General features: G+C 46.9%; 10 protein-coding genes across 15 annotated transcripts; 6 read left to right on the forward strand and 4 right to left on the reverse strand.

The window, feature by feature from the left end:
• The first annotated feature begins 11,082 nt into the window (after nt 1-11,082).
• IFT22 (intraflagellar transport 22) lies at nt 11,083-16,670 on the forward strand. Its single transcript, XM_077311053.1, has 5 exons — nt 11,083-11,251; nt 12,981-13,060; nt 13,762-13,851; nt 14,860-15,062; nt 16,392-16,670. The coding sequence occupies exons 1-5, from the start codon at nt 11,213-11,215 to the stop codon at nt 16,538-16,540; spliced, it is 561 nt and encodes a 186-aa protein (XP_077167168.1). The 5' UTR covers nt 11,083-11,212; the 3' UTR covers nt 16,541-16,670.
• Nucleotides 16,671-22,358: 5,688 nt separating this feature from the next.
• On the reverse strand, nt 22,359-74,554 carry LOC143824824 (uncharacterized). The gene is made up of 5 exons (XM_077312557.1): nt 74,417-74,554; nt 74,028-74,123; nt 24,398-24,606; nt 23,742-23,879; nt 22,359-23,576 (listed from the first exon to the last, which is right to left on the reverse strand). The coding sequence occupies exons 1-5, from the start codon at nt 74,552-74,554 to the stop codon at nt 23,399-23,401; spliced, it is 759 nt and encodes a 252-aa protein (XP_077168672.1). The 3' UTR covers nt 22,359-23,398.
• RABEP1 (rabaptin, RAB GTPase binding effector protein 1) lies at nt 24,387-81,644 on the forward strand. Its single transcript, XM_077311045.1, has 18 exons — nt 24,387-24,574; nt 49,180-49,305; nt 50,422-50,625; nt 52,092-52,252; nt 56,565-56,684; nt 59,781-59,916; nt 61,024-61,202; nt 62,278-62,403; nt 65,331-65,795; nt 66,679-66,783; nt 70,150-70,266; nt 70,989-71,087; nt 72,771-72,911; nt 74,046-74,235; nt 75,289-75,344; nt 75,938-76,036; nt 77,953-78,069; nt 78,736-81,644. Exons 1-18 carry the CDS (start codon nt 24,523-24,525, stop codon nt 78,835-78,837), a joined length of 2,595 nt encoding a protein of 864 aa, XP_077167160.1. The 5' UTR covers nt 24,387-24,522; the 3' UTR covers nt 78,838-81,644.
• Nucleotides 81,645-82,217: 573 nt separating this feature from the next.
• On the reverse strand, nt 82,218-94,629 carry NUP88 (nucleoporin 88). The gene is made up of 17 exons (XM_077311046.1): nt 94,212-94,629; nt 93,030-93,199; nt 91,802-91,927; nt 91,357-91,443; nt 91,038-91,217; nt 90,085-90,271; nt 89,400-89,550; nt 88,167-88,265; nt 87,598-87,688; nt 87,342-87,443; nt 86,015-86,173; nt 85,088-85,213; nt 84,496-84,561; nt 83,380-83,460; nt 82,981-83,107; nt 82,750-82,868; nt 82,218-82,397 (listed from the first exon to the last, which is right to left on the reverse strand). Exons 1-17 carry the CDS (start codon nt 94,494-94,496, stop codon nt 82,334-82,336), a joined length of 2,220 nt encoding a protein of 739 aa, XP_077167161.1. The 5' UTR covers nt 94,497-94,629; the 3' UTR covers nt 82,218-82,333.
• Nucleotides 94,630-94,968: 339 nt separating this feature from the next.
• On the forward strand, nt 94,969-102,344 carry RPAIN (RPA interacting protein). Its single transcript, XM_077311051.1, has 7 exons — nt 94,969-95,128; nt 97,044-97,238; nt 97,921-97,984; nt 98,605-98,719; nt 99,810-99,873; nt 101,308-101,442; nt 102,191-102,344. Exons 1-7 carry the CDS (start codon nt 95,039-95,041, stop codon nt 102,218-102,220), a joined length of 693 nt encoding a protein of 230 aa, XP_077167166.1. The 5' UTR covers nt 94,969-95,038; the 3' UTR covers nt 102,221-102,344.
• Nucleotides 102,345-102,463: 119 nt separating this feature from the next.
• MIS12 (MIS12 kinetochore complex component) lies at nt 102,464-105,540 on the reverse strand. The gene is made up of 2 exons (XM_077311052.1): nt 105,266-105,540; nt 102,464-104,090 (listed from the first exon to the last, which is right to left on the reverse strand). Exon 2 carries the CDS (start codon nt 104,055-104,057, stop codon nt 103,437-103,439), a length of 621 nt encoding a protein of 206 aa, XP_077167167.1. The 5' UTR covers nt 104,058-104,090; nt 105,266-105,540; the 3' UTR covers nt 102,464-103,436.
• Nucleotides 105,541-105,670: 130 nt separating this feature from the next.
• DERL2 (derlin 2) lies at nt 105,671-116,429 on the forward strand. Of its 3 annotated transcripts, XM_077311048.1 has the most exons (7): nt 105,671-105,828; nt 107,822-107,887; nt 110,509-110,582; nt 111,409-111,502; nt 113,629-113,824; nt 114,467-114,557; nt 115,911-116,429. In XM_077311048.1, the coding sequence occupies exons 1-7, from the start codon at nt 105,736-105,738 to the stop codon at nt 116,014-116,016; spliced, it is 720 nt and encodes a 239-aa protein (XP_077167163.1). In that variant the 5' UTR covers nt 105,671-105,735; the 3' UTR covers nt 116,017-116,429. The 3 variants fall into 3 exon arrangements, with proteins under 3 accessions (XP_077167163.1, XP_077167164.1, XP_077167165.1); XM_077311049.1 differs by lacking the exon at nt 107,822-107,887 and having other exon boundaries at nt 105,684-105,828; XM_077311050.1 differs by lacking the exons at nt 105,671-105,828; nt 107,822-107,887 and adding an exon at nt 110,057-110,124.
• Nucleotides 116,430-117,848: 1,419 nt separating this feature from the next.
• DHX33 (DEAH-box helicase 33) lies at nt 117,849-130,453 on the forward strand. Its single transcript, XM_077311806.1, has 12 exons — nt 117,849-118,229; nt 119,252-119,412; nt 120,239-120,466; nt 121,570-121,740; nt 122,343-122,528; nt 122,947-123,058; nt 124,041-124,200; nt 124,931-125,019; nt 126,196-126,323; nt 127,908-128,111; nt 128,481-128,567; nt 129,312-130,453. Exons 1-12 carry the CDS (start codon nt 117,998-118,000, stop codon nt 129,618-129,620), a joined length of 2,067 nt encoding a protein of 688 aa, XP_077167921.1. The 5' UTR covers nt 117,849-117,997; the 3' UTR covers nt 129,621-130,453.
• Nucleotides 130,454-131,429: 976 nt separating this feature from the next.
• On the forward strand, nt 131,430-137,251 carry C1QBP (complement C1q binding protein). The gene is made up of 6 exons (XM_077311863.1): nt 131,430-131,728; nt 133,136-133,286; nt 134,040-134,124; nt 135,094-135,189; nt 136,396-136,518; nt 136,776-137,251. The coding sequence occupies exons 1-6, from the start codon at nt 131,500-131,502 to the stop codon at nt 136,923-136,925; spliced, it is 834 nt and encodes a 277-aa protein (XP_077167978.1). The 5' UTR covers nt 131,430-131,499; the 3' UTR covers nt 136,926-137,251.
• Nucleotides 137,252-140,290: 3,039 nt separating this feature from the next.
• CAMKK1 (calcium/calmodulin dependent protein kinase kinase 1) lies at nt 140,291-233,711 on the reverse strand. Of its 4 annotated transcripts, none has more exons than XR_013226706.1 (17): nt 233,565-233,711; nt 195,284-195,817; nt 185,475-185,522; nt 180,201-180,254; nt 176,896-176,947; nt 176,027-176,160; nt 175,018-175,054; nt 174,580-174,601; nt 173,413-173,501; nt 164,219-164,418; nt 163,307-163,360; nt 160,976-161,049; nt 154,567-154,654; nt 153,210-153,338; nt 152,894-152,997; nt 148,204-148,362; nt 140,291-144,744 (listed from the first exon to the last, which is right to left on the reverse strand). XR_013226706.1 is itself a non-coding variant. In XM_077311047.1 (16 exons), exons 2-16 carry the CDS (start codon nt 195,722-195,724, stop codon nt 144,672-144,674), a joined length of 1,599 nt encoding a protein of 532 aa, XP_077167162.1. In that variant the 5' UTR covers nt 195,725-195,817; nt 233,565-233,711; the 3' UTR covers nt 140,291-144,671. The 4 variants fall into 4 exon arrangements, 1 of the variants encoding a protein (XP_077167162.1); XR_013226707.1 differs by lacking the exon at nt 233,565-233,711 and adding an exon at nt 198,676-198,828; XR_013226708.1 differs by lacking the exon at nt 233,565-233,711 and adding an exon at nt 197,073-197,217.
• Nucleotides 233,712-239,486: the final 5,775 nt, after the last annotated feature.

The following is a 239,486-nucleotide window of genomic DNA, read 5'->3' on the forward strand; positions in this document are numbered from 1 at the left end:
CCCTCCTACATCTTCCAGATTTGCAGTGAGAAAGGGGTTGAATTGTACCCGGATTTCCACTTCTGAGATCAGCGGCAGGGTCTGTCCAGGGGTTGGGAAATGCAGACACGCTCATCGCACCTCTGGGCTGGATGCCTTGTAGGCCTGTCCCCAGGTTTCCTTCCTTTCCTAGGGCCGGCAGCGTGCTAGTCTGGGGGGAGCAGCCCTGTGCCAAGGCGGGAATGCCCGAGGGTAGCCCTGGGAGACCCTTACAGCAGAATCACCCAAAGACTCTTGTGGCTCCTTCAGGACTAACCCTCCGGTTGTGGCATCAGCTTGGTCAGGAGCCGTTTAAGGATTACCGGGCTGGAGCACCAGCGGATTTCGGGGGACCTAGCAGAGTCCAGTTGCAATGGGAGCAGCCAGGCTGGGAGCAGAGAGGCCCCGCACAATGGAACGAGGTGTCCCTCTGAGTGTCCTTAAAGAAGGAGAGAGGCTATGGCATTGATCCATGGGGGAAGGCCCCATGCTGCATGTGCTACATGGCTCATCTGACCATGGGTGGACTGCAGCCACACACCTGTCCCCAAGGCCAATCAGAAAGAGTGGCAGAAGCTCAAAGGCCGCCAATGTAGGCGCTTTCTTTCATACCTGTTCTGATTGTGACAAACCCCCATCATTTTTGCTATAGCCAATGATCTCAAAAGCTGGTTCAGACCTCTGGGGTTCTTATTATTAGCATCAAGGGTTGTCACAGTCAGATGTCTGATTGGCAGATGGTGTTCAGCAATCTGGGCTCCGGCCAAGTTCTTGAGAATTGCAGATGTAGCTTTGCAACACTGCCTTCTGTTCTCAGATTCCTTCTGGAGCTGAGCTGGACTTTATTGTGCTAGTGGGGGTGTAATGCTCTATTATTATGCCCTGACCTGGACAGTCCAGGCACAACCAATCTCATCAGTTCTCAAAAGCTAAGCAGGGCCATCTTGGGTTAGTATTTGGATGAGAGACCTCCAAGGATTTGGGTGGTAGTTCTTGGGAACTGCAGAAATCAAACAACACTTACTTCTGGAGCTGTACTGCTTTTATTTGCTTAATATGTCCAGGTATTTCTTTAGATTTCTAGACACTAGTCCAGCAGTTCCAATAACTATTGGCACGGTGGTCATCTCCTTCTCCCAGATGTACTCTATTTGGGAGTCTTGGTCATTAGCGATCTTCTCTTGTCCTTTATTTTCTATTCTGCTATCTTCTGGGATTGCAGTGTCAGCGATCCAAATCTTTCTCTTTTCCCTCCTACATCTGTGATATCAGGGGCCCCAAGTGTTTATCTGTTTGCAACTGGAAGTCCCAATGAATATTTGCTTCATCCCTCTCCGTTATCTTGTCTGGTTTGTGTTCCCATGAATTTCTGGCTGGTAGTAAGCCACGCTTCTTGCAAAGATTCCAGTGCAACGTAGCTCCAGTTCTTATTGCGGCATTCTTTATAGTCAGTTGGAGCGATTTTACCGCAGGCCCTGGTCTACTGTTTCATCCTTAGTCTTACAAAGTCAACCTTTACTATGACCACTGGTCTTCTGAATCTTGGCTTCCGGGCTGTTTGAATGTCTTCTCTTCTGCAGCTAGAATGAGTCCTTCTATTTCTTTCTCCAACTGCCCATTTTGTAGCCACTCCCAGGTATTTTCAGTATCAACTTTTTTCTCCCTGTCTTTCAAATGATGCCCATGCAAGTGATTTTCCTCCCAGTTGCCAAAAAGAGTTTTGATCTCAATCCTTTTGTCGCCCCTTCCACCTCTTTGGTTTCCGTAACCTTAAAGAAGCCAATCAGGAACTGCTCTTTGCTTTTCTTGGTGCAATCATTCAGTGCTCATTTTTGTTATTCAGTAGCTTGCTTAACCTTCTATCTTCTTCTTTATCATCATTAGCCTACAGACTGTTTTTCTCCCTAATCAAGTCCCAAAGTGGCTAATCATGTAAGTCTCCCCTTGTCCATCTGATTATCATAACAACAACCTTACAAGGTAGGCTAGACCAGGAAAATGTGCAGTCGTTGGAACTGCCATGACATTCACAAAAATCTCAAAGGTGGCTGCAGCCTGGGAAATGCCTGGGTTTAGTAAGATGGACAAAACAGTTTTATTCCAGAAAATATTTTCTGGAGGTAAATTGTCTCAGCAGACAGAGCTATATTCTTTTCCATTTTTAAAATATAATTTTGTATTTTTTTCCTCTGTGATATTTAATCCCATGCATTTTTCAGTTCTGCGTACTTTTATAATCCTCTGTAGCTGAATCTGCACAGAGCTTTTATTCCAATCCCAGGTCGATTCAATATCTGCCATCTACACTGAATGCAATTTCCATTTTGATTTTGGGCATTCAAATTTTTCATGTGCAACAAGCAGGATTGATCCAGAGTGACCCTAACCTTTCCCCCGTGATATCCTGGAGTGGATATAACCCTCGATATTTGAAAAATCGGCATGAGTAAAAGTGCAGCTCTCTGTTTTTCCTGGAACTAACTTGCTGCCTCTAGCCTCCAATGCTGTAGGAAAACCCTGATTGGCCAGGGTGGCTGTTCCAGGTCCCCTCCACACGCCTGTCAGCCTTCTGAAACTTAGCGCATCTATTTTGCGCTTCTGTCTGAAATGTCACTCACCGGCCACTTTGGGTGACAGAATTCTGGACTGGACGGCCCAGGCTGATGCAAGCCTCTAGCCCTTCCACTATTCTCATGCTCTGCAGATAACCTTATGAGAAAATTCTTTCACAGCAACATGCCAGCACTACTCAGTGTCACCAACACAGAGATCTCTGTTTCTAATTAGCTGCAAGATTCATTATGCCGGAGGATGTGAGCCTTGATTTGAATTTGGTGAGAATCCTTGCCTCCTCCTTTCGCTGAATCAAAGCGCCGACAGAAATGGGATCTCTGCTTAGTGTCTTCTGCTGACATCTTCTAAGACTGGATGTCATGGCACAGCACACACGGATCGGAGACGTTGATGCAGTTTTTAAAAACATGACGACCTAAAGGAAGAGTTAGGCAAAGGGGGCAGTCCTGAAAGAGCGGGATGGTGGTAGGAAGGGCCATCAAGTCACGCCTTGGTTTTCTAGCTATCTAGAGAACAAAGGTTCCCCTCAAAGAATCTGGGGGATTGTAGCTGAACGACGGTGCTGAGGATGCCTCACAAGGGATCCAGTATACTTCGTTCAACTACAGTTCCCAGGATTCTATGGGAGACTGTCTGAAAGACTCTTAACCCAGTTTAAACATCCCAATAAATCCGAGTCCTTAGAGTCGTGTCGAGATTTGAACGTGTGCCCTTGATGTACCTTTAGGTCCAATGCAGTGCTGAGCCTTCCATTACCCTAAAGCCATATGGTGGTTTCCCTTTATCAAAGGCACTGGACTCTAGAGTGCCTTTGCAGAGGGGAGAGAAGGCTGCAACTTTTTTGGCTGGAAAGGCCAATGAAAGATGATTCTTCCTCTGGAGTTCCTTTGGAAATGTGTCATGTAATTGCCCGCATTAACCGTAATAAATAGACTGTCTTTTCCCCCCAAGGTGCCTATCGGAGCTGCCCTATCAGCACAATTTTCTCAAAACTATGCTGATAAATTGGAAGCAGCACAATCTGGAGAGAGCGTCAGCCAAAAACAATATCCATTCAGCCCACTTATCAGGATGGCTTCGTTAGGGAGAAGAGCAACCAGAAATAGGAACAGGCCGGACCTTAGAAACCAGACATCCTTTTACCATAATAATGGTTTCTAAAACTGGCTCTTTTTTTTTTAATTAAAAGAAGAAGGAGAGAGATATTGATTCAGTATTAGCCTGGGAAACCGGGACCATGAAACCGGCTTAGAACAACAAGGAACTGATTCAGACACAAAGCGTTTTTTTTTTTTAATGAAGACTGGAGATAAAACTGCATTTCAGTAGTACTACAAGCTGAAAGATTCATAGAATCATAGAATAATAGGGACCTCCTGGGTCATCTAGTCCAACCCCTGCACTATGCAGGACACTCACACTATGCAGGACCTATCGCTCGTCCACTGTCACCTGCCACCCCCTTGAGCCTTCACAGAATCAGCCTCTCCGTCAGATGGCTCTCCAGCCTCTGCTTAAACATTTCCAAAGATGGAGAACCCACCACCTCCCGAGGAAGCCTGTTCCACTGAGAAGCCGCTCTAACTGATTCCACTGTCTCTGTGTTCTTTGGCCAACAAATCTAACAATTAATGTATTTTCCAGTGAGTCTCATCTTCTTGTACTACATTGCGATTCGTGTGTGTGTGTATGGAGTAGGGGTAATGCTATAGCTCCTTTAAAACTGCACAGAGCTGAGGCCTTCATGCGGCCCTGGTGTGGCAAAATAGCTCGCAACCTGTCAGAGGTCTTGTGAGGAGTTCACAGTGCGGGAACATGTTGGCTACCAGTTCCCCTCTTCAGCTACCAGACGGGAGCCGCCACCCCGCCACTTTTACTGGGAAAGCCGTTCCATACTGTGGCCGTCGCCCTCAACACACACGCACCACTGCCCATCTGCCATCACTTCATTTCAGGCATCCAGCTTGGCTTGAATCTCAGGACCTCCCTCCGGTAACTTATTCCACATGGAGGCTGAAAGAGGTTTGCCAGATCCCTCTCTTTCTCCCATTCTCCCCCCCCCCTCACCCCACACACACACCACACACGTACCACCTCCTTCTGCCTTTCATTCGCATGGCTCCTGATTCCCCGAATGAAGGACTCTTCTCGCTTCCATGGGCTTTGCCCAAATCTATTTGATTAATTCTCTTTGCTGTTTGAAAGAGGCATTTCTGGGAATCTTTTTGTCGATAGAGCAGGATGTCCGATTCCATGGCGCTTTCTCTGCCACTGGAAAACCCTGGGGTTCTTCTGCCCAGGGGGTTATGTTCTGTCTGCAGACTTGATGAGAACCGAGCTTGAGGTCCGAGGCAGGAGCATAAGCCAGCACTGCAATTAGCCAATGCACAGCTAGATGAGAGCCAGTTTGGTGTAGTGGTTAGGAGTGTGGACTTCTAATCTGGTGAGCCGGGTTCGATTCTGCACTCCCCCACATGCAACCAGCTGGGTGACCTTGGGCTCGCCACGGCACTGATAAAACTGTTCTGACTGGGCAGTGATATCAGCACTCTCTCAGCCTCACCCACCTCACAGGGTGTCTGTTGTGGGGAGAGGAATGGGAAGGCGACTGTAAGCCGCTTTGAGCCTCCTTCGGGTAGGGAAAAGCGGCATATAAGAACCAACTCTTCTCCTTCAGTAATATCAGGGCTCTCTCAGCCTCACCCACCTCACAGGGTGTCTGTTGTGGGGAGAGGAATGGGAAGGCGACTGTAAGCCGCGTTGAGCCTCCTTCGGGTAGGGAAAAGCGGCATATAAGAACCCACTCTTCTTCTTCTAGATCCCAACAGCTGGATCCAGTCAGTTTAAAGTGAAACTGACCAACAGAGCACATGGGCGGGAAGATCTATAGGTGTATTTATGTTGGGGGCTTTTTTGGTGAGGTTTTCAGTTCAGTTTTTGCCTCTTGTACCATCATGCCGGGGTCAAAATAAAGAGTCGAAATGAACTCCCAGGAGGTCTCAGACCCCATGGATTTAACGGTTTATCTTCTCAGCCCGTCCCAAGCCACGCACGCTTAAGTGACCATTTTGAGATGTCCAGGAGCGGTCTTCCAAGCATGCTTGAGAACAAAACATCCATCTCCTCAGTTTCCTGTTTCTCTGGTAATGCAGTCATTCCAGCCTGATCCTGCCTTGTCCCCTGGCACCAACAGGACTGCAGGAAAAAATGCCCAATAGAGGCATGTGTGGAAAGGGGCAGCTGAAACTTTTCACTGGCAGCTAAAACTTCAAAATGATCGCTTGTCTCTGGCCCTGGGCGTTCCCGTGTTCTCCAGGGCTCCCACAGACCACAGGCAAAGATCACAGCGACAGCCTGGCTACAAAGCGAGAAGCTGAAATGAAAGTTGCCCATGTGCCAGAATTTTATGGACCAAGTCCGATTGCCAACAGGCCCGGAGAAAAAATGTGCCTTTTTTACAGAGACTGGATGTGTGCAAACAGCCTTTTTAAAGCATCCCCTGACAAACAACTTCCCATTAAGGTTCTATTTTTCTCTCTCCAGGCAGTTAACAATCAAGAAAACAGAAAAAAACACAATTGGTGTTTGTAGGGATTCTCAGTAAGAATTAAATGGAATGTTATTAAACTGAACACAATTCAGCTCAATACTTACAGAAGGGAAAGTAACATTCTCCTGAGAATCATGGGGATAGCCCCATGAGGAAGCTCGACATGAAATGTGTTGGGGGTTTCACAAATAGTAAGGATTCTTCCCCTACAAGCACCAATTGTTCCTTCCTTCCTTCCTTCCTTCCTTCCTTCCTTCCTTCCTTCCTTCCTTCCTTCCTTCCTTCCTTCCTTCCTTCCTTCCTTCCTTCCTTCCTTCCTTCCTTCCTTCCTTCTCATCACTCTTTCCCCTCTCTTGTTCCCTCTAGTCTCCGTCCTTCCTTCCTTCCTTCCTTCCTTCCTTCCTTCCTTCCTTCCTTCCTTCCTTCCTTCCTTCCTTCCTTCCTTCCTTCCTTCCCTCCCTCCCTCCCTCCCTCCCTCCCTCCATTCATTCATTCATTCATTCAGTTTTTATCACTGCCCCTCTTGGCATAGCGATCTCAGAGCAGTCTGCAACAATTTCACAACAGAAACATTTAAAACGATAGCATTAAAAATCATTAAAATTCTTAAAACTTGGTGCAGCCCTTTTCGTCTTTCAAGCATAAAACCAAGTCAAACTCTGCATGCCAGTATTACAGGTACTGCAAGATGTAAATCAGAGTTGGGAAACCTGAGCAGCCCATTTTTATGGAGTATACTTGCCTTGAATGCTAAGGTTGCCGTGTAGGCCAGCTGAGATTTGACAGTGCTTATGTACATCAATCCCAGGGACTGAACCTGGGGCCCTCTGCATCCAAAGCATTTTCTTCTCTAAATCATGCCGAGGGCCCTGGGTTCAGTGTGGGAAAGAATCAGAGGACTGAGAAAGACCTCTGTTTGAGATCTCGGAGACCCACTATCTGAAGTGAGCAGTGAGCCATGAAAGCTCTTCTCTGCCCCATATTTTATTAGCCTAGGTTAGGAGCACAGACTTCTAATCTGGCGAGCCGGGTTTGATTCCCCACTCCCCCACATGCAGACAGCTGGGTGACCTCAGGCTCGCCACAGCCCTGATAAAGCTGTTCTGACCGAGCAGTGATATCAGAGCTCTCTCAGCCTCACCCACCTCACAGGGTGTCTGTTGTAGGGAGAGGAAAGGGGAGGCAAATGCAAGCCGCTTTGAGACTCCTGGCAGAGAAAAGCGGCATATAAGAACCAACTGTTCTTCTTTAAGGCGCTCCTGGATTCTTGCTCTTTTCAGCTGCTACAGACTAACACGGCTGCCCATCTATCTGCTAGGGGGAACATTTATCTCTTTACTTACTCTACTAATATCCCATTCAACCCAATAGGGACCCCAAGGCAGCTTACATTCTTCTCCTCCATTTTATCCTCACAACAGCCCTGCGAGGCAGGTTAGGCTGAGATCCTGTGACTAGCCCAGTGGGCTTCTGTGGTATGATTTGAACCTCGATTTCCCAGATCCTAGTCCGACACTTCAACCACTACACCGGGCTGAATAGGAGGTCCCTGTGGCAGCCAGACATGTACTTAAGCTGGTCGGATTTGTTTGCTCTACAGAAAATGAAATCCGGGGAGGAAGAAATACAGTCTGCAAAGAAGAACCCATCTGGGAGTGAGCGAAAGATGAGCCGAGAGAGGTCTCTCCTCCGCCCCAACCCACACCGTCTCAAATGTTAGTGTGTCAAGGGAGTTGGGCTTGATGAATGAGCTGCCCCAGAAGTAAATAACGACACAGACTGCCTTCTTGCCCAGCTTCACAAACTTGTGATTTCTCAGGCTATATCAAGTTTCTTTGCTTTGAGGGGGGGGGCAGTGAGTGAGGCCAGGTTATCAAATGTAATGAGGTCCCCCACCTTCACTCGACAGTGATCCTTTTTAAGAGGGAAGGGGGAGCATTGAGAGTTTGGGAGTCACAGAGCAGGAAACGTGGGGGCCACCCACTTGCAAAACAGGGCGGGCGAGAAATCCCGCGTCCCGCATGCGAGCCAGGAAATGCGACGGAGAGAGGAGAAAATGCCGTTTTGGATTCCAGCTGCTTTTGGAAAACAGAAAACAGAACTGCAGGAGGCTGGGAGAGACAGCAGCCGGTCTCAGGGGAGGATGCAAACCAGCCCTTCAAACAAACAGCTGTCCATCACGGCAGGTTACGGGCAACAGGAGAGGAGAAATTCTGCCACTAGGTGCTACTGTTGCTCCATGGAATGTGCTGCTGGCAATTGATTTGCAGGGAGGGAAAAAAATCGTCTACCTAAGATAAAATAATTAGAACAGTACAAGTTTGGAGGCATTGTTTAGTCTGAAAGGTTGCCAATGTTGGGGGTTGATAGATTTTATTCGTTTGTGTAGAAAAGGAAAGAAAAATAAAGCATTAATCTTGCATTCAGGACATAATTCTGCAACAAATTCAAGAAAGAAATGCCAGCATTCATGACATTCTTCTGGTGGCCTTCTGTTTGCCAAACTGGTGAATTTCACCATCAAGGCATATCCTCTGAGTTTCTCCAACCAGAAGCCCAGGAGATTGGGCAGAGCTGGTTTAGGGAGGCAAAGGACCTCAGTGGGATATAATGTCATAATAGAGTCCTCCAAATCAGCCATTTTCTCCTGGGGAACTGACCTTCGTCAACTGGTGGTCAGTTGTATATCCAGGAGATCCCCAGAACCTGTCTGGAGGCTGGCAACCATCCAGTTCCCCTTAATGCTTCAGCTCTGGGCATGTGGTTGAGATAAGCCCACAATAAGGTACCCTGTTGTCGCAATGCAGACAAACGGCATTTGTTCCAGCATGAGCTTTTGAAAAACCAGAGGAAACCAAGTCGTGTCTCACAAAAGCTCACAGTGAAATAAACGTTGCTACTCTTTGCAGTGCAACTGGGCCTCTGTTTTGCTTTGCCATAAAACAATTTATAATGCAGCATGGGAAAGTTATCCAGGGGAAGTAAAAAAAAAACCCACAGTATTACAAGATGCTTCTTCTGTGGAAAAGTGTCAAGACCTCTCTAAGAAACATCCCATTGCCAGGAGAGGAGCAGGACTTAAAATCCGGCAGCTGTCACCCCAAACTCCTGTGACAATCCTGGTTTCAAAACCGTTACTAGCACTGTACCCTGGCATTGAGAAAATCTAATCAAGCACATCTGCTTACCAGATGTCCCCCCTCATACACTCTGTTGTGGAAAAGGTTCAGTTTGCAACAGGTTCCAGAATTTGTTCCGTCAGTCCAGTATCTGGAAGGGGATCTTTAGACCAGCAGTTTTCAAATTTTCTGATTTCAGGAAATATTTCTTGTATCAATTTGTTTGCTGAGGCATGCATACGTGGCTGCCAAGGAACACTTACACAAATCCGATCTAGGGTGGCACACATTCCAATTGTGTGGGTATTACCATCCTGCACGAATTCAGAATTCATCCTACATTAGAACATCCCCAACTCCTCTATGAATCTGTACAAATGTTGAGATATACAGATGAGCCTCTGTACCAACTGGAGGTCAGTTTATCATCTATAAGTTACAGGCCCTTTTATGTCTATATTTGTGCTTATATTTAGCCCAGGCAAACCTGTTCCCGTCAGATCTCAGAAACTAGGCAGGGTCAGCCCTTGCTAGTACTTGGACGGGTGACCTCCAAGGAATACAAGGTCATGATACAGGGGCAGGCAATGACAAACCACCTCCAAATGTCTCTTGTCTGGCAGCCACACAATTCTGGCTCTCCTGGCTATATTATACACACGGCATATCATTGATTGATGAATCAATGCATAAATAAATACCCAATTAGGGAACATAATTGAAACTTGGCAACACATACATATATTTTCAGATCCATGGATTCAGACACCAAGATACTGGGAGTTCATTTCAGCTCTTTGTGACCCCAGCATGATCATACAAGATCGTACAACTCACCCAAAGAAACCCACAACCAACCACAACTGATATACAAAGCCACACAGTAGATCTTCCTGCCAGTGTGGCTATTGATCAGTTTCACTATAAACTGACTGGATCCTGCAAATGGATCCAGCCAGTGTTGATCTATTACTGTGCAGATTTAGGATCCTTCATCAGTCAGACCTCAAGCTTGATCCTTGGCTGAATTACAAATGCAATCTAACATATCTATAATTGTGAATTTGGCGCTCTGCAAAGTGTGCAGTGAGACTGTGTCATGGAGTCTCCAAACTCTGTATCATGGAGAACCAAACAGACTCCATATGCGGCTCTTAAAATGAAAAGATAATCATTTAAGTCAGTTCCCAACCTGGGGTTGCAGAATTATCACATTGGGTCCACACATCAAAATGCATGCTTAAAGCTGTCATTTCATTTTCTTGGTCAATATGTTTTTTTAAATCAACAAATACTAACTGTATAAACCTACTATCATGGCAGAGGAGGTGCACAATTGTTTCTGATGTTAAAAATAGAGACCCTCAGGTTGGGAACCCCCCTGAGTTAAGTTACTTTGGGGGAGTAGATGGGGTATTAGGAGAATGAATGGAAGGAAACATCTACAATAGCACACCAGATCAGTGGGATGGCAGAGTTGTAAGCCTCACCCACAAATAAGCATAATTCAAGTGGGTCTCAGGTAGCAAAACAAAACTTGAGTCCAATGGCACCTTTAAGACCAATGGCGATTTATTCAAGGCGTGAGAATGCACACTAATGCCTTGAATAAATCCAGAATCCAGAATAAATGCCCAGAATAAACCCAAGGCTAATGCCTTGAATAAATCCAGAAATAAGAAAACAATCCTCATGCATACTCAGTCCCCAGGGAATAAGCCCGTTGCATACAGTAGGTTTACTTTCAAGTAAACACGCCAAGAAAGAGAGAGGCGAGCATAAGCCCTTCTTGGCCAGGCGAGTGGGCGGGGCTGTTTTTCCCAGCCCCTAGTAACCGTCCCTAGTAACGCCGCGTCGCTGAGTTGGGCGGAGCCGGCTGGAGCAGTTTGCCCGTCTGTTCGCGGGCTGGGTTTGTACGCGAGGCCGAGGCTGCGCGGCCTAATCGGAAGGGATGCTGAAAGTAAAGATCCTTTTCGTTGGCCCCAGCGAGGTTGGTATGAGCCCTCGGGCTGGCTTGGGGTTGCGGAGGCCCCGCAAAGTGGCGACGGAATGGTCGTGTCGGTAATCTGTAATCTCCACGAAGAATCGTGGGTTTTGCATTTAATCGGCTTAAACCACCTTCTTAAAAGAGAGAGATAAAAAGGGAAGGCGGGACAGTGCTTCGGCCTACTTTTTTTCAACATAGGAAGCTAGAACTCACAATAGGTATGTGGAGCTTCCTTATACAGTGATAGTGTATCTCTGAATACCAGTTGCTGGAAGTACAATAGCTCTTCTTTGTGGACTTCCTTGGCGAAGGACTCCAGGCAAACAAAATGGATCTTTGGTCTCAGCCTGCACAACTCCTTACTAAATGTGAAAAGAATGGAGCCTCTTTGTACAAAAACAGTATATCTTAGTTCTGGAGAGACCTGAGGATATATAACAGAGGAGGACATGCCTTCTTGCCTTACTTGTAGACAACTTGCAGAGACGCAGGCGTTGTCTGATCATATAGTGCTCTTCTTAGGTTCTTAGTCACGTTATTAGGAATGGAAGTTCTTTAATTTAATCTATAACTTAATAAAATAATTATTTTAAAACATTTAAAAACTGTTTATCAGTGTAACTTTGTGACTTATATATTTGCCTTGTTGTTATCCACCCTGAACCAACTAGGAAGGGTGGGCTATAAAAATAAAATTATTATTATTATTATATTATATAAAGAAGCAGGTGATGCTGGGACAGAAAACAAGAGGACTTTGGCTTTTATGTGTTTTAGGTATTTGTTTTTGTTTTAAGCTTTTGTTTGTAAACTGCTTCCTATGCTATTTTTCCTATAAAAGCTTGGTAGAAGTTATCAAAATAAAAGGACCCATATTATTTGTAAATTACATAACCTTAAGTGTTGATCTATGAGATCAATTGCGGAACAAGTGTTTATGTGAACTTGGAAAACTGCGACTCATAGTGCAGTTCCGTATGTTGTGGGGGAAAATCACTATTGCCTAGTTCTCACTGAAGTGGTAAATTGGACTGGAATGCTTCAGATGGCACGTGGCTGAATGCTTATGGGTTTTTCCCCCTTTTAAATCCCCCTATTTAAAAAGCTTGCACCTATATGAAAAAAGAGTTTTGATGTAGCCTGGTGTGCAAGTTGTCTATGAGCAGGGTATGATTACTGAGGGATTAAGACTAGTCTGTCTTTTAAATTCCTTAGCCATTGGTGCACCCTTGATAATGACAGCATGACGTGGAAATGGGGCTCTGCTATGGATTTTGTCTGAGCTCTTTGCAAGGAAGGGTGAATTTGTGTAAAAAATGTATTAGTTGTCTGAATACCATTTTTTTTTAAAGCAACAATAGTGGGGTAACAAGAACTTACTGGGCTTCTGTTTAAACAATACCAAGAATGACAGCTATTCTTTTTGAATTAGGGTCAAGTTCAGTAGCACCTTAGAGACCAATCTGATTTTGATTGTCAAGTTTTTACACTGGCAATCTTGCTGGTCTCAAATGATACTGCACCCCGCCCTGAGCCAGCTTGCTGGGAGGGTGGTATAAAAATTAATTAAATAAATAAAGGTGCTACTGGACTCGCATCTAGCTTGTGTACTACATATAAACATGGCAACCTGTGAACATCCCACAATGTGTATGTCATATGAATTGCATTTTGTCTTTGGAAAAACTTCCTATTAACAACGGTTTGAACTTTTGCACCTGTTTTATGACAGTCTGGGAAATCTGTTTTGGCAAACTTCTTGTCGGAGAGCACAGAAGGCATTGGCAGCTATATCCCAACCCAAGGGGTGAGGTGAGTCCCAAGTCGGGTTACAAGAACTGCTGTACCTAACCAAGCCATAAGTTCTTCTCTGCCACTACAGCACAATGTAAACAAAAAAAATCTGCCCGAACTTTTTAAAACTAAGTCCTGTGTTTTCCCCTCTCTTCATAAAACCATCTGGGTCTTCTTCACTCAATTAACTAATTGGATTGCTGTTGAGGTTGCTGAAATTGCCAGGACAGTTCCCCAAGACATGGAGCGTTGCATTTGATATATACCAGGGGTGGCCTAATGGTGGCTCTCCAGATGCCCATGGACTACAAATCCCATGAATCCATGCCAGCCACTGTTTGGCCACCCCTATACAGTAGCACAATACACTTGGAAGGAAAGGAACATGATTTCCTTCCATCCCTGAAGCATGGTGCATGAAGTATATCTCAGAACTGGCCCACGTGCAGCTCCAGTACAATGCAAGCTAATGCAGATGGAATGCAATCGTGAGCAGCAATGTAAATTCAGCTGCAGATTGGGGGAAAATGAATTGGCTGTGGCATCCAGGAACGCAGTTCTAATATGGAAAGAGGCACTTGAGTGTGGAAATGTATCTTTTCAAATTGTGTAGTGGGCTTTGGTTTGGGGGAGCGTGTGTGTGTGTGTTTTTATTGGTGGTCAGGAATATGACTACAATTGTCTGTGTGCATTTCTACTTGATTTTATTTTGATTTTAGGATCCTGGAATATGAGAAGCCTCATATCAACGAAAGCAGCAAAGGCACAGAGTATCGGTTTGAATTGTGGGACTGTGGAGGGGACCAAAAGTAAGTAGGTTTCTTTTATATGGCTTGCTGACCCTAAACGTAGGCATTTGAAGTAGGGTTGTGCGCTTCAGTGTGGTTCGGCACCTTGGCGATCACTGAAGCTCGAGGTGGCCAGTGCCGCGGAGAGGAGGGGTAGTGGCGTGTCAGTTAGTGGCCGCACGCAAACACAGAGCTCTGTGCTTACGTGCGGCCGCCAGCTGGTGTGCCGCTGCTGCCCCTCCTCTCCGTGCTACAGCGCTGAAGCGCACAACCCTAATTTGAAGAACAGAAGTGTTGATTTTTTTTGTAGCCCACTTTTTACTACCCAAAGGAGTCTCAGAGTGGCTTACAATATCTAATCTTTCCTCTCCCCACAACATCACCCTGTGAGGTTAGTGAGACTGCGAGAGCTCTGAGAAAACTGTGACTGGTTCAAGGTCACCCAGCTGGCTGCATGTGGAGCTTATATTCTGTTCTGTGTGGTAAGGCAGGAGCAAGGCATGCTTACATACACAGCAACAAGCCAAACCTGATTCTCCAGGTCAGAGGCCACTGCTCTTAACCGTTACGTCAAGATGACTCTGTTAGTGTATATTCTAGAGGTGGCTAGAATATTGTGAAAAACTGTGGCTAAAGAATTTGGCCAAAAACCATGTTTGAATCTGACATAGCTGACTCACTCCTGGACTCTTTGATCCAGTGGATTACTTAAAAGCTGCATTTAGATTTTGTAGGCTGTCAGGATTTGATTTCTATGCATGCTCTTGTGTTTAGCTTTCTGGTCATTTGCCTTGAGCTAAGATTTCCTAACTTGCATTAAATTTGTTTTCTGATAGCGGAATGCCCAAGAAGGCACAAGGTTGGTGGCTTTAGGGGGCATCGCAGAAGAGCTTGCAGTGGTTCTGGCATCCACGTTAGTGTAGAGGTCATGTGAATGAGCCACCTAAAAACTCTGCAAAGCAGTGCAAAATCTCAATTGTGGAAGCATCCATTCAGAATACTATGGGTCACCTGTTGTGCTGTTTCCAGGTTTGAGACCTGCTGGCCAGCTCTGATGAAAGATTCCCATGGCGTCATCATAGTCTTCAACCCAGACTTGCCCAGTCATCTGAAAGAAATTGAGACGTGGTATTCCTGTTTTGTGCAGCAGCAGCAGCTCCTTGATAATCAGTGCCTACTCATTGCACATCACAAGCCTGGCGGTGGAGGAGACACAGAGAATCTCGCCTTGTGTAAGACTACAAGCCTGATTTTTTTTCCAACCGCACTAAAAATATAATTTTATTTAAGGGGAGGGTCCATGCCGCATTGGCTTGGGTTTGGAAGGTTCCAGGTTGGAGGATCTTCAGTAGCAGGTGTTTGACCTGGAGAGGCAGATGGCCTGTTCTGACTTCCCATAAGACACGTGCATACATTCATTTCACAGGAGCTGTGGCTCAGTTGTAGAGGAGTTTCTTAGCCTGCAGAAGGTCCTAGGTTCAGTCTTGGTATCTAAAATTAAAGGATGTTGGGACCAAACCAGACAAGACGCTGAGAGTGCCATGATTGGAGCTTCCAGCTTTTTAAAAATGCCATTATAAGGCGTATGGGCCACATTTCTGATGAGGACCATGGAATGAGGGAGGGGATTTCCTGCTCCAAAATGGACCTGGGAAGTTGCTGTTTGCCCTGCTAGGGGTAAATATACAGGTAGTATTAGTTCCTATATGTTTCCCAAACTAGGCGAATAGGGCTTTACCAGGGTCATTTCAGGTGAAGGAAATGGTGCTCCTCACTCCTTAAGGCAATATCCTAGTCAGAATTAGGAGTCCTGCATGCTTGATAGCTGCATACTCCAGCCCAAAAGAAGTGAAACTGGCCTCGGCCAGAGACAGGTCCTTCTCAGTCCTGGCTCTAACCTGGTGGAACACTGTCCCCAAGGAGATCAGGGCCCTCCAAGATCTTAAACAGTTCTGAAGGGCCTGTAAGACTGAATTGCTCCACCAGACGTATGGTTGAGCCCAGGAAATGAACACCATGAAAACATTGGCCTCCCTACCCACAACACAGAAAATACACCATTCAAAAAACACCAACCGGCCCAACAAAATCGGGCTCCCTTTATAAGGTTAAGAAGGTGGTTTAAGAATTATAGTTAACTATAATTTAATTAATATAACTTAATTATTTATACCAGGGGTAGTCAAACTGCGGCCTTCCAGATGACCATGGACTACAATTCCCATGAGCCCCTGCCAGCGTTTGCTGGCAGTGTTTGCTGGCAGAGGCTCATGGGAATTGTAGTCCATTGACATCTGGAGGGTCGCAGTTTGACTAGCCCTGAATACATTTTAAAAACTGCTTATCAATGTAAAATCAATTGTATTAATCCTGTTGCTACCCGCTCTGAGCCAGCTGGGAAGGGTGGGTTATAAATTTGTTGTTACTATTATTGCATGGCTGCCTGTCTGAAAAGACAACACTCAGCTTGAAAGCCCAATGGCCTGACATCGCATAAGGCCGCTTCATATGTTAAGTCTTTTGCCTTTCCCCATCTTCTGTTTTCCTTTGGAACTTCTCAGCTTCGCCCTTGAACAGGCTGCGTCTGATACATTCCAGTCTGGAAGAAGAACCCGAGGATGTCCGGATCGAATTTGTGAAGTATCTTAAGAGTATTATCAATCTGATGAATGAGAACCGAGACAAAGAAGAGATGTCGATTATCACGTGAAAGGTCGAGATGTTTTTGGTGGAACGGAAAATATAACTGTTCAGTAAAGAGGGGGAGAGCAACCCCTCCCCAACCAAGACTGAAATTAATAGCAAATAAAAACTACTGTGCACTCTTCTTGAACCCATAACATTACAGACTTTTCTTTTGGCCTTATAAGACTTATGTCAGTGATTTGGCAATTCAGGGTGGGTAGGGTTCAACAGAGTAAAAACACAAGGCCAGTAACTGTGGACTGTGACTTACATGCTTTGAAGGCTTGAATTCAGATTTAAAAATCAAGTTTAGCCTCTTCGATCTGCACCCTTCTGCAGCACATTATAGGTTTTGCCTCACCGTGTTTTTTATTTGGCCCTAATCGCCACACTACTTTGTCCACTGGATATCTATATGAATGTATGAAGCTGCCTTTTACTGAGTTAAATTAGCTTGTTCGGTACTTTTTCTGCAGGGCAGCAACTTCCCCAAGTCTCTGGAAGAGAAAAGCCCGTCTCAGCCTCGGCTGCCTTTAATCTGGAGAAGGTACATAGGGATACCTTAATAAAACGCAACAGTTATTGTAAAACGCCTCCAAGATAGGAAGGCAGAACACATCCATCGTACCTTTCTATCCCATCAGGAGACACCCCCAAACAAAACATTTTTATTGGGTCTCTTCATAAGAGCCCCAAAAATCTAATGTCTTCCACTGGTAAAATTAAGATTTTGTTGTTCTGGGGGGAGGGGGGGTTGTTTCCCAGAAAAGAGAGAGATCTTAAATGTAGTGCAGATACAGCAACTTAATTTGAACATGGTCAGAAATTCTCCAGCATCAGCAAAGGGTTTTTTTTGTTTTGTTTTGTTGTAAAGGTCTTGTGTCATACATTCCATGCTGAGTGTTGCAAATGAGGAACACGGAACTGGTGTTCTGGCCAGCCTAGAAATATCAACTCATCAGCTGTAAGTTGGTCAGTTTAGCAACTAATACCCCCATGACCCTGAAAGGGCTTGTAATTGTCAACTCCCTTCCTGCTGTCTTTGCACACACGTGGAATAAAAGCAGTTTTTAGTGTGCTTATTTCAGGCTTTGGGATTGATGACCATACAGGAAGGTTCATTTACAGTTGGGCTTTGGCTTTCCGAGGATTTAGAGTGCCCAGATGTTTTTGGTCTGACATAAGTTCTCGGTTTGAATGTTGCTTCTGCTATGGGCATGTTAACCTTAAGTAAGGTACTCGCATGTTCAACCCTCCGAGGGAAGACTTGTTATCCTGCTGTTTCTGTGAGAAGCTAAGAGAGGCATACATGGTCCTCTCAACAACTGTAGGAATAGCTGCCATGTTAATATCCAAAGTTAGGCTGCTGTAACCTGTTGTTTGTGGGGCTGCCCTTGAAGATGGAGCAGAGACTTGAGTGAAGTACACAATGTATCTGTTTGCATTTGGACAGGAAAGAAAGTATAAGAATGATACAGTATCAACTGGACTGCCTTCTAGTTGTCTTCCAAGATGAAATTAAGGTGCTGTTTTTGACCTTTGATGCTTAAATGGCTTAGGTCCAAAGTACTCAAAGGATCACTTTCTTCCCTATCAGCCATATCTGAACTTTGAGATTGCTGGTAGGCTTTATGGAAGCTTGCTTGTCTGAAGTGAAACCAGAGAAGAATTCACAAAAGCACCTTTCCAGTGCCCCCAATCCTGAAATTCCCTCCCTATTAGAAGTGGAGTTTGCATCTAAAGTTTTTGGAAACTTTCTATTTCAAACGGTCAAGATTTATTGCGCCTGATTCGTTTAAGTGCTGTTGAGAATTTTTAAATATTACAAATCTGATCTTAAGATTTCTGAGCCACTTTGGGTACCTTTTGTGGTTGAATGGTGCTGGAAAAGTAAATAACTAACTGCCTGCCTCACAGAATTGTTGTAAGGCTTATGGTGAGATAATGGACACGAATCACTTTCAAGACTCTAAAAAGATGCTCTAAAATATTAAGTCACCATTATCATCTCTCTCATGTATGTATTTACGTCATTTATATTCTCCTTCTGAATGAGGATGCAAAGTGGTTTACATTGTTCTTGTCTCCTCCAGTTTAAGCAAAAGCAGTCTTTTGGTGTTCAAGAGAATGGTTGATTGTTTTTGATGTATCTTGAAGCTTCAAAATGAGGCAGAAATTTTGCACACCACTCAGTCTTGACTTTCAAAGAACTGAGCATGTCATAGCCTAAAGTGCTATGATACTGATGCATACCTTGGTACTGATGCATACTTACTATGGTACTGATGCATACCTTTTAAAGCTTCTGGTGAGTCTGCAAAAAACAGACTTGTTGAGGAGGGCATTTGGGATAGAATGAGCAGTGCTTTGGTTACCTGCATTCATGATGAGTTGCTCATCTGGACGTCTCTTCTGATTGGAAGGATGCAAGCTGAAGGCAGAAACTCATGCAGATGCAATGGGCTGCCTCTTGTGAAAACAAACTGTTTAATGGCGTGCTTGAACCATCTAACTACATCTAGTGCAGAAATGTGGCAGGGAATTCCTGCAAAAGAGGAAGAAGCTACAGATGCAGACATACAAGCCTTTTCATTTTGCGATTAGAATTCCACCAGAAATGCTCCTTTTCCATGGCATGTTCAACAACAAGGTATGAACGCAATAATTTGTTCGTAATGAATTTCAGATTCTGTCAATATTTTTGCAACAAGAACAATTGTTTAGCTTCATAGTATATCACAATCTTCAGCAAACATGTCCCATGGGAATTTTAGAAAGAGCTTTTAAAAACTTAATATAAGCAACATTCAAATGAGATCATGAGTATGTGTCTATTTCAACTTGCAGCCAATGAGGCATGTGTGAATATGTATTGCCTGCCAGTATCTCCCCCCACCCCTCATTTTTGGGGGGCCTCATCTGCTTTCCATCTATGCGAAGCAATGCGACACATGGAACCTTTTAAGCAAGAGGAGAGAACTAACATTGCTTTTCAGCTGCTCTTCACAAAAGTTTTTTCAACTGGATACTATAGCCGAAGAATGGAAACTCTGCTGTTACATACAGCCTGGTGTCTTCAGGGTAGAAACTTTTAAAGTTGGGACCATCGTTGGAGGTCCAAAACAGTTAGAACTCCTCCCTCATGAGAAGTTGGAGGAGGCTCAGTTACATTCTCAAATCAAAGCAACATCAATCAGAAAAAGCCACACACCCATCTTTGTTTGGTGCTCCTATGTCAATCATTTTACTCCGATGTATGCTCTCCCACGGATTTCATTAGGGCCATCTGGGGGGTGTACGCTCACCACAGCTTTAGTTATATGAGCCAGTTTTAAAACCCTGGCCACAATCCAGCACAAATTTAGGCATGGGTGGGTCCATGGATATCAATGGATTGTAGCAAAACTTGTGCATCTGGTTATGTAGTGAGATACTTTTGAATAGAACTGAATTCAACAAAAAGAAAGGAGTACACCATTGTGCAATTTTTTTTTTGCACTAAATTAACTCGCAGCATTCCCACCTGAATGAGTTGCTGCTCCTTCATTCATTCATATTTCCCCCCTGTGAGTTCTGCTTACACTTCCCACGGAGTGCTGATGTGGTAGCATCACTGAAGATGGATTCAGGTGGGTGGGCATGGTGGTTTGATGCAACAGACCAAAGTTTGAGTCCAGTGGCATCTTTAAGACCAATAAAGTTCATTTCTGGGCATAAGCTTTTGTGTACATGCACATGAAAGCTTCTACCCAGAATTAAACTTGGTCTTAAAAGTGCCCCTGGACTCAAACTTTGTTTTGGTAGCATCATGTTAACCTAGCACTGGTTGTGCACCCAGAATCATTCTGCATAAACTCTAACATTTCAAAGAGGCTTGACTAACTTTACTGTTGGGAGAATTGCACAGCAGGAACTAAATCCTTGCATAGGTGGGAGCTAGGCTTCTTAAAAAAAGGAGGCTTCTTAAAAATAGATCAAAAACATAAAAAAGAACAAAACAATAAATTTGAATGCTTCCCTGGGTCATTTTTCCCCCTGTCTTTGTTCTGTAATTTTTCTTGTTTTTCTGTTTTCTTTCCTGTGTTGCTTTTTGGAATAACTTCCCTTTTTTTTCATTGTCATTTTCTCTCACCTCTTTCATTTCTGTAATTCACAGTGCAATGTTAAGCACAGTGAAATCCTTCTACCTACTGAGTTCAATGCACTTAGGGGGTAACACCTTTCTTCTTTCATTTTCCCCCAGTGACATTTTTTCTTTATTATTTTTCCATCCTACTCATTGTCACTCTTATTCATTCATGTTGTCTGTTGTGGTTTTTTCTTAGTCATATTAACTTCCTGTGTCCTTGCCCTTTCATTCCTTCCTTCAGGGCTAGGAAAAATCCCAGTGTACACGGTTGCACTTGGGGGGGGGGGTGTATATGTGAGCACATTTACATGTGACGAATACTGCATGGGCTCCTTGTGCAGTTTGTGTGTGGGGAGGTGGGAGTTTGGAGTACACCTTAGGAAATAAACTTTTGTCAGGAGAGAGATGGTTGGGATCTGAGAAGGCTGGAAGCAGCCTGAAGCAGGGAACACTGTTCCTATGTTCATCCAACCTATAGGTTTGGCAGTTCCAAAGGAAGATCCAAAGCAGTCGGTGCTCTGAAAATCCATATGGGGAGGTGGGAGAGAAGCATTTTTATGACTGCCAGTTAGCTAATGTCTCACATGGACTTTCAATAGACGCATTCTGGGAGCTCCCTGCTGGGAACTTAATTTCTCGGTCTGTGGAGGGCCTGCTTGGGATCAGGACCCCGGTATGTGAAGAGAAAGGGTGTCAGTCTTTCTTTTGCTACTTCCCTGATCTAAAATTGGTCAAGAGAGCTGCTTACGGGTACTAGATAGCTTCCCCAACAGGGCAAACGGTGGAACTCTGGGGCCATTTCAAGTCAGGAAAAGAGAAGTGGATGGATAATTCCTCTCTGCCTGTGTATGGGGGCCTGATGCAAATTAGACTTACCTTGTAAAGCAGTTCCAAGAACAGAACAGATAGAATCATAGAGTTGTAGGAGATCTCCAGAGGCACCTAGTCCAAACCCCTGCAGAATGCAGGAAATTCACAGCTACCTGCCCACCCACAGTGTCTCCTCAATTCCATTACCAGACAATGCCCCCTCCCCTGCAACCAGAATCCCTAGCCAGTCTGGCCTGGAAGAAATTCACCTCCTGATCCCAAAGTGGCAATCGGCATTTCCCTGGGCTTGCAAGAAAGGGCCACAAGAGCCAAGCACTGACACAATCCCTTCTGCTAATCTACTCCCAATCAGCCTAAATTCACAGAGTCATCTGATTCAAAGTCCTCATGTCACTGTGTGAACTTTGTAAGCATGTGAATCAGCCCGTAAGAAAAGTGTGACTGTGGCTCAAGAGTAATATGCAGTTTCAAAACATTAAGGGGTGCTAGAATCCTTCAAATTTCTGCAATACTTTTTAAAAATTATTTAATTTACATTTTATTATGCTTATGAAGAATTGAATACACCTAGAGTGGGCCACTTGAGGAGGGGAGCTGCCTGCCTTACCTCCCAAAGTGCTTGTGGTCATTCCTCAGGAGTGCCTGTGCCTTTCTTCCTAGAATTACCAACTGTTGCTATAAGCAATGGAGTGAGTCTGTATGCTGGGTACCATGCCAAAGGCACTAATCCTGAAACAGAAGAAAGAGTCACTGCTATAAGTATTGTGACAAATACAAACACAAGCAGAACAGGTGCTATTCAAATACACAAGGGTGGAGTTCTCATTGTTTTTTATTTTTGTATTTTCACCTTTGATGTATCCAAGAAAGGGAACTCGGGCTTTGCTGAATATTGTGTCCTGTCTTCCCCACCTTTACTGTTTTGTGACATTTTGTATTAAATCTGTATTGTAAATGGCTGTGTGACATGTTAGGAAACAGGCTTTGGCTTTAAAGTAAGTTGAAAAGCACTACATGGATAAGTAAAAATTGTGTATATATTTTTAAAAACTAGCACAGAATGAGAAAAAAGTTCCATGTGCTTGCTTTGCCAGTTTTCAATTTGCAGGGAGTTTTTGACAGAGAAGCATTCCAAAATGTGATTGTCTTCTCCCTGCAGTCTGGAAGGGTCTGTGTGTGTGTGTGGGGGGGGGGCTCAACATTCTATCCCCCTATTTCTGCTGTATGTGTAAATTAGCCTCCAAATGAAAAAAAATTGTTTATCCTAGCATCTATCCATCTTTCCCTTCCTCCTCCTCCTCCTTCTTTTCTTTTTGGCAACTTCCAGCCTAAATAAAGTTTTTGGAGAACATGAAAACTTGCCCACTGATCTGTGTCATTGGGTCAGTCCTAATAGTGTTTTATGTGGACTGTGCTCTCGCTTTTTTGTTGAAGATCAACCAGCAAGCTTTCGGGAGGGCAGGAGATTTGAACTGAATTCCAGAGGTGCCACCATAAAGACTAACAACATGTATTCCAAAAGTTTGAGTTCAGTGGGTCCTTTAAGACAAACAAAATTCAATTCTGGGTCTAAGCTTTTATGTGCATGCACACTTCAGGCAATGAAATGGAAATCACTAGACTACATATGGATATTGGTTCCTTATCTCACTACAGATGTTAACCTCATTCAGCTCTTATATTCTTTACAATCCCCTCTTCATTTTATTTCATTTGGGGTAATAGAATTGTATAGTGGATTGTACTGTAACATAATGAACAGTAGTGCATAATGTAAGATTAGGATCTAATTCTCTGGTTTTAGAACAGGAGACCTAACTCAGCTGGCCTGTCAGTTGCGGGGATGCCTCCATGCTTGGGTGGAGATGGGTGGAGCTAGTAGCATGTCTCTTTTAATTACTATGCTCTTGGTTCTATGATCACTCAAAGTGGTGGCTGCAGCCGTGAAATCAAACAGCGAATAACACTGGGCCAGAACGCAATGTTAGGCATGAACCGAATATGGAAGAGTAAGGATAAAGATATCAGCCTTAATACAAAGTGCTGGCTAGTCAACGCCGTTGTCTTCCCCATAACAACCCATGGATGCGAAAGCTGGACCCTGAAGAAGGAAGACAGGAAGAGAATAGATACTTTTGAATTATGGTGTTGGAGACGAATGCTGCGAATACCATGGACAGCCAAAGTTACCAACCAGATAGTTTTAGAGAGGAGCAAAGCACCTATGACATTAGAAAGGAAGATATTACGGCTGAAGCTCACTTACTTTGGACACATCATGTGATCAGACTCGTTCGAAAAATCATGAATGCTCGGCATGATCAGCAGCAAAAGGAAACGTGGTCGCCAAAGGATCCGCTGGCTCAACACGATCAAAGCCGATTCAGGGATGACCATGGACCAACTAAAAGAAGCAGTCAGAGACAGGGGCACATGGCGAAGCTTTTCCTATAGAATCGCCAAGGGTTGGGCGCTACTGAACGGATAACATCATCACCGCTGAGAATGCACCCATTAATCACTAATTCTACTTGGAAGTGTGTGTATTTTGTTGTCTGGTTTAACGCCGTAATATGTGAAGGAATTCTCATTTGTACCGGGTCTGACGAAGAGTGCTTGCACTCGAAAGCTCACGCCTTGAATAAATCTTTGTTGGTCTTAAAGGTGCCACAGGACTCTGATTTTATTGTTATATACCCATTAGAATTGTCGTCTGTGGCGCGCGACTCCGTGACGCCTCAGTTTCAATTTCGCGCCAGGTAAGGCGGGAAGACGCAACATCCCCCCCCCCCCCCGGCGCATCCTTCCTCTCCGCCTCGCTCAACCTCCCCTCAGCCCCGGCTCGCGCAGAGCCAGTGCGCAGGCGCGGGGCTCCCTGGCGCTCTCCCTCCCTCCCTCTCTCTCCCCCCCCCCTCCCCTTACCGCCCGCCCCTTTGCTTGTCAGGATGAGGCGGCCCAGGGCCGGCGGAGGCGTCGGCTGAAGCTCCGGCTCCGCTTTCCCCGCTCCGGTTTCTGACGTAGCGGACCGGCCTCGGCGTGACGGGGCCATGGCCCAGCCCGGGGCTGCTGCCCCCGCCGCGGGTTCCGAATCCGCAGACGGTGAGGCAGGCGGGCGGGGAGGCCTCGCGGAGCTGGGGGCGGGAGGGGGATCATCGGCCCTCGCGCCTGGCCGGGGGGGGGGGAGGGGGGAACGCCCTCGCATCTCTTCCCCCCCCCCCGCGGACCCGCCCTCGTCGTCTCTCCCGAGCTCCCCCTCCGCCGGCAGCAATGGTCTCTCCCCCTCTCCCCTCTCTGCCCGAGGCCGGCTTCGCCTGGGCCCACCCCCACCAGCATCTTCTCCCCGCCCATCCTTGTGGCCTCTCCTGCCTCTGGGGATGGGACCCCCACCGTCCCACCCTTTCCCCAGCGATGCCCCTTTCTTATATTTACTTATATTTCCAGCCAGTCCCTCTGCCCCGCTTCCTATTTATTGATTTCAGCCATATAAACAGCGCTCCTCCATCACTGCCCCTCCCTGTATTGTACTTTCCTGGCTTCATTGCTCTTCCCCCCCCCCTCCCCAGTATCTTATCTTCCTTTTTCCTGCCCCATTCTAGTATCTCTTTGGCCACCCCCACCCCCTTTCTTTCAATGCAACCCCTTTCCCTTCTTGTGCTGTCCTCTTCCTCCCATTCTGCTTCTCTTGCTTTCCTCCCACTCCCCACCCTATAATAATGTTTTATTTACTTAATTTATTACGGACTGCCGCCGAGACTCCAGGTGGATGACAGAATTTCTTCCTGGTAGCTTCTCCCCCTTCTGCAGAACCCCCATCTTTAGTCATTGTTTTTCTTTTTCAGACCTGTAGCTAATCCTGCTCTTCCCTTTTCATCAAGCACTTAAAGGCCTTTTTCCTGCCTTGCTCCAGCCTCCCATCCTAGCATTGCATTCTTTTGTGCTTTTGCATCTCTGTTTTTCTTCCTCTTTCCCCTTATTTTAATGGTTCCCCACAACCCTTGATATTCTGCTGTTCCGTATTCACATTTTATATTATTATTATTATTATTATTATTATTATTATTATTATTATTATTATTTGCTTGCTTCTTTTCTGTACTTTTCCCTGGCACAGTTTCTTCTCCGCACATCCCAGTTCCACTTCTCCTTTTTATTCTTAGTATATCCCAGTGTAGCACTCTTCACCCCTCCCCCCAATCTGGTTATTACAGCCAACCACAGTAGCCTTTTCCTTTATCATGTCCACCATTATGATCTCAATAGCCTTATCTTCAGTAGGATCCTAATAGCAATATTCCCTGTCTCGGTAATTGCCTCCTATAATGAAAGTGGTTATTTCCCTTGTCTTCTGCAACAAAAGATTTCTGAGTAGTTCTCCTTAGATTTCCCTAGATCTTCACTCCATCCTACCTTGTGCCTCATCTCCAGTAGCCTTATGGAATTGATTTTCCATTGCTTGCAATGGTACCTTATGGATTGGTATAGTACTGCTTATTATTGATTTATTTCCTTGGCTCAAAAAGATACCTCAAAAAGGCACATAACCCTTTTTCCTCTGAAATAATAACCAGTGTGCAGCTCCATGGGATGATGAAATAATCTCCTGTTGATCCATGAAGCTACTGAGGAGGGAGGATTGCTTGGTCTCTTAGTGATAGTTTAGGCCCTTTCTTTGAATTTTAGCTTCTGTTTAAAGACCCTAAAAAACTTCTTTGCTTACAAATGAAAATGTGCAGACAGAATTCTAAGAATTCACTAAGAAATCAGTTTGCTCCTGGCTTCCAGTTTACTGGCCAATTAAAGCAAAGTCAAGCATTAGGCACTTGTTTTTAAATTTAGAAAACTACATAATTTAAAATAGTCTGGTAACTAAATTTAGATTTTGGCTATTCTGTGTCGATTCTTCAGCACCCCTTCCCTTACGTTTCCTCACTACATCATTTCTGGCTGTGGAACTCTTGTAACTGAAGAGGACTATGCAAATAACACTTAATCTGGCTGCACTGTAGCACGCTTTGTATAATATTCTCAAAGTGGATCCCTGTTGTAGTCCATTTGGTAGGCCCTTGTAACTTCCATGTTCTTGTTAGATCTGACAGCAGCATTCAACACTTGGCCATGGGCTATGTAGGAATAGCTTTGAAATTGTTGGAGTCTTTCCTTAAAGGTTGGGAACAGAGGGTGGTGCTAGGGGAGAGGACCAAGCCCTGGTATGCAGCGTTCCACAGGGAGCTCTTATTTAACAACTATATGCCCCTTGCCCCAGCCATGACATATGCAGTATGTCCATATGACCATGACATATGCAGTAACATGATACTGGTTTGTTAGCAATGCATTTCCTAATAATCCCTAAATATAGAAATTTCCCTTTTCACCACCACCATGCTCCACTATGCATTGATTTGTCATCACAGCCCCCAGAGCTCTAATTCATCACCAATTCAGATTATATCAATTTATGTTTAATTATTACTACTTTTGCCCCATTGTATTTCACTTTATACATGTACACATGTATACAGGTACATTCTTCAAGCAGAATGGTAGCCTCAGTTCCTTTTTGTTTGACCTCCTACGCCCGTAGTTAAACACATCCTTGTGAAATAGATGTCTGCAGCTCCCTTATCATTTTGTATGCCTTTAGATAAGTCATTGGAATGAACTCTTAAGCAAAATGTTCTTGGAGCATAAAAAGATGGATATTTCCATGCAAAGAATGAGACTGAATGCTCAAGTTTACATGTGAGTGGAAAGGAATAAAGCCAGCAAGTGCGTGCATACATGTAACTTCCATGTGGCCATGGGGATGTTCCTTTTGTCCAATGAATGGGTAGTTATTTGAGCTGGGTGTGATAGTTCAGTCGGAATGTGCTAATTCAGTGAGATTAATGTTGGCAAAGATTTGGGAGTAGGAGAAGTTTGTAAATCACTTTTTTTGTTGCCATCGCAGGCCATAACAAAAACCCAGATGTTTCATTTCTGGGTTTTGTTTTATAAAAACTCTTGTATCCTACTTAGTCACTGTTGTTTGATTTTTTGTCTTCCTAGTCTTATGGCATCGTTCTTTGGAAGTCCTGTGTTGCATGATTATATTTTCTTTTTCTTTACGCTGTACTCTGTCTTGGGTTCTCAGTAAGAAAGGTGGGCTATAAATAAGTTTTTAAAAAGCATAACATCGGTAAATAAGATAAATGCATTAAAAATCTAAGAGTGAATTAAGCGGATAGTTTTTTCCCTCCAAAGGTAGCAAGCCATACTCCAGGTATAACAGCAAAGTAACCTAGAAGGATCTCATCTACAGCTCTTAGGAGCCAAGATTGAAACATGCACAGTAGGGCATTTTTAAGTTATATCTTCAACTGAGGTCATTTATTTAAAGGTCACCATGTTAGGTACAAAGTCAGAGCAGCAGCCATTTCATTCCCTTAACAATAGGTATTATACTCAGCTTCTGGTTAAAGCTGGTCATGAATCTAGCTGTCACATCATGGATACTCTTTAAAAGCAGTTCTACGGTACAGTGCTTTGCAGTAATCCAAACTAACAGTTACCATGTCACATAATACAGAGGCCAGGTCTCTGCTCCAGAACGGGATGCAGCTGGCTCACAGTGCAAATCTGGAAACAGGTACTTCTTGCCATTCTGCCCCCAGAAGATCAAATAGCAACACAGGGTCAAAAACTTGTGGAGTTACTTCACTGGTGATAACAATTGTTTCCAAAATATACAGCATGAACAGACTCTTAAGAAAGCTGCCCAGGACCGTTTATGCACTGGGAACTTCACTGCCCCAGCTCCCATGCAGGAGCACAAATCGGGGACGGATGAGGTGCACTGGGCCAAAAGCTCCCCTGTGTGGATGCAGGAAGAGATGGGCCAACCTGCCATGACTAAAACTCCAGCCTGAAGCCCGGCATGAAACCTCCAGTGCATAAACGGTCCAGGAGAGGAGTGGACAACACTTCAGCCAGGAAGTGGTGAGATCCTGCTGTTGGCCTCCGATTTAGATGTACCAGTCCAAATCTATCTCTGATCAGGGAAGAGGAGAATGTGGAATGTAGAAACTTCACTTCGGAATATTTACTTGACTAATGAACATAGCGGTCTTGCAGATTTGAGGGCCCCAATGTCAGAGGCATTTATCCAGGTGGTTGAATGTGTGTGTGTATATAAGGAACGAGCCTGATCAGTTTCTATTTTCCTGTTCAGGGTACATGGAAAGATACAATTACAGGTGAATTCGTGGGACCTTTTCTCCCCCCCCCCCCCGTTCCCACACTTGTCTATACATCTGAATCGTTTAATGCATGAAGAGATTGCAGCCAGCTTTAAAATACCTTCAGAAAAGTTTGTGATCTTAACTATAGATCTTGAACTATTCATTGGACACTCATTCTGATGGGGACGTCTTGTGATGAAAAGGGCTTGGGGACCATACACTAGAATTCTAGAAAACCTGATGATAGAGATAGTATAGGTGGGGTATCCGTTTCAGGACTGCTCTGAACCACAAGTTCTCAAAGAATCTGTGAGCGAGTGACAAATATCCAACCAGCCATAGACTTAATGCAGCACTTTCTGTTGCATTCAACTGATCCACCACCCCCCTCCCTGTTTTTCTCCTGGGGGTCAGCAGACCTTCAGGAACAGCTTAGGGGGCAAAGTGGGAATCAACAGTGGGAGGACAAATCAATGGAAATTATTGTTCCAACTTCTGCCGATGGCAGTACAAGGCTGGGTAAAATGGAAAAAATTTGTGAAGAATTGTAGGAATTTTGGGATAACTGAGTGGTAGTACGTTGGATGGTCATTACTGGAGGGGGGAGGTGTGTGAGACAGTCATTTGCATGTTTGCTGAGGAATTGCTGTTCTTTCACCTGTGCGATAACGCTTGGCTGATTCCAACAGACTTGTCTGGTGTCTGAATGCATGTACCAATCTCTGTAAGGAAATAATACAGCTGCATTGCTGTAGTCTGGGAGTTTTTGGAAAGGAGTTATCAATTCTGCAAAAAAACTATTGATATGTTTTATGACAAAAGGATGGAAGACAATAAAATGCATTTCTAGAAAGGGCTCTGTTGAGTAACAGTGTTTCCAAAGAGGGCACTGATCTCTGTAAAGTTTTCTACATTACCATATCTACAAGATTGTTGTAAGCAAACCAAATCTGGATGGATCCTATATTTTCCCCTGAACTAGAACAGGGACTTTATTGGAAGAAGTCTGGTAAACCTAAGCAGGGCATTTAGAACAACAGTATCAAAAAATCAGGTTATTAGCTTAGTATAAGGATTTGTGTTTTTTAAAACAATCTGGATATGTTAATACACTTACTGATTTCAACTACAATAAATCATGAGCATACAAAACTAATACCTGAAGGTGCTTTTTTAAGGTTTCTAGATTTGTCATTTTGAAGGACCAGGGATGAGGAAGAGACCAGGGGAGAAAGAAGGCATTTTTGTATGCTGCACAATGATTCCCTCTCCTGTACTGTAGTTTTCAGTGTGTCTTTCTGGTTGTTGAACCTGCTGTCAAAACCTTTCCCTTTCTTATCATTGGCCGCAAGTCCAGTGTGTTTTTAGGTTCATTTTTTAAAGTGTTCTGACAGGCCATGCCTGTCAGGGGTAGGCCTATAGGGGCCACCCTATAGGGGGTAGGCTTATACATGCCACCTATAGGGGGTAGGCCTATACATGCCACGGAGAGCAGCACTCTAGTCAAGTCCTGAAGCAGGTGGCTCTACCCCAGTGGGAGAGAGGGAATCTAGCAGCATCTTGTGGATACTGTGTACATAAAGTTGGAGAATGCATATGTCTGTTTATTTTGTACATCTCCCCCCTGTTTGTCCTCCAAGAAGCTAAGAGCAGCAAACACAGTTATCCTGTTCTCATTTTATCCACGGCAGCCATGTGGATTAAGCTAGGCTGAGAAGTCAGTATCTGGCTCAAGGTCAGTGAGCTTTATGGCTGATTGGGATTTTGAAGTTGGGTCTCACAGAGTCTATGTATGTCAAACAATTTGCGGCGACCCCCACCCAGGTGCTTCAGAGACAAATGAGAAGCAGAGGTGGCTTGTTGTTGTCTTCCTTGACAGCCTCTGCTTAACTTCTACAATCTGACGAGATGGTGCTATACCATGCCAGTTTCTGCCCCTGCCCCAAGAACCTAGTTCAGCACTAACCACTACATTATGCTGAGTGAATTGGGTTTTTATAACATTACATCTTTTTTAAGGTCAGGTAATCTAGAGTTCTCCTGACATGGCAGAATAGGCAATATTTTATTTATTTATTTTGAGGCTTCGGTACCGCTCCCTGGTGACTGGCCGTCCTGGGGTGGTTTGCAACAATAAACTTGGTAACGATTCAGTGTAACAACAATAAACTCAGTAACAATTCAATATAACAACAATAAACTCAGTAACAATGTTGCTGTTCATGTCAATTTAGCCCAGACTTGCCCACTAAGATTGGAAGGGTTGGTCTCGGACCATCTGACCTGGTCATATCACCCTTCGCCTTAGTCAAATTGTAGTACTAGCTGGTGGGTTTGTATGTTGTTGTTGTAGTTAGTTGCGAAGTCATGTCCAACTCATCACAACCCCATGGACAATGATCCTCCAGGCCTTCCTGTCCTCTACCATTCCCTGGAGTCCATTAAAGCTTGCACTGGCTGCTTCAGTGACGCCATCCAGCCACCTCATTCTCTGTCGTCCCCTTCTTCTTTTGTCCTCAATCGCTCCCAGCATTAGGCTCTTCTCCAGTGAGTCCTTCCTTCTCATGAGGTGGCCAAAGTATTTGAGTTTCATCTTCAGAATCTGGCCTTCTAAGGAGCAGTCAGGGCTGATCTCCTCTAGGACTGACCGGTTTGTTCGCCTTGCAGTCCAAGGGACTCGCAAGAGTCTTCTCCAGCACCAGAGTTCAAAAGCCTCAATTCTTTGACGCTCGGCCTTCCTTATGGTCCAACTTTCACGGCCATACATTGCAAGGGTTTGTGTGTATAATTCTCCTAATAGAAAAATACACAATCTGTGTATTCTCTGTCTACGCACAATAATATAAAGGCATCTTGAAGTAAAGTTCTTCGTACCATTGTCAGCTTAGATATTCTTTATTTCATTCGCTTCCGTTTTAATAGTCTTAACTTCAGTTACAGTCTGCAATTATAGTGTAGTGACAAGCAGCTAGTTTCGATAATTCTTCAGACACAGGTGACGCTATATAAAGACACTGCTCTTTGTTCAATCTTCCAGTATTTAAGATCTATCAACACCGACATCCAGAGCTAACTAGAATTTGGCATGCTGCAAATTCTCCTCACTGTATGCATGGTGGATAGGTTCCGTGACCCCCCCCATTTGAACTTAGGAGCTATTGTGTGAGAAGCAAAAGGCAGTTAACAGTGAAGCACTGAAGGTCTGCAATATATGAAGTTACTTGCCATTGCCGTTCAGCTTTTATAAACTCTAAGCCAGGGGTAGTCAAACTGCGGCCCTCCATATGTCCATGGACTACAATTCCCATGAGCCCCTGCCAGCATTTGCATTTCCGTGGGCATCTGGAGGGCCGCAGTTTGACTACCCCTGCTCTATGGGTTCATTTTTGTTTTCATCTATTTGGAATACCTGCAAGGAATTATACCATCTTGGAATGTCACAGCCAAGCGTTATTAAAATAGTAATATACAACAAAAGTTTGCCTTAAAATTGCTTACCTAATACAAGCCATTTCTTTGGGTTTAAAACAAAATGTAAGAAAGAATCAGGTATGTTGCTTTTGTTCCTGGGAAGGCATAGCGACATTTCCCCTTGCTTGCCGAAACACTTACTAGTTTTCTATGTTTTGCTTATTTGGGTCAGTCTTCATGATGTGGCATCATGTTGCCCCGAGCATCTTGCTGCCTATGCAGAGACATTTGTCCGCGCATTCAGAATGAACAGAAAAGTGTGCATTTCTGCAGTACCTCGCATGCCAGTGCTCTTTTCCTTGCCTCAGTCTCATGCAGTTGCCAAATCTCTCCCTCCCCACCTCCACTAAGTAAAAAACAAACAGTAATTGACTCTAATTGTAGCTTTAAGCCAGGGGTAGGCAAACTGTGGCCCTCCAGATGTCCATGGACTACAATTCCCATGAGCCCCTGCCAATGCTGGGCCACAGTTTGCCTACCCCTGCTTTAAGCTACAGTGAGTGAGTGAGTGATATGTCAGTTACCGATTTTAAGCTATGGTGCTATGTCAACGACCTGCTCATGCATCTTTGATTTATGTGTCCGTGGCCAAGCTTTGCCTCAGTTTTGTCTAAAGGCATATCTCAACTGTGAGTCGGTTTACATCTCCTTGGTGTGTACTGAGTCATTGTCATTAATTGCATACTGAAGAAACACACATTTCTTAGTCTGGGAACTGGGTTTGTGTGTGTATGAAACTGTTGTAGGGCAGTCATGCAAGTGGGAAGACTGGGTTGTCTTCTGCCAGGTACCTTTTCTGATCCTTGCTTCGCTTTTCTTCTGTAATCTCCAGATCCCCGCTGAGAATTTAGGGAGGGAACAGTGAAAGACAACCACTGTAAGCACTATGTTGCATTTTCACAGTCTCTGGATTCTAAGCCCTGAGGGGAAAAAGGTAATACGAGCCCTTGTATATCCTCCTTAGCAGTGCACTGGAGATTAAATGTAGACTTGTGTTCTTTCTTTCCCTGTCTTCTCTGCTTCTCATGGCCAGAAAAAAGGAGGGAAAAAATGACCAAGGAGCTATAATGTCTACCTAGCTTCCTCTGCATCAGGGGTAGCCAAACTGTGGCTAGAGAATTCATGGGAGTGGTAAACCATGGACATCTGTAGAGCTACAGTTTGGCCACCCCTGCTGTACATGGATACAGATTCCAGAACATGCCCTTTCCCTCTGTCTCTCTGCCTAGCTTTCCGTTCTTCACTTCCAAGTGAAACTTTGGCCATTTGACCTGCAAAAAGAGATCTGGACAGCTTTTTTGGTCAAATATTGGCAAACAGTGTTGCCCTGAGCACCTGTTTTGCAAGAGCTAACTTCATTAAGACAATGAAAGACATATTTTCTCAACAGAACTTATACTAATTATGAAACCAAATTAATTACTTGTTAAGTTAAAGACACTCGACATGATCAAAGCTGACACAGGGATGACCATGAACCAACTAAAAGAATCAGTCAGAGAAAAGGACGCATGGCGGAGACTTTCCTATAGAATCGCTGAGGGTCGGACACGACTGAACGAATAACAACAACAAGTTAAAGAAGTAATTGTTGCAAGTTATAAACCATTTGTTACTTGTAGTCTTGGAAGGTTCAAAACTTGGTGTTAGGAGGCCAACAGTATAAGACCATTGTATTGCTTAGGATTTGTCTAGCTTTTATCTGTTGCTAGGTAAGTTTTCTGTGTATAGTAAATGTTCACTGAATGTAAAAGGGAGATTAAGTAGCAGGTTAGTTCTTTACTGGAGATGCTTGTAATTCTATCAGGCAGCAGGCAGGAGGAACTTTGTCCCTCTGCTAGGTTTGCCTCCCCCCTCCCAGCCTTCCAACACCTGCAGAGGATTATGGGACAAGCAGCCCTCATTTCTACCTTTGTTAAAAAAGACACCCAAAATAAAATTTTAAAAACCCTAAGCTGCATCACACATAGTGGTGGTTCTGCGATCATTGAATATTTGACCACTCAGTCAACCAGCTTGCTTCTCCTAAGAGACAGTGTAGCTGCAGATCGCTTGTAGGCAACCCTTACTTCCGGAAATATAGGGACTAGCTTATTGTAAGCCTACAGTTAAACTCAAGTGTGTTCCCATCAGTCCATCAAGCAGGCAAGGACAAAACTTGTACTTCTTGTCTCCTGGGTAGGAGTTACCCATTGCTTCTGTTTGGCAGCTCTTAAAGTGGTGTGTGCACTAGAATCATAGAATCATAGAGTTGGAAGGGACCTCTAGGGTCATCTAGTCCAACTCCCTGCACAATGCAGGAACTCATAACTACCTGACCACCCACGGTGACCCCAATTTCATGCCCGAGTGATCCCTCCACCAAAAATCCAGAATCCAGCCTGGCCTGGAGGTAATTCACCTACCATCCTACAGAGGCAATTATCAATTCCCTGGGTATGCAAGGAAAGAGGAGGAGGAGTATTTTATGATTGCTGCTAAACACCTCACGCTGAGAAGCTGGGGAAGCCTTCTTTTTGAAGTGGCAGAGGGTTGAAGACCACAATCCCTCCTTCTGACCTTTTATTGCAGTTATCAATACATTTCCTAGTTTTTGTAGTAGTTTAAAGGAGCAAAGTCTGCCTTGACAGGATGCAAAATTTGTGTCAAACAGCAGATTCCTTGACTGTGATCCAGCAAATCCATCAATGTTGATAGAGCCTAGCATCTAATTGTTGTGTTTTCACCCCCCCAAAATATTCCGATCATGATTTCAGAACAATTTCATGAACATAAACATTGAAGTCAGTGGTTTCTTTACACTGAATGAATTATATTTGTGAATAAGCCTCCTGTCTTTGTTGCCAGAGAAAAGTTTTTGGTTTTTGTTAAGTTATTCCAGAATGTTTCTCACATGAAATTTATTTGCAGAGAATCTCTGGATTTGGAATGTTGATTGATCGAGCTAAGCAGTTGTCAAGTGCTGCTCTTGATGAAAAGGATCTTAAGCAGATTGTTGACTCCTAGACAAAAAAGTTTTTCCCAAACTGATTTTACTCATTTTCACTCTCATATTGGATTTATCAAGTAAAAACCTAATGCTCATAAAAGCTCCAAGCATAGTTATTCAAGTCCTTGTAGTCATTAAAATCAGGGGTAGTCAACCTGTGGTCCTCCAGATATTCATGGACTACAATTCCCATGAGCCCCTGCCAGCAACAGGTTGACTACCCCTGATTAAAATGATAGTTGTTTGGAAACAAGTCCTTTTAAGGGAGGCTAGTATCCTGGACATATATAATCCTCCTGTACAACTTGTATCCCCCTTCTGTACAACTTGTCAGTAAATACTGCATATGTTCTTTACTTCTGTTTATAATTAGTCTGTCTAATGACCTGGAACAGCGCAATCCAGATCTTACTGGCATGCATGAGCCCAGTGCATTCTTGTACATAAAAGTGCATTCTCTGGGAGCGTTGCGTAGAACACAGTTTGTGGCCTTCTGATCAATGGTTCCCAAGGTGCTTCCATGTAAATCCCTATTCTTACAACTCTCTGATAATCCAAGGGAGGAACAAAGGCTGTCATACTATCAAAATGTAAAGAAATTATTCTCTTGTGTATTGATGTTTGTAACTTTCTACCTTGGGGCTTAGGCTCATTTGTAAACTACGGCTGTTGGGTGAACCCAGGCATTGACTATGCTGTTAAGGGGCGTGCATAACAAAATTGATGAGCTGGGAATATAAGCTGATACATCTGCCTGACGAAGAGAGCTTTGACTCTCAAAAGCTTATACCAGCCTATCTCAACCTTTTTAACATTGAGAACCTCCCAAAATATTATTCAGGCTTTGAGAAACCCCGGAAGTGATGTCAGTAGGCCATGACATTGTAACCATGCAGTTCTGTCAGAGCTCTCTCAGTCCCACCTACCTCACAGTGTTTTTATTGTGGGAAAAGGAAGGGAAGGCAGTTTTAAGCCACTTTGAGACTCCTTTGAACAGTGAAAAGTGGGACATAAAAACAAACTCTTCTTTCTTCTTGCCATTAGGAAGTAGGCAGACTGTGAATCTAAATAAAACAACCCCTGCCTCAGTTTCCTGGAAAATGGTAGTAATAGGAGTCTGTTCTGTAGGGCAGTTGTCCCCAGCCCCCGGTCCAGCGACCGGTACTGGTCCGTGGATCAGTTGGTACCAGGCTGCAGCTCCTCCTCGTCCTCCTCCCCGGCTGCTGCCTCGGGGGCTGCCCTGCCATTCTGCCACCAGCTCACGTTTGGTGCGCTCCAGCGGCCGCCATGGCTGGAGCTCCCCCTCGGTGTGGCACTGCGCAGCTGCTGCTGGCAGTGCCCCCCAGTGGGCAGCAGGAAGTCGGGGTGCCGGCAGGAAAGCAAGTGGAGCAGGGGCTCAGGTGGCAGCAGCTGCGTCCCTCGACAAAAGACTACTCCCCCCGGGCCTCAGTAAAATTGTCATGCGTTGACCGGTCCCCGGTGATAAAAAGGTTGGGAACCACTGCTGTAGGGGTTGTTTGATGACTCAGCTTACTGAATCTGTGTTAGATAAATAATTCAAAGTGCTGTGGTCTTGTGGTTTTGCTTAAGGAGAGGGAAATATACTATCTCAGGCTTTTAAAAGCCATGGGCTAGGCTCTGAAAATAACATGTGGTTGTGTATAGTCCCCCCCCGCCCCGCCCCCCATGCTGATATTGAAGTAGCTATAAGTTTTAGGGACAGTAAGGTTTTCCCAGATAGAATATAAATCTTAGTGGCGCATTAGTTTATTTGAGGAGTGGATAGCAAAATACCTGACGGCGCAAAATTACTTGACGGCTTTTTAAAAAATTAGGCTGCATTTCTTTAGTCAGAGTGTTAGGGGCACTTTATATGGTAAGCACCATCAGTGTTTGCCTTTAAGATAGGACACTGCTTGTGGCTGAGGGCAAGGTGCCCGGCACTTGTGCCCTGAGAACAAGGCTCTTATTGTGATAGCTGGGGTGGCACTCAGCATGTTTCTTGTGGTCAGGGGCACAGAAGCTTAATAATTATCCTAAGAAGATGGCTTCTGACAGGTGCACTTCTTAAATTAGCTTCCATACTGTCACTGATCTCAAGGTTATCATGCCTCTTATTCTCACTCACCCTTAACAAAATGTCCGGTGGGAATGCAAGTAATCTTAGTGTACTGATGTACAAAGAACTCTTTCTTGTATGCCCTTGTTCATGCAATTTACAGACAGTACAATATCTTACTCTGCTGTGGTCCCATTGGCATTTATATGCCCTGGGGGAAATGTGTTGTGCTGCAGAAATAAAAATTTCCAAGGATCAATGCTCCCTTTACCCATCATGATTGTAATTGTCTTTGTTGTATTTATTATTTCTTCACTATCTTTGACCTCATTATAGGCTGCCTAAGGAGGTGGTGAGCTCCCCCTCACTGGCAGTCTTCAAGCAAAGGTTTGATACACACTTTTCTTGGATGCTTTGGGTTGATCCTGCGTTGAGCAGGGGGTTGGACTATATGGCCTGTATGGCCCCTTCCAACTCTATGATTCTATGATTCTAAGATTCATGGATGGTAGGACTGGCTGCTAGCTATGGTGACCGTGGAGAATATCCATGTTCAGAGGCACTAAACCTCTGAATCCCAGAGGCAGGAAGTAATATCAAGGGAAGACCTCGTACTCTAGGCCTTGTTGGTTGGCTTTCCATCAATGACATTACCAAAAATTAATATTCCAGGGGTGGTCAAATGGTGGTTCTCCAGATGTCCATGGACTAAAGTTCTCATGATCCCTTGCCAGCAGGATGGAGTCCATGGACATCTGGAGAGCTACCATTTGCCGCCCCCCCCCCCCCCCGGAATATTCATTGTTGGTAATATCATTGATCCAAGGAAACACACTTGTAAATGCATGAAATAGACCCATTTTTATTTAACGGCATGTATTGGTCAAATCAAAAAAGCCAGAGCTAAAACAATTCTGCAGGCTTTTGGTTGAGACCAAGGAAACAGCACCGACAACTAGAGCCCCCAGAAGACCCTCCTATCACAAACTGCACCCAGCAGAAGCTCAGAACAACTTCTGATCCAGCAATACTTTCAGAAAACTGCACAGATATGCAGTTAACAGTTATACAGTTACAAAGTTATAATATTGGAAAAGTTGTAAGTTCAGAAACATAATGCTTGTTCTTCACTGTAAACTGCCCTGCGCTGCAAGGGATGGTGATATATAAATGTAATAAATAAAATATTGCATTGTTCTCAGGTGGATGTGAGCGAACAAAATCTACTTTTGTATGCCACTGTCAGTAATGCTTATTGATAGCATTTGGGTTCTCTATTTTATCTAGGTCATCATCGTAACGGTTCATATACTGGGTCTACATACTCAGGCTTCCTAGAAGTAGAAATGGTGACGCCAGCTTGTCAGTTTTGATAAGACTGTGTGCTTATCTCTGCTGGATTTCTGTACATGTTTTTCTGCTTCAAATGAGAAGGAATACCCAGTACGTTGGCCATTGGATCTGTTAACCAACTGTCCCACAGAAGGTGTTAGAACAGTGATAACTGACAGTGAACATTGATTCCAGTTATGTGATTACTAATTTTGTAACTGATACATGTTGCATTGATATTGATTTCAGATGCATGAAATGAGCATGCAGTGCAAGAAATCCCTTTAAGTGAAGTCAGCACAGAGAATTTTTAAGTCAGAGCCTTATTCTAATAAGTAATTTATTGGCTTCATTAATGTACTTTTCTGCATTGCAGTTAGATGTATGAACCATTTTACACATTAACTTGGAAAGGAAAACTTGGAGAAGCTGTCAGTGGCATGTGGCCATGGTGACTAAAGGGAAAGGCCTATAGAAAGGCAGTAGACCTCTAAATACCAGTGCTAGGAGGAAGTATCAGGGGAAGGCCTTGACCTCTTTGCCATGATAGTTTGGCCCTTCAGGTTAAAGTGGTTGACCTCTGTGTGGAACACAGTGCTGGACTAGATGGACCACTGGTCTGATTCTATGTTCTTAAATGGCTGCTTGAAACATCATCTACCTATGGTATAACCTGGCCTTGTAAAATCTCCATTCCACCTACCTGCTTATTTACTTACCTTTACTGTATTCATGCTGGCTTTGATTTTGTGGAATTACTCCACCAGGGTCCTATGATAACCTGCCCACTTTACTTGCTCTCCTTTTTTTAAAGCAAATTATAGCCTAGGAATGAGAAGGACTTGTCTGTCAGGGCAGTTAGATCTATTACATTTGCAGACTTCTCTGAGGGGCTTTCATATGGATTTACTGAATCTCCAAACTGCCTGACTCATGAGACACGTTGGATTACTCTGAGTTACATCTGAAAGACTACCAAAGAATAAGCTGAACTGCTTCACTTTATAACAGTGGGTTTCAGATAGTGTTCCAGGAAGGCTTCAGTTTCCTTAACTTTTGACAGACTTTCCTGAAATACAGGTTGCGGACAATTAATAATCTTCCCATGTAATGCTCGGCCACAGGGAAACAGCGTTGGGCACATCACTGAGCGTACTCTCACTTTGCACAGTCTGACAGTAGAAACAGTTGTCCTTGTTCAATGCCTCGTGAACACATCCCTACAGCCTTTGCATGGGATTCTGTAGCTGGCATTCATGGGCTCCCTCAGCATATATTGATTGGAAGGATTGAAAATTTGAAATCACTGATGTATAGCATTAAGTGTGGTGACAGCCTGCTAGGTATGTGCATAATGTAGAGTAGTGTTTTCCAGCCTACGGGCTGGGATACAGAAGTGGGTTGAGAAGCCTCTTAAAGTAGGCTGGCCCTTTCTAATGGCTGCCCCTGCCCTTTTCATTGCTCTGTATTTTGGACACTAAGATCTGACCCTGGAAGTGGTATCTTCCATGTCATTCATTAGTGTTTGTTTGTTTTTTTAATTCAATGCATGTACATATTGATCAAGTAAAACATGTCCTGGTGGTTATTGGAGTGACTTTTTAGAATCTTAGGGGGGATTAGAAGGATTTATGGAGAAGGAGAGGGTAGACAAATGCAGGAATGCAACCTCGATATGCCACTTGCTTGAGGTTCATAGTGGGGGCAGCTGTGTCCTCTGTTGGTTTCTTAAAAACATCTGGTTAGCCAGTGTAGAAGATGGGTGCTGAATTTGATGGGTGCCAAAGTTATAGTTCACCAGAGTGCAAAAAAACCTTGGGCAAGCCCTAAATGGGTCACTACACCAAATAAATTTGGTAATGTGGGTCACCATACCAAAAAGATTGGGAACCACTGATCTAAAGCTTTTTTTGTTGTGTGGTTGGAGAAAGGAATGATTCTCCCAGGCCCTGCCTCTGAACAGTAGAAGGAAATAGATGTTACACTGGGGAACTATACCTGTTAACTAACATTGCTGCCATCTTTTTCTTGATGCAATTTTTAGTTTTTGTATAATGGGGTTTTTATGAGGATTTAATGCTGTATTTTCTTTTTTAATGTGTAAACCGCCCTGAGACGATTTGTCGTGAGGGGCGGTATAAAAGTTTGAACATAAATAAAAATAAATAAATAAATAACATACCAAAAAAAAAAAAAGACAACTCCTCTCCGTCATGGGCTGTTTCACTGTTCGCTATGTTGCCTTGTTCTGATACTTGATTATGCAGTTTCAGTTTTATAGAATTGCACTGGAATATATTCCCTCTGTTGTGAAAAGGAGTTGTGTCAGTAATGTAGACCCCTTCAGTTGCTTTAGTGTAATGTTGCAGGCAAATACAGAGGGGGAAGGTGTACATTTTGATTCAGGAGTTAAGGAATCAAAATAATGTAAAGTAAGTAAGCTGTTAAGCAATGCTAGCTTAAAATAACAAAATATTATCCAGGCCCTGAAGGTATTTTTTCCCCTGTTACCTGTTGGGAAACCGAAGGCTCAAGTTACCATACAGCTTAAAAATTCAAAAGTTTTTTTTTTATTTGGAAAGTGTCCAGACTGTTATGCAAGTTCACCTGTAGTGACAACGGGAGACTGATTATAGAAACAATAGATGCATTCCTTAAATCAGCCTTTCTCAATGTTTTTACTGTTGAGAAACCCCTGAAACATTCTTCAGGCTTCAAGAAACCCCAGAAGTGGTGCAACCGTGCAGAATGTGGTTGGAGACACCCACCTGGGGCCCCTTCCCTTCCCACCTCCTGCAAGGCCCATCATGGGCCATTTGGGGAGGGGGTGGGGTGCCAGCTGACATGACCAAATGTTTAACAGATTTTAAGAATATATTAAAAATTAACTCCCACCCATTCAGGAAACCCTTCTAGGTCCATCAAGAAAGCCCAGGGTTTCACGAAACCCTAGTTGAGAAAGCCTGCCTTAAATTAATGCGTGTACCTAGTCTTCATCAGGAATCAGGCTTTGGTCCAAAATAATCAAATTATATACATAGTCTGGATTATGGTGGGAAAAGGTCCACCCAGTAATTGTTTTTGGCTAATCTAATTTCATTATGTGGTAAACTCATGAACATTCATCTAGTATTTCTTGTAAGCTTCTAAAACATTTTACATATATTTAACAAATCAGGGCATTCCACAGCTGGGGTTTTGTGACTGAAAAGGCCTTGCTCCTGGCCATATCTCTATGAAACAGGTCGAAGGCTAACTGAATACTTGGAGGACTATCTCAGAACTTGGATACGGAAGAAAATTGTCCTGCAAACAAGGCTGTTTGGGGGACAGAGCTCGCCAGTGCTGAATACCAGCACTTTTTTCGGTGATCTCCCAAGTCCTGATACTGGTCTTCTGTATCACCCAACTCTACCTGAGAGAGAAAGAGGACCCTCAGAAACAGCCTAGAAGGGAGCTGCAGAGGGAGAAATGGCTGGAAATTGGTGCAACCTTATATATTGATATAATTTGATTTATTTAACTCATTTGTGCCCCGACTCTCTTAACCCACCTTGCATCATTCTCCTCTCCTCCATTTTATCATCACAAAAATCTTGTGAGGTAGGTTAGGGCCAGGGTCACGCGGCGAGCTTCCACGGCATGTGAGAAATTGAACCGGCATCTCCCAAGTATTAATCTGACAGTCTTAAACACTATACCTCACCCCCTCCAATAAAAGCACCACCTTTATATGTCTTCATCACGAGCTGTTCATGACCTTAAAGGTAACAATCGGCATTTTGAATTGGGCCTGGAAATAAATGGAATGAAACTAAGCTGCTACAGTTACTGAGCAGACCCAAAGCTGTTTGGCAACTGCATGAACAGATGGCAGCTAGGTGAAAAGATCAGCAGATTGGTTCATGAGGGTTAGTGGCTGTCAAAGGGCATGTTTCAGCGCTGGATGCATTCCCTGCAAAGTTTGCAGCATCCTTGTTTTTGTTTTGTGTTTGACTTGGGATTCTGTTCTTATTTTAAGAAGCGGAGGCTGTGATTATCTGCAGCTATTGTTACTTTACTGTTGTGATTTCGGGCTGGGGGAGCTGTGATTTTTATCTGTTGTTTTGGAATTCTTACACTGCACTTCTTGTATTTTCAGTAAATAAGCGGCTGCCGTTGGTATCTGAGCCATTAGGATTGCCAGCTCTGGGTTGGGTAATACCTGGAGATTTGGGGGTAGAGCCTGAGGTGGACAGGGTTTGGGGAGGGAAGAGACCTCATCAGGGTACAGCAGTGCCATAAGGTGTCCCCTCTCCAAAGCAGCCATTTTCTCCAGAGGATCTGATCTTTGTCATCTGGAGATAATGTAATACCAAGAGACAACCAGGCCCCACCTGGAGATTGGCAGCCCTCCCCCAACTCATAAATACATCATTGAGGAGCATATATTTGGATTTCCCTGCAGGTTCTTAGACACATAAAACATGCACAGCCTTGTGTGGTTCATGGACCATGAAGATTTACTTTAATGAAGTCTTGCTTGGCATGAACAAGTTAATCCCCTGAAGGAAGAGAATTTTGGACTCTTCATTCACAACCATTTGCTATCAATTTATCTTATCTATGCTCGTGATATCCAGTTATTTTCTGCTTCTAGTCTTTCTTCCAACATTGCTAATCTCTCATCTTGTCTTGTTGCTTTTTTTCAGCAGCCTGCTGCTTAGCTTCATTTTCAAAGGCAGCATTTCTTATCTTTCCTCTGTATTTCCCGCCAGTTTCTATTTCTGTTATTTGTGGCTGATTTTATATCAACCTGAAGATCTCATGTCGTTTTGCTAGTTCTCTATTTCCCCCCAGATGCCACCAGTACCTCACAGTGCAATTTATACCCTTCTGAGATCCTTTATAAATGTTATTTTTCCATAATACAAAGATTTTAATTGGTAAAAGGTGGATGATCTGCCCATCTCTTTAATATATCTTGTCCTCCTAACCAGAGCTATCCACGTGACTTGCAGTATGATAAAAACACAATCAAACTTATGTCATAATTAAAATGCAAACCTGCAGCATACAAGTCCAGCAACTGTGAGGAACCACCACAGAAAGTGATGATATGCCTTAAGTTTGTGTCAGATGGACCAATGGAATAAATTGTAATTGCAATTTTAATTGCAGTTCTGTAGGGCCTGTAAGACAGAGCTCTTCTGCCAGGTTTATGGTTGAGGCCAGTACGGATGAATAAATACACCAATGGGCTTCCCTCTCTGCTTCCCAACAGCTCACTGCCTGCCCCAACCAGAAAAAACTGAGGATCACCAGTTGCTTGGCAGTTAATTGTCAATTATTTTAATGTTTTTAACAGTCATTGTATTCTTAACTATGTTGTACACTGCCCTGAGATTCCTGTGCCGATAGGGGCGGGCTAGAAATTTTAAAACAACCAACCAAATAAATAGATTATTGAAGTACATTTGACAGGAAGGAATGAAAGAATTTATGGAATAAAATTTAAACATCAAGATTGGGATAGTTCTGTTATTTAATGAGGAGAATAGATCTTTTAATGAATCTTTCTGGTTTTATGACATGCATTTTGTAACCTCCAGAGTATTCTGTACTGACAGCCTCTTTGACTTGATTCTTAATTTATTCTTCTAAAGAGTCCTTTCTGGCACTGATCTGCCCAAACGAAATCTTGCATTTGAAGGTTATTTTTCTTGCCTGTTCATGGTCAAAGGACTGCTACTTCTTTGACCATCCCCTTCTCAGTATGCTGAGCAATAGGCTCTGTCATTTCAAATGTGTCAGTGTTTTAATTTATGGTGATTCCTCTAGGGGAGGGATATGTGAAATTTGAAGTGTACGTTAATGGGGAATATGGAGAGACCAGGTAGGTCTTAAGTCAAACTAGCTGCAGCGCTACTTAACCATCATCCAGCTGGGGACAAAGGGCCTTCAGGCTTGAGTCCCCTGGATAAAAGAACAAGGAAGGAAATAATTTTTACACATCCTCTGTACCTCGTTTCTGTCTTCCAAAAGAATTTCTGATTCCAAAAGAATAACCAAGGCTTCTGAAATAAAGGGGTGGATAGTTGGGATACTCAGCCAAAAGAAAGGCTTTGGGGTAGGGGGATCTTAGAGTTCCAATAAGTCTGTTATAGAGCATTCAGGCTCTTCGAATCACAGGTGTAAGTGGAATGGCTTTAGCTCCGTTGTATGAATTTTGCCACTGTGTGGCAATCTCAATACCAATATCTACGTAATGCCTTTCTCTGTGTCTTGTTCCAGTCTCCTGTTTCAGTCAGGTGGTGTTCCATCACAGCCCTCAGCCTGTCGGTCTTTGTTTACTACATGCACAGCCACCGTCATTAAATATGGAAGATTGCATTACCGAGTATGGAATGGGAGCACAGCTGCCCAAATGCAGCGCTGGGTAAACGTGTGCAGAAAAATGCAGAAGAAATAATTATCGTTCTTGCTTAGGTTTCAGAATCTTACAGGATTTAGGGCAAGCCATCTCTTGCTTACATATATATGCTGGGAATTCAGTTGGCAATGCAGTTATCTAGCTTCCTAAGAATTCCCCCAACATAGGGTTGATGTTGCCTCTCTTCCCCCAGTCCTTGAATCAGCTCTGATGTTGGGATCTCTTTGAGTAAGCCAGCCTTTCTCTTAGCCCATTAAGATTTTGGGAACTCAGGGGACGTGTTTGCTGACGGGAGAAAGCTGTGTGCATGAATAGAATGGAAATTTAGAGGCAGTTGCTTGCAACATAATCTAGTGTGTGGTACAATATGACCTAGATGCTGCTGCACTGTAAAATCTAATCTGTTTACCTCTCTTGGCCCGCGTTCCCTATTAAGGTGACTTACCACTGGAAAACGGTTGCAAGGATAAGCCGCGTTAAGGATCGTAAAGGACTCTGCACCTTCAAAGTCAAATTGGTGCTTGTAGCAAAGTGGTTTTCTGGCATTTTATTTATTTCCATTTCCTGCCAATGAAATAATATCTCGGTTCCTGAATTGCACGTGGGACGTAATGTTCTGCTTTATTCCTTTTACCTGGCAACCAGTTCCCAAGGAACCTAAGGCCCATTGATAGCTCTTCTAAATCATTGCTTAGGACATTTGTGCGTATGTGTATATATAGAAATTACACTGAATTTCTTCAAGAGCAGAATGTTAAGGGAAGCATTTTTACAGTGTTTACAGTGTTGATGTAGGAAGAAGTTCCTGACAGTGAGAGCGGTTTCTCAGTGGAACAGGCTTCCTCAGAAGGTGGTGGGTTCTCCATCTTTGGAAATTTTTAAACAGAGGCTAGATAGCCATCTGACAGAGGCTGATTCTGTGAAGGCTCAAGGGAGTGGCAGGTTACAGTGGATGAGCGATAGGGTTGTGAGTGTCCTGCATAGAGCAGGGGGTTGGACTAGATGACCGATGAGGTCCCTTCCAACTCTATGATTCTATGATTCTATGTAGTGCTCCGCACAGAAATATGCAGCATTGTGGGTTGATGTTAGGCATTACGGGTCTTCAAGTGAAGTATGAAAACTGGGAATAGAAATAATACTGGTGATGGGGAAGGAAAGATGACAGTGCATCTCCTTAGTCTATTTTAAAAAAAAACATTTTTCTACTGCCTTTCCATCCAAATTGGGTCTTCAAGGCAGCAAGCCTTAAAACATGTCAACGTTAGAACTTCATTTAAGATAGTGTATAAAATAATTCTGTAAAATTACACAATACCACAAACGGAAGAGGGCCGATAGCAGTGATTGGGATTATACCAAACTAAACAAAAGTCTCCACCCACTGGTAGAAAACAGTGATAGATGGAAATGGAGAATGTACCCTGAGGTGGGAGTTCCAACGTTTTTGTACCATGTCCCAGAAAATCCTTTCTCACATTGTTGCCTGACTTGCTTCCGATGGCTGGGTCATCCAAAATGGGGCCTTCAAAGATATTCATAGTAGATGAGTACTTAGTAGTAGACAGAGCCTCTTGTGGCCCAGAGTGGTAAGGCAGCAGAAATGCTGTCTGAAGCTCTGCCCATGACGCTGGGAATTCGATCCCAGCAGCTGGCTCAAGGTTGACTCAGCCTTCCATCCTTCCGAGGTCGGTAAAATGAGTACCCAACTTGCTGGCGGGTAAACGGTAATGACTGGGGAAGGCACTGGCAAACCACCCTGTATTGAGTCTGCCATGAAAACGCTAGAGGGCGTCACCCCAAGGGTCAGACATGACCCGGTGCTTGCACAAGGGATACCTTTACCTTTACCTTTTTACTTAGTAGTAGATGATTCTTAAAGAATACTGACCCCAGGTCATATGGGGCTTTAAAGGTCAGTCCCAAATCCTTGAATTGGCCCAGGAACCAATGGGGTTCAGTGTAGATGGAACGGGACAGGAGCAGTATGGACGCTATGACCCATTCCAGTCAACATCCTAGCCACAGCATTCTGTACCAACTGTAGCTGTCAGACTGTCTTCAAAGACAGCCCCATGTAGAGAGCATTGCATTAATCTAACCTAGATGTTATCGGGCCATGCATCACAGTGACCGGATCTTTCCTGTGCAGGTAGGGCTGTGCCTGGATTACCCATTGACACAGCTGCACCCATTTATCCAACAGGAAGTTCATGACACGAGAATGTTAGTGAGATGGAAGGACTGCCATGTAAAGTCCCCCACCCATCTTTATGCAGATCACAAGCTTGGAGATAGAAACTTGCTAAAGGAGAATGTGCCCGTCTGGGCTATTCTAGTTACTTCTGAAATTTTATTTGTAGTGTATAATCACTGTGCACTCTATGTAAACAGTTCTAATGCAGGTATTGATTCCAATCCTGCCGTAACCGGTCATTCCTATAAAGCAATGGATGTTTGTCTGCCCACAGGAATGGGGACAAATTGCGTTAGTGGAGCGATACACAAAATGGATGTTTGAGGAAACAGTGGCTGCTCTTTTAAGATAGCTGAGCATCCTTTGAAGTTTTGATGGCGGGATTTTGAATTACGTATCTCCAGTCGTCATTTTATGCAACCTTGAAATGGGCATGTTCATTGACGGTGGAGACTTATCAGTTGTCACTGTCTTCTGAGTTATAAAATCTTACCCGAAGCTTCATGATACTTGTTGACCTGGTGAAGTACAACTCTGGATGTAGAAAACCAGAATGCCCTTCAGATAAACCAGTGTGAAGGAGGTGATTACACATTCTAGCTAGCTAGCTAGCTGTTTGTTAGTTTGTTTGTTAGTTAGTTAGTTAGTTTGTTTGTATACCGCCCTCCCCGGAGGCTCAGGGCGGTTTACATAAGAACAAATAACAATACATGAAACAATGTATACTTGGTCTTTTACACCACGTACTGCTGTTGGGTTACATGTGGCGTGGTTTATGGATGTGTTCATTTAACAGTGAGGTATTTGACTGTAAGCTGGAATTGGCTCTTAAGGTTTTATGTACTCTTGCTCTTCTATAATCCCTTCATTGCTTTCAGTTGCCCATTTGTGAATAAGGCAAAACAGAACATATGTCAGGAACTGAAGCAAGTTAAAGTCTCCCCTTAGTTTGGGGCTTCTGTTCATGACCCCATATGGCAGGGGTAGTCAAACTGCAGCCCTCCAGATGTCCATGGACTACAATTCCCATGAGCCCCTGCCAGTGAACAGGGGACCCAAAGAGTCTTATATCATTTTCCTCTTCTCCGTGTTATCCTTACAAAAACCCTGCGAGATAGGCTAGGCAGAGTGTGTGACTGGGCCAAGGTCACCTAAATAAGCTTCAATATCTCCCAGATTCTAGACCGATGCTGGGTCTCCCAGATTCTAGACCGATGCTGACCACAATAGGACACTGGTTCTCGTATGTTGATAGCATGATCATCCTGAATATGCACGGCAGGATGAGTTCAGAACTGATGGCAAATTCATGACTGCTCTTCCACTGCTGGGTGCCAGGAGTTTGTTTCTTCCTTTTCTTAATGATTTTTTATTTTGTAATTTGTTAGGATTGTGCCTAAGCAGGGGTTGGGGCGTTAAGGGCTTGCATAAGCCAAAAGGAGACGTACAAATATTTTAAAGAATTGATGGCTGGAAGATGTGCTGCTGCAGTTGCGCAAATAACATCCAACTAACTTGATGTTCAGCCTGGTCCATGCTTTGTTTCCCCACACGATTGCAGGTGTGAACATGGGAAAGGGCGGCTCAGTGTTCTTTCTGTAAAGTAGGAAATCCATCCTTCAGTCTAGTCAGAGTGCTCCCAAGTCAAAAGGGCATAATGACTTGGCGTACCGTTACATTCACGAGACCCGCAGGGATTTTGTAAGATTCTGTGCTCATCCCGTCCAGTCCAAGTGACAGACAGAGATACGAGATTGGAGCGGCTGAGCCATCCAGTCAGCAGTGACAGTTGTTACTCAATAGCTGCATAACCAAGTTGGTACCTCTTTTCTTGCAAAACTTGTATTCATAGAATCATAGGATCATAGATTGCTGAGGGCGAAGCTGCTTTCTGGACAAGCTCTTGTGTTTCCTGTCAGGCTCAGAGAGCAGGAGCACTGTTTTAAATAGCGTTACGAAGATATGCAACTCTTCTGACCGTCAGCGCTATGCTTCTCTTTTTTTGTCTTGTTTGCTCATTTTAGCACTCCTTCAACGGGTAGCAGAACTGGAAAAAATTAACGCCGAATTTCTGCACACAAAGCAGCAGCTTGAGCAAGAATTTAATCAGAAGAGGGCAAAATTTAAAGAGCTGTACCTGGCAAAGGAAGGTAAGCTTTAGGTTGTCTGGCATGCTGTAAACGGTTTTTAATGTGAGCCCCAATGTGTCAGAACGTTAATTGGGCGACAGGAAGTATCTCTCGCATTGTGTGTCATGAAAGCATTTCAGACCTCGGGGTTCAAAACTGGACCACGGTAACTTAAAATAGAGGATAGCGTTCAATGCTTGCAATCCGTGTATACGTCACAAAACTGAACACCTGCCGATTATTCTGATTTATCTAGTTACATACGCAGCTATTTTTAGCTTGGCCTTTTAGTGCATGAGTTCGGAGAACACCTCCGGAAGTAACGACTGATGTCTGGAAACAACATTGTTATCCCAAAATATCAACTGTGAGTGGATGGTCCCGCTTATTTGAATTAAAAGCATTTTCACAGCCCTTAGGAATGCCAATGAACACTTTTTGCTTGTAATGAGTAACTGGCATGTAAAAGGTGTAGGACCAGGCTCTGATGCCTTAATCAGTAAAACCCAGGCCAGTTATGAACCACATCATGAGAGATTAAAGGCTATGCAAGCTCTGAGCTACAGCAGTGAGGAAGGCCTCTAGACATTAAATTCCTGAACAGATTAGAGAGGGATGCTGCTTAAATAGATTCTTAAAATGGGCCCTTATAATTCTTAAAGCCATTTGAAGCACCACGTTAACGGAGAGAAATGTTCTAATGATGATTGAAATGTGTGCTTTTCTCTTTTGTAGCGTTGTTTTGTGTTTGGCCTTCTCTGAACTTTCAGTCGTTCAGGGAAGTGTGACCATTTCCTTAGTTTAGGAGGAGACGAACCTGTGAGGGAGTGATGTGCAAGTACTGTTTTAGAAGTGTAAAGAATTATTTTAGAATCTGGAGCGCAACTGAGGCACAAAGCAAACTGTATTGCCTTTTGTGTGGCAAGAGGCACAAGTGAAGTTAAATAAAGCAGTTAGTGCAGCGATCAAACTCATTGGGGGGGGGGGGTCTGTGTCACCGGTATTGGGAGCCAGTAGTACAAGCTGCCTAGAGTTCTCTTTCACCGGTCTCTCCCGCATCACCACTTGACCGTAATGTGCCGCTCCATTAGTCATCAATAGCTATTAAGAAATAAAATGTATTTCATTTTATTTCAGAGGATCTGAAAAGGCAAAATGCAATTTTGCAGGCAGCCCAGGACGACCTGGACCAACTGCGGACACAGCTCGTGGATGCCCAGGCTGAAATGGAGAACATTAAAGCCGTCGCTACAGTGTCCGAGAACACAAAGCAAGAAGCTATTGATGAGGTGAAGAAGCAGTGGCAGGAAGAGGTGGCTTCGCTGCAGGCTATAATGAAAGGTAGGGCTGCAAAGGAAGTGGGCTAACTGCTGCACCCCCCCCCCACACACACAAAGGTCTATGTTTAGTGTTGCCATAGTTGGCTAATATGTGGTTAGCTGCTCCTAAACCACATGCTTCGTTCAGCCTTTGTGAGGCGGTAGATAAATGGGGACAGCACATTAAGCCAAATCAGAGGGTTTTCCTTGCATGATACTTGAGGTGGTTCTTCAGTAGACCTCTCTTTTTATTTCCAGTCCCAAACTACATTCTCCTTTAACATTTCATTCTACTTCGGCAGTGTTTTGGGACCAGTGTCAGAAGGAAGGGAATTTGGAGAAGGGGCCAAGTCGGTATTCATCACCACTTTGGCATTGAGGAGCTTTCCAAAGTATGAAGTAATTCTTGAGTGCTCTTCCGGGGCAGCATCTGTATCTCTGCCTCTTAAGCAGTGGAATGTGTCTGCAGAATTTGTGGTTTGGATTGGAAATGTTCCTTTTCAAGTGTTTTTCCTTTACTGCTGTGAGCATGAGAAAGGAAGTGGGCTCATCTGCATACTTGTGTGTGAGCTCTGGGCCCAAGTTGTGATCTCTGCTAATTTCCTCCTTGTAATGGATTGGGTGTTTGTGTGTGTGTGTGTGTGTGTGTGTGTGAGAGAGAGAGAGAGAGAGAGACCAAGTTAAGCAACAGATAGAAAAGCATACACAATGACGTAAAATATGTGTATATGGCAAAAGACAGAAATTTCCATCTGGGAAACACAGAGAAGAAGCGGTGTCTTCTGATGAAACACTTCTACAAGGGATAACAGTCTGCTGTTTTGGAAGGAGGAGAAATTAAATTCTTACTGGATTTTGGAAAAGTTAATATTGCAAGGATGCCCGCTCACTTATCACTGTGCTAGGTGTTTGTCTCAGAATTTAGGGTGGGATAGACTAAGTTGTTGTCATTGCCGTGACTTTCATTGGCATTTGTACCATTAAGGGTAGACTGGTATTGGAACCTGCAGCTGATTGATCAAACCCGAAGGTGTGCCACTTTTGATTAATTGGACAATCACATTTTTTAAAAAGTGACTGCTTGGGAATTTTCTTCCCCTGATTTCCATAGTTCCTGGTTGACCAAAGTGCGGTTTACGACCAAATATGATAAAACACAAAAGGAACTCATAGCACAAGGGTTGTATGTGCTCTTCTTTTCCTTGCAGAGATGTGTAGCTTCAAAGCAATGTTTTAAATAGCTAAATAGCTGAACCCTCTCTCCTAGAGTCCCTTCTCCGGGCTTCAAAACAACCTCTTGGGCTACTCAAAAGCTTTTTTTTAAAACCCAGGAATTCATATTTGTGGGTTTTTTTTAATACCTCCTCTGGTATGTCCGTAAGATCAGCCTGAGCCACCTGGTAGCATTGTGATGAGCTCATGAACTATTGAATTGGGTGGGGGATGAGAGAAGTGATTTCCTACCCATATATCATTGTAATTAAACAGACACTGTCCGTGACTATGAACGCCAGTTTCATCACAGGCTGGAGAAAGAGCGAGCTCAGTGGAACCAGTACCGGGAGAACATGGAAAGAGAAATAGTGGAACTGAGGAGACGGCTTTCAGAAGGTCAGGAAGAGGAAAATCTCGAAAACGAAATGAAGAAGGTAGGCCAGAAACATATTCTCAATTTAAAAAGAAAAAGAAATAAGAAGGATTCGGTATCTTGTCTCTTTTTTCATTTTTTTTTTTTACTGGAGACCTCAAAGCAGCCAACAGCATTTATAAAACTGCAATGTTTGTTTGCTTGTTCTTCCTCTGAGGCAGAAGACACCTTGGTGGGATGATTCCCACCATCCATTTAGTGATGCAGGAACAACTTTTTTCTCCTTCCTGTCTCTGCTGAAGGAATCACTTTTCCCTTCAGTTTTTTCCCCCTGCTTTATCAGGGAGAGCAGCTAGAGAGCAAGCTGTGTACTTCCACTTTCTATTTCTCTTCTTATTTCACTTATTTCATTCACTCTCAATTTGTAATTTTGTTTCTTGGCTTTACTGGATTTTATTTTCTGCTGGTTTTCCTTTCCTTTCTTGACTCTCAGGCTTAGGGAAAAAGAGAGCTAAGACAGAGCTCCTTAAAGGAGCAGTGACCAATTCAGAATGTCAGTTTGCATAGTGGGTCTTTCAGCTGCTCAAGCCATGAATAAACTCAAGGATAGCGAGGGCTTCCTCCCCCAAGTGGAGTTGGACTGATCGTAACAGGATTGCCTTGGCCATGATGAGAAAGAAGATGATATTGGGTCCCTGAACAGTCTGTCACTTTTTTTTAATGGGAGGATTTACCACTGCCTCTTATCTAAGACCCTGGCAGCACTAGACTTACAAGAGATCCTGGGGATCCCATGCCATTGGAGGGCTCTTTGAATTTTTAAAAATCAGTAATTGCTATGGAGTAGTACCTATAGCCTCTGTTTAAAGTTTTAACAGAATCATAGAATCATAGAATAATAGAGTTGGAAGGGACCTCATGGGTCATCTAGTCCACCCCCCTAGAGTGCACGCATAAAGAAAAGAACAAACAAACAGGTGGCAAAGTTGCCATCACAGCCAAGACTACCATGCCCCAGGGGACAGTGCAGAGCACTTGTGCAAAGAGAAAACAATCAGGGAAAAGATGGAGGAAGAAAGTGGACATATGTGGGAACTGTGCTACCAACATGCAGGCCTTTGAGTGTGCAGCAGTGGGGTATGGACTCCTTGATGCATGCAAGCAACCTTTCTTGAGCTTGCAGTGTGTTCAGATTCAAGTTTCAACACAAAAAAGGGCATACGTGTAATTAGACGATCTTCTGTCTCCTACTTGTTTTCTGTGTTGAATTACAAAATACCGCCCTTCAAAGCTGGCACCTCCTTTAACTGAGGGGTGGATTGCTAACCACATCCTTTGATAAGCCTCTCCTTTCCCCCCTTAGGTTGTGCCCTAAACTGAAAGTAGTTTACCTATTTTGTTTGTTTTCATATTCCTTCTTTTCCCAACCTATGCCACTTGTGGACCTTTAATGGGGCGTGCCAGGAATTGAATCCAGAATCTTCTGAATGCAGCATGCGTGCTCTAGTACTGGCTCACAGAATACTGGCCCGCCCTTTTTACGCACAGAGCAATACACAAATGCTAGGCATGGGAGACATGTGCATGTAACTTCTGTGTTCAGAGGGTGTGTGCCTTTTTGACAACATGGGAGTGACTCGTTCTTCTTGAGAAGCTTTGCTAGACCAGCTAACTGGCCCCAATTGAAAGTTTTTCTAAACCTTTGGTGCATTGTATGATGACACAAAACCTCCTTACTTCATACCAGAAATGTGGAAGGTATGATAGTTGGTGGTGGAATGTCAGTCAACTTATGACATCCCTGTAGGGTTTTCAAAGCAAGAGAATTTCAGAGGCGGTTTGCCATTGCTTCTGTGTAATGACAGGCTTTCCTTGGTGGTTTCCTGTCTAAATGCTAACCAAGGCCCACCCTGCTTAGCTTCTGAAATCTTACAAGATGGTGCTATAGCCTGAGCCATCCAGGTCAGGGGGACTGTTACCCATCAACAAGTCACTCTAGATGTCTCCATGGATCAGAGGCAGTTCTACCCTGACAACATGAGGAGGCTGCCCCCCTCCCCTCCAGCAGCATATTTGGGGGGGGGGGGGTTTAAGGATTGTGAAGAGGAAGAAAAATGTGATCCATGAGGCACACAGTCCACTGAGAAACTTACATGCGGGCAACCACGTTAGCTTGTAGTAGTTTTCCGAAATTGGAGTCCTATGGCAACTTAAAAGACTAGAAAAACCTTCTCAACGTATTAGCTTATGTAAGTCTATTCTTTTGATACCTGGTATCAGCTTTCAGTCACAAGATTTTACATCCTGGATAGTTGTATTGATCCTTAGTGTGCTTCTGGGCTCCAATCAGCTGACAAGATTATCCCGCAGGGACTCTGTCATAAGGAACAGGGTGTGTGAAACAGTACTATGGCTCTTATTTATTTCAGTGAGCTTTGTGCTGGAGAACTTACTGATAGGCAGTGCCCCATGTTAATTAATGGGAGGTTGTAGGTTTTGTGACTGACCTGCCACCCGTTCTATTTCTGCAACTTGAAAACGAGTGTTTTGTGGTTGATAGAACCATTTTGTTGAAGCATATATGCAAAAATGATGCAAGCTGATGATGCAAATACTGTAATTTGATAGTAATATATTTTTAGCCCTGGGGCGCAAGTGACATGAAATACTCGCTTTTGAAATCTGTTACGCTTAAGCCTTTGTTCTAATTTTACACTAAGTGTGTCTGTAGTCAAGTACACTTAGTTTTTGTTTTGTTTTGCTTTTTGATGACCACATCACAAAGGCTTCTTCTTTCGGCCTTTCTCTCAATTAAAAATGATGGTATCGATTCAAGACATTTAGAGAGCTGGAAGCGGTTCCCCAGAATACGCCCTCTGCTGAAAAGGCCATAAAATGTCACATCAAAAATATTTTTCTTTCAGTTTTTGCAGTAATGCAGTCCGGGCTGCTGTCTGCATTTATGTTTTAGGTGCATCACAAATATTGGTAGAAATTAACTGAGTCAATTGGTTGTAAAAAGTAACTGGCAAGAGATGATATAGAAGAGGTTTCGTGTGTTCTTGAATTTATCAGTTTACTGAATGGGAACATCTCTTATTTTTGTGCATTACTAGAAGGGTGTGGATGCTTCTCTTTATGTTAGCTCTGGTCGGGGGAGTGGATACAGTATGGATGCCTCATTTTCCTTCTTGTTAGGGATAATAGCAGTTCTCTTCCCTTCCCCTAGCAGCTATTGGAGAAATGGCAAACTGGTAAAGGTAAAGGTATCCCCAGTGCAAGCTCCGGGTCATGTCTGACCCTTGGGGTGACGCCCTCTCGTGTTTTCATGGCAGACTCATGCCATGGTTTGCCAGTGCCTTCCCCAGTCATTACCATTTACCCCCCAGCATGCTGGGTACTCATTTTACCGATCTCGCAAACTGTTACCCAGCCCTAAACTGGAGTCCCCTGCAGCTGTTCTGTCAGTAGAGTACTTTGGCATTAATGTGTTAGAAAGTTGATTTCCTCCCCATCTTTAAAGAAAATACAATGTGGTATAGAAAGGCCCCATAATGAAGTATATCAGGCACACGAATAGGCCACCATGATGTCTGTCTCCACAATGAAGCAGAGTTGGGGAGATAAATGAAAAGTTTCTGTTTTTCTGGGCAACCCTGACCACCCCCTCTCCCTCCCAGAGGTATGTATATTGATCCAGGTTGGGAACCATAAGATATTGGGGACGGGGTAGGCAGCATCAAAGAGTGTGGTGCAATTTCCCCTGAATCTCTTCCTTTGGGATACTGTAAGTCCACTTTAGAGCCTCTTGTGGCGCAGAGTGGTAAGGCAGCCGCCTGAAAGCTTTGCCCATGAGGTTGGGAGTTCAATCCCAGCAGCCGGCTCAAGGTTGACTCAGTCTTCCATCCTTCCGAGGTCAGTAAAATGAATACCCAGCTTGCTGGGGGGTAAACGGTAATGACTGGGGAAGGCACTGGCAAACCACCCCGTATTGAGTCTGCCATGAAAACGCTAGAGGGCATCACCCCAAGGGTCAGACATGACTCGGTGCTTGCACAGGGGATACCTTTACCTTTACCTTTTAAGTCCACTTTCCCCTCTCCCCTGCGTTTTCAGTGTTTTCCTTCATTGCCATGCAACTGCCTTCTACATTGAAGGACAGCAAGTATGCTGAGTCTTGTTTAGGCCATGTTTGAGGTTTTTTAAACTACTTCATTCTGAGAAAATATTTTTCTGAGGGGAGTCTCAAACATGCACAACTATCTATCTTATCTATCTTGAGGTTGGTTTTTCATTGCATTTCAGGAGGAGAGACTGCTAAAGCTCTGGGAAGTGTTGATTTATTGCGTCATTTCATGTTGTGTTGACTTCAGGCCCAAGAAGATGCCGAGAAGCTTCGTTCGGTAGTGATGCCCATGGAGAAGGAGATTGCAACTTTAAAGGAGAAGCTGACAGAGGCGGAAGAAAGGATAAAGGAACTGGAGGCCTCAAAGGTGGGCAACTGTCCCTAGAAAGGCTGTGCATCGTATTTTATCACGGCCATCTTCCTGGAAGTGAGTTGATATTGCATAGAGAATTTGGATTTGCTTGATGAGGTGGTGAGCTCCCCCTCGCTGGCATTCTTCCAGCAGCAGCTGGACATGTCTTTATCCTGGATGCTTTGGGCTGATCCTGCATTGAGCAGCGGGTTGGACTAGATGGCCTGTCTGGCCCCTTTCAACTCTGTGATTCTATAATGACCTCCTTGAGTATTCTTCATATTATGTCTCTGAAACATGAATTTAATCAAACTTAAGTATAAGAATATGCATGGGACAAATAATAAGTAGCAGGCTTTCAAGGTGACGATACATTTTTTAAAGTTTTTAAAGGAAGCTTTATAAATCTGACACCTGCTTTACCCTTCAGGAAGGGAAAGGTTGGTACTTTCCAGAGGCACTTCTTTCACCATCTTCTGAATTGTCAGCTGGGTTCTCTCAAGACAGGTGACCTTGTCAGTTGTTGTACCCATTTGTCAAACTGTGTTCTGGGTAACATTTTGAGTCCAGTGGCACCTTTTAAGACCAATAAAGTTTTATTCCAAGTATAAGCTTTTGTGTACCTACCCAGAACAAAACTTTGTTGGTCTTACAAGTGCTACTGGACTCAAACTTTGTTCTGCTTCTTTTGGACCCACACTGCTACCCCCACCTGAAACTTGAGTTCTGGATACAGATGACTCCTTCCGTAGAGTGCCTTGAGCCAAGCTTTGAAAATAGCCGATTTTGTAATATTGAGTTGAAATTCTGTTTTGACAATTTCTTTATTATCAAACTTCCAGAGACTTGGGGAGCCTGGGGTTCCTTTCACATTATAAAGGATCCTTCAACGAGAAGGGTGACTGTCACTGAGAATAAATCAGTCTTCCCGTACCCAGTACCAAAGAGATGTTTGTTTTGATCTCAAGCCCAGTTGCTGGAAAGGTTGGCATCAAAAACTGGCAAACAAACTCATGCTTGAGCTTTTTTTGCCTCCTGACAAAACTGAGCCTATAAAGCCCAGAGTGCAAATTGAAATCTACTCATCAGATTTCCATGCCCCAGCAACTGGAGGCAGCATGGTGTAGCGGTTAAAAGCAGCGGTTTCTAATCTAGAGAACTGGGTTTGATTCCCCACTCCTCCATATGCAGCCAGCTGAGTGACCTTGGGTAAGTCACAGTTCTCTCAGAACTCTCTCAGCCCCACCTACCCATAGGTCCTCTGTTGTGGGGAGAGAATGTGAAGGTGATTGTAAGCCGCTTTGAGACTTCCCTGGGTAGTGAAAAGTGGCATATAAAAATGACCTTCTCTTTCTTCTCCTCTTTCGCCTCTTTCTCCTCTCACTGCCCGTCTCAGTCCATCCAAGCCAAGTCATTCCAGATGTGGCAAATCCAGTTGGCCACTTTGGGGCAGCGAGACTTTGCCTCTTCATCCTCCGCATGCATCTTCACAGCAGCTGCTCTCTCTAGTTGGCATTAGCTAGCCAGGTATTTAAAGCATAAACACCATGGAGGAAGAAACTGTTATCCTATCCTGAGGGTTGGTTTTAACTGCTCCTTGTTAATAGCCAGCGTGCAGCATCACTTTGGCCTTTGCATCTGTGTGGTATTGGGTGGGTAGGATCCTGTATTTTCCACAGCATCTCTCACTGACGAAACTGATACCATCTGTCCTGTCAGGCTGTTCCAGGTGCATTATTTCACCCCGGCTTTTATGGTTTTTTGGTTTGCTGCTTGACTTGTCGGTGGAGGATTGTGGACAGGCTTGTCTAGCAAACAGATCTGGGCAGATAACGTAGAAGGAGCTCACTTACCTGTGTACATTTGGCAAGGCTCCAACTTGCCACAGCGCGCTTTGGCTCCGTACCCGGGCAAGGCTGCCTAGCACGTGGCAATTTTCCTTTTGTTGAAAATCCTGCAAGCCCACTTAAGAACTTGCATGAATCATATCCTTAGCAGCTGCCTGGTTTTAAGAAGCAGTGGCACGGCATGCGTTGTTTTCTGCATGCTTCTTTGCTTCACGAGTCCCTTCTTCCACACTCATACCGAAGATCCTTTTCGGAAACCCACCTCGGAATTTTCACGCCTCTAGTGGGAGCAGGTGATCCTGCCACTTGGGGTATAAAACCAACTCTTCTTCTATGCCAGTAAGTTCCACAAATGAATATTGTATTGGATGGTGATGATGTCCATCCATTTCATTGGATGCTCCCCAAATGTTAGTGTTTTGGGAAGAAGGAGTGAAAAATCTTATCTCTTTCCCCTTTTTTCCCTCCCCGTGCCCAATTTTATAAACATATCTTTTCCTCAGTTGTCTTGGTGTTGTCTTGCAGAAGAATTCTACCTGTGGTCCCATGCTTTTTTCTGGGGGCTTGGATAAAGCCATAAATTGTTGTGTTTTTCCCCAAAACAGGATGTTTTTGCAAGAAATGGTGACAGGGAGACACCATTATTAGATCAGTTTAGGAAACAGCACTTCCAGTCGGGAGGTGTGGCCAGCTGGCATCATTTCCCAGGATCCTCAAAGCCTGAAAAATTACTCCAGGGGCTCCTCCATAGTCAAAAGGTTGGGAAAAGCTGCTCTGTAGTGTTGTAAACAGCACAAGGGGAAGACCCTCCAGGTCTGCTTAGCACGCTTTGGCTCCTGGATGTCAGCCTTGATAGTGTTGGCAAGCGGGTTGTTAGTTTTCAGCGTTGGAAGATATATCGCGTTGGCGTCAGTGTTAATGCCGTCCTAATGGCTTGTTGACCTTTCTACAAAATGGCTAATGATGGGCTTTTAGCACTGAAGCTGTTGAGGTTTTGAGAGCAAACAATAGCAGCGCATTCATCGCCGTCGAGTTTGCCTGGAAATATTCGTGCGCCGTACCATGATTCCACGATGGCGGTGATTTGTGAATGAAGAACTTGGCTACGGCCAATGTCCGGAGTTCATCATTTATAGAAATGTTCTTGAGCTTGTTAAGCAGATGTGAAGCTCCGTCTCTTTGCGCAAGCCATCAGCCTCAAAAACAAAACAAAACACATGCATGAATTACAGTCTTTCTCCACATCTGTGTGTGTATGTTTCAGGTTAAGGAGCTGAATCATTATTTGGAAGCTGAGAAATCCTGTAGGACCGATCTAGAAATGTACGTGGCTGTTTTGAACACTCAGAAGTCTGTTCTGCAGGAGGATGCGGAAAAGTTACGGAAGGAACTTCACGAAGGTAAGGATTTGTCCGTTCTAAAAACACTGCAGTGGCAATAACAGTGCATGGAGGTTTCCAAATAAGGGATCGGCAGCCGTGTCCTTGGACCGCGTTTTAGGTCCCCTGTGGTTCCCCAAATGCTTCCCCTGCTTTTTGAACGATGATATCCTGTATCACAAGAGGGAGCACGTGATTGGACGAATCATTATCTAGAAATAAGTCAGGGCTTTTGTGGTCCTGGCCCCCACTTAGAATGAGCTTCAGGATAAAATCAGGGCCCTGACAAGACTCACTGAGATCTGCAGGGCTTATAAGATGGAGCTCTCCTGCCAAGCTTATTGTTGAAGCCAGTGGAAACCCATCAATACTGTCTGACAGGGCCTCACTTTTGTGCCCTCCCCACCATCCCTCCTAATTGGTTAACTGGTTAAATTCGATGTCATCAGAATGAGGTTTTAAATTATTTTAATGTCTAATTATTAAATAATTAATAATTAGGAAGGCCATAAGGAAGACCCTAAGGAAGGCTGAGCGTCAAAGAATTGAGGCTTTTGAACTCTGGTGCTGGAGAAGCCTCTTGCGAGTCCCTTGGACTGCAAGGCGAACAAACCGGTCAGTCCTAGAGATCACAGCCCCAACTGCTCCTTAGAAGGTCAGATCCTGAAGATGAAACTCAAATACTTTGGCCACCTCATGAGAAGGAAGGACTCCCTGGAGAAGAGCCTAATGCTGGGAGCGACCGAGGGCAAAAGAAGAAGGGGACGACAGAGAATGAGGTGGCTGGATGGAGTCACTGAAGCAGTCGGTACAAACTTAAATGGACTCCGGGGAATGGTGGAGGACAGGAAGGCCTGGAGGATCATTGTCCAAAGGGTCGCAATGAGTTGGACACGACTTCGCACCTAACAACAAGAAATTATTAAATAACTGTTTTATTGTTTTATTGATATCGTATAACGTCTAATTGCATTTAGGACTGTACACTGCCCTGAGATGTCTAGCTGAAGAGGGGCGGTATATAGATTAAGATAAATAAACAATATATGGCAGAGGGGAGGGAGTAAAATGCACTGTAATCCTTAAAGCTCCAGCCCACTAGGCTTCTGTGTTGTGCTCCCTGTGCAGTCTGTCATCTGCTCGAGCAAGAAAGGCAGCAGCACAACCAGCTGAAACACACGTGGCAAAAGGCCAACGACCAGTTCTTGGAGTCTCAGCGTTTGCTGATGAGGGACATGCAGAGGATGGAAATAGTGTTGACTTCAGAGCAGCTCCGCCAAGTCGAGGAGCTAAAGAAGAAAGATCAGGTTAGTGGCTCCTTGCTTGTGTCCCGCTTATTTTGGAGAAAGAAACTTTTATGGGCTTGTTGAGTTGCTCTCCTTGAATTAGCTGCTTATACAGCTTTGTTGATTTAGTCAATAGTCTTAATATTAACCGTCATAGTTATGCTTTAATTGAAGCCTGGCGTGGAAGCAGAGGTTCTCTAGCAGTATTTACATGTGCGCTACACCCAGAAAAAAACAAAAGGATTGCTGAGGTGTGCCTCTAGCCAGGGGTTAAATGCCCAGATATAGAAAAGCTCACTAGATGCCAAGGTACTTGGAATCAGGCCTCACCTGAGTCCTCTGGGGCAAGCAAGATGGCGGGTTGACCGTTGTCTCAGCATTTTATGTGTTTGTGCCCAGCAATTGCAACCAGGCTGGGCTAGGAGGAAGAACCAGTCATAAGATGGAAAGATCTGTAGGAAACAGTCAACTGTGCATGCACATGTTTCTTCACATCTGTATTCTGAAGCCACACCAAAGTATTCACACCAAAGAATCACGTCTGTATTCTGAAGCGGCAGTCATTCAGCTTTTGAGTCTGCCTGTCTGTGTGGGAAGAGGAGATTGGAAAAATACTTTGTGGTTCCCACCTTACCGAATGGCTTGTCCAAGGAAGGTGTCCCTGAACTGCCCACAAAACTGTGCAAAACTGAATTATTTTCTGCACAGATAACAGGATTGCACTGTGCCAAATGTTGATCGCAAACTTATTAGGGATTGTCGTCTCTACTGCTGGGCATTGATTAAGTAATTTTTGCATCACTTGATGCGTCGTGTTAATATTTGCATTATTCTTTGGTTCTTTCCTTTCAGATTTCTGGTTAGTTCCAGACTTCTGCTACCCTAATATATCGCTTATTGATAGGAGACTTATCTTTACACTCCACATAGCATTCGTTCATAATTTTTCCACCTTCAGAGCCTCTCAAATAACTTAATCATGTCAAAAGTTCAACTCCCAACCCCCAGCAAAAAAGTTGCCTATACACATGAAATTTAAGTTGTAAATTAGGACACAAGAACATGAAAACTCTTTTTGGGTATGACTCATTTCTAGGAAGACGAAGAGCAACGAAGACTTCATAAAAGGAAGGAAGACAAGCAGAAAGGGGCCAATGATGAATCGAAAGCCGTGTGTTCCACAGCCCACAACGAAGCCCTCCCAGAGTTCCCTGGCGAAGAGGTACAGCTGGATATGCAGAACACATTTCTCACAGTGGGGATGCCCATTAACAACAAGAGTTGAATTCTTTGGTGTTTTCTGCTAACAAAATAATCAGAGGCTGGTTTTGCCACTGGAGTTTATTCAGACAATAAACGACACTATGTTGAGGTCCAAAAACGTCACCTTATTCCAGAATTTTTTTAAAAAATAGAACAAAGTTTGAGTCCAATGGCACCTTTAAGACCAACACAGTTTAATTCTGAGTATAAGCTTTCGTGTGCATGCACAAGAAAATTTAGGCCCAGAATTAAACTTCATTGGTCTTAAAAAGTACCACTGGACTCCAACTTGACTCTGCTGCTTCAGGCCAGCATGCTACCTGCCTGTTTCTATCCCTTTATGTATATTCCTTGCCCCTAATATATCTTTCGCAAAAAGAGCCAGAGGCTTAATTTTTTTTTTAAGCTGAGAATTAAAGATAGCCTAATATACAGATTGTTTCCATGTTATAGTGCTATTCAGTTGCTGGGGTTGTTTTTAAAAAAAATTGCAAAAGCCCTGAGGAAGTGCTGGTGGGTAGGTGGGTTTTGGCTGTTGCCGGGAGACAGGAGAAGGGAGACTGCAGGGAAGCCTGCCATGTGGAAGCTACATTGCCGCTGTGCTGTCTCGGCAGCTGCAGCAGCAACAGGGAAAACTACGCAAGTCTGCCCCTTTGTGAGAAACACCTCTCAGTTTTATATGAGTTGGAGATCTGGGATGATTTCACATGAGATTCTGGCAAGAAACGTCTGTGCCCCTAGAAACCGGCTAACAGTTTCTGGCGGAGAACTAAATATTCACAGTACTGTTCCAAGACAGGCTGTAATGGGAGACAGATGTTTCAGTTCTTTTGCAGTGAATTCTTAATGGTACTTTCTCTCACCCGGCCCCTTGTTACCAGCAAAGCATGAGGCATATTTCGCCCAGTGGCTTTCAAAAGCCTCAACAGGATAAAAATTAAAATCTCACTTCCCGTCTGATAATGAACGTATTACAGACAGTTTTGAGTGGTGAATGCCACCTAAAGGAGTCAGTTGATGCATGTGAACAAGACAGGCCTGGTCTCCTAAGTTGTCAAAGAATGTTTACACAGGATTCTGCAAAAGCTCTCTCTCACCCCTTAAAAAGGACTGCGTTTCTGGCACTTCTACACAAGCCCAAGGACCTCCTGGTCTGTTGGTCCCAAACTGTCTTGTGATTCTTGTTGTTTCTTGTACTTGTTCCAGAATTTCTTTAATATGGGGGCTTGTTTTTAAAGACTTGGTGTACTTTGAAGCTAGTTGAAAAAGTCATGTCTTTGATACAGGTACACCCAGGTAAGTTTTCTGAAAATTGGAAGTCTTAGGCTTCTAATAACAGAGGTTTTGTAAAAAAAAACAACCCTGTTTTTTGCAATCTAATTGTAGCAGCCAATGCTGAATGACCACTAAAATGGCAGAAAGTAAAACTATAAACTCAGCAAATATTGCGGGGGGGGGGGGTGAAAAATTAAATTGGATCAAATGGTATAACCAGCAAAGGCAGTTTGGATAAAAGGTTCATATTAGTTTTTGGAAAAATAAGCTGGGGCAGTGTTCATGAGAGTTGAATGTGCTGGCTGGGGGTGGTCAAGATGCCTGATTTTTGTTGGGATTTTTGCTACCTCTCTCACCATAAACCCGCAGATGGTTCCAGGTCGTCTTCCTTCTGTTTTTCCCTTCAGCCTCTTTTTGAAGGTGTAGTAAGAATGCGTTTAACTAACAAACACCATTGAGCCCAGTTTCGTCTTTGTTGAAGCTTAATTAGCATCCCCCCCCCCTTCTGCATGTGGAAAGTCTGGCTAATTGGGAGATCTAATCTCAGAAAGCAGTAGGAATTGGCTTGGAATTTAAGGTCACAAATCAGACACCACCATTTATGTGATCAAATAAGCAAATTAGGTGGGGGAGAAGAAGTAGAAGAACAACTTTGGTTTGAATGTAATCATTGTTCTAACTGTATTGCTTAGTGCAGGGGTAGTCCAACTGCAGCCCTCCAGATGTCTATGGACTACAATTCCCATGAGCCCCTGCCAGTGTTCGCTGGCAGGGGCTCATGAGAATTGTAGTCCATGGAGATCTGGAGGGCTGCAGTTTGACTACCACTGGCTTAATGTATTTCTTGCTATGCCATGGTGGGTTTTTTTCTGGTCTGTCTCTAAAGCTGAATCTTTTTCACTTCAGCAGCTACACTTGGCATAGCACAGATTCCTTCTTTCTCTTCTTCATGACGAAAAGGCTGATTTGTGTGGGCTGCATGTGTCTTCCATGTTGTCCTATCTCCTCATTACTTTTGGCTTGGGATCGTAACAAGATTTACTTGCAATGGATCCTCTAAGAGGTTCCCCAGCTAACTGGCTCCCACAGTCTACTTGGCCTCTCCGCATCTTAGTGCAAGTGGGGATTCGAACCCAAGTCTCCCAGTAGTCTGACCCTCCTAACCACTATTCCACTCTGGGTCTTTAAAGCTGCTTATGGAGCAGGCAATCCTTAGTATGCCTCTGTATCTAAAGGTAAAGGTAAAGGTATCCCCTGTGCAAACACTGGGTCATGTCTGACCCTTGGGGTGACGCCCTCTAGCGTTTTCATGGCAGACTCAATACGGGGTGGTTTGCTAGTGCCTTCCCCAGTCATGACCGTTTACCCCCAGCAAGCTGGGTACTCATTTTACTGACCTCGGAAAGATGGAAGGCTGAGTCGACCTTGAGCCTGCTGCTGGGATCAAACTCCCAGCCTCATGGGCAGAGCTTCAGACAGCATGTCTGCTGCTTTACCACTCTGCGCTACAAGAGGCTCCGTGCCTCTGTATCTAGAGCACCTTTATACGTCCACAGCTTTACGCGTCGCCTAAGAGCGTTTTTTATTTTTGTCTTTTTTTTTTAATCGAAGGAGCACGTAAATAGCACTCATGGCTCGGTTCACTCACTCGACACAGATGCGCTGCTGTCCTCGGGAGAATCTCTCAAGTCAGACAACGACATGTTTAAAGAAGGGCTTCGAAGGGCACAGTCAACGGACAGCTTGGGAGTGTCGGGGTCCTTACAGTCCAAAACTCTTGGCTACAACAACAAAGCCAAATCTGCTGGGAACCTTGACGAATCCGACTTCGGACCCCTGGTCGGAGCAGACTCCATGTCCGAGAACTTTGACACGGCTTCCCTTGGTTCTTTGCAAATGCCCAGCGGGTTTATGTTAACCAAAGACCAGGAAAAAGCGATCAAAGCAATGACGCCGGAGCAGGAAGAGACGGCCTCCCTTCTCTCCAGCATTACGCAGAGCGTAGAAAGCGCTTACGTCTCGCCTAGCGGCTATCGCTTAGTTAGTGAAACGGAATGGAACCTCCTTCAGAAAGAGGTAAGCTTTTGCATCCCCTGCCCTTCATCCCACTCGCGGATCACTGCTGTGGAGGAAGGTGCCGTGAGAATTGCCGGAAGGGTTATGTTGGTGCCACTGTAAAAGCTTGACGCGTGATCATTTTAGTATTGTTCTTTTGCATCTCTCCAGAGCAAAGAGCCTTAAGTTGCCTCTTTTGGAAGGCGTAGTAAGAATGCGCTTAACTAACAAACACCATTGAGCCCAGTTTCCTCTTTGTTGAAGCTTAAGTTGTTTGTTGTTGGCCTTCCTGTCCTTCCTTTGCCGGGCAAGCGAGATTTTTCTAGTCTGCTCTGAACGAACCACCCTGAAACCCTAGTGGATTTGCATTAGAAAACACGCAGGGGCAAAGAATTCAATTCCACAAACTTAGGCTGCTCACGTTAACCCACATGCTCAAACAGACACTTTGCCCTACCTGAGATTCTCAACCCGAAGGCCAAGCCAGGTGGGGTACTGGGAGTCCTGGGATTGGACCTCTCAGCATCATTTAAAATACGGTTATCAGGCCTGTGGGAGACTCTCTTCGGATCAGAACCATGGTGCCAAAATGGTGGTGTTAATATCTTCCCCCAAAACGCACACAGTTTTTTCCATCTGAAACAGCCCAGTTGGGGACAAACATGCAGGAGCTTGTATCACTACTTGCATGTTTGCTAATGAGGCAAGTAGTGGCTCCCAGTGGATGTCCCAGTTGGGAAAAAACAGAAAATACCCGATAATCGGATTTTGAAAGAAGAAACTAGAGTGCCATTTACGGAACTCTCGGATCTAATATGGTCTGGCTCTCTGTCCCTGTAGGGTCACGTTGCTTTGTAGAGTTCTGTAGATTCCCAGGGTATGTAATGGCTTTTTGGATCCCTAGGTGCAAAATGCGGGGAACAAGCTGGGCAGGCGCTGTGACATGTGCTCCAATTACGAGAAGCAGTTGCAAGGAATCCAGATTCAGGAGGCTGAGATGAGGGATCAGGTGAGTACCGGTGGGCCGTCTTTTTGCAGAATTCCGTGGATTGAAAGTTGGTATTTATGAGAAGTTATCTATACTTCAAGAAGGACGCAGTTAAAATTGAAAGGGTACAGAGGAGAGCGACGAGGATGATCTGGGGCCAAGGGACCAAGCCCTAGGAAGATAGGTTGAGGGACTTGGGAATGTTCAGCCTGGAGAAAAGGAGGTTGAGAGGGGATGTGATAGCCCTCTTTAAGTATTTGAAAGGTTGTCCCTTGGAGGAGGGCAGGATGCTGTTTCTGTTGGCTGCAGAGGAGAGGACACGCAGTAATGGGTTTAAACTTCAAGTACAATGATATAGGCTAGATATCAGGAAAAAAATGTTCACAGTCAGAGTAGTTCAGCAGTGGAATAGGCTGCCTAAGGAGGTGGTGAGCTCCCCCTCACTGGCAGTCTTCAAGCAGTTGGATGCACACTTTTCTTGGATGCTTTAGGATGCTTTGGGCTGATCCTGCGCTGAGCAGGGGGTTGGACTGGATGGCCTGTATGGTCCCTTCCAACTCTATGATTCTATGATTCTATCTTGATTTGGCATGTGTATATAGCCAACAGATCTGAGGATTGTCTGGCACCCAGGCAAGGGATGTTCAGAGGTCTCCCATCCAAAAACTAGTTAGGGTCAGCCCTGTTTAGCTTCTGAAGTCTGACAGAATCAGGCTTGCCTGAGCTATCCGGGTCAGGGCTTTATAAAAAGTATTTATGGTTCAGCCATCCCCTCTTTCCAGCAATGGTTTTATGGTCCAGCCATAAATACTAGATTGTGGAATAGATGTGGATTGGCAAGTGAAGTTGACCAGTCTCCAAACTAATGAACCAATAAGAAGATAAAGTGATTCCTGAAAGGGAAACAAGAAGTGAAACTTAATACTTACATTTCAGGAGGGTAATGTTGCCTGTTGCAGTTCTTGAGTATGAAAGAGAAGAAAGCAATCCAAACCTTTGGGTAATATATACTGTGCAATGATAGTGATTAGGCAGATGAAAGGCACAATCCAAGCCCTCTCTGACCCCATCCTTACCCATCTAGGATGTAGAAACAGGCTACTTCTAGTGGAGCTCTTGCTCCATCCATCCCGTCTCTCCAGCAGTGGTTTTAAATTGGGCTTCCTCATGGCATTGTGGTAAAGCTCCCCAGCTTTGCTGCATAGATCCCCAAAACTACCTTGATATGATTTTTCCCGTGAGATTGTACTCAAAACAGGATTGGGGAGAGTGCCGTCGCCTTCCCTTTCCTCTCCCCACAACAGACACCCTCTGAGGTGGGTGAGGCTAAGAGAGCCCTGATATCACTGCTCAGACAGAACAGTTTTATCAGTGCCCTGGGGAGCCCAAGGTCACCCAGCTGGCTGCATGTGGGGGAGTGCAGAATCGAACCTAGCATGCCAGATTAGAAGTCCGCACTACTAACCACTACACCAAACTGAAATAGGGCACTACCCAGTTTACTCGAAAAGAAGAGGACCCTGACTGTAAGATGACCCCTCAAATACTAAACACCCTGAAAAGTTTTTACCTGACATAACAGTAACTTGGATGCAAATGTAGACCAGCCCTTTCTATTGGCATACCTGGAAAAATAGCCTAGTTTTGCATTGGAGTCAGTACTGCATGTGTTGCAGGATGCTGAAGAACAGCAATTCCTTCATGATATACGTTTTAAGGAAGCTGTCTGTTTGAGCGTGGGTCTCAGAATGTTTGCTCCCCCCATCTTCCCCGTTTGTCTGATACACCCTGGAGTTGGGGAGACTTCTTACAGCCATAAAAATTGCAACTCTCTGGATAATTGCAATAAAGACTCTGTTTGCACTGAACGTCTTGGTTTTCCTAACAATGCACAAGCGGATCGTGATTCAACCGGTAGCTTCTGCCCATAATGTTGATTTATTTTATGAGCTCACTGTTTAAATATTTGGTCAGGGGATAGATAGCTGATGGCCAAACGAGATACGACTGGAATGTTTGTGTGTATGTTGGGTGGGAATATCTAAATGTTCTGCCCATTCATGTTTTTTCAAAAAGGAAAGCAATGATGTCTGCAAGCAAAGGGCCCTAAATTTGATCATCTTGCTGTTCTTTGACTTTTTGCCATTCTTCCACAATTGGAGTCGGACCAGGAGGAAGCCCCTTAAAGTTATAGGAGGAGAAGAAAGTGGTACACTGTGTTGATGAGAAGGTGTACTACACCAGGGGTAGTCAAACTGCGGCCCTCCAGATGTCCATGGACTACAATTCCCATGAGCATTCACTGGCAGGGGCTCATGGGAATTGTAGTCCATGGACATCTGGAGGGCCGCAGTTTGACTACCCCTGGTGTACACTTTTGCAACTTCTGCCCATATTGGTGCCATTTTCCTTGCCCCATCCTGCCAGAGGGCTTTTCAGAAGAACAGAAATTGACATATCACTGTAATATTTCACACTCTTAAGGATATGCCTATTGCTGAGTCTTTTAAAAGCCTGTAAGAATGCTCTGATGTTTGTGTGTGTGTGGGGGGGGGGGCAGGAGCAGTGGTCTGAGGCAAAGAAAGTTCGTGTAAACTTGAGTGTGGGTCCTCCACTGCCTCTGTGCGTGCCTGTGCATTCGGAGCAACTGAAAACACATTTCAACCCTACCGTATTGAACAAGAAGAAGAGCTGGGGGATTTTACACTCCGCATTTCACTACCTGAAGGAGTCCCAGAGCTGCTTACAAATACCTTTCCCTTCCTCCCCCCAAAGCAGACACCCTGTAAGGTAGGTAGGGCTGAGAGAGCTCTGAGAAAACTGCTCTGCGAGCACAGCTCTAAGAGAACTGTGACTAGCCCAAGGTTACCCAGCTGGTTGCATGTGTAGGAGTGGGGATTCAAACCCGGTTCTCCAGATTAGAATCCACTCTTAACTCGCTGGCTGGCTTACTACCTCAGGGATGGAATGTAGTTTCTGCATTCCTAACTTTTCTAGTCAAATGCTCTTGAGTTTAAAGAGCTACCTCACGACACAAGAAGAGCAGGAGTTCAAGGCTGTCAAAGGTAGAGCCCCTGATATGAGAGTCCCGCCCCCCCATACCTGAAACAACCGAGGATTCTGTACTTCATCTAACTTTGAGTACAAAGCACCAGATTGCTGGTGGTGTTGAGGAAAGTGGTCTTCTCCAGAGGTCATTGGCTTCAGCCTCCCTTAAAACCTCTCGAGTGTCATCTGATCATTAATTCATGATGTTTTTGTAGGCTGAACTCCGCAGTCCGGATGCTTTCATAGCTTGCAAGTCGAGGGGACGCCTCATCCTCTTTTCTTTCTTTCTTTTTTTAGCAGAAGGGATATTTATGTTGCATTCTCATCCTAACCACTTAGGTGAAGAAGCTTCAGATGATGCTGAGACAGGCCAATGATCAGCTAGAGAAAACAATGCGGGAGAAACAGGAGCTGGAGGAACACATGAAGCAAAGCACCGAGGAATCAGAAACCCAGGTAGTGAAAACCTGCAGGGAAGGAAGCCCTTCATTTCAGGGTGATGGTAGGCCACGAGCGTGTCATAGGCTTCGGTCCCTTGGTTTCGTTTGCAGTAGAACCAAATGAGACAGCGAAATGTATCTAGCTTTTCAACCACACTTTGGGTTTTTTGACGATTTGGATCTGTCTGCTGTAGAACTCTGTGTGGTTGTTGACTTCTCCACTCTTAGCAAATTCTCCTTGCCTGGCCAACTTGTGCAGACTGCAGGAGTTCCCTGGCATACAGCTTGATAACCAGCATGATAAAATGTCATAGAAAGCTTAGCTTCTTAGACAGAACAGCAAGGCTTTGCTTACTAAGGTCTGTTAGTGGGCCTCCAGGGTAACAGGTTGGGCATTGTGTAAAACGGGCTGCTGGACAAGATGGGCCGCTGGTCTGGTCCTGAAAGCTCTTCTTATGTAAGTTCTAATAGGTGAGCATGGTTGTCTTCAGCTGGTGCTGAAGAGCTTCAACTGCAATCAAAACCAATGTCTGGTCCACAGTTGATAGAAAAGAGGCCCCCATTTCTCTGCAGTTTAGACAGAGGAGAATAGTTCATGAAACAATAAAAAACCAGTTTGATTTCCATATGCATGGGGTCTCTTTCTCGCAAATCAACGTAGTGCTTGAATAAGAAATCGAAATCCGGTAATTTTTTAATAATGATGCCAACTTGTTTGTTTGTTTTTCTCTTTGACAGATCGCTTCACTTATTGTAAGAGCTCAGGAATCTGAGACTTTACTTGGTGAATTGCAGCAGGCCTTTTCTCAGGCGAAGAGAGACGTCCAGGACCAAATGGTAATGAGGTGCTTTTAAAAAATGCATATATTTCAATAATGTAATGACCACATTCATATAACAGTCTTGTTTATTTATTCATTTAACCTTCACCTTGCCCAGGTGGGCAGTTATTCCAGGCTAGTACCATAGAAGTACATCCCTAACTGTGTGTGGGAGATCAATTAAGTGAGCTGGGTGTGCAGCCATCCAGCTGGCGGAACACAAGTTTGTGCCTTTGCAAAGGAAGCAGCCGAGCATCTTAAAGGAAAGGGAGGGGAGGATGTGACAGGTATAGAAACAAGAGGGGAAGTGGCATGATTGATTGCTGCCCTGGGGTCTGATGGACATTGAAGGATCCAGCAAAGACCCAACAGTACCCCTTTCCCCGCTGGCACATTTGTTTATTAAAAGAAGAGAGGACACAACAGCTGGACTCTGTTCCTGCCTTTCATACCAAGTTAATACAGTGAGAAGAGAGGCTGGTCAGATTTGGGATGTAAACTCAGAGTGTTAAGGCCATTTTGTGGCCTTAAGGCTCTTGTGAAGAGCCTCTTGTGGCGCAGAGTGGTAAGGCAGCCACCTGAAAGCTCTGCCCATGAGGCTGGGAGTTCAATCCCAGCAGCCGGCTCAAGGTCGACTCAGCCTTCCATCCTTCCGAGGTCGGTAAAATGAGTACCCAGCTTGCTGCTGGGGGGTAAACGGTAATGACTGGGAAAGGCACTGGCAAACCACCCCGTATTGAGTCTGCCATGAAAACGCTAGAGGGCGTCACTCCAAGGGTCAGACATGACTTGGTGCTTGCACAGGGGATACCTTTAAGGCTCTTGTGCTGACTGTAGATGTGCTGGGTGTGGAAACTGAGTGTAGAGAGCCTGGAGCAGCTGCCCTGAGGCAGCTTCATTTTATCTGAGGGGGAACCATCCATTGGTCAAGATCACATCTAGGATGTTAGTTGAACCTTCCTGCCAGGCCCTTCAAACGCTAGGGGACCCTGAATACTCCCCCAGTCTCACTTGGTTCTGGCCATGACTTAGGCAGTTTATAGGAGCCTAAATCACCTCTGGATCGTGTTTGCTAGCTTTCTAGCCCTATAGATGTGCCTTACAGATGTTGTATGTCTAGCATAAATGCTAAGGAGGAATTCTGTTTTGGTTTCTTTCTCCTTCACACCTTCAGTTCCACACAACGTCTTTCTAGAACTGTTCACTTCTGAATTCCTTTGCGTTATGCTGCCAGACTCCCTTGGAATTTTGCCACCAGGAGTCATTAAACTGTGTTTTCTGCAATAGTTTTTTCAAAACTTTTATTGTCAGATTTGCTAAAGCTATAAAAAGGCAAAAGTTGAAGAAGTGGCGACATCTGAAACAGTTTTTTCTCCTGTTTGCTCGGTGAAGCACAGACTTCCTTCATTCTGCAGCTTCAGTTAAATTGGGGGTGTTCATGTTGCAGATCTTTTTTATACACTTCAAAATTAATAACAAGCTTGTCCCCATTCCTAAACAGCGCTTGAAACAAGCTTCTTATTCTTAATCTGGATCATGAGAGGAAGCACTTTCAAAGTGGACCCCATCCCCTGCGCTGGTCACACAGCAAATGCCTCTATCATTTGCAAATTTCCAAAACGTTATAAATGAGACATGCCCAGATCAGAGGCAGTACATTTAGAATCATAGCGTTTACATCTCTGTTTCTTCCCCGGAGGCGGTCCTGATGCAGTCCAGGGAGCGTGTCTCCGAGGAGTTGGTGAGGCTCCAGAAAGACAACGAAAGCCTCCAAGGGAAACATTGCCTGCATATCTCTCTGCAACGGGCCGAAGACTTCATTCTCCCAGAATCCAATGAGGTAGGGTTTTCCCTTATGCACTGAGCCAAGACTCTAGGTGTGATTAACTGGAAGAAGTCCTTCGCAAGAATGCTCAGTTCAGTGCACCTGCCACACAGCCTGATGTTCTCAATAAAGATGTGCATGCTTGTTTCAAGTCTGAATAGGTGTGTGTTTGCACACGTGCACTCAAGAAAATGGATTTGTATCCCAATTGTGGCAATTCCTTTTTATTGTTAATTACCCTTTGGGAAGTGTGTTTGAAATAGGTAAGCCAAAACATATAGATGAATGGGGAATCTGTCATTGGCTCCCGGGTGTACAGTTTAGTTCTAGTAGTGATGAGAAGGCTCAATATACATTGTGGCTGCGGCTCCAGGGAAGGAGATATGTGCTTCCTTTGTGTCATTTCCCCCTTCCATCAAAACTGCCATGGATACTCTAGGCTTTGGTAGGACCCTGATCTGGATAGTCCAGGCCAGCCCGATCTCGTAAGATGTTGGAAGCTAAGCAGGGTGAGCCCTGGATAGAAGTTGGATGGGAAACCATGACAAACTTTACAGGGCTGCCATAAGTCAGTTGTGACTTGGCAGCAGAAAACAAAAAGGCACAAAGAAGACTGGTACTATAATGCATTACGTCTGTCTCCCCTTGCCCTTTCACTGTCATCTTGTAAGACCACTGAGTGGGGGCAGTTCTGATTTGGAAAATGGTGCTGGGCAGAGTAATGGCCATGACCGCAATTTATTTTGGACTTTTGTGTTTCTCTTATTCCCTTCACATCTTCAGCTAGCACTGAATTCTTATGTACTATTTTAAGCAATACGTACTGCTTTAAGCTGGCAGAAGAAGGGAAAGATCTATTTTAATAGGACCAAAGTGAGTGTCTTGTGTAGGATCCTGGGCTGGGCATGTGTGCTGGAAGGACTCAGTGATTGTAGCTTCATGGGAAAGCAAAGGTTTTACATTTAGTGAGTCTGGAGTTCAAGTCCAGCACACCTCCAGTTCTAGATATTGGGAAAGACTCCTCTCTGCTTGAGATTCTGAAACGGCACTGCCAGACAGCACGGAGATGGGCGGCCCAGTCGTGTGACTCGAAATGAGGTGTGTGGCTGTGCAGGTTATTTTAAAACCCACTGTCCATCTGCCTTCCAGGAACTCCGCGAACTGGTCCTCAAATACCGTGAAGATATCATTAGCGTACGGACGGCCGCAGACCACCTCGAAGAGAAACTGAAGGCGGAAATTTTATTCCTGAAAGAACAGATTCAAGCTGAACAGTGTTTTAAAGAGAATATAGAAGAGACGTTGCAGCTAGAAATAGAAAACTGCAAAGAGGAGATCGGTGAGAAGGGGTCTTCATATGCTCCATCAGTGGGACTTTCCTCCCACCCTCCCTCCCCACCCACCCACCTTCCCCTGCAGCCCACTGAGTGCTTCTGAGTATGTGGGAAGGAGAGACTGGTAGAAATGGCCAATTTGATTTCAATCCAACCTGTTTGAAACATTCCATGTTTTAAAGATACTAGAAGGCTACAGTTGGTAAAACGGGAAATCAAATTCAGTTCCTGCCTCCTCTTTCCTTTGCTTGCGCCCCCTTCCCGGTACTCCTTGCTGTTGCTGCTCAGCTCTAGCCAACTGGGGTCGTAGGCGTCAATCAGCATGACGTTATGGCCGTTTTCTTTGTGGCTCTAATTCACATTTTAGAATGAAAGGTGGTTCCTCATGTTTTCAGAGCACGTGAGATTGTATTTTAGTAAGGGGAAGGAGGGGAGCCAGCCTGTTCCCTGGCTAACGTCTCTGCTATGGTTGGCACAAAAATATGTGGTTGGTATGCTATCGGTGACCAAACTGTGGCTGTCCAGATATTCATGGACTACAATTACCAGGAGCCCCTGCCAGCATGGATATCTGGAGAGCCACTGTCTGTCCACCCCTGCTGTAGAAGATTGGAGGGGCCTGACTTTTCTGCAATATGCAAAGCAGCCTCAGTGTGCAGAATTCCAGGCTTGTGACTGAGAGCTTAGCCTGTGCACAGGTGGGAGAATCCTGGAGACTTGCTTAATGATCTTGGGCAAGCAGCTCTCACTCAGCCCCTGATGCCTCCTTGGAAGGAATCTTACAGTGTTGCTCTAAGCTGAGCCACACCCTTCTGAGCCCATTGACTGCAGTGCTTAGGATGGCACTGTGAGACAGCACACAGCTATGATGGGTTTCTCTCTCATGAGAGCTAGAGACTTTGAAGGATACATGTCTGAATGAGTGACAGCTTGTCCCGCGTAATCCGTCTCCATGTGGCTAATGTAAGCTGCCCCGAGGCCTGTTAACTGAGAAAGTGGTTTTAAAATCCAAACCTCTATAATACTATAGATGTCTTTCCCCCCCCCCTTTCTTTCAGCTGCTGCTTCCAGTCTAAAAGCAGAACTGGAGAGGATAAAAGCAGAAAAGGAACAGGTAAGGGTTTGTTTGGGATGCTTTTGGGGCTGCTTCCTGCGCGGTGCATTCCTGTCCACCAGGACTTTGGGTGGGGTGGATTTGACCTGGAAGCAAATTATAAGCCCAGGCATCTGCTAAAGCACAGGTTTCACTGCATTGTGTGTGCAAAATGTCATCAAGTCACAGCTGACTTCCTGTGACCCTGTGAGTTTTCAAGGTGAGAGAGGAACGGCGGTAGAGTGCCGCTGCCTGCATCTTTGCAGCAAGCTCGGGCTTCCTCGATGGCCTCTCGCCCAAGTACTAACCAAGGCCCAACCCTGCTTAGCTTCCAAGGTCTGACGAGATCAGGCCAGCCCAGGTCTAAGATTCTAGCCGTTGTGTTTCTGCATGAGTTGAAGTTTCCAGATTCTCCTTCAGGGCAGCCCTACCCAGAGAGTGTTTTCAGCAGTCTAATCTGGAAACGACCAGGCCTGCTGCCAAGGCCAAGGGTTTTCGTTTTTCAGAAAGCTCTTCTAGTTTGTAGCAAAAAAGCAACAAGAAGTGTGACCCGTACGGAGTCAGTTGTACAGCTGTGGAGCCCCATTCAAACTCCTTGCCTCTGGCTTTCACAGTTGGAGGCCACTTTGCACGAAAAGACGCAACAACTGGAAAGTTTGCAAGAAAGGAGAAGTCAACTCGAAGAGCAGTTGAAGAAGGAAATAGCCGCAAAGGTAAGCTATCAGTGATGCCAAATTATTCAGGGTGGCAAAGTCTAATGCATTCCAGAGGGTAAGGCAGATTCAATAAAGCAGGGCATGTTGAAGCAAAAAATCCTAACTTTATATATGCACTGATGAGAGGTCCGCAGCGGGTTACTCGGGAAAAGAGATCTTGCAAATTATATCTCAGTGAAAATGTCAACTTAATAGGCTGTGGTAGGAGCCTCTTGTCGCGCAGAGTGGTAAGGCAGCAGACATGCAGTCTGAAAGCTCTGCCCATGAGGCTGGGAGTTCGATCCTAGCAGCCGGCTCAAGATTGACTCAGCCTTCCATCCTCCCAAGGTCGGTAAAATGAGTACTCAGCTTGCTGGGGGGTAAACGGTAATGACTGGGGAAGGCACTGGCAAACCACCCCGTATTGAGTCTGCCATGAAAACGGTAGAGGGCATCACCCCAAGGGTCAGACATGACCCGGTGCTTGCACAGGGGATACCTTTACCTTTTAATAGGCTGTGGTAGTTCAAGAGGGCATGGTTCATGTTGGAATTAAAGGGACTGGAAACACAACAGCTGCTGACACAGTACCTGCACTTGAAACTGCATGTAGAATCCTGGTTGTCGTCCCACCTGAAAGGAATTTTTTCAGGTGGAAAAGAGGCAAGAATCATCAAGGTGGCTTTCCCTTTGAGTCAAGGCTAAAGTGTCAGGAGCTTTTTAATGTAAGGAGTGGGGCGGGAGAGAGAGAGAGAGAGAGAGAACACAAACTCAGGCAATGTTATTTATCACCCAAGTTGAACAATAGATCCATTTATTATTGAATCCAAAACGATCAGGACATGCTTTCCTTGGTATTCTGTGTCGGCTTTGCTTAACCTTTTGATTATGACGTAACCCCCTGAAATATTCCCTGGAAGTCATGATAGCTAGCCACGCCTCCGTGTCCCTTGAGGTCACGTGTTTATAGTGTGCACGGTGTCATCATCACTAATAAAATAAAATCCTTGTTAAATAAGAAGTTAGTTTCATTTTTGTATGTGTAGTCCCTTGCCTGAGCAAACCAAGGAAGCATTCATTTTAATTGTCATAAAGCCCACCATGCCAATCTGCGGTTCTCTTTAGGGGAAATAATCTGTGTGGTTCGGAGATTACTTGTAAGATTTGGGAGATTTCCAAGCACCACCACGTGGTTGGCAATCCCAGCAAGACTTGAGAATGACGGCTGTCTGTTCCCATGTTACTTCAGTTCTTGGTTTAGGATTTTTCACGCATTGCTTTCTCCACTTTCTCTATTAATGCAAAGAGGAAAGGAATAAAGTTTCCACAACCTGCTTATGTAGTTTCATGAAGCATCCGTCTAACTCTGGCTCTCTCAACCTGTTTTTCATGATGGGCCTGGAAGGGTTTCCCAAAGGGATAGGAGTTATTTATTTTTAATATATTTTTTAAAGTTTGCTAAATATTTATCAGGTGATGATATGACCATATATTTTCATGTCAACCTGCCCCCCGTGCCCAATGATGGGCCTGGAGGGGGTGGGACAGGGAGGGAACCTAGGTGGGTGTGTACGCTTCCCAACAATATTCTGTACAATTGTGCCACTTCTGGGGTTTCTCAACATTAAAAAAGTTGAGAAAGGCTGGTCTTCTAACTACTGCTGAAAACAATATGAGGGTCTAGATGAACTCTTTGTCTTCTGTTCTAGGCTGTGTCACTACGATGCAGCTTTATGGCCACCATCCATAGGGAGATCATGAAATAGTGTAGTGGAACTGGAGAAAGGGGGGAAAGGCAAGGCTTGCAGCATTAGCTAGCAGTCAAACCAAGGTATACAAATGTCTGGGATAATTATTCCTGCCTGTGTGGTCAGGTACTGATGTCACAACCATGTGAAGCCCTAGTTAATACATGAAACTTCCTTTAAATCAAGGCTAACCTGGAGCAGCTGATGTTTGAAGATAAGAACAAAGCCCAGCGGCTTCAGACAGAGCTGGATGTCAGCGAGCAAGTGCAGAGAGACTTTGTAAAGCTCTCTCAAACTCTTCAGGTAAGGGACTATGTCATTTGACGTACGAAGACTGGCTTTAGCAGAATGGACCAGATTACGTCTACGGCAGGGCTCTTGACCCACAGAGAGGGCGCTAGATGTGTCAGTTTGGATTTTGTGGCATTGCATTGGTTTGATAGGGGCAGTTTTGCTCTGCTATTATCACAAAAGGTTAGGGATAAAACCCAATATAGAAAAATAGAAACAGTTTAGAGTTCAAAAATGTTTTTTTTTAAATAACCATCAGAGAATATCATATCTATTGGGCACTTGCTACCAAGACCTTGAAAAATAAACTAGTGTTTTATCAAAAGTTAAGCCAGCCCCACTGATTTTAAATGTCTCCCATTTATTAAATCGACTATAGCAGAGGTGGCCAAAACTGTGGCTCTCCAGATGTCCGTGAGCTAGTTACCATGAGCCCAGCACATCCTTGCAGGGGCTCATGGGAATTGTAGTCCATTGACATCTGGAGAGCCAGTTTCACCATCCCAGTCTATAGCTTTATTTGATGGGATTGGTGATTGTGGAAATCTGCAGACCAGCCAAAACCATCCTGTGGGTCATCCAGGCGTCTCTCAAATGTAGTCCAGAAAGCCCTTTTTTGGCTGGGGGCGCACGCAGGCGCGCACTCATCCCCCTTTTTGTCGGCTTGTTTTCATTCAGGTCCAGTTGGAACGTATCCGGCAAGCAGATTCCCTGGAGAGAATCCGAGCAATCCTCAACGACACAAAACTGACAGACATTAATCAGCTTCCTGAAACATGACCCCCTTGGGAGCCGGGCTCTAAGGCTGCATTTCTGGGTGTTTTTTTTTTTTTATAAAAAAGACCCATCTTTATAGCAAAACATTAATTATTATTTAACTCTAACTGAAAGAGCGGAAGAGGATATGGGAGAAGCGGCAACCCCGGCTTTGTTTCTGGAAGGGAGAAGGTTTAGTGTGGGAGCGAGAAATTGTCCGAGAGAGATGTACGGGTCCCCGGAGGGAATCAGAAAAGTCTGACCTCGCTCAAAGCTAAGTAATCACCGTATCTTCCCCCTTCCTTTAACCTGACATACTTCTCTTTCCCTCCTCTTCTTCCCCTACCCATAAAGGAAAATATTACAGTTATGGAAGTAGCTACCGGAGACCGCGCTTCCCTCCATCCCCTTAAAATGCTTTTGAGCGAAGCTGTTGAAGCCTCTTTCTCCTCTCCGTCCCAACTCACCCCCACCAATGACTGGTCACACCAAAATTTAGCTAGATGGCAAAACAGGGAGAATTGGGGGGAGGGGGAGGATTCTGTGCTGTATGAATATTTTATATTAAAATATGAATTTGCAGGATGCTGGATCTAGGTTGGGTTCTGTAGCTCAGTGCTTGTTTTTGTACCTGGTACATTGTTGTGGTCCTTTGTTTGGAAGCGCTCGGTCGCCTTTGGGAAAAGAATGGAGAACTTAATCCATAAAGCGAAGCCAGTATCCGATCTGGGGGATGTCTCCTTATGAAGATGTGCTTTCGTTTTGTCAAACAGGAAACAGGCACTTCAAACAAAACAGAACCTCAGACCCGAAAGCATCGCTTTCAGCCAGCGTTTCCTGTCCTAGCTTGGCTAAGCATGTTTCTCTTCCTAGTCACAGCTGGGGTTGTGTGCAAAGCATTTCCAGTTGCCTCAGCCCTCAAGGGGCACATTCTCGAGCCCACGATCCTGTGTCCTAGCGAAAGCCGGTGGCTGCCTAGGAATTTTTTAATGAGAAATGTGTGAAAGGGTGGGCAAAGCTATAGTGCATGATCCAGGGCCTGTTGCCTTCCTGCCTTCCTCTCAGAACGAGCTGAGCAGCATCGCTGCTGGTGTGTGCTTTGAACAGAGGGAGCTGTGGCTGTCCACACATTGCTCCCTCCTTGCACTTGTCCAGCCAGCTCAAAGCCCGGCCATGCAGCCTTCCAACTTACTTCCTGAAGACTGAGCCAAGTGGAGCACGGGGGAACCTCCCTTGTCAATCATGTTGAGGAACTTTGGGTCCTCGCTCAAGCAACCATTGAGCTAAATTCCACTTTGTACGTCTGATTAATGTAAACGAGAGAACTGGCTTTGCACGCTTGTTTTGCAAGGGGGACCTCTGTCTAGCTGGATCTTCTCAGGCCAGACATGTTTGGCTTCTCTTAGGTGGCCCCCTTCTATTTCTGGCAAGAGATTTTCTCCTGCTTACAACCTAGCGTGATCCCCACAATTGTAAGCAATCACTACAGAATGAATCAGGAGCAAGTTGCCAGAGCCCACCCTCTTAATATAGCTGCTAGTGGGGAGGGGAGTATAGTAGTAACTACAGAACAGAAATAACAAGGTCAGGAAATCTGTTAGTTGTGAAGAACCGTTGGGTAGGATTAGAAAACATTGGAAAACCATTCACTTTAGCCCACTGCTTCAACAAGTTTCTTTTGAACCCCTCCATTACCAAGGTGTGTTTTTTCCCCCTAGTAATTTTCCAGTTGTCGAATATGTTGGAAGCCAACTGCTCTCCCTGCCCCCATCTTCTTTTTGAGCACTGCTAATGCAAAATTGTTAAATTTGCAGATGAGCAGAGGGTGGGCGTAGCAATTCCCACATCCTTTTCTTGTCAAGGGCCAGCTTTATTAGGGCTAAAACTGAGTTGTTTGGGGCTGGGTTAGTGGGGAACTAGCCATGTGGAAATACCAGGAGGACAGACTACAGCTTGTGGCACGGGGGACTCCGGTTCCTGCTTAGTGCCTAACTTCTAACCTAAAACCCCCAGACCAAGAGGGGAAAGAGAGGAGCTCGACTGAAGAGCGGTTGGGGCAAGAGAACTTGGCAACATAATAAGCACATAGTCTAGACTGATCATAGATCCACAGGCTGAAGAACATTCACAGCGAGTCCAGAATAGCTGTCCTGTTTTGAGTACGGCATCATGATTCCCCTTAAAGTAGACTTCATGGACTTCATTTAATTACGGACTTCAGTCACACTCCCATTAAAAAGTTTTGTATAATGGGGAATTGCCCTTCTCGTCCTAGAAGTTCTCAGCTTCTAAAAAAGCTCCAGCACTGACTGTATCTGCCACAAGTTGGGGTCAAACCACAGCCACCCTTCCTGATCCAAGGACCATGGGTCTGTGTCCGGAACGTAGGGGAGGGGAAAGCCTGCAAGTTTTAACTCTGTTCTGTATACTTGTACAGTCAATATGTGCAAAAAAAAATTAATCTTACAGCATGTCTGTGACCTTGTTATTGCTAACGGTTAACTGTACCCCCCCCTTCTTTTACTTCAGTGGCAATGTCTTCTTTGAGAGGAGAAAGGAAACTCGCCTATAAATATAGTCCCTTTAGGGGTTTGTTTGGGGTTTGTCGCTCACCCAAAATAATAAAAATAATCAGCCTGTTACAGTCCAAACGGAAGCGTTTGGAAACGATTCTGCATTCCAATGAACCAAGCCACTGGTATCCTGTGAAACTGTGGATGTAGAACTCTCCTGTCTACTGAATTAAAAAAAAATGTAACCATTCGTTAACTGTATTGGAGGTGTATCCTTAAGAAAGTGTTCCAAATTAAAGGAGGAAAAAAAAAAGCTAACGACAAGTGTGCATCTTCTCCTTTTGTGTTCTACATCTTTATACTGCCGGAGACTGGTGTGTTTCTGTAACGATCACAAACAGGAGGGAGAGATTTCCCACCGTGATGTTTCAGGTCTTGCCTGCCTGATCAGTTGTGCCACGTCAATACCACAAAAGCCCAGCCCCATCTTCTTCCTCGATGCATTTGGAGGCTGGGGGGGGGGGGGGGGGAGGTAATGACCAAACAATGCTCAAGAACTTCCCTCATCACGTGAATAGCAGCAAGATCTATTATCTCCCCTGGTTGTTGCTCACACAGGAAGAGAAACCTTTTGGATGGAATACTCCAGATATTTGCATACTGGCATATCCTTTGCTTTTCAGAGTAATTATGGTTTAGCAAAGGCCTGTGTCAACAACAGGGAGGAGGGCTGGGCCAGGCAGCTCAGGGTACACGGCCCAAATGAAAACAGCGTCATACAGCCAGCAAGGCAAAGAATTCACAGCGAAGTTATACCAAAACTATCCATCTCCTCCCACTCTGCTACCTGCCTGAAGAGCCCGATGCCTCGTCCTGAACCGTCCAAAGCACTTATCAAAAAACTGTTTATTCAACGTTTTTTTTTTTTTACAAAACATCTCTCAATGTGTGAGTCAGCAAGGCTGCTGATAAATAAGAAAAGGCAGCTTCTTCACTTCAGCAAATTGCTAGAAGTTGACGTGGTTTCGGATGTCGTTGATCTGCTTCACCATCTCCCGTATGTGTTCTCCCCTGCAATACAGAAGCGGTGCTGAGCTAACGAAGCAAGGGAATCTCCCCCCCCCCCTTTTCTGCCTGGGTATGCTGCAAGGTTTGGACGATTTGCCTCCCAACCAAGATGTGGACAAATGGAACTCTTCTCCAACGTAAGCTTACTGGGGATTTCTGCTGGTGCTGGAAATATTGGGGGTTGCACCCCAATTTCCCCTGCTGCTGCCACTCCCTGCTCAGCCCAACCTGGACCCACCTGTATGCAGCAACCTTGCCCAAAGCGGTGTCAGCCTTAGGGAAGATGCTCTGGGCCGTTTACAGCCCACAAAGTATTCAGAAGCTCTGGAAGAAACTGGCCTCGTCTCAAACTTACTCTTCTTTCAAAACCGCCTGGATGCATTTCCGCTGGTAGGTACTGAGGCTGATGCTGGGTTTCTGGGGGCTGGTGCCCTTCTCCATTTTCCTCTGCTGATAATCCTTCTTCATCTTAACCTAGAAAGCGAGGGGCAGGCACAAGAGCTCCATCTCCTCGGGGGCCGCACGGGAGTCCAGGGCTGCACTCCCCCCGCCCACGGCCCTCGTCTTCCTGGCTATTCCCACTCACCTGCTTGATAGCATTGCCTAAGTGGCGCAGCTGCTCCTGGACCGTCTGCAGTTCTTTCTTCATATCCTTCTCGCTGTCGGACAGCACAGGCAGCTGAGAGTGGATGCTCCGGAGCACTTTCTTCATCCTGAGGCCAAAAAGGGAGGAACGCGTGCGTAAGTGCTATGAAACCAGCGCTGGCCGACATTTAGAAGTACAACTTTTAGCCGTCTTAATTTTGGCTGCTGCTGACCTCTGCTCTCCAGCCCGAACCTCACTTTCCAGTAGTCCACATAGGATGGGGCTCAACTTAGTGACTTCTCTTCAAAGGAAGCCAAACCTGCTGCAGGGTCACTGGTATTAGCTGGACACGAAGACATCGAGATCTAGGCATAGCCCCATTGGTTTAGCTGCCTTTACCTGTTCACCATGTCTTCTTGCTTCTCCTTGGCTTCTTCGTATTTCTCTGCCAAGCGCTCCGCCATTTCCCGCAAACTCTTCCTTATAGAGGAAAAGGGGATATTCGATAATTTTGGAATTTCCATCTGTGACCTGGGAGGGGCAGCGTGTGGGTGGGGAGGACTATAGAGAGCAAGTGGTGCTGTAACCCTAGTGCAGGGGTAGTCAAACTGCGGCCCTCCAGATGTCCATGGACTACAATTCCCAGAAGCCCCTGCCAGCGAATGCTGGCAGGGGCTTCTGGGAATTGTAGTCCATGGACATCTGGAGGGCCACAGTTTGACTACCCCTGCCCTAGTGGATCATTCATGCATGCCTTTGTGACAGAAGCCCTACTGGAACTCTTGAGTAATGGCAGAGTTTGTGTTTATTTCACCTGCTGGGAGGGGGGAGACACTCTTTGAAAAACAGGAAGTTGCCTTAAAGCAGCTCGGGCGATCGAAGCCAACACTGTATTACTGGGGTGTCCAAACTGTGCCTCTCCAGATGTCCACAGACCTTCAAGTAAACCTTAACCAGAAACAGTGTGGCTATAATGAGACCCCACCATCGTGGTGAAGGATAAGGTGGGGTTGGGCAAGCCCCACCCCTTATTCTGCTCTGCAGTGGCATCCCCTAGAAACAGGAGGTGTGGCCTCCACAAGCCCCACAGTGCTAAGTAGTGGTAGAGGTGGGGTTTCTTTCTCCTCACTAAGGACAGCGCAGTTGAGGTTCCTCACGCCTTTTTTCCAGGGGTGAGGAAACTGGATCTCCAGGTGTCAATGGACTACAATTACCATGTGTCCCTGCCATGCTGGCAGTAGTTCACAGTAACTATAGTCCATGGACACCTGGGGAGCCACAGTTTGGCCACCCCAGTCTGTACTGGCTAGAGGTAACTGTCTCCAGCTCTTTCAGAGGGAACATTCCAGCCATCTACCCAAGACCTTTAACTGGCAATGCCCGGGGCTGACCCTCTCAGCATGCAAGGATTTGGTCTTCCACTGGCCTTCAGCCCTGAAGCCACTGTATGACTTGTTCCATGCCAACACACCTTGTGGTGGTTCTGCCTGGAAGAGGGCATTTGAGCGGGCGTACCTTTCTTCTCGGCAATAGCCGAGATCTTCCAGCTGTTTCTTTTTCTGCTCGCACAACAATTTGACTCTGAGGACAAAAGAAAAGGCCAGGAGGCTGGTTATACACTGGACGCAAGCATGGGTCCCTGTGGCCTCCTCCCTCTCCGGCGAGTGTTGTTATGACTGACAGCCCCTCCGGGAAAACAAGGTGAGAACAAGGCTCCGGTCCTCAGGGAGGAGGCTGCCACAAAACAGCCCCCCCCCTCCCCAGTCGCTCAGCGAAAAACAACAGAACTTGTGCTACTAACTGATTTGGGAGGGACGGGCTGGAAGCCTGAGCCAGCCAGGCAGGGAGGGAGGCTGCATCCTTTTATGCCCCTCCTTAGATTTAATCCTGAAGGTTCAAAACAATCGGCCTCTTCATAATGCAGATTGCTCTTGAAGCCAGGATGTTTTTTTTCTGGCGATTCTCAGCTCTCGCATTTTTGAGGTAAAGCCAGCAGATTACAGACCCACAAGTTGCAGTCTCAGTGGTGAGCAGGAGACCAAAAAAGGGCAGACTTGGCTGCATTTAGGAGCAAAGAGCTAGTTTTCGTGGGTTTGGGTTTTCTTACCTCAGTTGGATCTCCTCTAAGGCCAGCTCTTGTTTCAGAATGTATTCTTTCCTAAACACTTGCGTGGCTCTGCTGACAAGCTGGAGGCATTCCTCGGGGGGCGGGGAGGAGTCTCTTTCTGCAGCCCTTATAGACAAACACAATAGGATCTTAGTAACCCAGACAGGCTCCAATGAGGGTTCAATACACAAGCTCCAGGATGCTTTTTTTTCTGCCTGTCCGGATGCCTGGCCTGTTGTGGATGTAAGAGCGGCAACTCCTGCACGTCGGTGATCGTTCAAACCACTGAGTCGCTGGTCGCAATGTGACCATTTTGCACGGAACGTTCAATTACGCTGCCCAGCCTGGGGTTCTCCCCGCCCCACAGGACAATTCTGCAAGCTGCAGAACAGCAAAAGGAGACTCTGGCAAGGATGTGGCAGAGAGGAAAACCCAGTCAAAAGTAGCTGACTTCCTGGAGAAGATGACAAGTAGGGTTGAGCACTTTGGCACGGTTTGGACGCTGCGGCGGTCACCGAAACCCGAGTCAGCCAGTGCCACAGCATGGAGGGGCAGGGCAGCAGCGGTTAGCACACCGACACTGCCCCTCCGTGCCACAGTGCTGGCCTTCTACCCAATACCTCGGGCTTTGGTGATTGCCAAGGTGGCTGAACCACACTGAAGTATTCAACCCTAATGACAAGGGTTGGGTGGAGGGATTGGGGCCCAGTTTGGAGACCTGCTGCTTTTGGCAAGTGCCCAGGAAGACAAGCACTCCATGGAATGAATAGCTCTCTGGACACGCAGCTCCCAGGGCCTAGGTTAGAAAGCACCCCCAGGGAAAAGGGCTGCCTCGGCTATATGGTGGCCTGTATGGGACACAGGGACCAGAAAGGAGTGCGCCCCCATCCCTTTAACACGAGTTCCCTTCAGAGAGAAGTTCTGTACTTCAGCAACAGTGGGTTGGTGGAACTCCGAGACAGGATCTTCCGGATGTGTCTCTCAAAGGGATCCTGTGCTTCAGCCAGAATGCGGAGAGGAGAGGCTACCGCTTGGGAGTCTTCCATGGTACACAGAAGCGGGGGGGACGCTGGGTGGACCACAGAGCTGTCAAAAGAAACATTGGCCATCAGTCACTGTTATCCAAGGAACTCTGTGCTTTGGCTTCATCAAATTCTTTAGCTACCAAACCTCTTTTTTCACACCAGGGAGCCAAGATGACCACCATGAGCACAAGGCTTGTTCATGAAGAACAATTGTGGATGGCTACACAGGGAAGGATCATGGGAATGTTAACATAAGCCACACCGCTCCTGGTTACTGCTAAGGAATAGATCAGTGGGCCTATGTTTTGTCTAAGGGGAGGCTCATGCTAACCGCCATGCAAGGATCCGGAAGGAGTTCAGACAAAGCTCCAGATTCCTTAGCAGGTACTTAGAGGAGAAGGGGCAAATTCTCAAGGGATTTTAATAAATGCTGAATTTAGTTTTAAAAAATATAGCTCAAGAGGCTTATTTTTTTAATGAGAGAAAATGGCCACTACTATCTAAGCCAGGGCAAGGAGTGTCCTCTACAGGTGGCGATGGATTTTGGGCGCTCCTGAGCACAGAGCCAAACAAATATGGCTCATGCAATGACCATAGTTTCATGCAACTCCCATTCATTTCAATGGTGTTTACCCAGGCTAATGTCTTGGGAGGACTGTGTCCCAGCTTAATTCATAGGAGGGGGATTTGAAGAAGAAGAAGAGCTGGTTTTTAATCCCCTGCTTTTCACTTCCTGCAAGAGTGCCAAAGCAGCTTACCAACACTTTCCCTTCCTCTCCCCACAATAGACACCCTGTAAGGTGCGTAGGGCTGAGAGAGATCTGAGAGAACTTCTCTGTGAGAACAGCTCTAAGAGAACCATGACTGGCCCAAGGTCACCCACGCTGACTGCATGTGGAGGAGTAAGGAAGTAAACCTGGCTCTCCAGGCCACTACACCACCCTAGGATTTATTGCTCCAGGAAGCAAAATGTCTCATATCAGTAAAGGGGAAAAAAAAAACAGAACAGTTGGGTTCACTGCAGTTCATGGGAACAGATATGTCAGACCAAACTGGTTTCCTATGGGGGGGTGGGGGGCACTGGCTACTGAAGGGTTAAAGAGTGAAGAGGATCTCCCTAAGATGGACCACCAATCCCCAGCTTCCCCTTGCAGCTGCTGTCAGTTATTGCTCACTGGCAAAGGAATAAAGCACAGTTCTAGGTTAGGCCGAAGAAAGGCAATACGTACAGAAGAGGCTTGGTGATGCATTCGTAAGTGCTGGTGAGGCAGACCATGGTGGGGCCCAGAATGTCCGAGACGATCCAAAACCCTTGAATTGAGGCAGGTTGCCTGGGGGAACAATGCAGAGCGCACATCAAACCCTCTGGCAAATGCTTTCATCGCCCCCAACAACAAGCTGGCTGTTTTGGTTCCCGGTGCAGTGAACCCAGAGACATTACACTCTCCCAAGAGGGGAAGAGGTGATGTCCCAGCCCGCTCTCACCTGCACGACAAAGGCATGGTGCAAAGGATGTGTTCCACAAAGCATTTCTGTTCCACTCCGAGTTCTTGCAGGCTGTCCTTGTCTTCCTCATCTAGAAAGCAAGCAAAGGTAATTCAGGCAGGCCAGCAAGAGAAAAGTGTCTGGAGTCACATCCGTTCCCGTGAAGGGTTGAGGGGCTACACGTATTGCAGGGAGAAGCTGCTGCTCAAAGCAAGTACCAACCCCTCAGGCACGCAGAGGGAGTGTGTCTCAGATGAACCAAAGTTCAGGGCATCCAGGAGGGTAACTTCACAGAAATTTCAACTGCCAGTCAATTTCTTACAGCTAGTGGGACAAGGCAAAGGTGAGAGTAAATGCTCGGTGCTCCCGACAGCTGCGTTACATATGCCAATTCTTCAAAAACATGCCCTGGAAGCCTGGAATTGGTTATATGTTTCTGTACAGGTCTTTTGGGCATGCTTCCTGGTTTTGAAGCCCGGTATGGTATCAAGATCAACCCCATCCCATTCCTGCAATTGTAAAATCCTAGGAGAGGAAAAAATACAGAGGGGGGAGTTTTAAAGACCTACCTGAACCAAGGAACTTATGCAGTTTGTGGATCCAGGTGAGTCCAACACTGTGTACACCAGCATCATGTGTGCAGTGATAGCGAGATGGACACTTGGGATCTGAAAGCACAGGGAAAGGACACGGGAGTGAAGAGGCAAGGCAGGGCGAGGCTGCGTTCAGATGCTGCAGCAGGTTAAATTTACCCAGACCTGGCCTGATGCTGTATGCGTAAGCATCCTTGCTCCTGCCCTACCACACAGAACACATGGTAACACTCCTGGCTTGGTATAGCAGCTAAAAGCAGTGGCCTCTAATCTGGGTTTGATTCCCTGCTCTTCCACATACCACCAGCTGGATGACCTTGGCCCAGTCACAGTTCTCTCAGACCTCTTTCAACCCCACCTCCTCTGGACATGCTCTGGTTTGTTCACATCCCTCTTCAACTGTGGTGCTCAAAACTGAACATAGTCCTCCAAGTGAGTAGTCCACACGGGCAACCCATTCCTTCCTGATCAAGACATTCTGTGACAAGTGATCCTTCCATTGATTGCAGTTTGGGGAAGCTTCCGCTATGGAGAGTCCCTGCTTCTGTTTGGTCTTGCCTCCACTGAGCCAACAGGCCAATTGTGGCTTTAAGCATTTTGGAAGGGAAAAGAGAGATGCCTCTCTCAGACTGGTGCAGCTTTGTAATGCAACTGAAAAGGAGCTGGTCACTTTTTTTTTTTTACAAATTCAGATTTTTATTTTATTTAATTTTATTATTCCATTTATGTATATACTGCCCTCCTGGTGGACCAGCTCAGGGCAGTGTACAGCATCAACAAAACAATACATTAAACCACGTAAAACCATCTTTAACTAACAGCAACATCAATTTCAATTACACTCATATCGCTAGTGGCGTCCTTTTGAATAGGTCTGTTGCCCGAATGAGATGTAGACATGGGAGTGTTTTTTTAAAGAGGGGTCTGTTAGATGTTATCGGATCACTAGCTCCAACCAAAGGCTTGACAGAAGAGCTCCGTCTTGCAAGACCTGTGGAACTGTACAAGTTCCGTCAGGGCTTGGATCTCCTCTGGGAGCTCATTCCACCAAGTAGGGGCCAGGACTGAAAACCTCCTGACTCTGGTTGAGGCACCCAAGGGCAGTTTCCTCATCTCCAACGCAATGGGCAAGGGAAAATACCACAGCGGACGGACCCAATTCTTAGAGCAGAAGGGACGGCAACAGAAGTCATAACTCCCACTCCTTACCTCTGTGCAGCTTGATTGGGCAAGAGAAGTCCAACTCCAGAGGCTCCTCCCCCTTTCTCGGAGCCAGTTTTAGCGCAAGCTCCAATTCGACACATTCAAAGACGTAGAGCGATGGGATGAGGTCCGTTTTTGAATCCCAGGATTTGACAGACTGTGGAAGGGAGGCGAATGTTAACTTCTCTTAGGAAGGACTGTCCATGCAAGTCACAAGTGATTTTTAACTGCCCTACTTTTTCTTTGACCAAAAGGTTGCCTTGTGTTTAATAAATGTTTAATAAATGCTTAAAAATGGAGGGGGGAGGGAGACAACCTCTACACTTTAATGCATTTGCTGGCAGGGGCTCATGGGAATTGTAGTCCATGACCATCTGGAGGACTACAGGTTGACTACCCCTGCTTTAATGGGTTGGCTTTTTAAGCTCCAAGTATAGAGTAGTGCATGGCTGAAGTCCATCATGGGGCTGTTTGTTAAATCAATCCCAGACACAAGGAGGGGGAAATGATATTCACTATATATTTTTTCAAGCAAGATTTTCACTAATTCTGGACGAAGTTTGAGTCCGGTAGCACTTTTAATTTAATAAATAAAGACCTAGAAAGCACCAAGCCCTGACTAAATATATACATTTTCAGCGTCTCTGTGCCTCCCTCCACTAAGAAAACCTGCCAGGAGTGAGAGCCGTACCATCTGCTCGTCGTCATCTTCCCCCTCCAGGACGACACAGTGATAGAGCATTCCGGAATCGGTGGCAATGACCAGGATGTTGGGGATGCAGGGCAGGCAGAGAACCGCACAGGCGTCATAGCCGTAGTTGTCTTCAGCCGCAGGGTGCATTGGCAGCGGGCCCAAAAGCTTGCCTATGTTTCTGGTGCTGGAATAAGCAAGAGGACATTTCCTGGGCAGCTGTTTCATTACACCTGGTGTTGTCCCCCCCAAAAAAAAACCAAAAAACAAAAGCCAGCAGCAACCAATTTGCTAGAGCAGAGCTATTTCCCTACTAGCATATCTAGAATATGAAATATTGAGAGAGTTTTCTTCTAGCATATTCACATTTATAGATCTTAAGAGTTTGTTTGGGGTATTTTGGGAGAGGTGGTCCTTTAGATACGCATGGCCCAGACCGTGCAAGGCCTTGAAGGTTAAAATCAACACCTTGAGCTTGATCTGGAATTCACCCAGCATCCAATGCAGCTGCTGCAGGATTGTTAATGATTTTTTAAATTCGAGGTACAGCGAGATATTTTTATTCTACTCCAACGTTTATTTAACAGTTATGACACTTGATGCAATTTGGACTCTCAAACTGCAAATGTGGGAATGAGGAGGAAGTGAGTGATACATAAATACACAAAACCAAAAACGCAATAACATCTAGGAATAGTTTATTTTCAAAGCCCTGAATTTTCATTCAGATGGATTCGGGCATTTTTGCTGTTAGTTCTGCAAGGAACACATTTTTGCAGAAAACCTGGGGGGGGGGGGCAGGGTGTCTGTTTTTACTGCTGGTGACCCAAAATCAGATATTATTCTTTTGTCTTTTGCCACCCTCAACTTTCAAGCACCTCCAGCATCTGGTCACCCCCCCCCATCCCCGTCCCCAGCCACGAGAAATGCACAAATACATGCTCCATCTTCACCTTTGCAGGAGACTGAGGTAAGTCAGGAAGGTCTCCCCGTTCTCATACAGGATGTAGAGTGGGTACGCCAGCACTTCTTCTGCTTTCCCATGCTGCCCAGTTAAGTTCTTGGGAATGGCTGTCAGGGGCCCAAAGTCAAATGCCACAGCTGTCTCGCCTATCAATGCTGTATAGGCTCTCCTGAGAGAGGGGGGGAAAGCTAGAAATTTGTCTTGCAGTAGCCATAAGCTGCAAATGTCATTTCCTTATTGCGGAAGCATGCGGGCGGAGGCGGGAGGGTGCCTTGCCAAAAGCTACGAGGAAGGTGTCCAGAGCTTACCCCTTGTTGAGCCGCAGAGTTTCCTCATCCGTATTTGAAAGAGTGATGACTTTCACGGCTGTCTGGGGTGAATTCAAGCTGTAAATCCTAAAACCCAGACGAAGGTTGTTTTTTTTTTTAAAAAATGCCACCTGTATCATCCAACAGGGATAGGTGATTCTCCCAAAAGAATTTTAAAAATTAACGGTTGGGTTAGAGAAAAATCAGCTTATGTGAACTTGAAGAAATTGTGCAGTTTGCATAACACAGGACATTTTAGCAGGTACTGAACATCTGCTGGCACACACCTGCAATGCATGTGTTCTGGTATAATTCACTTGTGCCCAATACACTTACAGCCACAGAAACTGGGCCAACACCTTCTTGTGACATGTGACATGGCTGTGCCATCAAAGAAACCTTTAAAATAAGACATACTAACACAATCTCAGTGCCAGGTAAGTACCTGATTGTGTTGTCAGAGGTTAAGAGCACTACGTGGGGTTCCATCATCTCACTTGGGTACCAGGCAGCATGCTTCAGGGTCAGCGATGTTGAGCTGGTGAAGAACCTCTCCGCGATAGGAATGGTGCTGGAGGAGAGATTTCATTAATAAAAATGGGACAGTATTTTGTGGGCAAAATGGAGTTGCCAGTTTTTCTAAAGAACCCCCGTAAGGCAATGCTTATGAGCCTCTTGTGGCGCAGAGTGGTAAGGCAGCAGAATGCAGTCTGAAGCTCTGCCCATGAGGCTGAGAGTTCAATCTCAGCAGCCAGCTCAAGGTTGACTCAGCCTTCCATCCTTCTGAGGTCGGTAAAATGAGTACCCAGCTTGCTTGCTGGGGGGTAAACGGTAATGACTGGGGAAGGGAATGGCCAAACCACCCCGTATTGAGTCTGCCATGAAAACGCTAGAGGGCGTCACCCCAAGGGTAAGACATGACCCGGTGCTTGCACAGGGGATACCTTTACCTTTAAGGCAATGCTATTCTCAGCAGTTTGCTGTAAATACATAACTTTGTGCTGCAAGAAGGTTCATCTGGCAATTCATGATGATTTGGCTGCTGTTAAAAGCACAAGAGCAGGTGAGCCTGCATTTTTTCTAGTTGGCTGGCAAACCTGTTTGCAAACAGACTAAACCAATTGTTAACACTCATAAAAAACGGCCATACCGAGCAGGTATGAAAACAACTCCCACCCTTTAGTGGAATGTGCACAGGCAAAACAGAGTCCCTCCATTCACAATATCTACAACCCAGAGGAGAGCAAAACCCCAAGAGTAAAGGTAAAGGTATACCCTGTGCAAGCACCGGGTCGTGTCTGACCCTTGGGGTGATGCCCTCTAGCGTTTTCATGGCTGACTCAATACGGGGTGGTTTGCCAGTGCCTTCCCCAGTCATTACCGTTTACCCCCCAGCAAGCTGGGTACTCATTTTACTGACCTTGGAAGGATGGAAGGCTGTCAACCTTGAGCCAGCTGCTGGGATTGAACTCCCAGCCTCATGGGCAGAGATTTCAGACTGCGTGTCTGCTGCCTTACCACTCTGAGCCACCAGAGGCTCTAAGAGAGAACATACTGCATTTCAAAACGGTGTCCTGGTAAGTCCCAAGACAAAAGAAAGAAGGAAAAGGAACACCAAGTACCCGAGTTTTAAAGCTGTCAAGAAACATAAGGAAATCTGAGGTGATACATACCTACAATTAATGGTCGATCTTCCACCTTCAAATTCAGAGTTCTTTCCCCAACGTTTTGGTAACTCCAGTATTGCTAGCCCTTTTGTTCCTATAAGAGCCACATACTGCTGTGTAGGATTCAATGAGGTTTGGTACACCTCAAAAAAGGGTGGATTTATGCAGAGCAGAGTCTGGAAATGAAAATGCTGAAATTAGTTAACAGTGCAACATTTCAACTTGTGTGTATGTGTCTGTAAGTGGATAAAGTACATACAGTACTCTTGCACACACGTCATTTGATAACTGGTAGCTAGTTTGAACTATGTCTATGAAACAGGACCTGAAGAGTCCCTATGATGGACGTTTTTGTTATCACTTGCTGCTTGTCTGACCAATGATCACCACTGATCTTTCCCTAATTTTATGTAAATTACTAAGCAGGGGGTGGGTAAAGTGTGCCTCTCCAGACCTCCATAGACTACAATTACCATGAGCTTGTCAGTGGGGGCTCATGGTAATTGTAGTGCATGGACATCTGGAGAGTCACAATTTAGCCACACCTGCATGGGATAATGGTTACTTCGTTTTCAAACCAGAGTGGCTAACTGGAGATGCAAGGTAAAGATTACCAACGTATGTTTTGAATATGTATGAAACTAATGCAAGAGTCGTGACATCTAAATGAGCAGCTGAAGTTGTCAACCCTGCAGCAAGAGGAACAGCCAGCTGAATGTGCATTGTGAAGAACATTGATATTAAGTACCAAAATGAACATTGTAATCGGCTATTGCACCCTGCACACCTATCGTCCCTACTGCCTTTACCCCCAAACAGCCTAGCCAGAGGTGGTCAAACTGTAGCTCTCCAGATGTCTATGGACTACAACTACCATCAACCCCTGCCCACATGGCTAAATGGCAGGGGCCCATGGTAGTGGTAGTCCATAGACACCTAGAGAGCCACAGATCGACCATCCCTGCACAGGACGCCAGTTTTCTGAGATGGCTACATTACAACAACAACAAAAAAGCAAGTTCAGAGTAAGGCAGGAGTCGCCTTCTCACGAGGCAGTAAAAACCCGTGTCTGGACGGCACCAGATTGCAGGTGGAGTGCTTATCCGTATTGCAAAATACCCTGCACGCAGAAAACTAGCTCCTCGGGGCTGAGGCTAGCACCCAAGGCTTGACTGGAGGAGGCCGCACCTGGTAGCGGCTCAGGCTGTCGGGCTCGCCGCCGCCCAGGCTCCTCAGGCTGAGGGCGTAGAAGGCGCTCCGCTCGCCGTCCCACAGGAAGAGCTCGCCGCCCAAGCCGAACATCAAGTCCCGCGGAAACGCCGGCTGAGCCCTCATGTCGCCCGGCTCCGCCTCGGCCTCGGCCTCGGCCTTCGCGGCCTGCTCCTTCAGGCGACAAATCACGGCGTGGTTCGGCAGCTCTTTCCGCCAGTGCTCGCCCAGGCCGGGCAAGGCTGCCACGGCCGCCGCTGCCATCGTGACTCCCGACGGAAGAGGGAAGTTTGCTGCCGGGAGGCCGCCGATCTATGTAGGCCTCAGATCCCGGGACTACAAGTCCCAGAGGGCATCGCGCGAGCCGACCACTCAAGACCGTAAAATTGCTTCCCCCCCCCCCCCCGAAAAAAATCCCTCTGTAGGTTACAGTTAACACCGGAGAGCCAGGAGACGCCAAACTGTAGCTTGCCAGACGCCCATGGACTACAATTACCATGAGCCTCCCCCACATGGCCTCATCGTTATTGTAGTCCATGGGCCTTTACCGACCCACAGTTTAGCTAACGGTACACAGGCATCCCATTAACCCCACAAACGACAGCTATCGAGCCGCTGGAAGGTCTTTCCAATGGCCGAAGACTACAATTCCCACAATGCAACGGGTGGGTCTGTCCGTTTGCAAGAAAGCAGGTGTTTCCCGCCATGCACCGGATGCCGAAGTGGGTTTTTTTTTTGCGTGACTACATTTCCCAGGATGCTTTGAGGAAGGCGGCAAGTGTCGCAGCTGTGCGGAGCCCACCGCCATGGCCGGCTCGATGGAGTCGTTGCTGCAGCAGCGCCGCTGTCTCTACAAGGGCGGCCGAGCCCTGCCTTGGAAGGAGACCTACCGGCGGGTAGGCTGCCAGGGAGGGGTCGGGGCCCCGCCCCTTTGGAACGCCGAGGGTGCCAACGTTCGGGGGTGGGAGACAATGGGAGCAGGCAGGGATTTAGCTGGGCGGGTTTGCTTGCGAGTAAAGCCCTGCGGTGCCCTGGCCGCGATCCAGGGAGAATGGTGCCTCCCGCTCCCTTCTGCAGGTTTGCTGCGAAGCAGACGAAGGCGAAAGGCCGGGACCCATTCTGCGCATGTCGGAGAATGCACCTTCAATGTGCTTTAGCAGCTGGATTTTCCTGTGCAGAACAGGAAGTGCGTTGAAAGCGCTTTATCCAACAAGTGCAGAACCAGCCCAAGGGTGCCTTACTGGAACGATGCACTTGAGGCCCGGGTCTCTCTGACCATTTATGCACTGGGAACTTCACTGCCCCAGCTCCCATGCAGGAGCACAAATCGGGGGCGGATGAGGTGCACTGGGCCAAATGCTCCCCCGTGTGGGTGCAGGAAGAGGTGGGGCAACCTGCCACGACTAAAACTCCAGCCTGCAGCCCGGCATGAAATCTCCAGTGCCTAAATGGTCTTCCTGAAAGCGCTGGAGGGAAGCCAAACCGGGAGTTTTAGTGAGACAGGATTGTGGCAGAGTCTTTCAGGGGTCGATTGACCGTGTGAGTGACTAGACCAGGCTTGACAGGTCCAGAGAGGTCAGCGAAGTGATGAGGGCGGCTCAGGGTTGTTTAAGTGGACGTGATCTTGACAAGGGCGGATCACGCAAGTTCTGGCCCACTTGCTAAAAATTTTTAAAAGTTGTTTTTGTTGAAGAGGGCAGGGAGTAAAGAAATTCAGATCTCATTTTATGTAAGGTTCTTTGGGAGTTCTAATTCAGCACTTTTCATGTTGTATTCTATCTTTGAAGTGTGTATGGTGGTGTTGTTTTTAGAACAGTGACTTTCGGGTCTGTCCAGGAACATTTTGGGGGGATGCTGTGATTTCTTACCCCTAATAATTGGGTTTTTTGATGCTCTTTCTCAGAGACTGCCATATTTACCCCGAGCAGGCAGAAGGATATTGTTAGCACATGATGACATGTGTTAAATTGGGTGACATGCTAGCCGATGAGCCCAGGAGCATCTGAATGCTGTTATTAGATCCTGTCACAGTATTGGCAGAATATATACAAGGACAGAATTGGCCTCTAGGTTTGTTGGGGGGCTTGTGTGGCTGTTGGGGAGAAGCTGTTTTAAGTTCGGAAAATGCCAGTCAGCAAAGTAAAGCCAGTGAAAAAGAAATATCTTTATCCAGGAGAGACTGTAGGTTGTTGATCAACTCATCAGCAGTCGTTGATGAGTTGTATATGTTGTATGTGACAGTCGGTGATGTTAACTCCTAAAGTCTGACTTGTAGCTGGGTGGCTCTGTTGATCTGCTTCTGTCCTTTACTGGGAAGCCATTGGATCTAGCCTAACCCAATCTTATCAGATCGTGGAAGCTTAGGAGGACCATGCCCGGTTTGCATTTGGATGGGAATCTGCTAGGGAATTCCAGGGTCACTGTACAGAGGCAGACAACAGCAAGCCACCTCTATAAGTTTCGTGCCCTGAAAATCCGATGGGGTTTCTGTGAGATGACTCGGACTTGACAACTCTTTATACGCACACACACAATGTAATACCCCCCCCCCCAAAAAAAACAATGAGTTTTCTCACTCTTCCATGAGAAAAACTCAAAAGCCAGTCATCCTGTATTCAGAGATGTAAAGTTATATGCTGAGAATGTGACCGGTCCAAAGTGACTGCGAGGAAGCTTCCGTGGGAGCGGAACGTGCAAAATTTTTGCTAGTCAGCTCCCCTCCCCCCCCAGTCATAGGGGAATGTCAAGAAAATTATTTCAAGTGCAATTGACTGTTTTTCCTCCACTCCTTGTGTCTTTCTTTTTCTGCAGCGCTGCGTGGAGAGGTTGAAGAACAGCCGGGCCAGGCTCGTGGACCGATACCGCCACACAGGAGAGAATGCCGGTGCTGGGGGAGGAACAAGGAGCTCCCTTCTGGTTCAGGAGGTGATGGAGGTTGAGTGGCAGGCCTTGCAGTCGGTGAACGTGAAACTGCCGTCCCTCTGGAAAAAAGATGCTTCTCTCCACGTTAGTGACATACATTGTATTGCATCTTCCTAGGACCCGCAAGTTGCTTTCCCACATATGTTCAAGCAGCAGGCAGTCTGGGGGGGCGGGGGCAGGTCTCTAAAGTCATCCTATTAAAACCAGAAAGAAAAGCAAATTAAAAACCACTCTGCCACGCGCAGAGATGTATCTGTTTGCTGTTTATCCAGTTTTCTTTTTATAACCCGCTCCACTTCCCCAGTGACTCACACTGATGGTAAAATTCTGTCTTGTTGAATGGGAGGAGAAAGAAGTTCTCTCTGGAGGGGATGCATCCTGGAAAGCCTCTTCCCCGATAACTCCTGGATTAATCTGCTGCTTGCAGAACTGGGCCTCAAACAATTTAAGGAGACAAGCAGAGTATTAGGGCAGCTCATTGGTTCTGTAACGCAGCAAAAGTTGGGAAAATAGGAATGAGACTTCTTTCGAGGAGTGTCCCTTTGAGAATCTTCTGCAGATGCCATGATTTAATGCAAATGTCTGTGAACTCCGGCCACAGCTACTCGGTATAAGCCCTCTGCTTGCAGCCTTTTCCCAGCCTTACAGTCTGAGATTCTTTTCCTGGAAATGGCAAATGCTGAATTTGGCAGCTGAGTTGTGGCTTCCTCTGTGGCTTTTCTCACGTGCGAAGGCCTGACACAGAGTCTGTGCTGCTTGGTTCTAGGTTCTGGAAGACACCGATGAACTAGCAGAGTTGGAAGAAATCCAGAAAGAGCTGATGTTGCAAGGTACTTTTTTAAAAAAAGCAAACTGGTTTTAATTGCAATTTTTAATTACCATCGTAAACCGTCTTGAGCACAAGGCTTTAATCTCTTTTTAAAATTGACGTTCTTTGAGGTCCATCAGGATGCCCATGGATGTAGCCATGGTGACAAGAGGGGAACCACCATAGTCAGAAAAAGAGGCAGCATTGGGGAAGGCCTTGTCCCCTATGCCCCTGTTTATGGGTCAAGAGCAAGTGGTTGGCCATTGCACAAAACTGGATGGTGGACTAGATGGACCACTGGACTGATCCAGCTTGGGACACATCTGGAAGGCTGCAGAAATAAGAGATTTGTGTGCAGTGGAGCACTGCAAAGGAACGGCAGTAGCTGGTGGCACTGCAGCACATGCCAGTGGTGGAAAACATTTCCAATCCCTCGCATGAGACGTTTGGGTTCCAGGCCCTGGACAGTACTTGAGGCATGTTTGAAGAAACTTGGAGCATGTTTGAAGAAACCCTGTTCTCGCATCAGAATGTGAATAGTGGCACTCAGCAAGGGGGGGTGGGGTCAGTGGACTTTGCTATCTGGCAAGCTCACCATAGAGCGCTCCCAATAGCAAATGACGGTGCCTTTCTCCCTTGCAGAACAGCTGGCTATCGAGGAATACGAGCAAAGCCTTCGGTTTGACGAGGAGTGCCTCAATGCGATGCTCGAGGGCTTAGACGCTGAACCCAAAGTGATCTGTCCAGTGTGCCAAAGGTGAGCAGTGCTGCATTTCTTTGCTCAAAGAACTGATAGGGTCTTCATTCATAGTCCACTTGAGTGTGACGGGAAAGCTGCTTGGAAAGGCCAAAGTTCAGTGGCAGGACTGGTCTGATTTGGTCCCAGCAGCTTTTGCTTGGGAAGGCCTGTAGCATTTTAGGGTTTAGCATTTGCTCTGCTTACAGCACGCCCCTGAGATGCAGTCTTTGGCATCTCCAGCTAGAAAGGAGATCTAAGGAAGACCTCTGTGCTGGAGAGCCACTGCCTGGCTTGGGGGCTGTCCCAAGGGTGCTTGTGTGTATGTGGAGGGTCTTTCAAAGGTCTTCAGGGCCTGCCCCCCTCTGTCCTGGGTATGTTCTGTTTTGCACTCATCCTGCTGGAGTTTGCTGCCACTGCTCATATAGACACCAAGTGGTCCTATGCTCCCCACACATTATCTATACCCTGCTTTCCTTCCCAGCGGGGACCCAGCTTACAGAATTCCTCCCTGCTCCGTTTTATCCCTGCAAAAACCCTTTGAGGTAGGCGAGGCGGAGAGAGAGAATAGCCTAAGATCTACCTGCTCCCAAATACTCAAGGTTTATGTGCTACTGCTCGTGCTATGATCTATGTGATAGCAAAACACTACTTAGCTGGAGATGAGCTCTGCTGGTGTTTGAGACCTGCTGGTACTGGGACACAGCTGTGTCATAAAACAGTGTAGAAAACTATTGCAGGGGTGGTGAAACAGTGGCTCTTCAGCTATCCATGGACTACAATTCCCATGAGCCCCTGCCAGCATGGTGCTGGCAGGGGCTCATGGGGAATTGTAGTCCATGGACCTCTGGAGAGCCGCAGTTCAGCCACCCCTGCTCTGTTGAACTGCCAGCCCCTGCTTTACTGCTCATTTTTACAGAATGCTTAGGCCAGAGTTATAAAACGGGTTGAGTTTTCTTTCTGGAAGTCCAGATTCCCAGGCAGTTGCAAGGAGGTGATGCCAGTTGTGGGCCTGCATGTGGTTCTTGGCCATTATTCCTGCTTCCTTCTGATACTTTTGCAATGGGCATTGGAGTGAGCACTGTTCTCACAGCCCTGATCTGTTTCCCAGGAATAACCTCATCGTGCTGAGTCACGTGATCACCTGTACCTGCGGACTGTGCATCGGCTCACAGGTAAATCACTGAAAGTGTTATTTATTGTGTGGTAGCTACTGCTGCTCCCTGGCAAAGTTTCTGGATGGATGAGGCGGACTGGGGCCTTCACAAGGCATCTCCTCCATCCCCTTCTGTTTCTTAGGATAAGCTGGACAGGAAAGTGGAGTGGGCAGCTGTATTGTGCAAAAAACCTTGTCTGTACATTCCTGCCCATCTGCTAACGGTCCTTTCATCCGTTCTGCCCCTGCTGGCCCTTGTTCTTGGATGCCACTAAGGTCTGCTTTCATCTGACGAGGCAGAGCTTTTCCACTTTTTCTACGATAAACATAATTTTAGAAGAGTCTGCTGTGTCTTCCCTTATTACACTTTTCCTCTCAACTAAAGAACACCCCCATCAATTCCTTAGTCTTTTCTTGTTACCGTTTTCCAAAACTTCTCCTGAGCTGGATGTGGTGGTGTGAACGTGGCTAAACCACAAGCTGACCCTTTGGCCTGTTTGACCTAGCTGCTGCACAGCATCTCTAGGGTTGCCTGCCCTGCCCTGGGAAATTCCTGGAGATTTATGGGTGGAATCGAGTTTGGGGAAGCAAAGGAATACAATGGAAATGTGATTGTCACCCTAGGACTTCCATGACTCCACCATACACTGCTATACCACAGACCTTCTAAGTCGCATTTCCTCTGAGGGACCTGGTCTCTGTCACATGCCTTTCCTCTCTACATGACACCTCTCTTTGCAACCTGGGCCCATTCTGCATACTGCACTTTCAATGTACTTTAGAAGTAGATTTTCCTGTTCTGCACAGGAAAATTCAGCTGCAAAAGCATACTGAAAGTGCACTATCCTCTCTGTGCAGAATGAGCTCTGGTCTCCTTGCTGGCGTGCATCCTGCCATTCTGGGCATTGAGCTCCTGTCTTTGTCTCTGTTCCTGCAGCCTCTTCTGACCCCTGGCAAGATAATTCCCAGGCAAACAAAGAGCTGTGTGTTGGAGCAGGGCTGGGGTGAAGAATGACCCGTGGGTGAAACGTCTCTTGTCTTTTGTAGCTGCCCACTTGAATCTGTCTTTTTGCAGCTCTGTTCAAGGAAGGACTTGATTTCATTCCTGCTCCTCTGGGCCCCAGGAATGGTCTTCCCAGGGGTTGGGAGGGTCTGCAGCGAACAGAAAGAATTCAGGAAATCTCTGTGTACCTTCTGTACACAGACGATTGAATACACGTCAATACCTTTAATCTGGGGAAATGTGCAGTTAAAGTATATAAAATGAGTGTGCAGGTGGCTGAAAACTTGTGGAGTGGTGGTGATTCACAGGTGGAGTTATCTGGGTTTCTGTAGGTGGGGGCCATGCATTATATGGACAACAGTATCACAAAGAAATGTGTTAATAGGGGGACTTGGTAATTGAGTAGGTGGTAGCTCTCCTAAACTGCAGGAATTTGATTTTTCCTCAAAGGGGATGACTGAAGAGACCCTTCGATCGCTGCTAGGAGGTGGGGTAATGGAGCATAGTCGGCAGTGCCAGCACCGTCCTGAATTTTCTGTAACTAGCGGGATAAGTGGAGAAACCAGCCTTCTCATGAGCTGTCAGGTAAGCTTCCACTCTGTGAGCTTCCCTGCTGAATAGATGCCCTGGTTCAAACTGGACCTTCTACCCACTGATTCATGGAGGGGATAGATTCCTCTCAATCCTTCCTCTCTCAGTTACCTTTCAATAACACAAGACACCAAAGGAGAATAAGATAGGAGCAGTTTATAAATTTGGGTTTCCTTTTTTTTGCAATGTACTTGTACAGGAGGGAAAGGAGGCATGAGGAGCTGTTTATATTATTTACCAGTTTTTAAAACTAGGACAGTGAATGATCGCTGCGTACAGGTGGCAGTGGCATTTTAGCAGCATCTTCCCTGTATTTAAAAAGAATCCCAATAAGGCTTATTTTTAAAAAGGTGACCAGTGAAAATAAATTATTTGGGCAGTTAAAAAACGGGACATGAGACCATTTTTCTGTAGGATTTTAGAGGTTTCTGTCTCATGTTGCCAATAAGACCCAGGAGGTGGGTGCCCTGAGCTCAGCTTACCTCTACCTCCTTGCTGCTCTTTGTTGTGGTTTGATCTTTGCCTGGTACTCGTGGCTGGAGAGGCAACTGCACCCAACCTCCAGAGCATGGGTACTCAAGGCAGAAATACAGAGACACCAAACTACACATGTAGTCGTCATGCATAGAGTCTACATTAAGCAGAGCAGAACTATAAAGACTGCGTAAGTGGCAGCCCAACTTATTTTTCTTTTCTTTTTTTTAAAGAAACTAATAATTTAGTTTTTCCCTCCTTTCTCTAGATTTGTGATTTCTTGGCAATCATTTTGTAACCTCAGCTTCGCTGGACTGTCTTCTGGGAAAGCTGCAGCTCTGAGAGGCTGACTTTGTACCCCTGAGTTTCACACATTTGGAAGGCATCTTGTATATCTTGTTAATAAATGGGTTCTCAATGCACATATTGTACATAACTGCAAAGAGTATTCTTTACTGCTCTAGTTTGTATTTTAATTGAAATTGAATTGTGTTGCTTTGTTCTCACTGCCTTGCTAAATAAAAAAATCACCTCTGAAACATTAAAGAGGTCATGCATGAAGTCAACTGTATTTGTTGTGGACACAGAAGTTCCAGGATATGGACTAGGATATGGTTCATTATTTTCATCTTATGCCAAAAAAGTATTAACTGGTACAAAACAAAGCATTCTGTTGGTATTTGTTCCCCACTCCTAAATCATATAAACAAAATTTTTCTCACAGTGGACTGAGACTTGCTCTTGAAGGGCTGAAACTCATTTTGAATATTTGTTACACATTTATTACAAGGATACATTGCCTCTGTGGATTCATTGTCAGTCAAAATACTGCTCTAGATCTCCAGATCACTGAAGCTAGGTTACAGCCTTGTTCATGCAAAAGCTATAATTCCTGATCAGAGCACAGTCTTCTAATTTAAAACTATGTAGAAGAAGACCTTAAAATTTGCTAAGGATAGTCCATGGGCATCTTAGTAGTAAAGCACATGCTTTGCATGCAGGTCCCAACCCACCATGTTAAAATGCATTTGAAGGGGAAAGACCCTGGCCTGAGAGAACCTAGAGAGCTTCTGCCCATTGGAGCCAAGAACATAGGCCTGGATAAGTCAGTGAACTGACTTTGTAGAAAGCAGCTTTTTAGACACCTGTCATAGTCCTTGTATAGCTCAGAATGTGGCCAGTAGACCTATGATGGAACAGTGGCATGTTTTTAATTATGTTTTAGCTGCAATTACATATTCTGAAATGCAGGTCAAATCTAGAACTGACAGATGACTCTTCTAGGTCTGTTTTTTTCCTGAAACTAAAAAGGTCATGTGAGACAACCTACTAATTGATAATTAACACTAGGAACAGAATGGAAGTTCTAAGACTGTCATACACAATTGCTGCTGAAGAGATCAGTCTTTCAGTACTTGTTTTTGGTACACTTTCAAATGTATTATTTGAGGGTAAACAAAAGGCTTATTAGCTTAATGGCAAACCTATTCTGTTTTAGGGCTTTCTAGGCACAATCACTTCTTGTTCAACTTCTTGCTTTTGTCTTCAACTTCCTGCATCACAGTTTGCAATTTGGCTGCATTCCCCTTCAAGAAATCAAAACTTTCTTTGAGGTTGCTAGTCCCATGTTCTCGGCATACGTTGTTGAGGCCATCAAACCACTGACAGATCCTTTCGAGGTGTTCCTGGGTGGCTTTTTGCTCTTCCAGCTCTGCTTTCAGAGCCTGCTGGGCAGATACTTCAGTCTTAATGAGATGCTCCATGTGCTGGATCTCCTCCTGGAGCTCCTGAAACTCACTTTCAGTGTAGCGATATTGATCCTGGCATTTGTCTTCGGGGAGCAAAACATTTTCTGGGATAGTTAGCACCACCTGTAGCAGCAGTTGTTCCATTTTGCCAAATAGCTGGTCAAAGTGGTTCCTCATATAGGCAAGGAATTTCTCACTGCATCGACGGATCGAAGACGATGTGAGCTTAGCATACCGCATGCTCTCCAGTTTCTTCAGGATCACCTCTTCTATTACCAGCATCATGTGAAAGAGATGGTCTTGGAACGCAAAGTACATACGCATCATGCACGTCTGAGGGGTGAAGCCAAAAAACTGGGTCTCGTAGAGCATGACTTTTTCTGACATCTTGACAAGTGAATGTACACACCATGTAAAAATCTGTAAACAAACAAAAAGTCTGAGGCAGCTTTGACTAAGCCTACCAAGATTTACTTCCTATGTGGCTCTTTCTGTCCTCACTGAGTCATGTGATCCATTGCCCCACTTATGTTGCCAAGCTCCAGATGAGTCCTGGTACTCTCCTGGATTTATACCTGATCTCCAAACTACAGAGAGTGCAGAAAAGAAGGTAACGGCATCAATCAGAACCTGGGCTTTCTCTGCCCTGACACCAGCCTGGCTGAACACTCTCCTGAGTGATAGCAGAGCCCTGTGGTACTTAAAGCAGTTTTGTAGGGCCTGCAAGAGAGAGTTGTTCAACCAGGCTTATTTTCGAGGCCCATAAAACATCAGTCCTATCGGCCTTCCTATGCACATATGGATACTACAGCAATAACATCTAGCTGCCATAGAGAGACATCATTTTAGCATTTTATTCCCCCACACACATGAGAAAGGGAGGATTGCTCCTAGGCTTTCAAATAACAGTAATGTGTACATGTTGGTTTGATTTATTTAGGGATTTCTAAACCACCCCTCTCCCAAAATTGGCCTTAATTGAATTAACTGAACTGAATTACATTATTATGTTTTAACAGAATGTATTCTAATGTTGTAAGCCATCCTGAGTCCTCAGAAGAGTGGTTTAGAAACTTAATAAATCAATAAATAGAAATGTCTGCTATGGAAGCATCTAGAGCAAACTTTTGACTGTGGAGGGGCCCCTGCAATACATTTTCAGGCTTTGAGGACCTCGGGAAGTGATGTCAGCTGGCCATGGCTCCCTGCCACGCCCCTCGGAAGTGACACATCACCAGAGGTGACATCACCACCCACAACCTCCTTTCACTCCCTCCCTCTCCTGTAAGGTGGAAAGAAAAGCAGGAAATGAGAAGGGGGCTTGAACCACAACCAACTCTCTCCCCTTTGATTTTTATACCCATGACCTAGTCATCGAGCCCTTAGCTTGTGACGAAGTCCGTTAAGGTAGGTGGGGAAAGGCCGCGGACCTGGTGGGGAATCCCTGGTCTAGAGCATTGTACCTTGCTCAAGTTCTTCCACTCGCAACCCTCCCGGAATCCCCTAACCAGGAGTTGGCAACCCTACCTCCCACCTCCTATATGGGGCGGTTACACACAAGGCAGCTTTTTGAAAATATAGTATGTCGTTTTTACCTTAGACCCGGCTTCTCTTTCCCGAGCAGAAAGCCTTCAACCACCGCCCAACGGACTTCTCCCCTTTCCCGCCATATTCAAACGTTTCCTCTTCCGCTCCGAAGACTTAGCCCCGCCCTTTCTCCCTCGGAACCATAGACAAAACCAGAGTGACGGTCCGCCTTTTAACTTCCGCTCGGGCGTCACCGCCCAGCCACTACTCCGAGGCCGCTCTGGCAACTAAATCTCTATGACGGGCTTCGGAAGGCGCCCTATGAGTCTCTAGCCTCGTCCCCCTCCGCTATGTTCCTACAACAGTGTCCGATTGGACGCGGGAAGGCGGCGGGCGGTGCTCATTGGATGAGCTGAGCCTAGAGGCGGGAGGCGCGTGCCGCCGATTGGCTGCCCGTCCGGCCACTAGATGTGTTCGTATTGGCTGACGCTGCGGTGACGCAATAAGGTGGGAGAGGAGCCTCGGCGACGGCGCCAGGATGGCGTACCGCACCTTCCGCCAGGAGTACCTTCATATGCCTGTGGTCACCCGGGCCTACACGACCGCCTGTGTCCTCACCACCGCCGCCGTGGTGAGTGAGGGGAGAAAGGGGGCTAGCTTCTGCCCCCTGGTTGAGAGGGCCAATTTGCATATATTTGCATGTGTCCACCTATTGGCCTTTCACCAGGGCGGGGCTAGTTTGCCTGGGACACTCCCTTGTGCTGGGACAGGCTTTGGGGAGGGGACTAATTAATATATGTTTACATCATGCAGGTCTTATAGGATCTCCCCCCCCCTCGGGTCCCTCCATGCCATGTTTTGGGTGGAAAGACTAATTTGCATGTATTAGTTTAGATTTGCATAATGCCTCCCTTGTCAGGCTCTAAGTAGGAATTTGATCTTTCGATCCATAATCTTCATTTGTTCTTTCCAGCCTTCCAGGTCTTGTTGTGAATGTGCACGTCTGTCTTAATATAGCTCTGCTGAAATATTGTAGTGGGGGTCGGGACTGCTGTGGGCTCATTTTGATTTCTTTTTCCTTTCTATAAGTCACCTCTCTGCCGAGGCAAGCGGAGTGACTTACAGTGATCATTCCAGTACAGAAGGGGTGTGTGCGTGCATATCCCTATATTTGGCTGCAGTTCTCCTTCCCTTTTGCCGCTCCCTTACAGGCTAGTACAATCACTGATCAATTTTAGCTAGCTTGAGTGTGTCACATGGAATCATAAAGTTGGAAGGCCATCTAATCCAACCCCCTGACATCCCTGTAGAAATAAACTTGCGCTGAATGTGAATAAACATACAGTATTATTATGTTTCCGATTATATCTCACAACATATTTGTATATATTATCTCCAGAATCTTTACAACACCCTTTTTAGTTATGCCAGTGTTCTATAATAATAGTGGAGAACAGAGAGGGATGCTAGATAGTGGTTTGCCAAAAGCCTCCTGGTAAGTTCATGGCAGGGGAGAAGTTTTGAACAATTAACTTCCTGCATTCACAGTTTGTAGTCACTGTGCCTTGATGCCTCTCTATTGCTAATGTGGTGAGGTTATAGATTTTTAGTTATATCCTCTTTTTAAAAAATAAAACCTTGAATTGGATCCCACTTTATTCACTGAAACTTATTCCTAAGCAAATGCAAATATGATTGCAGTCTCTAACAATACTGTTGTATGTATGGTTATTAAGAAATTAAGTCACAGTATATGTTTTTGGACTGCTGCCTGACAGCTCAGTTTTAAATAGAGTTACACACCTGTGAGCATGTAGAAGTTAGTGGGTTTAGAAGGATGTAACTCAATTTAGGTTTGTGTAGTTGGTCTAACACAGCATTGTCCACTCTCCTTAGCAAGAGATAAATCACCCAGAGCTGCAAAGAAATGGGCGGTATAGAAATCTAAATAAATAAATATTCATGGTCTTCTTGCCAGCCAGGATGTCTGAGGCCATTTGAACTGGAGATGCCATGATTTTAATCGGAAGTCCTGACATACGCTTTCATTTTGATTTGCCGTAATCTGCTAGTATCCAGTTAAATAGCTAAACTCACTGAGGGACTTTAGGCAAGCCCCAGATGAATGCGGATAAATTAGATGTGGATGTCTTTCTACTTCCCATATTCCAGAAAGGTAACCTGGTTTCTTCTCAGAGCATGGATGTTAGAATTAGCCTATTAATAAGAATACCTATCACTGCGGTTGTGCTTATTTGATGTACACATTGAGGTTAGCATAGACCAATCAGAGATTCATGGCCATTTGAGTCCACTGCTGTTGTTTTCTTTGTGTGCATTCACAGGTATGTAGTGCATAATTACATGTGTATACAGGCTGATAAGCAAGGATACCCTTTAATGAGGTAACCGGGTGGGAGCTAGTCTGTCAAGCCATATGTCCTAAGAACTATATTGTTAAGATGTAAATATGCAAAACGTATAGATCTAAGAGGCAAAGCTGGTTTCTATTAGTTTGTAGAGAGCTCCTTGGTTCAGAGGATCAGTCCTAGCAGTACGCTCAGAATTTGAGCATCACTCCGGTGCCATACCTTGACTTCCTTTTGTATGCTCATCTCTTTCAGCAATTAGAATTAATCACACCATTTCAGCTATACTTCAACCCAGAATTAATATTTAAACACTATCAAGTAAGTGCCTGTCTTTTTGGTAAGTCATTGCTTCTTAAAGAGTGTTGTGTAAACTCAGCTTGCTCAACAGGAGGTTGCTGTTGTTTTCAACAGGTGGGAACAAAAAAGTAGCTCCGTAGACAGGAGTAGTTTTGGAATCGCTGCCGATGGCAGTGGTGTGACTGCAGGTGGGAGCTCAGCAGGCATGCTGTATACACCGCACATTGTGATTGGCTACCTGTTATTATCAATGGGGTTGACTGTCATCAGTGTGCAGATGAACCCCAGCTATGTATATCTGTATCCCAATCTCCTTACGATGCAATACAGGCCTTGGCTGCATGCTACTGGTTAAATGGTTAAGAGTGAATGAACTGAAACCAGATCCTGGAAAGACACAAGTAATGCTGGTGAGGAAAATGCAGGTCATGATAGACATTGTTTTCCACTTTTGATGGGGTTTGGCTGATTCAGTTAAGAGCCCTGGGGAAAGCAAGTTAAATGAAGTTGCCAAAAAAGGCTTTCTTCCAACTTTGCTTGGTTCAAAATCTGGCCACTTTCCTTGAGACAGCTCATTTGGCCAGCTCATTTGGCCATCTGGATCCATGCCTTCATGGCATTTATTTATTTATTTATTTATTTATTTATTTATTTATTTATTTATTTATTTATTTATTTATTTATTTATTTATTTAGATTTATATACCGCCCTCCCCGAAGGCTCAGGGCGGTTTACATTAAAACTTGTGCTCTCATACTTGTTTCTTCTCCTGTGCCCTGCCACGGCAGCTTTGCTCACCTGAGCAGTACCTTCTGCAAGTCAACCTGCAAATGGGCAAAGTCAACAACTGCCCCTACAGGTGCCTACTGTACTACGGCCCTCACCTTGTGGAAAAGGCCAGCCTGAGGACCACAAGCTATTCAAAACTGATAGATTTCAAGCAGGCAGTCGTGTTGGTCTCAAGTAGCAGAACAAAGTTAGTGTCTGGAGGCCCCTTTAAGACCAGCAAAGTTCTATTCAAGGTGTAAGCTTTTGGGCAAACCACCCCGTATTGAGTCTGCCAAGAAAACGCTAGAGGGCGTCACCCCAAGGGTCAGACATGACCCGGTGCTTGCACAGGGGATACCTTTACCTTTTTAAGCTTTTGTGTATGTGCATGCTTCCTCAGACACAATGAAATGGGAATGGCCAGTTCCTCATCATCATCAATATTATTATTAATTTGATTTCTATACCACCCTCCCAGCAAACTGGTTTACAACATGTAAACATAAGAACACTAATTTAAAACATACAGTAAAATAAGATTTTAACTACAATTAAATTGTACAAACCATGTCAACATCAGCCATATTTTTATTATATTGCTCAACTCTCTTAGAACTAGATTGCAGTCCGGAAGTGGTGTTGATAAGGGGGGCCCAGTAAATGTTATCTGATTCACTGTTATCTGATTCACTAGCCCCAACCAAAAGCCTGTTTTACAGGCCCTTCGGAACTGCACTAGTTCCGTCAGGGCCTGGAAAGGGGGTAAATTAGCAGTAAATTAGTAAAGAGTATAATGAAGAGGCCAAAACAGCAATAACCTGCTTAGCATATAACATATAGCATACACTATATGTTTTGGTTCAGTTCCCGGGTGGGGGACACAGTGAAGGAAACCAATATGTAAAAACCGAGGATAAATGGGCAGATGCATTCAACTGGGACTATCACCACATGGTTCGATTCCCACCGAAAATGAACCCAAACAAGGAAGGCAGAGTCCAGTGGCACCTTTAAGACCAACAAAGATTTATTCAAGGCGTGAGCTTTCGAGTGCAAGCACTCCTTGCTCTCTTTAGCTGATAAGGAAGCACTTGTGTTAAAAGGTATCAAAAAATTTAAAATCTTCAGCCTGACCAATCAAGCCAATCTAAGTGCTCTTGCATCAACAAATCACTGAAAAATTGCAGACACTGTTTTTCGCATGTTGTCAAAAGTAGTGGCTATTTCTTTAGCTCTGCATACCTTATGTTTCTTCCCAGTGAAAACTGCCAACATAATATTGTTCTTCCCTCCTCCATTTTATCCTCCCAACTTCCTTGTGAAGTGGTTTAGGCCAAGAGAAAGTGACTGGCCCAAGGTCAACCAGCGAGCTTCAGTGGCAGCACGGAGATTCAAAGCTGGGTCTCCCAAGCTCCTAGTCCAGCACTCTTAACCACTGCACCACACTGGACTGTGCTTAATGCCTGAAAAGAGAGGCGCTAGCTCTCAGGTTTGTGTGCAGGCTGTAGCATCTTATCTTAGAAGAAACCCTACTTTTTAAATGAAAAGACTCACTGTGGCTCGGTCAGAAAGATGACACTTATGTGCATGCTCAGTGGCACTGTCAGGCCCGTTTAAAGAAACGGGCATATTAAACGGATAAATCTAGACCAAGATCAACTGTGCCTGTAAGAAAGATGTTTTTTCCCCTTATACTGCTGCTTTCAGATTTCTTGAGAAGTCAAGAGGAAAGCTTGCCACGTTGTTAGGAGGAGGGGAAAACAATCCCCTTTTAAATATGATGTTGTTTGTTTAAACTGATTTAAGATTTCTTCTAGCCGTGAGCTTAACAATAATCAAATTCTTAACTTCTGCCACCTGTTTTGTCTTCCAGGTATGGAGGCTGATCACCAACTTCCTTTTCTTCGGACCAGTTGGATTTAATTTTTTATTTAATATGATATTTTTGTATCCTTTTTGTCGAAGCTCCGTTTAAATCCCGTCCTCCTTTCCTCCGTTTGATGCTCACGACCACCCTGTGAGGTAGAGTTAAGTCTGAGTATGAAGCTGGCTCAAAATCACTCAACCAGCTTCCGTGGCAGAGCAAGGAGTCCAACCTGGGTCTCCCAATTTCTATGATGACATAACACTTGTCTCTTGTTCAGTAATACAAGGAGCTTCCCATGGTTCCTCCCCTCACCCTTCAGTCCATAATTGCCCACTTTGGGAGAAGGAAGAAGAGTTGGTTCTTATATGCTGCGTTTTCTCTACCCAGAGGAGTCTCAAAGCGACTTACAATTGCCTTCCCCTTCCTCTCCCCACAACAGACACCCTGTGAGGGGGGTGAGGCGGAGAGAGCCCTGATATTCCTGCTCGGTCAGAACAGCTTTATCAGTGCTGTGGGGAGCCCAAGGTCACCCAGCTGGCTGCATGTGAAAGAGCAGTGGGGAATCAAACCTGGCTCGCCACATTAGAAGACAGCACTCCGAATCACTAACCAAGTAAACATAACGAATTCATACCCAGGGATCAGAATCCAGGTAAATCCTGTTTTAAAGGGCATGAATGGAGATCCCGAAGTCTCATCGGTCCACTTTCCGTTGAACATAATGACACATTCTGCAGTCATCGACATATGATCAGAGATACCTCCACTTGCTGGCTTAACTTTCATATGAAACATCTCTCCCCCCCCACCGGTTATATGAAACCTTTAAATAAAGATCCTTGAGACCCAACATGGAGCCTCTGGGTTCATCTGGCATTGAGAAGTTTCCTGACCTTTAAACCTCAGATACCGCTACTGTCGAATGCTGGAGGAAGGATCATTCCGCGGTCGGACAGCAGACTTCGTATTTATGTTCTTTTTCGGTGGCCTGCTAATGACTGTATCCTTGTCCCGTTCCGGCCGAAAGCTAGGAATCGCCACCAGACTGGAGAAATCGCTTGGAGATTTCAATAGTTGAAGGCTTTCCATGGCCAGAGTCAACCGGCTGGTGTGGGTATTCCAGGCTGTGTGGCTGTGGTCCGGGAGTTTTAGTCCTGACATTTTGCCAGGAACTGTTGTTGGTGTCTTCAGAGGTAGGTCATGGCAAGATGGGAATCTTTCCACGCCACGGAGATTTCCATCTTGCCATGTCCTACCTATGAAGACACCAGCCACAGTTACTGGACTAAAACTACCAGACCGCAGCTACACGGCTGAAAATACTATCATTTTGAGTTTCCATTCTTTTTTATTTCTCTTTTAAATGGTGTCCCAAGAAACCTCAGGGTATCTTAGAGGGATAACCTTAGAGGGACAAGATTCCCTGTATCCTAAAATCACGTGCAATTGCAGAAGACTTCTGGCCGTTTTTGCAGGTTCTGTTTTCAGCTGACGCAGGCCACCCCAAGCTCCAGCAGGTCTGCACTTTGCCTTAAAATCAAATGCTTCTACAGGAAGGGTAGAACTAGCAGTGTGATTGCCTGATTAGATAGGATGCTCTGCGAGGGGGTCTTCCGAGCCTTGTTAAAAGCTGCATGATAGTCATGGGGGAGGACCGCATTTAGATCCACCTATCCATGAATAGAATGGAACAGATAGAATCATAGAGTTGGAGGAGGCCAGACAGGCCATCTAGTCCAACCTCCTGCTCAGTGCAGCCTTGATTGTCAACTTGGTTTTCTTAGGGCAGAGGAAGAGAAGGCGATCGTAATCCGCTTTGAAGATTACTTCTGGTGGTGAAAAGCGGGGTATAAAAACCAACGCTTTTTCGTCTCCTCCTGAAGTCAGAAAGTTACAAATATGGAATGAGAAGGCAAGAACTCCGCTAGATCAAGCCAGCAATGTGATTAGCATCTCGATTAGTCTTTGGGGGGGAGGGGCCAAGGCTCTCTGATAGAGCATCTGCTTGGTGTGCAGAAGGCATCTCAGGGTCAGTCCCTGGCATCCCTAGCTAGGAGGCTCCGGCAGTATGCAATGCGAAAAACTTCTGAGACCCTGGAAAGCGGCTGACAGAGTAAACAATACTGAAGACAGAGCAAAGGTCTGACAATAGAAAGCAGCTTTGCCTGTTCCTCTGGCTTCTCACTGTAGCCAAATCAATGCCTCTGTGAAGGCCACAAGCATAGCACAGAGGCAGCAGCCCTCCCCAATCCCCCTCCCTATAACCAATTTTCACTGACATAGTGTCAGACCTCGGGATTCCATTTCTCTATCAAGGCTGGTAGCAACTCACAGGCCATTAATTTGTCTAGCTCCTTTTGTAGGCCATGGGCAAGCACCACAGCTTGCACTGACGAATTCTCTACGTTCATGATATGCTGCAGAAAGAAGCCCTTTGGGACTACTCTATAGGAACAGCATTTTCAGAATTTCATTAGGTCTTCCATAAGTACCAAAACCTTATCCTGGATTTAGGAGGCTGTCCCCTTCTGAGCCAATACGGAAGGATTTTGAGGACAGAAAATAAGAGCAGGCAAGCAGCTCTGACCCATAATTTGTTCTTTCATTTGTTCAAAAACACCAACCATAATTCAGTTTCAAAAAAACTGAATTTCAAAAAACCGGTTATCAGAAACTGGCTTTGCATGACTGGAGCCCTTCTAGTTTAGGTTAGGATTCTGTGATGATAGGAAGGGGATAGAAGAGGGTTCCCCTAGATTGGGGAGGGTTCCCCTAGATGTCCATGGACTACAATTGTCATGGGAACTGTAGTCCATGGACATCTGGAGAGCCACAGTTTGGCCACTCCCTGCCTTAGGGTATTACAAATCTTGCTCACTGGCTTTTATTTGGGGAATTCAGATTATAAAAGTGCAATGGGGCTTCCTCAGTGCTCTCCGGAGCAGCAGGATAATTCTTCTTCCTTCCTGTTATAGTTAACACTTTACTTTTTTCAGTTGTTAGTTGCGTTATGGATCCCCATGGATTATTTCTTTGAATAAATAGACAGTGCTTGAGGCTGGACCAGTTCGTTCCTCTCTGCGAAGACGTTGCTAAACAATTTTTCTTTGACTGCTTCTCGACCAGATATTTGGCTTGTTTGTCAACTTGGTTTTCTTAGGGCAGGCATTCACAATAATGCTGGTGTACGTCTGGAGCCGCCGGAACCCTTTTGTCCGCATGAATTTCTTTGGGCTCCTCATCTTCCAGGCCCCGTTTCTTCCTTGGATTCTCATGGGGTTTTCGCTCTTGTTGGGCAACTCTATTATCGTGGATCTCCTGGGTAAGCCAACGAGGATCACCGTGGCCTTCATGAGACCCCCGGAATTCTTTTGCTTAAAAAGTTTATTTTTATTTAATCCGTTTATACCCCACCGTCCTCCCTAAAGAGGCTCACATCTTTCTCCTCTCCTCCAGTTTGCCCTCACAAAAACCCCGTGAGGTAGGTTCAGCTTAGTGTATGTGGCTGGTCTAAGGTCACCCAGCCAGCTTCCGTGGCCAAGTCTAATTCGAGCCTAGATCTCCCAGATCCTGACCTCTGCACCACATTGGCAGACTAGATGGACAGCTGGCCCTTGCCAAGCCTGGATTAGTTTTCCGCCCTGCGCTGTGGTAGAAGGTGCCCTGCTAAATTCACTGGAGGGTGGTTTCTATATCTTCTGCTGCAGAGCTGAGAGAGCGGCAGGAAACAAAATCCAAAGATGTTCTTCATCCCATGTGGCCCATGGCAGAAGCATGAGATCTGCAACAGCAGCTATCGTAGCTTTGTATGAATTCTTGCGTACATTTGCTGAGCACCGCTCACTGCTGTTTTTGTTCCTCTCCTTTTTAAAAAAAATGCATCCATGGCAGTGCTTTGGGTAGAAATGTCAATGGCTGTGTATCACCTTAAAAAGGTCTCTCTTCCCCTCCCCTTGGGCTTTAGGTATTGCCGTTGGCCATATATATTTCTTCTTAGAAGATGTTTTCCCCAATCAGCCTGGTGGAGGACGGCTGCTCAAAACACCATCCATTTTGTAAGTATCTTCCTGTTGGGGAGGGGCTGCCCAAGACTGTTCAGAGGTACAAATGTTGACCGTGTTGTTCACTTGTTATTGGAACCAAGTAAGAAGCATGGCACTTTGCAGCTTAACAGCCAAAAAGGACTAGAATGTTCAATAGTATATATATAAAGCATGGCCTCTTACTGCTACATCAGAGGTCTTCTATTGGAAAGAAGACCTGCTAAGGACATAAGAGAAGCCATGTTGGAGGAGGCCAATGATCAATGTATTACTCTGTGTCATACACTGGCCAATATCTCACTGCCCTCGGGAGGTTCACCAATAGCACCAGAACTCGAGAATTCCTCCCACTGTTGCTCCCCAAGTACCAAAAACACAGAGCATCACTGTCCCAGTATTCCATCTAAGAGCCACTAATAGACCTCTGCACCATGTTTCTTCAAGCCCCTCTTCAAGCTGTCTATGCTTGTAACAGTCACCACTTCCTGCGGCAGTGAATTCCACATGTTCATTACTTCCTTCTCTCTGTTCTAAGCCTACTTTTTATTAATTTCATTGAGTGCCCACAAGATCTTGCATTATAAAAAAGGGAGAAAGGTATTTTCTCTCCTCTGTCCCATGCATAATTTGGTAAACTTCTTATAATGTCACGCTGCAGCCATCGTTTCTCCAAGTTAAAGGGAAGGTGTCCCACCCCCTTAATCATTTCAGTTGCTCTTTTCTGTACCTTTTCCCATGCTATAGCACCTTTTTGGAGGTGCGGTGACCAGAACTGTACATGGTATTCTAAACTCCTGCTGGGAATCCTAGAAAATCAGATAACTAGGCCAGCAGTTAGATTCTATTCATTGTAAAACAAGGATAGACAGATGGGAAGAAGAGTTGGTTTTAATATCCCTCTTTTCACTGCCCGAAGGAGTCTCAACGTAGCTTACACTCAACTTCGCTTCTTTTCCCTCCAAAACATACTCTGTGAGGTAGGTGGGGCTGAGAGAGCTCTATGAGAAACTGCGGTGAGAACAGTTCTAACAGGACTGGGACTGCGTGAGGAGGAGCAGGCAATCAAATCCAGCTCCCCAGATTAGAAGCTTCCACTCCGAACAACCACACTGAGCCGGGAGGAGTGCAACTTTTCTGGAAAGGGATTAAAAGGCTTAAATCAGACAAAAAAGTGAGATTTAAAACATTGCTGATAAAAATTCTATCCAGGAATGTGACTGTTCACGGTTCTATGTATTTTGTGTATTCTAAAATGTTGGAATGGCCCTGAGCCGGCTTGCTGGGAAGGGCAGTGTATAAATCTCAAAATAAAGTTTCCTCTCTCTCTCTGAACATCCCTGCCTTAAAATAATGTTTGTTTCCTAGGAAAATAATATTTGACTCACCCGAAGACGACCCCAATTACAATCCTCTGCCTGAAGAACGGCCGGGCGGCTTTGACTGGGGAGAAGGTCAGCGCCTTGGAGGCTGAACCAAGAAAGCCTTACAGAGGACCAGATTCTTCTGGGAAGGGACTAAGCTAGAGTACCACGCTGGAGACCCTTGTGACAGGAACAGAAGTTTTCTGAAGGCTTTTCTGATCTGAGCATATAAGCACTTTTTTAAGTTGAACAACAACAAAAAAGTGTTCTTGTCGTAAGACATTTGTCTTCACACTCATACTTCCAGGGGCTTTTGCTGCATTGGCTGGTTCCAGACTGAACGATCTAAAGAGAGCCAAGGATAACTGCAAACGCACCTTCTTGTCAACCCCCAGGTTAACGAGATCATCAGTACTTTGTGTAACAAATGATATTTCTAAGATTTTTCTCCCCCCAAAAATGTATTTGATACAAGAGACTGAATGGAAAACTTCATGAGGGAATAAATTTTTTTATAGATTCATACCCTGCAAGATTGATCGGTTTTTTCTTTTTTAACTTTGGGGTGGAGGGGGGGGAATACTTCCAAAATGAAACAGCACTGAAGAGCTGGTTAAGTTCTGAGGACAATTTGCGCTGATCCTGGCATGCTTATGGTTAATACTTTTTTTTTTTGGGGGGGGGGTTGAGTGTTGAGGTTTAGTGCGAAATCTCATTATGAACTTTTCAAACTCTGAGGGACTGGAACGGGTTAGGTTATTGCACATGATGAATTATGAGGAAGGTCAAAAATTCTCATTTCTTTTTCATTCTTTCCATAATGTCATTTCTGACTTATGGCCCCATGGGGTTTTCAAAACATGAGGCATTCGGAGGTGGTTTGTAATTGCCTGCCTCCGCCTTGTAACCCTGTGATTCCTTGGGAAAGGCTTATAGTACAATAGAACTGTTAACAATAAATGTTAGTTTTTAAGGTGCCACTGGACTTTTGTTTTGATTCGGTAGACTAACAAGACCAGTCAGGAATTATTGGCAACAGGACCTGAGGTATGTGAAAGGCCATTAAGTCAGCTTGGTATAGTGGTTAGGAGCGTGGACTTCTAATCTGGCAAGCCAGGTTTGATTCCCCACTCCTCCTCCTCCACATGCAGCCAGCTGGGTGACCTTGGGCTCGCCAGGGCACTGATATAGCTGTTCTGACCAAGCACTAATATCAGGGCTTTCTTGGAAAGGTGTCTGTTGTGGGAAGCAGAAAGGGAAGGCGGTTGTAAGCCACTTTGAGACTCCTGCTGGTAGAGAAAAGCAGCATATAAGAACCAACTCTTTTTGCAAATACTAACTGCTTAGCTCCCAAAACTGGATTAGTTTAGACTTTCCAGGTTATGTCACAGGCAACACACAGAGCAGCAATGAAACAGACAGCAGCTCTGCGGGGTCATGCCAGGCATGGAGGGCATCACCCCCCCCCACCGCTACAATCCCAAGCAATGCCTCTATGCAGCTGCTGTGTTTATTAAAACGGCCCACAGCTTGTTTCTAAGCAATACGTCTAAGCAATAAATACAATGTTTGCTATTGCCTTTCTTCAGGAAGAATGAATACACCTCCAGACAGACTCCCCCAGTCAGGGATTGCGTTATTATTGCAGATAGATGCAAGCGAGGGTATCTGTGCTGTTCCAAAGCAACCAAACAAATTTTATTTATTTATTTGGATGTTTATACCGCCCATTCTTTAGGCCAACAAAGTTTTATTGCCAAGAGTGCACTGTGCGATTCCACGATTCGTTCCTGGGGCAGAAGCCACCGCAGGGCTGATTTCAGACCAGAGAATCTCTCCCGTCCCTATTAAGAGTGTCCCCTTCCGGCCTGCAGAGGGCGCCGCTTCAGGCAGACGAGAAAACGCTCGCTGCGCGTGCGCGTTATAACAGACTGCAGGACCCAGAGTGCGAAGCCGGCAAACAGCACGGGGTTCCCGCGCAGGGCATGCCGGGAGACGCAGTCCGTGGGTTTTGAGGGGCGGAGCCCGGCAAGCATGTTCTCCGACGGCGACGTTACCGCCTCTGGGGGCTGACTGCCGGCGACGAAGACGATGCCTCAGCGGGGCGGCGAGCTGCCCCCGTCCAAGCGGCCGAAGCTGGCGTCCGCCGCGGCGCCCTTCAGCTCCGGCCTTCGCAAAGCCATGCTGCTGGCGCCGCCCGCGGCCAAGCGGCAGCCTCTTCCCGCCGCGGGGATCGAGAGCCAGCGCCGCAGCCTGCCCATCTTCCAGGCAAGAGGGGCGCTCCTCAGCCAGCTCCGGGGCCTCGACTGCGCCGTCCTCATCGGTGAGGAGAAAGAACGCCCCCTCCCCCACCCCGCCTCAGCGCTGGGCGGAGCTTGTGGAGGCCACGCCTCCCCGTCTGGGCGATGCCTCTGCGGAGCGCGATAAGGGGCGGGGCTTGGCTGACCCCGCCCCTCTCCCTCACCACGATGGGCGGGTCTCGCTGTAGCCACGCCCTTTCTGGTTGATCTTTACTAGTTGGGTCTAAGGCAAAGGTAACTAAGTTGTGGCTCGCCAGATGTCCGTAGTTTACAATGTGTATGAACTCTTACCAGCACTTTTAGGGGCTCATGGTCATTGTAGTCCCTGAACATCTGGAGAGCCAGTTTGGCCACCCTTGGTCTAAGCCCGACTTTCTCAACTTTGTCACTGTTCGGAACCCCCTGAAACATTCTTCAGGCATTGAGACACCCCGAAAGTCGTGTGATTGGGCAGAATATGGTTGGGAAGCATAGCCCCTCCTCTTCCTACCTCCTCTGGGCCCATCATTGGCCACTGAGCCTCAGGAGAGGGCGGTATATAAATTGGGGGGTGTGGGATGGTTGGTAAGTCAACATGACCACATATGGTCATATCACTCAATAAATATTTAACAAATTTTAAAAGTATATTAAACATTTATTAACTCCCACCCATTCGAGAACCCTTTCAGGGCTGTCAAGAAACCCCCAGGGTTTCAGAAACCCCAGTTGAGAAAGCCTGGTCCAAGCTTTTAACTTTTCGAAAAAGGGGAAGTTTGTGATGCTCCCACCCTTTCTGGTTCTTTTTCTGTTTATGGTGTTTATAGGGGAGGACCCTTGGTACAGCAAAGTGCGTGGAGCTCACTGCCTTTTCCATTGACATAGGGTCACCTATAAAAAGACAGCACAGGAACATCCCCTCCCTCCTTTGCCTATTTAGCAAAATAGTGCAAACCCACACCTGGGAACCGAGCCTCAATTTATCCTGCAACAAATTTGGCTGTTGTCAACAGTACAGACATTGATGATACCCACTTATAAAGCTAATTGCTTAATTGCTCCACAGGGGAAACAGGATCGGGGAAGACGACTCAGATCCCCCAGTACCTTTATGAAGGGGGGATTGGACGCCAGGGCATCATTGCTGTCACTCAGCCCCGCCGTGTAGCTGCAATCTCCTTGGCTACTCGAGTCTCAGATGAGAAGAAAACAGAACTGGGGAAACTGGTATGTTGTTTCTCTTTGGGATGAATAAGACATCATTTGTCCCATTCTTTGCATTTCAGTGGTAGGATAAATATTTTACATGGGAAAGATCCCATCAAAGATCTTGGGTAAGAGGTGTTGGGAAAGATAGTCCTGTATACACAAGCTGCACGAGGGTAGACAGATACTGAGCTAGTTGGGCCAGCCGTCTAGCTTGATGTAAGCACTTTCATATTCCATCTTTCAAATGTGCATTCTCTTCTCACCTTTCCTTTGTCAGCTTTGGCCCTGGTTGTGAGTGCATTAACACAAACCAGATTCTGTTATAAACGTGATTCCCAAACCCACATCAAATCATCGTTTCAGATTCACTTTTATGAGGGAACTGTTAGCAGTTTGCATTTATCACAGTTTTCAGTGGACAGAAGGTGCGGTGGGTGCCAGCTAGAAAAGGGAGGTGGTAAATTGTTCCAGAAGTGGACCTGGGGGCCCAAAACTCACACGAATAATATTTAAGCATGTGCAAAGCAATTCACATGCATTGCTTTATTGTAAGGGAGTACTAAGAGTCTCTCTCTGTTAATACTATTACTACTATTACTGCAGTATTTAAAGGTTACTATTATACGTATATTGCAGATGAGGCACTGAGGATGTAAGAAAATGGCTTTCCCAAGATTTCCTGATTTGAGCTAAGCTGCATAATCGCAATACTGCACCAATTCTCACACTCACTCTCTTGACTTCTATGCCGAGCTGGTTCATTGTGGTCAAAATTCGGCAGGTCATTTACTGAGTGGCCCCTTGCCAATGAGATTCCCTCCTTGCTAATGGCTGCTCTCCTCAGGTCGGCTACACAGTTCGCTTTGAGGATCTCACTTCCGATGAGACAAAAATCAAGTTCCTGACGGACGGGATGCTGCTCCGGGAAGCCATCGGCGACCCTCTCCTGCACAAGTACAGTGTTGTCATTTTGGACGAAGCACACGAGAGGACAATCCACACAGACGTGCTCTTTGGCGTGGTGAAAATGGCACAGAAGAAACGGAAGGACTTGGGGAAATCGCCACTGAAAGTAAATCTTGCAGCAGGGCTGGGGATGAAAAATGGCACCTGATTTTTTGTGATGTCTATTTTGTGTGTTACTTCTAGAAAGTATCTATTTTGTGTCTATTTTTGTGTGATACTTCTAAAAAGATGCAGAGGGCTAGACTGTCAGCTCTGAACATAACAGCAAATCATGATCCACTCCCACATAAATTAATGTAGGGAATTGTCTCCCTCTTTTGACCGTTGATCATCCAGAACTGAGCCTTCTCTGTGATGGCACCATGTTTGTAGAATAGCCTTTGCAAACAGATTCTCCCAGTCTCTACATTCATATGTTAGGCAGAGATATTTTTCATTCCTCTTGCTTCTAGTTAAAACTATGTTAGTTATTTGGTAACCCATAATTTGGGCCACTCTGATTTTCTTTTTTTATCTTCTGAGGTTGGTTTTGTTGTGCTGATTTGTAGCCAGTTTGATTTATTCTCTTGTTGTCAGAGTTTGTTCGTTCTGCAGTTTAGTTTAATGGGTGGAGAAAAATGATTAAACCATTGCTGGAAAAGGATATATATAGAGAGAAGAGATATAATCAATAATCAAATATGTGGTTTTCATTTTCATGCCAAAAACCAAGTTTGCTGTTGCATCTTTTCTTGAAAACTAAGATTTCAAGCTGGGACTAAACTTTGGCCTACAATTGATTGGCTGTGAAGCCCTCAAATATCTTAATTTGTCTGAGTGCAAGCAAATGGAAAAGAAAGCACATAAATCCATGGATTCCAACTGGTATACCCAGTGAGTGGCAGTCCTCAGCTGGTTGTTTTCTGTAGAACAGGGGTAGTCAACCTGTGGTCCTCCAGATGTCCATGAACTACAATTCCCATGAGCCCCTGCCAGCGTTTTCTGGCAGGGGCTCATGGGAATTGTAGTTCATGGACATCTGGAGGACCACAGGTTGACTACCCCTGCTGTAGAATGCCCTTCCTCTTGGACCTCGGGGAAGGTCTCAGCTGGAGACCTTGGAGATTAGGTGAGATCGACCTTGTTCGATCAAAGGGCACTCAGTATAACGCAACTTCATGTATCTTGTACTCTGTTCAAGCACTTTAATAAAGGGCCTTTTTTTGACAGGTGATTGTTATGTCGGCTACCATGGACGTCGACCAGTTCTCCCAGTATTTCAATGGAGCCCCTGTCTTGTACCTGGAAGGCCGGCAGCATTCTATCCAGATCTTCTATGCCAAGCAACCTCAGAGTGATTACCTCCAGGCTGCCTTAGTGACAATCTTCCAGATCCATCAGGTACCACACTCACTTTGTTATAGTGCTGGGTATATTTACAACTAGGTCTGTATTTCAAAACCGTTGAGTCTCACTGACTGGGATGTAAAGAAGAAAAGCTGTTTTTTTTTTTTTTTGTACTCCGCTTTTTACTACCGGAAGGAGTTGGATTGATTAATACTCTGTGCCCATTTTGATCAGGAAGAAGATTTAATTTGTTTTAATTCAATGTAAGTATTTGCCAAAATTGCCGCTGGCCAACGTCGTCTCAGAAGAGGTGCCCTCTCCCGTCTGTGAGAGAAGGAAGAATGTCTCTTCTCAAAACGATGCTTGCCGTGAGGCACACATGCACAGTCTCAAAATGGAGTGGCATTTCCTCCCCATAGAACTATTGTTTTTTTTTTTCTTCATGTCAGTTTATGTGGATTTATACAGGAATCCAGTGCAGAGTGACTCCAGTGGAAACCCATTGAAATCCGTGGGCTTCCAGGCTGGAGTGATTTCATAGAGCTGCACTGCTGATCAATGAATCCATTATTCATAACCATCCAATATTTCTGCAACCGGATGGTGGATTGTTCATATTCTAGATTAATACCTGTCCTTTCATCTCTTCTTCCAAGGAAGCACCATCTTCCCAGGACATCTTGGTCTTTCTGACGGGTCAGGAGGAGATTGAAGCCATGGCCAAAACCTGCCATGACATCGCAAAGCACCTTCCTGATGGCTGTGCACCAATGGTGGTCATGCCCCTCTACGCTTCCCTGCCCTATTCACAACAGCTCCGGGTTTTCCAGGCTGCCCCCAAGGTAAGATGCCCTATTGCTTCTCCACCATTTAACTTGCTGAACAGAGGGGACCAGGTTTTTTAGTCTAAGAGACATAACGGGGTACAGAGACCACTTGGTGGATGAGAAGAGAGTCCAGTTCCTTCACTCTTCCTCTTTATATATGTCCCATCCTTCACTGATCAGGCTATCCTGAACATAAAATATCGGTTAAAAGTAAGGAGGGATCATTAAGATAATGCCAAATGAAACAAAGAAGTTTTCACCCACTAGTGGAAAACAGCAACAGAAGGCGATATTCTTGGAGAGAATTCCAGAGCTTTGTGCTGGATTCTGCCTTTTGAATTTGAGCACTTTCCAGAGAAGTCCTACCCAGCAATCAGGCATTTTAGATTAAGCTTCTTCATTCCCTCCCCTCTCCCTCTTTCTATACTCTCAGGGTTACCGCAAAGTGATTCTCTCAACTAACATTGCTGAGACCTCCATCACCATCGCAGGAATAAAATACGTTGTGGACACAGGCATGGTTAAGGCAAAGAAGTACACTCCTGGTATGTACAAAACCCTGCGAGAGAGTCAGGTGGGGGCAGCTGCCTTGAGCATTGTTTAAAGGCAAAGAGGAGAAAGAGCCCAGCAGGCCTGACCCATAGGGTCTGCCAAAACAGCACAAACACTGTAGAGCAGGGTTAGTCAATCTGTGGTCCTCCAGATGTCCATGGACTACAGTTCCCATGAGCCCCTGCCAGTGTTTGCTGGCAGGGGCTCACGGGAATTGAAGTCCATGGACATCTGGAGGATCACAGGTTGACTACCTCTGCTGTAGAGAGAAAATGTCTTTGCTAATTGGAGGGGAAAATGGTATTGATGCCTACAAATCATTGAAGTTCTCATCATATCTATGAGACCTCTTCCTCCCTTAGGTCCCCCAGAGAGTGTTGAGATCTAGCAAGCAAAACTTGCTCAGGATCCCCGACCTGTAACAATCCTCAGTGAAAGAACACCATTTCCCTGTTCCTTTTGTTGTTGTTACTTTGTTCTTTTTGTTTTTTTCTTTTATTCCATTCTCTGCCAGAACGATGTCCAGATATAACGGTCGTTTTCATTTGCACTTTCATCAGTGGCAAAGAACTAAGCCAAGTTTTTTTTTTTTTGATACCTGTATTGTGTCATTTATTTCACTCAGCTCTTTGCCATTGATGAAAGTCTGGATGTCGTTGTGGCAGAGAACGGAATAAAAGGGGGGGAAAACACACACACACCCCTCCAAAGGAACAGTGAAATAATGTTCTTTTACTGAGGATGGTTACTTTGCCTTTGTTCAGGTATTTGGTGTTAATTGCAAGAACATAGATGTAGCAATTTAATTCTCAGTCCATCGGATGTTCCCAGAATGGCACTTTCGGGTTAGACCCAGAGAGATCATACCAGCTCTGTAGTGGATGTAGATGTGTGTTCTCCATTAGGAAGTATCTTCCCAAACAGAAAACTTTGTCAATGTTATGGTGAAGGTGGTTGATCTCTGCTCTTTTGTAGAAAGCGGGCTCGAAGTGCTGGCAGTCCAGAGGGTTTCAAAGGCGCAGGCTTGGCAGCGGGCAGGCCGAGCTGGGAGAGAGGACAGCGGGCTTTGCTACCGCCTGTACACGGAAGATGAGTTTGAGAAGTTTGACAAAATGACGGTGCCCGAAATACAGAGGTGAGGCTTGAATTCCTTTTTGAGCCCTGCCTTTGTTTCCCACACTGTGATAAAACGGGTTTTGTCCTGTCCGGGGCCCTGGGTGCCCCAGTGGTGTGCTTTAATCAAGAACTTAGAATCATAGAACCATAGAGTTGGAAGGGGCCAGACAGGCCATCTAGTCCAACCATCTAGTCTAGCTCAATGCAGGATCAGCCCTAAGCATCCTAAAGCAACTTGAAGCAAGATATTCTCAGGAATCTTCTCCACAAAGTCTGAAGCCTTTGAATGGCTGGCTCCACCCTCTCTCAGCCCAGTGTACCTCACAGGGTTGCAGTGAAGATAAAGGTCCATTGAAACCACTGTGTTCCCCTTGGAGGAAAAGCAGGGTGTAATAGCTGGATGAGAATTTAGCTAAATATTTCATAAGCAACATGGAATGAGCATCAGCATCCCTCACACCCTGCCCCAATCACCCCCAGAGCTAGTTCCCGTCTTGTCCTCCACAATATTTAACAGCAGCAAATACTCCTGAAGGGCTTTTCATCTGTTTTGAGCATAAGGGCCTCCTGGAAGAGTTCTGTAATTCAGGTTAATAACAGAACAATCTCTTTTGCAGCTTCCTGATGGATTTGCCTTACACAGTGTCTGTTCTTGCTACAGGGATATCGCCAGCCAGCCAGGACTATGTGCCAAAATAAGATTTGGTTCCTTAAGCAACACAGTAGAATTTCTCTCTCTGTCTCTACAGGTGTAACTTGGCCAGCGTGATGCTCCACCTTCTGGCCCTGAGGATTCCAAATGTCCTCACCTTTGACTTTATGTCCAAACCATCTCCAGGTAAGGAAACTGCAGCCGCATGGGGGCAGAAACCAAAGATACAAATGGGGGTAAGTGTACTGTTGCTGTGCAAGAGGAGGAAAAAACACTGTGTAATGATGAAATTTCTTTATAAGAATTTAGATAATACAGAAAAAGGGTATCCAATACTTTAAGAGAACAAACCCAGCATTGCAATTTTACAGAAGTGTTGTATAACTGTAGGGACGCTACTGGAAATCCAAAAGAGAAAACAGTAAAGCCTGCGTTTCACTTTCAGCTGCTTTCTCAGCGGACTCCAGCCAAAAGCTTTTTTGCTGAACAAGTGCTAAGAGGCCGCTAGATAACATTCATGTCCTAATAGTCATCTTCATGGTTTTATTACAGAGTTGCATCTCCTGAAACATGTAAATAAAGGACTGTGAAGTGATATTCCTACAGTAATACACCATTTGTGTAAAATTGTAATGCTATGCTTGTTCTCTTAAAGCAGCCTTTCTCAACTTTCTTATTGTAGAGAAACCCCTGAAACGTTCCTCAGGCTTTGAGGAATCCCAGAAGCGGCACAATCATGCAGAATGTGGTTGGGAATCATAGCTGTGTCCATGCTCACCCGGGGCCCATCCTCTTCCCTCCTCCTCCAGGCCCATCATTGGCCATTTTGGGAAGGGTGGGTGGGTCAACATGACTATATATGGTCATATCAGCCAATAAATGCATAACAATTTTTTAAAAATACATTAAGAATTAATTAACTCCCACCCATTCAGGAAATCCTTCCAGGACCATCAAGAAACCCCAGGGCGTTGAGAAAGCCTGTCTTTGAAGTATTGGATTCACTTTTACTATATTGCATAAGTCCTTATCAAGTTGTCATTCCACAGTGGCTTTTTCTCTTCTGCACAGCATGGGGGCAGAAAACAGGTCTCATTGCCACTAGAAATCCCAGCCCAGATAAGGGGCATCACTTGGGAGAAACTCCCAACCGTGTTAAGGTTTCTGCAGTGTTCCTCGAGCTGCTTTAAATGCATACCAGGAGGGATGTAATAATACTGATTTTAAAAGCACTGATGCTCTTTAGTGCCTGGCAAAGCAGTTTTTAGCTGTGGCCTGGACCTCTTGGGACACCCGTTGCTTGCCCCTTCTCGGAAGTGATATCCGCTGGATCCTCACCGCTGCGTCATTTTGCCTTGCCAGAAGCTGTTCAGGCAGCTATCGAGCAGCTGGCCCTGCTGGGGGCGGTGGACCGAAAAGACGACCAGCTCATCCTGACCACACTGGGAAGAAAGATGGCGGCATTTCCTCTGGACCCCAAGTTTTCCAAAGTAAGCCCCCGGGAACAGTGGGGCTTGGGGCATCTGGGTACCAAGCTCTGCCCCATCTCAGAGGGGGTGCTATGCTTGGCCAGACTGATCAGGCAACCAAAAGGCTTGGTGTGGCCTTGCTCCCTTCTCCTGCTCTGCACGATCCTATAAATGGGCTTGTAACAGTTCTTTTCAGCATAATCCCCCCCAAGGGAACCATGTTGTTCTGCAGTTCCAAGAATAGCTCTGCAAAGAGACAGCAACTTCAGCCTCTGACATGGCTGTAAACTGTGAGCAGAGCTGCTAGGCTAGGGACAAAGTCCCCCAAGAGAGGGGCTCCTAGAAGAGAATGCAAGGGAGTGTTCAGTGCCTTGCTGAAAATATTTACCTGTATCCAGGTACTTAACAGTGATATTAATTGCAAGCTTTAACAAAGAATTTGGGTTTTTCCCCATCTTGGCACTAGTGTTGGAGGAGGTGTCATTTTCCCCTTGCAGAGAGAATCCTGGTTAATAAAGATATTCTCAGGCCTGTGCATTGTTGTGATGGGCACCCATCAAAATGGACACTAGCCCCTTGAAAAAAGGTGCCAGCCTCCAGGTGGCACCAGGGGAATCCCCTGGACTTGCAGCTCAACTCCGGACTATAGAGATCAATTTCCCAGAAGAAAATAGCCACATTGGAGGGTTGACTCTATAGCATTGAGGTCCCTATTCTCCCCAGACTCCACCCCCAAAACTCCAGGAGTTCCCCCTCCCCCACCTGGATCTGGCAGCCCTTCCCTCCATCCCCCACAGACAGCCAAGGGGGACCTGGCAGTCCTCATCAAGCCAGTGCCAAACAAATAATGTGACAAGTTGTGTTTTTCTTGCATGGAATGAGAAGGGCCTTATCCATTGTAGCCAGTTGTTCCAAGGGGACCTGGCAAAGAGGTGGCAAAGCCAGGAACAAGGAATACACCACCTGGGCACTAGTGTGGACCCCAGCTTAGTGAGATTTCGGTTCCACTCCTTGGGCCAGTCACTTTCTTTCTCTGTCCTTACCTACTTTACAGGGCTGTTGTGAGGGGGAAAGGGAGACAGGGAGCCAAACATGCAAGCAGCCTTAAATTGTTTTGTCCAACAGTTAGCACTATGTAGTATGACTCAAGTTTATTTCTTTCTACAATGGGATATTCTACTGCAAATCTGTTCTTCACAGGACTCAATACTCCTCTGTACAATTTCCCCTGAATGCAGAGTACTCACCTGTCAGGAAGAAAGGTTCTAGCTTGGTCATCTCCCAGTTTCCCTGACACGCTAGTTTTCTAAGCCAGAGAGAGGATGTTTCTAGAAAACTAGCTTGTCAGGGAAAACACTAGTTTTCTAGGTGCTAGGTTTCTAGGTGCAGGTGGCTTGCACATTTTATCCACATTTTATTGATTGCAGATCATGCTATCTCACTTGTTGGTGTAGCAGATGGAAGTTTGCCACTCTGGTGCTGTGCCCTTCCTGTAATTGATTTTTGAGTTGATCCTGTTCTCCCTTTGTTGGCTGACTGGCAGAATATGATAATCAAAGCAGCCCCTTTTCATTCTCTGTCGTCTTCTAAATCTCTGCTCCCCAGACCATTCTGATGTCCCCCAGATTCCACTGCTCAGAGGAGATCCTGACCATCGTCTCGTTGCTGTCCGTGGATAGCGTCCTCCACAATCCCCTGTCCAGGAGGGACGAAGTCCAGGCCGTCCGGAAAAAGTTCATCTCCAGTGAAGGGGACCACATCACTTTACTCAACATCTACCGAGCCTTCAAAAATATCAGTGGCAATCGGGTAGGGGTTCACGGCGTTTTGCAAACAGCCAGGGTAGAAAACATATCTAAACATTTTGAACAAGCGAGGGGCAAGTGAGCTTTCTCTGCGTAATTCTAATTTACTTGTGGAAAATCACAAAGTGTCAGAAGTCCAAGTATAGTCCGTATGCCACTAAAAATCCGACTGACGGCAAGGGAAGAAAATTAACCTACTTTTGCAGGGTTCTTGTGAGAATCAGAGGGGGAAGGGAGAATCACGTGTGCCTTCCTTGGCTCATTGGAGGAAAGGCAAGACAAAATGTACTTGACGGGGAAACAGATAAATGTTAAAATCCTTGATTTTCTTATCTCTACTAGATGCTGTGTTTTCTTTCTCTCTCCTCCCCAGGAATGGTGCAAAGAGAACTTTGTAAACAGCAGGAACATGATGCTGGTCTCAGACATCAGAGCTCAGCTGCGTGATATTTGCTTGAAGGTAATCACAGAGGCGCTCCAAAATACACTGAAGTTTTCATTTACAAACCTGGCACCTTCCAAACCCGAGTTGTTATTTATATACTGCCAAATTTGTTTCCTTGCTTTTCTTTTCATGGTTCTTTCCCCTGTTATTGACCAGCAGGTGCCTCGGATAGCTTGTACTATTTAAAAAAATGTAGCCAAATCAACTACACATTTAAAAACAGCAATAAAACTATCAGTTAAAACCACTTAGAAGCAGAAGATGACTTGTTAAACTCATCAGTATACAGCCCCCAAACTTAAGAGAATAAAATAAATGCCTTGATAACTTTTTTTCCTGCCCTTTTGCTGCCAATAGAATGGATCTGGGAAGAATTTCAGAAAGGAAGGCCCCTTCCCCATGGAAAAAAGCCCTGTTTCTGGCATGCATAACAGCCCAATGTCAGATCTTGAAAAAGGTTCCTAATGAGAAAGGATTGGGGTGGGGGTGGGGCACTTAGGAGAAGCTGTTCTTTCAAATATATATGCCCTACTAAACAGTATGTTGGTAAAGACTAAATATATATAGATTTGCCCCCCATAAAGTTGTGGAGATCAACGATGGGAGGGTTCTGTTTTTGCAGAGTTTTGGAATGATATAATTAAAGAAAGCAATAGGGGGTGAAAGTGACAGGACCACAGTTTTATTGGTGCCAGCTTGTGAATGCAGCTGGAAAGCAGTATTCCCATAATCCTCCATTACCACGCCCTCCCATTGCAGCTTTCGATCCCACTGGAGTCTTCCCGATCCGACACGGGCAACATCCGCCGCTGCCTGGCATACAGCCTTTTCATGTACACGGCCGAGCTGCAGCTGGACGGGACCTACACCACGACTGACACCCACCAGCCGGTGGCCATCCACCCTTCCTCCGTCCTCTTCCACTGCAAACCAGCCTGCGTCACGTACAACGAACTGCTGCACACCAACAAGTGCTACATGCGGGACCTCTGCGTGGTGGACGCCGACTGGCTGTATGACGCCGCCCCTGAGTACTTCCGCCGAAAGCTCAGAGCAGCCAAGAACTGATGCTGAGGATGAGAAGTCAGAGAACCAAGGGGGGTTTTGTTAACCCAGTGGACAGAGGGACTCCGCTGTGTTGGTTAGGTGCTTACTAAGATGAGCGGGTTAGTTAATCAGCGACCAGACCTTGTGAGTTTCCAGAGACGCTTGCCAGCATTGGACTTTGTAAAGGAGCCCCTTGCAGGGTTGCTTCTAAAATGGACATTTGTGTAGGAAAAGTAGCTCAAAGAAGCCTCTCACTGGAAGGGGCTGTTCAGGAGCCTGGTGGCATTTTTTGGTGCTCTGAAAGTGTGTTTCACGGTGCAGCCCAAAGCAGTTAGCACGCTTCTAGGACTGTTGACATAGAAGAGTGTAACTCTGCTTAGGATTGCAGTGTTAAAATATCTTACTTTTTCTTGTCTTTGAAGAGGGGAAAGAGAACAGAACTTTTCCCTGACAAAGAGGCAGGAGCCTCAAATATGATGTGTGCACATACAGGGCCTTCTCTCGAGCTTGGTCAAAAAAAGCTCTATTACTAGGCGATAGTAAATTGAATGTAAAAAGGAGCCCAGGGACACCCTAGTCACGACAGAATTCATTCTAGTATAAGTTCTTGCTGGTCAGTATCAAAACCAGCCCTTAGGCCGAAATGAAATGTGAGGCCACTGGGCTCCTTATATATTTATTTATTTATTAGCTGCTACAGATTAACATGGCTACTCATCTGGAACTGTGGTGAATTCAGCAGATGACCTTTGTTTTTCAAAAGCCTTTCTATTCAGGAAGGAGGTGGTAATCCGTTTAGAAGCCTCTCCCTTGATGTACGGGGGAGAGATTCTGTCATTAAACAGTTGAAAGCATCGCATTCTCTGCACTTATTTATTCCCTTTCTTTCCTTTCCCCCAGAATGGGGTGCCAAGCAGCTTACATTGTTCTCCCCTCTTCAGTTGTGCCCTCACGACAACCCCGTAGTTAGGCTGAGTGTTCGACTGGGTCAAAGGTCCTTTTTGCCTCCATCTCCAACACTGTGCCTTCATTGCGGACAGATACCCTGTGAGGTGGGTGAGGCTGGGAGACCCTGATATTACTGAAGAAGAGATGGTTCTTATATGCCACTTTTCTCTCCCCAAAGGAGGCTCAAAGCAGCTTACAATCGCCTTCCCTTTCCTCTCTCCTCAATAAGAAGAGTTGGTTCTTATATGCCGCTTTTCCCTACCCGAAGGAGACTCAAAGCGGCTTACAGTCGCCTTCCCATTCCTCTACCCACAACAAGACACCCTGTGAGGTGGGTGAAGCTGAGAGAGCCCTGATATCACTGCTCGGTCAGAACAGTTTTCTCAGTGCTGTGGTGAGCCCAAGGTCACCCAGCTGGCTGCATGTGGGGGAGTGCAGAATCGAACCTGGCATGCCAGATTAGAAGTTCGCACTCCTAACCACTCCACCAAACTGGCACTCGCCTAGCTTCCCACAGCCCCCAGATGGGGAAGCTGCGGCCTCAGCCCATGGCCAGTGTCTGGGCGAGGGGCAGAAAGACCTCCACTGAGAGCTGGGAGGGCGTCACGCAGCGCGTGTGGCTCGCAGCAGGGCTCCCCGGGCACAGGCCGCCGCATGGATTCCGTGCGCATGGCCCAGTCCCGGACAGCAGCAGGCAGGCCCTCCTGGATCAATCCGGATCCATCTGGAGACGAGAGGCCGTCCCCTCCCTCCGGGCGCGCTTTGCGCGGGGAAGGCGAGGGCGCGTCTGCAGCACGCCAGATTGCCAGCCCGGGGCGCAGGAGATCCGGATTCCGCCTTCCCTTCCCTTTCCTTCCGGCGCTGCTTTCCTCGCCCCCTTCCGTCTCCGGCCGCGGCGCCGCCTCCCTTTCCCCACGTGCGTCCGCTCTGCTCGTCCTCCATCGCCGCCGGGATGCTGCTGGCTCGCGCGCTCCGACCGGCCGTGGCCGCCTTGGCCCTCCGCCGCGCCCCAGCGCACTTGCACCTCGGCGCGCCCCGCCTGCCCGCCGCCGCCTCCGCCCGGCCCTTCACCCGCTCCCTGTGGCTGCTGAGCGGCGACGGCCAGGGCCGCGGCGGCCTCCTGCGCGGCTCCCCCGCCTCGCCCTCGCTGGCCTGCGCCTGCGGGAGGCTCCACACCGAGGGTGAGCGCACGAGCCTGGAAGGAGCGGGGGGGGGGGGGGTCGGAGGCACGAGGAGAACTGCGTTCAAGGGGGGGGGGGTTAGGGGGGAGCAGCTAGAGCTCTCTGGCAGGGCTGCTGTGGCATTAGAGCAGGGGTAGTCAAAATGCGGCCCTCCGGATGCCCATGGACTACAATTCCCATGAGCCCCTGCCAGCATTCGCTGGCAGGGGCTCATGGGAATTGTAGTCCATGGACATCCAGAGGGCCGCAGTTTGACCACCCCTGCCGGGGGGGGGGGGGGATAACAGGAATGAAAGCAGCTTTTGAAAGTCAAAAAGGGCATTGCACATGTGGCTCTGCTACTGAGATTCAAAGGAGGAGAGGGACCAAGGGGAGGCCAGTCTGCGATTGGGTTGCCACCTCCAGGTTGGGGCATCCCTGGAGGTTTCTTTTTTTTGGGGGGGGGGTGTCCAGCCTGAGGAAGGGGAGAGAGCTGGGCTGGATAGAATTCTATGGAGCAGCCATTTTCTCCAGGGGGACTGATCTCTGTCTCCTGGAGACCCGTTGTAATCCCAGGAGATCTCCAGCCACCACCTGGAAGTTGGCAAGCCAGGAGGGAAACTCCAGGAAGGGGGGGGGCATGTCTTTCAATACCGTTGCCCCGTGCTCTGCATTGTAGGCTTTTTAAGGACTTCTTGGTGGCCATTTTGGGAAGCTAGTGGGATGCAGGATGAGAGGGTCTGGCCCCACAGTTTTGTGGGGGTATGTTGGAATGTGGAAGGGCTTTATGCAATCTGCAAGATTTTCTACCATACCTTTCTAAAGGGGGGGGGGGGAGCTGATAGACTGCATCTTCCCTATAAGAAAAGGTTCAAGCATTTGGAACCTTATAGTTTGGAAAAACAAACTTTAAGATCTGCTTGGGTGCCATTTTAGGATCCTTGATTTGGAACGTCAGGGCGGAAATTGTTAAATGTCACAGCAATAATGAAACTGTTTTTAAAGTCACCAAATCAATTGCAGCAGAGAAAAAGCAGCCTGAAGCAATAGCTGGGAGGTCCGAAAACCTCCACATGGCCATTTTTCCATTGAAGTTTTTGGTTTCATTTGTCCCATTTTGCCTGCCGTGCCTTTCCAGCTTGGATTGTAAGCTCCTGGGGGCAGGAACCTTTTAAATTTAACTTCATTTCTCATTTCTCTTAGACTTGGATTCAAGTGAGCCTTTTTGAAAACTTGAGCTTTGGCCAAAAGGATGTGTGTGTCAAAATGCAGGAAAACAATCCTGGGTTCTGCCCCTTGTTATTCTGACGTATTAAACCTGCTGATGACCCTATAAAAGTAACAGAAATCCCTTCTGCTCAAGCAGAGGAAGGCACATTGGTTGTTCACGGCATAACATTGCTATTTCTCTCTCAACTGGGCCCACAGGTGACAAAGCTTTTGCAGAGTTTCTGTCAGATGAGATAAAGGAGGAGAAGAAAATCCAGAAGAACAAAAACTTGCCCAAAATGTCCGGTGGGTGGGAGCTGGACATTCAGGGCACGGAAGCCAAGCTGGTTCGGAAAGTTGCCGGAGAAACGTAAGTGAACACATAAGGCTGCCATGTACTGAATCAGGTAATTGGCCCATCAAAGCCTGTATTGTCCACTCAGGCTGACAGCAGCTCTCCAGTTAAGGTCTCATCCTTAACTGGAGATGCCGGGGATCGAACTTGAGACCTTCTGCCCGCCAAGGAGATGCTCTACTGCTGAATCACAGCTCCTCCCCTGTGTGGTTGTGCTACAAGGAAGGCCCACAATGTTAAAATATATTTTAATGTTTTAATGTTAAAATAAATACTATGACGGGGTTTTTAAGGGTTATTATTGTTTTATTGTAAACCGCTGCGAGACTATGGTAAGCAGCGGTATATAAATTCAATAATAAGTAAAAATTTTTTAGTGTCTTTGGAGAACCCAGACGTTGTCATGGAAATGTTTCTGCCTGGAATACGCTGAATGGATTTGGTGGGTTACAGGCTAGAAATGGGAGATTTAGAAGGACCAGTGTAAACAATGGCAGGTACCCCTTCCATGGGTGGGCAGGAAGTTCTGGAGGAAATGAGGTTCAGAAAGGTTGACTTTGCAAAATCCCTCCCTTTTGAAGAGGCTGCCCTCTCTTAGATTCACCCCCAAGTCTCCAGGCATTTCCCAAGCATGAGTTTTGCAACCTTTGGCTCTAGCCTTGGAAAATATTCCTTCTGGGGACCCTTTTTGATGGCTAAGGCAGTGGGCCTTTGGCATGTCCTGGTTTCCCTGAACTGACCCCAGGCTGGTGTTGTGTCACTTTGTAGGATCACCATTTCCTTCAACATTAACAACAGCATCCCGCCCAACTTTGACGAGACCCAGGAAGAACAAAAACCTGACGAGCAAGAGGTGAGTAAGGGTCGGGGGCACCCTTTAGAGGCCGGGGTGCCCATATACCCTGCATTTCCTGAAACTCAAAAGTATTTTGCAGAGAAAGTCTGTCTGTATCTTGGTGTAGTGGTTAGGTGAGCCGACTTCTAATCTGATAAGCTGGGTTTGATTCCCTGCTCGTCCTCCACATGCAGCCAGATGGGTGACCTTGGGCTTGTCACAGCACTGATAAAGCTGTTCTGACCGAGCAGAGATATCAGGGCTCTCTCAGCCTCACCTCTCTCACAGGGTGTCTGTTGGGGGAGAGGAAAGGGAAGGCGATCGAAAGCCGCTTTGAGGCTCCTTCTGGTGGAGAAAACCGACATATAAGAACCAATTCTCTAAGCATAAATCTGCTTCTTCCTGTCCTGGGGAGTGAGAAGGGCCTGTATTTCTTTCAGATGCATTTCTCCCCTTTCGGAGTGGCTCATGCCAGCCATGGTCCAGAGTGTTGCCGTTGAATACTTAAGTGTCCTCCAAACCCAATGCCAGTGAAAACATCATAACAGGTGTGTCCAAACTGTGGCTCTCCAGATGTCCGTGGACTACAATTAATTGTAGTTGCAGCCCATGTGCCGGCAGGTGCTCGTGGAAGTCCGAGGACGTCTGAAGACCCGCAGTTTGGTCACCCCTGAATTTTAGAGCGAGAGCCCAGCATCCAATAAATACAGATATCCTCATGCAGAAGGAACTACTTTGAGAATCCTTCAGGTTGTCAAAAGCGGGGTACAAAACTCAGCTCTTCGACTTCTAAAGCAGATGATCAGAGCTCCCATGGGAGCCGTAGGGCTTCAAAGTCCTTTGCTTCTGCTGGGTGATGTTCACTGGGGGTCCCCATGGTTGCCTCTAGGGCTGGTCAGCGCCCCCCGTCCCCACCCCCCCTCCCTTGCTTGTGTTTCATGGTCCTGGGTTGCTGACGTCGTCCCCATTGTCCTCTCCCCCCTACAGCCCGAGCTGACCTCGACCCCAAACTTTGTGGTTGAAGTGACTAAGAATGACACCAAACAGACGCTCGTCCTGGACTGCCATTATCCAGAGGAGGAGGTTGGTGTTTCTATTTTGGCCATGAACAGAGGGTGAAGTAAAAGCTGACAGGCAGTTTTCAGAGGGGACTGGACAGATTCGGGGAAGATAGACCTGCCGGCGGCTGCTAACCAGGGTGACTACAAGGAACCTCCACATAGAGGGGCAGTCAACCTCTGAATGCCAGTGTCGGGAGACAACATCAGGGGAAGGCCTCAGCCTCTGTGCCTTGCTGTTGGATAGCCAGAGGGACTGGGGGACAGTCAGGATGCTGGAACAGCTGGTCTGACCCAGAAGGGCTCTTCTTACGTTCTAACATAAATGCTGCTAGGAACCAGAACATAATGCATCCCAGGAAGGCTATGTATGTATCTTTTAGTCTATTTTCAAGGGGGTCATTTCTCTTTTGTACTTACCCTCTCTTCCCCAGTTCTTTGTTCTTGGGAAGCTAGTCTGCCGGGAAGAAGAGTTCTAGCCCAGCTTTCTCCCTAGTAATTTAGTCCCTATGGCAAGGATTCCCAGCCAGGGGTCCGGGGACCCTTGGGGTTTATGCGAGAGCTCCCCGGGGGTTCTGCAGCCTACCCCAGACATTTGGATGGTCGCTGACATCCCTAGATGTCACTGGAGCCCCCTTCCCCTGCTGCTCTACGGCCTAGCCTCTTCCTCCACAATGGAAACGGCAGATGCTTCATTGATTGGCTGGCTGGCTGGCTCCCGCCTCTTTCTTCCGCACCCACTTCTCTGAATGGCCATGCCTCCCATATCTTGCAGGAGTTCCACAAAGCCTGAAAAAAATATTTCAGGGGTTCTTCCATGCTCAAAAGTTTGGAAAAGGCTGCCCTATAGTATGCATAAAATAATTTCCACATGGGAGAACATCAAGCGTGCCGTTGCCTGCCGTCAGAAGGGATACACTAATAATCTTGATTTGCCAGCTAAGCTCCAGTTTGAAGTGGGTGGCAAACAGTGCAATCCCATGCTGTAGTACCCCACTGTCCATCCATTTTAAATGAATGTGGTTTCGACTGGAGCAACTCTGCATAGGATTGCACGGTGGGGGCCTCTAGATTCTGCATAGCTCTTTGAGGGCCCTACCGGAATTTTTTATAGCACGCCTTAATTGCCGTGGCGTGCCAAGTTCCACGGTTTTCCCTCCTCTGCTGAGAAGCAGCGGGTTCTCTTTCCTGGTGTCCGGCTCTCTGGTTGACATTTGGTTGCTCTCTTCAGATTGGCCACGGCGAGGAAGAGGAGAGCGACATTTTCGCCATCCGGGAGGTGAGCTTCCAGCCTGCAGGAGACTCGGAATGGAGAGAAAATAATTACACCCTCAACACGGACTCTCTGGACTGGGTAAGCCTGGCTCACGAGCCTGCTGTGAAAAGAATCCCTGACTTGTGTACAGTGTGGCATATTTGTGTGGATGTGTGTGCATATGTGCTCATTCTGACTTACCTCTTTCACATAAAGTTTGAGAGAGCCTTACCGTGATCGCGTCCCATACGCATTGCGTGGTCGTTGGAAAACCGGGGTCAGCTGCAGATCCCTGCAGTCCCTGGTTTGTGCTTGGTAATGTGCCAATGTGCTCTTAAAAAACCCTCTTGTTCTAGGCTCTGTATGACCACCTCATGGATTTCCTGGCGGACCGGGGCGTGGACAACACCTTTGCGGACGAGCTGGTTGAGCTCAGCACGGCTCTGGAGCACCAGGAGTACATCCGATTCCTCGAAGGCCTGAAGCAGTTCGTGAAATGCCAGTAGGCCGAGACCGAGCAGAAGGCCTCTGCCCTGAGAAGGGGAGGGGGGAGGGACAGGGGCTCAGTTTCCTGGGCTTTCACCCTCAGATCCTGGACTCTTGATTGGAAACCTAGGCCATGAGAGAGAGACCTGAAGTCTGAAGCATTCATCATAGTTGGGAAATTTAAACACATTGAGAACTTGGTGATGGCTGGCTGGCGTGGTGGAGTCCAGCTCTAATGTTCGTATCACATCAGCTATTCTTGGAAGTATGATTTCAAGGAGTTTTTTTGTATCATTTGAAGGAAAGAAGGCGGAATGATGTGAAAATAAACAGAAATTGAACACCTTGCCCGTGCCGAGTGACTGATCCCGACACCCGAACACTATAACTGCGTTTGGACATCCCTTCTAGCCAGTTAGGATGTGGCCGAGCTCAGCCCAGGACCAGGAGGCGCACCTGCCCTCTTCCCACCCCGTTTCTCATTTGGAGAATCCTGGTTCGAAACTAACTCAAGTTACCCTTTATGTGCAAATGCAGACACGCCTGTTGACTGGAGCAGGTTTGTGCTCCCTGGACCAGGACTCTGGAACTCAGTTCTGGTTTAGGATCCTGGTTTTGGGGCTGGGTGCACGGAAGCTCAGTCTCCTGCGTCATGGATTCCCAGAGTGAGTTTCTCAACCAGGATTCTCTGTGTAGGAAGGCAAGGGGGTGAAGATGGAGGTGCAAGGTCCCAGAATCAGGTAGCTTCGTGCACATCCTGCCTTAATGCCAGGTAGGAGAAGGTCGTCGGTTCAGTCCCTGACATCTCCAGTTAAAAGGGTCAGGTAGGAGGTGATGCCAAAGCTTGAGACCCTGGAGAGCCACAGCTGGTCTGTGTAGATCAGGGGTAGTCAGACTGCGGCCCTCCAGATGTCCATGGACTACAATTCCCAGGAGCCCCTGCCAGCATTTGCTGGCAGGGGCTCATGGGAATTGTAGTCCATGGACATCTGGAGGGCCGCAGTTCGACTACCCCTGCGCTACACGCTGCATCTAAATCTAGCATAGATTTTATCTAAGCAGATCCTCCACCTGGAACTTTGTAAGTAGACATCTCAGGAAAGTGGGTGCAAATCTCTTCTCTTTTGCCTTGCTGCTGCTTATTCTGTTGCCCCCCCCCCCTAACGTTTTGGTACCACCCAGAGATCTTTTGGTGCCCAGCTGAATCCAGATTTATTGAGCCTACTCTGAACTGAGTTTTGTCTATGTCAGGTGAAAAGCGAACTCCCTTATTCTGATTTCAGCTTGCTGGATCCTCCCCCAACACAGGTCTACAGCATTTTCAGCATTTTAAATCTACAGATTTCAGTGGTTGCCTGCCTTCCCTTCTTTCCTTCTGCCTGCCTTCCTCCCTCCCTCTTCTCTTTGCTCTCTTTTCTTTTTTTAACTTAACATCCAGCCTGGAGCCAAGTTCAGCACACTCAAGTCCTCATTCCTTACTCTGGGATCTTTCCGTTGGTCCTATTCAGAAAGTATCTCGCATCAGATGTTAGTTTAATAATTTATTCCCCTCGTCTAGTGTATGGATGGTGCAGATGTGAGAAATGTGGTAAACCTCAACTCCAGCAGAGGGCGCCAGTGGGTTGCAGTTGATCCCGTCTAGGAATACAGATGCTTCTTGTCCAACCAGGGTCTGATCTCTGTGGCAGAGAATTGGCTTTTGTGCTGAGTTGTTTGTCCGGTTTAATACTTTGTGGTCTTTGCTGTAGCGCAAGAGAGAGAACACAGACATGGAAATATCTGTCTAGCTTTCCCATGCTTTTTCCCTTGACTGTCCTGTGCGGGGAGACCTGGATCGAGTCTCTGGCCTCGTCTCCCTTCGGTGCCCTCAACACAATCCCAAGCCCACAATCTGGTCTCATAATTCGTCGGTCATCTCATAATTCGGAGTATACGATGCCCTCCCCTACATGCTGCTTCTTTTCCGACCTGCAACCGCTCCTGGCTGGGCTATTTGTGGAGTTCTCCTCATCCGTGTTTCTCTCAGGAACATAGAATTCTGCATGAGCTAAAAGATGAAAGAGTCAGCCCTACTTACCACCTGTTGTGGGGGGAGGAAGGGAAAAGTGTAAGCTACTTTATGACTCCTCTGGGGAGTGAAAAGCAGGGTATAAAATCTCTTCTTCTCGAAGCCTCCAGGCACAAGAAATGGCTCTGCAGCAAGGGTATGGGTGTAGGAGCAAACTAGGAACAAGAATTGGAGGGTAAGGAAGAGCCTTGAGTGAAGATGGTCACCAGGCAGCGAGTTGCCCCTATATTATGGAAGAGGATAACCTTGCCTTTGATGTTTAGGGTTTTAAAGCTCAAGTCAGCCCTTTAAATTTAGCCTGCCAACCAGCTGGCTAGCTGCATAGGACTGGACAGTCTTCAAGGGCAGCCCCACATACTGCACGTGGCGGCAGTCAAGCCAAGACGTCCCAAAGCATGCAAGATGGCAGCCACCATGGTATTGGACCACTGGAATGGCCCATGTTTCATTCATGAGAAGTCATAAGGTGTCGGTGTGTTTACATTTCAATTACCACCCAGTCTGTTGGTTTAATCAAGTCCTTTATTGGTCTCCCAGCCCCACCCGTCCCTGTCACCTTGTCATTCTCTAGAGTACAAAAGCATGCAACCCCCCCTCCCCCCCCCCGGAAAAATAGCCTCTGTGTTCATGATACATATTTACAGTGCAAAGGCCTGCTTGCTGCCATGACTGGGAGGGGCCGGGCCGAGTATCATGCCTTGGGTTTCCATACAATGTACAGACAGATTGATTTCTCTTTACAACAAACACAGCAACAGACAAAAAGTAGTGTCACACATGCACACATTAAGCATATTACTTTTTTTGGGGGGGAAGTGCCTACGGAGCAGCAAACATCCCCTCCCCAAAATCAGAGGGGGGAACAATCTGAATTCATTGTGGTTCTCAACACAGTGGGGCATCTTAACTTTTAAATTAAGGCACTATTACAATGTCCGGGATAAATGAATGTGGCCTTGAAGATATCCCATAATGGCCTATGAACATGCACTTCCTACACACCCCGACTCACTTCTCCACTGCAGTCCAAACTTCCATGAAACTCCAGCGCACCAAGAACTGATCAGTGTGCATGAGCGGAGGGGGTGTTTTGTTCGCACACTGCTGCCAGTGGTTAGAAGAATGCGCCTCCAGGCACCAGAGGAATCGTTGGTTTAATATCTGAAGCTTGTAGAAGCACTCAGATCAGGAAGTCTTCGATTCCCAGGAATGTTGGAAGTTCCTTTAGACCAGGGGTAGTCAAACTGCGGCCCTCCAGATGTCCATGGACTACAATTCCCAGAAGCCCCTGCCAGCATTTGCTGGCAGGGGCTTCTGGGAATTGTAGTCCATGGACATCTGGAGGGCCGCAGTTTGACTACCCCTGCTTTAGACTGACCTGGTAGCAATCCCGAATCCGAGGCCAAGAAAAAGGACTTTTCTCAACATTTTCCACCTGAGGTCCTTTTCGAAGGGGTCATGTCAAGGCTGGAAGCAGGAATCTACCACCGACTTGACATTTCCAGAAGCTTCTGTTGTTGCTTGTTAGGACAGCACGCTGCCCTTGCCTCAAACGTTCCCAAAAGTACTGGGGGATGCTGATGGTCCCTTTGGGGGAGTTCGCATTGGACAGGTCATTGTTTTTTAAACGTTTTAGACTACGGCTTCTGCCAGCCTGAGCCGAAAGCACACCTTGCCTTCAAGAGGCTCAGAACGCTGAGTCAGGCCTATGAGATGGCTCAGCGGCATAACAATCCAAACAGCGAAACTTCAGGGAATGGAACCGCTCAGCACAGCTCCAATAAGCACCCCTTGGTCTACTCCTCTAGCTACTAGAGGTTTGCTAGAGTCTTGGGAAGGAGACTTTTCCAAACTTGTCTCCGGATGGAGATGTTGGGCGTTGAAGTTTGGGCCCTTTTGCCCTGGCGTGAACGACAAACCGCTGCCAGGGTGGAATTTGGTGGCCGAGGATTGATCCTTTGTTCTGCACTTCTCAGTCCGATGGGAAGCCGCTCTCCAGGGTGCTGAGCAGAGCTCTCTTTAGGCTCAGAACTGAACTTCTAGTGGTCAATTTCACAGGCTCTCCCGTGGATCTGCAATGAAAACTGGGCCATACACTTGTCCTACCATTGAATAAGGAGCTTGGATAAGTAGCGGAATTCATGGCTTCTAATCTGGCAAGCCGGGTTCAATTCCCTCTTCCACATGCAGCCAGCTGGGTGACCTTGGGCTCATCACAGCCCTGATAGTGCTGCTCTCACAGAGCAATCCTGTCAGAGCTCTCTCAGCCCCACCTACCTCACAGGGTCTCTGTTGTGGGGAGAGGAAGGGTTGGGTGCTGGCTTCTCTAGGTTGTTTGCTTCTCGTACCTGAAACCTGGAGCCGTTCTGTGCTTCTTTTAGAAATACAGGGCTGAGTGGTCATATCATGAAATACCCCAGACAGGAACAATTTGATTCAACAGGAGAAAGGCTTTCATTTTTAGCAACATTATAGGAAGAGACTAAGAGCCTCTTGTGGCGCAGAGTGGTAAGGCAGCGACATGCTGTCTGAAGCTGTCTGCCCATGAGGTTGGGAGTTCGATCCCAGCAGCTGGTTCAAGGTTGACTCAGCCTTCCATCCTTCCGAGGTCGGTAAAATGAGTACGGTAATGACTGGGGAAGGCACTGGCAAACCACCCCGTATTGAGTCTGCCATGAAAACGCTGGAGGGCGTCACCCCAAGGGTCAGACATGACCCGGTGCTTGCACAGGGGATACCTTTACCTTTAGGAAGAGACTGGGTTGTTTCGAAGTCAAAATCCCCTGCTTGACTGCTGGTCTTCTTGGAAATTGGTGACCATTCCATCAACTCATCAAGGATCTCCACGTAGAAGTCTACTCAAGGAGTCGATAATGTTTCGGTGCCAATTCCAGCTTTCAAGGTCGAGGCCAGTACAAAGTACGACCTGATTTAACGGCACTATCCCGTTAGCCCTTTGATCTATCTTTGCAGCTCAACAGTGTTTATAAAAGAGGGCGCATTTGGGCACAGATAAAAGGGCGCTTGCTGCTCTTTTAGAAGCAACCTGTCTCCTTTAATCTTTCCCTTCCTTTTTCACGCCAATGAGCACGGCTCCTGCCAGCCTTTCAGAAAACCCACGCAAGCAATCATTTTTGACAGGGGGGCAGGAGTTCTTCCTGAGCATTCGTTCTGCAGAGATGTTTCAGTGATTCCCAACTCCCTTGTCTAATTCCTGGAAGGGTCTTTGAAAGATCTAAAGATTACACCCGAGTGATGGAATGGGGTTGCTTGCTGGAGGAAATGGAATTCAGGTGACGGCTGGCATCGGTGATCCTTACAGAGCAATCCCAAGTGGAGTTGTGCTCTTTTAAGTCATCCGCTCCAATAGGCTTAGAAGAGTGTAGCTCTGTTTAGGATTGCGCTGCTTAGATTACCATCCTATGCCTATTTCTGCATAAAAAGCAGATTATCATTCCCAAACTACGTAGAAGCACAGGAAGGGCATTCCTGCTCCTTGGATGGGCGTCATGCCTCCTGGAACTATTTATCACATCATTCTGCCTTTATCAGCTGTGCTTTTTATACAGCTGTTTCGCAGCACTGTGAATCAGCCACAGGCCCAGTGCTTTTAAGAGGAGCTGGAGAGAGCTGGGGGGGGGGGGTTGTACCCATGAAGGATGACATGAAGTGGCCAACAATCACCCTCCCTTCCTCTCCCCACAATAGACACCCTGTGAGGCAGTTGGGGCTGAGAAAGCTTTGAGAGGAACTCGGACAGCTCAAGGTTACCTAGCTGGTTGCGTGTGGAGGAGGAATGGGGAATTAAACCGGGTAGTCCTAATTAGCAGCCTCCAGTCTTAGCCACTAGTCCAAGCTGGCTCCTGGCACTACTAATTGCAGCTCTTGCCTTTGGTCCCCTTTACATAAAACAGGACTTGCTTCTGAGTAGACCCGCTTCGACACGCTGCGTATATGTATTCTCAAAACACAACGGCACACAATCTATGCAGTGTGCACTCCATCTGCTGAATTTCTTTAGAGACAGAAGTAATTTCCTACTAACACGTCAATCCAGGGTGGTAGTAAGTCTTCCTCTTGCTCTACTAACTGCGTGACTGATGTAAGTTTGTCTGATGGATTCCAAGTTTGTCGAAAGCTTGCTTTGCAGGTTGCTCATCCTGGCTCTGATCAGCACAGACAGATATACAAATGTGCCCTTTTCCAGTTCTTCCCCCCCTTTCTGTTTTCTCACTGTGGCCTATTTTCATTGCTAATGTTTCCAGTTTGCTTCTTTCATGCCAGTTTCATGTTGTGCAGCACCACGATTGATGCAAAAAAGACGGAAGAAGAAAAGACAGACTTGTAAGTTCCGTTTGCTCCAGGAAGCAGCAAAATTGGAAAGGGGGACTTTTGAGCCAAGGCTGTGAAATTCAGTAGTATCCTTAGGTCAATTCTGGGAAGATCCCCCAAAACAGGTGTGAGCTCCTCTAGAATACATCACTAGCCCCTTCGGAGGACCTGCCAGACTTCTGGTAAGGGTGCAGACCCACATCCCCGAGATTATGGATCCACGTCAGTCTGCAAAAGACGAACTGCACAAGCGTACAGACTCACTCCAGATTTGGGCTGCATGAGGAAGGGAGAGGGAATTCCAAATCCAGTTCCACCCTTCAACCCCTGCTGGGTTTCACTGTTAAAGCTCATCTCTCCTTGCAGCTGTTCTGTATTTTAAAGGAAAGGGCTTCCCCCCCCCCTTTAAAATTCTAAGAGTGGAGTGGGAAGTCTAGTTCCTATTAGCTGAGCAGGAGCCAAAGGGTTAACCCCCCTCCTTGGATGACCCTGATCCATCTTACATCCAAAGATCCACGATCTTGTAAAGGAAAGGACATTGACACCAAGATGGCCGGGGGGACAGGATGTTTTTTGCCTCTGGCCTTTGAGTTGCGATTGTAGAGTGCCCAGATCATTTCATTCCCCTGCTTGACTATGTTCTGTCATGAAGCTGTAATTGTTGGCATACGCCCTGCCATTTCGACAAGCGGTATAAAAATGTAATCATAATCATAAATAAAAAATAAAAAATAAAACCTGGCATGACCCAATGCAGTTGGGTAGGCCCCATCCCACACACAGTCTAAGAGATATTTTGAAACATAAGACTCTAAAGAGTTTTGTGCCCCGCATTCTCCAAAGCACTTAAATAATCCACCTCAACTGGATCGAGGATCCAATTTCTAAAATCTGACTTCTCATATTGCGTAAAAGTTTTATCGTGATGAGGAAATGGGGAAAAGTTGCCACTGCGACAGGTACGGGGGCATTAGCCGAGCAGCCCCTAATATTTTGGCTCCGTTTACGACACAGACAGGCATTTCTCAGTCGAGCTACCAAACTACGCTGGACACACGTCACGACGTGAAGCACAAACAGAAGAGGAGGCACACAACACCCAAGAGTCTTACGACGGAACAAATGCGGAATAGCCAGTCGTGGCAAGACAGCCAGTCCGTGTACCTTGCTGCTTGTACCAGCTGGGGTTTTCCTTGTATTGTATAAGATTATTATTGTTTCTTTTGCTTCTTCTTCTTCTGTTTTTTTTTGTTTTGTCTTTTTTGCAAGTTACAAACTTTGGTTGAGGCGGCGGCACGGCGTGCAGGACAGCAGCACAATGGGTACAGCAGCAGTTGAAGTCTCGATCCGGGGCGGGCCGAGGGCTTCAGGATGTTGTCTCGTCTTCGTGAACGTCGGGGAGTTCCGGGTCCTTTATCACATCTCCGCTTGCTTGCTTTCTGCACGAAACCGGTCAAAGGAGAGAAACAGAAAAATGTGATGCATGAAAACAGCAAGCTAAGTAAGAGGCTGCTTATGGGACAGCTGGAGGAAAATAAAATCTCTGAGATTTAGATGGACCTTTGCCTTTGAGGGAGACGAAGTTGTTCGTTTCCACTGGAATGGCCAGCAGCATTTCCCCCCGCCTGCAATTTTGCAGCTCTGACTTTAAAAAACACAGGGTGCTTTCAGGCAGTAGCCAGTTGTTTCTTTCATTCAAAGGATGCAGGAAGAGCTAGGCCCAAAAGACAAGCCGGGTTAAGGGTTTGTGTTGTGCTGTTTTGCACTGCTGGCAAATTGACAGTGGCTTCACACAACCCTTTCGTTCTAAACCTGAAATGAAGTTTGGAGGAAATGGTTTAAAGAGATTCTTCTTATTCAAATTTGCCTGGCAAATATTAAAATTGATAGGCTGCTCATATGCAGATCTCCCATTATGGATGCCTGTTTAAAAAGTTTTGGTGTGAATTTTTCTCTAACCTCTTTGTCTTAAAAAAATCTTCATTAACAAGCAGATAGTTCTGATTTCCTGCACTGTGCAGGGGATTGGATTAGATGACCCTGGTGGTACCTGCCAACTCTATGATTCCGTGATTCTAAGCTTTTGCATTTTTTTTTTTTGCTTGAAGACTCCTTCAAAAGCCAGTTCTGGAACACAAGCTTCATACACCCCAACCGTCTCCCCATTACAAAGGACAGTCCCTGCTTTTGGGGTTTCTTGTGCCAGGTAGATCAAGGCCGACCCTTTCCCTATAATTTCAGGGGAACTCTTGTTAAAATATCATCAACGTGAATTGCTGATGCTGTCACTGTTTGGGGGCGGGCTCATTCTCTTGCAGCATTTTGTAGAGATTAAATCTCCAAGTGGGTCAAGGGATATTTCTTCCCTCTAGCATACACCCACATAAACACAGAGGTGTGAATGCTAAAGTGCCCTATGGGGCAGACTCTGCCATTTCACCGCGAGATATATTTTTGCACCGTTACCAATGGATGGATGTTTTCCGTATTTCAGTATTTCTACATCTCGATACCTTTCTGGCTTGTGGGCTAGCAGAGAACAGGCTGCTCCAGAGGGTATAGACTCATCATACAGCAAGTGTTCAGTAAATTAGGCTGAGAGGGAGAGTCACACAGACAAAACAGAGGATTTGAACCCAGGTCACAATCCTACCCTGTACCACATTGACTCTCATTTCTCCAGCCTTTCTCCCCACAAAAAGGGGACCAAGATACCTTACACACAACTACACCCAAGCATAATTATATTAGCAATAACACAAAACAATTCAAAGAAACCATGGCAGAGCTACTAGCTAGTACATCTTCCCTATGAGGAAAAGCTGATGAGTGCGGGACTTTTTAGTTTAGGAGACAGGCCACTAGGGGGGGGGGCATGATAGAGGTTTATAAAATGATGCATGGAGTGGAGAGAATTGTCAAAGAGAAATTTTTCTCCCTCTCCCAAGACACTAAAGCTTGAGGGCATACGATGAAACTGATGGGAAGTAGGTTCAGGACAGACAAAAAGAAATACTGCTTTGCACAGAGCAATTTATGCCTTTATGCTTTGTTGTTGGTCCTCCAGAGGAACTGGTTGGCCACTGTGTGAGGCAAGATGCTGGACGAGATGGAGACTATTGTTCTGATCGAGATGGGCTGTTGGTCTACTTATCTCTCCAAACAGCAATCCCTCAATAGCTTCCTTGCCCAAACAGCACCCCCCTTCTTACACAAAGACATAACAAATATCCTCTTTGCAGGCTCTTCTAAAAGTCAGAATGGAGATGCACTCCTCCTTTCCTCTGGCCACCTAATTCCAGAGAGCCGGCCAGTGAAAAAGAAAAGGAAAAAGAAGCTGATCAAGAATTCTCAAAAAGGTGGCTGCCCATGGCTATGTTCACAGATTCAGGTTCATCCAGATGCGTGGCCCCTGGAGTATGAAGGACTTTAAGGGTCCTAGTGCCTTGAATTTCATGCTACAGCTGTTAGTGAACAAGTATAATGTGTTCCAATCTACTTGCTTTGTTAACCCCCCAAACCTGCATTTTGCACTAATGAACGTTTCTGGGTTTTCTTGAAGGGCAGCCCCATGTAAAGCACAATGCAATAATCTCATCTCATAGCAAAGCCAGATCATGTTAAGTTTAGAAGGCAAGATAATCTATGTGTAAGAGGTTAATCCCCTGTCATGGGCGGCCCAGGCTTGCCTGGTCTCATCAGATCCTGGAAGTTAAGCAGGGTCAGTCCTGATTAGTTCTTGGATAGGAGACTGTACACTTTTTATAAAGCTTGGAAGTGCGCTACAAACAGCTGAAGGACTAGGAAGGGTTAATTCTTCACTGAAACAGAAAGCCTTGAGTGACAGGCTGTTCCAAGAGATCTGTTTGGTTAGCATCTGCTGAGCAGAGAAAGACTTCTGAACTGGAATCCTGAGGAGGATTCAGTCTGATTTCAGTCCTGGCTGGAAAGACTCAATAATTAACAGAGTCTGAATTCAGCCCTGACTGAGGGCAGTTTAACACAGACGGGCGAACTGGGGAATGTTGGCAAGGGTGAGTGGGCTATGAGATGGAGACTCTTTAGAGAGAGAAAAAAATTCCTTTCTCGGTCAAACAGGGTACAAAATCCCTGGTCTGTGTAGTTAGAAACTGGAGATCTTAAGTCAGTTAAAAATTTAAAACAAGTGCTGGTGTTTCAAGAGAAGGGGTTTGGGTGCTGGAAAGAGTATATCAGCCTTCTAGAAACAAAAGGAGTCAGGGAATACTCAAAGAAACTGTACTAAGGTGTTTGGAAACCACTGGAAGAAAAGCCTCTCAAGATTTAAATACCTCTAAATAGCTTAAGAAACTCTCTTTAGCCTGAAACACAAGAATTAAAGTCTGTCCATGTACTGCTTTTACCTCAGAGTTATCTATATTGAGTTACCTCAGAAATTTCCACCCCTGATTTCACCTGACCTTTCCCCCCTGTATTGAATAAAATATTTGTTAATTTTGAACTTCAAAACATCTCAAGTGCCATTTTCAGTGGTTTAAGGGGGATCCTCAGATTCCTGGGATAAACCAGAAGTAAAATATCATATTGACACAGGTTGGGACAGGCAAAGTTCTTCAGGAAAGAAGAAAACAGACTAGTAGGGAAAGAGGGACGGAGGGAACATCTTGCCTCTAAGTAAGGGAAGTGGACAAGGCCATCATAGAGACCACCAAGGAAGTCCAGGGCTGCAGGGCAACCACCTCTAAACTTCTCTTGCCTTGAAAACCCTCTGGGGTCACCATAAGTTGGCCATGACTTGCAGGCACTTCCTGCCAACAAGATGTTAACTGAAAGAAGGCACTTCGTAGCAATGTCACGAAATGGCTTAGCTAGCAGGAAGACAAGGTCCAAGAGTACCCCTCTGTCAATAAGAAACTAACCCCATCTAGGGCAGACGGAGCAATTTCATGTACGGCTTCAGCCTTCAAAGCCAGCATCACCTCCATCCTGTCTGGAAGGCCTGGACCACCTGATGCCACCATCTTGTTGTAGCTAAGCAGGTCTGGGTCTCGTCGGTGCCTGGATGGGAGACCTCCTGTCTTGAGTTCCAGGATGGAAGAAAGATGCGATATGAATTTAGCGATTGTTCCAACCACCCCCCACCCCATATACCCCACTGTAGGGTCAATGAGGAACTTGACTTTGACCATGATAGCAGATTCCCTCTCAAAGCCACTCCAAACACTAGCAACCACAGGGACATCAACACAGTCAGCACCCAACTCAGGGCCTGCTACCGACCTCCGTAAATGATTCATACTCGGTTCCCCAACGTGGTGCCTGCAGATTCCATAGCACCCACTGACAGCTTTTCTGGTGCCCGTTGAGTGTTTCAGGTAAGTGAGTGGAACCAGGTAGGACTTTTGGCCCACAAGGCTCCTGATCGATTATAGGGAGAGTTGATTGGCTGTGCCAGTTTTGTTAAAATGTTACTTCAACAGCAGCTGCTGCTGCCACCATAACACCGATCGTGTCTGGCTCCACTTCCTGCGGCGGCCATTTTATGGCAGCCATTTTGTCTTGGTGCCCACCATGTTGTGTCAGAATTCAGTGTTCCTGCAGGCTCCAAAAGGCTGGGGACCTGTGGTCTATAGTCTTGAATAAGGGGCATGTTAGCGCACTGAATACTAGCCGGCCTCTGAAGAGGACAATGAGGACACACCAGGGCTTTTATGTTCTTCCCTTCCACTGGCCACCAATAGTAGATGTAGGCTTGGGGTTGCCAAATCCAGATTGGGGAGCTCATAGAGATTTGGAGGATGGAGCCTGTGGAGGTCAGGGACTTCAATGGGGGACAATGCCATAGAGCAGGGTTGCTAAACGGTGGCTCGCCAGATGTCCACAGACTACAAAACCCATGAGCACATGCTGGCAGGGTGCCTGCAGGAGGCGGTAGAGGACAATACTCTTGATATTCACTTCCTCAGCTGACTCTAGGCCAGGGCTGGCCAAACTGTGGCTCTACAGCTGTCCATGGGCTACAGTTAACTGGCAGGGGTTCATGGGAATTGTAGTCCATGGACAGCTGGAGAGCTACAGTCTGGCCACCCCTGCCCTAGTTTTTTCTAGGCCGTTCTGACAGGCAGCAGGCCTCTACGGGTGCCAGCGGATGCCTCTACAGATGCTTTTTCCATTCTCCTACCCCAGCAGTAGTCAAACTGCGGCCCTCCAGATGTCCATGGACTACAACGCTGGCAGGGGCTCATGGGAATTGTAGTCCATGGACATCTGGCGGGCCGCAGTTTGGCTACCCCTGGTGTCCTACACCTTCCCCACGAGCTTCTTTTTGCAGCTAGGTCACACTCTGAGAGCCATAACGATGGATCGCCAAACACCGTATGAAGTTTGGCCCACGGATCAGCTTGTTGCCTTGGATTGCCAAGATATCTTTTCTCGAGGACTATGAATCTGAACAGGGAACACCCCTTTGCAGATCCCGTCTGAGAATCCATCCCATCCCATCGCTCCGGGGGTCCCACAGGCTTGTTCCCGAGAAACTCACCCCCAATAATAGCCCCTCCCCCCGAAATCAATGCAATTTAAAGAGGGAAAGAAGGAAGAACAAAACAAGGATGCGACTACTAAACTGCCTCACAGCCCAATATCAGGCACCACACACAGGGATCTATTGCAACAAAGCCACGGTTCTAGGGGAGGGGAGCAAGGGAGAGAGGGGTTCTCGCTAAGACACACGCCCCGCGAATACGGAGGGGAGCACGGACCACTCCACGGCACTTGGGAGGAGCACACGACACTCAGTTACCTTAAAGATGGATGCAAATATATAGATGAAGTTAAGCGAAAACCATGCCTAGAGGCAGAGAACAAAAACAAAGCAGAAAGGAAAGAGGGAGGGGAAACTGGTAATGAGATTGCATGGATGAGATGGAATGTCAGCATTTCGCAGAGCCGAAGCAATAAAAAAATCAGAGGCGGGGGGAGTGGGAGTAGGAGAGAAGGGCTCCAGAATTAAGACAGAAATTGGCCGCTGGGTGTAGGGTCACCAGGTCTGGGATGGGAAATTGCTGGAGATGTTGGGGGTGGACCCTCGAAAGAGTAGGGTTTAAGACAAAGAGGCATTTCAGTGGGTTATAATACCACAGAGGCCATCTTTTAAAGCAGGGGAGCTGCTCTCTATAACCTGGGCCCATTCTGCACACAAAAGATAATGCACTCTCAATGCACTTTAGAAGTAGATTTTCCTGTTCCGCACAGGAGAATCCAGCTGCCAAAGCACAATGAAAGTACATTATCCTATGTGTGTGGAATGGGCCCTGGAGAGGAGTTAGAATTCAGGGAGATCTCCAGCCACCACCTGGAGGTTGGCAACACTAGTTGTGAGGCAGGGCTCTCTGGCCTGCCTACCTGTTATTTTGTCCAGATGTGTGGCCAATAGAACAAATTGCACACACACACACACAAAATTCCAAAGAGGGGAATCTCTATCCAGGATTGGTTCTTATATTCTGTGGTCCTAAGCAGGTACCCCACACCCTCTAGGCTTCCACCATACCTTCTACTAGGTATGTCATTTCCTGCTCTACTGGTAGCTGGGCACCACTGATCCCTGCCCCTCTTCTACTCCAAGCAGTACTTAGGGGGGGGCTTGGACAGAGAAACAGCCCTGGATCTCAATCCCCCTTCCGCAGAAGATGGCTGCAAATTGTCCTGACCTTTCCATCTTTCCAAAAACGAGAACGTCTTTTTCAGGAAATTAGGATTCGGTACTAGGTGTGAAGAGAGCAAATCTGGGTGTCTGAAATCTCAGTGAGGAAGGGGGGGCATTCATTTTGGCAGGCACAATTCTTTTTAAGGGGGGGAGAGAATAAAACCCTCCAATTATTTTCTTCTAAGCAACCTAATTAAACAAATTAAATACAAAATTGGAAAGGATTTCTAATTGCCTTTCCTTTCCCCCCTTCATTTGCTTCCCGAGGAACATGAAAGTCATTATTCCTTCTTGTGAGAGAGAGGAAATCAACGCAACATTTGCAATCGTTAATTTGCTCTGCTTCAGAAGGTGCTGGAGAGGAAGGGAGGGGTGGCCGATGTAGCCGGGGAGTGTTTTTAGAAAAAAAGGAAGCTGTGTCACGAACGTCGTAAGAATATCCTTATCAAAATGAGACACAAAAACACTTTGGGATTTCTTATCCGGGTTGTATTCACAATTCAGCCTTAATGTTGTTACACAGCCACATGGTTTATGTGATCTTTGCTCGCCCTGGAGGACTTCACTCTCTTCAGTGATGATTTCAATACTTCCTCTCTTTTGTTGCTACAAAATTATTAAGTTACTAAACATGCCTATGTTGTCCCTCCCCCCCTTGTCTTTTTTCATATTCTTGACGACATTGTTCCGGAAGGTTAGCCATGTTAAAACTGTTCTGGCAAAACAGGAGTACTCTAGCTGCTTTAAAACTATTATTTAAAAAAAAACTAAATTAAACTAATAGCAAAGTGTTCCATAACAAACCTTCACAGAGGCACGGTGGCCCTCTCATGGTTCTTTCCTCATCCATTCCTGCAAAACCTCCCTTTGTTACATCTGCCTCGGTCTTTCCGTAAACAAAAAGAAAACAGTAGATAACGCAGAATCAAGCAGCCCAGCAAGAACGAGGTATGGTAAAATTACTTCAGTAAGCCAACACAAAGAGAAAACTTTTTCCAAATCATGTCAAATAGTTTCCAAATAATAACCAGCAATGGCTAAACAATGCAACAATCAAAGTTATACATAATTAGGTATGAAAGAGCCACCAGTTAGAGCTTGTTTATCAGCTAATGGCCAGAAGGTGCAAGAAAACAACTGTGTTACTAGCGGCCTAAATCTGGTCGCCTTGTTACTCCTGGGAGCCAGCTTTGAGCCCTTGCAGTCAGTGTGAGCTCTGAGCTGGTTTGGTTTCAGCCAATGATTCTTTAAAGAAGGCATTTTGCTGAAAAACAGGCTCAATGGTTCTCAACCTGGGGGTCAGGACCCCTTTGGGGGTTGAACAACCCTTTCACAGAGGTTGTGGTAGGGCAAGCAGCTTGGCCAGGGGGGGGCACCATCTACACAACAGCCTTGTGGGGTAGATCAAGATAGAGGGTTTGTCTATCTGGAGCAGCGGAAAAGAGTGAGATCGGCATGGTGGGACAAGAGGCAGAACTGAACTGAGAAACCCCGGGGGAAAAACACAATTTATATACAATCATGAACAACGGATCTTCTCGCCATTGGTCAGTTTTGGTTTAATTTCTGTGAAAGAACACTTGCATAATTTTAGGGTTGGGGGTTACCACAACATGAGGAAATGTATTAAAGGGTCGCGGCATTAGGAAGGTTGAGAACCTCTGCTCTAACAGGTGACTTTTCCCATCCTAATTATGTGCAACTTCGATTGTTGTATTGTTTAGCCACTGCCGGTTACTATTCAGAAACTATTTGACAACAACAATGTTTGGAAGAAGTTTTATCGTTGTGTTGTCTTCCTGAAGTAATATTGCCGGGCTGTTGGGTCTTTCCGTCAAGCAGAACGAACACAAATTATAACAGCCGAGCACCGTGAGACCTCCCACTTAGGGCGTACTTACATCAAGAAGTCACCCGGAGCCGACATGGACCTCTCTTCTCGCCTAGCTTGAACTTCATAGGGGTTGCAGAAAGATCGTTTCCTCAGCATGGCTTTCACTAAAATCTTGGTGAACGAAATTTAAAAAAAATAAAAGGGGGGGGGGAAGAATTAGAAATAAATCAGAGAGAACAATCTTTCATTCATTCATTCATTCATTCATTCATTCATTCATTCATTCATTCATTCATTCATTCATTCATTCATTCTGCTATCTTTTGCAACTCCAGCATTTTGGGGAGTGGCACTGCCTCCAAGGCACCTGCATCAATACATACCACGGCAGGTAAACTGGGGATTGTCTTCACAGAGTTCTTGACTTCTTCTTCGGTTACCTCCACGACCGTGCAGTGCTCCTCCTCTAGAGGAAGAGGATCTTCACCAAACTTGGTCACCCAAGGATGCAACTGCATGGGGGAACACAAGCACATTTGAGTGTGACCCGTGGACCTTTGGGTGGTACCCTTCCTTCCTTCCTTCCTTCCTTCCTTCCTTCCTTCCTTCCTTCCTTCCTTCCTTCCTTCCTTCCTTCCTTCCTTCCTTCCTTCCTTCCTTCCTTCCTTCCACTATGCTGGACATTGCATCTTCCTTCCTTCCTTCCTTCCTTCCTTCCTTCCTTCCTTCCTTCCTTCCTTCCTTCCTTCCTTCCTTCCTTCCTTCCTTCCTTCCTTCCTTCAACATCAACTTCTGGAGGAATCCGTCAAATGAATGTACTTGTTGCATGGAGGGAATGATGGGGGAAGAGAATATCAGGGAAGCCTGTATGCCTACTCCCATTTTAAACCACCTCCTGTCTCTCCCCCTTCTGCCTTCCTTGAGCCTGCCTCTTAATGCGGGTGATGATGTCACTTCCAGTGGGTGTGACAAGGAGGCGTGGCCAGCTGGCCCCACTTCTGGGGATCCTCAAAGTCTGAAAAATTATTTCAGGGGCTCCTCTAAGGTCAAACAAATTGGTCTAATGGATTAAATTTGGGTTTTTAATGTAAAGTTTTTGGCAACGTATAAACTTTTGACGTGGTCTGTGATTGTCATGAATAATTCATTTCTTCACTAGTTTATTTTTAATTATTGAAGCGGTTGGTTTATTGCCCCCGCTGGCCTCAAACCCTAGATGCCAAACATTTGGGACAGTTCAGAACTCGGGCTCCTTCCAGCATCCATCCCTTTCCTGATGAAGAATGTGCTTAAGCCTCCATGGCACTTTTGGTGCTATCCTAAGCAGAGTTATGCCTTTGTGCATCCACTGCAGTCAACAGGCGTCAAAAGGTGCCCCTCCTTCTTAGGATGGTGCTGAAAGACACCATGGCTATTCCTCTGTGTTGCCACTTGGGGGCACATTAATAATAGAAAAACTTTGCATCTGAGTAATGTTTTCTACTGTTCTGAACAGTGCTGACACTAAAGTCTGCACAGTCTCTTGGTCTGCAGACTCTTAGACGTTTCCCTGGCCCGTGTAAAGAATTAAGCAGTGGTTCTGAGATGTTCTGGATCAGGGGTAATTGCTCATGGTAATTGTAGCTCATGAACATCTGGAGAGCTACAGTTCGGCCACCCCTGTCCTAGTCTGACAAGACTTTCAGCATGAAGGATAGCAACTTAAAAAAAAAGGAGTGAATCTCTAATATTTGAGCTTACCTTAATGTCAGGAATTGTTATCCTCATTTCAGGGTTTTTATCCAGCATCTTCAGAATCAGATCTTGGAGCGCTTTGCTGACCTGTGGCCTGGCAGATGGAAACACAAAATATTTGGCTATTAGTAGCTAGAAACTTTAAACAGCTTGTTTTGGGTAGGGGCCTTGGCTCAGTGATGAAGCATCTGCTTAGTCTTCTGAGGGTCACAAGTTCAATCCCTGCCATCTCCAGTGAAAAAACTTAGGGGGTCGGTGATGCTAAAGACATTGAATGAAATCTTGAAGCGTCTGACTAGATAATGCCGACCCTGATGCATGAATAGTCTGATTCCAAGTGAAACAGCTTCATGTGTCAAAATAATGAAAAAGCTGAAATTCTCAGGAAGCATCTCTTATTCCATATTATTCCTCCAAACTCCTGAAGAATCCTAAAAAAACCCTGCAAGGCTGAGACAAACCACTGATCCATCAAACATCCAGTAGAGTCTACTCCAGGGGTGGCCAAACTGTGGCTCTCCATGTGTCCAGGGACTACAACTACCATGTGACCCTGTCAGCACCATGCTGGCAGGGGCTCATGGTCATTGTAGTCCATGGACATCTGGAGAGCCACAGTTTGGCCATCCCTGGTCTACCCTGATTGGCTATCCTCTGTGACAGAAAGAGGCTCTCTAGGATTTCGGAAAGAGAAAGCTGCTACCTGAAATCCTTCACCTGGAGATACCTGCAATTTAAAACTTCAGGATGCTAAAGAAAACACTCTCCCAATATTTATTTATTTATTGTAGGGCAGAATCGCACACAGGAAGCATGACCAGGTAGATGCAGTGGGCATGCAGACCAACTGGGCAACCCTGGTAAATATTAATATCCCGAAACGGAAACACATGAAACAACCTTATTCCAAGTCAAACTAGGGTTGCTTGCAGTGGGTTGGGAAATACCTGAAGACTTTGGGGGAGGAGTGAGGAATGGGTGGGATCTGAGGCAGGAAGAGACCTCAGTGGAGTATAATACTATGAAGTCCACCCTGCAAAGTAGCCATTTTCTCCGGGGGAACTGATCTCTGTTGCCTGGAGATGAACTGTAAAACTGAGGGCTCTCCAGGTTGTACCTGGGGACTGGCATCTCTGTCCCCTGGTCCACCTGGCAATGGCTCTCTATGGTCTTTACCTCAGTCACATTTTCCCCCAGAACCAGCTGCTATATATAATCTATCACCGAGCACAATTATAAGCCTCCATTTCTCTCCTAATGAGAAGGCGAATGCCTCAACAGACTACCTCCTGCTCAGAATTCTTGGGAATGCAAATCAGTCCCATCGACTGTATCTGAAACACCACAGACCGCCTCAGTTGCTCTGCAGCATAAATCTCAAAGGGCCGTGACCCACGGACTTCCAACCGTGCAGAATAACCGTTTTTGACTGGATTTATTTCCCCTGAGGCAACCGCAGGGCCAGTTTCTAAGGCCTCCCGAGTAAACAGAAGAGTGTGTGTCTTCCGTAGCCATGGCAGAAGACGCTCCATTTCCAAACCCCTGGTAATAAAAACACTGAGGCTGTGGGTGGTTTGTAGTAGAGACGGTCCAGTAAATCCTAATTTAAGGGAGTTTTATCTTCCCTCCCCACCCTCTCTGCCCACCAGCACTTCTCCTTCTGGCTTTTTCAAATTAATGGGCTTCGTTTAAATATCAACAAGACAGTCATCTTCTCTGCCTCTCCACAGACTAATGAGCAGAATGCCTTTTTAGAAGGGGAGAGGAGGTCACCAGGAAGTCAAACTAAGTCAGGCAGCAAGAGTGGCTGCCACGGGAGATGTTTGAAGGAAGGAGAAAAGGTTCTTCGTGGCAGCCCAGTTAGCCCATTAAATGTTAATCTCTCGCTGTGGAGGCAGATGGGAACAGTCACTGGCGAGATGACTAATAAACTCCAATGTGAGATGGTTTGGAGGTTATGGGCAACACGCCTAGGATCAGGGAAAGTGGCAAAACCAACCAAAAGGGAAACGTCAGCTCCCTTTCCCTTTGCTGCTCTTCCAAACTGAGGCGCTTACCTCTGATTTTGAGGGAGGTAGATGTTGAGGTCTACCCAAACCCAAAAGGAACAATGGCCTAGCTTCAGACTAGAGTTATTGACCTTCAGATGGTCAATAGTGGCTGCAAGTGTCTTACCCTTAGGCTAAATGGCAGAGTAGAGAACCAGTTGGTTGATCGTCCAATCTGGATAGGGACTGGGAGAATTAGATGAAGAAATAAGTGTCTAGATGGCAAAGAAAGAGGCTTGGGGCTAGTGTTGTCAACCTCCTTCCTTCCTTCCTTCCTTCCTTCCTTCCTTCCTTCCTTCCTTCCTTCCTTCCTTCCTTCCTTCCTTCCTTCCTTCTTTCCTTCCTTCAGTTTATAGGTCCTTGAAGTTCTCCCACAATTGATCCCAGACCACAGAGGTTAGTCTCCCCTGGAAAAAATGGGTACTTTGTAAGGCAGACTCTATGGCAGCGCTGGCCAAACTGTGGCTCTGGACTACAAATACCCTGGTACTCATGGTAACTGTAGTCCAGGGACATCTGGAGAGCCACAGTTTGCCCCCCCCTAAGGTTCCTTCCCTCCCAAAACCCTCCTCTCCCCAGGCTCCAAGATTCCCCCAACACAGTTTTGGTAACCCTAATTCTAAGGAATATAGCAAGTTCACTAGTTTGGATTTTGCCTGAATTCTGGGCATGTCATGCTGTGCCGTTCCCTAGCAATCATTATTAAAGAGAAGTATGTCTCTAGCCCTTGTTGATTCCAAGAGAAGAGGCAAAATGGCAGGTAGTATTCACCCTGCCTAATATTTCGATGGGGGACCACCAAAAATTTGGATGGGGGTCTTCCAAGGGATGCTGGGGGTTGTGACACAGAGGCAGGCAATGGCCAACCACCTTCTTAACCAGACAACCCCCAGATCTCCTGGTTACACATACGATAAAGCAACTGGATCATAATGCTAGGAGTGAGGGGTCTCTTGACATACATAATTAGCCAACAGTTTGCATGGCATGCAGATCAGGCAGGTTTTGGGGAACTGGAGCACAGCAGCCCTAAGCTAGGCTCAATGAAGCCATGCAGCTATGATTTCACCACATGCCTGTTGAATGTTAAGGGCCCAGGTAAAAGCAATCACACTCACAAACTACAGGGGACTGCTTTTTGTGTATATTAGGAGATTGATTCCTTGTTGAAACTTGTCTGTTTTTTACTGCTGCTAAACTAAATTACATGCTTTTAGATGGTAATTTTCCCTGCAATTTATAGGGCGAAATTGAATTATGACTTCTTTCTCCAGATAGTTTCCACGTTCTTTATTGCTCAATTATTTTAACGAATTGCTTTTATCTTCCTGCGCTGCCTCAAGACCCTTTTGGTGCATACATAAACCAGAAAACACCAGTTCTTTGTTGCACAACTGTTAAAAAAAATATCAGTTCCAGAATTATTTTGTATAGCAGTGCAAGCCCTACTGAAATATGTTCTTTCTCGTGCACTTTCATTTCGGCAACTCAAAGGCAAATAAACGAATTGCAAATAAACGATTTAGGCAAATAAACTCAAAGGCAAATAAACGATTTACGAAGTCTTCATAAATCAAAACCCAACTTGGTTTCATAAGTCAAAAACCACCCCCTGAATTAATTTCACTGAAGTTTGGGACAGGAGAATGTTCAGGCACAACACTTCCTATGTTAATTTGGATTTTCAGCTTCCGGCACGAAAATGTCTGGAGGCAGTTTTGGTAGGAGACCAAATTTCCTTCCCAATTGTATCGAGGATGCTTATGCAACCAAGAGAGCAGTGTTGGAAAACGCACTTGTCTGGGATACAAAGAGGAGACGGAGACCCTGCAGGGAGCAGCTAGAAGACAATTTGAGAGTCTAATGAGGTCATCTCCTTCTTTCCTGTTCGGTGCCATTCCATGTCTGTCTCAGGACAATTTCCCCTTCTTGGTAGTGTCACACTCTGTCTCACCCTCTTTCCCTGCTAGAGACGCTGTTCGGCACTTATCTCTCCCTATCCTCTTTCCTATCAAGTATGTTCATTCCAAAATGAACCTTTATCTACTCTTAAATCAGGTTGTGCACAGTCCTGACATTTGGCTTGAAGTGCACAGTGAGCTTTCTACCTGTAAGCAGGCCTCGCCTTACAGCTTTGTGATACCGATCACCTGAAGGAGGGTGGCTAACAAGACCGGCAAGAACAAATAGTACAAAACGAATGACAACTCAATTAAAAAACCAAAAACAAAACAGACACAACAATCCATGGGTATATCCATGGGTTGGAGGCAGAGTGATTCCCGGCATGATCTGCTGGGGATCTCTAGCTGAAGCCAACTGAGTTCCTTGCTTCCAGATAACGACAGGCCCATGCTGAACGGAAGGGGAGGGGAGTGGGTTATATATTTATTATCCGCCATCTTGATATTGTGTATTGGGCTTTAATTATGTTTTAATGGGTTTTTATGGGATTTATTGCACTTATGGATTGTGTAAACCGCCGCGAGATATTTGAGAGCAGCGGTAAAGGTAAAGGTAAAGGTATCCCCTGTGCAAGCACCGAGTCATGTCTGACCCTTGGGGTGACGCCCTCTAGCGTTTTCATGGCAGACTCAATACGGGGTGGTTTGCCAGTGCCTTCCCCAGTCATTACCGTTTACCCCCCAGCAAGCTGGGTACTCATTTTACCGACCTCGGAAGGATGGAAGGCTGAGTCAACCTTGAGCCGGCTGCTGGGATTGAACTCCCAACCTCATGGGCAGACAGCTCCAGACAGCATATCGCTGCCTTACCACTCTGCGCCACAAGAGGCTCATGAGAGCAGCGGTATATAAATATAAATAAATAAATGAAAATTGCATGAGGAAGAGTGGGGTGGACCAGGAGACCAACAATGGAAAGTGCCCACCATCAACCATAAGCTCAGCAGAACAACTCAATTTTATAGGCCCAGCAGAACCATAATAAATCCACAAGGGCTCACATCTCTGCTGGCAGAATGTTCCACAAGGCTGGGGCCAGGGCTGAGAAGGCCCTGGTAGATGATTGGCATACTAGTTTCAGACAAGGGGCCACAAGGAGGTTCGCAGCTTGGGAGCGTAAAGGTTTAACGGGGCTATATTAGGAGAAGTCGCTCCCCTCACTAAACGTCATCCCCCCAAAATCTCCAACCCAGAGGTTTAAGAGCCCCCAAATCGATGGGGTTGAAGACGCCTTCATTCCAATATGCTCTGCTTGCATACATGCAAAGAACCAAGTCTTACAAAAGATGCTATGAGCTTCCAGACTTTCTTCTTATCGCAAGGGAAAGGATCTTCCGTAACAGGCTGATTCTGGAATTTCTGACTGTGCAGGGAAATTGGTTTTTTAAAAAATAGCAATATTTTCCACTCATTTACTGCTTTATCCCAACGGCCTTTTGAATAACACGAAAACTCCATCCATCATTCCCACGGGTCCTTCTCAGAACAAGGGAGATTATATTGATCTCCCATTAGAGAGAACAAATGAATGAGGAAGATAACAAAACCCACTGTGTCTTCGGCGAATCATAATACAAGCAGGGCAGTGTGCCAAGACGACTGGGAACGCAGGGCTGTCGGAAGGCATGCTGCTTTGGCTGGGATCACATTCCATTCATCCCCTCCCCACCAAGGGCTCCCTCCCATCCACCCACCACTAGGAAGTGATATGATATTATCCTTACATTTCAATGCAAATAGCTAATGAATGCAAGTAGGCCAGAAATTCTGTGCCTTGGTTTAGCCCTGAGTGGGAACAATCGTACTCTTGGGCAAAACACACTTTCCCAAAACACAATTTTCGGGGGTGGGGGTGGGGGGATCCCCCCTCTGTGTGTGTGTGTGTGTGTGTGTGTGTGTGTGAAATCTCTAACAAAAGTCTTTCTAGATCAGCTATTTACCTACATCAGCCCTTCTCAACTTTTTTACCCTTGAGAAACCCCTGAAACATTCTTCAAGCTTCAAGAAGCCCCAGAAGTGGCACAATCATGCAGAATATGGTTAGGAAGCAGAGCTGTGGACACGCCCACCCAGGGCCCCTCCCCTTCCCACCCCCTCCAGGTCTATCATTGGCCATCTTGGGAGGAAGGGGGATGGGTTGACATGCCCCTATCGCCCAATGAATGTTGAGCAAATTTAAAAGAATATCAAAAACAAACTATATCCCACTCATTCCGGAAACCATTCCAGGGTTACATGAAACCCTGGTTGAGATAGCCCGACCTACATGATGGCAAGCGACCCAGAATTTTTTAATGGGGTGGGCAATCTGTTCAGAAATATAAATCTCCTCCTATGGCCTGTTTGGGTAATGGAGTGGTGGGTCTAATTCTTTGTGCAAAGCGCTATACAAATGCTACTTACTGTTCTGGGAATTCCACAGGCTTGTTCTTGATCTTGTTGTGTAGCGCTAGGATGAACTCATCGATAAAAGGACACTGCAAAACAAACCAAAGGTTTCCCTAGCGGCCGGTCCGTTGCGTTCGTAGCTGCTTAGAGTCTGGTGACACAACTAATTTACGTTGGCAAAGCATCCTTCAAAAGGACCTTATGCATTCTGCCAAGGTAAAGGTATAGGTATCCCCTGTGCAAGCACCGAGTCATGTCTGACCCTTGGGGTGACGCCCTCTAGCGTTTTCACGGCAGACTCAATACGGGGTGGTTTGCCAGTGCCTTCCCCAGTCATTACCGTTTGCCCCCCAGCAAGCTGGGTACTCATTTTACCGACCTCGGGAGGATGGAAGGCTGAGTCGACCTTGAGCCGGCTGCTGGGATCGAACTCCCAGCCTCATGGTCAGAGCTTCAGACAGCATGTCAGCTGCTTTACCACCCTGCGCCACAAGAGGCTCATCCACTCTGCTAAAAGACAGTATAATTTTTATGGGGAATTGCTGGAGCCTGTTCACATGTCGACCACTCACACACCTTCATTTCAATGGTGGGTTGGAGGCAAGAGAGCAAACCATAGATTGTCATGCAGACCAAATGGCAAATTTTAGTTCACTATGAAAGCGGAAATGTTTGATTTTTGAGCCATGTGCCGGTCTGGAGGTCAGCATGTGAACCTGAGAATTTCATACTCTCGTACATGTAGATATCAACCATGGTTATGTCATGTTGGAACAATACGTTTACATTTTAAGAGACGCGAAAAAATTAAGAAGAGTTGGTTTTTATACCCCGCTTTTCACTACCCAAAGGAGTCTCAAAGCGGGTTACAATCGCCATCCCTTCCTTTCCAGTGAGCAGGTGGGGCTGAGAAAACTCTCAGAAAGCTACTCTGTGAAAATATCCCAAACAAAACTGTGACTAACCCAAGGTCACTCTTCTGCATGAAGAAGAGCAGGGAATCAAACCCAGTTCTCCAGTTTAGAGGGCCACTGATCTTAACCATGACATCACACTGGGTCTAAGTCTACAGCAAAACATAACTGACCTGTGACCTGTACCCTTTTCAGGTGCAATATCCACATGTACCATGAGTCCAGCAGCCAATAAGCATGGCCACCATATTGTATCAACAAGAAAAAGGCACATAATTTGCATGCACATACAGCTTCAGCATGGGCGAACAAGAACTACTTATCCGAATGGAAGCCTGTAGCATTGCAGGCCCCAAGATTCCTGTAGCTTTGCAGGCCCCATTCATTGTCATGGCAACCAATCGCCTTCCCCAGCTCTCTCTTTGAAGCCTGAGCTCCAGGATTACTGAAGTGGTCCTTGAAGAGTCATTAGGATTAGCTTTAGGATGCTTTGGGCTGATCCTGCGTTGAGTAGGGGGTCGGACTAGATGGCCTGTATGGCCCCTTCCAACTCTATGATTCTGTGATTCTATGATTATATCTGATTTCTCAGATATAATTCAGCCCTCACAGTTTCCCTTGCTCACAGGGCAGAACAGCTATTCCAGGAAAGGATGTTCCGGGAAAGGTTATTCTCTCTTTGCTCACCGCCTGAACCTTCAGGTGACCTAAGCCAGTGGTCCCCAACCTGCGGGCCGCGGCCCGGCGCCGGGCCGCAAAGGCCATGGCGCCGGGCCGCGGCTCCCTCTCCCCGCCCCCCCCCCCCCCCGCAGTAAAAAAATTCCCCGGCCGCAAGCTTGCGGCCCGGGAAACTACTTACTGCGGGAGGGCGGGGAGAGGGAATCAGGGCCGGGCCGCGCCCGTGCAGGCCGCGCCCGCGCGGCCCGATCCGCGGGTGCGGCGTGATCTGCGGGCGCGGCCGGGCGCAGCTCGCGGGTGCGGCCGGCGGGCGCAGCTCGCGGGTGCGGCCGGCGGGCGCGGCCGGGCGCGGCTCGCGGGTGCGGCCGGGCGCGGCTCGCGGGTGCGGCCGGCGGGCGCGGCCCGCGGGCGTGGCCCGAAGCGTGGGCGCGGCCCGCGCGGGCGCGGTCCCTGCGGCCGCGGCCCGATGCCCTGCCGGTCCCCAGCCTAAAAAAGGTTGGGGACCACTGACCTAAGCCATACAACCAAACCAAAATAGGCTTCCCTACGTTTGGGTGATTCCGAAATACATTTGAAAGGTCTTGTCAATAAAGTATCCTGCTGAGGCAGCAGGAAAGAGGAAGATCCAGTAGCACTTAAGTCTTTAAACAAAACGTGTGGCAGGGAAGGAGCTTCCGCAAGGCACGGCTCACTTCTTCAGATAACTCCTCCCCTCTTCCCGTTAGCACATCCCCCTCTTGGGCAGCCATCTTACCTTTCCATATACGAAGCAGTACAGAGTGATTCCCATGGCCCAGACATCAAGCGCCTGAAATAAGTAAGCGCATTTCGTAGATTTACCGACGGTCCATTTTAAGACTGAGCACGCATCCGTGTGTACACATCTTCACTTGTAAATATTATTATTTGCTTAGAACGCTTCTATGCCGTTTCTTCAGAACCCTGCTCAAGGCAGGCTTGCAATGAAAAAACACAAAGTCCAGAACACAAATATCTGTGCATGCCCTCTGCCCCCGTTTACGAGGCTCTCCCACTTAGGGTCTTTAACCCCTTCAAAGCGTGAAGTTTCTGCAGTCATCCAGCGGTTATCTCCTCTGGGTATGTGTGAATAACAGAGTTTGCATGTCATGTCCTGATAGCCCTTGATAGCTCAGTCTACCCTGCTCTCATCAGATCCTGGAAGCTAAGCAGGCTCAGAAGAAGGAGAAGAAGAAGAGTTGGTTCTTATATGCTGCTTTTGTCTACCCGAAGGAGGCTCAAAGCAGCTTACAGTCGCCCTCCCTTTCCTCTCCCCACAACAGACACCCTTTGACGGAGGTGAGGCAGAGACAGCCCTGATATTACTGAAGAAGGAGAAGAGTTGGTTCTTATATGCCACTTTTCTCTACCCGAAGGAGTCTCAAAGTGGCTTCCAGTCGCCTTCCCTTTCCTCTCCCCACAACAGACACCCTGTGGGGTGGGTGAGGCTGAGAGAGCCCTGATATCACTGCTCGGTCAGAACAGTTTTATCAGTGCCGTGGCGAGCCCAAGATCACCCAGCTGGCTGCATGTGGGGGAGTGCAGAATCGAACCTGGCATGCCAGATTAGAAGTCCGCACTCTTAACCACTACACCAAACTGGCTCCCCTGTCACACACAAGAGCCCCAATGCATAATCTCCCCTTACCTTTCCACTGAAGCTCTTCCCGGTGTCTGAAAGCGCTTCGGGGGCCATGAAGGCCGGTGTCCCAGCAGTGCTGTAAAGCTGGGCATCGTTCCCTTCAAACTGATTGCTCACGCCAAAATCGGCTATCTTGACATGGCCGTCGTCTCCCAAAAGCAAGTTGGAAGGCTTGATGTCCCGGTGGATGATCTTCTGGTAATGCACTGGGAAGTCAACAAAAGAGAGAAGGAAACATTCACAAGGGGCTTCACTAGGACTACGGCTGCCAGTCAGAGCCTTGCAAATGCATCCTATAAAGACAGGATGTGTTGGTACGATCCCAAACGTACCAAACTACAGCTGGCCTAAGAACCGCATGGAGTAGCTTCGCTTAAGTATTGCCCACACACAATGGAGACCAGGGTCCTGCGGGACCTTAACCAGGTTGGCAAACCTAGGCCCCCAACCCACTCAAGTACCTTCTAGGCCACCAACCAATTCAAGTATTTCCAGGGTATGGTTATTTTTTTTTTATTCTGGAAGGACATCAACAATATTCGAGGCAGCCTTTCCTTTTCGAACAGAAAGCTTGGTTAAATTGTCATTACTCTCACAATTCCAGCAAGAACTGAAAACAAGATTGATTCGGTGAAGTTCTTCGTAACAGCCCTCAAAGAGACCGCCTGCGCTCCCGAACCGGCAGAAAGGAAGGCAAGGAACGCATGGCAAAAATTATGTAACCGGTTGGCAAACCTCATGTAACATTTGATATTTATTTATTTGAAATGTGTGCGCGCCCCGCTTGGTGACTGCCTTTGGATGCAAACGCTTTAGGGTTGATTCATACAATCCATCTGTCCGTATTTACTAGAGACAGCCTGGACTCTCTGGAATCTCGCCCTGGGAAAATGCTGTCTTTGTTATTCTTTATTTATCGTATGGCACGTATGGTGTAGCGTGATCCGAGGACTGCCTGGTGGCCAGGCAAGGGATGTCCGGAGGTGGTTTTGCCATTGCCTGCCTCCGTGTCCTGACCCCTGGTGTTCCTTGGAGGAACTACCACCCAAATCTCTGTTGGTCTCCCATCCAAATACTAGCTGGGGTTGGTCCTGCTTAGCTTCCAAAATCTGATGAGACTGAACTTGCTTGGCGATCCAGGTCAGGGTTACTGCTGTCTCGAATTTTGCCTTTGGAGTCTGCCCGGTTAAAATGTTATCTGTGTGAGTTGCCAGAGATGTGGCAGGTGTCGGCAAACCCTGCCATAGCTTCTGTTGTAGCCCGCTGTTGCTGACTCCCTGCTCATCTACCTTCACGGGTGGAGAAGAGACAGCGTGGTATAATGGTTAAGAGCGGCGGCTTCTAATTTGGTGAGCTGGGTTTGATTCCCCGCTCCTCCACATGCCGCCAGCTGGGCAACCTCAGGCTAGTCACAGCCGTGATCGTGCTGTTCTCATAGAGCAGTCGTGTCAGAAGCTCTCTCTCAGCCCCACCTGCTCCACAGGGGATCTGTTGTGGGGAGAGGAAAGGAAGGTGATTGTAAGCCACTTAGAGACTCCTTTGAAGAGTGAAAAGCGGGGTATAAAAACCAACTCTTCTTCTGTTTCTCAGTGGACCAGGCTTCCACGGGAGGTGGTGGGTTCTCCATCTTTGGAAATTTTAAAACAGAGGCTGGAGAGCCATCTGATGGAGAGGCTGATTCTGTGAAGGATCAAGGGGGCGGCAGGTTACCGTGGATGAGCGATGGGGTTATGAGTGTCCTGCATAGTGCAGGGGGTTGGACTAGATGACCCATGAGGTCCCTTCCAATTCTATGATTCTTCTTCTTTGTTTTGGAGAAGGAACTAAAGAGCTGGTTCCTTGAGTAGCCACACAGAGGGATTTCCAAGCTCAGAAAATCTGTATCTAAGTCTAAGCCCAGGGCAGTTAGCTGTGACATGGCTGCCCAGAATAACCTCAGCATGTCCCCAGTTCATTCATTGGTAGCCAGCAACCTGGAGCACCCCCCCCCTCCCCAGTTCCACTCAGGACTCTTCATGTTTGATCCCTGCAATGGCAGGCCTGCCTGGAAATGCTTTTGGCTGCCCAGAATTACTTTGCCTTTTCTAAGCTGCATATCAATAAGCAAATAATTAGACTGTGTCAAACGTCCTTGCTTAAGATCCCGGCTGGAATTTGGCACAGCAAGACACTCTCAAGCGTTTCAATTGTTTTATTTTTTTTAAGAAGCATCCTTGTCTTCCAGTCGAATCAAAGATAACTGGAGCTGCAGACCTCTTGGCACAACAGCCAGGGATCCTGCAGCCAAATTCCTTGGCACATCTGCTTTCTTGCAGCAAAACTTCAGCACCCAGATGTGATCTGCATCGCCAATGGGGCTGCAATGCCTGGCCTGCAATGTGCCGCATGGACAATGAAGAGAGAGTGTGTGTGCGTGTGCATGCGTGCATGCGTAGCTTCTGGAAAGGACGTTCCAGGCATTCTGCACACGGGCTATGTGATAGGGCCGCATCAGAACAGCCTGCAGCAGCAATTACCAATCTGGCGTTCTAGTGAGAACAGGCAGCGTGCTGCGAGAAACAAATCAGACAGCAAAAGAAACAAATTAAACCAAAGAAGAGGAGGCTGCCTGCTGCTTCTCAGCAAGAATCACCGTTCTGGGGCTCGTCTGCTTTTAACTAGAGCTCTGCACCAGGCTGTGTTTGGATCATTTAGCTACATGCCCGGGCAGGGACACAGCACAACCACCCATCCCCAAGGAATCATACTTGCTGTATCTCTGTATGAGTCACCCCTCAGGTCCTGCTTCCTGCCAATTCTGCCACATCTCTGCATCGGGTGAGACCGGCTCACCCAGTCACTCCTAAAGATTCAGGAGAATGACCCATTTCAGAGCTGGCTGCTTGTTGCCTCTCTGCTTTAGTCATTGTTCTGAGTTTGGCTCCTTCCTGGAGCCATGCTCAGAGCAGTGATTCGTACAGAGACCAAGGGGGCAGACGGGCCATTCCTACTCATCCTCAAATGATTAATTTTTTTCAGGCATAGAATTACAGAATCATAGAATCATAGAGTTGGAAGGGGCCATACAGGTCTGTGCCTGTACGGCATAGCGTACACTGAGCATGTCTCCAGTTCTAAGTCAGATTCCCTAGCATCCCCAAGGAAAGGTTTCAAAGAGCAGCTGCTAGGACGGTTCTTTCTCTGGCTGGCATCCTGGACAGCCAAGGGAGAGAGTGCTGGTTCCAGAAGGACCAGCGTTCCAACACCACGCAAGGACAACTTGGTCGCTTCAGATGCAGAGACAGGCCGGAAGTCAAACCGGCACGAACAAAGCGAGACTCACAGCCGTGCTCAAATGCAGAATAGGGTCTGACCTCGAACTAGAGTTTGTGTGGTGGGGGCCCTGATTGGATAACCCAGGCAGGCCTGGACTTCTCAGATCTCAGAAGCTAAGCAGGCCTGGGTGGGAGACCTCTGAAGATTTGGGTGGAGTTCCTCCAAGGAACACCAGGGGGCATGACGCGGAGGCAGGCAATAGCAAAACCATCTCTGAATGTCCCGTGCCTGGCTGCCAGGCAATGCATCAGATCTTGGAAGCTAAGCAGGGCCAACTCTGGCTAGTATTTGAATGGGAGACCTCTAAGGATTTGGGTGGGAGTTCCTCCAAGGAACACCAGGGGGCATGATGTGGAGGCAGGCCCATGGCAAACCACCTCCAAATGACACTTGCCTTCCTTTAGAAGCTACTTTTAGGACTGATCTTCAGAGGACACAGATCTGTTCCCCCGGAGAAAATGGCTCCTTGGAAAGCGGACACTGCAGCATTGGCCCCACTGAAGTCCCTTCTCCTCCGAAACATCACCCTCTTCTGGCTTCTCCCCCCAAATCTCCAAATATTCCCTACCCCATTGCTGGAAACATGACTTCTAGGCCAAAACGATATGCCTGCAGTCAAAACCTGAGCAGCCACCAATCACTAAAGCAGGGGTAGGCAATCTGTGGCCCTCCAGATGTCCATGGACTACAGTTCCCATGAGCCCCTGCCAGCATTCTGGTGAAAGAGATATTAGAAGCACAGCAATTGCCTCTAAAATAAGTTGGCCACAGTATGTATCATACAGCATTCGCTGGCAAGGGCTCATGGGAATTGTAGTCCATGGACATTTGGAGGGCCACAGTTTGCCTACCAATGCACTAGAGAGCCCACCAGAAAGGAACCCCCAAGATACCCACCCCACGTCACCATAGTGGGGCCTGGAGCATAACGATCTTGTCCAGTGGATTCACTAGCCAGAGCCCCCACTGAGAAAGGCCCAGCCCCGGGTGAGTCACGGCGTCTGCAGTGCGAGGGTTTTCCGCAGCTGCAGTGCTGGGGCTTTCCTGACAAATGACTCCCACCGTGAGCTCTGGCAGGGAATCATTTCACGCTAGGAAGGCCCGATCAGCGCCTTGCTCAGGCACGTTCCCCGGGACGGGAGAAGCGCTTTCTCTCCGGCGCCGCCACGAACCGTCAAGGCTCGCTAACACGCACACAATGCGATATTGTACACAATGTGATATTGTACTGCAATGAAGAGGGGAGCGTGTGCGGCGAGGAGGAGAATGCTTCTCGAGTTCCCTGCGGCTCCTGTTTCTCCCTCCCCGGAGACGTCTCGCTGAACGGCCCTCCCTCCCATCCAAGCAAGATGCTCTGTTAACAAAGGCAGCTTTCCGATTCCGTCTGCCTGTTCTTGCAAGAATGTGGGGGCAGGAGAGGCACGCACGGGCGAGGGCGGCTTAATGGTTTAACACAGCCCTTCTCGACCTTTATACCATGGAGAAACCCCTGAAATGGTCTTCAGCCCTCAGGAGAACCCAGAAGTGGCACCATTGTGCGGAATAGGATTGGGATGCATAGCTGTGGACACGCCCAACTAGGGCTCCTCCCCTTCCCACCCACTCCAGGACATTTGGCGAAGGGGAGTCATATTACCCAATAAATGTTTAAGAAATTTCGTCCGTCGGTCCCTCCCTCCCTCCCTCCCTCCCTCCCTCCATCCATCCATCCATCCATCCATCCATCCATCCATCCATCCATCCACCTATCATTCAGGAAACCCTTCCAGGGCTGTCAAGAAACCCAGGTTGAGAAAAACTGGCTTAACTCCTTCTATGTCCATTGCCCCATCCCTGTATATCCTCCCGCCCAAAGGCTGTTTTTCTATCCGCTCTGTTCGGCTCACAACTTGTTGCTGGGGAAGGGGTTGCGGTGGGGTGTGTGGAATCAGCAGGGGACAGAAGGGCCAAGGCCAGTATGCCAGGCAGGCTCTCTCCCTCAAGTACTCAGAAATTAACCGGGCAATCCTATATGGATTTAGACCCCATTCATTTCAGTGGGCTGACAAGTCTGTAACTCTGCTTGGGATGGCACTGTTAGGCATGTAACGTGCATGCGCTTCAGTCTGCGCACATGAACGCTACGGCATGCAGCCTGCCGTTTCCACATATTACAGCAGATGCATGATACATACTGTGGCTAACCTATTTTAGAGGCAATCGCTGTGCTTCTAATATCTCTTTCACCAGAAGCACCAACAGCCTTCTGGCTCTGGAGCGACGACTGCAGAATAAAACGGGAAAGATCTTTTTTGTGTGATGGGCACGGGAGGGGGGGGGGAGCTCGTGGTGTGACCAGAAAAGGGACCTTACAAGCACATCCCTATTTTCCTCTGAAAAACCTCAGAGGGTACGCTGCAGCTTTCATCTACAGCAGCCCGGATTTTGGCGACGGAACGATCGCCGGGAAGAGAAAAGGGCCATTGTGAACGGTGTGAAATGAATATCACCCCCTGCTTCGCATTTTGAAAACCGCCATGCCTCGAAACTTAGAAGCGTGGAAGCAATATCTGCGTAGCCCCTCTTCGGAAGGGAGCTCTCTCCGTGCTCGAAATGCCATCAGCGTCTCACGGTGTCTGGCGAAGCCGCTGTGCTCCGAATTAGATTTGATTAGCGAAAGCGCCAGCCACGGTTCAAGGACGGAAAAACGATCGAGCAGGCCACTGCCGTGCAGAGACTCACATTAAACATCAGGGTTTGCTTCACAGAAGAGAAAGTGATTTAAAAACCCTATCGAAAGGAAACGGTGCAAGCGGGGAAGGAAATCCGGCGCAACTGGACCTGTTTCGAAAAGGCCTTCTTTGAGAAATGCTGCCAGTGATACCGATTCAAGAGCACAGTTTGCAGGGAGGCGTGGAGGAGAGGCCCTCCTGATCTACACAGCCGATCCATTTTGCATAGTAATTCCATTCTCCGGTCTTTCCCTCCTCCTCCTCCATCGCACTGTGCTAACTACCTGTTTTTTGACCTTGGATGGGTCCTTTCGGCTCAGAAAGATACGGCTGTGCTCACTTGGCAACGGATTCTCCATGGAGTTCTTGTTCCCTCTATGCACGCAGAGGCCTTTGCAGCAGAGGCCGAGGATCTGTGGGGCAGTTTTCCACACCCTGTCCCCACTTCAGCACCACCAGCACCCCCACCCCACAGTCACAGTCTCCCCCCAAAAGCCCCTGTAATGATCCTGGGTGGAAATTAGCCTCTTGAAGATAGGGGTTTCCAATTCCCGCTCCCACAATTTCTTGTGGGCCCCAATTTCTATATATTATTTTTTCAGGATGGGTTCCCAGTTTGAGATTCTGTGGCTGGCTTAGATTGGCCAATGCCAAGCTGGTATTGCTGTTGTTAATTAGATTTGCATACCGCCCTCCTGCAAGTTAGTCAGGGTGGTGGACAATATGAATGCACAACAGGTACAATATAAAAAAATTAACAAAGCCATTGTTAAAAACATTTAAACCTGTGTTTTAACCGCTCATAGAATCACAGAGTTGGAAGGTGCCTCCTGGGTCATCTAGTCCAACCCCCTACACTATGCAGGACACTCACATCCCTGTCGCTCATCCACTGTCACCTGCCACCCCCTTGAGCCTTCACAGAATCAGCCTCTCCGTCAGATGGCTATCCAGCCTCTGCTTAAAAATTTCCAAAGATGGAGAAGCCACCACCTCCCGAGGAAGCCTGTTCCACTGAGAAACCGCTCTGACTGGCAGGAACTTCTTCCGGATGTTCAGCCTGAATTTATTTCGAATTAATTTCATCCCACTGGATCTGGTCTGTCCCTCCAGGGCAAGAGAAAACATCTCTGTTGTCTGATCCTGGTAGATTTTGACTCAGCCTGGGGGTTATAGAATCATAGACTTGGAAGGCCTGTATGGCCATCTAGTCCCACCCCCTGCTCAATGCAGGATCAGCCTAAAGCATCCAGGATAAGCATCTATCCAGCCGCTGCTTAAAGAAGAAGCAGCTGTTTTTTAATACCCTGCTTTCCTCAACCCAAGGAGTCCCAAAGCAGCTTCCAACCACCTTCCCTTTCCTCTCCCCACAGCAGACACCCTGTGTGGTAGGTGTGGCTGGAGGTTGGCAAGCTCGGGATGGCTTCATTTAGGCATCCTCCTTTAGCACCGAGGCTGGGAAACGGAGAGACGAGCTCCACAGAATTGTTGCCAGCTGCCACAAGAACGGCTGGGAACCCCTGAGCCTGATGGGGCCAGTTCACCTCCCCAGAGTTTAATCGGCCTTTATGATGCTTCCGTCCCTTCCTTTTTAGAAACCCACAAGTTGTACCGACGCTAGGAAAAGGCTCCCCAGAGGAATACGGCGGCGCTTGGTCTCCACATTAACCGCCATGAGCTTCCCCAGACGCAATCAATAACAGCATGGCAATCTGCAGAAAGAAAGCGGCGAGGGGGAAGGAAAGAATGGATTTCCCCCCACCTGCCAGTCGTCTCCAGCAGCGAGAGCCTTGTTTAGAAACAAAGGGGGGGGAAGCAGGGCAGGGGGGGGGGAACAGGTACTAGGCAAAGAACATGGTTTAATTCTCTGATTAATTTTAGGAGGACGGATGTTGGGTAATGGTCCGCTTGAGGGTGGGAGAGAACCGGAACAAAATAGCAAACACCCAAAATATCAGGCACCGTTTTTTGAAAAAGCAACTGGTTTGATTCCTCTGTTCTGCATAGGGCAGGCCTGCTAGGGCTTAGTTAGGGTTGCCAGTTTCCAGGTGGGGCCTGGAGATCTCCCAACTGGTCTCCAGGCTACAGAGATGTGTTTCCTCAAGGAAAATGGCTGCTTTAGAGGGTGGAGTCTGCTGTTGAGGTAGGTCCCTCTCCTCCCCGAACTCCTGTTCTGACCAGGATCTATCCCCAAATTTACCCCTACTCACCGCTGGCTCATGCAGTTTCTTCTAATAGATTCACCCCCCAAAAAATGATATTTCAAATCCCATTAAGGCCAAGAGAAGTAGGGTATCCAGGTCTACTGGGAATACATCTGCCCCCAGAAACTCACCAGAACACAGAAGAACATCAAAACAAGACCCAGAAGTGATGTTGGCCTGCCAGGGTCATGGGAGGGACTGACATTCTGATTTGGGGGCATGGCCTTTTCTGTCTTGGACCCTACCTGGTGGAACGAGCTCCCAGAAGAGCTGAGGGCCCTGCTGGAAGTGGCCCCATTTCACAGGGCCTGCAAGACAGAGCTCTTCCGCCAGGCATTCGGTTGGGGCCAACAAACATCAATACAGTTTGGGCTCCCCTTCCCCATATAGGCCCCAATCCGAGTGATGATTGGCAGCGATGCAAACAGTTATTAGCTGGTGACTGGTTGACTGTTGGATGGTTTTAACGAGAGACGGTTTTGACAGGTTTTAGCTTCTTCAATCATCACGATTAACTTTGAAATGAATTCCTTATGAATTATTGTATTGCAGATTTTATGAATCATTGTAATAGTAAGTGAACATGTTGGAAACCACCCTGAGCTGGTTTGTGGAGGGGGGGGGCAAGGTTGAGAAATCCCAATAATAAATAAAAATAAATAAAACACTGGGATTGGTCCCACAGTTCGTTGTCCTGAGGCTGCAGGGCAGGGGTGGCCAAATGGTAGCTCTCCAGATGTCCATGAACTACAATTCCCAGCTGGCAGGGACTCAGGGAATTGTAGTCCATGGACACCTGGAGAGGCATAGTTTGGCCACCCCTGGGGTAGAGTCAAATCCAGGCCCTTCTCTGAAAATGTTTCCTCCCTGCTGGAACGCAGTAAGTGCATAATTCCAGCACATCTTTTCTTACTTCCAATTCCTGCTCACAGCATATGTTTACAAAGCGGGGAAACAGTTTCCTACTCACAATATTCAATGCCCAAGACGATATCCCTGAAGTAGAGTCGAGCCTGTTCTTCGGTGAAAGGCGAGTCAGAGGGTACCTCCATGACAGGCCTACAAACGGGGCAGAACGAGGAAGGTGAAAAACCATTTCCAGATTTTACCCAGGACAATCCAAGGCTTCCTACTGGCAGGGACTCACAGCCGGTCCTTGTCTTCTACATGGGCACTACTGGTCTTTCCAAACACATTGGTTCACAATTCAGAGTGTTAAGTGCAAACTTTGGCACAACTTCCCCCCCCCCTCCTGATGGTAACATGCTGAAAAGCATAGCCTCTGAGCATGGCTGGAAGGCACCTGATGAAGCCATCTTACTGACGGCAAGCAGATCAAGGCTTGGTCAATGCCTGGAGGAGAGGCCTCCCGGGAGACCCCTGTATGCCACCATTGGTTCCATGATGGAAACAAGGGAGCTACCACTGCATAATATACTACTGCACACATGCAAGGTGCCACTGGAAATCCATGACTACCTTTGTGGATGAAGAGGAGGGGAAATGCAGTGGTTTAAAAGGTTGGTTGCTTAGAACGCTGGTCTCCAGATTTGATCACTTGCGAAAGCAATTGTAGCTCCTTGGGGAAAAACGACTTCCCATATAAGAAACTAATTTTTTTCCCTTCCTGAATGAAATGAATTTCCTGCAGCTCACTGCATGGTAAAATGACCTCATTTGACAAATGGTACATTTAATTCCCGGGTTCTGCGATTCCCGCAGATGTTATAAACACGTTTGCATCTATCGGCTATATTCTTGTCCTTCTCTCACTGGGGACCTCAGCGTGCAGGGAGTTCTTCATTTTATCCTTACAACAGCCCTTCATGATAGGTTAGGTAGAGAAAGGAGTCACTGGCCTAACATCATCTACTGATCTTTGTGACTGAATGGGGATTTCCATCTTGGTCTCCCAAGAGCCCTATTATGGCACTGCACACTACAGAAAAGGCAGAGTCTATGTGGTATCCTTGTTCTGTACCATGAGGGCTAGAAACTTCCCTTTTCTTTTTAAAACGTCTAGATTCTAGGATGCTTCGCTTAGCATAAATCTTGCTACTTGTTGTGGGCGACTAGAATCATAGCATACAAAGAACTCTTAAGTTAAAAAAAACCGCCCAATAAACCAAACACTTACCCCTTTTGCAGGAGGTCAAATACTGGGGGAGAGAGAAAAGAAAATTAGGGATAGAAACCAAGTAAAGACAGATTCAACTGAAATAATTTGTAAATTACCAAACTGAAATATGAATGGCCTTTCTGCAGCACTGAAGGAAGTATGAAACAGCTCCCAATTTAACCAGCTGAAGCTGGTGGTCATGGACAGCAGGAAAAGCTGGAAGGGGCTCATGGGAAATGTGTTGGCAGGGGCTCATGAGAACTGTAGTCCATGGACACCTGAAGAGCCACAATCAGGCCACCCCTGGAATCCATATACTTAAAAGCGGTGCAGTGTATTCCAGCGGCAAGACCCAAGACATGGATTGTCGTGCTTTTTAGAGCGTAACAGAAGCAGCTTAACTTGCAAAGATTCAACACAAAATATTCGCATTTCCCAGCATAGAGAACAACCTACCCATGTATAGATTGTCTTCTACAGGATCATCCAGTACCTGAAAAGAAACAGAGATTTATTCTAAGTGACGGATGCTTCTTCGCCTGCATTTCTTTTCCCCCTGGGGGTAGAGGTGACGGCATCTGAATTGCAGATTACATTATAAATCTAAATGAGCTTTATATCATTTTAGCTGCCTGGGGTTGCTTCCAAATGGAGATTTTGTCCCAGTCTGGTGTGTTTTCTCTTTTTGTTGGGGGGGGGGGGGTCTTAACATCCACATGATGCCGTTCCCTAATCATCTGCTATCCAGGTTTCTCCCAGCTTTGCTTCATTTTTCACTCAAATGTGATGTGGCAAAAATCATTTAGGGCAGGGGTAGTCAACCTGTGGTCCTCCAGATGTTCATGGAGTACAATTCCCAGGAGCTCCTGCCAGCATTTGCTGGCAGGAGCTCATGGGAATTGTAGTCCATGAACATCTGGAGGACCACAGGTTGACTCCCCCTGATTTAGGGATAAGCACAGTAGAGATTTATTACCACAACCCATGAACAAAAGGTGTACATTTTTACAAGCCCACCTTTCTCCCAACCCATCAGCTTTTTCGAGCTTAAAAAAAAAATCATTGACTTACCGCTACACTTCCTGCTATAGCAGTTGTCAATTACCAGTTTTGGTAATTGACACACTGCTGAAATTTAATGCTTCAATGTGTCAATTACCTTGGGGGGGGGGGGGTAAAAGGCCTCAAAACCTTCTCCAGAGTATGTGGGAGGGAATAGATAGTGGACATTGGCTCAACCTCATCCCACAAAATGGCAGAACTGCAGGAGGATACAATTGAATTAATACTGGTTAACAAAGATGGTTTGAGCCAAGGGGCCCTTGAGAAGCTGGTCAAGTTGCTGAGCAGCCCACCAGGAAATTTCCATGTACGTTAAATAACCAAGCCCCTACAGTTTTTCCACTAGTTGTGGATGACCTTATCCCCCCTCCCCATACACACACATGCATACAAGTAAACAAACCTCAATAAGTTTGACAATGTTGACATGGTCCAGTTTCTTTAAGATGGCTATTTCCTGATAAATCCGTTCAAGAGGGGCCATCGGTTTTGCTTGCCCACCAGCAGCAGCTTTTGATCCTCGTGGAGGTGGCCGACCTTCAACAAGGAAACAGGACTGTAAGAGTCAATCGGCACGCTGTCGCACCAGTTGGGGCGCTGGGTTCCCAGCATTTTGAGTCCTGAGAGTCATGAGGCAGGGCCAGGTGATATCATGGGGCCTGTGTTGTCTTGCAGCAGGGTTGTGAGGTTCCCCTCAATATTTACAATAAACAGAATTTGTTCAGTAAAATCTCTTTATTTAGAAAATGGTGTAGCAGGACATCGCCAAGTTCTTGCTAAGACTAAGGCACTTTTGGTTGGTTTCAATATATCTACACGCATCCCCATTTGCTCCCCCTGATAACAACTTTGGGTGTGAAAATTCCAGTTCAAAACCTCCTTTACTTCTCACTGCAAAAGGAAACTTAACTGCAGAGGCTGCCATCCTGCCTGGGCTCCAAGACCACGGAGATAGTCTATACCCAGACACCTAACCGGATTCTTCATTTTTAATCTGTTTCCCTTTTCTCTATTTCTTTCCTGGAGTTATACTTTACACTGCAAGTTCTTTGGAGCAGGGACCTATCACACCCTGCCAAGTGCCGTGATCACAGATGAGACCATTATGACAAAATATCTTCCCGCATCATTCTCAATAAATTATACAGCATCAGAAGTGGGTTCCGATTCTACCATTGCCTCCAGGCAGAAATTCATACAGAGCGCTGCCTAAATAAATCAAAGCCTTCCTTGGATCTTGAAAACAAACCTTTAAACGCAAAAGATACCTACGTGGAAATCCATATTGCTTCAATAACTTCTTTTTGGATAGAACTTTCATGGCCTAAAGGGGGGAAAAGAAGAAAGGGATGGGGTGAGGAGAGGTGTCACAGAAGCTAGATAAGCGTCAAGTTGTAAATTGTTTCTTGAGTTTATGACTAACACTTTACTTTATTTTTATTTTATTTTATTTTATTTTATTTTATTTTATTTATTCATATTTTTATACCGCCCTCCCCGAAGGCTCAGAGCGGTTTACATATAACTGAAACTATACATAAAACCATACATATAATAACATTCAGATTATTAACTGGTATAACCGGGTAACAGTATAACAACAGTATTTGATTGATTTCTGGTCCTGTACAGGCTATAAACCAGGAGAAGGAGAAGGAGGAGGAGAAGGAGGAGGAGGAGGAGTTGGAGAAGGAGAAGGAGAAGGAGAAGGAGAAGGAGAAGGAGAAGGAGAAGGAGAAGGAGAAGGAGAAGGAGAAGGAGAAGGAGAAGGAGAAGGAGAAGGAGAAGGAGAAGGAGAAGGAGAAGGAGAAGGAGGAGAAAAATATGGGTTTTTATACCTCACTTTCCCCCACCTTAAGCAACTTATAGTCGTCTTCCCTTCCCCTCCCTGCAACAGGTACCTTGTGAGCTAGGTGGAACTGAGAGAACTCTGAGAGAACTGTGACTGACACAAGGTCACCACTACACTACGCTGGCAGCAGGCAACAGCAAACTGCCTCCAAACATCTCTTGTCTGGAAACCAGACTATCTTAGGATCTCCTGGCTAGGATCTCATGCAAGTCATATGATAGATAAACAGATCAATAATCTTCTGAATCCAGAGCCAGGATGCAACACCAAGGAAGGCCTCTGTGCCCCGTTGTTGGACCTCCAGAGGAACTGGTTGGCCTCTGTGAGAGGCAGGATGCTGGACGAGATGAACTACTGGTCTGATCCAGCAGGGCTCTTCTGATGTTCTTATGAAGGCCTCAGCCTCTATGCCTTGTTGCTGACCTTCCAGAGGAACTGGTTGGCCACTGTGTGTGACAGGATACAGGACTAGATGGACCACTGGCCTGATCCAGCAGGGCTCTTCTGATGTTCTTGTGTTTTTATGATATATTTGCAAGGGCAGCAGCGCCAATCTGTTTGAGCTCAGAGCATCAGACCCAGGAGTAATATCCCCCTATAATATGGGAGATTGTTCTTCTAGAGTAAGACAGAAAGAACCCGAGAGGAAACCAGCATATTGTCTTGGGCGGGGAGGGAATTGTTCCTAGTTGCTAGGATTAGACCGGACTTGGTTCACTGGCGAGGCAAAGCAATTGTAGGAAATGTTCCCCTGCCTCCTTGACAACTCTCGTCAAGGCGTATCTCTATCACACGCTTCCACAAAGCATTAATAAGGGGAGCCTGGGATTTCTCTCGGCTTCAGAAGCCGCCTGCCAATCATGAAAACGTGGGGGAAGCTAACAGACCATTAGCTAATTATGCTACTTGGAGCCGTCTCTCTCAAGGTCCCATTAGTTCTTCGTTTTCTTCTCCTTGCTTGAAATAAGGCTCACTTAATTCCACACAGTTTGAGAAAGCCTGGATGGCCTCTCGTCGCTTCATGGCGACATGCTGGATCGAAGGTTCTCGGTACTTTGGCCCGGAAAGAACAGCAACGGGGGCTTTAAAAAAGAAGGCCTCATTGGCAGAGGAAGGGTTAAGAAGCAGGTATGGCCACTAGGTCCTCAGTCATGGCTGGGTTACTATACAGGCAAAGTAAGGAATTGGGAAGGGCTTTCTCAAGCAGGGTTTCCTGACAGCCCTGGTAGGGGTTTCCAAAAAGGTGGGGTGATTTTATTATTATTATTATTATTATTATTATTATTATTATTATTATTATTATTATTATTATTATTATTATTATTATTTTAAATTGTTAAATATTTAGTGGCTTATATGACCACACATGGTCATATCAACCCACTCACCCCTCCCAAAGTGGCCAATGACGGGCCTGGATGGGGAGGGGAGGGGCCCTGGGTGGGTGTGTCCACACCTGTGCTTCCCAACCTTATTCTGCATGATTGTGCCACTTCTGGGGTTTCTCGAATCCTGGGGAATATTTCGGGGACTTCTCCAGGATATAAAAAAGTTGAGAAAGGCTGAACTGGCAGGAAGGAAACCTGGCAATGCTCAGTATCTCAAGATGGCTACAATAGTGTTTAGTGCAGGCATTTTAGCAAATGCAGTTAACAAATGGACAAGGCATGAAAGACCTAATCTGTGGGGTCCAGACCCCACTGTTAGTTGGCCCTCTGATTTGGATCCTGGGTCTCTGCTCAGCAGGTCTTCTAGACCAGGGTTAGTCAACCTGTGGTCCTCCAGATGTTCATGACTACAATTCCCCTAAGCCCCTGCCAGCATTTGCTGGCAGGGGCCCATGGGAATTGTATTCCATGGACATCTGGAGGACTACAGGTTGACTACCCCTGGTCTAGACCACGAACCAGGACCTACACACACATTGAGTCACAGGATTGCTCTTTCACTGCCTTTCAGCATGCGCCGAGTGTATGCGCAACCTGCAACTCTATTGACACGTGTGGTCACCATCTTGTGTGCGCACGCATATTTCCCAACTTCAGCACCTGCAAGCCAAACTCTGGATTCTTGAAGGTATGGCATTGTGCATGCCAAAGGGGAAAATAGGTGCGGTCACACAAAATGGCGACAGCATGTCTGGGGAGTTCACTCCAGGCACAGACAGCTGGCAGGCCAAAGTCAAACCTCAGGAAAGGGCTTTGAAACCCAGACTTAAGACTCCACTCCACTACCAAACCTATGTAGCTGATCTTGGACAAGTCACCTAAATTATCTTACAGACTTGCCATGCGGATAGAAGAAGGGAGGCCATGCACGCCGCCCACAGCACCTTAGCAGGAGAATAAGAACCCTAAGATGCAATTTAACATTCCAGAGGAAAAATGCTTATTTTCGAAAGCTCATTTCAGCATGTATGGTTCCCACCCACACGCCCTGCAATTTCAATGGTCCTGTTTAATCCCTAAGAAACATCGTGCATGGGACAGAGCAACAATGATAGGTTCCCTTGGAGGAGAGACGCCTCCTGGAACAGCAGGTCCTCCTAACTGGAGGGGAAAGTAGCACATGACTCAGTGGTTCATGTCTGAAACAAAGATGCAGGCAAAGGTGGGAGAGACAGCTCATTCCCCGCACGACAAAGGGGGCTGGAGGAATCCCTCTACTTCTCCCCCCCCCCGCCCCCAAGCTCAGTCCTGTGGGCCTGGAGAGAAAAGATGCTTACATAATATTGGTCGTCGCTTTCGTTGTAGGCTAGCTTCACGACGCCGTACGAGCCCTGGAAAGAAACACAAGCACAGATCGCAATGTCAGTTCAGACACTTCATTAAAGTCGTATGCCGTTAAAAGCTTCCCATCCTTGAAGGACAGTGAATTCTCCATCCAGCAGCCTGCCCTCCCCCTCCAAGCGATCCTGTCTCTAGCTCAGCCTGTGGTCCTCCAGATGTTCACGGACTACAATTCCCATGAGCCCCCTGCCAGCAAATGCTGGCAGGGGGCTCATGGGAATTGTAGTCCATGAACATCTGGAGGACCACAGGCTGACTACCCCTGCTGTTGGCCATGGAGGTACCACCACTTTACCATCACTAGGAAGTGATGTCAGCTGGCCACGTCTTCCTGCCACACACCCCGGAAGTGAGAGGAGCCTGGAACAGCAAAGGTTTAAATGTTCGGGGTGGGTGGGGGTTGCATCCTGCTTTTCATACCTGGAAGAGTGCCAAAGTGCTTAAAAATCCCTTTCCCTTCCTCTCCCCACAACAGAGACCCTGTGAGGTAGGTGAGGCTGAGAAAGCCCTGATATTACTGAAGAAGAAGAGTTGGTTCTTATATGTCACTTTTCTCTACCCAAAGGAGTCTCAAAGTGGCTTACATTCACCTTTCCTTTCCTCTCCCCCCAACAGACACCCTGTGAGGTAGGTGAGGCTGAGAGAGCCCTGAGAGAACTGTGACTTCCCAAGGTCTCCCAGCTGGCTGGGTGTGGAGGAGAAATGGGGAATCAAGCCTGGTTCTCCAGATCAGAGGGTGCCACTCTTAACCACAACACCATGCTGTCCTTTCCCTCTGACTCAGTCTGTGAAGAGAACCAAGGAGCCAGTGCTTGGATTCCAGTCACGCAGAGCCCAGGTGCTGCAGCCCTGGAAATCTGCCACATGTATATTTTGATATACACAATAATTATCTCCTCTGCAAGAGGCTGGATGTGGAACAGACTCGCCTCGTAGCAGCTGTTCCACTTGCTGTGTCCACTTCCTTGCTAACCCAGCTATCCTTCCCGGATCTCCAAATCCTTTTTGCAATTAAACATGTAATTTCAGGGGCTGAAAGGGGTAAAGATACACGAGAACAGTGAAGCCTGGGGTGATTTTTCTGTTTCAATGCTCAAGACATATGAAGAGAAGAAGAAGAGCTGGTTCTTATATGCCGCTTTTCTCTACCCAAAGGAGTCTCAAAGCGGCTTCCAATTGCCTTCCCTTTCCTCTCCCCACAACAGACACCCTGTGAGGTAGTGAGACTGAGAGAGCCCTGATGTTACTGCTTGGTCAGAACAGCTTTATCAAGGCTGTGTTGTGCCCAAGGTCACGCAGCTGGCTGTATATGGAGGAGCGGGGAATCAAACCCGGCTCGCCAGGTTAGAAGTCCGTACTCCTAACCACTACACCAAGCTGGCTCTCTGATCCTACACCACCTCGAGCCCATTGGAGGAGAGAGAGAGAGAGAGTGGGTGGCAGCCAGAGACTCATGTAGTGGAGAACTGAGTTTGATTTCCCACTCCTACACTTGCAACCTGCTGGGTGATCTTGGGCCAGTCACAGTTCTCTTAGGGCTGTTCTCTCACCTACCTCACAGGGTGTCAGTTGCAGGGAGAGGAAGGGAAAGGTATTTGTAAAGTCCCTGTGGGACTCCTTCAGGTCGTGAAAAGTTACATGGGCACTTTGCGCAAAAACATTAAGATGGCGGTTCATAAACCAGCTTTTAAGCCATAGTTTCAGAAGTTGGTTTGATGGAGCCTAACTTAACTACAAGTAGCAGAAAGGTCAGCATTTTGGAACTCACTCTAACATAGTCAGTTCATCATACGGATTGCTTTCCGGAACAAGAAAATAAGTGGCATTATTTACTGGTTTACTGTTTGTGCCTTGTTTTAAATTATTTGGTTTCTGGCATGTATGTGTCCCCCCCCTTTTTTTCCTTTTGCATTGTGTGTGTGTGTGTGTGTAAGAGAGAGAGAGAGAGAGAGAGAGAGAGAGAGAGATTTTTTCCTTTCCTCTGTGTGTATGTAATTATAAGCAAAAATACATTAAAAAAAAAGACATTTTAATTAAACCGCCGCCACTCTGCCCAATGCCTCTCCCCTCCTCTGACCTGTGGGTCTTCACTAGTATGAATCAATCCCAACGCAGCGCATGGGGAAGAAAGGAGGAATTAAATCCAGCGTGGGCAGATAGACCTGAGCCCACGTGAAGCAACCGGTGCTCGATTAATTGGAACATTTTTTGATGCTATGTTATTCCTAAGACATCTGTTGCTAAAAACCAGATCTCCTTTTTTTCTCTTTTTTTAAAGAAATGACAGACCAATCTGCCCTTCTGAATAGCCTTTTTGGAAATTGCATCTGCGGTCTTCTCTCTGCAAGAGCGGACTCCTCCAGGTACCATCTGGAACCTTGGCTTCCATCCAGCAATGAAGGTGTCGAGGGCTGCTTGCCCCTTCGGGTTGTTAAATACCTTCCAGTCACTCTCTGGGCAGCTTTTTAACACAGGGTGGAATGAAATCACACTGCATTTGTATGGAAATAAGGAGCTTAACCAGGTGTGATGGTGAAAGATTGCCTCTCGCTTTCCCTCTGATTGGCTGCATTAAAGGCTTCCGCGGGCCTTGATGTTGTGTTTGGGCAAGAGATAACCCAGGAAGAAAGGACAATTATGAACCGCCAGTGAAGGGGAAACTTCAGTCGTGTTTATGCGCGTCACATCTTGGCACCCTGCTTTCCGTCCCACCTGGGAGCATTTGCAAGGTGACTTCAATCAGGGGGACAACAAAAAAAGTATTGAAAACTTCATTAAGAACCTGACAAAGCCTTGAAGCAACACATGAGAAATGCAAAACGGAGTGGAGGCACAAGGACTGGGGGAGCTTCGTCTCGGTCATTTTGAACTCCCCCTGATAAAAGAAGCTTGCCCTGTGAATTTCATAAGCACGGGAGAGGCAGCTCTATAACCCATACAGTCTAATCCACAGAGGATACCCAGCACTCTTCTGATGAAGGAAGGACATGGGGCACATAATCTAACCGAGTGGATAGAAGAAGAAGAGTTGGTTCTTATATGCCGCTTTTCTCTACCAGAAGGTGGCTCAAAGCAGTTTACAGTCGCCTTCCCTTTCCTCTCCCCACAACAGACACCCTGTGAGGTGGGTGAGGCTGAGAGAGCCCTGATATTACTGAAGAAGAAGAAGAGTTGGTTCTTATATGCCGCTTTTCTCTACCAGAAGGTGGCTCAAAGCAGTTTACAGTCGCCTTCCCTTTCCTCTCCCCACAACAGACACCCTGTGAGGGGGGTGAGGCTGAGAGAGCCCTGATATTACTGAAGAAGAAGAAGAGTTGGTTCTTATATGCCGCTTTTCTCTACCAGAAGGTGGCTCAAAGCAGTTTACAGTCGCCTTCCCTTTCCTCTCCCCACAACAGACACCCTGTGGGGTGAGTGAGGCTGAGAGAGCCCTGATATCACTGCCCAGTCAGAACAGTTTTATCAGTGCTATGGTGAGCCCAAGGTCACCCAGCTGGCTGCATGTGGGGGAGTGCAGAATCGAACCCGGCATGCCAGATTAGAAGTCTACACTCCTAACCACTACACCAAACTGGATAGGTTGGTAAGGAAGACAATATTGCACACCTGTTGGAATGCAATATTGGAATAAAAGGTAAAGGTAAAGGTAAAGGTATCCTCTGTGCAAGCACCGAGTCATGTCTGACCCTTGGGGTGACACCCTCCAGCGTTTTCATGGCAGACTCAATACGGGGTGGTTTGCCAGTGCCTTCCCCAGTCATTACCGTTTACCCCCCAGCAAGCTGGGTACTCATTTTACCGACCACAGAAGGATGGAAGGCTGAGTCAACCTTGAGCCGGCTGCTGGGATTGAACTCCCAGCCTCATGGGCAAAGCTTTCAGACGGCTGCCTTACCACTCTGCGCCACAAGAGGCTCTTAATATTGGAATATTGGAGTGCAATGTTGGAGTAAGGAAGACAATATTGCACACCTGTCGGAGTACACTTTGGAAGTAGATTTTCCGGTTTCGCACCAGAAAATCCCGCTGCAAAAGCATGCTGAATGTGCATCATCCAACATGTGTGGAAATCGTCTCGTGTCAGAGAACTTGACCAGCATTTAAGAATTCCGTGGTTCAAGCCAAGCTGTTTGAACTGGTCTCGAAAACCAGCCAGAAGAAGTGTGATCCAGCATGCCAACACTGGAAACGACAATACTGTAAAACATTGGCTCATCAGCACGAAAACACACAGTCACCCTGAAAGTCGATACCCCAGACTCAGAGGGTCAGAGCAACAAAAGGCCCTTTGAAATTGTGCAGCCTTACATGCCCTACTAGACACCGGAGGAAGGAACAGATTCTCCAACATCATTGGCAGATCATTTCGGAGCAGGTGAGCAAACACAGAGAAAGCCTGGGTACAAGCCATCAAGCACAGAAACTCCCAGTGGGAGGGAACGCAAGAGGAAGAAGCAGATGGAAAGAACAGAGCTGGTAGAAAGGCTTTTGAAGGTCAAAGTCAGCATCTAAAATGGAGCTGGTGGGGGGAAAGTCAGCAGTAAATGCAACCATTCCAAAACAAGAGCAATGTCAAAGAAAGGATTTACTCCAGTCCCCAGACAGGACATTGTATTATGAACTCACTGAAATTTCCACAAAGTCTTCAAGGATAGGCCCCATGTGAAACACCCTGTAGTAATCTAGCCTTAGGATTTCGCAGCATGGTTTAACACTACTAGAGCAGGTGATTTACAGTATTCCAACCTGATATAATCGGAAGAAGGCATTCTCAACAGCATCTTTGATCTGTGGCTGAAGCTAAAGCCACAAGAACTACAAAGCTCTTAACACCGTCTGCCAGAGAAAGAGAGGTAATCCATCCAGAATGGCCAACATAATGATTTCTGGGATAAGGACAAACAAGACACTAGGTTTATTTGACAAGATTATTTTTCTCAATGCAGGGGGTTGGGTGAGGTTGCACTTGAAGGTGGTATAATCCAGAGTGGGTTGTACCATGAAATTCTCCTAACGGTTGACGATTATAAAATTTGGAGTCGGAGGAGCCAGAGAGCTATCCAACTGGACTATCACAAACTTTTAACCTTGAGCCTTTGGGATGGACTCTTCTAAAGATCCTGCCAGAGTTGCCATCTGAACCTTCTTGCCAGCTGAACCCTCCGAGTTGCTCCTTTTGGTCAATTAAAGCATCATTTACGAAAACATACCTTTCCTATTTCGCTTTTCAGCTTGTATTGGTTGAGCTGCACACAATCCTGAAACAGAGAGAAAGAAAAGTTCAGATGTTCAGCATCCAGTTCCTTTTTTCTCATCTTTTTTTCTTTTCCACCTCTTAACATTTTTTTTTCTTTTTATGTATATAAAAACTTTCAATTAAATGTTACTCTTAAAAAATGTTCTTAGAGCTCAGATGCAGTGACCTGCTTGGAATAAACAGCCACCACGTTGACCGGTAAATCCGGGATTCCTCACTCACACAGCACCCACAGGTTTTAGGATGATCTTTCCCAAATTTTGCAGCAAAGCAGTTTTGAGAAAGACCAACCATCGATATCGACTTGGTTAAACAAACCTGCAGATCTTACAAAAACGGCCAAATTGACTAACCAGGTTAATCAAGCACCGATGCAAGAATTTCAGCAACAATGGCATTACTGTTTTGACTTCCTTGCTAAATAGAGCAAGATTAGAGATCTATTACTCTGGTCCTGTAATAGACTGATTTATCTGTATTTCTGTACTATTCTTTCTTGCTTTGGATAAAAATAAAAACGTTTATTAAAAAAGAGAGAGAGAGAAAGACCAGAGATGAGCCAGAGTAACGCCCAGAGGTGCACAAATGCACCACAATTCTATGGGGAAGTGTGTGTGTGTGTGTACTTGTGTGTACTTCCTCAGCAATATCAGGGCTCTCTCAGCCTCTCCTCCCTCTCACAGGGTGTCTGTTGTGGGGAGAGGAAAGGGAAGGTGACTGTAAGCCGATTTGAGATTCCTTGTGGTAAAGAAAAGCGGCATATAAGAACCAACTCTTCTTCTTCTTCAGCAATATCAGGGCTCTCTCAGCCTCTCCTCCCTCTCACAGGGTGTCTGTTGTGGGGAGAGGAAAGGGAAGGCGAATGTAAGCCGCTTTGAGACTCCTTCGGGTAGATAAAAGCAGCATCTAAGAACCAACTCTTCTTCTTCTTCAGTAATATCAGGGCTCTCTCAGCCTCACCCACCACACAGGGTGTCTGTTGTGGGGAGAGGAAAGGGAAGGCGACTATAAGCCGCTTTGAGACTCCTTCAGGGAGAGAAAAGCGGCATATAAGAACCAACCTTCTTCTTCTATCTAGCTCAAGGCAGGAGCATTTCAATGCGGTTCAGATCGGCTGGCGCAGAATGCCGTGTCTCATCTGCAGCACGGCCAGCCACTGCACGTCCCTCTCGCCTCCCAACCTGACAGCACCCTGTCTGAGCACTAGGCAGCCAAGCACAGGCATTGATTGGTTTAATCTATTTTGGGGGGTTTGGCTCCTTTTCTTTTCTTTTTGGGTCCTTTGCGATGACTGCACCTTAACTTGAGGCATGATTTGCAACCACCTTATGATGGATGCGCTGCCTCCGGGGCTGACAGTGACGGATGATTCCGGTGGGTTGCTCTTCGAACTGAGCAGATGCCTCTGGAGTTCCCAAGGGGCTCTGTGTTGCCACGGTCCCAAGGGGGGAAATTAATTCCTGCTGCAAAGAGCGAGTTGCCAAATATTACTAAATAGGGAAGAACAGGGGCGGGGGAGCTGAACCGAACGGCGGGAAAGAAGGCGAATGCAATCCTGGGCTGTATCAACAGAGGCATCGGGTCAAAATCATAAGCTGTCATAGTCCCCCTGGGTACTGCATTGGTCAGACCCCACCTGGAGTCCTGTGTGCAGTTCTGGAGGCCTCACTTCAAAAAGGATGTGGACAAAATTGAGAGGGGGCAGAGGAGAGTGATGAGGAGGATCCAGGGCCTAGGAGGAAAGGCTGAGGGACCTGGGAATGTTCAGCCTGGGGAAAAGGAGGTGGAGAGGGGAAAGGATTGCTGTCTTTGAGTACATTTGAATATTTGAAAGGTTGTCATTTAGAGGAGGGCAGGAAGTTTTTCCTGTTGGCTGCAGAGGCTTTAAACCTGTAATGGGTTTGGGCTATGAGTAGAACAAAACCAGCTAGATATTCAGGGGGGGGGGGGGAGGATTGTTTCATAGACAGAGTAGTTCAGCAGTGGAATAAGCTGCCTAAGGCGGTGCTGAGCTCCCCCTCATTGGCAGTCTTCAAGCAGTGGCTGGACAGATCCTGGATGCTCTAGGCCAGGGGTAGTCAACCAGATGTCCTCCAGATGTCCATGGACTACAATTCCCACGAGCCCCTGCCAGCATTTGTCCATGAACATCTGGAGGACCACAGGTTGACTACCCCTGATTTAGGGATAAGCACAGTAGAGATTTATTACCACAACCCATTAACAAAAGGTGTACATTTTTACAAGCCCACCTTTCTCCCAACCCATCAGCTTTTTCGAGCTTTTTCGTCCATGAACATCTGGAGGACCACAGGTTGACTACCCCTGCCCTAGGCTGATCCTGCCTTGAGCAGGGGTTGGGCTAGATGGCCTGTATGGCCCCTTCCACTCTTATTTCTAAGATTCTATGAGTCCTAAGCTGTCAGTCCATCTTCCCAGGTGTTCACCTGGCAAAGAGCACACAAGCTTTCCATCCCCGGTCAAGACTCCGTTATCTTCCACAGTTGCTTTGCTACAACCTTCTTATAGAGATTTCTGTTAATCTGGTCAACAACCATAGATCCAAGCAACACAGGAAAGGAAAGAGGCGATTTAACCCCTCAAGATATGCTCAGCATTGCTAATCAGAACCGAGCATGCCACAAGGCTAAAATGGAAAAAAATATTGGTTTCAAAGTGTCCCCCACCTTTTAAAATGCTGCTAGGGATGCCAGCTTCCAGGTGGGACCTAGAGATATCCCGAAATTACAGCTCATCTCTTGACTTCAGAGATCTGCAGTTATCTCCTCTGCTTTTATCTGGGGATTCTTCTAATTTGTTTCCAACCGTGGCCGAAACGAGATCTGTGATCTCCTTTCTAATCCTACGACCACGTCTGTTTTTAGCTTATCTCAGAGCTATGGTGATTACGGCGAACAGCTAATAGCCTGATTTGCAGAGGGTTATTTCGGGACAGATGGTCATTTTCGTGCATTAGCATCTTAATGGCTAGGGCGGAAAGGGCCTGGACTATTTGGGCAGAAAGGTGAGGTATGTACACTTCAGAAGAAACTCATTTAGCCCTGTGGTGGGGAAGGCAGAAGCTTCATACGGATTAGGGAAGCGGTTCTGGGGAAGGGAATTTAACTTTTCCCCTGCTGTACTGTGGAGTTGACAATTCCAAGTTGAAAAATTGCTAGAGATTTGGGGAGGGTGCCTAGGGAGGACAGGGAACTCATCTGGTAACAATGCCCTAGAGTCCTCCCTCCTCAGCAGCCACTTTCTCTAGGGGTTTTGATCTCTGTATATTACCAGGGGATCCCCAGGTCCCTCCTGGAGGCTGGCATTTCTAAATTTTTGCTCCAAGCCGAGGGAACATGAAGGAACCTGCTCAGGGCTTGCCTTTTCCTTAGAGAGCTTAACGCATGAGACCGCAGTTGGTTTCCAGTCCCCGATTTGTTCCTTATTCATGACTTATTTGTGAATGCAACCATAAATATTGAGGACAGCATAAAAGCTCTGAGCCGCAAAATAAGGTTCGGGCAACCACAAATCATTACCTCCCACAGATGTGCTCACACTCCGGGGACTCTGCCCTCCAAGAAGACAGATGCTGCTTTCTAGTCCAAAACCGGGCTCTTGTGCCACCTGCGCCAAAGTGGGGTGCCCCCAGGACAAACAGACAGGTAGGCACTGCAGCTAGGATGCACTCCAAAACAATTTCTGGACCATCTCAAATTATACACTCCAGATCTCATGATACTGCTCCTTTGCAAGAAAACATACAGTGGTGCCCGGCCCAAACATGAGTTCTGGCACCATGAGCTTCTGTTTGGGTGGCCACCAGGAAGTCAGTATTGCAAGGCAGATTTGAATAAGGAACTGGAATGGCTGCATGTCTTCTGCACTGCAAAATTAAGTTCAGACCACCACACATAAGACCCTCCCACACACACACACATACATACATGTCCAGAAGCTTCGTGTTTAACAAAGGGGGATCATAGGAATGTCATCCCTGACAGTATGACATCACTTTCTGAGAAATCTAGAAGTGACAGGAGTTCTGCCCCGCTCCAAATAAAAAGAAACGGCTATTGGGCTGACAGCGTAACACCCATTCTGGGGGAAACCCAGATGTGACTCCAGTATTTCTAGGAACTGCCAGAAGCTCTATGGTTTTTACCATAGAGTTCCCAATGATTCCTAGAGAGGTGTGACGTCACTTCTGGGTGCCATTATCAACCACAACATGGCTGTCACAGCTTCCCTTCAGTCTTTGAGGTGATGTGGCAGCTACTGCCAAAGCAATTATTTTAAAAAAAATGCACAGCCAATCAGAAAGCAAGCTGGAGAGAAGCCCCAGCTGTCTCTCCCTACTTTCTAAAAAAAAATGGTGGGAACTAGGAAAGGTGCTGGCGGGTGCCATAGACCCCCACGGACGCCATGCTGGCAATCTCTGTACTACCTTGTTATATCAGCATGGAATATTTGGGTATGCAACATTATAAGCAGAGGCTGCTGATGTGAACGAATCATCATATCGTATGTGTCTGGTCTTCTACACTGAACAGTTTTTCGTCTCCCCAGCTTTTTTTGTTTCCTTAGTGAATGTTCTGTTCTTGTGTGTGTGTGTGTAACTGCAAAGTGAGGCTAACGCTTCATGCATCAAACAAAGCGAGTCTTCATCCACCAAAACGTACACCACAACAAACCTGTCAGTCTTCACACTGCAGAAAAAACCACTTTGCTGTTAGCCTGGTGCCTAAAACTAGCAACGAGTCTTGAAGGGGGACAGTTGGGTGGGCGGGGGTGGGGGGAACAGTTGGCACCAGGGTGGCAGGAACCCACCCACCCTTCACCTGCATTAAATTTTAAACTCCCGCGTGCGCCGCACTGGGAAACATCACCCACGTCTGCTGATAAAATAATCATGACCAAGCTGCCGCAGCAGAGAAAGCTCCCCGAGGGCACACACCAACCCAAGCGCATACAGTGCCAGCTGCGTGGTGATTTATAAAACGGGAAAAGACAGAGGATGAAAATTGACGCCTGCAATGCCAGCAGAGACAAAACAGGAGAGGGAGCTGCTGCAACTTCTTCAGGTCTGCAGGCCTGTGACAGGATCGGGACCGTGATGGAGAAAAGTACAGTGAACCTTTAAGAAGGTGTCTTGTACCAGTCAGACCTCTGGTTCCTCTATCCCAGTGGTTCTCAACCTTCCTAATGCTTTAATACCCTTTAATACAGTTCCTTGTGTTGTGGTGACCCCCAACCAGAAAATGATGCAAGGGTTCTTTCACAGAAATTAAACCAAAACTGACCCATGGCATGAAGAACCATTGTTCATGATTGTATAGAAATTGTTTTTTTCTGGGGTTTCTCGGTTCAGTTCTGCCTCTTGTCCCACCATGCCGATCTTGCTTTTTTCCACTGCTCCAGACAGACGAATGCTCTATTTTGATCTACCCTGCAAGGCTGTTGTGTGGAGGGCGCCCCCCCCCCCAGCCAAGGTGCTTGCCCTGCTGCGACCCCTATGAAAGATTTGTTCAACCCCCAAAGGGGTCCCAACCCCCAGGTCTACCCTGAGAATCAAACTAGAGGTAAGAGACAGGACTGGTTCTGGAGTTTTGTAAGTGCTGGGTGAGAGTATGTATCCACAGCCCCTTTCTCCTGTTGAGTACCTGTTGGGATGGATGACAGCTACATTGGCAACCTCTAGGTCAGCCTTTCTCAACTTTGTCATGGTTGAGAAACCCTTGAAACGTTTTTCAGGCTTCGAGAAACCCCAGGAGTGGTGTGATTGTGCAGAATACAGTTAGGAAGCACAGCTGTAGACACGCCCACCTGGGGCCCCTCCCCTTCCCATCCCCTCCAGGTCCATCGTTGGCCATTTTGGGAAGGAGGGCGGGTCGACATGACCATATATGGTCATATCACCCGATAAATGTTTAACAAATTTTAAGAAAAAATTAAAAAAATATCTCCCACCCATTCAGGAAACCCTTCCAGGGCCATCAAGAAACCCCAGGTTTTCACGAAACCCTGTTTGAGGAAGCCTGGTCCAAGTGATAGCTGGAGATTCCTGTTATTACAACCAATCTCCAGCCAACAGAGATGAGTTCACCCAGAGAAGGAGTCCCTCCCTTCCACAAAACCCAACCTCTTCAGCTCTTCTTCCAAAACCTCAAGGTTTTTCCCAACCTGGAGCTCGTGACCCTACACTGAAAAGAAAGATGGGGTGCAAATGGGACAAATGACAAGTATCTCAAAAGATCCCTGAGAGCTGGGTTAGAAAATGCTATATTTGAGACGGCCATTGTCAAGAGTGGCGGTCTAGAAATTGGAAAAAAATAAATAAAATAAAGAAATAAGCAAAAAACAAAACCCCAAGCATGTGCTTAATTATTTGGCTTAATGGTTACTCCAGGACTGCAGATAGTCATGGTTTATCTCTCCCCGTCCCCTTTCAAGAGCTACATCAGAGCAGGAGGCGGTTTTGAACTTGTGGAACGGTGTGGAGATGAAGGGGTTAAACTCCCACTTTGCTCCTCACATCGCCCCAAACCTGAACCTCAATCAGGGCCCCACACTTGGCTGTCATCGGGCTGCCAAAGGCACCCAGAAAATGTGATCATGAATCACCGAGCATCTGTTTTGAGCACGACTGATAGCAGTTGATTGACGCCATTTATTTTATGACGTCCCGCCAATAAGAAAAAAATTTTCTGAGGCACTTTCCAACTGTCAATATTTTACCTCAAAAATGCTATAAATGTTACAATAAAAGGTGAATTGTAATAAAGCGGCTGCAGCAAACAGCCAGGTAGGGAGAAAGGCCTATAGCAGCAGGGGAAAGCTGGCCTTTATGGACCCTATAGGATGTCCTCAGGTGAAAACAATCCGTTACCCCAAGGAAAATGGTCGTTTGGAAAGTGAACTCTGTGGTTGCCATCTCTGGGTTGGGGAACACCTGGAGACTTTGCTGGTGGAGCCGAGAGTGGGTGGGATTTGGGGTTAGAAGGGACTTCAAGTGGAGTATAATGCATCTGTTTCCTTCAGGGGAACTGATTTCTTTAGTCTGGAGATGAACTATATCTACAGGGGATCCCCAGTCCTCACCTGGGGGCTGGCATCTCTACATTATACCCCACTGAAGTCCCTCCCCAGCCCAAACCCCACCATCCTCAGGCTCTACCTTCCACAAATCACCTGGTCTTCCCAATCCAGAGATGACAACTTTACCTGGAGGGCTATTGGCCTCCTTCACACACTTAGGATTTCTCCTTTTCCTTGGCTCCCCCCAACACTCATTCAGACCACCTTCAGTCCAGTTAAATACAAAGGGTATTTAAGAGGGGAAGGGGAGGGGTATTGGTTTTCACTGTGGTGTTATGATTATTGTAAACCACCCCGAAGCCACTTGTGGGGAGGGGCGGCATAGAAAGAGTGTGGAAGCAACCGGAAACAGACTTGGGCAGCTGCCGGGCGTAAAACACGGACTCTGCGTTCCAAGGTGCTTTAGGGGTTCATACATTTACAGGCACGGCCAGAAGAGACATCCACTCAGTGCTATAAGATGGGCTGTGCCTCTGCGGTAGTGCCTCCGCTTGGCATGCAGGGTCAATTCCTAGCATCCTTCTCAACCAGGGTTTCATGAAACCCTGGGGTTTCTTGATGGCTCTGGGAGGGCTTCCTGAATGAACTTAATTAATCTTTAGTATATTTCTTACATTTTTTAAAACATCTATCAGGTGATATGACCATATAGGGTCATGTTGACCCACCCATCCCTTCCCCGAAATGGCCAATGACGGACCTGGAGGCAGTGAGAAGGGGAGGGGCCTCGGGTGGGTGTGTCCACAGCGATGGTTTCCAACTGTATTCTGCACAATTGCACCATTTCAGAGGTTTCTCGAAGCCTGGGGGATGTTTCAGGGGCTGCTCAGTGTTAAAAAAAGTTGAGAAAAGTTGGGTGAGAAGGATCTGGAAACTGACGGTGCAAAATAACTCTGGCTTGAGACCACAGAGAGCTCCTAGCAGACTGTGGAGTTCTCCACACAGATAGTATAGCTCTCTCCTCCCGGCGTCATCCAATTGTATTGTTAATCTATATTAATTAGGTTCTCTGGCAAGGGTTGGAAGGCCTGGGGTGTCCGTGTGTGGAGACAGGCATCGTATGTCAAATTGTTAATAGTTATTAATTCTAGGGCTGCCTCCCACCCTTCTTACTACAGTCCCGACTGCTGCTCTTATGACCAATCGTTGTGTGAGGCCGTTTTCCAGCCCAAAACCTGGAAGTGATGTCATGGGGCCCTGTCTAGGAATCCCCCCCCCCCCAGTCTCTTTGGCTTTTACTATAGAGATCAGAGAGATTTTGACAATATGGTGCAACGTGGTGATTGTCACTTTTTTCATCCGAAGAGCTGTCACATGGCATCCTTCCCCATTCCCTGTTAGCTCTCGTAATGGCAACGGCCCATGGCTGAAAAACCCTAGAAGAAATGATGCATGTTGCAGTTCTGAAAGAACATGGGAAAATATCGGGTCACAGCTGGTGTATGGAAATGTTTTGTTTTCCCTAGGGCCCCAACTAAGATGTAGGCCCTAGTGCATTTGAAACACTGGATTTCAACATCAGTGACTAATTCTATGGTAAACAGGATAGAACATGGATGTTTGTAAAATTAATTTGCTGCCCTCTGCTCAGGTTGCTTCCACATGGAAGGTTTGTTATGGTTTCATATCTACACTGCAGAGAGCTTCTGACAATACAGAGCTGGATGGAACATGGTTCTGATTCTGGAAGGGAACCTATCTACAGACTTGTCTAGCACTCCACAATAAAATCTGTTAGCAGAGCATTCCTCTAAGGCTGTAAATTTATTTTTTATTTTTATTTATTTTTTAGATTTATATACCGCTCTCCCCGAAGGCTCAGGGGATGAACAAATGAACAATCGTTTACCAAGAACAGGGATTAGAAAGTAGGGTCTGCCTTTCCTACTCCTGCCCACTCGTATCAGATAATGCAGTTTCAAAGCACTTTAAAGGTAGGTCTTCATGATTCACACAGGAAAGTCCACCTAAAAAAGTACACTGAAAGTGCATTATCCAATGTGTGTAGAATAGGCTCAGAGCTGGATGGAACAGCGGCTCCAGTGTGTACAGCGCTTGGGCCATTTGAAAATGGATCTCCGAATAACCCAGTTCTTGAAGCTGTACATGCATGGTAAATACATAGATAGACCCCATTCACACAACAGAGGGTAAATTGGAAGGGTTCTGGACAGTGCACGCACCCATTATGTAAGTTTGGCAGGCACCCGGACTGTAGGGTTGCCAGTTCTGGCTTAGGAAATACCTGGAGACTTTGGGGGAGGACCTGGGAGTAGGCGGGATTTGGGGCAAGGAGGGACCACAATGGAATCCACCCTCCAAAGGAGCCATTTTCTACATGGGGATTGATCGATTTGGTCTGGAGCTACAATTCCAGGGAAATCAAAGCTAGTCCCACCTGGGAATTGGCATCCCGACCTGTGTGCATAATTTGAATCCCCCAAAATTAAAAATTTAGTTCAAAATAAAAAATTTTGTACCCAGAGATGGCAGGTTACAGTCGTTGAGCGATAGGGTTGTGAGTGTCCTGCATAGTGCAGGGGGTTGGACTAGATGACCCATGAGGTCCCTTCCAACTCTATGATTCTATGATTCTATGAAAAGATCTTTTTAGGCCGATACTTCTGTTCGCACACCACCCTCAAAAGCAGGCTGCAAACCTACCGCAGCATCAGAGATGGAGACTCGATGGGACTCTATTGTTGGTCTCCTCACGATCCGCGGGGAAGGCCCTGTGGCGTAAGGACCGAAGCCTTGGGGGTCGGTGGAGCTCAAGTAATTTCCAGCGGGCCTCTCTTGAAGAGAATACTTCCTCCCAGACAGAAGGGGCCTCGTGGGCACTCTCTTGGGTGCTGTCAGTTCGTGAGCCCCGTCTAGTTCTTCAGACGATCCCAGTTCGAGGCTGACCCCGTTCCTTTGGTCGTTGGCCGTGTTCTTAGAACGCACAGTTTCATTCTCCTTTGCCGTTTCCCGCCCATTTTGGGTGACGACGTTGGGACCCACGGCGACATCAATAGCGGCGACTCTTTCGGCAAGCTCCGTCTGCGTATCCTTACAGTACATCTCTGGGCTTCTGCCCATAGTGTCAGCCAGAGAATCTCCCATCTTCAAAGCTTTCTTGCTTTCGGGGTTTCTCAAATTCCGCTTTCACCGCTCATGGGAAGCACGGGGAGGCCGAAGCTCTGTCAGCATGGGTTTCTGGAAGGAATCACAGCAAGGAAAAGTTAAGCAATGGCACAGCTTACTAGTTCTTGATGACTATGCAATGCATTCAACTGGCATTTCACTCTCAACATTGCTTCCAAACTTTTGTAATCTCAGATCCAAGGACCTGTCAGTGGACAACTCTGGGTTTTGTATGAACACAGGACGAGCCACGCAGGGTTAGACTAAGTGTACGTTTTGTAAGCCATCCTGGTTTTATTTATCATTTATTTATTATATTTATATACCGCCCTCCCCAAAGGCTCAGGGCGGTTTACATCAAACAGGAATAGTACAAGTAACTCTGTTTATAATAATACAGTAATGACAATAACAACATTATGAACAATAGAACATTGGGGAGAACAATAAATCAATGTTTACTGATGGGCTGGTGGGTGGGAGAGTTTGCAGTGATGGTTATAGAAGGGAAGCTTGGGGGGGATCAATTGGAAGCGGTGGTTCAGGTCGACCTCAACCAAATGCCTGGCGGAGGAGCTCCCTTTTGCAGGCCCTGCGGAACTGTTCGAGTTCCGCCAGGGCCCTGATCTCCCCTGGGAGCTCATTCCACCAGGTGGGGGCCAGGATGGAAAAAGCTCTGGCCCTGGTTGAGGCCAAGCGGGCTTCCTTGGGGCCAGGGACCACCAGGAAGTTGGAAGTGGTGGAGCGTAAATTTCTTTGAGGGGTGTAGTCATGGCCAGCCAGATGTTTCAGGGAAGTCCAGAAGTCTTCTTCGACTCTTGCCCATAGTATTTAGCACCCAGAGGTAGACTAACGTGTATACGTCTAGCCCAATCTCATCAGATTTCAGAAGCTAAGTAGGATATGCCCTGGTTAGCATTCGAATGGGAGATCACTGTGGACAGTCCAGGTTGACTACGCAGGGACAGGTGACAGCAAACTTCCTCTGCTCATCTCTAGCCTCAAAACCCCCGCAGGGTTGCTGTGAGCCAGCTGTGACATGACGGCATTCCCCCCCATCAAAACAGATACAGTCATCCATCAATCCACTCCCACGGAACATTTGTATTGAAATTTAATTATCATTTGCATTAGATTTTTGACTCCTATCAGAACGACAAAAGAAAATCAAAACAAAAACAAGCCTTTTTGCTTGGTTTTTTTGTTTGTTGTTTGTTTTTGAAAGGCCGGGGAAACAGGGAAGCCCGATCCCTAACCCACTTTGAGAAGCTCAGCTGAGCCGAGCGGCACAATGCAGTCAAATAAATAATTAATGTTAGAGACTCACAGGAGCAAACTGTGCAGTCAAAAGTCATCTGATTCAGACAACGGCCCATCAGATGTGCCCAGGCAGCTCACAAGCAGGGTATGAACGCAACAGCTACCTGCCTTCAGTTCTTCCTCAGCGGCATATCCCGAGGTAGACTGCCTCTGAACTGGAGGTTCCATTTAGCCACCGTAGCCAATAAATCTGGCCCTCTTTGAACTGGGCGGCTCCCTTTTCAAAGCCATTTCCAAACCACTCTCAGGTGACATCCTTGCCCTGCAGGAGTTGTTTATTGCCCACCAGGTTTGCAAAGCCAAATGGTTCGGTTTGGCCTTTAGGGTTAAACCGGATCTTTGGGGCTGGTCCGACAGTGGTATGGTGCTGAGTCATAGATCTTAACATGTGATACGTATTATTTGATTTTGATGGTTTTTAACATGCTTGTTAGGATGTTCTTTCAGCATGGCGAGTCACTGCAAGACCTTCCGGGCCAGCAGAGGAGAAAAAAGCTAAAAGCAAAGAGATCAACACATAAATCTGAGCTCGTGGCTGAGAACCCCACAAATTAGTTACAGTGCTGGGCAAAGAAGAATTTTGGAGAAGCCGCTAAAAGCCGCTGGCGGGAAAGGAACATTCCCACTCCCCAACAACAACATAAAAACACATTTAGCGTATATATCAGAGCGGTCTGGCTAGGTCCCTGAAAACTAGTCATTCTGAGTTGCGGATGGCGTGGTAGGAAGGAAAGAATATTTAGATTTCAGCGAAGAGTATGGGTTTCCAACCTAAACAACAGTGAACATTTGGTTCTATTTATATCACAAAATGTCTCCCATCTTATATAATCATTGCGTTTCTGTTCTTCGGTATCCACTGTCCTCCTCGAAGCCTTGATTCCCTTCATCTGTGTCCCCCCCCCCCTTAACATTACAGGGTTGCCTAACACAGCAGAAGTGTTAATTCCCTATTAAGCTTAAGCAAGCTTGATCATGGATCTTTTGACTGTTCGTAAATGAGGGTCGCCAACAGGCCAGTGGCCTTGAGCTTCAATAGAGCAGGATCTTCTGAGCATCGTGGCACCCGTTGGCATATTTTTGGGCACCCGCCATGGTTTTGTCCCTGAGAGTGGGTGAGGCTAGGTAGCCCAAGAAGGCTACTAACTATTGAGAGTCAGCATGGTCAAGAGTGGCAACCTCTAATCTAGAGAACTTGATTCCCCGTTCCTCTACATGCAGCTGGCTGGGGGACCTTGGGCCAGCCGCAATTCTCTTAGCGTTGTTCTCAAAGAGCAGTACTCTGTGAGATTCTTTTGGGGAGTGACTCAACATCTAACAGCAGGTGACTCAACATCTAATGTGCTAAGTGTAGGGTTGCCAGCTTCCAGGTGGCACCTGGAGTTTCCCCGCCATTACAATTGACCTCCGGATGACCAAGATCTCCCCTGGAGAAAACAGGTGTTTCAGAAGGTGGACTCTGTGGCATTATATCCCACTGTGGCCCCTCTCCTCCCCAAATTCCATCTTCCCCAGATGCTGCCTCCCAAATCTCCAGGTATTTCCCAACCTAGATCTGGCAACCCTGGCTAAGTAGCCCATCAGAACCTGGCCAGTGTTCTGCAACGTACCTTCTGCCCCTCTCCAGCTTAGCAGGTCAGGACAAGACCTCTGGGAAATCAAGCTCGCAGATAGTACTTAACACCTGATCGAAAAGGAACCCGGAACGATATGGACCCTGGCCGGCCCTCTCGCACTGACTAGGCCAGAGGTGCTTAAGCCAGGAAGGAGCCCAAAGACCGTTTCTGAATCTAGCTCTCAAAGCACCAATTGTTGCAAACTGGGTGAAAAGGGACTTCTGCTTCTAACATCCCAGTCAACAGGCCGTTCTATTTTTAAATGAAAGCAAAGGAAATGAGCATGTAGGGGGAGGAGTGAAGATTTGTGAAATGGAAGAAAGCAGCCTCCTCGGAAGGGGGGGGATAAATAAACAACACAGAACACGCTGGCTTGACAAAACCAACGTGCAACATCAATTGTTTCTCTTTGATGGGGAGATCCGACAAGAACACTGTTGGGACCGCAGATCAGCCCCTCCTTTGAAAAGTGGATTGTTTGCTCACTGTCAGAGGATGTGCCCAGTGGCCCACGATGCTGCAAAAGGAAGCCAAAAATTGGCATCGCATGACATTTTGATGCCACTTCTGGTTCATGGTAATGTGTGATGCTCCAGGAATTTCCCAGATCTCTATAGTAAAAGCAATAGATCTGGGGAATTCCTAGAGTATCACTGATGCTACGATGTTTCAGACCTGGAAGTGACATCACAGCATCATGTGGGGTGGATTCCTCAGCTTGCTCATTGCTCTTGGGGGTTGCTGGTAGCTCTGTGGCAGAACACTCACCAGTACTGGCATCTCCAGTTTAAAAATTAGGGGATACGGAAGTCTTCTACCAGAGACGCAGAGAGCCTCTGCTGGTCAGCCTACACCAGGGGTAGTCAAACTGCGGCCCTCCAGATGTCCATGGACTACAACTCCCAGAAGCCCCTGCCAGCATTTGCTGGCAGGGGCTCCTGGGAATTGTAGTCCATGGACATCTGGAGGGCCGCAGTTTGACTACCCCTAGCCTACACCATACACTCTTTGGATTGGCTTGGTGTGAGGTAGCTTCCTACGTTCTTGTCAAAGACAGGCCTTGTGGTTCCAAGGTAGCACGTCTGTGTTGCTCGCAGATTGTCCCAACAACTCCAGCAACCCCAAAAACTCCAGTTAAAAGCCTCAGGGAGAAAGTGATGAGAAAAACTTTCACCTGAGACCCCGGAGTTCCCCCGTTGGCTCTAATTTTTGTTCTAGTATCAAATTCATGTGATCTTGGGGCAAATCCACAAAGCATCAGTGCCTTAACGCAGGAAAACGTAGGGGAACATCTCAAAATTATTACGTTGGATCAGTCTAATCTCTTGGCACAAGTTCTGTAGAAAAGGGGTTTCCCTCTTGCACTTTCATTAAGACAGTGTGGTAGCCGTCTTCCAAGAGAAACTGTTTTCAGACTGTAGAATATAGGGAGCGGTGTGTGTGTGTGTGTGTGTGTGTGTGTGTGTCTGTCAAGAAAGAATACTGTACGGCAGGGGCAGTCAACCTGTGGTCCTCCAGATGTTCATGGACTACAATTCCCAGGAGCCTCCGCCAGCGTTTGCTGGCAGGGGCTCAGGGGAATTGTAGTTCATGAACCCCTGGAGGACCACAGGTTGACTGCCCTGGCTGTACGGGACTTCCTCCCCAATAGACCAGTTTTCTGTACATCACACATCTGTTTTGCACGGCAGAGCTCTTGGTCCTGCAACCCCAATTGGCCTTCTGCAGGAGGCCACTCTCATAAGTGCCCAGGCCCCAAAACCTGCCAATCGTTCCACCTCACCTTGAAACAAACCTGGGAGGGATTAAATCATTTGACCTGACATTAATAACTATAGCAGCAGATACTCAAAAGGGAGAGGGTTTTATTTCTTTCATTTGACACCCAACCTTTCTGCCAGGATCTCAGTGCAGTAGATATGGCCTTCCCTAATTTATCTTCACAACAACCCTATAAAGTAGGCCAAGAGACTGTGGTAGGCCCAGGCCATCCAAAAAGCTGTGAGGGCTTGACCATCATCTCCCCGGTCCTGGTCTGATAGGCACACCCACACATATGATGACTGCCTTTTTGCAGAGCCAGACCATTGGTTTACCCCAGGGGTAGTCAAACTGTGGCCCTCCAGATGTCCATGGACTACAATTCCCAGGAGCCCCCTGCCAGCATTCGCTGGCAGGGGGCTCCTGGGAATTGTAGTCCATGGACATCTGGAGGGCCGCAGTTTGACTACCCCTGGTTTACCCATATAGATGCTGTCTGTTCAGATTGGAAGCAGCCTTCTAGGTTTTCATGCAAAAGTCTTTCAGATCATTCGCTATCTGATTCTTTTCATTGGAGAAGCCCAGGATTGAACAAGGGACCTTCTGCATGCAAACCCTCTATGCTACGCCACAGTCCTCCCTCCCTGGCTGGTTCCGAACAGGAAGGAGCCAATGAATGGGAAACGTTTCGCTAACCACCATCATCAATATTAATCCCAGTCCATTATGATTGGTAACGTTATCCTCTTCTCCGAGGCCAAAAACACATTTCCGTCCTCGTGAAGGCAAATCCACAAGGGAAGGAGACATAAGCCGGTATGTTGAGGTCTTGCCAGAAAGGAAATGAAGCTGTTCCAAAATTTAAAAAAAACCCTCCAACTTCCCCTCTGAGATTCGAGTCCATAATTGTTTACCATTCATCTCTGTCCCCGCAGAGCATCTGTTAAGGAGAAACCCCCAGAGCGGCGCTAAAAACGGCTGCATTTCCATGCCGTTTATTGCCACGTTTGCTTGTTAACGCTATGCAGCTGGCTCCTGGGGACAGATCTATAGGCACACGCATGCAGGCTGCCACTCCAGTTCAAAACAGGGCCAGGTGCCAAGTTGGGAGGCTTGGGCAGGATGCTGACAGGCAGGCCCCATCCCCAGCATGGCCACGACACAGACTGAAGAGCAGCTGGCATTCCCAGCGTCCTGGCGTCTTGATCACCTGTCCAGGTGAAGGAGCACCTGCCACCACTAGGAACTGTAAGTCATGTGACTACCCTGCCCTCTCCCTCCAGTGGGTGGCAGCTCCTAGAAGCCAGTGCTACACACCCAGGGCTTGTGCGGGGCTGGGGGCAGGCAGTAGCCAGTGAGACCGGCTGCCCCTCTGAAGACCCATTCCGCACACACTGAATAAGGAGAGGAAGGGAAGGCCATTTTGAGGCACCTGCAAGGAGTGAAAAGAGGGGTAAAAAACCAGCTCCTCTAATAATAAATAAATAAATATCCAGCTCAGGTCCCTACCCTGTCATCCCCAAGCTCTGCTCCCAAATCTCCAGGAGTTGCACACCCCCAAGTTGGCTCAAGGACAAGGCCTTATAGCCCCATATCCTTCTGATTGGATTGCTGTCTCATGGCTCTAAAATCTTGTAAGGCCATTTCCCAGCATGCTGTGCCAACCCCTGCCATCAGCTCCCTGCTCAAACAAAATTGGCAAGGTTTCAGAGGGTGGTCCCAAGACCATCTTTGCATGGATGAACCTTCCAGAAAAAAAACATAGCTAGAGCCATCTTTCCTGTTAAGTTAGCTGGTTTGGGAAGTGAAGAATAAGACAGAAAAGGAAGAGAGTGAAAACACGCTACAGTTTAGTGCTCCGTGTTCTAATTACATGATGGTGCCCATTTGCATAATCAGATGCAATTACCCTAATTGCATGTATAAGCAATAATCAACCAAAAATTACCCAGAAAAATGGGGGTGGGGCGGGGAGAGATGCATCGACCGGAAGAATATTTAACCAGCAAAATCGCCTGTATATAGATGGACTAGGTGGATCCCTGGCAGCACTGCCAGCCTGGCCTTGGAAAATGCCAGAATATCTTGTGGGCATTGCCTTGGGAGGATAGGATATCACTTCTGGTTGAGGCTATAAGAATTTTGCTGGAATATGCAAGATCTGGAGTGTGCAAGATTGAACAGAATAGGATGAGTGTCCTGCAGGGGGCGCTGGAGGAGATGTGTATTTAGCATAGTTAGAATAGAAACTTCCTGGTGTTTTTCAAATAATCTCCTCCAGTGTCCTGATTGGCACATTTGGAGATTTCTGGCTCCTTGAGCATACTCCCCCCACCCCCACCGCTTGCCTCCAGAACAGAAGAATGATTGCAAAAACAGTGAGAATAGTTAGTTAGATCTCTCTCTCTCTCTCTCTCTCTCTCTCTCTCTCTCTCTCTCTCTCTCTCTCTCCCCCCCCCCCTTCTACAGAAAGTTGTTTCTATTCACAATACAACTATATTGTTCTTTTAAGCAACCTGGAACTTCAATCCTCTTTACAAATTTAAACTCTGCCAACAAATTTCTCCATAATCTCAGCAGCAAATCCTACTACACCTTTACGGAGTCTGGCCCAGCCATCTTGTCCTCCCACGCCTCAATTTCTTGAGGATGAAGGGATTGGGGCCAAGGTCAAAGGCTTACGTGCTGCAGGAGGGCAAATGGAAACCTGCCCACTGGTTCAATCTGCCAGCCTCTAGGTGGATCCTGGAGTTTTTCTGGGATTACAACTGATCTTCAGACAACAGAGATCAGTTCCCCTGGAGAAAATGGTCATGGCAGGGGCAGGGGGTTCTAAGTCATTATATCCTTCTGAGGACCCTCCCCTCCCCCAATCCTTGCCGATTCCCAAATCTCCAGGAATTTCCCAACCCGGAGTTGGCAACCAGCCTGCCCGAGCATCAACGGAGAGCTTAGAGGCTGATGATACTTATACTTCTGGAAAATTAAACAAAGCTCCCCCCCTCCCCTCCCTTCACCAGCTCATTTTTATTAATAGTTCTAAAACCCACCATGAAGTGGGGAGGGATCTGGAAGGCTTTCGTGTGAGAATGACAATAAAACTTGAGGAAGCTGACAGTGGCTGACAATGGCTGCTGCTGACAGAAAAGCCAGGTATTTTAAGCATGCATGCGCTTCCCGGGTGAAGGGGGTAGTTGTCATCGCTATGGCAACAGATTGCTTACATTCATCCTTGGGAAGGAAAAGAAGAAAGAAAACGAGAAGCCGAAGAAAGATGCCTTGGAGAAGACTGTCATTTCTGTCTCTCCGGGTGGGGGGTGGGGTTGACACATTGTCCGAAACGAAGGCCCACCTCTGGCAGAGGAGGAACTGGGGGAGATTCTAGCAGCACCTGAGTAACATCTTGCTGAGGCTGGTCTCCTCCAAGACCTGGGCCCATTCTGCACACGTAGGATAATGCACTTTCAATGTGCTTTGGCAGCTGGATTTTCGTGTGCGGAACAGGAAAATCTACTTCTAAAGTGCATTGAAAGTGCATTATCTATTGTGTGCAGAATAGGCCCTGGTTGACCCCGAGATCCTGTCTTGCAACTTTTAGCCTGTCAGTTTGGAGCCCAAAGAGGCTTTCATTTTACCTGCCCAGCCACAGACCCAGTTTCCCATCCCTGAGGAGCAGGGGAGGGGGGAATGCCCTCCACCTAGTGATGCTCTAGGAACTTCCCCTAGTCCCTATGGTAAGCACCATAGAGACTAGCAGAAGCAGCCTAGAACATCACTTGGAAGTGACAATGCCCTTGCCAAAGTTTGCTCTCCCCAGGTACTGCCTCCCCCATCTCCCAGTTTTCACTGAGGTAGTTTGGGGAGCCCTAAACCTAGAGCGGGGCAGAAGATCAGCTAACAGAGAAAGAAGAAACTGTTGGAAGCTTCCTTACTTGTGTTTTCTCCCTGTATTGCTTTCAGATGCAGATAAAAGTGTAATGTAAATATACTAAACAAACATCTGTCCTTGGAAATCCACCATTTATTTATTTATTTGTTTGTTTATTTGCTTTATATCCCGCCACTCCTGACAAGCCATCTTGCTGCAGGTTACAGATAAAACCCCACATAAAACATCAATATAAAACCCTAATTAAAACTCTCAGGTGGCAACAACTCCAAATCTTATAGCCCCTGGTGTCCAAGGGGTCCCAAATCCTGGCTATCACCAGCAGCGATGGATGCATTAGAAGGAAAGCCCTGTTTTTTGTTTAATTATACAGACTGCTTGGTTGTGGTGTTCAGTTTTTCCCCAAGAGTCTCTAGGGGGGGGGGGGATCTAAAAGAATATGTCCCTGTAAATCTGGCTGCACTGAAACCATATTACATATGTTTTTCGATTATCCCTTCTATGCCGTTATTTGTGGGCAGTTCATCAATCCACTCTTCTAAACAAGGACTTGAGGATGTGAATAAGATTGTTTTCCCATTAGGAAACAAACCTCTCAAGGTATTGATCCGGTTGCTAAGTGAGTACAGCTGGCTATGAGGTCCCATAACTAGAGAACAATTCATGTGTTTTTGTTTTTGTTTTGTATGCAAATAAAGGTCTTCTAATTCTGATTTTGAGTCTCTAGAAAAATCTCACAGAAAGGGACCATTAAGGCACCCTGTAGTGCACAGTTTGGCATTCTGTACCCCAATTCTGCTGAACTATAGGTTGAACGTACCCTAGGAAGAGGAGGTTTTTACTGTCTCTCTTGCCTTAAAAGAAAAACACCCTTCTCTCATAAACTTTCAGTCTTAGTCTCTGAGATTTTAGGAGGGAGGGAAGGTAGACTGCAAGAAACCTACTGGCAAGAAAGCTAAATAATACATGCATAGAAGGCAGTGTACTGTTTCATTTCATTGAATGTTCATGTACAAATGTTGGATACACACTTCTTGGAATGCTTTAGGATGCTTTGGGCTGATCCTGTGTTGAGCAGGGGGTTGGTAGTCAACCTGTGGTCCTCCAGATGTCCATGGACTACAATTCCCATGAGCCCCTGCCAGCATTTGCTGGCAGGGGCTCATGGGAATTGTAGTCCATGAACATCTGGAGGACCACAGGTTGACTACCCCTGGACTAGATGGCCTGTATGGCCCCTTCCAACTCTATGTTTCTATGATTCTATGATACTACACATTCCCCACTGGCTTTTGGTTCTCTACTGTTTGCACTTGGTTTGGAGATTTGTTCCTATTGTGCATGCATATTCTACAGTTTCATATCCTATGTTTGCAGTATCTATCATTTATATTCACTAAATGTGCAATGCTGGTTTTGAGGGGATTATAATATTGTGGAAATATATACATTATACAGGGGGGAAATTCAGTGTAACAAAGAGAACATGGAATGAAAATAAGATTGAAATTGACAAATAGAGAACAAAATCAGAATCACCGGGATGAGGTGTTCAAAATGATCCCCTTTCCCAAAATGCACATCCCAGCTCTGTTGAGTAGCTTTAATCCAGGGGTAGTCATACTGCGGCCCTCCAGATGTCCATGGACTACAATTCCCATGAGCCCCCTGCCAGCATTCGCTGGCAGGGGGCTCTTGGGAATTGTAGTCCATGGACATCTGGAGGGGCACAGTTTGACGACCCCTACTTTAATCCATCAGGACTTCATCATTCTGTATTCCTATAGAAAGTTTTATGCGCCTTCCTTGCTGGCTACAGAGCAGTGAAGCACTTCAGGGGAGCGGCCAGGTGAGTTGTGAAACACAACAAAAAGAGTCTTGTGACACCTTAAAGACTAAACAAATGAACTGTGGCAGAAGCCTGTGTGGACCGTAGCACATTGCGACACAGCATGAAGTGTTCTCAGTTGGCAGGTGCATCTACCACAGACGGGCATGAACAGAAGGGGGCGAGATGCAATTATAGCAACAGAAGACGAGTCGTCGTGACCTAGAGGTATGTCACACCATGATGCCAAGCACAGGGGAAAAACAGATTCAGCGTAATTATGAGAGGGGTTATCTTCTTGGGGTTGGTTTGGCCACTCCATTGGCAATGCAAGTAGAAGCTAAACTTGTGAGGAGGCAGGAGTTAACTTGACCTCCTGTCTTCATTGGGCCCAAGTAAGACAGCTTCAAATTTGGAGATGAATTCCAAGTCACACTGGAGTTTACCTTTGATATTTAGGGGAGGGGGGGGAAGCACAGCAACTTTTCAGTCTGTTGCTGAATGTCTAGGTAAGGGGAAATGCTTCTCCCCCCACTGGTTTTTGCCTTCCTCTCCCAATTTTAATGCTTGATCTGCACCCACAATGCCATGTCAGAATTCCAGAAGTACCCATAAGCCCCCAAAAGTTAGGGAGTCCTGCTCCATATGATCCTTGCAGCTGGAGACGCCGGAGATTGAACAGGGCACCTCTAGCTCTGCCACTGAGCCCCCAACCCAGGCAAAACATTTGATCAAAGGAAGTTCGCCTCTCCACGCCACCCCCCAAAAAAATAAATAACCTCTAGCTCAGCAGATGTCAAATTGATTTTAATTTGGATGTTTTTAAGTTGAAGATTACGCTCACAAGCTAGAGCTTTCGAGGTGCAGGAGGTACAGGAAGACATGGTGGAGCGGGGCGGGCGGGGGGGGCTCCCACTCCAGACTGGTTAATTGTGTTTTCCGTGTGTCTAAATTAAGGAGGTGCTGAAATTATCCAGTTCCATCTGGAGCCCTTCGCCCGCCACTGGGAGCAGAGACATGTTTTCATTCAGGTGTGCTGTTGGCTTGTCAAAGCAAGGGCAACTTGCCCTTACAGAGAACTTCAAAACAGCTGCTTCCCCACCAGGCAAATGCAATTCCACATATTCATTTGGCATTCTTCTTTCAAGACACAACAGGGGCAGGCGGCTTCTTTCTATCCCCGGCACAAAGCTATTGTTAATTTTGTGATTCTCCGCCTCCCGCAAATCTAATAAAGTAATACAAGGATGAAAGGGAAGTCATTTTCCATGCCTGGGTATGCACAAGTGCATGTGTGTATACACATATACGTATGCATATGCGTGTATATGTACTTTCAATACAAATAGAAACACAGAGCTTCAAAGGACTTCAAGGGTCATCCAGTCCAACCCCCTGCACAATGCAGAAAATGCACAACTATTCCCCCACCCCTCCCCCAAGGACCTTTAATCTATGTTCAGAGGAAGGGGAAAAGCCTCCAAGATCCCTGTCCAGTCTGTTTAAAAAATTGTACTTGCAGAATAAATAAACTGGAGGGAAAAGAATGGTACAGGGGGCACAGAATCCCAAATCCAGATTAAAGGTTTACTGTGCTGAAAATCAGAAGTAAAATGTGTGTGCGTAATGGGCCTTAGACACATTCACCACAATCTCTCCTGCCTGGTGAACGCCTTCTGGCCAGATCCCCCAATACATCCCAGAGTCGCAGCTCAGCATGCTCAGAGCATGTGCTTTGGAAGCCAGGAGCAGCAGTGCTTGGAATCCACGCAGCCCTGGTGCACCTTTCCACTTCTGCAGCACTGGCGCACCTTCTCGGACATTTACCTCCCTTTTCCCTTGGTGTTGCATAACAGAATTAAAGGTCCTTGCGAGATTACAGCCACTGTGCTCTAAAGTTGAAAAGCTCTGGAGAAAGGAGCACTGCGGGGAGGAAGGAGGGGAAGGACAGTTTCCCAGGGCAGATGGGCGGCCGCACTTGGCTCTCAGAGACTGGCAAGTTGATCTGTCAGGGCGTGTCAATTTGTGGAAGGGGCGAGGAGAGGAAAGGTGATTGTAAGCCACTTTGAGACTCCTTTGGGTAGAGAAAAGCGGGATATAAGAACCAACTCTTCTTCGTCTTCAGTAATATTAGGGCTCTCTCAGCCTCACCCACCTCACAGGGTGTCTGTTGTGGGGAGAGGAAAGGGAAGGCGACTGGAAGCCACTTTGAGACTCCTTTGGGTAGAGAAAAGTGGCATATAAGAACCAACTCTTCTCCTTCTTCAGGAATATCAGGGCTGTCTCTGCCTCACCTCCCTCAAAGGGTGTCTGTTGTGGGGAGAGGAAAGGGAAGGCGACTGGAAGCCACTTTGAGATTCCTTCGGGTAGAGAAAAGCGGTATATAAGAACCAACTCTCCTCCTCCTCCTCCTCCTCCTCCTCCTCTCCTCCTCCTCCTCCTCCTCTGGAGGCCAACAGAACTTTTAAAAATCATCTCCACCTCCCTTTTGATTCCGGGCCTCCAACTTTGTTTAATGCCGCAGACTTCAAGCTGCGCTCATTAGTCCTGGAGCTCTGTAAACATTTTGTGTCTCTTCCAGAGCTGGTCTTTTACGAGCCAGCGCAAAGAAAAGAACCGCGTGGAGAATAAATCACTTTCTCCATGAGGCTTTGGACGAGGAGGAGGAGAGCTTGACAAAAATATCTCCGTTTTGGGGAGAAATCCAGGCGAGCGCTGAAGTTTGCCTCCCACACTGTATTCGCTATGTTCCGTTACCTTAATTTTCCAGATTTCACTTTTTGTTATCTGAAAACAACCCCCCACCCCCACCTCCTGCCAATTCACTAAACTGCAAAACATCTTTCAGGTTGCAAAGGAATTCTCAGTAATGTCGTTAATTCTCTGCCATAACATACAGAAGGATATACACACACTGGCACACTGATCCCAAACAAAAATATCTGAATCCAAAAAATGATGCCAGAATTGTCAACAAATCTTAATTTGTGATGGGATCCATGTCGAGGTCATGTCAAAACCTGGTCACAGTAGCTACCTGTCAGGTATTCAGACACTGTTGTTTGGGATCGGTGTGTCAGTGTGTGTATGGCAGGATATGGTAGACGTGGGGAATGGCTGTTTGGGAAGGCCACACCTCTGAAGTGATACCACTGTGCTGGTGGGGGATGCTCTAGTGTTCAGCTGGAACTCCAAAGTTACCTGCTTCAATTTTCCACCCCTGCAGAAGAGGAAAAATAGATTGCACATAGTGACAAATGAGGAATGTCCTCTAGTCTACGGTAAAGAAGAAGAGTTGGTTTTTATACCCTGCTTTTCTCTCCCTGAAGGAGTCTCAAAGCGGCTTACGATTGCCTTCCTTTCCTCTCCCCACAACAGATACCCTGTGAGGGAGGTGGGGCTGAGAGAGCCCTGATATTACTGAAGAAGAAGAGCTCATTCTTATATGCCGCTTTTCTCTACCCAAAGGAGTCTCGAAGCGGCTTACAGTCACCTTCCCTTTCCTCTGCCCACAGCAGACGCCCTGGGAGGGAGGTGTGGCCGAGAGCGTTCTGACAGGAATGCTCCGTGAGAACAGCTCTATCAGGACTGTGACTCGCCCAAGGTCACACAGCCCGTGGGAGGAGGTGTGGGGAATAAAACGCAGTTCTCCAGACAGGAGGCTGCTGCTCTTAGCCACTGCACCCCCCTGGCTCCCACATTGATGGACTATATACCCCGTTGGTGTCCTTCCCCTAATCCCACCCTCTGCAATCTCTACTCCCAAAGCCTCCAGGTTGTTCCCAACCCAGAGCTGGCAACCCACAGGGAGGAGAAAGTCAGAGCATGACGGAAGGAAGCCAATGAAATGATAAGCAGGGAGACGGTATGCCCCTTCCTCCCCCCAATCATCCGCTTTTCACATATCACGGCTCCTTGAGAAGATTTCAAGTCATCGATGACAGAACGGTTAGATTTGCTACCCGGAACTGCCCTTCATCAGCGGCACACGGCGCTTTGGTAGAGTAAAGCAGCAGCACAATGGATGACATATGGCGGAGCTGCCAACAGGGAAGGGGGTGGAGCTCACGGAGCGATCCTTGGTAATGAGAACAAGGGCTGTTGGAAGCACATCCATATGGCCCTCTGTGAAAGCCGGGGGCTTTGGAATCCTGCGGCAGCTTGGCCCGTATTCGCTGCCAAGAAAATTGGAACCTTACAACTCAGATTCTTTTGCATCTCCGTCCTTCCTTCATGGGGTTCCCCCCCCCCCCGACCCTGCCCTCTCATTGCAGGAAGGAGGTGTGGAGGAATGCAACCCCACCCTTCAACTATATTCAGACACTCAAGTGAAGGATCTCGCTGTTCAGTTTTAGGGTAGCGGTTAGAGCAGTGGTTCTCAACCTTCCTAATGCCACGACCCTTGAATCCAGTTCCTCATGTGGTGGTGACCCCCAACCGTAAAATTATGTAAGTGTTCTTTCACAGGAATTAAACCCAAACTGACCAATGGCGTGAAGATCCATTGTTCATGATTGTATATACATTTGATTTTTTTCCCCCAGGGTTTCTCAGTTGAGTTCTGCTTCTTGTCCCACCATGCCGATCTCGCTCTTTTCCGCTGCTCCAGACAGATGAATGCTCTATCTCGGTCTACCTCGCAAGGCTGTTGTGTGGATGTATGGATGGCACCCACTCCCCCCGGCCAAGCTGCTTGCCCTGCCGCGACCCCCGTGGAAGGGTTTTTCAACCCCCAAAGGGGTTCCGACCCCCAGGTTGAGAACCACTGGGTTAGAGCAACCACTGGGTTAGAGCATTTTTTAAAAGTTTCCTACCAATTCTCAGCAAAGAGTCCAAAAAGCACTGTGATAGGAAATGGCCCTGTGTACTTTGCCAGGGGCTATTAAGAGCAGCAAAGCTTCTTTCCCTCTCGCTAGACCTAAATGGCATCAGCCGGATTAGGCATCGCCACATTTAGTTCTCTAAAGGGTTTAGCTGAGCTCTGTTTCCAGAGGCCGTGGTTGGAGATGTTCCGAGGCAGAATCCCAGGCCTCAGAAGCAACTTCTGCAGAGGCAAAGGGTCAGGTTGGAAGAGGCCACAAAGGGCTATCAGGTCCAGCCCCACAGTTTCTTGGGACCCTCTCAGGGACTTTAAAAAAAAACCCTCTCCTGACAGGTGCTCATCTAATTTTCTCCTTAAAACTTTCAAAAAAGCAGACTCCACCACCAGAGAATACTATTTAATATTTAAGAGGAACCTCCTTTCCTTTAATTTGAACCCGTCGCCCCTGGTGGTCTCTAAAGCAGCAGTAAACAAGTTCCCTACTGAGAGCCAGTTTGGTGTAGTGGTTAGGAGTGCGGACTTCTAATCTGGCAAGCCGGGTTTGATTCTGTGCTCCCCCACATGCAGCCAGCTAGGTGACCTTGGGCTCGCCACGGCACTGATAAAACTGTTCTGACCGGGCAGTGATATCGGGGCTCTCTCAGCCTCACCCACCTCACAGGGTGTCTGTTGTGGGGAGAGGAATGGGAAGGTGACTGTAAGCCGCTTTGAGCCTCCTTCGGGTAGGGAAAAGCGGCATATAAGAACCAACTCTTCTTCTTTTACATCGTTCAGCCTTTCTCAACTATTTTACCGCTGGGAAACCCCCTGAAACATCCTCCAGGCTTTGAGAAACCCCAGAAGTGGCACCATCATGTGGTTGAGAAGCATAGCACAGAAAGCCATCTTGGTGTAGTGGTTCGGAAAGGCAACTTCTAACCTGGAGAGCTAGGTTTGATTCCCCGCTCCTCCTCCACATGCAACCAGCTGGGTGATCTTGGGCTCACCACAGCACTGGAAGTAGCATAATCACATCAGTACTGTCTGGGTGATACTCTGGTATTTGGGGATAAACTCTATGGTCAAACCGACTTCCACCATAGAGTTTTTTGCTGAAATACCAGAACATTGCCCAGATGTTGCAAGTGTGATGACATCACTTCCTGTACAATGCCTGCCACAAGGCCTTCACTTTTCTCCTGGCCAGTTCCCACCCTAATGGCCAACTGGTTGGTAGTTGCAGGACAGCCAAGGGGAGGGGGGACACCTGCCTTCATCAGGGATGACCCGCAACCCTAAATAGCACCATACAAGGACCTACCCAGGTTTGCACATACTTAGATATGCTCCATGCAAATCGCACGCTGAATCTGTGAAAACTGGGCCAGAGCTAGAAGCTTAGCAGTGCCCTCTTCCAACTCGGACAGCCAGGACACTCTCCATCCCCAGGGCTGTTTCACAACTATTAAGAGGAACCCTGGATTAGGATAAATGAAAACTTGAACTACCAATTGCAGTGAAAGGTAGCCATTCAGCGAAAACAATTCCTGGGATCCACACACTCTGATGGAACATTGTTCAGACAGGAACTGGAAAGAAAATATACCGCACCAAACCTCAAGCTGGCAAAGTCTGCAGTTTGCTACGAATTAATGGCAGTTCATTCATCGATCATGAGGCCGTGAACTGCTCAGAAGGGGTGAGCACGAACGAAGAGCTGTCTTTCCCCCTTTGACTTTTAAAAATGGTTTTGCAGAATGATCACGCAACATATGCTCCTATCTCCATCTGCCCCAAGGCCCGGCTTTTACAAAATAGCTTGGTATCGCTGGCTTCATTTTTCTTTTTTAAAGAACATAATTTCCCCTTAAGAAGAATCTCTCAAGCTGCCTCTGTCCGTCAAGAGGAATGTCATATTTTTGGACAGAATTTGGTTTTGGAAAGATGTCAGCGAGTCAGCAGAAAGAGCAAAAGATCAAGAATTGAAATTCCAAGGCTGTGGGTCTCTTTGTGCTCTCCCTTCCCCCACTCTTTTCAAAATAGGAGGGGGGGAATACTGAGCACAAACAGGAAGAATCACAGATACGAGTTGGATGAAATCCAAGCAGCTTTTGGACCACTGAAAGATGGTGGACCACCCAAACAGGCTACATTGGGGTGGGGTGGGGAATGGGACTGCATGAACAAAAGCCAAGTCGAATACAGACTCAAGAAAGGAGGAAAATTGGAAGAGATTGACCCAAGAATCTGGCTGGATCTCACCCATCACCCTTGTAATATTATTCTATTATTGTCTTGATGTAGATTCAAGACTGAGATTGATGAAGAAAATGTCCTGATTGATTGTATTATTTCTATATCTGCTTTTACGTTGAGTGGAAAATAAATCAAATTTGAATTCTGGGACACTGAGAGAGGGCCACCCCTTGCTCAGTCCCTGGTGGCTTTGCAGGGGGTTGGCGGGGAGGCATCGATTCCGGGGGCCCATCCAGGTTTCTTGCTCAGGGCCGCAGAAGAATTAAGCCCACCTCTGAGCTAGTGGTTTGCAGAGGTACACTTCCTGGAATGAAAACCATCGCTTCTGGTTGATCGCCTGGAAGTGATGTCACAGACCTCTATCCTTATGACCCTCTAGGAATTCCCCCATGTTCTATGGTAAAAACCATAGAGATTGGGGGAATTCCCAGAGTGTCCCAGGTCTGTGTTGCTGGTGTCCCACCCAGTTTCTCCTGCTGTTTGATTGTGCGTGGGCAGTGGTGGGTAAGGACAGGCGCTTCTAGACCTATTCATACCCTCCCTAACCCAAGAGTGGCTTTGGTGGAGTGGTAATTGTGCATATTTCCCATGCCCCTCCATGCGCCACCATCACAAAACCCAAACAAATAGCCACTTGCTGAAATACAAACCGCACTGGTCTCAGCAATGTAGAATCTTCTGAGTTTGGAGTTTATAACAAGAGGGAAACCAAAGCAGAATGTTTGAAAAACAAGCATGGACGTGCACACTCCCCCCCCCAGCAGATATCCCCCCTTCTAAATGTGCAAACATGACCATTCTTCCTGGAAACCCGTTTCTAAAAAAAAACCCCAATCTGACAAGGCAAAAAAAATATATATTATTATTTGCTTTGCCAAAGAAGCACTCAGAATTATTAAATCAGAGAAAGGCCTTTTCCCCATCTGCTGGGAGGAGAAGATATAAATCAAAAGGGAGCCCCGAATGCAACCTGACTTCTCATTAGGACGCCCTCACTGCCAATAACAGGGACGACCAAGTCCCTGGAACGCTCCTCTATTTATTAGGCAGGTTGATACAGAAAAGGGAAGAGAAACACGGAGGTTCCAAACGGATATATATCAGCTGGCCCAGCCCAATGGAGGGAACAGAGTTATCAATCCGGCTCTTAAATGACTTGTTCATAGGGGAAGGTGAAGAAGGGAAGAAACACATTAACTTCTTATGAGATGCTTCTGCAGCACAGCCCTCCGTCCCGTCTGTCGCTGGCCACTTTTAGGCCTTCAGCTCTGGATAGACTTTTCACTACTTTTTGTTAAAGGGTGTTTTTTAAAACAATGTTTTTAAAAGAAATAGCTAAGCAACATAGTGGTTCCCAAAGTCGGTTGGTAAAGCAGACCCCTGTGCTCTGCAGTGTAGGACTAGTGTTGCCATTCTCCAGGTGCCACCTGGAGACCTCCTGTTATTGCAATTGATCTTCAGGTGTCAGGGTTCAGTTCCTAGGTCTGCCAGTCCCATCCATGCTGCTGGCAAGGCGTCAGGAGCACTTTCTGGGAACATTTGGACATGCTGATGTCACCTAGGAGGAAAATTGGCTTCAATCCATATTCCCCCCCCCCCCCAATAACCCCAGCATGCCGTTCAGGAAACCTTTCCAGGGCCGGCAAGAAACCCCAGGGTTCCACAAAAGCCTGCTATAGGGATTCCCCCAGTCTTTGTGGTCTTTACTGGGTGAAACCCCAGAAATTATGCCAGTGTATTACATGATATCACCCCTCCCTCCCTTCCCTGCAGATTCCCTGCTTTGTTCTGTTTGCTGCTAGCAGCCCTCTCCAAGGCAGTGGCCCACCAGAAACACACCCTGTTTCAATGGCCAGTCCATTCCTGCCTGGCCGTCGTCCAGCTAAGTAGATCTAGCCCAGTCATTCTCAACCTTCCTAATGCCGCGACCCTTTAATGCAGTTCCTCATGTGGTGGTGACCCCCAACCCTAAAATTATGCAAGTGTTCTTTCACAGGAATTAAACCAAAACTGACCCATGGCATGAAGATCCATTGTTCATGATTGTATAGAAATTAGTTTTTTCTGGGGCTTCTCAGTTCAGTTCTACCTCTTATCCCACGATGCCGATCTCGCTCTTTTCCGCTGCTCCAGACAGACGAACGCTCTATCTCGATCTACTCTGCAAGGCTGTTGTGACGATAGCACCCCTCTGGCCAAGCTTCTTGGCCTGCTGCAACCCCTGTGAAAGGGTCAGTCGACCCCCAAAGGGGTCCCGACCCCCAGGTTGAGAACCACTGGTCTAGTCCAAAGATCCATCCTACTCTCTGCCCCAGGGCAGAGCATCCGGTGAACGCTACTAAATTTCTACTGCCCTGCAGGAAGCCACCAGATGAGCCTCTCTGAACAGCAGCCCATTCTTTTCTTTTTAAAAAAAGAAACATACCCTCATCACTGACATTTCACGGGCCAATTAAATGTGTTTGCAGCTCATGGACGGCAATTTTGTTCCTTGTCTCTTTGAACTTCTTTTCAGCGACATAAAACTTCAGGCGGGATTCATTCTGTTACGGCAGCCCATCCATTATTTAAACACTCTCTAGACTTATTAAATCTCCTCTGAAGTTATGAGATTCTCCTTTTTTAAAAATCAGCCTTGAGCTGAACGGTGCGCGTCTAATGCTCCGTGTATTAAAAAGGCACACAGTGCGTGCGTGAAATTTCTATGTTAGAAATGGGGAAGAACTGGAGACATTCTGTGATTTGGAGCAATATAGGAAATACTGGACCAATAGCGAATATTTTTTTCTTAAAATCTCTTTTCTTCAGTTTGCAAGGACACTCAACGGATCAAGTGATTATTCATTTTTGAGCATAGTGTAAAAACTAATGCGGTGTATGCGGTGTAGTGGTTAAGAGCAGTGACTTCTAATCTGGCGAGCTTGGTTTGATTCCCTGCTGCCCCACATACAGCCAGCTGGGTGACCTTGGGCTCAGCACAGCACTGAGAAAACTGTTCTAACTGAGCAGTAACTCTCTCAGCCTCACCCACCTCACAGGGTGTCTGTTGTGGGGAGATGAAAGGGAAGGCGATTGTAAGCTGCTTTGAGCCTCCTTTGGGTAGAGAAAAGTGACATATAAGTACCAACTCTTCTTCTTCTTCAGTAATATCATAGAATTCCAACTAATCTCTGGATGTCGTTCCCCTGGCTCAAACAGTGAACTCTGTGGTATTATATTCGGCAGAGGTCCCTCCTCCAAAATCTCCAGGGATTGTCCAGTCAGGAGTTGGCAACCCTAAACTATCCCATGCACACTGAAACCATCTTTAAAAAAAAAGCAGTGGTGAAGCAAAGGCTACAGGTCAGGCAGCCTCAAGGTTTCAAGAGTGTGATATTTGCCCATTAGAAGAAAAGCCATTTCCCCTTTTAATCCTCTTCTTCTTTCCGTACCACCAATTGCCGAATACCAAGCCATTTCTGAGTATCCTTGAAGTGCAGGGGCTGGCAATTTGCACGGCTCTCCTTCAGCAGTCTTTCAACAAGCTTATTGTATCCTAATATAACCCTGTAATTTCCTTCTCCTTCCCCCAAAAAAGCCCCCACACCTTTCCCAAAGGGAAGATAAAGAACCCATTAGTTTGGAACAATTTGCACGCAACTGAGATAATTGTTCCTTACTTGAAAGAGCAAGAAATGGAGGAGGAAAAGGAGCCGCTCGGTTTTGTTTTTCCCTGCAGCGGCCGGTCTGTGAGCCGCTCGCTCGGGGGCTCTAACTGCTGGTTCCAGTAGCAACAAATTATTTTCGGGCGTTGCAGTTATAATTTGTCAGGATTAAATTCCGGGCTCCCCAAGAGACCCCCATCCCACAACTTTTTGTTTCCTTTCCCCACTTCGCACACCTTCATTGGGCATCGCTGGCCGCTTGGTGTTTCCTGTTTTTTGTTGTTTGGCTGCTGTCAAGGGGGAAAAACAATTGTGTAGAATCGACCATACTCTTGGTCTTGGAGACCAAGATGTATGAGGAAAGGTTGGGGGACCTTGGTCTGTTTAGCCTGGAGATAAGGACTGAGAGGGGATCTGATAACCATCTTCAAGTATTTAAAAGACTGCCATGTAGAGGATGGAGCAGAATTGCTCTCTCTTGCCCCGGAGGGACGGACCAGAACCAATGAGATGAAATTAATTCAAAAGAAATTCCATCTAAACATCCGGAAGAAGTTCCTGACAGTTAGGTGGTTTCTCAGTGGAACAGGCTTCCTCGGGAGGTGGTGGGTTCTCCATCTTTGGAGATTTTTAAACAGAGGCCAGAAAGCCATCTGATGGAGAGGCTGATTCTGTGAAGGTTCAAGGGGGTGGCAGGTTACAGGGGATGAGTGATAGGGTTGTGAGCGTCTTGCATAGAAGGTCCCTTCCAACTCTATGATTCTATTTAGAAGCATGCTGTGTGGACCTGTCTCTTGATCCTAAAGAACTCCACCCAAAATAGGGTCGGATGTCACTTCCAGCAATTCACCTCCGGTTTGTACCCAGAAATAATATCACATCGCCCTAGGAATTCACACGTCACTATGAGCTCCTGCATCCTGAGTTCTTGCATTGTACAGGGGGTTGGACTAGATGACCCTGGAGGTCCCTTCCAGCTCTATGATTCTATGACAAAAAAAAAAAGAAAACAAGGATGAGAGAATTCCTAGAGCATCATGAGATTGTTTTCAGGTGCAAATGGGAAGGGCTGTCCCATGTCATCATGCAATGTCACTCCCCTGCCCTCCCCTCAAAGGCCAGTTGCACTAATCCCCCGCCCCCCTCACTGTGGCTCAAAGATGGTAGGAAATGTTGCCAAGTTATATTTGAGCTCTCTTTTTTAAAATGTCAATGCATAGAGCCGTTTTCTGCACTCAGGGATCTCCCAGAATGGCCACTGATCTCCGCATTACAGAGATCACTTCCCCCAGTGGAAATGGTTGCTATGGCATTCCACCACTGAGGTCTCTCCCCTCCCTAAGCCCCGCCCTCCCCAGCCCCGCCTATAAATCTCTAGGTACCAACCCAGAGCTGGCAACCCAAGACCTCATAAATCCAGGGTTTCGTGAGGCTGAAGGTTGTAGCTCTTAGCTGAAGCTGCTCCTCACAGGACTTCTGCAAGGGGTCAAATTTTTGTCTATGGCATTTAATCATCATCTCCTAGCATAAAAGCTGTATTTATAACCATGTATTTGGTATCTTATGACCAACTGGTGTCTGAGCGTTAATAAATAAATGGGAAAGGAACAGAATACATGAGGTTGGACAGGGAGGCATGGTCTAGGGCAGGGGAAGTCAACCTGTGGTCCTCCAGATGTCCATGGACTACAATTCCCATGAGCCCTTGCCAGCGTTTTCTGGCAGGGGCTCATGGGACTTGTAGTCCATGAACATCTGGAGGACCACAGGTTGACTACCCCTGGTTTAGGGGCAATGAAGTTTCTGCAAAAATCAACAATTTTTTTTACTAATCTTTCCATGCTATCCTGTTCATCAGCATTCGGGTTTCTAGCCAGCTGGAGGCGGGACACAGGCAGGATGCCTTTCTAGAAATCACCAGAGATTCCTAAAGAAAGTGGAGACTGAGGCTCATTCCGCACACATTGGATAATGCACTTTCAATGTGCTTTTACAGCTGAATTTTCCTGTGTGGAACAGGAAAAATTGCTTTGAAATTGCATTATCCGACATGTGCAGAATTGGCTTGATATTCCTTCTGGGTCTGGGTCATGCAGGTGGGGCTTTTATTCCAGTGGAAAACTGAGAAGCTTGAGTAATATCTGCCTGTACCCGAATCTCTCTGGTGAGTGGTAGACAGTGGTAGAAGTCATTGCTGTGATTGGTCAGGATGAAACAGAATTTTTACTCCAAAATATTACAGGGCTGGCAGAGAAGGGAGCGCAGAATGAGGGAGATCATGCTACCAGCAACTGGAGAGAAGGTGGTGGGTTTTTAACGCAAATTGGCTTTAAATGTTCTCACATTTGCCTTTGTACTAACATGTTGTGAGCTGCCCTGAGCCCTCGGGGAAGGGCAGCGTAAAAATATGAAAATAAATTAAATAAAGTACTGAACTAAATCCCCCAAAAATCCAGGGCACTTTTATTCAGACGTAACTTTGAAGAACAAAACCCCCTGGTCATCTTTGTTCTTATTGATGTCTCTTCTGATCACTTCCTCCCGCCTCAAAGGAAATCTGCCATTCTGTGAAAGGAACTTCGCAGAGATCCCTTGGCTGCCCCCCTCATAAACGTTAGCTAGCATCTGCTGTTGGAAAATAAATGTTAAACCACGTCTTTCCCCGTCGAATACGTAGGGGAAAGCACTTAGGGACGCAAAAGCAATGTTCTTCCATCCATACACGGATTGACGCAATTCTCCCTTCCCAGGGGCGACCTTAGAAGACTAGCAAAAATCACCCCCTTCGTGGAGCTGCACACAAATTAGCTTGGCGTTAACAATCCAGTCGAGGGGGCTGTAAAGACACTGGATTCCCACTGTCAGATCTTCCTTCGATCTGAGACATATAAAAGACATTGATTGATGGTCTCAGTAGCCCACATTTGGCAGCCTTAGAACCAAAGGGCAATTCTATTATAGGGACTAGGCTGTTTGCTTCTCCTAACTTAATTTTGTCTGGGGGAATATTAGGATTTATGGCAATCAGGAAAATGCCCGCGCCATGCTTTAATCCTGTTGTGTGCTCTCAGTGTTGTAGACCTTAATTTGTTTTCCATTGTAAGCAATTCTTCCATTCATATCCTGCTTTGCTTCGGCCAGCAAGCTCAAAGCAAAATACAGGGGGAGGGGGCCCCCGAGAGACCTACCCTCTAAGCCAGGGGTAGTCAAACCGCGGCCCTCCAGATGTCCATGGACTACAATTCCCAGAAGCCCCTGCCAGCATTCGCTGGCAGGGGCTTCTGGGAATTGTAGTCCATGGACATCTGGAGGGCTGCAGTTTGACTACCCCTGCTCTAAGCCCACCTTTCCCAACTTTTTTACCATTGAGAAACCCCTTGAAGCCTTCTTCAGGCCTGGAGAAACCCCAGAACTGGTGCAATTGTGCAGAATAGGGTTGGGAAGCAGAGCTGTGTGGACATGCCTACCCTCCAGACCCATCATTAGCCACTGGGGGGGGGGGGAGGAAACAGGTTGGCATGACCCTATATGGTCATATCACCCAATAACTGTTTAACACATTTTGAAAATATATTAAAAATTAACGAACTCCCACCCATTTGGGAATCCCAGGGGAAGGCCTGCTGCAAGCCCTGGCCACAACCAGATTCGGTTGGCTGTACCATTTATTTAGAGCCGCTTTGGCTACAGCTAACACTGCACCACTCCCTAACATTTCGGGGTTGGCTCCACTTCCTGTGGCAGCCTTTTGCCATTGAGCCTGCCGCCTATCGCAGCCGTTGGGCGCTTCTACCCATCACCCCGTGTCAGAACTCTAAAGGTGCCCCCAGGTTCACAAAGTTTGGGCACCCTTGCTCTTGCAGGATGGATAACTTGCATATGCCAAAAGACAGAAATACGAATCCCCAGCGGAGGGGGGAGTCCTAATAAATCAGTTCCACTTTGGAAAGCAGACGGATGATTCAAAAGCGCCAAACTGGGAGAGAAATTTGGAACAGGACCATGTTCTGCAACCTCCCTGTCTCGACCGGGTTGGGCATCACCGATCGCATCAGTAATATTATACTTCTCGGCTGCTGAAGTCTGGAGATGAGCTGTGATTCTGGAGGATCCCCAGGTGCCACCTATAGGGATGCCTGTCCCCAGGTGAGACATGGGGATCCCTTGGAATTAGAGTCCATCTCCAGACGCAAGGGATCAGTTCTGCTGGAGAAAACGGCTGATTTGGAGGGTGGATTTCATAGCCCTATACTCCACAGAAGCCCCACCCCACCCCAAATCTCACCCACTCCCAGCTCCACCCCCAAATCTACAGGTATTTCCCAACCCACATCCCTACACAGCACAAAATCTCTTTGATGGTTTAGGACAGGGATAGTCAAACTGCGGACCTCCAGATGTCTATGGCAGGGGCTCCTGGGAATTGTAGTCCATGGACATCTGGAGGGCCGCAGTTTGACTACCCCTGGTTTAGGAAGACCTCGTTAGGCCTATGTTTGGACAGGAGCTGAGGGAAGTGTGCAAAACAGCTCCTCCGATCAGCTTTCAGCGATGCATAAGAAAACTTGCGTCTGTCTTTTAATTCACCGCATCAGCAAACAAACATCCAAGTCCTTCCGGACTCAGCTCTGTTTGTTCTGGTGTGTGATTCATTTTGTTTCGTTTAAGGATTGTTTATTGTATCAGCCAAAGGCTGTTCCAATATCAGACAAGTATTTACAAGCAAGGAGCTAGGAGGCAACCGCTTACGATAGAGCTAGGCCAAGAAAATGAGATTCAGGAGGGTTCAGGAAGTCCTTGAAAAGCACCCAGAATTCTGGGGGAAACGCCAACATTCCTCCAAGAAAAACAGCAGGCTTTGCACGGCGGAATTCGGGATTCCATTGCGGTGGCAGCCCAGCCCACCCCTAGCAAGCCACCGAACATCTGGATGATGGATTCGACACGTCACATCATGTTTGCCTGCCGTCCGTTCCAGATCATCCGAGAGGCATTTCCACCCCTGCAAATCTGAGCGTTCGAAGGCACACTGAAAAAAAAGGTCCAAAACAACTCAAGGTTCCCAGGAACACAGTTTGAAAAATAACTGCTCACACACACACACACACAGAAACGGAAAGAGCAGTCTGCGACATTGGTTGTGCAATATTCATTGCTTCCCATTTCAATTTAATTTCGGTCATGCACCCTGCTGCAGCTTTCAAAGATCCGGGAGCGAATCAGCCAAGCAGGCAAGCAATTTAGGTCCCTGTTTCCATCAGAGAGAAGGGGAAAGGATGCCTCATGCTGCAGCCCCTCCCCTCCCCCTATTCCCTGCCTTCCAGGACAGAATTTCCCCCTCTTCCTAAGGGATTCTGGAACAAATTTGGGCCGGGTGACAACAAAACATACACTCAACATGCTGAGAGAGCAACTACAATTACACATACTGCAAATGTTTACAGATCATGGGGACACGAACCAGACCTAAAAACTGTTTTGCACCCCAAAAGAAGACCTCCGGATCTGTTTTGTTGACGTCACAGTTGCTGGACAGTAGGTGCCCATCTCAGTGGTAACACAGCCCTTGTTTTTTTTCCCTGGTCTAACCTAGCAAATTGCATCCCCCTGCCCCCACCCCTCAAACACACCCTGAGATTGAAGATTATGATCGCTAACGTCCAGAACAATTCTGTGCCTAGATTAGCAGGGAACCTTCTTGATCCTGCAGTGTCTAGGAAAATGTCTAGGAAACCTGCCTCAATGGCATTTCTTTTTACCATAGCGTGGCCGGTGAACAAAGCTAAGGCCGAATTTTTCAAAAAGCTGTCAGGTGTGAGTCAAATGGCCCCGGTCCAATTTATTTCACTTTTGCAAGAAATGGAGCAATGATTATTCATGTTCATGATCAGTTTCTTTCCTCATTAAAATTAATACCTTTTCCCACCTGCTTTCTGCATCTATGGTGCTTCTGTAAAAAAAATGGCTCGGTGTTAGAACGGCTGCTTCGCCTGCAGAAGTTTCTAGGTTCAGACCCCGGCATTTCCCATTTAAAAAAACAATCTGAAAGCATTAAGCACAGATTAGACCACAGCCTTATACAGCTCAGTACAAGGGAGCTTCATACATTCAAGAGAAATAGGTGGTTTTTATACCCTGGAGGGTATTTTTTTTAACTTTAATAATCTCAAAGAGGCTTACAATCACCTTCCCTCCTTCTCCTCACAACTAGCACCTTCTGAGGCAGGCAAGGCTGAAAAAGTTATGAGAGAACAGCCCACGGGCCACCCATGTGTCTCAAAAGGGCTTACAATCACTTACTCTTCCTCTTCCCCACAAAAGACACCCTGCAAGTAGGGGTGGGGGGCGCTGAGAAAGCTCTGAGAGATCTGTGACTGGACCAAGGTCTCCCAGCAAGGATGACCTCATGTGCTTCAAAGGGGCTTGCAATTGCCTTCCCCTCCTCTCTCCACAACGGGCACCTTGTGAGGTTGGTGGGGCTGAGAGAATTCTGGGAAACTGCTCTGTGAGAACAGCTCTAAGAGAACTGTGACTCGCCCAAAGTCACCCAGCAGTCTTCAGATGGAGGGGGAGGGGATCAAGCCTGGTTCTCCAGATTATAGCCTGCTGGTCTTAACCCCTACACCTCAAAGGCAGCATCAAAACAATCAGGCAAAGCCAAAAATCACAAAGAAAAGTTCTGACAGCAAATCCCCCTCTCCATTAAAGGCAAATCCCCCTCTCCATTAAAGGACTTTCCAACCTTTTAAATAGAAACTCTTGAAGAACAGAGAGGCAGATTGCTTAAAGGCATTAATAAATATCTGATTTCCTAATCCACCGACGGCCACAAAAGTGGACCGACAAACATGTTCACACCACAGCGTGCTTCACGCACATGCAAATGTTCTTTTGTTGCCCGCCGACCGCAACACAAAGGGAGTCAAGGTCAAGCCAGAGAACACCCCCGGCACCCTCCGCCATCACTGACAGCCCGTACCACCTTCCCCTCTGTTCCAACACTCTGCCCCCTCTGGGCCCGCACACCCCAAGCAAAAAGTCATGGCTCTGATGCCGGTTCCCAGGCTGAAAAGGTGCAATGCAGTGGTTGTCACAGCCGCGCGCATGAGAAACACTCGCAATCTCCAGCGGCAGGAGGCCTTCCCCTTTGAATGGAGATGGGAGCAGCAAAGCAGTTGTTTGGAATGGCCCTTCTGGTTTTCGAGGATACGCCCAAGAAGCTCTGCAATCCTCACTCAGGCAGAGAAAAAAGCACTGGAGTCACAGAGGGCAGAACAAATGCAGTTCCGGAGCCTGAGCTTGGAATCTCATCACCTGAATGCCAACGCACGACAACTGTGGTCTATCGGTCAATGTTGTCACTCCCCCTGACCCATGTTATCCTCACAAGAACCTTGTGAGGTAGGACAGGCACAGAGAGAAAGACAGGCTGAAAGTGAACCAGGAAGTTTCATAGGGGAGTGGTGACTGGGGCCAGAGACTCCCTGGTTGGACATTCTAACCACTGTACCGTACTGCTTGTCGTTAGCGGTCACTCTAACACTGCAACAGGATTTCTCAACGCCTTCCAGCGTAGTGTCGTGGTTAAGAGCTGTGGATTCTAATCTGGAGCGCTGGGTTTGATTCCCCACTTCTCCTCCGCGTGCAGCCAGCTGGGTGACCTTGGGCCAGTCACAATCCTGTTAGAGCTGTTTTCGCAGAGCTCTCTCAGCCCCCCCCCCCCATACAGCTCTGTTGCAGGGAGAGGAAGGGAAGGGGATTGTCAGCCACTTTGAGACTCCTTCAGGTAGTGAAAAGCAGGGTATAAAAACCACCTCTTTTTCTCCTTCTTCATGGGCTTATTTTTTATTTATTTTATATGTTGACTTATATACTCATGGCAACAGCCGTCTCGTGGCGGTTTACAATACAAATCCAATAAAATCACAACAAAACCCCATAAATTCCCCCAATAAAAATTACAAAAGCAATAAGCAATAAATGGTGGCATAGACTTTACTCAGTCCCAGCTCTGCTGTTCCAGCCTTGAGATCAATACAGGATAGTGGTTAGGAGTGTGGACTTCTAATCTGGTGATTAGTCTAGTTAGGAGTGTGGACTTCTAATCTTCTGCACTCCCCCACATGCAGCCAGCTGGGTGACCTTGGGCTCGCCACGGCACTGATAAAGCTGACCTGACCAAGAAGGAATATCAGGGCTCCCTCAGCCTCACCCACCTCACAGGGTGTCTGTTGTGGGGAGAGGAAAGGGAAGGCGATTGAAAGCTACTTTGAGACTCCTTCAGGTAGAGAAAAGCGGCATATAAGAACCAACTCTTCTTTTTCTTCTACGGTGTCCCTGGACTGCAGGTAACTCTGCCCAGGGCCCCACTGTGCACATTTTGGATTCAGGTGCCTTCCCTCCCTCCCTCCCCAGTGATCTTGCCAGGGGCACACTGCCCCAAAGCCTTCAAGAGCGTATATATTCCAACCAGCTTCAGGATTTCAACAAGCGTCAGGATTTCCTTCCCGCGAGTGTCCGTAGCCAGCCAACCTTGCCGTTTACGAAACGGAGTTGCATAACCGGCCTGTGTGCATTTAAAAGCCCCACTACAGACATCACCACACACTGAAAGGTGCGCGTCAGCAGAGGCAATGCTGAGTTCACGTTCCAGTGTGCGCTGCAGCGTAGGTACCTAACGCACACTCCCACCCACCCACCCCAGGTAAGCTCATCGGCAGCTGCACCAGACAATTCCCATCCAGATGGGTCTCCAGCTCTGCTTCTAGTCTGAATCTAGGGTGCAAAAAATTGCCCTCCGCATGCCTCCGTTTGCCCCTCCACACCCTCACTAAATCAGGAAGCTTAGAACCACCTGGAATGGAAGCAATGCCAGGTCTCCGGCCCTTTTGGCTGCAGATGCAGACTGGGGACTGGAGAGGTCAAGCTGGGAAACTCCTGGAGGTTTGATTCCCTGCTCCTCCACATGCAGCCAGCTGGGTGACCTTGGGCTCGTCACAGTCCTGTTAGAGCTGTTCTCACAGAGCAGTTCTTGCAGAGCTCTCCCAGCCCCACCTACCTCACAGGGTGTCTGTTGTGGGGAGGGTGATTGTAAGCCGCTTTGAAACTCCTTTGGACAGTGAAAAGAGGGATATATCCTAGATTCTAAACAATTGCTTCACAAATGTTTATTATATGTATCTTCTATATTCTATTCCTATCTTTTCTGGAAAAATTAAAAATTTATATATATATATATATATATATACACACACACACACATATATACATATACATATAAACGTAAAGGTATCCCCTGTCCAAGTCATGTCTGACCCTTGGGGTGACGCCCTCTAGCGTTTTCATGGCAGACTCAATACGGGGTGGTTTGCCATTCCCTTCCCCAGTCATTACCATTTTACCCCCCAGCAAGCTGGGTACTCATTTTACCGACCTCGGAGGGGTGGAAGGCTGAGTCAACCTTGAGCCGGCTGCTGGGATTGAACTCCCAGCCTCATGGGCAAAGCTTTCAGACAGCTGCCTTACCACTCTGCGCCACAAGAGGCTCTTACATATACATATAAATAAAAAGTGTGATATAAAACCAACTATTCTTTGTTTAGGGGTAGAGCCTGGGAAGGACAGAGATCTCTCAGTGGGGTACGATGGCATAGAGGCCACCATCCACGGCAGCCATGCTCTCTAGGGGAACTGGTTTCTGTTGTCTGGAGAGGAGTGGTAATTTCAAGGGATCTCCAGGTTCCATCTAGAGATTGGCATCTCTGTGGAATGGTCCTAAATCCCAGTTCAAAGCCCCTCAGGCCCAGGTCTTTCGCAGCTGGTGGGGTCCACCAAAGATGTGAAGTGCGGCAGGCAGAGGCCGGAGCTGAAGGGCAATTAAGTTCGGGGCTTGCTCTCAGCAGCCTCACGGGTCCGGATGACATCTCTCTTAGAGCTCTCTCAACACAGGGTGTTCGTTGTGGGGAAAGAAAGGGAAGGCCATTTGTAAACTGCTTTGGGGCTCCTCTGGGTAGTGCAAAGCGGGGTATAAAAACCAATCCATTAGTTGACCAAAGGGTCTTTGTTAAATCCGTGGGTTCAGAGGTGGACACAGCCCCCGGGAGTGATTTCAGCTGTTTATTAAGGCCTCAGCATAGTACAAGCAGAACTGAGAACTGAACCCAAACCCACCAAAACATATACACAAGCCCCACGATAGACCTCCCAGCCAGTGTCACGTCTCTCTTGCATACTGATTCCTGCAACTTGCTCAAGATACTCATTTCTGGCCAAAAAGGGGGATTAAAGACCAAGATCTACCCCTGGCTACCAAATGTCACATAACTAGAAGATCGGGGGGGGGGTGGATACCTATGATTCTCCCTTCTTCCATTTTGAACACACGGCAACCCTGCAAGATAGGCTTATTCAAGGCACGAGCTTTCGTGTGCATGCACACCTTGAAAGCTCACACCTTGAATAAATCTTTTTTGGCCTTAAAGGTGCCATCGGACTCAAATTTTGTTGTGCTGCCTCGGACCAACGCGGCTACCCATTTGAATCTACCTGCAAGGCAGGTGAGGTTCAGGGATGGTGACCAGATCAAAGGCATCCGGTGGCAATCTGAACTTGGCTCTTCTATCGGGCAAAAAAGAAAATAAAAACGCCATGATAATTCTCCAGGAAGGCGATGTAGAACAAACAGTAATAGCAATAAACGAAAAGAATTTTGGGAAAGGTGAACGTCTCACAGCATGCCGTTAAGTCTTTTACAGGGCCGGATTTCAGATTTATTTGCAATGCAGCTCCAAGCCAGCTGTAAAACCTGCACAACTTTTACAGGGCTATAACATAGTTCCGTGCTAGCAGCCAAGGTGGTACAGCCAAGAGGCAAAATCCAGTCTGGGGTACAAAGTTTATCACACACACAAGTAATCAGCCGATATAGCTACAACCAGAGAATCATACCCTGCCGTACAATGACCCTCATTCCGCAGCCTCTGACCGAGCATTGCTGTGGATTTTCACGGGGGCAGCAAAAGCCGATTCAGCACCTTTGCGGTTCTGGCCAGCGCCCAAGAGATTTTTCTAACCAAAACCATCCCACAAAAACGATCTGTCCATTCCCTGCCCCATCACGTGGCAGGCTGTTTTACCAGAGAATTAGTAAATATCAGTGATTGTCATACTGGTGGACAGTCCTGAAGATTTCACGCATGCCTGTAAGTTTTCCGATCTCAGCCGCTTGCCAAGTCACACCGAAGGCATTATGAAGGGAAACACGGTTTAAATTAGCACCGATGGCGTGTATTTTTGGAGGGCTGCTGCTACCCAGACAGGAGTACAATCCGCTGGCTCTTAAAAACCAGACAGGGCGTTCATTCATTCGAGAAGAGGACCGCGGCTCACATCCAGGTTAGAAAGCAAGCCATCTGATTTCAAACCTGGGCCCTCTAACCTTCCAATAAATTAAAGGCTGGCCGTGGCTACTGAACAGTGGAGGGAAAAAAATACACTGAACATGATCAGAGGCAAGCTCTTCTCATTATTCCAGAGCCCAATTGCGATTTAATGAATGCCAGCCCCAATTAGCCCTAAATCACGCCAATTTATTAAAGCAGCTTTGCAGAAAAGTGACTCACGGATGGGATTTAAATCTACATTCAAACCCAGGAAGAGATTTGCTGGCTCTGATCAACCGTCTATTCAGTCCTGCATCTGGCCAACTTGATACCCCTGGGATGTCACAAAATCTGGACAGGAAAACAAGAGCTCCAGGATCTTTGTCCCGCAACATCTAGTAATGAGAGGTAGACTGCTTCAGTGCATGGGGGCTCCCCATTCATAGTCCAATGAAGAGGTCTACTAGAAACAAGTTTTCCTCTTTTTCCACATCTCATTTTCCCCGACAGTTCCAGGGAGCCCTAAAGAAAAAGAGCTATTTTTGTACCCACTTTTTACTAACCAAAGGCGTCTCAAATGGCTTACAATCACCTTTCCTTTCCTCTCCCCACAACAGACACCCTGTGAGGTAATTGGGGCTGGGAGAGCTCTGACAGGACAGCTCTGTGAGAACAACACTATCAGGACTGTGACTAGCCGAAGGGGAGCTGGAAATCAAACCTGGCTCCCCAGATCAGAAGCCACCACTCTTAACCATCACACCAAGTATATAAGTCATCCTGGCATGAAAACCACTCAGTCTTCTTCCGCTGACCCTCTGCTGTCGGGAGATATACTGCCCCTGATCGCAGAGGTTCCATTCAAGGACCGTTTCCAACAACAGCCACAGATCTCCCCCCCCCCCCACACACACACACACATACCAATGCATTTGTTGAGACCCTTTAAACGCCCACCTGGTCCAGGAGTTCTATCAGTGATTTATGTTCATTGCAAAATACTAAGTTACCTAGATCAACAACTGAATTCACCATATGACCTTGAAGTCTTAAATAGTTCTTCATCTGGTCCCCTACGATGATTAAGAAGTCACCCTGGGTGAACAGTGAACTCTTTTGTATGTTGGAAGAGAGGTCACGAGTCTCCTCCTCCTCCTCCTCTCCAACTGTGACCATCTCACAAATGACTTACAGAGATATGGGAAGGCAGATACGTCCGTCAAATCTTGAGCCTTCTGCATCAGGAAAGGGACCCATCCTAGCCCTGACAAAAAGGCTCTTATATTTATATAATATTTGTCCAGCAATTGCCTACCAGGAACTTCATAGTGCAGTAATTGCTGAGCTGCATGATGCAACACACTCGGGCCCTGAAATTACCGTGAGTGTGCCGTTACAAATGCATCAGTCAAATCATTAAAGGCAACTAGGGTGGCCTGTTGCGTCTCTGCATGAGTCACTGCTCTGGCCTTCCAACCAGATTCTGCTGGGAATTCTGCCTCCATTCTATCTCAGGGGCGATTGGATGCATTCACTCACTCTCAAAGCAGAGGCGCCACTGAATGACCTACACTGCAAGGAGGCAAAATGTTGAGTCCCTGTATGAATGCTCGCCTGGCCTGGCCTCCATCTAATCTGTGCCTCTTGGGGAGGAAGTGTTGCGACCTCTCAATCACTCATAGGACAGAGCTGTGGCAGAATGACCCGATCGCAGAAGAGGCTGCCCGTTACACCTCTGGATGTCTCCAGCATTAGACTGGAAAGGGCGTGTTATAAAAATAAAGTTATTATTAGCAGTAATAGTAATAGTTGTATTAGGAAAATGCTTTCTTGGGCTGTATCAACAGAGGCATCCCATCAAAATCGCAATATGTCATAGTCCTGTTGTATACTGCAATGGTCAGAACACATCCGGAGTCCAGTGTGCAGTTCTGGAGGCCTCACTTCAAAAAGGACGTGGACAATATTGAGAGGGTTCAGAGGAGAGCAACAAGGATGATCCAGGATGTGGGCAACCAAGCCCTACAAGGAAATGTTAAGGAACCTGGGAATGTCCAGCCTGGAGAAGAGGAGGCTGAGAGGGGACATGATGGCTCTCTTGAAGTATCTGAAACATTGTAACTTGGAGGAGGGCCAGGTGCAGTTCCCATTGGCAGCAGAGGAGAGGACCAGCAGAAATGGGTTTCAACTACATGTAGAAAGCTACCAGCTAGCCATCAGGGAAAAAATATTCACAGTCAGAGTAGTCCAGTAGCAGAATTGGTTGCCCTTTGGAAGCAGTGAGCTCCTCCTTGCTGGCGGTCTTCAAGAAGAGGTTGGACAGATGCTTGAGGCTGATCCTGCACCGAGCACGGGGTTGGACTAGATGGCCTCTGTGGCCCCTTCCGACTCTATGATTCTGATATTCTGCTTGCATGCTACTTCCAACAGGGCATATAGAAATGGGGAGGAGTTTGCGGACAGGAAAGTGTGCAAAGACAAGCCCCCCCCCCGGTATCCTGATTTGAACACGGCCTCCCCCAGCTGCTATTCACAGATCTTCGAGCATCTCTGATCTGCTTCTGTTCTTGACTGCCAGGAGATTGACGGCTGCAGTCAGAAGCGAAAGGACAGAAAAAACAACCCTGGTGCCAGAAAATACAACATTATGGATAGCTTTTGTTACCAATGGGCAGAATCAGAAGGGCTTGGCCTGCCCCCTCCTTCCCTGAAGAATTCTACTCTCCCCAAACCGTTAATAACCAGAACAAGAAAGGCGGGTGGTGGTGGTGTTCGCAACCCTCCCCCAAGCAATCTGGTTTTATTGCACAAAGCACTGGCTAAACCAGTTTCTGGAGGCACCGAGGAGCAGGTGGGAAAAGCCACTTGGCTTGCAAAACTGAAATTCGAAGAAAGGAAAGGAAAGCCAGGAATGCGGCAGAATCGCAGCGTGCCAACCTGAAGGGAGTCCATTATGCCTGAAGGGGATCTGAGACGCTGCCACAAAGGGAGAGCAGCCGAAAGAAAAGACACTCTGCAAATGACAAAACCCCAAAATTACCAAGGACGCCTAGACCGGTCCTGCATCCACCCCCCAACACTTACACACTGTTAATGCAGCCGTCTCGGGAAGGGGCTCCCCAGCCACCAGGAATTTTTAGAAAGATGTCCAAGGGAGTGAAAAGTCCCTGCAGATCTCAGCCATGGAAGAATGCCCCAGGGTGATTTTCTCCCCTCCCAGGGGACCTGTATTCCCAAGAAGAGCTAGAAAGGAGGCAGCTGGGGTGAGCTCCAGAACAGGACATGACAGAGTCTCTGACCTTTGGGGCAATCCCTTTCCCTGTCACCAGCAGGACAGACAAGGACCAGAGCCTCATAAGGCCAGGAGCATCAAAGGAGGCAGGTAAACGTCTGAAGCTACTTTCTAATTTTGTGTCATCTACTCCAGTTGGCAATAGGTGTCCAGTACCTCTGGCAGAGAAAGGTCTTTCCCCACACCTACTTCCCAAGAACCTTTCAGTGGAGATTGTCAGGAACGGAACCCAGGACTTTCTGCGAGTAAAATGGGTGCTCAGCCAGTGCACTATACCGTCTATACCAGACAGCCAGTTTGGTGTAGTGGTTAGGGGTGAGGACTTCTAATCTGGCATGCCGGGTTTGATTCTGCACTCCACCACATGCAGCCAGGTGGGTGACCTTGGGCTCGCCACAGCACTGATAAAGCTGACCCGACCAAACAGGAATATCAGGGCTCTCTCAGCCTCACCCACCCCACAGGGTGTCTGTTGTGGGGAGAGGAAAGGGAAGGCGAATGTAAGCTGCTTTGAGACTCCTTTGGGTAGAGAAAAGTGGCATATAAGAACCCACTCTTCTTCTTCTACCTGCTTTTGTGACATTTCCCATCGTAAACGGATTATAGGAGAGAAAAGAGAGGATGGGGAGATTAAAAACAGAGCGAACTTTAAAGGAAAATTACGCCACAGATCTCATGAGAATGTTTTCCATAGAGGGCTGGAAGAGGAAACGTGAACCTTTGGGGCTGCCAGAGAGGTGTCGTGGTTAAAGAGCAGTGGTCTCTAACCTGGAGAACCGGGTTTGATTCCCTACTCTTGCACTTGCAGCCAAACTGGGTGACCTTGGGGCAGTCACGGTCCTGTTAGAGCTGTTTTTGCACAGCAGTTCTCTCAGAGCTCTCTCAGCCCCACGCTTGGTTCACAAGGTATCTGTTGTGGGCAGAAGACGGGAAAGGTGTTTGTAGGCTGCTTTGAGATGTCTTTGGGTAAAAAAGTGGGTTATAAAAAAATCATTTTTCCCCCTGCAGAGACAGATGATTAGCCTAATGCAGAGCTTTTAAAGTGTTTCTTAAATTACAACCATACTTCAACCCCTATCCAAGGAGCTCACAGCAGCAAATGAAGCCCAGCGACAAACCTGCAAGGTAGGACAGGCTGAAGGAGAGCAACTTAGCGGGGGGAGCGTTCCTTCCCAGCCCAGCAGGAAAACCGACCACCCTCCATCTGCAACAGCCCAGGCTTGCCCCGAGAAAGAGAACCACCTCCTTGAGCATGTGCAGAGTGCAAGACCCCAGATGAGCCACAAGCCATCTCAGAGCAGAGGGAGATCCTCCCAGTCAGGTTGAAAGCTTCCGTCCGGGTCAGTCGGCAAAATACCCTCCAGGATGCCGCAGCACAGCAATCTGCGTGACCCGGGTTCGAATCCCGCACTCGGCTCCGACCTTGGGCCGGCGACAATCTTCCAGCACCACCACCCTTCGGGGAGAAAAGTCACACCGCCCCACAGCCCAGAGAGGCCCCCCCAAACTCCTGAAGACGAGGCTCAATCGCTGGGCCGATTCTCACATTTGAACCCCCCACCCACCTACCTGCCTACCTACCCACCTGGGTCCTGCTCAAGCCCCTCCGTCTTTACCTGGGAAAGAGACCCTCCGGCCCCACCGCGGCAGGCAGGATACCTCCTGCGGGTTACTGACTCCCTGGGGCGCTGCAGACCGGGGCTGGGTGGATGGGTGGGTGGGTGGGGGGAGAACATAAGCCCTTCGGAGAAACCCCTCCGCTCTTCCCCCGCGCAGAGCCCCGGGGGATCGTCCCAAGCCATCCATCGCGCCCTGCCCGTCCGCCGGCCACAACGCCCCGGCCCCCGCTCCCCGCTCCCCACACCCGCGCAGAGACCCCCGGGCGGCAAAACAGGCGATCCTATCCCAGCTGGGGGCATGGAGCGCCGGCCAGGCGAGATCCGGAGATGAGGAGGGAAGGAGGGAGGGAGGAAGGGGGAGACCCTCCGACAGCCAGCCCCCCACCGCAGCCCCCCACCGCAGCCCCCCTACCTGGGCGTGCGCGGCCAAGGCGAGGAGCCGCTGCGCTGCGCCCTGCCGGAGCCCCTTCGGCGCTCGTTCGCGGGGAGCTGCACCGAAGTCGCCTGGCGAGCCCTCCAATCCGCGCCCGGCTACCGTATATATGCCAAGAGAAGCGCCCGAGAACTCCCGCCCCTGCCGGCCGCCTTGCGACGGGCGGCGCGATTGGCGGGCGGCGCAGCGGCTCGGCGCCTCCTCCTTGGGCTGGCGCAGTGGCGGCCCTCTTGGCTCGACGCCGCCCGGTGGGACGCCCGGCCGGACAGCAAGAGACCCGGCGATGCGATGCGGGTGGCTCTAAAGGTCCTACTCGAAAGACGGCTGGGGCCGTCCTGGGAATCCATGCAGGGTTTCGAATGCACTTCGGTCAAAAACAGTGGAGGAGGAAGAAGAGTTGGGTTTTATACCCCGCTTTTCACTGCCCGGAGGCATTTCAAAGCGGCTTACAATCGCCGTCCCGGCCTCTCCTCTCAATAGACACCCTGGGAGGGAGGTGCGGCCGAGCGAGCCCCAATATTACTGCTCGGTCAGAACTGCTTTATCAGGGCTGTGACAAGCCCAAGGTCACCCAGCTGGCTGCATGTGGGGGAACGGGGAATCGAGCTTGTCTCAACGGATTAGAAACTGCCGCTCTTAAGCACTAGGTTAGTTTTTACACCATGCTTGAAAAAGTATAACCGCCCAGAGCCGTATGGAAAGGGCGGCATAAAAATCTAAATAATAATTAATTAATAATTGTATACGTTGAGTGTTCCTGCTTACCGAAGAAAGATCCCAGAAAACGCCTTTGTGACAGATTACAGTCTGGCAAGAACTCCGGTGAGAACATGAAAGCATCAAGGTTACACATAAGCAACACGGATTTCTGATTCTTTTTTATTGATCATTCGCGTATTTCATAGTTTGGGTCTCCCCGACAGGCCTCTCTCTTCATTTTCTAGCAGCATGCTTCCTGGGGGCGTTTTATTTCCTTTTCCCTATAGCAAACAGCAGCAGACGAAGTTGCCAGGGGGGCAGCTGCCGTGCCCAGCAGGGCAGCTGCTGCAACCAGCATGCCTGAGGCTGTCCGGGTCGGAAATTGCATTCAGGGTGAAATGCATGCTTGGAAACTAGGGTTGCCAACCTCCAGGTGGAGGCCGGAGCTCTCCCGGGATTCGAACTGATGTCTTGACAACGGCTTCATAGACTTTGGCTCTTCCTTACAAGCAGGGGCACGGGTGTCCATGCAGGTTATACGTGCCTTCCCTGTGACATGCAGGGCCGGATTTACATGAAAAGAGGCCCTAGGCTATTCCACTTATGTGGCCCTTTCACCTCCCGTTTTTAAGTTTGTAAATTACATGAGAGATAATAAAATACATCATTACTGTGATATATATCAATATGTTAAATGAAACATGTTGTGATGGGTACTAGCCTTTATAAAAAATGTGCAATATAGGCCCCTCTTGACCTTGAGGCCCGAGGCTGAAGCCTAGTTAGCCTATAGGAAAATCCGACCCTGGTCACGTGTGAACATGGCCTTAACAACTTGATGTCGAACCCCACGCTCTGATGCTTGTTGAGCCTATTTGACACCCGCGGTCCTTTCTGCCCCACCAACTGTCTGCTTGGTAGTACAGATTCTCCCCAGGTGGCCTTGCAGGTCCCCTGAACCAGGGGTAGTCAACCTGTGGTCCTCCAGATGTCCATGGACTACAATTCCCATGAGCCCCTGCCAGCAAATGCTGGCAGGGGCTCATGGGAATTGTAGTCCATGGACATCTGGAGGACCACAGGTTGACTATCCCTGCCCTGAACCACCTCTGGTTGCCCACAGAAAGAAAACAGGCAATTATAGATCACAAAAGCACCTTCAGCAAATGACGCCCCGGAGTTTGCCAGAGAAAGTAATTAGGGCTATCATGGCATAATTAAGACAAGGCAAGTAACAAAAAGAGCAGGAGCTGCGGAAGCTGCACTATCTCCTGGCGGGTAGCAGATAGTTTGGTGTTGCCGTTAGAATCATAGAATCATAGAGTTGGAAGGGGCCATACGGGCCATCTAGTCCAACCCCCTGCTCCCTTTCTCCCCCCACACAGGGGGAATTCTGATGCTGCTTCTAAGACAAGGAGGATGGCTCCACCCCCTCACCTGGCTTTCAAGTGGCTACCTGTGCTGAAACTCTAAAGGAAAGATACACAAGACGACACCTCCAATAATTATCTCCCTTACTAGAATCCGTATTTCCCCCAACAAAATAGGATATGCTTCAATACTTCCCTCCCGAAAAAGGTTTGTTTTACCGTCTAGCCGAGAGGCTAAATTATAGACGATGCTCAAGTTCTGGGATTAGAACATCACATTTGACCATCCCATCCCACCCCAAGAGCCATGGAGGTCTAGGCCATGACACTGAAAGGGTTAACGACATGCGAAGCCCTCCTGGTCTACCTAGGCCAACATCCCATTTCACACATGGCCAACTGGTTGCCCAGAGGGTCAACGGCAAGACCTTTCTCTGATGGTGCCTTCAAGGGCTGATACTTGGAGGTTTATCCCCTCAGGAGATTAAGATTCTGGTGAGTCTCCATGACTGGTGACCAGTGATGGATATCTCCTCCAGGAATCTGTCATCTTGTCCATGCTAGAAAACTAAGCAGGGTTGGCCACAGAAGGAAGGTCAGGGTTGCTGTGCAGAGGTAGGCAAATGCAAACCATCTCTTGCCTTGAAAATCTGATGGTCCTGGGTTGGCTCTTAGTTGGTTGTGACATGAAGGAAGACTGGAGTTGCTATGCAGTGACTGTCCAAGCTGTTGTCTGCAGCCATTCTTCTCTTGTAGAGGCAAGCAGGGAGAAAGTATGCGCCAAGGAGTAGGAAGTATCCTATTGAGCCAATCAAGACACTGGAGGAGGGGGGGGAAGAGCATTTGAAAATCTTCAGGAAGTTCGTAGTCTAACTATGCTAAATATACATCCCCTCTGATGCCCCCTGCAGGACACTCGTAACATTCTGTTCAGTCATGCACACTGCAGATCTTGCATATTCCAACAGCTCTGTTAGTGGGCTCCGGCAAACCCCCCAAATGAGTTTTGTCTCGGAGTTCTGAAAGACTACGGGATGGATCTTGCCGGCTTTTCCTCACCTGATTCCCCTCCCTGCTGAAGCCCCCTTCCCACGTCTTTCTCAGGCCCGTCCCACAACTCTCAGCAGAACCTTTTGGGAGGTGGGCAGAGAGGCTGCCTCTTCCCTTTTTGGAGGTGGGCAGCAGAAAGGCAGATTAGGGCCAACCCTAAGAGACAGAAGGATTTCTTTGGTCAGGGGCATGAAGTCTGGTCCCTTTTCCAGCACTCCTGATGTCCTGCTGAATTCTGGAGGTGTTGCAGAATACCTTTTATGTCTTCATTGGCACACCACCTATAATTCATTTGTCGTACAGCATCTGTGTGATATACCCAGGAAGTCCTAAAACTGGCTTCTGGACAAGAGATGTTCAGAGGTGGTACCCCCCCCACCCCCACCCCGTGTCACAACCCAGGTATTTGAAAGCCAGCACAGTGTAGCAGTTAAGCGTGGCGGCCTCTAATCTGGAGAATCAGATTCGATTCCCCGCTCCTCCACATGCAGCCAGCTGGGTGACCTTGGGCCAGTCACAGTCTTCTTCCGACTGTCCTTGCAGTACAGTTCTCTCAGAGCTGTCTCTCAGCCCCACTTCCCTCACAGGACATCTGTTGTGGGAGAGGAAAGGTAGGTGATTGTAAGCCACTTTGAGATTCCTTAGTGTAGTGAAAAGCGGGGTACAAAAAGACCAGATCTTGGAGGTTAGCCTTGCAAGTGCTAGCAAGAGCTGACCCTCCTTAGCTTTTGAGCTTGAACAAGATTAGATTTGTTTGGCCTATCCAGGTCAGGTTCCCACCGAGAATGAAGACAGGGGCATCTTGGACACCTTGGTGGAAGGCCTCCCACTCCTTGAGGCCCCCTCTTCTTCCCTAGCGGCCGACTCGATTTCCCTAAAGCATAAACAGAACGGAAAATCCAGCTGCTGCCTCCGTCCTCTCCCCATTCCTCATTCATATTTTCCGCCTCCCCCCCCCTCCCCAGTTCATCTTCCCAGCCGGTGACTCATTCACAAGCTTCCTTTCACTTCTGGCTGACAGAATATCTGGAAAGTGGCGAGGTTCCATCTGAGTGGAGAGAGAATGAATCAGGGGGACTTTTCTTAAATTAAAAAAAGAAATTGCAGGCACAGCAAGGAAAGTGTAGGCACCAGGCAAAGGGAAAAGCCATTCTGGGAAGGCATTCCTACGCATGGCCAGGGATCCTACAGCGGGTCCAGCAGAGGGCGTTTCGGTGCCTGGGGGGGCAAGTTGGCAAAGATGTTGCTGATTCTCTGGAGGGCTTTTGGCTAGAGCAGGAGCTCCCAAGCTTTTTCGGGCTGTCAGCCCCTTGGCTTCCAGGCCATGTCCCCCCCCCCCAACACATACGAACATCCACCTCTTTGCTGGCGTTAGGTCTACTGCAAATTCAAAACATACTATATTGCCTTGAGGGGGCTGGGTTTTGTGCAACAGCCGTGTTTCAGTCTGTAAAAATATTTAAGTTCTTTGTAAAAGTCAGCTGTAAAAGCCACTTTCGGCCCCTATTGGGGAGAAGGACAGATCGGGAAAGGAAAGAGAGAGAGAGAGAGAGAGAGAGAGAGAGAGAGAGAGAGAGAGAGAGAGAGAGAGAGAGAGAGAGAGAGAGAGAGAGAAGGAAGCAATGGGAAAATCCCATGGCCAGGAGCAGGCAGCAGAAGGCTTTTCCAGCCTCGCCAAAATGGAGACTTTTGGGGAAGACGGGAACCTCTAGGTTAGAGAATGTATCTGACCTCTGCTCTACTAGTGGCGTCCCCACTGGGCAGCCTGTTAATCACAGATTTTGATTCTGATTTTGATTCTTTGGCGGTTCTTCCTGGTCTATTTGTTTATATATTCCCCTCATTTGCACCCCACTTTTCTCTCCAATGGGAACCCAAAGCAGCTTCATTTGATCTTCACAACAACCCTGTGAGGTAGGCTAGGCCAAGAGAGGGCAGCTGGCCCAGGGTCCCCAGCAGCCTTCCGGGGCAGAGCAGAGATTTGAGGGCGGGTTTCCCAGATCCTCATCTGACGCTTGAACCCTTGCACCACGTCAGCTTGTCTAGCGTGGATTTCTTGTTCCTGCTTTTTCCGAGAAATGTTTTCTGAACCATATTAATGTTCCACCTTCTTTCTTCCCTCAAAGGACTCCTGCAAAGGCAGCTCACCAAATAGACTATCGGCAGCTCTGTAAGAGTGTATAGTCAATGCAGAAAACCCTACCCAGGGTATCTATCGCTAAAGCAACTGTTCAGTTCCCTGCAGTAAAACAAAACCCAGAAACCACACCTTTAAAACAGATTATTCGAGCGTGAGGCCCAGGCTAGTCTGATCTTGTCAGATCCCGGAAGTTATGCAAGATCGGCCCTGGCTGCTCCAACCTGGACAGCCCCGACTAGAAGAAGACGAACTGGTGTTTTGTACCCTGCTTTTCACTACCCGAAGGAGTCCAAAGCAGCTTACAAAGTCCCTTCTTTTCCTCCCCTCACAACAAGGTGCCCCGTGAGGCACGTGAGGCCGAGAGAGCTCTGAGAGAACTGTGAGCGGCCCAAGGTCACCCAGCTGGCAGCATGTGGAGGAGGAGTGGGGAATCAAACTCGCTTCTCCAGATTAGAGGTCTCCGCTCTTAACCATGACACCACGCTGGCACCAAGCCCCATTTCCTCAGGTCTCGGAAGCTCAGCAGAGTCAGGCCTTGGCTTGTATTTGGATGGGAGACCTCCAAGGGACATGAAGGTCATGACGGGGAGGCAGGCAATGGCCAACCCCTTGGACTGTATCTTGCCAGGCTGCTGGGCAATC

This window comes from Paroedura picta, chromosome 15 (assembly GCF_049243985.1).
Source record: "Paroedura picta isolate Pp20150507F chromosome 15, Ppicta_v3.0, whole genome shotgun sequence".
Taxonomy (NCBI): domain Eukaryota; kingdom Metazoa; phylum Chordata; class Lepidosauria; order Squamata; family Gekkonidae; genus Paroedura; species Paroedura picta.

Excerpts from the sequence above, each read along its gene's own strand:
- IFT22 (XM_077311053.1), top strand. The coding sequence starts at position 11,213 with ATGCTGAAAGTAAAGATCCTTTTCGTTGGCCCCAGCGAG. Across the intron at positions 11,252-12,980 it reads TTTTCGTTGGCCCCAGCGAG|TCTGGGAAATCTGTTTTGGC; the intron begins GTTGGTATGAGC and ends GTTTTATGACAG. Across the intron at positions 13,061-13,761 it reads ATCCCAACCCAAGGGGTGAG|GATCCTGGAATATGAGAAGC; the intron begins GTGAGTCCCAAG and ends TTTTGATTTTAG.
- RABEP1 (XM_077311045.1), top strand. The coding sequence starts at position 24,523 with ATGGCCCAGCCCGGGGCTGCTGCCCCCGCCGCGGGTTCCGAATCCGCA. Across the intron at positions 24,575-49,179 it reads GGGTTCCGAATCCGCAGACG|CACTCCTTCAACGGGTAGCA; the intron begins GTGAGGCAGGCG and ends TGCTCATTTTAG. Across the intron at positions 71,088-72,770 it reads GAGACGTCCAGGACCAAATG|GCGGTCCTGATGCAGTCCAG; the intron begins GTAATGAGGTGC and ends TCTTCCCCGGAG.
- LOC143824824 (XM_077312557.1), bottom strand. The coding sequence starts at position 74,554 with ATGCTGATTGACGCCTACGACCCCAGTTGGCTAGAGCTGAGCAGCAAC. Across the intron at positions 74,124-74,416 it reads TTACCAACTGTAGCCTTCTA|TTTCTCTTCGAGGTGGTCTG; the intron begins GTATCTTTAAAA and ends TTCCGCCTTCAG. Across the intron at positions 23,577-23,741 it reads GATCACATGATGTGTCCAAA|GGTCCAGCTTTCGCATCCAT; the intron begins GTAAGTGAGCTT and ends TTCCTTCTTCAG.
- NUP88 (XM_077311046.1), bottom strand. The coding sequence starts at position 94,496 with ATGGCAGCGGCGGCCGTGGCAGCCTTGCCCGGCCTGGGCGAGCACTGG. Across the intron at positions 89,551-90,084 it reads AAGATGACGACGAGCAGATG|TCTGTCAAATCCTGGGATTC; the intron begins GTACGGCTCTCA and ends TCCCTTCCACAG. Across the intron at positions 84,562-85,087 it reads TTAGAGGAGATCCAACTGAG|AGTCAAATTGTTGTGCGAGC; the intron begins GTAAGAAAACCC and ends TTTTGTCCTCAG.
- RPAIN (XM_077311051.1), top strand. The coding sequence starts at position 95,039 with ATGGCCGGCTCGATGGAGTCGTTGCTGCAGCAGCGCCGCTGTCTCTAC. Across the intron at positions 95,129-97,043 it reads GGAAGGAGACCTACCGGCGG|CGCTGCGTGGAGAGGTTGAA; the intron begins GTAGGCTGCCAG and ends CTTTTTCTGCAG. Across the intron at positions 97,985-98,604 it reads GAAAGAGCTGATGTTGCAAG|AACAGCTGGCTATCGAGGAA; the intron begins GTACTTTTTTAA and ends TCTCCCTTGCAG.
- MIS12 (XM_077311052.1), bottom strand. The coding sequence starts at position 104,057 with ATGTCAGAAAAAGTCATGCTCTACGAGACCCAGTTTTTTGGCTTCACC.
- DERL2 (XM_077311048.1), top strand. The coding sequence starts at position 105,736 with ATGGCGTACCGCACCTTCCGCCAGGAGTACCTTCATATGCCTGTGGTC. Across the intron at positions 107,888-110,508 it reads TAATATTTAAACACTATCAA|GTATGGAGGCTGATCACCAA; the intron begins GTAAGTGCCTGT and ends TTTGTCTTCCAG. Across the intron at positions 114,558-115,910 it reads CTCAAAACACCATCCATTTT|GAAAATAATATTTGACTCAC; the intron begins GTAAGTATCTTC and ends TTTGTTTCCTAG.
- DHX33 (XM_077311806.1), top strand. The coding sequence starts at position 117,998 with ATGCCTCAGCGGGGCGGCGAGCTGCCCCCGTCCAAGCGGCCGAAGCTG. Across the intron at positions 124,201-124,930 it reads ACGGTGCCCGAAATACAGAG|GTGTAACTTGGCCAGCGTGA; the intron begins GTGAGGCTTGAA and ends CTGTCTCTACAG. Across the intron at positions 126,324-127,907 it reads TGGACCCCAAGTTTTCCAAA|ACCATTCTGATGTCCCCCAG; the intron begins GTAAGCCCCCGG and ends TCTGCTCCCCAG.
- C1QBP (XM_077311863.1), top strand. The coding sequence starts at position 131,500 with ATGCTGCTGGCTCGCGCGCTCCGACCGGCCGTGGCCGCCTTGGCCCTC. Across the intron at positions 133,287-134,039 it reads CGGAAAGTTGCCGGAGAAAC|GATCACCATTTCCTTCAACA; the intron begins GTAAGTGAACAC and ends GTCACTTTGTAG. Across the intron at positions 134,125-135,093 it reads AAAAACCTGACGAGCAAGAG|CCCGAGCTGACCTCGACCCC; the intron begins GTGAGTAAGGGT and ends TCCCCCCTACAG.
- CAMKK1 (XM_077311047.1), bottom strand. The coding sequence starts at position 195,724 with ATGGGAGATTCTCTGGCTGACACTATGGGCAGAAGCCCAGAGATGTAC. Across the intron at positions 176,161-176,895 it reads GAAGCAATATGGATTTCCAC|GTCGGCCACCTCCACGAGGA; the intron begins GTAGGTATCTTT and ends TCCTTGTTGAAG. Across the intron at positions 175,055-176,026 it reads ACATTGTCAAACTTATTGAG|GTACTGGATGATCCTGTAGA; the intron begins GTTTGTTTACTT and ends GTTTCTTTTCAG.